Here is a 236,484-nt window from a genome sequence, read left to right as displayed (position 1 = left end):
GTGGTGTAGGTCGCAGACGCGGCTTGGATCTCGCGTTGCTGTGGCTCTGGCGTAGGCCAGTGGCTACGGCTCCGATTTGACCCCTAGCCTGGGAACCTCCATATGCCGCGAGAGTGGCCCAAGAAATAGCAAAAAGACAAAAAAAAAAAAAAAATTTAACATCCCTAAAATTAGGACAATGGCTATGGGTTAAATAAAACAGGAAGTTGAGAACACAGGTGTGCATATAGAAATAGTCGAATTTGCTATAATTGTTCTTGGTCTCGCCCTCATTTGTCATTTAATATTTCCATATCATGTTATTGCTACTGGCTCTGGTGTGTGACACCAACACGCAAATACATTTTTGTTAGTTATCTTTAATTATGATTGTTTACAGAAGGAGTCTGCAAACTTTTTTTTTTCTGAAAAGGGTCACAAAATAAATATTTGTGGCTTTGCCCAACCTAAAGTGTGTATCACAATATTTTGACTCTCCTGAGGTTGAGAAGCTATAGACAGTTTGCAAACAAATGAGCCAGCTGTGTACCAATGAGACATTTTATTTACCAAAACAGGCCATCGTGTACTGACTCCTGTTTTAGGGAATAGACGATTCTAGGAGCACTAAAAAAGAAGATGAAGGAAAATAAATAAGGACATAGGGAGAAGTGCCCATTAGAGGAGTGTGTGTGTGTGTGTGTGTGTGTGTGTGTGTGTGTGTGTGAGAGAGAGAGAGAGAGAGAGAGAGATTTTCCCATGTGGACACTTTATTCATAGTTTATACATGACATATTATTTAGCACACACATATACAACATAGTAGAGGCTCTTCTATGTAGTACATTGGAAGAGCACTGAACTGGAAGTCAGGAAATCAGTCTCTAGATAAAATTTTGCCACTCACTTGCATTACATTGAGCTAGTTTTCCTCTCTGAGCTTATAGAAGATAGTGGGATTGAAGGAGCTCCAACAATCTCTCTACTCTCTTTCTCTGATGCTATGATTTTCCTAATATTTCTAGGGAAAAATATAAAGTTATAAAAATATGGATTAAAATTATATTAAGTAATTTTATAAAAACCTGGCCTGGAATTTACTAATTTAACCCACATAACCAACCAAGCCACCAGGGCCAACGAGTCTTAGGATGCTATGCAAAAGACATTGCTTAGAGGCATAGAGTGAGAGGAGCACCACAGGCACCCACCCAAAGTCTGTGAGTGAGGAGCTGGGCCCACAAATGCATGAAATGAGTACCCCCCTTTTGGGTACACATAGTATGATTGGTGAAGCTGCCTTGTGACTTCAGAAGACAATCATGTAGACATTTTAGAAGAAGAAACTGAACAGAGGAGCAGGGGACCAGGGAGTCCCTCTCACCACTGAGCAGAGTCACTGAACCAGAGATGGTCACTTCTCAAAGAGTGGCTTTTCATGATAGTTGGACATTGCATGTTGGACAATGAGGAGAATCGAAAAGGCCCTTGTAAACCACGTTCCACGGACCCCTGTAGAAAGGGCTGTTGTGTGTATGTTTGCAGGGAGATAAGCTGGCAGGTCTTTGTGTCCCATGCCTGTTTCAACCAGAGTTCTACCTCTGGCTTTTATTTGCTGGTAAGTGCTGGTGCAACCATTTATTTTAAACGGGAAAACTGAGCCTGAGAAGGGTGTTTAAGTGGATGTGGCTGTTGCAGGGAGTGAGAGAAGATTCTGCTGGGCATGAGAAGTTCATATTCATTTTCTGAGGAGGATGGATGGCCAGGAGTAGAAGACACACGAATAAGTGAGTACTCAGTCTCCGTTCCTCCCAATGACTCTCTGGGCCTCTCGGTCTTGAGGGAAACGTTCTCATAGCACTCCTCAGCAGGGGTGCCTATTGGCCTTCTCCCAGGGGTGCTGTGATCAATGAGGGTGTAGCACAGATCCTCCATGGAGCTCTGGTCAACATTCTCCTCCTGGTCAAAGGAAAGCCATCATCAATATGTGGCCTCTTGTCGTTCCTGTTACACTTCATCTCAACAAAGTCTCAGCCGTGGGCAAAATCAGTCTTCTATCACCACTTTCCCTCCATCTCTTGGCTGTTTTTCCTAAATGGTTGCTCCCACCCTAACCACTAGTCCAGGCTGTCAGAGTTCTCATGCTGCTCAGAGAATTCAGCCTACTCAGGGATGTCATCTCTGCCCCATGTGTCAGAGGGATCCCTGACCACCCCAAATAATTCCCCAAATCTCAGGACCCTGAAGGCAGCCCATTCTTATGTGAGAGAACAATCTGAGGACAACTTAGGTGCTTGGGTTATGATATTTAACTGCCCAAATATCTAGAGATATTTGCATTATTCTAAAGAGAAAACACTCAAGAGAAGGTCTCCTGAAATCTCAAGAAATAAAAAGCAAAATAGCAAAGTTCAGGAGAAAGAACATGCCTTTGGGAGCGAGACTTGTTTTGGAATCGTGCCCCTGCTATCTTGTTAGCCGTCTGGTTTGAGGGAATATTTTTTTAATCTCTCAGTTTTCTTATCTGTAAAATGGATGGGAAGATAATAGTACCAATTTTATAGGGTTGTTGTGACAGTTGCATGAGATGATGTATGTGAGGTGCTCAGCCCACTGTCAGCACAAACTAAATACTCAGTAAATAATTAGTTCCTTTCAATAAATTGTGCAACAGAGAAGGCTATTGCTTCTGCCATCAGGCCCTGCACACGTCCCTGGGCTCACAAGTATGGGCATCTAAAGTGTTTCATATTAAGGCCAGAAGAGGTCTTGGAGGTCTCCTTCTGCCATTAGAGGTGTCTGCATTTCTACTGTCATCTCAGAAAAGGCTCCAACATGTTTGCATTACCTGGAAGGGAGAAGATGATGTTTCTTCATCTGGAGAAAGAAAAGACACTTAATGAATTTCAGGTCAAGGGGAGATTTCCAGGAAAGGAGGAGTGGGGGTGGGGGGCACTGAAAGATAAGCAACCAGAGAGCCAAGGAACAGATTAGGTAGCTCTTATCAGGCTATCCTGCTCTTCAACACTTCCTGGGGAGGGACAGGGCCACCTAAATGAGAAACAGCCAGAGGTAGGCTGAGAGGCTGAGTGGAGGAAACACATTCTGTGGGTCTTTGGAAATCGCACTTCCCTCCTGTCCACACTCCTTCTCCTCTTTGTCCTTCCTTACCCCAAATTTATTGTACACTTACTCTCTTCTAGGCAGGGGAAGTCAAAGGAGAATCATAAATAGTCATTGTTCTCAAGGGACTCACAGGCTAGCACAGAAGACAAACAAGGGCCTAAGAGGGATCCACAATGCGGAGGAAGACTTCTATTTCTTCTGCAGGTGACAGGGGATGATGACGGTGTGAATGCTGGTGCTCAAGAGAAATTTTACAGAGGAAGAAACTCAAGATGAACATTCTCATCTTTGAAATTGCTGGTAGGAACAAATATAAGCAGGCCAATTTTTCAAAAGCCAGCATACTTAAAACCAGTAAGCTTTGGCCATTCAGCACAGAGGCAAACATACCAGCTTAAAAAACTAACATGAGCTTTCACATGGAAACTCATGATATCACCTCAAGGGAGGTGGGTACACCCATACAGGCCACTGTGTCACATTCCCAAGTACTGATATTTCATATTTTTACATCTCCACTAATCTAGGACTTCCATGATTATCACTGCAAAAAAAGGGTCTATAGGGACCCAAGTCACGGCATAGGAATACCCTAAGCTCAGCACCTCCCATGGACACACTGAATCTACACGTATATGTAAAGCAATTCCTTCGGAAGAACTTGGGGGCTGACTGAAGAGCTTCTGTACGATAAATGACAGAAGGACCACACAGAGATGGGTAGGAGAGTTGAACCCATGGTATTGATGAGAACCCTATCCTGGATGCAGCAAAAGGGATATCACTGAGAAGCCCATGAGCAGACTCACCTTCCTTGGGACACAGCAATAAAAAACAGTAGTTTAAACAGCACTTAGACTATAAGTGAAGGAAACTCATTTGCTAACCCTACAGCATCTTCCAAATGGGCAGGGAGCTGCTGGAATATTCACAAGGGTCCAAGGCCCTGGAGAGCATCACTTTTTACATTTTCCCTCTACCTTGATAGCACAGGTGAAAACACAGTCCAGGCATTCCAGCCACCCTGCCAAGGCTGCCCCTGCATGCCCCAGGCCCACAGAACCTCCAGCTGTTCCCAAAAAGAAACACTAGAGTACTACTAGTCCCCCCCCTCCACATGCCTACTCCAGCTCCAGCCATCCCACCAAAGCTGCTCATGACACACAGTCTAAACAGAGGACACTCTCATATAAGGCTGATGCCTTCAAGATCAGGATTGGCAGCTATTTTGACTAATTCATAGAAGCAAACACAGAGTCAAACAAAATGAGGAGACAAAGTTATGTTCCAAGTGAAAGAACAAGATAACCCCCTGATATAAATCCAAATGAAATGGAGATAAGTAATTTATCTGATAGAATTCAAAATAGTGATCAGAAAGATGCCGACCAAACTCAGAAGAATGGAAGAACTCAGTAAGAACATCAACAAACAGTTAGAAAAATGTAAGAAAGACCCAACCAGAGCTGAAGAATTCTATGAGTGGAATGAAAAATATGCTAGAGGGAATCAACAGCAGATTAGTTGACATAGAGGAAAGGATTAGTGATATGGAATAAAGAAGATTAGAAATCACCCAATCAGAACAGAAAAAGAAAGAGAGAATCTTTAAAAATGAGAATAGTTTAAGGAACCTCTGAAAAATATCAGGCATGCTAACATTTGCATTATAGGGGTCCCTGAAGGAGAAGAGTAAGAGAAAGAGACAAAAAATATATTTCAAAAAATAACAGCTTAAAACTTCCCTAATCTGCAGAAGGAAATAGGCCCTTAGGCCCAGGAAGCAAAAAGAATCCCAAACAAGATGACTTTAGAGGGAGTCATACCAAAACATATCATAATTAAAATGGCAAAAGTTAAGGGTAAAGAGAATTTTAAGGCAGCAAGAGAAAAACAGCCAGTCACATAAAAGACAGCTCCTATTAGACTATCAGTGAACTTTTCAATAGAGACTTTGCAGGCCATAGGAGAGTGGCATGATTTAAAGCACTGCAAGGAAAAATCTTACAACCAAGAATAATCTACCCAGCAAGGTTATTGCTCAGAATTGAAGGAGAGGTAAAATTTCTCAGACAAGCAAAAAGAAAGGGAGTTTATCATCACCAGGCTGAGCCTCCAAGAAATGTTCAAGGAGCATCTTTTAGCAGAAAATAGAAGATTATACCTAGAAACAGGAAAATTTATGAAAGAAAATATCTCTTTGCTAAAGGCCAGTGGATCAACAATTTAAAAAGCTGATATGAAGGTTAAAAGACAAAAGTAGTAAGATCAACTCTAACTACAATAAGACATTAAGGGATACACAGAATAAAAATGTAAAATATGATAACAAAAACATAAATATAGGCAGGAAGATAAAAATGTAGTGCTTAAAATACAAAAAAAATTTTTTTTGGCCATACCTACATCATGTGGAAGTTTCAGGGCCAGGGACTCAACCTGTGCCTCAGCAGTGACCTGAGACATGGCAGTGAAAACACCATATTCTTAACCCACTGTACCACCAGGGAACTCCCGGAAAATGTAGTGCTTTTAGAATGCATTCAAACTTAAGTGACTGTCAGTTTAAAACTAAGTGATATATATATATATACATATACCTCATGGTAACCGCCAACCAAAATCCTATAATAGACACTCAGAAAATAAATAGAAAGGAACCCCAACATTGCACTAAAGAAAATAACCAAACCACAAAGGAAGAAAAAAAGAAATGAAAAACAGAGAACTAGAAAAACAATCAAAAAACAGTCAACAAAATTAAATAAGTACATATCTACTAATGCATCCTAAATATTCCAATCACAAGACATAGAGTGGCTGAATGTATAAAAAAAAATAAGACTCACCTATATGCTGCCTACAAGGAACTCACTTCAGATCTAAAGACAGACACAGACTGAAAGTGAAGGGCTGGAACAAGATATTTTACGCAAAATGAAAGAAAAGAAACATGGACTAGTAATACTCATAGCAGAGAAAGTAGACTTTAATACAAAGACTGTAACAAAAGACACACACAAAAAGTCATTGCATAAAAATAAATGGTTAATTCAAGAAGAGTATATAACATTTGTAAATATTCATACACAACATAGGAGCACCTAAATATATTAAAGCAAATCTTATCAGACATAAAAAGGAGAAATTGATAGTAATACTATAACACTCCACTTATATCAATGGATCGATCATCCAGACAGAAAACTAATGAGGAAACATTGGCCTTAAATGACACATTAAATCAGATGAACTTAATAGAAATATATAGTACACTCTATCCCAAAACTTCATAATACATATTCAAGTGTAATGGAACAGTCTCAAGAATAGATCACATGATAGGCTAAAAACACATCTCAAAAAGAAAACTATCGCCCAATATCATTGATGAATATAGATGCAAAAATTCTCAACAAAATCTTAGCCAATCCAACAACATATCAAAAAAATTATACATCATGACCAGGTTGGGTTCATCCCAGGTTCACAAGGATGGTTCAGCATATGCAAATCAATCAACATCATACACCACATTCACAAAAAAAAAAGTCAAAAATCATATGATCATCTCAATAGACGCAGAAAAAGCATTTGACAAAGTCCAACATCCATTCATGATCAAGACCCTCGCCAAAGTGGGTATAGAGAGAACATTCCTGAATAGAATCAAAGCCATTTATGATAAACCCACAGCAAACATAATAATCAATGGGGAAAAACTCAAAGCCTTCTCACTCCAATCTGGAACAAGACAGGGATGCCCACTCTCACCACTGCTCTTCAACATAGTTTTGGAAGTCCTAGCCACAGCAATCAGACAAACCAAAGAAATAAAAGGCATCCATATAGGAAGAGAAGAGATCAAACTGTCACTGTATGCAGATGACATGATACTATACATAGAAAACCCTAAGGACTCAACCCCAAAACTCCTTGAACTGATTCATAAATTCAGCAAAGTAGCAGGATATAAGATTAACATTCAGAAGTCAGTTGCATTTCTGTATACCAGCAATGAACTATTAGAAAAGGAATACAAAGATATAATACCTTTTAAAATTGCACCTCACAAAATCAAATACCCCGGAATACACCTGACCAAGGAGGTAAAGGACCTATATGCCGAGAACTATAAAACTTTAATCAAAGGAATCAAAGAAGATGTAAAGAAATGGAAAGATATTCCATGTTCCTGGATTGGGAAAATCAATATTGTAAAAATGGCCATGCTACCCAAAGCAATCTACAGATTCCATGCAATCCCTATCAAATTACCCATGACATTTTTCACAGAACTAGAACAAACAATCCAAACATTTATATGGAACCACAAAAGACCCAGAATCGCCAAAGCAATCCTGAGAAACAAAAACCAAGCAGGAGGCATCACTCTCCCAGACTTCAAGAAATACTACAAAGCCACAGTCATCAAAACAGTGTGGTACTGGTATCAAAACAGACAGACAGACCAATGGAACAGAATAGAGAATCCGGAAATAAACCCTGACACCTATGGTCAATTAATCTTTGACAAGAGAGGCAAGAACATCAAATGGGAAAAAGAAAGTCTATTCAGCAAGCATTGCTGGGAAACCTGGACAGCTGCATGCAAAGCAAGGAAACTAGAACACACCCTCACACCATGCACCAAAATAAACTCCAAATGGCTGAAAGACTTAAATATATGACAGGACACCATCAAACTCCTAGAAGAAAACATAGGCAAAACTCTCTCTGACATCAACCTCATGAATATTTTCTCAGGTCAGTCTCCCAAAGCAATAGAAATTAGAGCAAAAATAAACCCATGGGACCTAATCACACTGAAAAGCTTTCACACAGCAAAGGAAACCCAAAAGAAACCAAAAAGACAACTTACGGAATGGGAGAAAATAGTTTCAAATGATGCAACGGACAAGGGCTTAATCTCTAGAATGTATAAACAACTGATACAACCCAACAGCAAAAAAGCCAATCAATCAATGGAAAAATGGGCAAAAGACCTGAATAGACATTTCTCCAAGGAAGATATACAGAGGGCCAACAAACACATGAAAAAATGCTCAACATCGCTGGTTATAAGAGAAATGCAAATCAAAACTACCATGAGATACCACCTCATACCAGTCAGAATGGCCATCATTAATAAATCCACAAATAACAAGTGCTGGAGGGGCTGTGGAGAAAAGGGAACCCTCCTGCACTGTTGGTGGGAATGTAAACTGGTACAGCCACTGTGGAGAACAGTTTGGAGATACCTTAGAAATCTATACATAGAACTTCCATATGACCCCGCAATCCCACTCTTGGGCATCTATCCGGACAAAACTCTACTTAAAAGAGACACGTGCACCCGCATGTTAATTGCAGCACTATTCACAATAGCCAAGACATGGAAACAACCCAAATGTCCATCGACAGATGATTGGATTCGGAAGAGGTGGTATATATACACAAAGGAATACTACTCAGCCATAAAAAAGAATGACATAATGCCATTTGCAGCAACATGGATGGAACTAGAGAACCTCATACTGAGTGAAATGAGCCAGAAAGACAAAGGCAAATACCATATGATATCACTTATAACTGGAATCTAATATCCAGCACAAATGAACATCTCCTCGGAAAAGAAAATCATGGACTTGGAGAAAAGACTTGTGGCTGCCTGATGGGAGGGGGAGGGAGTGGGAGGGATTGGGAGCTTGGGCTTATCAGACACAACTTAGAATAGATTTACAAGGAGATCCATTGAGAACTTTGTCTAGATACTCATGTTGCAACAGAACAAAGGGTGGGGAAAAAAATGTAATTGTAATGTATACATGTAAGGATGACTTGATCCCCTTGCTTTACAGTGAGAAAAAAAAATTAATTTGATAAAGTTGAAATCATACCAAACATCTTTTCTGATCACAATGGTATACAACTAGAAATCAATTACAAGAAGGAAGCTGGAAAAAAAAAACACAAACATGTAGAGAAAAAACAACATGCTACTAAACAACAAATGGGTTGATGAAGAAACCAGAAAGAAATCAGAAAATGCCATGAAACAAAAGAAGATGGAAACACAACTTTTCAAAATCTATAGGAGGCAGCAAAGGCAATTCTAAGATGGAAGTTCAAAGCAATACATACATATCTCAAGAAAAAAGAAAAATCTCAAATAAACAATCTAACCTTAAGCTTAAAAACTGAGAAAAAGAACAAAGCCCAAAGCTAGTAAAAGGAAGGATATCCTAAAAATTCAGAGTGCTGTGTAGCACTGGGAACTATGTCTAGCCACTTATGATGGAGCATGATAATGTGAGAAAAAAGAATGTATACATGTATGTGTTACTGGGTCACCATGCTGTACAGTAGAAAAAAAATTGTATTGGGGAAATAACAATTAAAAAATAATACTAAAATAAATCCAGGGTGGACATAAATGAAGTAGAGACCAAAAAAAAGAAAAAAAAAGAAAGAAAAATAAAAAGATCAATAAAATTGAGAACTGGTTCTTTGAAAAGATAAGCAAAATTGATAAATTTAAAAGTCAGACCCAAAAAGAAGGCCAAAATAAATAAAATCGGAAATGAAAAAGTTACAAATAATACCACAGAAACACAAACAACCATAAAGGACAACTACAAATAAACCAACAAACTGGACAATCTGGAAGAGATGGATAAGTTCCTAGAAATATCCAGTCTTTCAAGACTGATTCAGAAAGAAATGGAAAATATGAATAGACCAATTACTAACAATGAAATTGAATCAGCAATAGAAAAAAATTCCAGGATTTCCCATCGGGGCACAGCGGAAATGAATCCAACTAGGAACCACGACGTTGCGGGTTTGATCCCTGGCCTTGTTTGGTGGGTAGAGGATCCGACATTGCTGTGAGCTGTGGTGTAGGTCTCAGATGTGGCTTAGATCTGGTATTGCTGTGGCTGTGGTGTAGGCTGGCAGCTATAGCTCCGATTAGACCCCTAGCCTGGGAACTTCCACATGCCAAAGGTGTGGCCCTAAAAAGACAAAAAAAAACAAAAAACAAAAAAATCCAAAAAACAATAGTTCAGAACCAGATGGCTTCACAGGTAAATTCTACCAAACATTTAAAGAAGAGTTAATACCCATTCTTCTCAAACTATTCCAAAACTTATTTTACAAAGCTTGCATTACCTTGATATCAAAGCCAGCAACCTAGAAAAGAAAATTACAGGCCAATATCCCTAATGAACATAGATGCAAAAATCCTAAACAAAATATTAAGTTTAAAAAACTAGAAAAAAAAGAGTTCCCGTCGTGGCTTAGTGGGTTAAGGACCTGACTAATATCCATGAGGATGCGGGTTTGATCCCTGGCCTCACTCGGTGGGTTAAAGATCTGGTGTTCCTATGAGCTACAGTGTAGGTTGCAGATGTGACTTGGATATGGTGTTGCTGTGGCTGTGGCATAGGCTGGCAGCTACAGCTCGGATTAGACCCCTAGCCTGGGAAATTCTATATGCCATGGGTATGACCCTAAAAAGAAAAATAAATAAAATTTTAAAAAACATAGAAAAAAGAACAAACAAAGCTCAAAGTTAGCAAGAGGAAGGAAATCATAAAAATTAGAGTGGACATAAATGAACTTGAACCAAATTCAACAATACTTTGAAAGGATCATACACCAAGGTCAAATGGAATTTATTCCAGGGGTGTAAGGATACTCATAAATCAAACAATATGACACACCACATTAAAGAAAATGAAAGATAAAAAATCATATGTTCACTTATGATTAGGGCAGACAAATAGATGCAGACAAAACTTTTAACAAAACTTAACATTCATTCGTGATAAAAAAATCTCAACAAAGTGGATATAGAGGGAACCAATCTCAACATTATTGAAAGGCTGTATATGTCAAGCCCACACTTAACATCATACTCAATGACAAGAAGCTGAAATATTTTCCTTTAAGATTAGAAACAAGACAAATATGACCAATCCTGTCACTTTTCTTCAATATAAAATGAGAAGCATAGCTCCAGCAACCAGACAAGAAAAAGATAAAGGGCATGCAAATAAGAAGAGAAAGAAAAACTATCATGGTTTTGGATGACATAATACGACACATAGAAAACCCCAAAAACTCCACCAAAAAACTTTTAGAAATAAATGAATTCAATAGAGTTGAAGAATACAAAATTAATATACAGAAATCCACTTTATTTTTTTAATTTTTTTTTTCTTTTTAGGACTGCAACTGAGGCGATATGGAGGGTCCCAGGCTAGGGGTCTAATGGAAGCTACAGCTGCTGGCCTATGCCACAGCCACAGCAATGCCAGATCCTGGCCGCAGTTGAAATCTACACAACAGTTTACAGCAACGCCAGATCCTTAACCCACTGAGTGAGGCCAGGGATTGAACCCGAAATCTCATGGTTTCTAGTGGGATTCATTTCTGCTGAACCAGGATGGAAAATCCAGAAATCTATTGTATTTTTATACATTAATTGCAGACTATCAGAAAGAGAAATTAAGAAAACAATCCTATTTGCAACTATATCAAGAAGAATAAAAGAAATAAATCTAACCCAGAAGGTAAAAGACTTGTACTCTAAAAACTATAAGACATAGATGAAAGAAATTGGAGATGACACACACATAAATGGAAAGATATACTGTGTCCATGGATTGGAAAAACTAACATTGTTTTTTGACAGAATTGGAATAAATGGTCCTAAAGTTTGTATGGAATCACAAAAGATTTGGAATAGCCAAGCAGTCTTGAGAAAGAAAAAGCTGGAAATACCATGCTCTGTGGTTTCAAACTATACTCTCCTACTGTAGTATAATCACTGTAGTAGTTCTATGGTACTACTACTATACTATCCTACTATACTGGCTATTATTAAAAGGATAAATAACAGCTTTGGTCAAGAATGTGGAGAAATGAGAATCCTCTTGCACAGTTGGTGGGATTGTAAATTGATGCGGCCACTATGGAAAACAGTATGGCATTGCCTCAAAAAATTAAATATACAATTATCATACAATCCAGCAATTCCACTTCTGGGTATTTATCTGAAGAAAACAAAAAACAATTTGAAAAGGTATATGTATGCACCTTCACTGCAGTATTATTTATAGTAGCCAAGATAGGGAAGCAACCTAAATGTCCCTTAATAGATGAATGGATAAAGAAGACGTAGTATATACACATACAATGAAATACTGGTCAAAAAACAATGAAATAGTGCCATTTGCAGCAACAAGGATGGATCTAGAGGGCATTATGCTGAGTGCCATAAGTCAGAGAGAGAAAGAAAAATACCGTATGATCTTAACTTATATCTGGAAAAAAGAAACCCTGAAACAAATGAGTAAACAACAAAGTAGACTCAAAGATATACAGAACAAACTAGTGGTTAACAGAGGGGAGGGGGTGGGGGCATGAGTTAATAGGTGAAGAAGATTAAGAGGTATAAACCTCCAATGATAAAATAAATTGTGGACATAATGTACAGTGCAGGGAATATTGTGAATAGTAATATTCTATAACTGTAGTAACTTTGTGTGGAGACAAAGGGTAACTAGGTTTATCATGGTGATCATTTTGATTATAAAAATATCAAATCATTATGTTGTATACCTGAAACCAATATAATATTGTAAGCCAAAAACTTCAATAAAATTAAAAAAAAAGAGTCTGTGAGTTCAGCATTAGAGGCCTTATTTCTACCATGTTTTGCTCTGCTGGAGATTGGGGTTTCCTAGCACCCACAATTCCCCTGGGTGAAATGTCTAGGGCAGAGAGGAGAGCTGTATTGTTTATTTACACAACTACAGGACTAGTTTTTAAGATTCAGAGTGACTGAACCAGGCTCTCCTCTTTAATCCAGGAAGGCAAAGGCAAAACTCATTTGCTTTTCTGCCTATTCTCAGACCTATACTTTCTTGGTCTTCAGTTACCCCCCCCCCCCCATTTGACACTATTCACCACTGTCTCCTTCAGATGCTTCTCTTTCCTTAAGGTCAGCCCTGTTCCCTTACCAGAAACCATTGCATCGGACTCTTAAGTGGTCTTCCAGTATCCACTCTTGCCACTCCTTACTACCATCTGTTCTTCGCACAGCAAACGGAATGATGTCTTCAATGCCAATGTGATCATACTTGGCCCTTGTTTAAAGCCCTTCAGTGCCTCCTACAGCTCTCGAGACAAAAACCCTAACCCTGAACTTGACCCTACGGCTCTGTGTGCTCTCTGTGCCCACGCTGGCCTTCTTGCAGTTCCTTACAAGTGTCTTGCACCTGCACATTTTGCTTTTATTGTTGCCACTTAACTCCTTCAGAATCCAGACCTCAGGGACTAAGGGAAGGCTTTGGAAATCAATTAAGCCAATTCTTCCCTCAATGAGCTCCCGGTCTAGTGGAGAAAAAGAGACATGCAATTGGACGAATTGCTGCAGAATGTGTAAGTATTATACTAGGAATATGCCCAAGGAGCTTTGGGAGCACAAAGAAAGGGCAGCTTGGAAATAGAAGTTTATCAAAAGTAAATAATAATGTGAAAGCAATGACTTACTTTGCTTTGGGGAATCTTGTCTTGCTTTAAAAATGTGCATTTTTTTCCTGTAAAAGAAAAGGAATTTGTGTAAATATCCAGAAACTCTTAAAGGATGTCACACTCAACTATAAAAACTTATGCTTAACTCATTTGTAAAAGTTATAGGTCTTTTATAATAACTCCTGCAGCACTGAGAAATAAGAGGATAGAAAAAGAAAAAAATGAAAGATAAGACCAAGTAGAAGTCTCCTTCTTTGTGTTTCTCTTTCCCTGTTATCCCTTCCTCTTTTCTGAAGCAGATAATGGAACTGATTAATAGATGAAGAATGATGGTGATGTTTTTTGGAGTTTTTCTTCTCACAAGACAGCAATTTCTTTTGTATCATGTGAGTTAAGCAGGCATTGTTATATCCAGTTGTAGTCTATGATAGCCAAACAAACAACAATCAAGCAACCAACCAAACTCCTCCCACATAAGCACAAAGGTAACTGCATTGTATCCATGACCCCTGGCAAAACACAATATAACTATGATAGAAGCCAGTTATCATTTCAAGGGACAATGACAACATCTGCTCTAAGGAGAATGACCATATGTCCTGGTTTGCACAGACAGTCTAGTTAATGTTGTTATCAATCACTTGGTGACCCTTAATTAGTTTTAGCCTCCTTTTCACTCACCAAAGTTTCCTGATTTGGACAATGAATTATACGATCACTCTGTCTATATGTTCTCTGTGCAATGAACAGAATGCATGCTTCTGTCCCAGGGAGATTCTGGGATTTGCAGGGTGATTAAGGGTTCTTTCTCTACATAGGTATCCTGTTTCATCCTTGCTTCTGAGGCTTTCACGTGTGTAACCACTCATTAGACTATTGTTCCTGTTTCGCAACAAACTTGAAGTGTCACTTCCCTGACTGATTCTCAGAGAATGGTTCCTGGGTTAGCGACAGGCTTCTACTGTAGCCACAGACAGCAGGGAGGTCACAGGTAACTTATAGCAAATACCATATTGAAACCACACTCATGGGGAAATAACTTCTGAAAACAGTTCTCCACTCACCACGGAAGGCAGAAACACCCTTCAGCGATGTGGCAGTCCCAGCATCTAAAATACCCAAGAGATGACACAAATTGCAAGTTTAGTTTCTGCAGCTTTATTAGGGTGACTCCCTTTCCTTTGCCATTTCTGTGAAAAACCTCTTTTTTCTGCCCCAAGAGATTATTCATTCTATGTGACTGGGGCGCATCTGTCATACTAAAATGCCTTTGTCTTCTCAAGACATTAACTGGCCCTTTGGAAATATGACATTACCCACTCCTAATCAAAGAGGGAACTTTCTGCTGTGTTCCCAAAAAAGGGAAAAGGCTTGTTCATCCCCAGTTCCATGATTCATGCGGCCTTTTGTGAGGAAGGACACACAAGAGTTATTTCCATGAAATTGAAGTTCAAGTGTATGAACATTTTAGAAATTTCTTCCTGGCATAAATTAGGCGATATTTATATAGGATTCTGTTGCACTCTGAATTTCTCCTATTTACATGATTATGATTGTCCGCTTTGTCTATGTCCTGCACTAGAACCTGAGTTTCACAAGATCAGGGACCCATATTTGTTTGTTCGTTGTGATATAGATCACTAGCATATGTCTGGCATGAAATAAACACATTTTCAATAAGTATTTGAGTAATGGATAAGCAGCCAAGAACAGAGCAACTCTAACTGGCTTCAGTCATCAAATCTGCCTTCTTGACCCCAAGGTATAGCTATACAAACAAGATTTGTTATCTCCTTAATGGTAGAAAGCCTTAAGTTCTTAAGTCAGACATCTAGGCTGAAGTCTAAGTATCATTCTGGGCATCTTTTGAATTGAAGCGTCGTTTACTACCTACACAGTTGAATGTACTGCGTGTACCAGTAACACTACGTAAAAATGTTTGGAAAACACCATCTAAAAATATTTCTCCCAGTGAGCTTTTCCAGGGAAAAGTACCCTTTGAAAGGACTCTGGAGGAGAGGCTGCTGCATGTGAGCTTGGCCATGGACACCAGTGCAGCTGAGTCTTCTGACAGCTTCTGGGGTCTATGTACCATTAGAGCCTTTGGGGCTGAGGCACGGCTGTAATTCTTCTTCCTCCTCAGGCTACATTCAGGGTTTTTTAACCTATTTGCTTTTATCTCCTATTTCTGTGGCTTAAGAAACACTATAAGGAAAGCATTGAATCACACCCATGCCAAGAAATCGGGTTCTCTGAGATATGGGAGATGAAAGGAGATGATTAACTTTGAGTTTCACTGGATCAATGTCTCTGAACTCCTTGAGACAGTTTCTTCATGTATAAAATGAGGATATGTATACTGCTTCTTCAAGGAGATGTTAGGGTCAAATAAAGTTAAATAGGGCAAAAGCTATTTTTCAACTTATTTCCCCCACTCAACTTCTCTGCAACATACTCTTTTTAAATTTTTTGCAAATTATAGTTGATTTACAAAGTTCTGTCAATTTCTTCTGTACTTTGACCAGTTATACATATATATTCTTTTTTTTCACATTATCCTCCATCATGTTCCATCACAAGTGATCAGATATAGTTCCTTGGGCTATACAGTAGAATCTCATTGCTTATCCATTTGCAACATACGCTTGCATTTCAGCTTGGATGCTTTGGTCTGAGGTGCTTTGGTCTGAGGTAGGTTTAGACAATCTCCATGAAGGAGGCCAGACGCATCTCTATGACAGCAGACTATGTGCCAGCAATTCCAGGTTCCTGTCTCTTACCCAAAGCTTCCCTGGCCCTGCGGTCTGCCCAGTCTCTCTCCATTCTTGTAATGCCCATGGCCCTTCTGTTCTATTTTACCATTTGGACTGGTGAACGTATGTCCAGTGATAACCCCCCTGCCCCCAAATATATAATCCTTAATTTACACTAAAGCAAAGCACCTGTTGGGGGGATGTCTGAGTCCCAGCTCCTAACACAGGCTTTGGCAGTGTGGCTGCTTTTTATTTGAAACATTTTCAAAAACTTCTCCTGAAACTCTGGGGAAAGTATAGATAACTCTTTGAGCCACAGAACTACTGATTTTGCCTCCCTTTGGGATTCCTGGATTCGGGGACCCTGGCTCCATATTTTAGTGATTCTCTGGCACTCAAAAGACCTGAGAAAGGATTGATGATGAAGAAAGGATTGATGAAGAAGACCTTGTTTAATAGCATCAAGGTAATCACAAGTGTTTATTTATGAACCTTTTGATTGTCGTAGCCCTGTGGGGGATGTGGTTACTTTAGAAACTCGGATCTTAAAGTGAATATGCCAGGATGAAGCTTGAGCAGAAAGGTAACCAAGATAGACAAACAAAGGGACAACAGGAAATAAGGGTCTTATTTGCCGTTGCCAGAGGTAACCCAAGGTTCCTAGCAAAGTGGCACATTTCCTGTCCAAAGTTTCAAAGTGTTCTTGTCTTTTCTCTTGTCCTCACATTTACTGGCATTATAACTGCTGCTGGGTCTAAGGACAGTTCTTTGTTGAGGGGTAGGTGAAGTCCAGGACCTGATGGACTTCATTCCTCACAGGCAATGTCTGGGAGAAGTTTGGTTTGATTTGCTCTTACCTGGATGCTCCCTGTCTGGGGCTCTGGTTTCTCAGATTCCAGGGTATCTCTTGAGTGTTCTGCTGCCACCTAAAATTCAACATATCAGGAGTGAGTACAGTCTTTCCTCTCTAGGCCTCCTACCACTCCTGATAATTTTTCCAACTTTCCTCATTTCTTTTTTTCTTTTTATGGCCGCACCTGTGGCGTATGGAAGTTCTTGGGCCAGGGGCTAAATTGGAGCTGCAGCTGAGGCCTACATCACAGCCACAGCAACAGCTGGTCTAAGCCACATCTGTGGCCTACACCATAGCTTGCGGCCGTGCCAGATCCTTAACCAACTGAGGCCAAGGATTGAACCCTCATCCTCACAGAGACAACCACAGGTCCTGACTCCCTGGGCCGCAATGGGAACTCCACTTTCCTCATTTCTGCTATTTGTGTGTAAGCCCAGCATCGCCTCACTTCCCCTTGTTTCCCTCCCATCTGTTACTCTCCCTTCTAAAGCACACACTTCAACTTGTCCTTGCTTTGAGTCCTCTCCATTGCCACAGCAACAGACCCCAAATGTTCTCCGACAACTGCCACACCAAACCAGGCCCCAACCATGTGTTCCCAGATGTCCAGAGATCCTCATGGTGACCTGAGAATATCAGTGTAGAGAGAGGCCTAGGTGTTCGGCACAGTTTCAGGGACTGTACACAGGAACCGGGAAGGGTACTGGCCTTGTCTCATGTAAACTGATGTTTTCACAGAAAGCACCAAGGCAGAGAACATGAGGTAAAAGAGAAAGAAAGAATTTAAGAAAGAAAATAAATCAGTTTATGGTTTGGGTAGAGTTTATATATAACTATCTTTTTATTTGTGGGGAGTTGAGAATATAGAGAAAAAGAAACTAAAAATTAAACACAATTTACATACACACACATACTATAAATACTACTTACTGTTTATATAGATCATATATATAACTTACTATACATACTACTTACTAAAGGTAAATAACATATTTGTTTTCTATGTTATATTTCATACAATCCCAGAATAAATCCATGAGGCAGATACCATGATTCTATGTCTTACCTGGGAAAAAACTGAGATTAAAAAAAGGTTAGGCAAATTGTCTGAGGACATGTAAGTGACACTAAGTGGGAGTCACTGAGTTTGCTTCTGGCAGATTCATCCTCTAAGACTCTGAGCTCCTCTCACAAAGGAGTAGATGCCACTCAGCCCCAAGGGATGACTTTTCCTGGTTTTTGTAACAAATTCGTTCTGCAGAGACCTGGTGGGATGTGCTGAATGGATGATAACCAGGTAGTAGAGGCGAAGTTGGGAATCAGATCCAAGTAAATGGAAGACTTGAATATAGTAAGGGAGACATTTTAAATTACACAGAAATGAAGATGCTGGGTCAACTGATTAACTATGTGAAAACATACATATTTATATCTGACAGCACATAATGAATGTATGATGCTAAACATAAAGTAACAAAGCCATAAAAAATTATACCACGGATTTGTCTTATCATGGCATTGGGAAAGAATTTTAGGTATAAATTGGTAGAAACCAAAAAGCTTTCTAGATTTAATCCAATTATGTCTAAATATATAAGAAAAACATAAAAAATAAAAAATTCTTTATGGCACAAAGAAAGACAGGCAGACTGGAAATATTTTATAAAATTTATGAGAAAGGGCTAATCTTTTTCAAAGTAAAAATAGCTTTTACTAACAGTAAAAAAAAGCAGACCAAAATTCAAAACAAAAGTGGACAGAAGATATTAGCTTTCCGCAGATGAAGGAATACAGACCTCTGATAAATATAGACAGTAAGATATAGTGCTTTCAATTTTATCGGTAGTTTTAACTGTGGTTTCCCAGTTTATTTTTTGTTTATACTTTATTTATTCTCCAATTTCTTTCATTACTAACATGTATTAATGTCACCATCCTTCATTGCCTCACCAGTTCTAAAAAACAAAATTACAAATGTGACATCAACCATAACTTTCTCAGTCACATCATGTCCGTTTATTGTGGTTTTTTTTGTTTTTTGTTTTTGTCTTTTTAGGGCCGCCTCCGTGGCATACGGAGGTTCCCAGGTTAGGGGTCGAATCGGAGCTACAGCTGCCGGCCTATGCCACAGCCATGGCAAATTGGGGTCCGAGCCGCATCTTCAGCCTATATCACAGCTCATGGCAACGCCGTATCCTTAACCCACTGAGCTAGGCCAGGGATCAAACCTGTGTCCTCAGGAATACTAGTCAGATTCGTTTCTGCTGAGCCACAAGGGGAACTTTCTGTTTTACTTCTCTTTTTAAGGTATTTATTTAGGTGTATGAGTGCCTTGTGTATGTCAGAAACAATGCTAAGAAACAGAAATTCACAGAGGAGTAAAAAAAAGTCTCTGCATTTGAAGCCCTCCCACCTAGGAATAATAATAGGAATTTATGATCTGATAGAAGAACACTAAAGTTGCAGATAGACAAAGGACCATGAGTTTCCAGGGAGGAGTCTCAGACCCCTCTGACCCTCTGCAAGAGTCAGGAGACTTTCCACAGGCTCACCCAGCCTCATTTTGGCAGGTGGCATTTTGGATCCTATGTCCTAGCTCCCAGTGACATGACCTGAACGCTGGGACACCAAACATTATCCTGTAAAGACCACCCCTCATCTCCTCAGCTAACTCATTCTCCCTAGAACACCTCATTTTGCACCCGAGAGATTCCTTTATTTTGGGAGGTACTAATTTTTACAATGGCTGCTTTGATGTTAATAAAGATGATGGTCCAAAAAATAATATATTCTAAATGTTATTTATTTTATTTATAATTTTTTTATGGCTGCGCCCATGGCAAGAGGAAGTTCCCAGGCCAGCAATCAAACCTGCGCCACAGCAGCAGCAATGCCACATCCTTAACCTGCTGTGTGCCACAAGACAACTCCCAATATTTTCTAAATATTGATTTCTACTCTGTGCCAGGTACTGTGCCAGGTTCTATGCCAGCATCACACACACTTGAACCCTCCTACATAGGTATTTGTGTTATTGCTGTTTCAAATGAGGAAACTGAGCTCCAGAAAAAGGGAGGTCAAGTTCTCTACCGATTTCAGCGACCTCTGCTTACCTGTGCAGGGAGTTGCACCAGCTAAGGTCTTATGCTTATAAGGAAACTTGCCGTTTATTTTGAACTTTAATATCGACCAAAAAGGTGATGGTGTCTTTGAGCTCTTTGTGGGGCATTAAGAGCTCAGGGGAGCATCCTTTCCCTGCCCCCCGAACGTTGGTCCATTTGGGGGCAGTCGTCTATTGTGGCTCCCTTGATGAAGTCCTGCTTTTCTGCTGTCCTCTACCAACTGCTCACTATGATTCTGGGGAGAAGGCCAAACCTGTTAGGAAATGAAGGTGAAATCCGGCACAGAGTAGGCACTTCATTCTTGTCAGTTCCTTACCCAGTTGCCCTCCTGCCAAGAGCCGACCTCCTTTTCTCTTTCTGGCTGCAGTGCCTGGACCAGGCTCTTCCGCTCCCCATTAGGGAGTCTGCACTCACCTGTTGTCCCTCAGCAGGAAGTTCCCCATGCTGTCAGTCCTCCTGTGCCTTCCCAGCAGCCTGCTCTGTGCTCGGACAGGGGCTGCTCCTGACTCAGAGACGGAGCTGTGATGCTCTGGCACCAGAGCAGGGAGAGCCGAGAGGAGAGGAGCACCCCTCTTCAGGGAGGGAGGAGCTCAGCGGGAGGAGGGTCAGAAGCGCACACATGCACCACTTCCTAAAATGTCAGAGGCTGAACACATGTGGTTACTGCCTTTAACCAGAAGCCGCCAGTCAATGAGAGCTTTGAATAAATGGGGAAGCCCAGTCTGCAAATATAGACAGATTATGGGAGTTTGTCATTTCAGATACCTGAACTTATTAAACCATTTTATAGTCCTGGAAACATCAGAGGGGACAACTTTGTTTTAAAACCAAAAAAATTTAAAAGTCAAGTCAGAGACCAATAGAAGATATTAACAAGACATAAGATCTGATAAAAAGACATTGATCCAGACTACGCAAAGAACTCTCAATACTCACCAAGAATAAAACAAACATTCAATAACAAAATGCACAAAATACCTGAGCAATTTTTTCATCAAAGAAAACATACAGATGGCAAATTCATGAAATATGTTCAACACCATAGTCATTAGGGGAACAGGAATCAAAAGCACAATGCAATATTTTTCACACCCATTGGAATGGCTAACATCGGAAACAAAAACTGCTAATACTGGGTGCTGATGAGGGAAGCTGAGCATTTGGAATCTCTCATACTGCTGATGGGAAAGCAAAAGGGCTCAGCCTCTTCGAAAGACAGTATGGCAATTTCTTTAGGAAGATAAACATAGCCTTACCATACAAACCAGCAACCAATTCCTAGGCATTTGCCTATGTGAAATAAAAAATTCAGACCTTTAAGAACCTATATGCATGTATTTATAGCTGTTTTACTCATAATTGCCACACCTCCACCCCCGGAAAACCCTGGAAATAACCTAAATGATCTCAAGTAGAAAATGACTAAATCAATTGTCACATTCACGTGATGGGATACTGCCCAGTGATAAAGGAGTGGACTACTAGTACATGCAATGATATGGATGAATCTCGAATGTGTTATGTCAAGTAAGGAAGCCAGACTTAATGCCTACTTTTTGTGACATTTAGGAAAAGGCAAAACTGTAGGGACAGAAAACACATTCATGGCGGCCAGGAGAAGGCGGGGGAGAGGTTGACCTTCAAGGGTCTGGGGGAATTTTTGTTTTGTATCTTGTGGTGATGGTGACATGACTGCATTTCTCATTGGTAGAGCTGTAAACTAAAAGGATGCATATCACTGTATATGAATTGTATCTCAATAGAAAGTTTTTTGTTTTTTTGTTTTTTAAAGAAATGAACTTGGGTTTAGTGGTGAACAAAGCAGATACAGGGCTCCTTTGTGGAACAATGTCAAATGAAATTAAACAAAGTGCAAAAAAACTGTATAGCTTGTCCTAGAGTTATATAGAGGTCATACCTGCAACAGGCAGGGCAGAGTGGGAGGCAGCTTGGAAGAAACCGTGTTCAAGAAAATGGGGCACTAGCTGTGCAACGCTGGACACATCGCCCATCAATCACTCTTACACCTGTAGCTGCTCTCCAGACTTAAGGCCATCTCTGTGGGGGGTTTCAGGAGGACTTTGTGACAAATGGGCTAAGAGGTGGATCACTCTTGCCTAGGAGGAGAAAGTATGCTGGAATGAGGGCCAGTGAGAGGGGAAGGAGAACAATGCCAGCCTAGGAGGGCTTGGCTTGATGCCTGAAGCAAAATATAATACATAAAACATTCTAGTACTATAAGGGCAAATACAAATGAATAATAAGTGGCTCATTTCTATGGAGTTCCTCTTGTTCTCAACAGTCTAAGAAACCTATGCAGGCTAGTATCCATGAGGATGCAGGTTTGACCCCTGGCCTTGTTCAGTGGGTTAAGGATCTGGCGTTGATGCAAGCTGTGGCATATGTTCTGGCTGTGGCTCAGATCTGGTGTCGCCGTGGCTGTGGTGTAGGCTGGTGGCTGCAGCTCCAATTCAAACCCTAGCCAGAGAACTTCCATATATCTCAGGTACAGCCCTAAAAAGAAAAAAAAAAAAGAAGCCTAATTCTCTCTGTTGAAATAAAGATCAGAGAATTTCTTCCCTCCCTTTTCTTTTTTTTTTAGGGCACAGCATATGGAAGTTCCCAGGCTAGGGGTTGAATCGGAGCTGCACCTGCTGGCCTACACCACAGCCACAGCAATTTGGTACCCGAGCCACTTACGCAACCTACCCCACTGTTCATGGAATCATAGCATCCGTCACTGGACCAGATCCTTAACCCACTCAGCAAGCCAGGTACCGAACCCACATCCTCATGGATACTAGTCGGGTTTGTTACTGCTGAGCCACAACAGGAACTCCCTCCCCTCCCTTTTCTTGGAGCATTTATTTTTAGACAACTTGAACTTCTTTCTCTCCATCTTTAAAACGCATGGCAGATCTATTTAAAAGCTGAATAAGCTATCCAGGACTATTTGCTCCAGGACCTGGGGGTGGAGGTGGGGGGGGGGTGGTGTCATCTTTTTGAAATATAATTGTCCAGAAAGAGAGGGCCCTTATCTTGCATCTTTCCTAGGAGGGTATCAGCTAGACTTCAGCTGTCCCTTGTTCCCAACCGCAAACCTATCTCCAGACAAAAACGATAAGAGGAAATTTTCTCTTTTAAGGACAATTAGCAGACCTATCACCAAATGAATTTAAGATGAATAATCTGTAACAAATATTGTAGCCAAGTGCTCTTATTTGAGGATTAGAATTTATCTTGATAAGATGTATACAATGGATTGTATCTGGCTGTACAAAAGGGTAAGATTTTTTTTTTGTTTTTGTCATCTCCTTAATGGATTGCTTATGATTCTCATTACATTTTGGTTTCATGCTAATTCAATAAGACAACTTTCTTTTTCTTCAACTTTTGTGGAGAGATTTTCTGGGGTGGCAGGAGATTTTATTTTTAATTATATTTCTCCAGCAGAAATACCATTCAATTTTTCATTAATCCCTAAGGTAATTAAGCCTAGGAAAGATGTTAGGGTAGCTAATTTTCTTATCTTGGGAATATCTAAAATTCTGGAAACCTTCTCCTCAGTAAATTAGATGAAGTAGTGAAGAAAGAAAATTCTTAAGCACATATTAAAAATTAGGTGTAGGGAGTTCCCATTATGGCTCAGCAGTAACAAACCCGATTAGTGTCCATGAGGACACGGGTTTGATTCCTGGCCTTGCTCAGTGGGTTGGGGATCCAGTGTTGCTGTGAGCTGTGGTGTAAGTCACAGACGTAGCTCAGGTCCCAAGTTGCTGAGGCTATGGTGTAGGTTGGCAGCTGCAGCTCCAGTTCAACCCCTAGGCTGGGAACTTCCATATGCCATAATCTGGCCCAAAAGAAAAAAAAAATTAGGTGTGTCCACCGCAAACAGGCCTAGGATTTCTGGGGTGGCCCAGTCTTCCACTCTCCTCTATCAGAGCCACTTCCTTTCCCAGGCTGGATAATTACAGTTTTAAGGATTGTGTTCCAAGTTATCTAAGGCTTTCTACTCTGTTTTGGGGAGGTGGTGGTGGTGGGGGGAAACAAACTTCTCTTACCTTTCTAGGTTCTTTTGGCTGGTCTAAGAATTAAATCCATGGAGACAGATCGACAGGAGAAAAGCCAAATTTAGGTACACATGGGGGCTCCATAAGAATAGGAGGCCCAAAGATAAATTAGGCATTTGAGGCTTATAAGCCATCTGAGAGAAGAAGGGGGTAGGGGCTTGAGACCTTAGAGGGGAGGAAAGCAATTCACTTGGAGATGGAAGGACAAATGTCTGGTAAACAAGCATTTGCCGGGCCCTGCAGAGACGATGGGACACAAAGTGGACTTTGGTCTCCAGGCCCTGCTGAGCTCCCATCCCACAGCCAGCTTGTATTCTGGAAGATAGCTCTTCCTGGACCAGCTCTCTAGCAAAATTCTTTTAGGCAGTTAAGTGGGAGTGATGCCGGAAAGATGATACCGGATTCTGGACCTTGTTCACAGAAGTCTAGCATGAACTCTGTGAACAAACAGGCAGCAAGCAAGCAAAGTCTTTATTAAAGGAAAGCAAATAGCTCCCAGGACGGCTGGGGGAGGGGGAAGAGCCCCCTTCTCTATTGTCTCATAGGGGTTTTTATTCCCTTAAAGATGAGGGGGGTACCAACGTGGGGTCCAGAAAGACGTGGTTTTCTCCCATTGGCCTTGCTCAAATACCTGTATCAGTCTTTGTCCAGTAGGGTATTGGGGTGGAAATGTCTCATAAGGGTCAGAGTTTCTCTGTCCTTTTCTTCTCGTAAATTGAGTCACAGGGGATTAGGTACACTCCCTATAGTAAACAAGGCCTGTGGGGATATTACTCCCAGGAGCCCTTAAGCCGCAAATGTTAATCAGCCTTATCCAAGAATGCATCAAAGCCCATGCTCCTACAGTGACTACCTGGGTTATTATTCTGTCTCAGGAGGTGTGTATAAATAAAGAGTTATTGAGCTCCCCTCCACTTTTTAAAATAATCTGCTGTCAATAATCCTCAAGCCAAAGAGACATTCTGGGGTGGCAAGTTTTGGTTCCTGACACTGTACACTGTATATAGGAAAACTGAGATAACAGTCAATGGTCTGCCACTTCCTGTGTAAAGAAAGGAGTGTGTGTGTGTCTCTGTGTGTGAGCGAGAGACAGAGAGAGACAGCAAGAGACAGAGAGAGTATGAAGAAGTCTTGACAAACCATTATAATTAACCTTTCTCTTCACTCTTACCTTCACAAAAAAAATTACAAATTCAGCTTAAAAGTCCTTCTCCTCAATGGCCCCCTCAGCGGTACCTGTGGCACCACCTAGAGGTCAGCAGCAGGCAAACAGAATTTTCAGCATCCTGGAGGAAAGACAAAATGGACAAGGGAGCCTAGCCTATGAGAAGAGCTGTGGTTGACCCCTCATCAGTGTGAATTAAGATATCTCAGACCCTGGGTGGGGCAGCTTGAGCAAACAGCCTGGATGCTGCCCCTGGGGTGGCTCAATTAGTTCTGATGTTGAGCAAAGGCTTTCGGTGAGTCCAGAGAGTCAATACCACAGGGCTGAGGGCTTAAACCAATCTGCCACTGTAATTTAAGAAAAGTTTGGAGATTGCTCCCTAACTTTCAACTTTCAGTTTTACTCAGGCCATTAGATGGAGAAGCTGGGCTGTGGAAGCATCAAATCATGATCATGAAAATTTCTTACGATTGTATAAAGCAGCAGGAAGGAGCAGGATGCTTATACACAAACATTGCTGTGAAAACGACTCTGGACTAAATAATCTACCTTGGCTCCACAAATGAAAGTACAACAACACACATGTCCACACAAAAAGGCCCAAATAACAAATCTTCGAATCATATATTCTTACGTTATCCTTCTCGGTGCTTACTCCAGTGCCTAATACATGTAAGAAATTATATGAATAGAATTATACATAAAAGCCTGGGTGTTTCTAAGCAGGTGATGGTAAAATCAGAAGAAGGTGGAGTTGGACTCTTTAACTGTACTTTCTCATCTTTAGTCATTATTTAAGAGAATTAATGACCAATGTGAAGCTGTCCCTCCAACATTATAGTATAATATCAGAATAACCATTTGTTGAGAGCTTTCTATAATCCACACACAGTATTAAATGGTTCAATGCTTTAGATGCAATTTATTTGTTCATGCAGGAATTCTACAAGATAAATGCTTTTCCTCTATTTTATGGGTGAGGACACTGTGTTCATAGAAGCCTGGAGCTTGCTCCAGACACCCCAATATTGACAGAACACTGTAAACCAACTGTAATGGAAAAAACTAAAATCATTTTGAAAAAAGACACCCCAGTAGTAACCTCAGATATAAGTTCAAACAGAGTGTGGACTTTATCTCTTCAACAAGTACTTGTGGAAAGATGGGCTTGACTTTGAATTGAGGTCTATGTCACTGCAGTGAGTCTGGAGGGGCTGCGACATATTTATGTTTGGAGTGTGTTATGGCTTCCCAGTTCTTGTGTGGCTTTTGTTGACTGAAAAAAGAAAAGCACGGTGTAAGAGCTGTGAGTTCAGTCTGGGCATCTACTGGGGACTACAGCCTCTCAGAGAGTCCTCTGGATCTTCTTGGAGGAGCTGAGGGGGGAGATCAGCACATAAGTGATTCTGGAGAAGGGGTATTGTAATCAAGCACATATCTCAGTAGAATGTAGCTGCTAGTCTCACAGAACAGAGATCTTAGTGATTTTATTGGTTTTCTAGGTACAGGAAGATATAAGAAATTAGGTTTGTAAAATTTTCTCCTGAAAATATTTAAGTACACAAAGGCCTGCTCTGCCAGTTTTCCCCAGAGCACAGAGTTCCTCATTCCTGATCTCCTCATTCCTGAACTCGTTTCAGAGTGTGCTAAAGATCAGAGACTGCAGTGGCTAATGACTCAATTCTTGTAGAACCAGATGGTGAGTGACATTTAGTTGGCACTTTCAACTGCAGCCTGACTTCAGCTGCCAAGGCAGGTTAGAGGCTTTTTGGGTAAGAGTGATTCTTTGAATTTCTCAGTCTCAGGGAACTGGATGGTATAAATCTAGCACTAGCCTAGTCTTTGTAGACTCTTGTGATTAGAGATGGGAGCTGGGAGAGCTATTTATGCTAAGGAAAATCATTTTGGAGCGTTTTCTGATAGAAAAAGAACTGATTTATTTAAAAAATTCTTATAGTCAGAAACGGAACAGCTTAGTTAACATTTCCCCATTCTGCTTCTTGCAAAATGTCTCATGGACATGATGACAGCTACGTGATGGGATAATAGTGATAGATCTATTTACTTCGTGTTACAGAATTGAGTTGAGTAGGAGTTCTGGCCAATGTCAGAGAGTTATGTGTTTGAAAACTACGCTATTAATTGCTGATCTTCCTCATTAAGGGGTATTTGGCTTTAAAAAGGAGGTAGCGACACAGTTCCAACACCTCTCCAAGTGAACTTTGGGGCTAGGATTTTGCTTTCTGGAAGAGGGATGTTAACATGTGACTAGCTGGCAGCACTAATCAAACAGATTTTTAATGGGAAGAGGACGGTTTGGAAACAAAATGGGAGTTTGTGCAGCTCACTGAGAGTGCTTCTATGATATACCCAGGCAGATGGACGGTATAGTACTTCCCTTTCATTATTTGGGCCATTATTTGGGAATAAACGACCCTTGGGAAGAATGTTCCTTCATCTGCAAAGTTTCCTGTTTTTCATTATTAAGACTAACATAGTAGTATTTCCTGTTATGGCTCATTGGGTTACGAATCCAACTAGTGTTCATAAGGTTTTGGGGTCGATCCCTGGCTTCGCTCAGTGGATTAAAGATCTGGTGCCCATGAGCTGTGGTGTAGGTCACAGATGTAGCTCGGATCCTCTGTTGCTGTGGCTATGACTAGCAGCTACAGCTCCGATTTGACCCCTAGCCTGGAAACTTCCATATGCTACCTACAGGTGCGGCCCTAAAATGGAAAAAAAAAAGGTTTTAAAACTGTAAAAGTTTGAGTTCCTGTCGTGGTTCGGTGGAAACGAATCTGACTAGGAACTATGTGGTTGTGGGTTTGATCCCTGGCCTCTCTCAGTGGGTTGAGGATCCGGCATTGCAGTGAGCTGCGGTGTAGGTCCCAGACATGGTTCAGATCATGCGTTACTGCCGCTGTGGTGAGGCTTGCAGCTGTAGCTCTGATTAGACCCCTAGCCTGGGAACCTCCATGTGCTATACGCTGCGGGTGTGGCCCTAAAAAGCAAAAAACAAACAAACAAACAAAACAACAACAAAAAAAAACTGTAGCAGTTAAAGGATAAGTTAAAAATAAAATTCCAAGGATCGAAGAATCAAAGAGAGCCCCTATCTAAAAACGCTAAAAGCAGACAATATTCTGGTCCTTGTAAGAATGTAAGCTTCCTCTGAGAAGTCAAATGAAAGTGTGCTCTAAGCGCCCCCCTCAGGCAAAAATCTGCATTACATCATTGCATTCTTCAGGGCGAATTGGTAGGATCCTGGACCCATACCATCACCATACCCAGCTGACGAGGGTGGGGAGAGACCATGCAAAGTGCTGGGATTATTTCATACTTCAGTGCCTTGTTGAGGCGTCTTTCCCCACATGGAAATGTTTACACTTGAGGACACGGACCTAGTCAGACACTGTCAATGACTAACACTTGTTGAGTGTATTCTTCTCTTTTCCAATGATCTAGATTTACAAAACCAAGTCTAGAGGACTTAGAAAAAGCATTGTAAATTATTCTGAATATGTTTGGGGGATTTAAGTCCCAGGGTCATCATGTCTAGCTGTGACTTTTAGTTATTTATGTGAATTCCTTAAGCGTCATTAATTTCTCTTTATTCATTTTTAATTTTTTAATCTTTTTGTCTTTTAGAGCCACAGCAGCAGCTTATGGAGGTTCCCAGGCTAGGGGTTGAATAGGAGCTGTAGCCGCTGGCCTAAACCAGAGCCACAGCAACTCAGGATCTGAGCCGTGTCTGAGACCTAAACCACAGCTCATGGCAATGCCAGATCCTCAACCCACTGAGCAAGGCCAGGGATCAAATCCTCATGGATACTAGTCGGGTTCATTAACCACTGAGCCACAAAGGGAATTCTGATTTTTATTTTCTTCTATTTTTTATTTTTTTAAACCTACTTTCTCTTTAAAATGGGGTGAGAATAATACCTACTTCCTAAAGTTCGCAGAATGATTGCCCAAGATGAAGTGAGGGCAGAGCCCTCAGAAGAGCCCTTGTTCAAGACAGTGACAACTCCTGGTGTCTCTTTCCAGACTGAGGGCTTCCGTCTCCACTGCCTTAACACCCCTGGCCTGTCACCACTTCCTCATTCATTCTGCTGAAGTGGAGTGGCTTACCTGGTTGATGAATTTGGAAGCAGAATCTGGCCAGTTTTTGTCCAGCCCCTTCTTCCTCATTTCTTTTGTGATTGAAACTGCCCGTAGAAATCTTATTTCTGCTGTTCTCTGTTATGTGGTAAGCTTAATGATAAATGCTTACAGTGATCAATCTGTCCAAATCTGGGGGTCAAAGGCAACTGTACACTCTATGTCAGCTCAGTCACTCATAAAAGTGTGTGGAGAGAGAGAGTGTGTGTGTGTGTGTGTGTTAGGTTCTAACTGCCTTAATCCTTTGTCTTAATTTTAAGTTGGTTCAGAACTCGGAAGAAGTGTACTCATTAATAAGATCCCTCAGGTCTTATGCTGAGTGAAATAAGTCAGAGAGAGAAAAACAAACACTGCGGAATAAGTATAAATTTTATCACTTATATGTGGAATCTAAAAAATAAACAAACTAGTGAATATAACAAAAAAGAAACGGACTCACAGTTGTAGAGAAAAAACTAGCGTTACCATTAAGGAGAGGGGTGGGAGAGGGACAAAATAGGAGTAGAGGATTAAGAGGTACAAACTATTATGTGTAAAATAAATAAGCTACAAGGATATGTTGTACAACACAGAGAACGTAGCCAATATTTTATAAGAACCATAAATGGAGTATAACCTTTAAAGATTGTGAATCATTGTAACATATGTTGCACATCTGTAACAGACATAATATTGCACATCAACTACATCTCAATAGTTAAAAATATCCTTCAGACACTAAAACAGCTGTCATGTATTATCATTGGGAAAAAAAAAAAAACCTGCGTTAGTTTAAGAGAGAAGTGATAGCATTTTGGGTTTTTTTGTTGTTGTTTTTTATTTATTTATTTATTTATTTATTTATTTATTTATTTATTTTTGTCTTTTTTTTTGCTATTTCTTGGGCTGCTCCCACGGCATATGGAGGTTCCCAGGCTAGGGGTCGAATCGGAGCTGTAGCCGCTCTTTATTTATTTTTATTTTTTATTTTTATTTTTTGGTCTTTTTGCCATCTCTTGGGCTGCTCCTGCGGCATGCCGGCTTACACCAAAACCATAGCAATGCAGGATCCGAGCCACATCTGCAACCCACACCACAGCTCATAACAACGCTGCATCGTTAACCCACTGAGCAAGGGCAGGGATTGAACCTGCAACCTTATGGTTCCTAGTCGGATTCGCTAACCACTGAGCCACGACGGGAACTCTGTGATAGCACTTTGATTTGACTTTCCCAACAGCCACAAACCATACTGTCTTCTCCACAAGCACATTTCGTGAGTGGAGTTTCTACATGTGGCTTCTGAAAATGCCCCCCCCACCAGTTGTAGCAAGAACAAAGTATAAATAGCATTTCCCAACCCCTGGGTGGAAGCATGATCCTGAAGAAATATATGTACTTTTAAATTAATTCTTCAGATATTTAGTTAGAACTCACCATGCTGGAGTGATATATGGTAAAATAGCTAATCACAAGCATGTTTTCAAATCTCTGCTCTACCTCTTACTAGCTGTGAGGGTTTCAGCAAATAACTCATACTCTTTCAATTTACTCATTTGTGAACTGGAATGATAGTACCTAAGATATATGGTTGTTGTGAAGATTAAATAAGTTCGTAACTGTCTAGCATTTGTTGTACACCCTCATACAGAAAGCATGCAATGATTCTTCACTGTTAAAATTATTTTTAAACATTATGTGCTGGACATTGTGCTCATTGTTGTAAATGTAACGGTGAACAAAGTGGACACTGGAAGTTTCATCTGGGACTGAGGTACATGGTTCGGTCTAACTCCATTTCCATTCTTCACTATTTTAAGGAGATGAGTGGGCTTCCAAGATGATTGAAGTTCCATGAATGACAAAGAGCAATACTTGGTTCAAGAGCAATGTTTAAATTACATTTTAATAGAATTTTCTTTTTCATAAAGTGAATCAAAATATTTTTGCTCTAAAAGTTATATGCAAAGCAGCTAGGAGGCATAAGCTTATTTTCTGGCTCTAAAACTAAAGATTTATTCTAGGATTTTACTCTAAGATTTTTCTGGGATGTTTTAGATATTTTGACTAATAGATATTTAAAATAACAGACATTTTAAATCATGGAAATTTTGAGAAAAAAAATATTAAATGGTTTCAAGGTCCAAACTTCTTTCCTTATGGCACCAAGTTCATCCACACAGAATCCAACTGGAAGTTGCTCCCTCTTGAGGTAGGGAAATGCGTTTCAAAAACAGGAGGCATCTCAGAACAGCATTGCCAAACCATGCTCCCGTCTTCGAAAGAGCCTTGTCAACCATTCCTAACAGAAATAGAAAGGAAAACAACAACAACAACAAATGCAAAAGAATTTTCAATCTTTCAACATTGACCCACAACCCAGAATAAGATGTACTGGATGGTCAGTTTCATTCCCACAAGAAACAATTCCTGGTCATTATTTTTTTAACTTGATTATCCCTTTATTACTTAAAAAAAATTAATTGAAATATAGTTGATTTATAATGTGTTGGTTCCAGTTGCACAGAGAAGTGATTTAAATATATATATATGTATGTACGTATTGTTTTTCAGATTTTTTTCCATTATAGGTTATTACTAGATGTTAAGTATAGTTCCCTGTGTTATATAGTGGGTCCTTGCTGGTCCTGGTCATTATGGATGAGGCCAAGGAAGGAAGTTGAGCAGGTGAGTGTGAATCATTTGCCATCATAAAATGGTGGCAGTACGATTTCAGCTGGGAGTCCAGATCGAAGAAGCCAGTGGGGGCTGCTGAACGGGACAGGTTAGTTTATGGATTACCAGGAGGAGGGTTTTTCATTGTAAGAATAACTGCCTGCAGTTATGATCTCTCATTGAGTTTCTGCCCTGGCTACTACCACCACCTTTCCTAACACTATGGATGGTAGAAAAGAACAGACAACTCAAATCATTTATATTTGAATGATGCTTGACATTTTTCACTATGGAGTAATAAAACCACATAAAATAAGAGAAGTAAACAAGACCCTCCCCACCCCCACCTTTCTAACAATTGCATCATTTGAGTTTATCATTTCTGGCATTGTTTTATGCTAAAAAAGTTGGATTACAGTTTTGCCTTCCCCTTTTATGTTTTACATTGGACTAATTAACCAATCTTTTAAAAGGTTGTATGATATTCTCTGTATGGTTGTTCTGTCTTGAAATTATACACCTTCTCATTATTGAACAGTTGGGCTCTTTTAAATTTTTTGCCACTAGAAGTAGTAGTGTACCTGACGTTTTTTACATTTATCTACTTGAATGTTTTAGATTACTCTCTTTGGATTGATTCTCAGGAAAAAATCACTGAGTCAAAGTGTGTGAGCATTTTTATGACTTTTTGTTAACAAATTACTTTTATTTATCTACCGGCAAAATATGAGTAAAAATGAAAATATAGCAAGTATCCCTATATTTTCATTTACCTCAAAGGAAATAAACCACTGGATAAAAAAATTGACCACTATGGAAAACAATATGGAGGTATCTCAGAAAACTAAATATAGAACTACCATATTACCCAGTAATCACACTCCTGGCCATATATACAGACAAAATTTTCACTGAAAAAAATACATGCTCTCCCATGTTCACTGCAGCACTATTCACAATAGCCAAGACATGGGAACAACCAAAATGTCCACTGATAGATGATTGAATTAGGAAGATGTGGTATATATACACAATGGAATACTACTCAGCCATAAAAAAGAATGAAATAATGCCATTTTCAGCAACATGGATGGAACTAGAGACTCTCACACTGGGTGAAGTAAGTCAGAAAGAGAAAGACAAATACCATATGATATCACTTATATCTGGAATCTAATATATGGCATGAATGACCCTTTCCACAGAAAAGAAAATCATGGACTTGGAGAATAGACTTGTGGTTGCCAAGTGAGAGGGGGAGGGAGTGGGGTGGATTTGGAGCTTGGAGTTAATAGATGCAAACTATTGCCTTTGGAATAGATTAGCAATGAGATTATGCTGTGTAGCACTGGGAACTATGTCTAGTCACTTTTGATGGAGCATGATAATGTGAGAAAATAAAGTGTGTACATGTATGTGTAATTGGATCACCATGCTGCACAGTAGAAAAAAATTGTATTGGGGAAATAACAATTAAAAAAATATGTGTATATAAAGAAGATGTGGTATATATACACAATGGAATAGTACTCAGCCATAAAAAAGAACAAAATAATGCCATTTGCAGCAACATGGACGAAACTGAAGACTCTCATAGTAAGTGAAATAACAGAAAAAGACAAATATCATATGATGTCACTTATAGCTGGAATCTAATATATGGCACAAATGAAGTTTTCTATAGAAAAGAAACAAACTCATGGACTTGGAGAACAGACTTGTGGTTGCCAAGGGGGAGGGGTGGGGAAGGAATTGGATGCATTGGGACCTTGGGGCTAGTAGATGCAAACTATTGCATTTTGGAGTGGATAAGCAACGAGATCTTGCTGTATAGCACAGGGAACTATATCTAGTCACTTGTGATGGAATGATGTGAGAAAAATGATGGAGGATAATGTGAGAAAAAGAATATATGTGTGTGTAACCGTGTCACTTTGCTGTACAGCAGAAGTTGACAGAACAATGTAAATCAACTGTAATAGAAAAAATAAAAACCTAAAAAAAAGATATGGCAGATGTGGAGAGGCTGAAAGGACTCACTTTCAGAAAATTAATCTGGAGCCAAGAGAATTGAAATTATTTTATCATCAAAAAATTGTCTATTTAAAAAAACAAATGTTAGTACTTGATTGTTGTTTAATTTTGCATTTTTTGTTTTCTCCTAATACTGGGTATTGTGTTTTCCCTGAACTGGCTGTTCATAAGTTTGCCTGTTGGAATCATAGGGCTTTCATTTTGCATACAGTTTTCCCAGTTAAAAACATTCATTACATTGCAAATGTTGCAAATACCTTTTTCATGGTGTATTGTTAGCCTTTAAATCTATTTTAAAATATGATTTTTGTCATAGGAAGTGGCATGCAAGAGGTAGATTTTTTTTTTTCTTTTTAGGGCTGCACCTGTGGCATTTTGAAGTTCCCAGGCTAGGGGTCAATTGGAGCTATAGCTGCTGGCCCACGCCACAGCCATAGGAACACGGGATCCAAGCCACGTCTGCAACCTATACCACAGCTCATGACAACACCAGATCCTTAACCCACTGAGAAAGGCCAGGGATCAAACCTGCATCCTCATGGATACTAGTTGGGCTCATTACCGTGGAGCCACAACAGGAAGCTCCAAGAGTTAATATTTTTTAAATGGAGATTAAGTGGTTTATCTGAAGGTCATTTTTTTAACCCAGTGATATTCTTAATGTAACAGTGGAGCCAAATAAAGTGCTTAAATAAACGTAGACACCCCATAGACACCACAGTTTGAACAGCCAACAGCCAGACTAATCTACTCATTCATTGTCCCCCCAAAATTTTGTTCCCCCCAAATTATGCTTCCTTTCTCTACAAAGACTTTGTTTATACTTGATAGGTACCTGTTTCTCTTTTGAGTTCATTTAGCTTTAGTTGGCACTATCCATAGTGTGTCTTATACTGTTATTTAATTGCCTTCTTATATGTTTCTTGTCCTTTACTAGAACATACTCTTGAAAATGAAGTCAGAGCTTACTACCTATTTATCTTCCACAGTACATAGCTGCCTGAAAAATGACCTGCCAGCTTGGGAGCAACCAGTGTGGCATGTGAGGTTAAGTAGAATATACAGATGGAACCACAAGACTATAAAGTTTTTGGAAATCCAGATAAAGGAGACTCATTTTAAAGACTATTTTCCAGATTAGAATTTAGAATGAGTGTCATTAGAAGAATCAACTGGCTAGTGGAAGGTGGTATACTTCATACTGTGGCACAAAGGGCAAATACACTGGCTTCGGTTTACATTGCCAGGGGCAGTATGCTCCTGATCATGCTGGGGAAACTGAGGTAGCTTACCAGACTTTCATTTGGGCTTATTCTGGTATGTTCTTATAGATGTTCTTCTCCTTGGTTTTTATCAGCTTCTTCTATAGGCTTTTGATTCTAGAAATGGAGATAAGTGATAAGAGCCAAAGTCTGATACTGTTAATAAGGGTCAGATTTATAAAGCAGAGCTGGTGTCAAATCTGGTCTATAGAGCAGGGGATTGAGAACTGGGACTTCAAGCAGTGGCAGCACTGTGTGGGGACCACAACACTTTTTGATGTTGTGACAGATGTTTTCATTATATAGAGGTAAAGCCACAATTCTGGGGTGGTGGGGGTGATGGGGGTAGTGGGGAATTGTTTGAGGGGAGTGGGAAGGGAGATGGCCCAGAAATAGAGCTGAGATCTAACATCAGGGAGAAAAAGCATCTACTAAACAACACAATTGTTGTGTTGTAGTAATGTAAGTCTCCCACTTACATACCACTTTCTCTAGTACTGTTTCTATAGTAACAACCACTGTGCGATCATTTTTTACAAAAATTAAGATAAAGCACCACTTTGGGGCAATAAGGCACTAGGACAGCATTAGCTTCCCTGACTTCTCCTTCCATTTTCTAAAATAATGCTGTTAAAGTGAATCCTACAAACTTGGCAGCTTGCCAGGGCAAAGGAGAAATATGGCCCAATTGGTATGTTCTAGAATCCCTCTAATATTGTATCCTAAGTGTCCTCCTCATCCTATTATTTATTTATTTATTTATGGCTGCACCTGTGGCGTATGGAAGGTCCCGGGCCAGGGATTGACTCCCAGCTGCAGCTGTGACCTACCCTGCAGCTGTGGCCATGCCTGGATCCTTTAACCCACTGTGCCCAGGTCGGGGATTGAACCCATACCTCTGCAGCAACTGGAGCTGCTACAGTCTCACCCCACTGTGCCACACCAGGAACTCCCTTTTTTGTTTTTTAATTATAATCTTCCTGTGATTTCCTAGCCTTTAGTAGCAGCTGATAGAGAAGATGACTATCCATATATGTTTTTGTTTGTTTTGTTTTGTTTTGTTTCAGAAAATTAATATGAGGAAAGCAAAAGTTTGGAGAAGTAGTTTGCAATATTAAGAAGGGGTTAGCAAAGAACAATAGACATGCTGTGTGTGTGAACTGCTTGTTATCCATCAAGCAGCATGTCATGTACTTATTTCTTTACTCCCTATAGCAGCACTATATGACATAGGCATCATTACTATCACAGGGAAAGTGAAGCTTAGGCAGGTTGAGAAATTTGTCCAAGTTCACATGGCTATATGTGATGGAACCAGAGGGCATACCAGAAAATTTCATGCCAGAGCCCATACTCTTAGCCCCTATGCTATTGGGTCAGGAGTTCCAGGCAACAAGCAACAACCAGGGAAGGTCTGAGGAAAAGCTTCCCCAGGAGGACTCCAAAATACCTAGGGAGAAAGAAACTTCCTGTTTTTATGCAGAATCAGAACATGTGTATTAAAGAAGTGCGTTGGCCTCTTGGAAAGCTGAGAATTTGGACACATTTAAGTTAAGGACAGACAAGAGAAAGACAGCTTCATCATTTCCCACAGAGCCTATAATCCTCTTTTATTCAAGAGTTTCTAGGGAGAGGGAGTGCATGTTTTGAGTTTTATGCCTACTGCTAATAGAGCAAATGTACTTAACATAAAACATATTTAACAATCAAATATACAATTTTCTGATGTATTTGTAGCAGATATTTCTCAGAGTCTGGGTATAATAATAAGCATCTCCTGGAATAATACCACCAGCTTGGAAGACTAGAATTAAAAATAAATTCTTGGAGTTCCCTTCATGGCTCAGCGGTTAATGAACCAACTAGGATCCATGAGGATGTGGCTTTGATACCTGGCCTCACTCAGTGGGTTAGGGATCTGGCGTTGCCATGAGTTGTGATGTAGGTCACAGACTGCAGACGCAGCTTGGATCCCACACTGCTACTCTGGTGTAGGCCAGCAGCTGCAGCTCTGATTCGACCCCTAGCCTGGGAACCTCCATTTGCCGTGGGTGCAGCCCTAAAAATACAATATAAATAAATAAATAAAAATTCTCTATCCCATTTGGAACTCGCTAAAATCCAGTCTACAGGGAGGCTGGTATAATAAATCTAGTGAGGTACAGTCCTCCCTAGGTATCTGCAGGGGATTAGTCCTAGGACCAGCCTCCCCGCTTCCTCCAAATATTGAAACCCACTGATGCTCAAATCCCTTAGATAACATGGCATAGCACATTTGGTGCTCAGTATCTGTGGGTGCTGCATTCTAGGAAATGGAAGGCCAACTGTGCTTTCACTCTGTTTCTCAGTTTACCTGAGTGTTTGTCTCATTCTGAGGGTGTTTTTCATTCGCTCTGCTTGCAGCTGCTTCAAAAAAAGACTGCTGTTAGTTTAAGCACTGAAACAAAGGCCTGCATCAATTAATCCAACTATCAAACTCAACCAGATTCAAATCACTTACACCCAGGGCCTGTGATCTGAAACGGATGGTAATTTCAGCTGGTTGGAAGTAGGGACACTTTTTAAAAAAGGGATTAAAAGCCTTTTATTATAAAGATAGTGGAACAAATGTGTAGAAAGTTGGAAAGTAGAAGACAAAATCATCTAGTATCCTACCATCCCTCAAAATATTTCTATAATAATATGTATTGAGCGTGCTAGGCCCTTTGGTAAGCAAGGGGGATACATAAGAAAGCAAATGAGTTATGATCCATGCTTTCATGGAGCAGACGGATCAGCAAACATAAAAACAAATACAAGAGGGAAAAATAGGACTGTGCACATAACGGGCTATGGGAGAGTGCAGTTTTGTGAATTTGGGCTGTATCAGTGATACTGAAATTTAAAGGATAAGAAGGACTTAGCTCCATGGGACAGGGAGTTGTGGGGAGGGGCATGTTTACAGGGTTCCAGGCAGGAGGAGGAGAAGGAATATGCAAAGTTTCAGGAATTAGAGACCGCCAGGTCTCCCATATTATGTGAACCATTAGGGGTTTGGTATGGCTACGTTTCATTTTTTATTTTATTTTTTGTCTTTTTAGGGCTGAACCCACAGCATATGGAGGTTCCCAGGCTAGGGGTCGAATCAGAGCCGCAGCTGCGGGCCTACACCGCAGCCACAGCAACTTGGGATCCGAGCCGAGTCTGCGACCTACACCATAGCTCATGGCAATGCCGGATCCTTAACCCACTGAGCGAGGCCAGGGATCGAACCTGTGTCCACATGGATACTAGTGAGATTTGTTTCCACTGAGCCTCAATGGGAACTCCTGTCTTTTTTGTTTGTTTGTTTGTTTTTTTTGGTCTGGTACGGCTATGTTTTAGAGAGAGGGTAGGGGAGATGGCTGATGAAGGAGCAGATGGTGAAGGTTCCAACACCATGTCCTGCTTTGGCTTAATCTAAAGATCAGTGGACCCTTATGCTATGACAGTATTGTGTGTTCACATGGATTCAAAGTTATATAATTGTAACATAATAAAGATAAAATTTATTTAAAATTAGCAACGCAATGTTATATCATTGGTATTTTTATTTGACATATGTCTTTGGTCTTTTCCAGGTTACTACACTGAAATTGTTTAATGCCTATTTACCATTCAGTGGTGTTGACTAAAGTGTTAATTTAATTAACCATTTACTTATCATTAAACATTTTGATTATGTCTAATTTTTATAAACAATGCTCAATTTCCATTTTCATCTTTTTATGTTATTTCTTTACACTGAATGTCTAGAAATTATTGTTAATTTGTTTTAAAACAGGTATAATTGACATACATAGAAATTATATTAAGTAAAGGATGTAAACACTTTTATGGCTTTTATTTATTTATTTTTTTAAGTTTTATTGAGGTGCAGTTAATTTATAAGGCTGTAATAATTTCTGCTGTATGAAAAAGTGACCCAGTCATACATATATGCATATTCATTACTCTTTCGCAGAATTTTTTATGGCTTTTAGAATCTTGTGATAAATTTACTTTATCAATTTGTACTGATATGAAGGTAAGAATATATATCAGATTTACTACACTTTTTAATCTTTCAGAATTATAATTCTTTTAAAAATCTCACTAATTAAAAAGACCAATATTTAATTTCTATTTCTTCAAAAATTAGCAGTGTTCAACTTTTTTCAACATACTGTTTTCAATATAAGTTTTCTTCCATGAATTTTCCTTTGCTGGTCTCTTTAACATTAACACAGAATTTAAAAATTAATTCCTATATTTCTAAATTTAAACTATATCCTCTTCAGTGAGATGATAAGCATTACATTATATTATTGTTTATTGCATAATTTAATTATTTACTATTCAATTTTTAAATCTACCTCAAATTTATTTCCCAAATTTTAATCAATAAGTTAATAGTAGTTATTAAATAATCATTTATGCTATGATTCAATTTTATTCATGCAAAAATTGTATAAGGAATAGTCTTTGCATCAAGATTTTTTCAGTTTCATGATATAGATCTCTGTTTTTCAAACAATACAACATTTTCATTATTACTGCATATAAAATATTTTAACTTTTTGGCAAGAGCTAGAAATTTGCTCACTGGAGTTCCCATTGCAGCTCATCAGGTTACAAACCCAACTAGTATCCATGAAGATCTGGCTTGATCCTAGTGGCTTGGATCCCGTGTTGCTGTGGCTGTGGAGTAGGCAGCTTCAATTCCACCCCTAGCTCCCTAGCCTGAAAACTTCCAGATACTGCAGGTTGGGCCCTATAAAGCAAAAAAAAAAAAAAGCCAAAAAAAAAAAAGGAGTTCCCATTGTGGCTCAGTGGGTTACAAACCCAACTAGTATCCATGAAGACTCGGGTTTGATCCTGGGCCTCGCTCAGTGGGTTAAGGATCTGGCATTGCTGTGAGTTGTGGTGTAGGTCACAGACGTGGCTTGGATTTGGCGTTTCTGTGGCTGTGGCATAGGCCTGCAGTTGCAGCTCCAATTCAATCCCTAGACTGGGAACTTCCAGGTGCTGCAAACGCAGCCCTAAAAAGCAAAAAAAAAAAAAAAGAGAGAGAGAGAGAAATTTGCTCACCAATCCTTTTTGATGTTATTTTTACACACATATATACTATATAGTATATATAATTGTTAATTTATTCTTATAGATGAAATATAGAATAATTTCTAACTATAACTTAGATGTCCTCAGTCTTCAGTCAAACATTGGATATCAAATATGGCAGTTAAAAGGATTCCTCAATACTCTAGGCAGAGTGCATATAAGTTTTCAAATGTATATATGACTATTTTATAAAAGAAAAGTAACTCACATACCTGATGCTGCTGGACGAGTTGATTTACGTGCAGCTCTATATTTGCTAGTGTTCCACCTGAATTTTTTCACATCAATTGAAGTTTGAACGATTGTTACCTTCGTGAAATCTTCAATGCCTTGTATCTGAAAGTTATGAGATGACAAGCTAATTTTTGAGTAAATATCATACAATTAAATGTGACTCTGGTAAGCTACTCTCTCAGGCCCTCTCTAAATATCTGGGCCTGAAAACTGACAATATCAATAGATGTTAGATAGGTATCTTTAAATACCTGGATATGTTAATTTTGTGAGAATCAATATTCCATACTCTTTCACTGATTTTTAATATTTTCCTTTTTTTTTTTTTACAAATGAGACAAATAATCGAGTTAATTATGACCCATTAAAGTATCACCCAGAGAGAGTTTTCTATGTGTCAGAAAGTTTAAAAATCAATGGATTTCAAGAAATCCTCCAACCTTGTGGGTTTTTTTCATTATGCTTTCAGTTATATTGGTACCCGAATACATATATTGGTACCCGAATACATTTGCCTGGGAGAGTGGACAGAACTGGGCTGCCTCAAGAATCTCTTGCTTGGCTCTCTAAATTTCCAGCCAGCACTCCAACTAAGCTCTATTGTTACATATTCAAGAATAGAGGTAGGGAGCAACATAATTAAGAAAATGTTTCACTTCTCGCTGGGCATTGCATTGGTGCTAGTGGCATCCACCTAGAAAATTTCTGGTGACCATTTCTCAGCTCAGGATTCCTCTTATCCTCACCTCATTTTTTCCCCTTCTGTCCCAGTCTACATTTTAAGTACCTCTATCATAGCTGTACATGTTTATTAATCTATTTATGTATGTTTCCTTTCACTTGGTTGAGAGATCTCTTGAGGGACAGTTACAAGTCTCATCTGTCTTGATCACTTTAGCATCTAGCACTGTTGCTGTCATATATTAGTTGCTTAAAAATTATGTGCTTAATTTCATTGACTCTAGGTCCCTCTTTCAATTCACTTTCTGTAGCTGTATTTTATGTGACTTCTGACTCCTCCTGATATATTCCTATCTTACCCCTCCCCCCCCACACACACTCACACATGCATGCAGACATACATACATAATACAGTCTTCTTTCTTCACATGGCACAGCTTCTCATTGTAATTGTAACTGCGTAACTCAACAGCTTAAATACAAGAAGTCCATCATTTTTACATTCACTTTCAAAGTAGCTGGGAATATACCACTGATACTCACCTCAGCATGGGACTGGCAGAGCCTTTTTAGAACACTGCCAATATAGTCCAGAAATAGTGGTTTTTCTTCACTACACATAAGAACTTAATGTGCCCTCTTTTGCTATTTGCAACTGCACCAAAACCTAACTGTGGCCAAAATGTATAGCTTGATGTGCTTCATTGGCAGTGAATAGGAATGGCTTGGTGTTTGGGCTACCCAGTGCCAAAGTAACCAATGAACTTGGGGTGTGTGTATTGTGTGTATGTTTATTGGTGGTAGGGGGAAGGGAGAGAATGGACAGGTGGAAAAGTGACCATTTTTCTAATATTAACACATTGTTGGTCAATTGGAAGATCTGAAGACATGAATAATGTCTTTACCTGATGGCATGTTATAGGAATTAAGAAAGGAGCCTTATAAACTTTTCGTAACTGACAATCTTCCACAGATCCATGGATAAGGATGACATAAATTACAGTTTCATCGTAGATGTCAGTTTTAGTGTTCTTCCGTATATCTTTTACATAAATGTTACCGAGTTTTAACTGCATCTTGTAATTCCAATCCTATAAGAAAAGCAATTTCATAGTACTATTTATACAGTTTAACATAAATTCTAACATATTTAATTTGTAACATCACTTTAGAATTTCATTCAGAGAGAAGGGCAACTTTTTTGAACACCTCTTACCTCATAAGATAAATGTTCCCTGATTTTTTTGGCGGTAATAGAAAGTCCAAGTTTTAGCCACATTTTATATTCTATGTGAGGACAGAATTGTTCAAAAGCTTCATACAAGTGATTTTTGGGAATAAAATATGCCTGGAAAAAGGAGGATCTCAATTTAAAAAAATATTTCATTATGCACAGTCATGATTTAAGGAAATAAGTTTTTCTCATTTATATAAGTAACATTAAAGCTAATAAATTATGTAGATTCATGTTATTGCCTGGAAACCTAATAAAATGTGTATATTTGGGAGCTCCTGTTTTGGTTCAGCGGTAACAAACCCAACTAGTATACATGAGGACGCAGGTTCGATCCCTGGTCCTGCTTAGTGGGTTAAGGATCTGGTGTTGGCTGTGAGTCCCAGTGTAGATTGCAGATGCAGCTCAGAACTCAGGTTGCTGTGGCTATGGAGTAGGCCTGCAACTGCAGCTCTGATTTGACCCCTGGCCTGGGAACTTCCATATGCCATGAGTGAAGCCCTAAAAAAAAAAAAAAAAGTGTATAGTGTGATCTTGTTATACACTAAATATTAAAAGTCTACATGATCCAATGAAAGGTTCTTTATTCTTATTGATTCTGAAAAAAAAGGAAACAAAGTATTAAAGATCATTTAACCTTTTTAAACTAAAGCATAGGCATTTCTAAAAGCATATTTGATGGGAGCAAACACTTTGGTTACTAATAAAATGCTAATACTAACAATGAACAGACTATTGGCTATTAGGACTAAGCTGCTATGACTACAAAAGACTGTGTATGTGGGCTTTAATTTCTCTTAGGTAAGTAATTATGAGTGAGATTGCTGGGTAATAGGATAAGTACTACTATTTTACTATGTGATTTTTATCTTTCATTTTGTTAATGTGGTGTATTACATGGATTGATTTGCAGTAATTTAGCCATCCTTGCATCCTTGGAATAAATCCCACTAGATCATGGTGTATGATTATTTTTATATATTGTTGAATTCAGTTTGCTAATATTTTATCAAGGATTTTTGCACCTATATTCATCAGTGATAGTGGCTTGTAATTTTCTCCTTTTTGGTAGTACTTTTGTATGGTTCTGGTAATCAGGGTAATGATGGCCTCATAGAATAAATTTGGGAGTATTCTCTTCAATTTTTAGGATAATTTGAGAAGGATACATATTAGTTCTTTATATGTTTGGTGAAGCTGTCCAATTCTGGAATTTGTTTGCTTGGAGTTTTTCTAATTACAAATTCAATTTCACTACTACTGATTAATCTAGTCAGATTGTCTATTTCCTCCCAATTCAGTCTTGGAAAATTGTATGTTTCAAGAAAGTTATCTATTTCTTTCAGGTTTTCCAGTTTCTTGGCACACAGTTGTTCATAATACTCTCCTGTGACTTTTTGCATCTCTGTGATATTGGTCGTTATTTCTTTTTTCACTTTGTATTTTCTATTTGGATCCTCTCTCTCTTTTTTTTTTCTTTATGAGACAGGCTTATCAATTTTGCTTATCTTTTCGAAAAAACAGCTCTTGGTTTCATCAATCTTTTTCATTGTTTTCTAGATTTTTATTCATTTCTTCCACGATATTTATTATTTCCTTTCTTCTGCTGACTTTGGGCTTTGTTTTTATTTTTCTAATCCTTTTAGATGGTAAGTTAGGTTGTTGAAATTTTTCTTGTTTCTTAAATTAGTCAAGCATTGCTTATAATCTTCCCTCTTAGAACTACTTTTGCTGTGTCACATAGACTTTGGAAAGTTATATTTTTTATTTTCTTTTTTTCTTTTTAGGGCCACACCCATAGCATATGGAAGTTACCAGGCCAGGGGTCCAATAGGAGCTGCAGCTGCCAGCCTATGCCACAGCCACAGCCACACCAGATCCAAGCAGCGTCTATGATCTATGCCTCATCTCACAGTGATGCCAGATACTTAACCCCACTGAGGGAGGCCATGGATTGAACCCACATCCTCAGGGATACTAGTTGTGTTCTTAATCCGCTAAGCCACAACGGGAATGCCTGCATATTTATTTCTATTTGTCTTGAGGTCTTTCTGAATTTTCCTCTTTGATTTCTTCATTGATCTATTGGGTTTTTTGGTAGCACATTTTTTAGTTTCCATGTGTTTGTGTTTTTCCCAGTTTTCTTCCTATGATTTCTAGTTTCATATCATTGTGATTGGAAAAAAAATGCGTGATATAGTTTCTATCCTCTTAAATTTGTTCAGACTTTTTATGGCCTTACATGTGATCTGTTCTGGAGAACATTCCATGTGCCCATGAAAAGAATTTGCAAACAAATACAAGTAAGTACAAAGGTAACCTTAAATTTGATACTAGGTATTTAACAAGATATAACAGTGAGAGATAAGGTGATGTTTTCTGACCTCCACTACAGTTTTGCAGGTGGCAGAATATTTCATGGGTTCATTAGTCAAGCAGTTTAGCTCTCCTATTATTGCTCCAGTGATTACAAAGTCTGTGTAAGTTATCTGATAATCTTTCTCTTCTGACTCCCAGATTATTTGGTCAATTCCCAAACCTGGTGTTGATCTTTGAAGCTGTTCAGCAACAAAGGAAGAAAAAAATACATATGTCAGTTAATTTACCAAAACTATCTAATTTATGGATTTTTCCCTAGATCCTTAACCTGTTGCACCACAAGGAAACTCCCTCTTCTGAGGCTTCTTGTTATCTATGGGAAAGTATGGCTTAAAAGGTGGTGGCTGGTGTCCTCCATTGTGTGGATGGTAGCTATTGTCCTAAAAAAGGAATAATGGAGTTCTTTATTCTCAATTACATAATTTTTTTAACTAAGGCTCACAAGTGCATGTATAAATTTCTCTGCCTTACCTTTACCATGCCTGAAATAATTATGTAAATTCCTTGGGGCTCATCACCCTCTTCAAATATATCATTTCCACAATCAAATGTTACAACTTTGGATCTTTCCTGAAAAAAAATCACCAAATACATAAGCTATAAATAATATTTTAGCAGTCACTGGATTTTACATTTTAAGAAAAGTTTTACACTTTTAAATATTACCCAAAAGATCTGAGATATTGTTAGTAATGTTTGTAAGAGAAAATAGGAATTATGGTTAACAAAGAGAAAAAGGTGGATATTCATGGGTATTTGCAATTTCAGATAGGATATTTATACATAGATTAGAAAACAATCTAATCTAGGAATAAGAATGTAATGGAAGGATGGAAATATTTCATTTGGATGCAAAACAATCAGGACGGATGCAAGCTAATGGCAATATAGGTCTTATACATACTCATGCCCTAAACAGCTGATGAAGTAAATAAAAAAATCATTCGTTCAAAATATTTTAAGCAGGTAAAAAAATATAATTGGTCTTTTGGTACTTACTAGATATAGAAAAAGATGTTATTAGAACAGGTTAAACCCATTTATTTGTTCATCCCACAAATATTTTTTTGAGCACTAACTATGAGATATGCAACGTGGTAGGTGTTGAGTATTCAAAAGCTGTATGAGGTTAAAAATACAGTAGGGGAGACAGATGTAATGATAAAATAGTAAAGTAATGGAATTATGCTATAATAAAGGTATATGTTGGATACACTGGTGTCAACTTTGGTCCTCCAAACACTGGATGGAGAGAGGATGGTCTTCTACTGGTGGGCTATTTGGCTCCAAAGCCTGCTTTCAGGGTACCTTTGGTGGGGATGTTTCCAAAGAAGCAATAAATGGAAAATGTTTTGGGGAAAAAAAGTGAAAGGAAAAGGCATTTCAAGATAATAGCACCCACAGAGGAATTGAATTTAAAAAAAAACAACAGGAGTTCCCGTCGTGGCGCAGTGGTTAACGAATCCGACTAGGAACCATGAGGTGGCGGGTTCGGTCCTTGCCCTTGCTCAGTGGGTTAACGATCCGGCGTTGCCGTGAGCTGTGGTGTAGGTTGCAGACGCGGCTCGGATCCCGCGTTGCTGTGCCTCTGGCGTGGCTACAGCTCCGATTCGACCCCTAGCCTGGGAACCTCCATATGCCGAGGGAGCGGCCCAAGAAATAGCAACAACAACAACAACAACAAAAAAGACAAAAAACAAAAACAGTGTAAATTTCTTGGGGCACCAGTTCAGAATAAATAGTTTATGAGGTATATGATGTATGGGTAATCTAGGATAAAGATAGAGAGGTAGGCAAGAGGCAGACTGTAGGAGAACTTTGCATGTCATTTTGATTTTGTCTTAGAGGCAATCAAGGATATTTAAAAAATTTAAACTGAAGAGTATCATACTTAAATCTGTCCTTTAAAGAAGCTGTTCTGTTGGTAAAGATAGTGTTACTAGGAAATACAAATATTACCTGAATAAAGCTTATATGATCCTGGTCTTTATCTAGCCATGGAATATGACAAAGTGCTTCATCAACAGTAAGAGGTTTGTATATATGTTGAAAATCTAGTATCTCTCTTTTTCTGGCCATTATTAACTAAAATCACAAAATTTAAGAAAGGAGATGAACAAAACTGGTGTGCACAGAATGTTTAAAACAGTTGCTTTGTACTATTTCCTTTTCTTGCTCTCCTGAGGTTGTTGTTCTTCCGTGGAAACCTCCAACCTCTTCCCTATTAGAGCATTTTTCTACATTATCATTATTCTGAAGTCATAGATTACTTTACAAAGTAAACCTTTTTACTGAAGTATATCAGGTATGAAAAAAGTGCACAAATTATAAAGGTCCACTCAAAGAACATTTACAACATGAAAACTTCTGCATAACCAGCACCTGGGTTAAAAAATAAAACATTTACTGCACCATGGACTCCCCCTTATGTTCTCTTCTAGTCATTACTTCTACCCCAAATTAATCACTCTTCTTCTATTACCACAGTTTAGCTTTGTCTGGTTTTGAGCTTTATCTGCATGAAATCAAAGAATACATACTTGTTTGTGTCTGGTTTCATTTATGCAACATTAGGTTTCTGAGATTCATCTGTAATGTTGCAAGGAGCAAAAATTCATTCATTTCATTTTCACTGTTATAGAGCGTTAAGTTTAATGAATATACCACAGCTTTATTTATCTATTGCTGATTGATATTTGGGCTATTTCAGTTTCTGTTTTTGTTTTTGGTTTTTATTCTACACCCATGGCATGTGGAAATTCCCCAGCTAGGGATGAACCCTCACTGCAAGTGTGACCTGCACTATAGCTGCAGCAATGCCAGATCCTTAACCTGCTGTCCACAAGGGAACTTCCTGGGCTGCTCCACTTTTGGACTTTTAAAATTCTGCTATGTGTATTTGTTTGCTGTATATTTGTACATATTTCTTTTGTGTATATGGTTATATAATCTAATTTCTGGGCCTTAAGATACACATATATTTAAATTGAGTAGATTCTACCAAACAATTTTCCAAAGTGATTGCATCAATTTATACTCCCACTCTAATGTTCCAGTTGGCCACACCATTGCCTACACTTGGTATTGCCAGAATTTTTTTTTTTTAATTTAGATATTTTGGTGGTTGTGTATTAGTATCTCATTTTGGTTTAAATTTGCATTAAGCTTATGGTAGTGATATTTGGCATCTTTTCTTATATTTATTGGCTGTTAGAATATTCTTTGTTGTAAAGTGCCTGTTCAAATCTTTTGCTGATTTTTTTAAAATGAATTTTGTGTCTTATTCTTATTTTTTTTAAATAAATTTTATTGGAGTATAGTTGACTTAGAAAGTTGTTTTAGTTTCAGGTATATAGCAAAGTAATTCAGTTATATAGATACATATATCCATCCCTTTTCAGTTTCTTTTTCCATATTGGTTATTACACAGTATTAAGTTACCCTGTGCTATCTATCTATCTATCCATCTATCTATTGTCTTTTTAGAGCAGCACCCGAGGCATGTGGACATTCCCAGGCTAAGGGTCGAATCAGACCTGTAGCCGTTAGCCTACTCCACAGCTGCTGCAACGCCAGATCTGAGCCACATCTGTGACCTATACCAAGCTCATTAGATCCTTAACCCACCTAGTGAAGTCAGGGATCAAACCTGAGTCTTCATGGAGAGTAGTCATATTTGTTTTTGCTGAGCCACAACGGGAATTCCACCCTCTGCTATAGGCCCTTGTTACCTATCTACTTTATAAATAGTGGTGTGTATATAAACCCCAACCCATTAATTTATCCTTCCCACGCCACATTTCCCCTTTGGTAACCATAAATTTGGTTTCAAAATCTTTGAGCCTGCTTCTGTTTTGTAAGTTCTTTTATATCACTTTGGAATGATATATGATTCCACATATTAGTGATCTCATTTGATGCTTGTCTTTCACTGTTTTACTTACTTCACTTAGTATGATAATTTCTAGGTCATTCATGTTGCTGTAAATGGTATTATTTCCTTCTTTTTATGGTCAAGTAATATTCTACTGTATACAAGCACCACATCTTCTTTATCCAGTCCTCTGTGTAGGTTTTTTTTTTTTTTTTTGGTCTTTTTGTCTTTTAGGACTGCACCTACAGCATATGCAGGTTCCCAGGCTAAGGGTCCAATCCGAGCTATAGCTGCCTGCCTACACCAGAGCCACAGCAATGCAGGATCTGAGCCGTGTCTGTGATGTACACCACAGCTCATGGCAACACCAGATCCTTAACCCACTGAGCAAGGCCAGGGATTAAACCTACGTCCTTATGGATGCTACTCGGGTTTGCTAACCACTGAGCCACAAGGGATCTTCCAGTTCTCTGTTGATGGATATTTAGGCTGCTTCCATGTCTTAGCTATTGTAAATAGTGCTGTGATGTACATTGGTGTGTATACATCTTTTTGAATTATGGTTTTCTCTGGATATATGCCCAGGAGTGGGACTGCTGGATCGTATGTTAGCTCTGTATTTAGTTTTTTATGGAATCTTAATACTGTTCCCCATAGTGGTTGTACTAGCTTACATTCCCACTAACAGTGTAGGAGCGTTCCCTTTACTCCACATCCCCTCCAGCATTTATTGTTTGTAGATTTTTTGATGATGGCTGTTCTGACTGGTGTGAGGTGATACCTCATTGTAGTTTTGATTTGAGTTCCTCTAATAATTAGCGATGTTAAGCATCTTTTCATGTGTTCTTTGGGCATCTGTATGTCTTTGGAAAAATATTCAGATCTTCTGCCAATTTTTTGATTGCTTTATTTGTTTTTTTGATATTGACCATGTGTTGTTTGTATATTTTGGAGATTAATCCATCATCAGTTGCATCATTTGCAAATATTTTCTCCCATTCCATGGGTTGTCTTTTCATTTTGTTTATGGTTCCTTTTGCTGTGCAAAAGCTTTTGAAGTTTAATTAGGTTCCATTTGTGTATTTTTTTAAAATTTTCATTATTCTAGGAAGTGGATCAAGGAAGATATTTCTGCAGTTTATGTTGAAGTGTGTTATGTCTATGTTTTCTTCTATGAGTTTAATAGTATCTGGTCTTATGATTAGGTCTTTAATCCATTTTGAGTTTATTTTTGTGCATGGTTAGAGAGTGTTCTAATTTCATTCTTTTACATGTAGCTGTCCAGTCTTCCTAGCACAATTTATTAAAGTGGATATCTCTTCTCCATTTTATACTATTCTTTCCTTTGTCATAGATTAATTAACCATAGGTGCATGGTTTATTGCTCTTATTGATTTGTAAGAGATGTTTATATATTCAGGACAAGAGCCCTTTGTTGGGTATATTTATTTTAAAAATATCATCTACTTTTTTTGTGGATTGTCTTTTCATTATCTTAATTTTTAATAAAAAATTCTCAATTTCAATGTTATTTATGTATTTATGTATTTATTGCTTTTTAGGGCCATATATGTGGCTTGTGGAAGTTCCCTGGCTAGGGGTCTAATCAGAGCTGTAGCTGCCGGCCTACTCCAAGCCACAGCAATGTGGGATCTGAGCTGTGTCTGTGATCCACACCACAGCTCATAGCAATGCTGTATTCTTAACCTACTGAGCGAGGCCAGGGATTGAACCTGCGTCCCCACGGATACTAGTCAGATTTTTTTCTACTGAGCCATGGCAGGAACTCCTCAGTGTTATTTAAAGAAACCTTTGCTTAAGCCAGTCATGAAAATTCTTTGATGTTACCTTCTATAAGCTTAGTGTTTTACCTTTATTGTTATGTTCCTTTTTAAGGTTGAGTAATATTCCATTGCAAGCCTATAGCTGATTTTGCTTATCCATTCAACCACCGATGGACACCTGTATTGCTTCCTTATTTAGCTATTGTGAACAATGCTGCTATGAACATAGTGCACAAATATCCCTTGGACATCCTCCTTTCAATTTTTAAAAGTATATTCTCAGAAGCAGAATTTCTAGATCTTATGGTAATTCTATTTTTAATTTTTGAGGACATGTCATATTATTTTCAACAGTACCATGGCTGTACCATTTTATATTTCCACCAATAGTGCATATGGGTTTTGTTTTTATTTTTGTTTTGGGGTAATTGTCATCCTAGTTGGCATGAGGATGGTATCTCATTGTGGTTTTAATTTGCTTTTCCTTAATGATCAGTGATGTTAAGCATCATTGTGTGTGCTTCTTGATCATTCGTATATATCCTTTGGAGAAATATCTATCCAAGTTCTTTGCCCATTTTTTAATTAAGTTTTTGGTTTTCGTTGTTGAGTTTTAGAAGTTCTTTATATATTCTGGATATCAATTCCTTATCAGATATATAATTTGCAAATATTTTCTTTCACTATGTGGGTTGCCTTTTATTCTGTGGTAGTGTCTTTTGATACACAAGAAGCATATCATGTGCATTTAAAAATTTTAAATAAATTTTCATGAAGTGTAATTTGTCTATTTTTTCTTTTCTTATCTATGCCTTCAGTGTCATTTCTGAGAAATCACTGCCAAATCCATGTCAGTTTCAGCCAATGTTTACTCCAAAGAATTTTATATTTTCTAAGGTTTTATATATATATATATGTATATATATATGTATATATATATATGTATATGTGTGTGTGTATATATATATGTATATATATATGTATATGTGTGTGTGGTGTGTGTGTGTGTGTGTGTATATATATATATATATATATATATATATATATATATATATATATATATATATGTATATTTTGCTTTTTAGGGCTGCACTGTGGCATATGGAAGTTCCAAGGTGGAATCAGAGGTACAGCTGCTGGTCTATGCCACAGCCACAGCAACAGGGGCTCCTAGCTGTATCTGCAGCCTACACCAGAGCTCATGGCGAGACAAGATAGCTGACCAACTGAGCAAGGCTGGGAATTGAACCCACATCCTCACAGATACTAGTCAGATTTGTTTTCACTGTGCCATGATGGGAACTCCATTATGTATTCATTTTTAATTAACTTTTGTGTATGGTGTTAGGTAAGGATCCAACTATATTCATTTGCATGTAGATAGCCAGTTTTTCCAGACACAGCATATAGTTGAACGATGTTTTTATCCTTTCTGCCATTCTTTGTGTTTTGTTTGAAGAGTTTAATTCATTTACATTTAAAGTAATTACTAATAAGGGAATACTTCCTATCATTTTACTAATTTTTTCTACATGGCTTATAGCTTTTTTTGTCTCTCATTTTCTGAATTATTGTCCTCTTTTGTATTTAGTTGATTTTTCATAGTAAAATATTTAAAATTCCTTTCCCTTTTTTTGTATTTCTTTTGCTTTTTTAAATTACCATGAGGATTACATTCAGCATACTAGAACATAGCACTCTAATTTGAATTTATACCAGTAAAATACAAAATTCTGCTCCTCTATCAGCTCCATCCCTCCCCTTGCAGTTGATGTAATGAAATTACATCTTTATATATTGTTTGTCCAAAACATGAACAATAATTTTTAAAATGCATTCATCTCTTAAATTACGTAAAAACAAAACATGAAGTTATAAGCCAAAGCTATAATTCTGAATTTTAGACTAATAATTAAATTTTTAAAGTATTAGTTTCTTAAGTCATGTAGAAAACAAAAAGTGGAGTCAGACACTATTATTACAATAATATTAGCTTTAATGATTGTCCATGTATTTACTTTTACTGAAATTTTTATTTCTTCATATGGACTTGAGTTACTGTCTAGTGTCCTTTTATTTCAATTTGCATGACATTTTTTTAGCATTTCTTTTAGGGCAAGTATAGTGTTAATGTACTGCCTTAGCATTTGTTTGTCTAAGAATATCTAAATTTCTTTATCACTTCTAAACAACAATTTTGCTAAATATGCTTTTCTCAGTTGACTTTTTTTCTTTTAGCATTTTGTCGCCAAAATTTTTATGAGAAATCTGCTAATAATCTTATTGAGGGTCTCTTGTATGTGATGAATTCCTTCTGTCTTGCTGACGTCAAAATTCTTCCTTTGTCTTTTGGCAATTTGTATAATGTGTCTTGGTGTGGGTCTCTTTGAGTTCAATCTATTTGAAGTTCATTGAGCTTCCTGGATGTTAATTGCTATTGTGAATACAATATTTTTTCATATTTCCTTTAGTAAGGTAAGAATTTTGAATGTTGATCTTGTTTTTGGATATCCTATTGAATTATCTTATTGGTCCTATAGTACTGATTTTAACTTAATTACCTAAGGTTTTAAACAATCAACAAGCAATAACAGTTTTCTCTTTTTTATACAACCTCCATCTCGCAATTTTCTTTCTTTCTTCTTGATCTGGCTAAGACATACAGCACAGCATGCACTACTTGGAATGACACTGTTCATTCTTCTTTTGTTCCTGACTTTAATGGGAACATTAAATGTTTTGTCATCTAAAACAATGTTTATTTCAGATTTTTAATAGATATTCTTTATCCAAAAGTAAGTGTGAAAATCATAAAAGACTCCATATCAAGTAAGTATATTTGCCTTGAAAATATTCTACCTTACCTTATTAATTTCAGATCCTTCAATTTTATGAAGAATTCCTTTTAACCTGAAGACTTTAACAATTTCTTTAGCCAAACTGAGCATGACATTAATCTCCTCCTTTGTTTTCATAGTGACAGCGATTTCTGGATGATCATACTCTAAGTAGCCTGGAAAAAATAAAATATTTTCAAATGAAATAAGGACATTGTTAAGATATTTTATGTGGACAATAAGCTCTTTCTTCTCTAAACCCATGGAGTACAACCCTCACCACAGGGAAACATATGTCTCCCTGAAGAGACCTCTGCAATCAATCAAAATTCACCAATAGTTGCAAAGTTCTGCCTGATATTTTCTTGTCAGCTGCTCATACTTGTGTCTAAGCTCATGAATAAGGATAGCCATCCTCTGATCTAGGATTGACAGTTTTACTGATATACCTTCACTGGACACAGAGGCCCTCCTGGGCTCTAGGTCTGGAGTTCAGCTATAGCTGCCAGCCTACACCACAGCCACAATGCAGGATCCAAGTTGCATCTGCAACCTACACCACAGCTCACAGCAACACTGGATCCTCAACCCACTGAGGGAGGCCAGGGATTGAACCTGCAACCTCATGGTTCCTAGTCAGATACGTTAACCACTGAGCCATGAGCGGAACTCCTCCATCTATGTTCTTATGACTGTCTGATGTGGCTTCCTGGATGCCCATGCAAGTTTTAATCACTTAGGGTTTTTTTCTTGGTCATGACTTCTTGTATGGCTTGACAACTATCTGCCATGCAAGATCTTCAAGCTTGGCCTCATTCCCAGGTTTGCTGTGTTCTTTTGCTGTAAACCATCTGGTAACAAACTCCCTTCTTCTCCATACACATGAACACTATGCTATAAGGATGTGTCTGTCTTACTCCCAGGATAGGTCCTGTGCTAGGACCATGACCTTCTCTGAACGCGACTCAGAGAAGAGGCTGTTGCCGTGTTTGGGCACTGAGCTTCCTAGCAGTCACACCAGTGATCTTTGACAGTCTGTTCTGGTTCCAACTCATTTTAAAGCCTGAATCCTCAGATGGCAATTCTGTGGCAAATATTGGAAAAAAATAACTTCTTTCCTGTGTCGCTCAGGAAGGTATGTATATCTCTGGTTTAGAAGAAAATAAAACTTACAAAGTGATAAAAAAACATGCATAATAATGGCATGCTAATATGTTTTTTAAACAGAAATTAAAAGGACTTCATTGTAGCATAAGGCAGAGGACAAATATGGATAGGTGGTATTATACTATTTCCATACAGCCGAAGATCCAATCATGTTGATTGTTGAAGTTATTCACATTATTATTGATAGTAAGTAGATTTCTCAAAGATAAGTTTAGGTATCAAAACCTTTGCTTCTATGAAGTAGTGATGATAAGAGATGATCATGCTGGATCTGTAGGGTGAGAGGTACCTACCAAGCTCTTTCATAGCATGTCCCGTATTCTTTGTTACTCTCCTTAATAACATCTATGGAACAAAAGAAATGTTATCCTCATTGGAAAACAAATTGTTCCAAATGTTCTTACATTTGTACATGATGAAATTTTAACCTAAATTCATAACTTTGGAGAAAAATATGATGGAGGACTTTTCAGGAATTAGAATTGAATATTGTGCAATGAATTTTACTTTGCTCTGCCAAGAGTGGTGGAGAGGATAAGAAGTTGCATTACCCAGACTTATTTTGAGAAGCCTTAAGGTAAGTCACACATTTTTTCTTCAAGTAACTTACTTTAGGATACTATTAATTCTGAAAAAAATGTAGCCATGCCAGGTACTTTCCCATTCAATTTTTTAGAGCTTCCAAATTTGGAAACAGGAGTGACTGTCAAACTTAAATGAGGTAGAAGGTTTTAATCAAATTGTGTGAGAATAGAAATGAGGACTAAAACTGGTCAGTTCTTTTGTATTTTCTACTATGCATTCTCAAGTTACAGTGTTAATATGAGTAGTTAGGAAAGGTGACAAAATTCAGGAAAATAGTTTTAAAGTTGAGTTGGTGAAGAACGAAAAGATACTGCTCTTTGTGCTCTATCATATACTGACTGTTCAATGTTCTCAACTACAAAGCTTTGAGGATATAACATATAGCATTCAAATGTTCTAAATTACCCTGAAAGGTGGCTATTTAATTGCACATAGCTGTCAAACTTGTGGGCACATATCAGTGTTAATCTGCCTCAGTTGAGAAAATAAGAAACAAGATCTAGAATTTAGGCCATAGAATCCGCTTTGCTGTTTACCAGCTGTGTATGTGACTTTTTGGTATAATTATTTAACTTTTCTTAGCTTCATTTTTTTCTCATCTGTATAATGAGAGAATTAGATACGGTTTCCCTCTAAGTAAGTTATTGGTACTTTTTTCCATTTGCCAGATTCCCATCCTTTATTCTTATTTTTTTTTTTATTATTTACTGCGGGGAAATCAGGGCTAGAGAGAAATGTAAGGAGCCTTTGGGAATTAAGCTTAACTCTGCCACTACTCTCATCTTCCAATACTTCCTATTTAATGCACCTGTATCCTGAAAGATTTTTTTATTTTTTAAATTTTATTGAAGTATATTGATTAACAATATTGTGATAATTTCTACTGTACAACAAAGTGATTTAGTTATACATGTACACAATCCATTCTCTTTCAGATTCTTTTCTCACATAGATTATCACAGAATATTGAGTAGAGTTGCCTGTGCTATATAACAGGTCCCCACTGGCCATTCATTCCATATACCTTCAGTGTGCATATGCCAATCCCAAACCCCCAGTCCACCTACCCGCCCCAGTCCACCTGTCCCCTTTGGTAACCACAAGTTTGTTTTCAAAGTCTGTGAGTCTGTTTCTGTTCTGCAAATAACTTCATTTGTATTCTTTTTTTAAAGATTCCACATATAGGAGTTCCCATCGTGGCGCAGTGGTTAACGAATCCGACTAGGAACCATGAGGTTGCGGGTTCGGTCCCTGCCCTTGCTCAGTGGGTTAACGATCCGGCGTTGCCGTGAGCTGTGGTGTAGGTTGCAGACGCGGCTCGGATCCCGTGTTGCTGTGGCTCTGGCGTAGGCCAGTGGCTAAAGCTCCGATTCAACCCCTAGCCTGGGAACCTCCATATGCCGAGGGAGCGGCCCAAGAAATAGCAACAATAACAACAACAACAACAACAACAAAAACAAAAAGACAAAAAAAAAAGATTCCACATATAAGTGATATATGATATTTGTCTTTCACTATCTGACTGAGGCGATCCTGGAATTTGCATTGAGAGAGGCTGGCCACTGCACATGGATTTCACGATAGCTCCACAAGGACCAAAAAGTGTGTTCCAAGAGTCTCATAACTTGTTAATATAGCACAGACACTTCAGCATGGAGCTGTTTGAGGAATGTAAATGTAGATTGGTGTGTTTTTAAAGAAATTTCTTAGCAAGGCAAGAATCAAAGATTACATTTAAATATATATACAGAAGAAATGCTGGGTGAGGACATCAGAAAGGTAGGGGAAATAAACCCTTTTCTTAGTATTTAAAATTTTCCTCACCTGTTTAATCTGTTTAGAACTTGCAATCTTATCAATTATAGTCATTATGTCTGCTTCGCCTTGGACATATCCTTTTAGTATAGCATACCTAAAGGACAGCTGATGACTCATATTTTTATCTATTATTTGCAGCAACTTTGGTGTTACCAGCTGAAAAAATGGAACTACAATTTAATATAAATTGTACACATTTTAGTTGACTTTGGTTAGTTTCAAAAAGGGAGTAATAGGAAATGGCGTGCTCTCAGTGGTTACTATAGTAACTTAAGTTTCTTAGTTATTTTATTCTTGGTATCTCTGTAACTTCATGGCTAGAGCTATCTCTCCAAAACTAATAATATTGTATGCCTGTGTGAAGTTATAACCTTATTCCTTACTTATTTCCTTACAAAGAATTGCATGCTATTTTCAACTGGTTTAAATTCTTGGAAAACAATGTGACTACTCTTTCAGGCTTAGGTCATAAAATGACTATTTGTGAGGTACTGCCTTTTTACCTGCTAAATCGCCAACTAAACTTTTCTCTTGATCTTTTGGGTTAGAGCCCACCACAACTATACTCCTTATTTGACCCCACAATTAACCTCTATTGTTTCTTTGCTGATGGTTTAAGTCCCTAGGTTATGTGTTGCAATTGCACAGTCCCCTAACTTTGGCAGAGTTGGCTGATTCCTATATTTTCTTTTGTGTTCCACAATCTCCACACTCACGTAGGAAATAAGTAACTACTCATTACACTTGTTCTAGGAAGATTTGTTAAACAATCAAAGATCATTTTTGATGTTGTGGTTCTGGAATACTATGAATTTATATGATGCAAACTGTGTATTTTGTGGTTTCTTAATTCGTATGATGTATACTATTTACTTTGTCAATATGAATGGTTTGCATGTTTGTTCTGTTGATTTCCATCTTTTATTTCAGGTACTCATAAGAATAAACATTACTTTGGAGTTAATTTGTACTTAAGGAATTTTCTGTGTGCTCTCTATTCAAAGGAAAAGCTGTGATGAGTATTTCTATACATGCATGGGCTAAATGAACTTCTAATGTCATTTGGATATTCATAATATAATATGCTATAAAACTTAATTTGTCAAAGGGAATCTAAAACTTAAAATATAAACATCAGTCCAACAGAGAATGGAAGCCATAAAACTAGTAAACTGATTTTAGTTCATACTTTATGAAGCAGTCAGGGAAAATTTGAAACTGTATGATTTAATAGTTCTTTACCTTCAAAATGCGTAGTACACGAAGAAATCGAACAACTTTCAGAAAGACCACTATTTGAATCAAATCAAAAGTATAATAGTTAATGGAATCTGTCTCAATAAGCATTACATCTGCGATGCCAACTAATGTAATTGTTAACTCAAATAGATTCCAGGCATGTAAAAAATATTCCTTCCTCATTGCTGCTATCTGTTGATTTAAGAAGAAATTACATTATCTTATTTGCTTTTGCTTTCACTACACCATTTTCCATAATAACTGACACATTATGTAAGTTAAGTTTTTCTCTGATCTACCTTAAGACTCTGCTTGTCTGAAATACCAGTAAGTGATCATATAAAATTGAAATTAGATGGTTAAACTATTGAAGCAAATATTCCAAGGGAGAAAATATGCAAGATACCTACTATTTCATTCATTCATTCTTTATAAAAAAAACCTTTTCTTAAAAACTTACTATAATTAAGAGTGTGTGGACAGTAAAAAATGATTGTCGATTCCAGCCTGGGAAATTGGGTTTCCAGTGGAATTTTGAAGCGTGAGTAGGTTTAGAGATGATAAATTTGTTTCAGAGATGCTGTTTGAGATGTTTACACAATATTCTGTTACAGAGATCCAGTCATCAGTTGTATATAATGATCTGAGGCTCTGAATAAAATCTGAACTGGAGATGTGAATTTGGGAATCGTTAGACTATGAATGGTAGTTAATGCCAGGGAAGTGGTTGAGATATCATGTCCCACAGGCCCTTTATTATTTAACTCCTGCCTTTGTCTCCTGTCTCATTTTCCATATCCTTCACACGCATTTAACATCTCTCCAGTCCCCTTGCTGACCAACCCACGTCTAAGCTTCTGCCATTAGGAATAATGTTCCTTGTGTGTTTCACTTTGTTGCTTCTAAGTTTTCCCTGGTTCTTTTCATCCATTACACTACAGACTCAATGTACACATTCTCTACTTTGACTCCTATTTAGTAGTAAAAATTCAACTCAAACATCTCTTTCCTTAATAGCCTTCCTCTTATGACCCTTCTATTTTGTGTAAAGAGCATCTGCATTTTTCCCATATCACCCTTTATCTTTCTCCATTATAATACTTAAGCTACTGGTTTGTAATTTTGATTAATTTGTCTTTTTTTAGTAGCCTGATCCCCCTACTCACTATGATTCAGAGAAAGTGTAGGAGAAAGACATGTTTATGCCAAGGAAAGCACACCTCCATTATAAATTAAGAAACTGTCAAAATTGTTTATAAACAGACTGTGTGTAGTCTTGTGTCTGCTTATGTGTGGCTTGACAAAGGAAATTCAGTGTGGGAATCAAGCAAGCAGAAGATCAGATCCTAGTCTTGCGAGATCCTGCTCATGGCACCATTTAGCTACTGTTGATGTCTCATTTCCTTCTTATTGAAACAGGATATAGGTCTCTTAGAATCTTGAAAGAACTGGTATAAAAGTAAGACTTTGTCCAGATACCAAGTATTCAGAAACTTGAAGGAGCTCTTTGGGGATCAATAGAACACAGCTGCAGGAAAGGAAGAGCTCCGTGTAAGAGGATTGTGTAGGTTTCAAAGGAAGAGGGGTTTGTTGAATATAAGGTTGGAAATTCAGGTAATGGAAGCCTCTGGCACTCAGATGCAGAAGAGTGATTGTGCTTCATCTGAGAAAGTTTCAATGATCCATTGAAATGGATCTTTTTTTTTTTTTTTGTCTTTTATTGTTGTTGTTGTTGCTATTTCTTGGGCCGCTCCCGCGGCATATGGAGGTTCCCAGGCTAGGGGTTGAATCGGAGCTGTAGCCACCGGCCTACGCCAGAGCAACGCGGGATCCGAGCCGCGTCTGCAACCTACACCACAGCTCACGGCAACGCCGGATCGTTAACCCACTGAGCAAGTGCAGGGACCGAACCGCAACCTCATGGTTCCTAGTCGGATTCGTTAACCACTGCGCCACGACGGGAACTCCTGAAATGGATCTTAAAGATCCATTACTCTAATAGGTTGGGTAGTGTTTGGGAAAAGGTTGGAAATACAAGAAGGAAAATTTAAAGGACAACTGTATACTAGAAAGAACACAAACTTTTAGGGATTGGATCTCAACTCTACTAGCTGTGTGACTTCAAGTAAATTACACAACTTAAGAGAGACTCATAAGGACTTTCATCGGTAAAATGCAAGGCATAGTTTTGACATTAAAGGATTAATTCAGGGATTTGAAATATAATCAAAACGACTGATTCCTTATAGGAGATCATTTTTTATTATTGTTATTAACATAATGAATATTTTAAAAGGCACAATACAAAGGGGGAGAACAAAACTAAATAGGACATGATAAGGGAAGGCAGGTTTGCAAACTGGGTAGTGAAGATGAATCTTGAGTTAAAGAGAAGGGAAGGACAAGAGCAGAATTGCACCATTGGGAGTACTGTCTCAGCTCTGGAATGTAGCCATGTGTCCACAGTCCTGTTCTGCTGTCTCAAGTGGACTTGAATGAGTGGAGCAATGGCTATGCACAGCTATGACAGCAGCTTAAACTTGGCGAAGTGCAAAGACAACAGAATTAGAGTAATCTCTTATCTCTCATTTGGGCCAACACTGACATTTTATAGAAGGAGAAATTGAAATTGGAAAAAGCTTAGAAATTTGGTGAACGGCTAACAATTTGTAAGAGAAAACCCAAACCAGAGTCAAGTCTGCTGCACCCCATCACTGTAGGACATATTAAATGATTTTAGGGAACTCTACTCTCACCCTTACCCAGCCTAACGCTAATTTCTTTGTTTCTTCCTAATTGTGTGACATCTCCTATGGTCTTTCCAACTAACCAGGAATTTATTACGTACGATGTGATTGACTGTGAATCCATTCCCCTCTCTCCACCAATCACAGCTCTGTAGGAGCATTTTAATTCTCCAGTAATGATTTGAAGCTCATATATTTTGTCCAAATATCAAATATAGTTCTTCTAGTTAAATCTTCCGGCTAAAAATATTTTGTATTACAACTTGACCCATATGACACAATACTATCATCAGTTTGTGGGCATACATTTCTATCATTTAACAACTATCATTATATTGGATTTTATGAAATTACCTACCCATCTGTTTATGTATCTAGTATAAAGACAATAAAATGAACACCCATGTGCTCACCAGCTTGCTAAACTGAAGAACATTGCCAATACCTTTGTAACTCACTCTGCTATCCTTCGATACACACTGGTTTAAAACTTACTTTTGCAAATACAAAATTCTTCCTTAAAGTATGAATATTTTCTATTGTCACCTTAAAAATCAACTTTAAAAATTTAAGTTTATTTGTTTGAGAAGTGAGGGAGAATTTCATACAATCCTTTAGAAAACTGTCTGTAGCAAGTGCTGAAAAATGAAATTAGGAAATCTTCTTTGTAGACATATAACACACAACACACATACAATCACATTTTAACTTACCTTAAGTAGCGCCTCCACAATATAAAATGCAAGAAAAGAGTAGTTAGCATGTTTTAATTCATTCTCATAGATATTGTTTAACACAGATATCCAAGAAATTATAATAGGAAACATATTCATTAGAATCACAAGGTATCCAACACACTCAAATTCATCGATAAATACTATTTTATGGCACACACGGAGAAAGCAATATCTGTAAAAGAAAGATAGTTTTACCTGATAAAAGAATTACCCTGAATTTTGTTCATTATATGTTCAGTTCTGTTCTAATCATCAATAGCTACAGAGCCCAGCTTAATTCTGAGAAGTAGCCATCACTACCAAACACTTTCTGACATCCAACTTCAGATATTGTTCCTTTAATTTCCTCCCCTGCTACATGTCTTCAGGCTGGTTTCCCCCCTTTCTTTCTCAGTTTCCTAACCTCTCATTCATTTTTGCTTATATATTTAATAGAAATACTTTAGCTCATAAGACAGGGATAATTAAAACTGGAAATATTAAAAAAACAAAGCTAATAATTCTTCTTTTCATAGATGACTACTATTACCATCTCGAATATTCCAGTCTTTTTGTTTATATAATCCTTATCTATAAATATAAAAGAAATAAGATCATACATATTGTTCTACAACTTTTTTTCCTCTTGATAATGTCTCATGAGCATTTTTCCTTGTTAAGGCATATAATCTGGAATAAATCCCAGGAGGTACAGTAGTGAAAGAGGATGGGCCCACATTTTATCAAAAAATTTAAATCAACATATATATGATTTTGAAAAATTATTTCCATACCTAAAATTCTAGGGAGTGGAATCATGGATGAGAGGATTTATCTAATGTATTTTAAATTTTATTTTAAAAATATCCAAATAGTATAATGATGCATTTTTATTGCTAAAATTCAAATGAAATGACTAATCAATTATTGATTAAAGAGTGGGTAAGTACTGGATTGCTTTGCTATTCTTAGAGGTAGATCCAGGTTATGTAGGACCTGAAAATTTTATAATATTTGAGCCCTATTTAGGAAAAAAAAAGAAATTATGAATATGTATATGATCTTCAGTTGTAAAATCCCTCCAAGGCCCCAGGCAGTGCCAGTGCAAGGGGCAGTGCCATAGAGCGTAAGCCTTGTTAACTTGATGGTAACACAGCCTGTGCCTTCTCAGGCCTCTATTCAGACTGTTTTTCTTTTCTTTCTTTTTAAAAAATGTTTAATTAATTAATTAATTTTATTAAAGTACAGTTGATTTACAATGTTGTGCCAATTTCTACTGTACAGCAAAGTGACCCAGTCATACACACACACACACATACACACACACACACACGCGTATATATACATTCTTTCCTTATATTATCTTCCATCATGGTCTATCCCAAGAAACTGGATATTGTTACTTGTGTTCATTGCTTATCCATTCTAAATGTAATGGTTTGTCAGAAGTCAGTCGCATTTCAGTATACCGGCAATGAAATATTAGAAAAGGAATCCAAAAATACAATACCTTTTAAAATTGCACCTCACAAAATCAAATACCTCGGAATACACCTGACCAAAGAGGTAAAGGACCTATATGCTGAAAACTATAAAACTTTAATCAAAGAAATCAAAGAAGATGTAAAGAAATGGAAAGATATTCCATGTTCCTGGATTGGGAAAATCAATATTGTAAAAATGGCCATACTCCCCAAAGCAATCTACAGATTCCATGCAATCCCTATCAAATTACCCAGGACATTTTTCACAGAACTAGAACAAACAATCCAAACATTTATATGGAACCACCAAAGACCCAGAATCGCCAAAGCAATCCTGAGAAACAAAAACCAAGCAGGAGGCATAACTCTCCCAGACTTCAAGAAATACTACAAAGCCACAGTCATCAAAACAGTGTGGTACTGGTATCAAAACAGACAGACCGACCAATGGAACAGAACAGAGAACCCGGAAATAAACCCTGACACCTATGGCCAACTAGTCTCTGACAAAGGAGGTAATAACATAAAATGTGAAAAAGAAAGTCTATTCAGCAAGCATTGCTGGGAAACCTGGACAGCTGCATGCAAAGCAATGAAACTAGAACACACCCTCACACCATGCACAAAAATAAACTCCAAATGGCTGAAAGACTTAAAGATAAGACAGGACACCATCAAACTCCTAGAAGAGAACATAGGCAAAACACTCTCTGACATCAACCTCATGAATATTTTCTCAGGTCAGTCTCCCAAAGCAATAGAAATTAGAGCAAAAATAAACCCATGGGACCTAATCACACTGAAAAGCTTTTGCACAGCAAAGGAAACCCAAAAGAAAACAAAAAGGCAACGTACAGAATGGCAGAAAACAGTTTCAAATGATGCAACCGACAAGGGCTTAATCTCTAGAATATATAAACAACTTATACAACCCAACAGCAAAAAAGCCAATCACCCAATGGAAAAATGGGCAAAAGACCTGAATAGACATTTCTCCAAGGAAGATATACAGAGGGCCAGCAAACACATGAAAAAATGCTCAACATCGCTGATTATAAGAGAAATGCAAATCAAAACTACCATGAGATACCACCTCACACCAGTCAGAATGGCCATCATTAATACATCCACAAATGACAAGTGCTGGAGGGGCTGTGGAGAAAAGGGAACCCTCCTGCACTGTTGGTGGGAATGTAAACTGGTACAGCTACTATGGAGAACAGTTTGGAGATACCTTAGAAATCTATACATAGAACTTCCATATGACCCTACAATCCCATTCTTGGGCGTATATCCAGACAAAACTCTACTTAAAAGAGACACGTGCACCTGCATGTTCATTGCAGCACTATTCACAATAGCCAGGACATGGAAACAACACAAATGTCCATCAACAGAGGATTGGATTCGGAAGAGGTGGTATATATACACAATGGACTACTACTCAGCCATAAAAAAGAATGACATAATGCCATTTGCAGCAACATGGATGGAACTAGAGGCTCTCATACTGAGTGAAATGAGCCAGAAAGACAAAGACAAATACCATATGATATCACTTATAACTGGAGTCTAATATAAGGTACAAATGAACCTTTCCACAGAAAAGAAAATCATGGACTTGGAGAAAAACTTGTGGCTGCCTGGGGGGAGAGGGAGGAGTGGGAGAGATCGGAGCTTGGGCTTATCAGACACAACTTAGAATAGATTTACAAGGAGATCCTGCTGAGTAGCATTGAGAACTATGTCTAGATACTCATATTGCAACAGAACAAAGGGTGCGGGAAAAAGAAATAACGTATACATGTAAGAATAACTTGACCCCCATGCTGTACAGCAGGAAAAAAAAAAAATAAATAAATAAATGTAATGGTTTGCATTTATTAACCCCAAACTCCCGGTTCATTCCTCTCCCTCCCCCTCCCCCTTGGCAACCACAAGTCTGTTCTCTATGTGTGTGGGTCTGTTTCTGTTTTGTTGATACGTTTATTTGTGCCATATATATATATATATATAACATGCAGGTGATATTATATGATATTTGTCTTTCTCTGTCTTGCTTACTTCACTTAATATGATAATGTCCAAGTCCATCCATGTTGTAGCAAATGGCATTATTTCATTCTTTTTATGACTGAATGATATTCCATTGTATATATGTACCACATCTTCTTTATCCAATCATCTGTCTATAGACATTTAGGTTGTTTCCATGTCTTGGCTATTGGGAATAATGCTGCAATGAGCATAGGGGTGCATGTATCTTTTTGAATGAATGTTTTGTATGGGTACATGCCAGAGTGGAATTGCTGGATCACATGGTAGTTCTATATTTAGTTTTCTGAGGAACCCCCATACTATTTTCCATAGTGGTTGTACCAATTTACATTCCTACCAACAGTGTAGGAGGGTTCCCTTTTTTCCACACACTCCCCCAGCTTTTGCTATTTGTAGACTTATTAATGATGACCATTCTGGCCTGTGTGAGGTAGTACCATTGTATTTATCTAATAATTACTGATGTTTAGCATTTTTTCATGTACCCACTGGCTATCTGTATGTCTTATTTGGAGAAATGTCTACTTTTTTTGGAATGAGTTCTTTTTTAAATTGAGCTGCATGAGTTTTTGTAATTTGAAGATTAATCCCTTGTTGGTTGCTTCTTTGGCAAATATTTTCTCCAGTTCTGGGGGTTGTCTTTTTTATTATCTTTTAAGTACATAAGGTCTTAATTTTAATTAGGTCCCACTTGTTTATTTTTGTTTTCACTTTCATTACTCTAGGAGGTTGATCACGAAAGACGTTGCTCTGGTTTAAAAGCCAAAGAGTATTCTGCATATGTTTTCCTCTAGGAGTTTTATAGTACTTGGTCTGACATTTAGGTTTTTAATCCATTTTGAATTTATTTTTGTATAAGGTGTTAGGAGAGTGCTCTAATTTCATTCTTTTACAGGTAGCTGTCCAGTTTTCCCAGCATCACTTATTGAATAGACTGTCTTTTTTCCATTGAATATTCTTGCCTCCTTTGCTGTAAATTAGTTGACCATAGGAGCATGGATTTATTTCTGGGCTTTCTATGCTGTTCCATTGATCCATATTTCTATTTTTGTGCTGGTACCATATTATTTGATGACTGTAGCTTTGTAGTATAGTCTGAAGTCAGGGAGCTTGATTCTTCCAACTCCACATTTCTTTCTCAGGATTGATTTGGCTATTCAAAATCTTTTGTCTTTCCATACATATTTTAAAATTTTTTGTTCTAGTTCTGTGAAGAATGCTTTTGGTAGTTTGATAGAGATTGCTTTGAATCTGTAGACTGCCTTGGATAGTATAGTCATTTTGACAATATTGATTCTTTCAATCCAAGAACATGCTATATTTTTCCATCTATTTGTGTCATCTTCGATTTCTTTCAACAGTGCCTTATGGTTTTCAGAGTTTTTTCCTTGCTAAGTAAGTTTTTTTTCCCTAGGAATTTTATTCTTTTTGATGTAATGGTAAGTGCAATGAACAAAATTATATGGTTGGTTCTTCATTCCTATACAAAACTTCTAATTAAATGTTCCAGTTTTATCACCTGCTCTTTATTTATTATAGATCTTTGGCCTGGTCAAGCTTGAAAGAACCATCTCAGGAGTGTAATAGCACCAGCTCCAAGTGTTCTTGACAGAATGTTGAATCCTGAATGATCATGGATAAGATCACTGTGCCAATAAATTCTTCCCCAGTCTGGCCTTATGTTGTAGCCCTTCAGTCTAATATTCTCAAGATCCATTCTCTTATATGTTCTACTAGGTTATCAGTCAGGTCCTCCACTATATCTCATCCCCAGCCCTCAGGTGTGTTGACACTTGACCTGGGCAATTACTTTGGAAACAATGAAAAGTGGTAACCCTGAAACAGAGACAAGCTTTTTATTGTGATGTCTTTGTAGCATCTGAAGGTCATATAAGGTTATTATTCTCTAGCAGAGAAGATGCAGCTACTTCTGGAGGCTAGAGTATCCATGAGAATGTGAAGGTTCAAGAGCCTCAGGTTTGTTCACCCAAGTGTTACCACTTCAGATCTCAGGGTCCTGATCTTTTCCCATCAGATCCCTGACATGGATACAGAAGCCCTGTAAATGTATGCATTTATTCTTCTTTGAACAGCTCTAGTTGAATTCTGCCAGTTATATATACTATTTTATTTTTAAATTCAATTCTGAAAACTATAGTTTTTAATTTTAAGAATTATATGTATTTTCCATTTTTTTCCATTCTTTTGGTAATCGGCCTTGTTCATGTTTATAATTCCATCACTTATTAATTTCAACATTTCAGTAATACTTATAGTCCATATTGAATAATTTTAATAACTGAAGTCAGGGATATAAATCTCCTGCTGTTATTCCTGCTGATTCGCTTTCATGGTTATTTGTTTCCTTGTGCATTTGTTTATCTTTTATGGTGACTTCATCCATTGGCCAGAGAATTGATTTTGAATTGAATACTATTTAGCACTTAGCAATAAATGTTAAACATTTGCTAAGTGCTCACCCAGCACTAGTCTCTGGACTAAGTCCTTCCACACACACAATTTATATAATCTTTATAACAAGCCCATAAAGTAGGCAGAGGAGAACCCTGCTAGCATATACTAATACCTACAATGTGCCAGTTACTTTGTCAAATGCTTTACATATACCAGTTAGCCTCCAGAATACGACGCAGATACTACTACCATTTTTTTCAAATGAGAACACTGAGACCTAAAAAGCTCATTTAGCTAAAAAATGATGAAGACTAGGGTTCTAAACTAAGCCATCTGACTTCAGAATCTATACTATCCATTTTGAGAAGAATAATATTTAACAGACAGCCTAAAGGATAGAATGACTATCATTCCCAGTTTCTCAAATTTCTATTTTTTTGTTATAGCAACAGAAATAATTATCAGAAAGTTGTAGCTTAAGTCATTATTGAAGGCTTAAAAGAACTATAGTACAAAAATATCCATTTTGTATTTACTGATACTCCTATTGAGAAGAGGGGGTCTATATTTCCTTCTCTTGAATATAAGAAAAGAAATAAAGTGGAAAGAAAGAAGTAGCATTGACTCTATTAATAGATGACATGATCTTATATACAGAAAATCCCAGAGAATTAAAAAAAAAAACAACTAGAAAAAATGAATTCAGGATACAAGATCAATACAAAGAAATAAGTTGTATTTCTACACACTAGAAATGAGTGGTACAAAAATAAAATTTGGAAAACAGTTTTATTTAAATAGCATTAAAAAACACTTAGGATTAAATTTAACCAAAGACATATACAGTGGAAACTATAAGACATCTCTGAAAGAAATTAAAGAAGATCTAAATAAGGGAAAAGACATCCCATTTTCATGAATTGAAAAGCTTAATACTATTAAGGTAGGAATACTACTTAAAGAAATCTACAAATTCAAAGCAATCCCTATGAAAATCTCAATGACATTTTTATGTGCACAAATAGAAAAGCTACTCCTAAAATTCATATGGAATAGCAAAGGACTGTAAATAGCTGTACCAATCTTGAAAAAGAAAAGTAAAGTTGATGAACTCACATTTCCTGGTTTCAAAATTACCTAGCAGCTGTGGAAAACAATTTTTTAATGGTTCTTCAAGAAATAAAACATAAAATTATCACATGATCCAGCAATTTTACTCCTACATGCATACCCAAAAGATGGAAAGCAGGAATTAAAACGTGCATACATGTGCATGAATTTTCATAATAGCACTGTTCACAGTAGCCAAAAGGTGAAAACCACTCAAATATCCATCAACTGATGAATGGACCAAGAAAATATAATGTATCCATACAATGAACTAAAGCCAAAGAAGGAACTAAGTATTGATACATGCTACAAAGTAGATGAACCACATGCTACTGATACACACTATAAGAAACATGCTGAGTGAAAGAATCCCGAAACCAAAGGCTACCTGTTGTATGATTCTATCTACATGAAACATTTGGAATAGATAAATTGATAGAGATAGGAAGCAGATTAGTGCTGTCTAGGAGTTGAGGGGGAGAGGTGAGGGAGTATGACTGCTTAATGGGTACCGAGTTTATCTTTGGGGCAATGAAAATGTGGAATTTGATAGAGGTGATGGTTAACAATGTGAATATACTAAATAACACTGAAAGGCACACTTAAAACTGGTTAATGATTAATCTTATTATATGAAATTTACCTCAAAAATAAAATTTATTACTTTGTACCTTTTTTTTTAAAATAACCTTTTATGTATGTAAGTAACTTAGTTATAAACTACCCCAAAATATTTTGCAAAGGATTCAGGATATAAGTTTTAAAAAATGAATAAAAAGAAAACTTCAAATGAATTTAATAGCATTTCTAGAAAGGTTCAAAAGCACTTACCTTGATGGGATCCCTTTTTCCTTTTTTGTATTATACACCCAATTGAGCAACACTTTTCTAGTAAAGGTAAGAAGTTTTTTGCTTTCAGAATAATTCTTTACTGTCTCAGCATTCATATACCTAAAAAGAGGAAGAAGAAGAAATCTTTAAACATGCTTTAAAATTTTGGGAATAAATTCAGAGCAGAATTATTAGCAGGAAGACTATTCTGTCCAGTGATGACAGGGAAAAAGATGCTTTCATGGCCCTAGGTCCAGTTCACAAAGATGTAGATACAAGTGGATATATAATTATGAAGTTAAGTTGTGGGGCTCACCATTAAACAAAGAATATAAAAAACTGGAGATAAATGGGTCAAAATAGGAGAGCAGTCAAGGTTCAGGGAGAGAAAATATACCATGATTCAAATATATTTGGGTTTTATGTTGGATCCTCCATTAACTGATGTGGCAATGAACAAATTACCTCACTGGGAGTTCCTGTTGTGGCTCAGTGGGTTAAAAAGCCAACATCGTGTCCACGAGGATGTGAGTTCCATCCTTGGCCTTGCTCAGTGGGTTAAGGATCTGGTATAGCTGCAAGCTGCACTATAGGTTGCATGCATCTTTGATCTGTTACTGCTGTGGCTGAGATGTAGGCTTGCAGCTGAAGCTCCAATTTGACCCCTAGCCTGGGAACTTCCATATGTCACAGGTGTGGCCCTAAAAAGAAAAAAGTATTATATCACTAACCTGTTGGCTCTGTAGAATGGGGGTAAAACTACTTAGGCCAGCAAGGGATCATTAAATGAAAAAGTATATATGAGGCATCCACTCCATCTCACATATCCTCCCATATCTTTTATTTCACTTTCTGGACAAGTAATCAGGGAATTTATGGTGAAAATACAAGTGATGAAGAAAAGAGTAAAAATGGTTACTTGAAGTCAATGCTCATAAGTGCTTTAAAGATATTTGTCTCAAGTTGCCTGTAAATTTCTGCTGGATTTTCTATAGCGACGGCTCAGATATATGTGCTATGATTTGGTTTTGCTTAGCAAATAGCCTTGATCTTATGAGGAACTTATCTGCTGTAGACTAGGTTCTTTCCTTGTCTTCATTAGAAGGAGGACAGGGCTCCATCCTTGAATTTGAGGCCCTACCTTAAAATGTGGCTTAAATGGAAGGGCATTGATGACTTAAGTTCAAAGGTTGACCTTGTTCTACCTATGGATTAAAATATTCTCACTCTAAAATCTGGGCAATTCCCCTGCTTCAGGGATACTGACATAATTAAAAGAAGGAAGTTATCAAGTTCTTTGTAATTCCACATAATAATGTGGTAATTACACAGAAAATCATATATGTATATATGAGTTGATTCATTTCTGATTTTTAGAATATTTATTGAGCACCTATTTTGCTTAATATATGTGAGGGATAAACCATACAAAGGTTTGGGTCTCTGCCCCCAAGAATCCAGGCAGACTGGTGGAGTAAAACATAGAAACAACAGTTACAGTTAAGTGCAGTAAGTATTCTGCAGAGACAATAAAAAAGAGGGTGATCTAGACCCACAAAGGGGAGTGTCTAACACAGACTTGGAGAATCAGCAAACCTTCTAGAAGAAATTAATGCCTAAGCTAAGATCTGATCATTTTGCAAGTTATTATGAATCTTAAAATTCTGTGATATCAATGTGTGTGACATTTTACAAGTCAAATTACTAGGTATTTCAGGCGCCTGAATTCCTATTTTATATCAACATGTTCACTGTTTAGACAGGATTTAGGAAACCAGTAGGATCTCTTTAACTGGATAGTGAGATGGCTTAGTTTTGAATCTGGGTGCTGTAATTCATTAGTCAAATATCTTTGGGTAAATTATTTTATCTCTGTGCCTCACCTTCCCCATCTGCAAAATGAAAATAATAATAACACTTATAGAATTCTTATGACATTGAATGGTTAACACATGTAATATGTTTTAAACTGTGTCTGACACAGAACTCAATTAACTATGAGCTTTATTCAAAGTATTATTTCTTAGGCAATTATACAGGCACTTAGCACAGGTCCTGGTACCTCTGTTTAAACCCCTTGTCTATCTTTAGACTTGCTTTCTTGCCACAGGATATCCCAAATGCGGGGCTACTAATAGGAATGATCAGCAAATGGTAAAATTAACTCCAAGGCAGCCCAGTAAAGAAAGAATACTGAACACAAACAAGTGTAATCCTGGGATTTGAATACCCTTTCACTGATCTCAATATTACCCAGTGCCTGGCATATATCTTTGCACACATTAGAATTCAATATTTATCTCTTGCATGTGTGAATGAAAATGTAAAACGTTCCAAACTTTGCCTTTGTTGTTCATGACGAGTCCTTTCAACCCTTAACCCCCTTTTCCACTGCTTACCTCCTTTTAATATCCAAATTACTCTGGGTCCTAAGAGGCATATGTTGCTTTTGCCTTCATAGAGGAATTAAAGAGGAAAAATCAAGACAGTGGGCCAAACTGCTCTATACAGGTACTGTTTTATATGACCTCTTCTCAACAATCAGTGATAATACTTCTCAGCATGTCATTTATTCATTCATTAAAAAACTTCCAAAGTTCCTGCTGTGGTGCAAAGCGATCAGCAGCATCTCTGCAGTGCTAGGATGCAGGTTTGATCCCAAGGCCAGGCCAGCACAGTGGGTTAAGGGATCCCATGTTGCCAGAGCTGTGGTGTGGGTTGCAACTGCAGCTCGGATCTGATCCCTGGCCCTAGAAATTCCATATGCCATGGGGTGGCATAAACAAAGGAAGGAAGAAAGGAAGGAAGGGAGGGAGGGAGGGAGGGAGGGAGGGGGAGAGAGAGAGAGAGAGAGTTCGATAGAGATCGGAGAGAGAGAGGAGAGAGAGAGAGAGGAGAGAAGAGAGAAGAGAAAGAAAGAAAGAAAAAGAAAGAAAGAAAGAAAGAAAGAAAGAAAGAAAGAAAGAAAGAAAGAAAGAAAGAAAGAAAGAAAGAAAAGGAAAAATTAAAACTTCCACTGTACATATTGCATATGTCTTTTTTGGTGTTTGTTTGTTTGTTTGGCAACCTACAGTATATGGAAATTCCTGGGCCAGGGATTAAAGCTATGCCACAGCAGTGACCAGAGCCATTGCAGTGATAATTCCAGATCCTTAATCCATCACACCACAAGGGAACTCTGCATCTGTTTTTTTTTTGTTTGTTTGTTTGTTTGTTTTTTAATGATTTTTGTTTTTTCCATTATAGCTGCTTTACAGCGTTCTGTGAATTTTCTAATGTACAGCAAAGAGACCCAGTCACACATACACTTATACATTCTTTTTCTCACATTGTCCTCCATCATGCTCCATCACAAGTGACTAGATATAGTTCCCTGTGCTATACAGCAGGATCTCATTGCTTATACATTCCAAATGCAACATTTTGCATCTATTAACCCCAGATTCCCATCCCACTCCCTCCCCCTCTCCCTTGGCAACCACAAGTCTGTTCTCCCAGTCCATGAGTTTCTTTTCTATGGAAAGTTCATTTGTGCCGTATATTAGATTCCAGATATAAGTGAAATCATATGGTATTGGCCTGTATGTCTGTTATTGTACCAGTACCACATTGCCTTGATTAATGTAGATTTGTAATATTGTCTGAAGTCTGGGAGAGTTGTGCCTCCTGCTTGGTTTTTGTTCTTCAGGATTGCTTCGGGAATTCTGGGTCTTTTAATGGTTCCACATAAATTTCTGGATTGTTTGTTCTTGTTCTGTGAAAAATGTCATAGGCAATTTGATAGAGATTGCATTGAATCTATAGATTGCTTTGGTAAGTATGGCCATTTTTACGCACATCTGTCTTTAAAGTACAAATCACGTATATATACATGTATACATTTTGGACCATGCGTATGGCATGCAGAAGTTCCCAGGCCAGGGATCAAACCCGACAATTGGGATTCTTAACCTGCTGAGGTACCAGGGAACACTGTATTGTTTTAAATCGATCACCTCTGCCCAGCCCTGTCTACTCTGCTAACACTGCTCATGTCCCTTAAGCATTTGAAGAGCCTAGTATGAGAGGACAAGAACAAATGTACCATATATGGAAATACAACATCATAATGATTGGCTGGCTAGGGTTGAAATTAAAACTCTTAGGCCCTTGGAAAATCTGTACTCTCACTATAGTGAGAACATGCTCCAATGCCTGGTTGCTTCTCTTCCCATACATTTTATCTCTCTCTGTACCTCAGAACAGTGCACATGAGTAGATAGCAGACTGGAACATCTGTTCGGTCTTGAAGGGTATGCACCAAAGGAGCAGTTTCCTTGTAAGATGAGGACATGGGGGCGGGGGGGGCAAGCAATCCTAGAAACAAGCTCAGGACCGTTTGAGCAGGGGATGTTGGTGTCCATGGTCCCAGAAGGGTGGTCTAGAACAAGCAGGTATGCCTGGGCTTCCGGTTGATGTTGCTGCAACTGCATTGCACCTTAACTCCTCCCTCTGCCCAATCATACATACATCCTCTATCCTTCTACAGGGGACGATCTGAGGGTACGCCCTATCACGCTGACTTTGAGGAACTCACTGCTGACTGTGGAGGCTGACAGCTAAAGAAATCAATATGAACGAGTGTATCAAGAGAGGATGCACAGAGGGACGATGTGCCTGAAGGGATTAGGGAAGTCTTTGACCTCAGTGAGGTATTCGAGCAGTCTAAGAGGAGGGGTGGCTTACCACAGCTTAGCTTTGGGGGGCAAAAAGAGAAAAGGAAGAGCATCTCAGCCAGAAGGAGCAACTTGTTCAAGTGCATAGAGGTGTGAATGCATAGAGCTAGTTTTGGAAACTGGACATGAGTGATTTGGGCTGGTTGGGGGGTGCAGAGCAGGCAGTGGCTCCCACACATAATACTAGATGATCTCAAGTTACCAGACAAAAGCAAGAAATTCCCTTGCACAATTCCCTAAGTGCAGTGACTTAGGATGGAAGCTATCTCTTGAAAGTCAACTTACTCTCCCTTCTCAGCAAAGCTTCCTGCTGCACCAACCAGCACCTGGACTGCACTCTGGGACAGAGTCTCATTCCTGTATTGTCTCTGGTAGCTTGCCTAAAAGGAATGGTGAACCAAATCATTACATCATATGGATAACAATGACAACTTATTATGCCTTTTATGGAAAAATACTCTGTGAGAAAGAAGTCAAAATCCCCAAGTAATATACTATCTTTATAAAAAAATTTCTTTCTATGGAGTCAGACCATGAGGTCAGTGCAGAAGGTAGGTCTCTAGCTTCGGATGGAATGAAACTGGTTCTGCAGGAAACTAGTTTCCCACCAGGTGTCCATTAGATTTTCAAAAATAAGTGGCGGGAGCTCTGTGGCCAGCTAAGTGTGAGAACTGCTGCAAACTATCCCCATCTTAAACATTTATAATGGATATTAGAATACTAAAGGTTCTGAAAAATCCTACAGTATAGGATTCTGGCTTATGTCTTTAATCCAATTAAAAAATTTTTATTGTAGTTGATTTACAATGTTCTGTCAATTTCTGCTGTACAGAACAGCAGAAAGTGACCCAGTTATACACATATATACATTCTTTTTTTCACATTATCCTCCATCATGTTGCATCACAAGTGATCAGATGTAGTTCCTTGGGCTATACAGCAGAATCTGCTCCTATGGGGCAGAACACAGACATTCATTCATTCAGTCCTTCAAGTATTGAGAGCCCATTCTGCTTCATTGTGCTGGACATTGTTAAGAATCAACTTTCTAAACTGGAATGTAAGCTATGGCTAAAGAGCCCTGGGTTTCATAGAAGACTTTCTGTCTGCACAATCATTTATGGGCATGAAACATGGTTTTGCTCTTGGAGGGTACTAGAAAAGGATAGAATAAAATTCAAGGATGGACGATCAAAAGGCTATTTGTTTTTAATGACAGGAATTAAATAGAGAATCAATTTTTCCTTAAACTTCATTAGGATACTTATGAAATAATGTGAAATTAAAATGTTTTCAGTATCCCCAAAGATAAACGCAGTAGTCTATGGGAAAAATAAGAAAGCTGAAAATAATATAGACCTCATGAAAGTTTAGCAACACAAATGACAAAGCAGTTAGAGACTAGAAAAATGTTCATTCTTCAATGATCATTCATACCAAAGTGGAAGAAGAATTTAAAGAATGGTTGTTGATTCCTAAAAATAACCGCCATTTATTGAGCTGTCCAATATATCATGGAATTAATACAATAATTTATGTTTTACATAACATGATTTAATTCTTGGAAAAGCTTCATGAGGAAGGTGTTCTAATCTGTATTTTACAGATGAGAAAGCGGAGGCTTATCAGGGAGTTAAGTAGTTTTCTCAAGATCACATTAGAAACTCAATTCTCTCAGAATTTAAAGTCTCTCCCACCTTCCCTCATTATGTTATGCTGCCTGGCTTGTACCCCTGTCTTGCCATGCTGTGTTTCTTCTTATAATGTGCGTAGTGGAGAAGATATTGCTCCCAATAACAAGAACTGGCTGAGATTTAAATAAAAACTCTCAAAGCTTTGACAAACATAATAACCAACTAATAATACTGTTTGAAACAGTGAACATTAGACATGAGATTGCAGAAATAAAACCAGAAAACTAAAATAAACACAAAAATACATCCAGGACAAAGAAGGACTAAAAATCCAAGAGGTGACATGAAGATCTGGAAAACCCAACAGAGAGTTCCAACCTAATTTGAAAAAGAGGATTTCCTGATTAAGACCTAAACTAACACATAACACAAAGCAGCAAAGGCATAACAGCACAAATAGAAAACAAAACATTTGAGGCAATAAATCAAAAGGTATAGGGTGTCTGTACTGCAGAAAACACAGGACACTGCAAGTGGAAGAATCTAAGAGGTCATAGGGTTACCCTTTTAAAGACGGGGAGAATAAAGACTAAAAAGAATAAGTTCTGAGTCACATATCATACTAACAATGAAAGCAAGACTCAAAATGGAGTCCCGTGCATTGATTTTAAGGGCTCCTAAATAATACATTTTCCTGAAATAAGCTAAAAATCTGCAAGTGACTCAAAGACATGATCTCATAAAATCTACTGATGAAACCAAGCACCATATGGGCATCAGTTCCTTCTTCATGGCACTGCCTTGATGGCTTAAAGAAGTTATTTAGGTCCTTGTGAAACTGTGTCTGAGACTCAGCTTGTCTGCCAGGACTACTGCTGAAGAGGGAACAAGCACACTTCAAAGATATTCCACTCCCCAAGTTAGACTCAGCAGTCATAATCCTGTATGTATGGAATAAGCATGGTGGATCCACAGGCAATGAGGAAGGCCCAACATGAGCATTTTGAAAGCATGCGTCATGGCAACTAGGCATGATTCTGACCTGGAGAGAAAATGGTAACTAGGCTATTAGTAGTCTCTCGCAGGGTACTACATGCTGCTGTGCTACAGGACTTCTTTAAACTGCACCCAAGATTTGATATGAAAACATACAACCCTACACCTGCAGAGAGTAGTGAACGTGGAGGTATTCTTTCATAAAAAATTGATGTGGACCCTGAGATGGGCAGTGTCATGGAACTGACTGATGATACGTCTCAAGATAGAGCTCAGTAGTAATTCCTGCCGTGGGCATCTGTCAAATTCCCAGTTCTGCAAAATAAAACACCTTCTACTTAAGCTAATTTAGGTGGATTTCTTAGTTTTTCCTTTCCTTTTTCCTTTTTGCAGTCAAGCAGATTCCTGAGATGATGTCAAACTTCCCTTTGTCTTTGTAAACAATCTATTAAAGCTATGCAGATGAGTACACCCAAGACATCTCAAAGTTTTCAGTATAATTTTATCCAATAATTTATTTTTTTCATTATATTACTGTCAAAAAAACAGACACATAAATCAAAGGAGCAGAATAGAGACCCTAGAAATAAACCCATGCACCTGTGGTCAATTAACTTACAACAAAGGAGAATATACAATGAATATACAAAGGAGAAAAGAGAGTCTCTTTAATAAGATGTGCTGGAAAAGCTAGACAGCTACAGGTAAAAGAATAAGATGAGAACATTTTCTCACACCACATACAAAAATAAACTCAAGATGAATTAAAAACCTAAACTTAAGACAAAAAACCATAAAACTCCTAGAAGAAAACATAGGCAGAATATTCTTTTTTTTTCTTTTTTAATCCTTTTTGTCTTTTCTAGGGACGCACCCTTGACATATGGAGGTTCCCAGGCTAGGGGTCCAATTGGAGCTGTAGCCACCGGCCTACACCAGAGCCCCAGCAACGCAGGATCCGAGCCACATCTGCAACCTACACCACAGCTCATGGCAATGTCGGATCCTTAAGCCACTGAGTGAGGCCAGGGATTTAACCCGAAACCTCATGGTTCCTAGTCGGTTTCGCTAACCACTTAGCCATGATGGGAACTCCAGGCAGAACATTCTTTAACACAAACTGTAGCAATATACTTTTGGATCTGTCTCCTAAGGCAAAGGAAACAAAAGCAAAAGTGAGCAAATGGGACCTAATAAAGTAATAAAATAAACAAAGGGGAAAATATTTGCAAATGATATGACCAATAGTCCAATAATTTTACAGATACATAATAAATACTAACTATTTGTGCTGATAGGAGACGTCTGTTGGCCAGCTCTATTGCTTCAATGTTCAGGGTCTCATCTATTTCCTTGTTACAGTCTAGACATCTCACTTTTGGATGTTCTGTTACTTCTTCTTGGCTCAACTAAGTAAAACACAAAACCAAAAAAATAATACAGAAACATCAATGCATTGTTTAGCATAAACCTCAGTTAATTCACATACCAATTTGGCTTGAAAAATTATAGAAAGTCTGCTAGATACAGAAAAATGTTCAAATGAGTTTCCCCTAGCACAGTCATGTAGAAGGTAAAATCGTTGCCAGTTTTGAGGGGGAAGGCGTTATATCATACCTTTGCCTTTACATGGTATTAGTAACCATTTATAAAAACTACTGCATTTCTAAGCACCCATGATTCTGAAAGTGTGGTCCCCCAGCAGTGTTGGCATCCCCTGGGCATTGTTAGAAATGCACACTCTCAGACCCCACCATGGACCTGCTGAATCAGAAACTGTGGGGAACTGGGCCGCAATCTGTGTTTTTACAAACCCAATCTACAGTTCTGCTACAGGCAAACTCGCCACTTTAAACTAATCACTTAAGGTAGAATAAAAAGTGACCATGGCTGTTAGGAGATATGTGTATGGATAATTCCATTATATAGATGAAAATTTGAAGCTTAGATAAAATAAGAAGTATACAAAAGATCACGAAGCTATTTATTAAGTGACAAAGCTGGGATCTGAGCCCAGATTTTCTGAGTCCAAGGCCAATGCTCTGTCTGTAATGCTGAAAAATCCCTCCTGTCTGCATCATAAAGAGGAGAATGTATGGAGTGTTCCCTGGAGGCCTAGCGGTGGTTAAGGATTCAGTGTTGTCACTGCTGCAGCTGGAGTTTAATCCCTGGCCTGGGAACTTCCACCTTGCATGCCAGGGGTGGGACCAAGGGGAAAAAAAAAAAAAAAAAAAAAAACAGAGAATGCAGTTGTTTTATTCTCTGCCTTCTGAAACAGATCAAGTAGGAGTGGTAGCCTCAACTCTGACTTTGCATAGAGTCAGTAGGGTAAATAGATTAAAAATACCCTCTTCTGACCCTTTACATCAGAATTTCCTGAGTAGAAGCTGGGAAATCAATTTATATTTGTGATAGGCTTTCAAGGTGATTCTGATGCAGCAGGTTAGCAACAGGCCACAGATACTGGCAAAATTGTACAGAAAATTCTTAGAATTGACTTGGTACTTTTCTTATCCAGAAATCTTGGTAGTATTGCTGCAGACACGGGGCTTGATTCTGGAGCCCCCATCTGGAGCTTCAAGCACCTGTTAGAGGATATAAAATGGATTTGGGGAAATCCTTATTTATAGCAATCAATTATCTTATGTTTGCACTCCTAGAAGTTGGCCCCACGTATTGTGTGATGCAACAAAATGTTGCAACAAAAACTGGACATAATACATGGGATTGCAAATAGCAAGAAGCACTGAGCAGATCCCAAAACAACTTTTATTATTTCTACTATGACAGTCATGACTGCTGATGAATTATGCACTCATAAATGAATAAGAAGTCTGACCATGGAGAGTCTAACACATGTCTCAGAAGTGGAGGTAACATTTCACCACATGGATAGCTTTGACTTCTATTTTATATTTAAAAAAATAGTATTAACCATAAGCTAGGTCCTGGCAAGTACTTTGTTATTTAGTAGTCTAAATACATGCTGAATAAATGCTGTCCATCCTCAGACTAATAAAAAATTAGCCATTTCTAAGCCTCCCTCTCCTCTTTTTACGCTATCTTTTAAATGAGGCTCCAATACACTTTTTTTTTTTTTTTTTAAGGGCTGCACCTGTGGCATATGGAAGTTCCTAGTCTAGGGGTCAAATTGGAGTTGTAGCCACTGGCCTACACCACAGTAATGCCAGATCCAAGTCACGTCTTCCACCTACACCACAGTTCATGGCAACGCTGGATCCTTAACCCACCAAGGGAGGCCAGGGATCAAACCTGCATCCTCTTGGATAACAGTCAGATTCTTTTCCACTGGGCCATGATGGGAACTCCCATTCCTCTTTCTTTTTGAATATATAATATATATTTCCTATATACTCAAAGGGATTGTCACTTCTACTTTGCCCTACAGTGATCACAACATTCCCTAAGAACTGTGAATATTTATAACATTTATACTCATTTAAGGGCAACCATACCCACTTTGAAGGAATAAACAAAAGATGTTATTGCTTACTGCGTATGGGTTTTGAAGTATAATTGCTTTCTCAACCATGTTCCAATCTGCATTAGCAAGATCTTTGTCAAACTTGAGCGCAGAGGCTGCAGATTTGGTTAGCTCCTGAAAGTGTTGAAACGTACAATACAGCGATTTATGCTTTGTTGATGTGACATCGTGAAGACCTTTGATACAAAGAGTACATATTATAAATAACTGACACTCAATTATTTTCATATGGATTACAAAGTTTTTTGGCATTCTTACTGTCACTATTTTTTTTTAAGTCAAAGACTCATCTTGTTTCATGATGTGAATACTAACAATTTCAAACATTTCTGCTTTCATACTCTTTCTCACAAAAGCTGAGGTATATAATAATAGTAATAACGATGTGGTTACATATCATTCTGACTGTGTCTGTGAAGTGTTTTCTGGATGAGATTAACATTTAAATGGTAGTCTGAGAAAAGATTGCCCTCCACAATGGGGGCGGGGCTTCATCCAATCCATTGGAGGCTTGAAAAGAACAAAAGCCCGAGCAAAAGAAAATTCACTCTCTCTGCCTGATGATCTTTGAGCTGGGACTTGGGTCCTCTTCTGCCTTTAGATTTGGACTGGAACTTATCCTGTTGGCTTTCCTGTTTCTTAGGCCTGCAGATCTTGGGACTTAGCTTCTATAATCATGTGAGCCAGTTTCTCATAGTAAATCTCTTTCAATACATATGTATATATGTGTGTATAGACATATATATGCACACATATAAAGAGAGAAAATGTATGTACATTTTCACATGTATAGGATATATTAGGAGGTATATATGTGTATCTATACCTCCTGCACATATATCTCCTACTCATCTAGAATAAGTTTTTAAGTTTATTTAGCTACTAAGTAGAACATCTGATACTCTGGAAAATTTTGACTCTTTAATCTGTTCTTCCCATTTTACTATGTTAAGGCTCAGTGAATAAAAAAAAGAAAAGAAAAGAAAATATTTTGTAGCAAATATGAGGATGAAGGTGCAATATTATCCATAAAGATGAAATTTAAGATTAGTTTAAAGAATGCCATATGAGGGAATACTCTGCATATAACAGAAAGGACGATAGAATGGTTAAGAATATAATGGATTAAACGCTCCAGAACAATTTGTTTTTAGTTCTTTAACAACCATTACCTAGCTGTGTGACCTTAGACAAAAAAATTATAACTCTTTAGATTTCAATTTCTCAGTTGTTAAAAAGTAGGGGATTGAAAGAGGCATATTGCCTCCTAAAACTGGAATTTCTGTTTCTACTCTTCTCATAGCCCCCATAAGCCAGCGCAGGGCTAGAGTTGTCTTAAGACCTTGTTCATAAAATTACACTTACTGCTTAAAACCAATCAAGGAATTCCTTTTGCCTTCGAAATAAAATCTTTTTTTTTCTTTTTTTTTTGTCTTCTTAGGGCCGTACCCACAGCATATGGAGGCTCCCAGGCTAAGGGTTTAATTGCAGCTGTAGCCTCCAGCCTACGCCACAGCCACAGCAACGCCAGAACTGAGTCGAGTCTGCCACCTACACCACAGCTCACGGCAACGCCGGATCCTTAACCCACTCATTGAGGCCAGGGATGGAACCCGCATGGTTCCTAGTCAGATTCGTTTCCACTAGGCCATGATGGGAACTCCTGAAATAAAATCTTAGAATTCAAGGTCCTTCATTATCTCTTTCCCTACCACTCCCATCTGGCCTTCCTCCACTCTTGGCATTGTTCTAGAAGGTTCCAACACCTTGCCCTCCCTGAATGCAATTTCTGACATCCTCAGGAATTGATCATCTGTTGTGTTTTCCATTTTATTTATATGTGTTTTTTTTTTTTTAACTTTGATGCACAAATGACTCTGATATCACCTTGTTTGACTTGTTTACTGTGTTCTGTCTCCAGTGTAAGCTCAGAAATCTTCATCAACCCAGAAATCTTGTCTGGCTTCATGTATCACTATCAGTTAGAATATTGCCTGGCCTATAGCAGGCTCTTAGTGAAGTTTGTCAAATGATTGAATAAACTTATTGTATTATTTTGCTTAAATGAGACTAATGTAAATAAGCAATCTTTTAAAATTAACAAGCTTATTGGGCTAAACAATTCATATAACTTCACATAGAGACGCAGTTTCCACTTCAATTAGAGTAGATATGTACTTATATGGCTTCTTTCTTCATTATTAGCAAGTCTTTAGCATAGTTGGGATATCTTTCTCTTTACTCAGAATAGGACATATCAGGGCTTACCTAGTTTACTAACTGCTATGGGCAAAATAAATCTATTGACAATCAGGCTAATTAAGCATACTGCCACTCCATGAAATAATATCTGGAATTGAAAAAAAATACAAAGTAAGTATTCATGACAATTTCCTATAATGTACTTTATTTCCTGAAGTAGATTAAGCTAGGTTTTACTACGTCAATAGATGCTCATGAGAGAGGAGAATATGTATGTCAGGCATGATGAACGTACCCTGGGGATTCTGTCTTCCTGCACATCCTTCATATTTTTGAACCAAACCCCAAATCAGGACACATGGTTTGACAAGTATTTATATGCTTATAGAGACAGTAGGAAAAAAAAAAATACTTGTTCTTGAATTCTACTACTGCACATTTTTAGCCCTGGGAATAAGCCTGTGCTTTATCAATTCTTACTCACTGTACGCACCTCCATGTAGGTACACATGTGCACACAGTATTCTGCTCAACATTACCAGCACATCTGTGTCAAATAATTCTCCCCACTTAGGAAAAGAGAACCTGGAGGCCTTGATATATTTGCTCCACTTCATCCTTTGCTTCCCTGGCATCCCTGTATTGCCAGCAGGGAGGAGCAATTGATGCCTTTGGTGTCATATTTCTTCCCGACCCCACTACTTATATTCCAAGTTGGTCCCCATAGATGGGGAAGCAACAATTTTTAATCTGATACGACATACTTCCACTGATTTATGGAATTCTAACTTTTAGAACTTATTTTAAACTCTTTGCCAGTCCTCTGTTCTTTGGCCACAGACGAAGGTTAGTTAGAGACAGAGTGTGATACACACTAGAGGCTCTCAAGGGGGCACACTAGGCTCACTTGAGAAACTTTACAATATTGGTGCCCAGGATGCTCCCACTGAATATTCTAATTTAATTCTGCAAGGGTGCATTCCAAACACTGGTATATGTATATCCATTCACCTGCGGCATATGGGAGTTCCCAGGCCAGGGATCAAATCCAAGCCGCAGCTGCGACTTATGCCTCAGCTGCGACAATGCCAGATCGTTTAGTCCACTGAGTTGGTCTGGGGATCGAACACTTGCCTCTGCAGTGACCTGAACCAGATTCCTAACCCACTGTGCCACAGCAGGAACTCCAAAAGTTTTTAATTTTGATAAAGTATAATTTCATCTTTTTACTCTTTTATAGATTATGCTTTTGGTGTCTCTGTTTGGTCCCAAAGATTTTATCCCAAGTTCAAAAAAAAGTTTTCCAGTTTTAAATGTTATATTTAATTCTATGATTCATTTTGAATTAATTTTTTAGAAGATGTGAAACTTAGGTCAAGGGTTTTCTTTGCTTGGTTGGGTTTTTTTTTTTTTTCTTTGAATTACCAATTCTTCAGCACCATTTGTAAGACATCCTCTATTGAACTGCTTTTGTACCTTTATCAAAAATAGTTGGGAATGTTTCTATGGATCTATTTCTGAGTTCTCTATTCTGTTCCATGTGACTTTCTCTTTGCCAATACTACATAATCTCTGCATTAATTGTAATAATGCCTTAACATTAGATATAATGATTCCTCCCACTTTATTCTTCTTTTTCAAAATTGTTTTTTATTTTAGTTCCTTTGCTTTTTATTTCTTGAATAATTGTAGGTGATATTTTATCTTTAATTTTTGTTTCCTTATATCAATTGCTAACATATGGAAATACACCTTATTTTTTACACTTATTTTGTGTCCTGAAACCAAGCTAAATTCACTTATTAGTTCTAAGAGGGTTTTTGTGTGTGTGTGGTTTGTTTTCTTTTTGAAAATCTTTGGAATTTTCTATATAGATAATTGTTCTATCTGCAAATAGAGAGTTTTAGGAGTTTTATTTCTTTTTTCAATGTTAATGTGGGGTTTTTTTTTTTTTTTTTTGGCATATGAAGCAAGCTAGAACTTCCACCATGGCGTTTAATTAAAAGAATGAGAATGACATTCTTGGATTGTTCCCAATCATAGGGAGAAGTCAGTCTTTCATTATTAATTATAATGATACCTTTAGATTTTTTTTTGTAGATGTTCCTTATCAACATTAATAAGTCCCCTTCTATTTCTATTTTTGGAAAGATTTTATCATGAAATGATATTGATTTTTGTTATGTTCTTTTTCTGTATCAATTGATGCTATTCTATAAATGTCAGTTATATCCTATAGGTTGATGGTGCTGTTTGGTTCTTCCACATCTTTGCTGATTTTTTTGTCTAGTTGCCCTACAACTTGCTGAAGAAATTATAGGGAGGAGTGTTAAAATCTCCAACAATAATTTGTCTATTTCTCTTCTTAGTTTTCAGTTTTTGCTTCACATATTTTTACACACTTGTTTGTCACTGAAACTGTGAGGAGTAGAGAAGGATTAAGTTAATTTTTTTTTCTTTTTATGGACACACCTGCGGCATGAGGAAGTTTCTGGGTAGGGGTCGAACCGGACCTGCAGCTGCTGGCTTATGTCACAGCAATGTGGGATCTGAGCTGCATATGAGACCTACACCAAACTTGTGCCAATGCCAGAGCCTTAAGCCATGAGCCAGGGATCAGACTCACATTGTCATGGACACTGTGTTGGGTTCTTAACCCACAGAGCTACAATGGGAACTCCAGTATTTTTATTCCTTCATTGTAGTGCCTCCTTGTGGGTATTAATAGATTAGCTGAGGTTTCAGCCAAATTAAATAAAGGAAGGAGTACTATTTCTTCTCAACAAGTTACGACTAGTGAGATATCTCTTGAAATGATTATATTTATTACAGTTTTATTTCTAAGCAGATCTACATGTAGTCATCATCATCATAGTTCAGACTTACTATACATTTACTATATGCTAAACAGTGTATCAAGAATTTTTTGTATATTTTCTTTTCTTTTTTCTTTTTCTGTCTTTTGAGGGCCTCACCCACCGCATATGGAGGTTCCCAGGTTAGGGGTCAAATCGGAGCTGTGGCTTCTGGCCTACACCACAGCCACAGAAATGCCAGATCTGAGCCACGTCTGCAACTTATATCACAGCTCATGGCAATGCCAGATCCTTAACCCACTGAGCAAGGCCAGGGGTCAAACTTGCATCCTCATGGATAGATTCATTTCCACTGAGCCACAATGGAAATTCCTCTATATATTTTCAATTTCTCATAATAATCCTTTGAGATAGTGGATATAGTGAGATAGCCAGATAGACCTGGCTCATTCCAATTTGTGAGAGTTGATCATTAAATTTTCAGGAAGTTTATGAGGTGATTGACATTCTATTGGTGACAGTGATTACACAACAGAAATTGGCAAACACCACAACTTAGGGTCTCCCCCTCTCCAAGAAAATTGCTTGTTAAATATTAACTAGTAAACCACTGGTATTATGATCTGATTTGGAATGAAGAAACTAAAAAGTGGGGTGCTAGGGTGAGAATTAAATAACTTGTGGATGACCACACAGTAAAACAGCAGCCAGGTAAAAATTTCAGAACTCAGATCCACCCATCAGGATGTATGGTGATGATATTGATTTTGATTATTCAGGCAGGTGGAGATAAGTTAAAAAGGAGGAAATTATGTAATATTAGGTACTTTGGTTTTAAAAGAAATGGTTGAATATTTAGTTTTTTAATGTTTGGACTATAATTTAATTAGACACATAATAATGACCCTACCAAAGCACAATGGAAGTATTATACACATTGTGATGTCTGCACAGAAAGTTTCTTAAAGAGTTCCTTCTAATTGTCTTATTTTGGGATGAGGTAGAGGCAGAGTCATACCCATTCTGTTCTGTTCAGCAGAGTTTGGGAGTCCTATCTTAAGAATAACTCCCCATGGTATTCCAATCGTGGCACAGCAGAAGCGAATCTGACCAGGAACCATGAGGTTGCAGGTTGGATCCCTGGCCTCTCTCAGTGGGTTAAGGATCTGGTGTTGCTGTGAGCTGTGGTGTAGGTCACATAGACGCAGCTTGGATCCCATGTTACTGTGGCTCTGGTGTAGGCCAGCGGCTACAGCTTCTACTGGACCCCTACCCTGCGAATCTCCATATGCCAAGGGTGCCGCCCTAAAAAAAAGACGGAAAAAAAAAAAAAAGGATAACTCCCCTAGAATTCCTGTTATGGCTCAGTGGAAATGAATCTGACTAGAAATCTACAGGGACGCAGGTTTGATCCCTGGTCTTGCTCAGTGGGTCAAAGATCTGGCATTGCCATTAGCAGTGGTGTAGGTCTCAGAAGCAGCTAGGATCCTGTGTTGCTGTGGCTATAGTGTAGGCTGGCAGCTGTAGCTCTGATTCAACCCCCATCCTGGGAATTTCCATATGTCACAATGCAGCCTTAAAAAGAAAAAAAAAAAAAAAAAGAAGAAGAATTTCCCTTAATAATGAAAATGTTTGGGTTCCTAGCGTTGCTAAATGCGGCCTCATAAAGTTGCAGAAGGCAATAGAGCCAATTATAAGTAGGTTTCTGCTTTTCTTGAGTATATAAGTAAAAATAGAAACACTTATTGAGCGCATGCTCTGTATCAGGGGCTATTGAAAATGATTTATAGGTTTTAATTCCTTTACATTTCACAATAAACCTACTTTTAAGAGCATGATGAATGGAGTTGGGGATAAGTTAGATGGAAAGAGAAAAGTTCACAGTTGCTCCTCCCCGCCCCAATTTTCCCACTGTAGCTAAATCACTTCCACAGTCCAAGCAGGACTGAGCGACCTCACTGCAAAGATATTTTAGTACACAGAAATAGTTTTTATAAAGTATTCAAATTAAAAAAATCTTTATCTTTCTTTACCTGAGACTTCTCCCTCTCAGATCCAAGAGAAAATTCAGAGTAGGCAAGCAGAAGGGCCATGTTTATATTAGGAATACCTTTCATTTCACTCCAGACCATTATGAATGCCCAGCGCCAGCTGAAACCATGAGCAAGTCGAGACAAAAGAGGGCTCAATAATAGAAAGACCAGAAGTCTAAAAGACAAAACGCATTTTAAAAAGTTATCTTTGTCATAGAAATGTCCTTCCATTTCATTCTATACTATTCCAATCTATTTCCCATGGAATTGCCAAATCACAGACAAAGGCATGGCATCAAAGGAAAGCAGGGAGTTCCCGTCGTGGCGCAGTGGTTAACGAATCCGACTAGGAACCATGAGGTTGCGGGTTCGGTCCCTGCCCTTGCTCAGTGGGTTAACGATCCGGCGTTGCCGTGAGCTGTGGTGTAGGTTGCAGACGCGGCTCGGATCCCACGTTGCTGTGGCTCTGGCGTAGACCAGTGGCTACAGCTCCGATTCGACCCCTAGCCTGGGAACCTCCATATGCCGCGGGTGCGGCCCAAGGAATAGCAACAACAAGAACAAAAAAGACCAAAAAAAAAAACCCAAAAAACAAAAAAACAAAAAGGAAAGCAGAAAGGTGTTCCATACAGAGACATGCCAAGAGGATGGTATTTATTCTCTTTCTTTCTTTCTGTTGGGTAAGTGGTGGGGTAACACTACATCATCCTCAAGTGGTGCTTCTTCAAGTGAAAAAGAATATGTTAGAGACGTTTTATAAATACACTATCTTCTGGATCCCCAAAATAAATAAAAGTAAATCAAATAAAGAAGAGAGAAAATAATGTCCTCTTTTACTTTTTCTTTGTAGATTTCAACCTTACTGAATCTGCCCAGAATTGGCTAATTCATTTCTATTTCTTCTTTTTTTTGTCTTTTTTTTTTTTTGCTATTTCTTGGGCCGCTCCCGCGGCATATGGAGGTTCCCAGGCTAGGGGTCGAATCGGAGCTGTAGCCACCGGCCTACACCAGAGCCACAGCAACGTGGGATCCGAGCCGCGTCTGCAACCTACACCACAGCTCACGGCAACGCCGGATCGTTAACCCACTGAGCAAGGGCAGGGACCGAACCTGCAACCTCATGGTTCCTAGTCGGATTCGTTAATCACTGCGCCACGACGGGAACTCCTCTATTTCTTCTTTCAGTCACATATCATTCTAATATTTTACACCAACTGTACCTGCTAATTTGGGGCTAGTTTCCATTTATGTGGCACTGGCTGACTTGGTGCTGACTCCTAGCTAATTTTCCTAGCTGGGAGTAGAATATTAACAATTTGGGGTGTTGGAGATTCAAGAATTGTTATGGTGGTTTTCCTCTTCCATGTCATCTCTTTTTCAATTACATGGACAGACTACTTACTGCCTTTTAACACTGGGAAAGGGACTACAAAAATTGTTTAGATAAAAAAGATAGTTACAAGGAGGACTTCCTTATGATTTTTAAAAAGATATTTCCAACTATAATAAGAAATTGTTATATAATATTAAGCAAAGAAAGATAACTTTTTTTTTGTCTTTTTGTCTTTTCTAGGGCCGCACCCAGGGCACATGGAGGTTCCCAGGCTAGGGGTCCAATCGGAGCTGTAACCACCAGCCACAGCCACAGCCACAGCAACGCCAGATCCGAGCCTTGTCTGTGACCTACACCGCAGCTCATGGCAATGCCGGATCCTTAACCCACTGAGTGAGGCCAGGGATTGAACCTGCAATCTCATGGTTCCTGGTTGGATTCGTTAACCACTGAGCCATAATGGGAATTCCAAGAAAGAAAAAATTTTTATATATGACAAGTGTTTAACTTCATGAAACCTCATAGAATAAAAACACTGGATGAAGTGTATGAAATGTTAATAGTGATTGCTCTAAGTAGTAAAATTAGGAGAAATGTTTTTTTTTTGTAATTTTCAAAAATTTTACAAAGTGCTTATATCATTTTGAAATGTAATTACAAATTGAAACAAAACAAAGCACAGAATTCTCTTGTGGTGCAGGAAGTTAAGTATCCAGTGTTGTCACTGCAACAGCCAGGTCACTTGGTTCAATCCCTGGTTGAGGAACTTCCACACGCCATGGGCAAAGTCAAAAAAAAAAAAGAAAGAAAGAAAAAGAGAAAACACTGAGCACACTAATATGCTGATAATTTCTTAGAAAGTTTGAGTGAGTTTTTCACTCTAAAAAATAAAAACTTTCTGTCATTTTAAAGAGTATCTTCAGGCTTAGTCAATATCCTATAAATAGAAAAATCCAAATGGAATTCTTACCTGAAAACAACAAGGGTTAAGTAGATATTTAATGTATAATATATATCTGAAAATGATATATATAAATATGTATGTGCAGGAATTAGAAGTCCAATGAAAGTAAACACCATAAGAAAAGCAACAAATGACAGACAATTCCAGAACCTGTATTTTAAGAAAATAATTTAAACATAGTTAATTAACATATTTAACACAAGGCTGATCTATATGATGCATTGTGCTCGGCATTATAAAAAAATTTTTAACTGAGGAGAAAGGAGCTCGAAGGAAGGTAAACAAATACTTTTAATGCAATTTTAACCAATTTACACCGAATGTAAATTAGTATCTTTCTTTTTGGATTGACTTTGAAAGACCTGTTAGGTGGCACCTATACTATTTGACAAAACTCATTCAGGCACTAGAGTTCAAGAGGTTCAAAAATATTGATTGTAAAGTCCCTGGTATCATTAGGGAGAGCTAAAATCATCTATTTTTGAAAGGGGTATTCCCCTGCTAGCCTGATTTACATAGCGAAAGAATCAAGTCTTTGCCTAAAATCTAGCTAGCTCTTAGACGATGTGAATGGATCTTTTATCCACATGAATACCCTTTGTAGAGTCTCCTTATGTGATTTCAGAGCCTGTGCTTATTCAAGTACCCCAGAGCCCAGAAAATCTCTGCATCCTCCCCAAAGCTCATGTTCTCATCAACTGAAGGCAAAGCAGTTTGAAAAATATACTAAAACACTATTACTGGTCATTTTGGGGTGTTGGGCCCATAGCTATTTAAAACTTACTTGTTGTCTCTCTATATACTTTGTGTCCTTAATATCAACATTATATTTGTAGCAAAATAAATTGAAAAGATTAAAAGGGTACATGAGTACCATTTTATGAGAGGAAAATAGTCTGGTTTTACCCATATGCTGCCAGCCTGTCCCTAAATCACAAATACCTAGGAAATGTTAAATTAAATCATTTAAAATATTTTTTCTATGACTAAACTTAGGGTGTGAACTCTAAGCTGTGAACTATCACTTTTAGATGTGTGGCCATTCTTTTAATTCTATTAGCTTCTGGATTTAAGCATCACATTCAATGTTAACTTGAAAGGAAACTCACTAAAATACATTTTATGACAATTGCGTAATTTTTGCATTTTAATCCTTCTTTTGACTACACTATCAAAAGCATATCCAATTGTACCATGTACACAGGTAACAACAAAAATTCCTCAAACATTATGCCAACCTACCTATGTAATTAATGAAATCACTAGTAAACCATTGAGTAAGCTAATTCAGTCAGATGAAAGGTGAATATGAAATACTAGCATTCTTCACTATTCATTTAACAATAACATAATTAAAATTTTCTCCTTTTCACTGTGGAAATTGCCTCCAAATATCAAAAATCCCCATCTTGTTAATTTGCACAAAATGTAATCATATCAATTAGGCAGCAAATACTAAATCAAGATTCTTTTATAGATGGTAGAAATTAATGGGAGAAACCTAATGAGGAGAAAATAAGATTCTCTAAGGAATCAATGCCCATCAGATTCAGAGTGGCTATGAGCCTAACAACAAATCTCCAAACCCATCTAATAAATGTGTGCATGTATCTAATAGATGTGTGCATGCACTTGTGTGCATGAATGCAATAAGTCAGGCACACAGAGAAAGGGCTTCTGAATTTTTTTTTTAAGTTCCTCTCCTTTATTTGGTGATCATGAGTTATCCTAATAAATCTAGATTTTTTTTTGGTAGCAAAGGGTCACAGCCCAACCCCGTTTGTATCTTAATATCATCTGGAAAGAGTTTTTAAAAATCATACATCCTATGCTCTCACCCTCACAGATTTTGATACTATAGACCTAGGCTTCTGTGTTTTTTTTTTTGCCTTTTTTTTTAAATTTAAGGGCCACAATTGTGGCATATGGAGGTTCCCAGGCTAGGGGGTCACATCAGAGCTGTAGCTGTCAGCCTAAACCACAGCCACAGCAATGCCAGATCCAAGCCATATCTGCAATCTACCCCACAGCTCACGGCAATGCAAAACCTTAACCCACTGAGCGAGGCCAAGGATCAAACCCGTGTCCTCATGGATGCTAGTCAGGTTTGTTAACCACTGAGCCACAATGGGAACTACCTTCTGTGTTATTTTTATAGCTCAAGATTGCACAGCCCCTAGCCTAGAGGAATGATAAGACCTCATGGCCTGGACATTTTAGGGACATCAATTTGCCAGGACAAAACATTATACAGTCTGGCAAGGGCATGTCTCCTATTAGGGGAATTTCCTTCTAACGAGGTGAAGTATGAATGGAAGCAGGAAAGAAGTAAGGCATCTACTTCTGCCAAAGTGTAGAGAAAGCACATTTCAAAAGAAGCACAAGTACACAGGAAAACAGGGAGCATGTTTGGCATGTCTGAGGACCAGCAAGTGTGGCTACAGCAGAGTGGGTGGGGTAATAGTAGTAGACATGAATCCCAGAGGTAACAGGGGGACAAACATATCATTTGTTTGCCAATACAACAACTTTGACTTGTAGCCTAATAGATGAGAATATGTTAGATGGTTTTAAACAAAAGGAATGATCTGGGTAAGGGGGAAGTAAAGTGAGTGAGGATCAGCAAAGTATCATAGGATCTATGCACTACAGCCTCAGTGCAGAATTGTTAAAATTGGGGTTCTGGGGGAGATAAGCTGAAAAGATGGGAGATGGTGCACCTTCTCTCTTAGAGAGTCGGGTGGTAAACTATTGAGGGATTTAGTAGGGTTTATGATTATTGTCTTGGATTTCTACTATCTTAGAGAGTAGGAGTGGGTACATATATGTTAGATAGTAAGATTCTTGAAATTGAGATTATGAAGTGATCATTGAGCATGACAGTGGGTGGCTGAAGCAGAGTGGTGCACATGCTCAGAGGAGGAGATGAAGTCCAGGAATTGAAAGGTGAAGGAATAGAAGGATCAGCTGTGTAAATATCGATTGACATCACTACGAATAAAGTGATGTTGGTGAGAGTAACAGTGAGAGAGGGGCCATAATCTTCACATTTTGGAGAGTGTGATTTGGGGTTCTACAGATAACCTCAACCAAGAAAGTAGCAGATGGTATAGTCTGATGGCATGACCTTCAAAACTGGGTTCTTCTAGGGAAGGAGAATAATACAGAAAGGGCAGAGATGCAGAAAGCTCACTTACATCAACAATAGGCTTATAGTATCAGGGATGCAGTTGAGAAAGGTCCTACAACTTTTAAGGAATACTAGCGTTGGAAATTACAATAACTCTGGCTCAGGTCATCAGTGTCAGAAAGTGAGACACATGGACAAGGAGAAATCTCGACAAGGCTCTTTACTTATGCAGAAGGGCGCAGGCACTCCAAAAAGTGTGCACACCGAACAAAGGACCCTCACCTATTTATCCCTAACGCAGGTGATTTACCTCTCCCCTTCCCATTGGTCAGGTCAGGGCACACACTCTTCCCCATTGGCTAATTTGAAACACATTGTTACTGGGAGAAGAAGGAAAGGGGAGGGGTGGGGGTCACAGGAAGGCATTTTAGCAAAATGGAGTAACCAAGATTTCCTTTGATAGAAAAGACATTATGTTACTTCCCACACTAGGGAAATAGTCTCCAGGAGAAATCCAGTTTCAGCTAAAGTAAGAATGAAGGGGAGCCTTCAGAATTACTTCCCACAGATATAAATACTTCGGTTAACATTTTTAATTCTTCCTATAATTGTGGCCCAATCAAGTCTGTCCAGCTGCTAGCACAATTGGCTCCCATTGCAACTGATATGAAATTTTAGTGACATGCCTGCAAATCCTATCAAATCCTATACTTTTAAGCTACTGACTTCTGAACTCACTTCATCTTCCATAGCAGTCTCTTAATCTCCCCCCGCAAAAGAATCATTGACTGTGTTTCAGGGTCTCTATGAACACATATGTTACCTTTTATGATTTAGACCATGTTCCCAGCCCATGTATTAGGACATTACAGAAAGCACACTTCTTCGAGATTTACACAGAGTCCACTCACCCCTCAGGTGGGTGCGCCATACAAGGCACAGTTTGTACTTTTAGATTTTCTTTTATAACAATGCCAGCTGTTTTTAAATGCCCTAGCTTATTTAATCTTTTAATCAGTTTTGTATGGGCTCTTTTCACCCTCCTTTTTTTTTTTTTTAAGGGCCACACCCAAGATATATGGAGATTCCGAGGCTAGGGGTCAAATCCCAGGTGTAGCTACCAGCCTACACCACAGCCACAGCAACAGGGGATCTGAGCCACATCTGCAACCTACACTGATGAGACCTGCTCATCAACTGAGGTCCCAAAGTCAGCGGTGCTGCAGATTTAAGAAAGAAGAGACAAAGAAATAGAGTGGGGATCAGGGGGCTACTGCCTTCGAGAGGCAATAGCAACCCTCTGAGCCAAGTCATGATTTTTATTTGCTATTTTCTACTTCCTTGTACATACAGAATCACATGTGTCATTTACAATGTTACCGATCAAGGCTACAGATAAGTAAGGCACAGACCCTTTGTATTCATAGATGCTATAAACGATTAACCCTCCAGAGAAAGATTATATTGTTTATGCTTAAGGCTATTTCACCCTTTCCTCCAACTCCCTTAGGGTTCTGGTCATGAGAACAAGAATGTCAATGGCTTTCCACCAACGACATCTGGAGTATTAGGCAACTTGCTTTCAAGCAGCCCCTCCTACGATGTACATTTCCAGTCTCACTCCCTTTCCTCCAGGGATCTGAGAAAGTCTTATATATTTTGCACGCCTAGATTAGCGTCATTCTTCAAGTGCCATCTAGTTTCTTTGATTCACTATGGCCTGTATACATGCATATCCAGCAAGCCTCCAACACTACACCACAGCTCATGGCAATGCTAGATCCTTAACCCACTGAGCGAGGCCAGAGATCAAACCCGAATCTTCATGGATACTAGTCAGGTTCATTACCTCTAAACTAAGAGGGGAATTCCTCCTCACTGTCCTTAAAATATAGGTCTTTTATTCTAGTTCCAGTCCCATACCCATCCATACATTAGCCCTGAGACAAAAGGAACTATTAGCAATATTCATCTTATCTTCATTTAAAAATGTTGTATTTTCACCATGGCTTTTTTTGCATTAATTTCAGTTTTAAAATACCCCATTAAAACATTATTTATCTTGATTACCGAGTTTTTGGCACCCTCTTAAATTTTGTTCCTGAGATGAGGGCCTTGCCTACCTTACTTTAATCTTGGCCCTGTCTGGGGGAACTAGACTGAACATTACTGAGTAATATGGTCAGAGACTTGAGGGAATTAGTGATGAAATAGAGTCAACATGAACTCAAGGTGAGGTTATAAATTTTGCCTAAAATTAGAGGTTTAAAAGACACAGGCAATAGGGTTTTTAGAAAGGGATTTTAGTTGGCTAGTTTTCAAGTTAGTAATGTATGTTGACCATGTAGATGTACTAGAATACTCCTATAGAGGTACTGTAATACTATTATAATATTATAACTTCTGATGCATGAAACAAAGTGAAAATATGCCCCTCACTCACTCGAGAAGAAGTGCTTCAACTCCTGGTTTGAAACTTGTAGAATTTAAAAGAAGTCCCATAATAGCAAGGGTAAATATTCCAGACATTCCAACTATTTCACCTATTTTTTTAAAGAAATAAATATAAAATATTATTTTGATATCAACAGTTAAAGTTGGCACAAAGTTTAATGGTGATGAGAACATCAGGATCTGACAGTACAGTGACTTTATGGAGAGGCTGTCTCACTTGGTTTCCACTGGATAATATTACAAATTATTACCACCACCCATTGTCCTTCTTCCACCTTGGAGTCATACCCAATGGTGTAGAAAAGTCTATACTGGACATCCTTGAAGCTGCTTGGTTTCTGATCAATGGCTGCAACATGACAGTCACAAAATGCTTCACCAAGCTCTAGCTTCATTCCTAGAGCACCCTCCATAGGTCTAATTTTTTCAGAGGGGCTCTGGATGAATTAAACGGGAGTGAGCTGATGAGCTGTCTTATGGACTAGCTGCCTGTATATACCTCTTCTTGGGAGAGAATAGGAGATAGAAATGGTTTGATTTTTGTGACAGGACTAAAGGAGTGAAGCCAGTAGAAACCCAGTATGGATCTTCCTCCCCAGTTTAATTTTGGTTTGGTGCATTTACTGTCAGGGGCAGACATGTGTAAAGCACCATGGAATATTCAAATATTCTCATAGCTTTCATAAGCTAGAGGGGAAAATAATTTTGAAAGTAGCTTGTGAAAGTGTTATACTATCACTGTGAAAATTTCAAATAATGTGGTATTGTATCAAGACTATATTTCTTAGAAAAAGGGAACACCCACGGTTCCATTCTCAAGGCTTCAAGTATAATTTTAAAGAAGGTTTTTATTGAAATTTCTATTGAGGAGAGGATTAAATTTGCCTAAAAAAAAAAAAAAAAAGCCTTGGATCAGCTATTTTAGAATAGAGAATGAGACCCAAAAGGCAGCTCCAAGCATTAAAAGTTGCTTGTTGAAAAAGTTGCTTGTCTCTATACTGGAGACAAATGTTAAAAATTAAGCAGAAAACATGGAGAAGTGAGGAAATAGGGGTAGCTGTTAGATCTCATAGAACCATAAACTACACAGTATGATTTTCCCTGGGAGCCCCCCTTGTCCCCAACTTTAGTAGAGTTTACTAAGAACCAGAAACTGCTCTATATTTATGAGGAGGCAGCAGAGATATGAGGAAGAACACTCCAGAAATTTCCAGAAATTATGAGGAGATATCTTTGGGTTTTCATAGGCTATAGAATTGGAAGTTGAAGATAATTGGATCAATATCTTTGAGCAGAGTGGAGTACCCAGTGTACACATGAAACATACACACACATAAAGTCACACATTAAGAAAAAGTACAAAGGGACTATATAGTAATATAGCTCTGTAATAAGCTTCTTTTTCTCTTATTGTTTAATAGACATTGTTCTGGTTGACAAATATGGATTAAAATTTTTGTTTTAATACTGAAGAATATTGTGGATATGCTACTTTTATCATATTGCAGTGTTTATCAAATTGTCATACACAGATCAGTTCTGGGGCCCTTCTGTTTCTTTGGTTTACTGTATATTCTTGCTACAGCAGCTGTATTTTAATCACTGCAGGCTTATTAAATGTACCAATATTGTAGTACCTATCTTGTAGGAACAATTCTTCTCTTTAAAAAATTGTCGTACATGGTCTCACAATTTTCTTTTTTCTTTTTAGCGCCACACCTGTGGCATATGGAAGTTCCCAGGTTAGGGGTCAAATTGGAGCTACAGCTGCCAGCCTATGCCACAGCCACAGCCACGTGGGATTGGAGCCATGTCTGCAGTCAGCGACCTACATACACCACAGCTCATGGCAGTCCTGGATCCTTAACCCACTGAGAGAGGCCAGGGATTGAATCCTCATCCTCATGCATTCTAGTCCAGTTTGTAACCTGCTGAGCCACAGCAGGAACTCCCATAGTCTCACAATTTATATATACAGATGAATTTTTAAAATTGTTTTGTATAATTTCAGTCCCCCCACAAATTTCTATCATTGTTTGATTTAGATTGTGAAAATCTTAAGTTGATGAAGAACTTAATATCATTATCACACTACTGAGTCTTCCCTTCTAGAGATGGACAATTAGAAGTTTTATGTTCTTTATTTTTGTCTTGTCTAGGAATGGTACTTAAGCCAGAAGTGAACACTTTAGTTGGTCAATTTTTTTTTTCTTTCTTTTTGGCCACACTTGTGGCATGTGGAAGTTCCCAGGCCAGTGACTGAATCTGAGCCACAGCTGCAGCCTGCACCACAGCTGTGGCAATGCTGAATCCTTAAACCCACTGTGCCAGACTGGGGATTGAACTTTCAACTTTGCAGCAAGAACTCCTAGTAGCTTATTTTGAAACATGAAAGAAGAGGGAACTGCGGATGTAAATGCTTTGAGGAGATCAGATCCTGGACTACTCATTGTAACTTGTTAGGTGATGATGAAATGTGGAAAATTTTAAATTTATGACTACCTTGAAGATATTAATAATACAGACATTAAGTCGGGTCAGGGTGTTTTACATTAGACTTATATTACTTTTTATCTTGTTTCTTTTATTAAATTCTAGAGTTTGTTTTTTTTCCTCCTTAAATGTTTAGAGACATCTTTTTTTTTTTTTGTCTTTTTGCCATTTCTTGGGCTGCTCCCACGGCATATGGAGGTTCCCAGGCTAGGGGTCGAATCGGAGCTGTAGCTGCAGCCACCGTCCTACGCCAGAGCCACAGCAACGCGGGATCCGAGCCTTGTCTGCAACCTACACCACAGCTCTGGGCAACGCCGGATCGTTAACCCACTGAGCAAGGGCAGGGATCGAACCCTCAACCTCATGGTTCCTAGTCGGATTCGTTAACCACTGCGCCACGACGGGAACTCCTTAGAGACATCTTAACTCTAAAAATCTTAAATTATTTCTTGGAGATAGGGGAAGGGGATTAAGAGATATAAACTACTGTATAAAAAAAAAGCAACAAGAATATACTGTACAGCACAAGGAAATATAGCTACTGTTTTGTTTTACTCCATTTAAATGGAGTAAAAAATATAAAAATACTGAATCACTGTTGTACACACAAAAACAATATAATATTGTAAATCGAATATACTTCAATTTTAAAAATTAAATAAATAAATAAAATTATGTTCTTAGGCATAACCCTTAATCTTGAGGCTATGCTTGCTTACTTGATGTTAGAGGAAATTATATTTGCTGGAATATATATTTTTTTAGATTTAGGTATATGCAATTAAATTAGTACACGATGAATATACTTGTACTGAATTACCTTCTCTATTAATTCATTAACTTGATTCTCTAACCTCACTAGATTATAATTGGCTTTAATCCAGATTAGTTAGAAAACCTCAAATACCTATATTTTGCCTTTCTTTACCTCAGACATGAAAATAAGGAATTCTGCTATTCTAGAATTTATAAGAAGAATAATTTTTCTTTGTTTCTATTTAAATTTTAAACTTCTCAAAAAACTTTTGCAATTTTCTGTTTAGGTCCAAATTTCTTGTTAAGTATATTCCTTGATATTTTATAACTTTTACCATAGTAAAGAGAATCAATTTTCAATATATTTTCTAGCTAGTTACTGCTGGTTTATAAGAATGCTATTGATTTATTTTGGGGGGATATTTATTTTATATCAAACTATTAAAGACCTTGCTGTCTTAGTTTATTAATGAATTCTCTTGGGTTTCTATATAATCCAAAATGTGATTAGTGTAACCATTTTCTCTTTCAAAATATGTATAAATTTTTTTATTATATTATTCTTTCTTTTTTATATTATTTTCATATTATTTATTTTAATTATTTTTATATTATATACATATTGCTTTTATATAATATTTTTATATTTATATTTTATATAATATTTTATATTATTCTCTTATATACTATTCTCTTTGTTTTTCTTATTATATTAGCTATAGCTTCCAGACTATTTTTTTTTCTTTTTCAGCTATACCCATAGCATATGGAAGTTCCTGGGCCAGAGACTGAATCTGAGCTGGAGCTTTGACCTACACGACAGCTGCAGCAACACCAGATCCTTAATCCACTGTGCCACAGCAGGAACTCCAAGGCTATTTTAAATCACAGATATGTAGCTAGGCAACATTGTCTTATTCCTAAATGTAATGGAAAGATATTGTTAGGTAAATTGGGAAGTTGGTATTATCACACATGCTAACTTCAAATTATTTGTAGAGCTGTCTGAAGGGGTGGAATGAAAGTGATTGTGAGGCTACATCAGGAAACAGTGATATGGCTAGTTATCAATGTCTGCCATACTTCTGTGAAAGGGGAGTTGTAGTAAATGGATTAGTAATGTTGATAGAGTTTGTAATATTTAGATTTACTTGATCTGTAGCTTCTATTCTTATTTTTTTGATATACAATTCACCAAGAAAAGTTTATTTAATTTCATGCAGTTAGAATGTTTATTTTCAAAGATGCTCCTTTATTTTTATTTATTTATTTATTTAATTTTAGGGCTGCACCTGTGACATATGGAAGTTCCAGGCTGGGGGTAAATTTGGAACTGCAGCTGCCAGCCTACACCATGCCACAACAACGTAGGACCTGAGCAGCATCTGTGACCTACACCACAGCTCGTGGCAATGCTGGATCCTTAACCAACTGAGCAAGGCCAGGGACCGAACCTTCATCCTCATGGATACTAGTTGGGTTCATAACTGCTGAACCACAACAGGAACTCCTAAAGACCCTCCTTTTGTAGTTAGCATGCATTTGTATCATAGTTGAACAATGTTTGGAATTTTATTGAAATTTCTTCTAGTTTAGTTTATTTCTGTTAATGTCTACAGGGTAAGCATTCTGTTTGGGGAGATAAAACCCTTTATATATCTTATAATTCAAGTATTTAAGTTTTTATTTAAATCTTTTTATAGCTATAGTCATTTTTTTTGTCCAGTTGGTTATGAAATTATCTAGGAAAGACATGCTAAGGCATTTCTTTTAATTATGATTTTGTCAAAGTTTTCTTGTTTTTTTATAGCTGTCTTTATCTTGGTACACTGTTTTCTGTTGTATAAACATTAATATTTTTAATATCCTTTGACATGTTATTTTCAAAAGTATTACTCCTAGATCACTTTCTTTGCCTGGTATATATTTCCCACATCTTTATTTTGAATTTTTCTATATCTTTTAATTTTAGGCATAGCTCTTTACTTACAAGTAAAAAAGATGAGGTACAGAATTGAAAGGCTAAGACTTATATGATTGACATCATCTCCGAAAACAGTAGACATCCACAGCTGAATCAGTTTTGAAGTTAGAATTCCGAACAAGAGACTTGCTATACAATATGACCAAATTTCATTTATGATACTATAGGCTACAAGAAAAGGGAGTAAAGAGAAAACAATTAAAAGAACTTACTTGTTCTTATTGTTAAATGATAATCTGGATCAACTTTTCTTTTTGTCATTATCTTTAAAAATAGCTCATAGGAAGTTCCTACTGTGGCACAGTGGACACGAATCTGACTAGCACCCTTGAGGTTGCGGGTTTGATCCCTGGCATCCCTCAGTGGGTTAAGGATCCGGCATTGCCATGAGCTGTGGTATAGGTCGCAGACAAGGCTCGGATCTGGCGTTGCTGTGGCTGTGGCGTAGGCTGGTGGTTACAGCTCCAATTAGGCCCCTAGCCTGGGAACATCCATATGCTGTGGGTGCGGCTCTAAAAAGAAAAAAGACAAAAAAAAAATAAAAATAAAAAAAAGCTCATAGCCTTTGGGGTAAATATAGGGTATTTTCTTATTCCTAAATTGAAAGAGTTTCTTTTCAAATGTTAAAAGTCACATTTAAATTTGTAAAATTTCATCAGTTTAGTTTAAGAGATTTTTCAGTCCCCATTAAGGAACAGATATTTGCTCAGTGCCAAATAATGTAATATATTTTGGAAAAACAGTAATGAACAAGAAATAGAAAGTCTGTAAACTCATGGAAATTATAATCTAGGTCTAATACAACACACACAAGAAACAGAGAAAAAGGAATGCCTCTGGGTGTATAATTTTTTGTACTTCTCTGATTATTTCCTTAGGTCCCAGAAATAGAATTACTAAGGCATAATTAATCCTTTATGGATACTATTATATTTTGCCAAACTATTTTCTACAGTCAGTGTGATGCCCTTCCCAGGAAAACAGAAAGCGTAAGCTCTTGCTAGCCTTGATTGCTGGAGCCAGGCACGCTAGTGGGTAAGGAATCCCTCCTTCCCATACAGGGTGAGGAACAGAGGAGCAAAATTTGAATCATAGTTGAGAGTAGTCCTAGGGTCTGAAAAGCCTGAAGAGTCAACTTCAACAGAATATGTGAAGAGCAAGAACAGAACTAAAACCAAGAATGGCCAACAGAAAACAGCAACAGCAACCATATCAAAAAACAAGGCTAAATTTGAGGAAGTAAACCTTAGAAATGTGCTCTGAGGTAGTAGAATGAAAGAGAAAAAAATCCTTTTATGAACCCTTATTTATAAATGTCCACTGGTGGAGAGGGCACGAATAACAATACAAAGGTGAGGGAGTTCCCATTGTGGCTCAGTGGTAACAAACCCAACTAGTATCCATGAGGATGCATGTTCAATCCTTGGCCTCACTCAGTGGATCAATGGGTTAAGGATCCAGCATTGCCTTGAGCTGTGGTGTAGGTCGCATAAACAGCTCAAATCCAGCTTTGCTGTGGCTATGGCTGGCAGCTGCAGCTCTGATTTGACTCCAAGCCTGGGAATTTCTGTATGCCTGGGAATTTGCACATGCCCTGCAAAAGCAAAAAGCAAAAAGCAAAAAGCAAAAAAAAAAAAAAAAAGAGTACTGAGGTGATTTAGATTCCTTCTCTACTTAGTCTCATTACCATGCCTGAAAGAGAGCCTTGGTTTCTAGATGTTCTCTCTCTCTCTCTCTCTTTTTTTTTTTGCTTCCTAGTGAATATTGGGAAAGATGTTTTGATGAGGATCTGGATGTCATCTCTGATAAAGTTCCCTGAAATTCTGTGGCCAGTATTTACTAAAGATAGCAAATCCCTTTAAGAAAGTGACATCTAGTAGAATAATAGATCATATATAGAGGCTGCACTTGGATCCTTCTGATTAGCATATATACTAGACTTTGTATTTTTCCATTTCCTCCAAGTGTGTTTCTCAAGTTTTTAACACACTTCTGAATATAAACATTTCCATTTTTGCTCACCTTAATCATATTTATGAAGGTCTTTTCTGCAGAAAGTTTTATGGTAAAAGCTCCCTTAGTGCTGTATTGTGTCACTTTCTTTTGTATTCTGGATTTTGGAAAGGGCTATTTGTTATGTAGTTGGTGTGGTTTTCCCATACACCACAGATGGCATATATGAAGCATTTGAAGAGGATGTACCTTCCTGTGCTAAACTGAGGTCCTAGGATTACCATAAATGTTCCAAGCTGCCATGACCTGGGTAAAGTAATTGGCTCCAAAACAAGGCTGAAAGCAAGTGCTTCTTATGCCTGAGGAGGGTAATTGTCCTCTACCTGGACAAGCTCCCTTGAGGAGGATATGAGAGGGGTGAGTCTTTTCAGGAATGAATAGTCTTCAATTTTGAGTTTTAGGTATTGCTTCTGAGCATATAGGGCATGGATGAGTCAGAATAGAGGTAAACAGAGTCCTTGGATGCCCAACAACGAAGCACTCTCTAGGGATAGGGAAAACAACTATGGCTAAAACTTCCTCTTCTGAGTGGTTGGAAAGGTAATTGGGCTATGCTTGATTGCAGCATAGGAGGCAGTAGAAGATCTTACTGTTAACAGTGGATTATTTGGCATCACAGAGACCCCTTAATGTACTAGAGTGTAGTCTACAAGCACCTCCTAAACACTCTTTTCAGCTGGATAGGAGGGTGGAATGAGATGATGCTGCAGAAAGCATTAGAACACAGAATACATACATTGAGTGGAAGAGTATACACTGGAAATTTTCTCAAGAAGAATGTAATCATTGCTTTTTCAAAATCAGTGAGAAGCAGTGCACAGTTAAAAAGGTAAATAACTTCTCTGGAGGAGACAGTTTGGGGGGTAGGGGGATGTGCTTGGGCTGTGGGATGGAAATCCTGTGAAATCAGATTGTTATGATCATTATACAACTACAGATGTGATAAATTCATTTGAGTAATAAAAAAATGAAAAAAAGGTAAATAACTTCTGAGTATTATTCTGAAAATATTTGACTTCATGGACACCCTCAAAAGATCCTGTAGACCCTTCCCACCAACAACTCAGAGATTGCACTCTAAGAACCGGGTTTTGATCAGGAAGGGGCTTTTAAAATGCTCATGGGATTGCTTGTATATTTCTTGTCCTGAATGATAATTACTCATCTATATATTTTATAATCACTCATTATAGTGTGCATATATCATTTATTTTATATAAACACATGCACACATACACATATGATAAAGAAAAAAAACCACTTATGTCTCAGGGATATCTGAATGTTGAAAATGAGCTCATGGGCACCTTGCAATCTCTCTACTTGTAAGTACTGCTTTCAGGACTTGTAGGTGGCCATATAATTCACACTTCCTCCTAGAGCTGACATCTTTCTGTGTTGCCTGCAGGAAGATAGTCCAAAGGTGAAAGGAAGGGAAGTCACCTCCTCTCACCACTTGTAGATGAACTGTCTGCATTTTCTTCTAAGTTATGTTCAACACATGAAAAGCAACATCTTTCATTCTTGTCAAACATACTTTCTTCTACAATGCTGCATCCTCAGAAAAAGTCCCAATTCAGCCTCATGACAAAACCAATATTAAAATAAGAGATGTGTGGTAATTCTTTGTAAAGAGCAAATCATGATTATGTTTGTACAAGCATAACTTAATGCAAGGTATTACAAAGTCCATGTCAGCTTTCAGAAAATGCAGGATTCTAATTTTAAGAAATTAAGAAAAAAAATAAGTCCTTACCTAAGGAATTGTTTATCATTTTTTGCATGCCAGAATTAATATCCACAATACTAGTAAACATAATTAAAGACATTACAGAAGTCATCAGACTTTCTCCATTAATTAAGTTGACGAGGCCTCTAGAAAGTCCTACAGAAGGAAAAAAAAAATCTCTTTTAAGGTAGGAAAAACTTCTTCAATATTAAATAATAAAATTTTATCAAGTAGAAGGGTATTCTTAGCTATGGATTTATATCATATTCTTTTCTTTCATATTTAAATATATATTAAAAATAAAATACTTCAAATTATTTAGTCATGTTTGTAAACTCCCTTCAAGGGAATTTCATCATGTATCAATGACAAATTAAGTCTAGACCATCATAATTATCAACCAAATTAATTGTGGTTGATTATAGTTTATATAAGCAAGGTAATCAACTAGAACTCTCATTTCTTATTTCAAAGCATAGATGAAAAAATGAAATTTATTATTATTTTTTAAATTATGAGACTTGGCCTATTTAAATACTTACATTATGTACTTAGGATAAGACAAAAAATGATGGTGGAAGGATAAAGTAAATTATAAACCCAGGTTTTATACCATTGTACCTAAGCAAAGTATTAAGAAAATTGTCCAGATCATCTCACTGTAATTAGGACTTGTCTAACTTTATCATACATCACTTTCAATGGTTTTAGAAATCAAGATCCATGAATGGAAAGCACTTTGATATTATCTACTCCCATCCTAATTCTCCTCCACTAAGTTTAGATATCCATCAATTATCTTTTTTTTTTCTTTCTACTCAATGTGCCTGAAGGGGCAAAACTATAACTTTGAGCATCATTAATGATTTTCAAAGTGTCCATGGGAAGGAAATAGTATGAAGGAAATGGTAAAAGCCCTCTTTGTGAACCAATCACTATAATTATGATCACAATCTAATAGAGTAAATATGGTGTTGAAAGAAAAGAAAAGCCAAGGCAGTCTGTTCCTGTGGAAGTTCAGTTGCCTTGCTAGTCCAGTTCTTCACCTCTCACTGCATCCATACCCTCTACTGTAACACCAGCAGTTTCTTTCGCCAATGAGATTCATTTTGCTGTGAGACTTGATGCAAGCAGAGGCTTAGAAACATTTCTGCTTCCTCTCACTTGGACCTCTTCCACCATCATTGCAGCATTCCCTGACTACCCTTCTAGAAGAATGTGAGAAATACATGGAAGAAAGGTAGATCTTCCCAGCTGAAGCCATCCTATATCACTTAACCTCCAGGTGACCTTCCACCTGACTCTAGATTCATCAGTGAGGCTAGCCAAGATGTGTGAAGCCCAGCCTATACCATCAGAACTGCCAGACTCATAAGAAATGAAAAAATGATTATAGTTTCAAGCCACTATGCTTTGGAGGGTTTTTGTTTTTTCCAATCAAAAACAAAAACAAAATCTAACTGATACTATTGTACAACGATTCCATTTTAGAAAATGGAGCTATAACAAAATGTCAGTATTTGGAAATAAATAACAGACAAGGATCATAAGAGGAGTCAACAGACCATATAAAACTCAAGACAATGTGATTGTACTGATGTATTCTATTCATTGACCTGGGCAGATTTTATTTTAGAGAATTCAATTAAAAATATATAAAACTCTTGCATTGAAAACTCAGACAAAAATGTTGCCGAGAAAAAAATATTTTATTTAAATAATTTTTAAAAGATGAAATGTGAGGAGAAAAATAAAATTCCAAAAATAATGGTAAGATGGCCAAAGTTTATGAAAATAATCTTGCAAATTAATCCAAAGAAACTATTTAAATTCAACAATGGCAGGCCAGGAAACCAGTGGAATAACTAACTAGATCCTGAGATTATAAAGTTGAGAAGTATGGCATTCTCTCAGATAACACAGAACCCCCCCCCTCCAAATCTTTTGAGTAGGAAAGAGGCTGGCATTGACAGAGTGCCATAAAAGCAAGGTTGGGGGATAGAAGCTGGCATGTTCTTCTAAAATCTTACCTTTCAAACGTAATCTCCTTGTCTTGAAGAGCTGGCTTTTCTTTATTTGTATAGGTACATGTGATAGTTCTCCCCTACCCTATATCTACTTGCCTCAGATAGCTCTTTCCTCTTTAACAGGCCATAAATAGAGAAAGACCGCACGCGAGAGCGTGCACATGTTTGTGCCATATTAAAGTTCTACTTTAAAATAAATGTTCTAGTTCTCATTATTATAAAGAAACTGAAAGGGGTTCTTGTTGTGGCGCACTGGAAACAAATCCAACTAGTATCCGTGAGGATGCTGCTTCGATCCCTGGGCTTGCTCAGTGAGTGGGGGATCCAGCATTGCCGTGAACTGTGGTGTAGGTCACAGACATGGCTCAGATCCCACGTTGCTGTGGCTGTGGTGTAGGCCAGCGCTGTACCTTCAATCTGGCCCCTAGCCTCGGAAATTCCATATGCTATGGGTGCGGCCCTAAAAAAAGAAAAATAGTAACTGAGGGAACACAAATTAAGTTATTATTTCTTTCTGAATGAAGCTCTTGGATTTTTCCTGGGTTATATTGACTTGGTATTTTACTTTTACTAATTTTTATTACTAATTTTATTTACTTATTTAAATATAGTTGATTTATAGTGTTTCTTCAATTTCTGCTGTACAGCAAAGTGACCCAATCAGACACAATTCCCTGTGCTATACAGTAGGGCCCCATTGCCCATTCATTTCAAATATAACAATCTGTATCCCAAAACCCCAAATTGCCATCCATCCCCTTCCCTCTCCCCTCCCTGCTGGGAACCACAAGTGTGTTCTCCTCGGCCATGATCTGTTTCTGTTGTGTAGATGGGATCATCTGTGCCATATTTTAGATTCCACAAATAAGTGATATCATATGATATTTGTCTTTTTCTTTCTGGCTTACTTGACTTAGCATAAGACTCTCCAGTTCCATCCATTTTGCTTCAAATGGCATTAGTTTGTCTTTTTTATAGTGGAATAGTATTCCATTGTGTATATTACCACATCTTCTTAATCCATTCATCTTTCAATAGACATTTAGGTTGTTTCCATGTGTTGGCTACTGTGAATAGTGCTGCAGTGAACATAGGGGTGCATGTATCTTTTTGAATGAATGTTTTGTCTGCATATATGCCCAGGAGTGGGATTGCTGGATCATGTGGTAGTTTTATATTTAGGTTGATGAAGTACCTCCATACTGTTTTCCTTAGTGGTTGTACCCATTTACGTTCCCAGCAAGAGTGAAGGAGGGTACTCTTTTCTTCACACCCTCTCCAGCATTTGATATTTTTTGACTTGTTACTGATGGCCATTCTGACTGGTGTGAGGTGGTACCTCACTGTAGTTTCGATTTTGATTTCTCTACTAGTTAGTGATATGGAGCATTTTTTCATGTGCCTGTTGGCCCTCCTGATGTCTTCCTTGGAGTAATGTCTATTTAAGTCTTCTGCCCATTTTTCGATTGGGTTGTTGGGTTTTTTTGTTGTTGTTGTTGATGAGTTTTATGAGTTTTTTGTATATTTTGGAGATTAGGCCCTTGTCTGTTGCATAATTTGCAAAGATTTTCTCCCATTCTGTGGGTTGCCTTTTCATTTTTTTAATGGTTTCCTTTGCTGTGCAAAAGCTTTTGAGTTTAATTAAGTTCCATTGGTTTATTTGTGTCTTTTTTCTAGGAGGTGGATCAAATATGATGTTGCTGTGATTTATGTCAAAGAGGGTTCTGCCTATGTTTTCCTCTAGGAGTGTGTTTTCAACAGAAAAGAGATATTGAGAAATAGAAATGTCACCACAGTGTATACGCAATATTGTAATGCCCCCCCCCCCCCCCCCGAGCTGTTCCGTTGGCTCAGGGTAGAAGCATGTATAAAGCCAAGGATTCCAAACAATGCCCTGCTCTATTTCACAACTGAATACAAGACTAAAAATAATAAGTAAGCCTATCACTGGCATTTCATTCTGTTCCAAGCATCACCACTTGAATCTCTATGCTCAATCCCCAGTGTCCCAGCATCTTACTTCACATAGTGAAAAGCTACAGTGAGCAAAAGATCTTTAAACTAGACAACTTAAACAAGGAATATATTTGAAATACAGGAAAAGAGAAAAATAGACTTACCAAGGTCTCTTGTAGCAGCTGAAGTCAGCATGGGATCTGAACTCACAAGGATAGCTGAAAATAATAACCATGGGGTAGTTTTCAGAAGTAATTTATTCACAGATGCCAGATACCAAAGAATTAAGGTATAATTAATCAAAAAGCCAGGAACTGTAATTAAAAGTATCTGCAAAGAAATTTTACAGGTAGAAAAATCAGATTGCAGTTGTATTCCATTTTTAAAAGCAGATAATTAGGATATTGGGGATGTAGAATTACATTCAGTCCATCAAAGTGAAATTTTAAGTTACCTTATTTAACAGCTATGTGCTTGTAACTCTGGATATAAGGGACAAATATTACAATGAGAGTCTTAGGACCTAAGACACACCAGTTATAGGAAATACTGTTGCGAGACATGTTTTTATAATATTTTCTTAGCCTCTTTGATGAAAACTCCATCTTGTCCTTCCTTACTTTGTCTTGTCTTCCTGCTTGACAAACAGTCAAGGTGATGGTAAATGACTTAAGCCTAAGAACAAAGACCTAAGGGGATGAGTTTTTCTGCTGAATGAGGACATAACACAATGGTCTAGGCGCACCGGACCTGTGCAGAATGGCATGCCATTTGCACAAGCATGATATGTCCTCTAAAGAATAAGAGAAAGAGGAACCTCATGACCAAGTGGTTTATGAGTGGTTGCTAACAGAATATGCATTAGAAAAGAGAACCAAGGTGCAAACATAGGCACACAGGGTTGCCACAAATAAGCATGCCCTTTTGCCTAAGCACAGTGAGGATTCTCTGAAATGCTATGCATAGATAGCTAACTCAAATGCTAATGACTCTTAAATGCCTATAGTTTAGAGTAAAAAGTTTAACCATTTACCAGCTAAGTGACTTTTAAAATTATTAAAAAACCTATATCCTGCACCTACAACCCCCTTTTTTGCTTGACATAATCCTCAAGAGCACAATAAAAGCAGTGTGGTTTCTTGAAGCAGGGCTCTTGGTCCCTGAGACCTTGAGTCCCCCGGTTCCCACCTTTACTTAAGATAAATGTCTCTGTGTCTTGTTTTATGTTAACTTTTTTTCCTTAAGTTCCATAGCACCCGTTCTTCAGCCCCATCCTGCTGAGCTGGTCTCGGCAAAATACAATATTATAATTTAAAAGGAACTTTTATACAAACTACTATATATAAAATGGATAAACAACAAGGTCCTACTATATAGCACAGGGAACTATTCTGTAATGAAACATAACAGAGAATAAAGGAACTTTTAATTTTTTTGATAAGGCCATTGAACATAGATGCATATGTGTAAAGGTATATGCATATATACAATATATATACTTACACACACACATATATACACACATATTTAAAGATGCTTGAAAATTGAGAGATAGCATATTAACATGGAAAAAAAACACAAGTTTAGAAAGAAGGTACAGGATTTCCTGTTATGGTGCAGTGGAAACAAATCTGACTAGGAACCATGAGGTGGCAGGTTTGATCCCTGGCCTCACTCAGTGGGTTAAGGATCCAATGTTGCTGTGATCTGTGGTGTAGGTCACAGACGCACCTTGGATCTGGCGTTGCTGTGGCCGTGGTGTAGGCTGGAGGCTACAGCTCCGATTAGACCCCTAACCTGGGAACCTCCATATGCTGCGGGTGCGGCCCTCAAAAGACAAAAAAAAAAAAGAAAAAGAAAAAAAGAAAGAGGTTACAGAGGAGGGGAAAAAAAGAGAAAACAAAATAATAGAAAGAATGTATAGAAATGGCAGAGGACCAGAAGGAAGATGGGAAGAGAAATTCTGTTACTCAAGGACAGGAACCTGGCCTTCGGCCTTCCCACCATTGCCTCCTACTTTCTCTTTTTCTACCTGTGGTGGCTATTTATTAAGATTTGGTTACCAATGGACTTGGGAAAATGTGGTGTTTCCGGCTTAAAGTACCTATGAGAATTCACAGCTACACCCCCATATTTACTGTAGCATTATTTACAATAGCTAAAATATGGAAGCAATCTAGATGTCCACCTACAGATGAATGGATAAGCAAAATTTGATATATGTGTGTGTGTATATATATATATATTCATATATATCAAATTCTATATATGGTGTATTATCAACCATAACAAAAAGAAGGAAATCTTGCCATTTGTGACTATATGGATGGATCTTGAGGGCATACACTAAGTGAAATAGACAGAGAAAGGCAAAATATCATATGACTTCTCTTATATGTGAAATCTAAAACAACAACAACAACAAAAAATTCATAGATATGGAGAACAGATTGATGGTTGCCAAAGACAGGCAGTGGGTGGGATGTGGGGATGGTGGTGTGAAAAGGGTAAAAGGGATTAAAAGGTACAAATTTCCTGTTATAAAATAAATAAGGCATAGGGATGTAATATACAATATGGTGACTATAGTTACCAATAATCCATTTCATGTTTGAAAGTTACTAAGAGAATAGATCTTAAAAGTTCTTATCACTAGAAAGACAATTTGTAACTTTGTGGGGTGGTGGATGTTAACTAGACTTACATTGCTGATCATTCTGAAACACATACAAATATCAATTCATTATGCTGCACACCTGAAACTAATACAATGTTATAAGTCAATTATGTCTCAAAAGAAAAACAAACAAAAAAAAGGATAACTATAAGAAATTCATGGAGTTCCTATCGTGACTGAGCTGTTAACAAACCCAACTAGCATCTATGAAGACATGGGTTTGATCCCTGGTCTCGCTCAGCTCAGCGGGTTAAGGATCCAGCATTGCCCCGAGCTGTGGTGTAGGTCGAAGGTGCAGCTTGGATCCCGTGTTGCTGTGGCTTTTGACCCCTAGCTGCTGCAGGTGCGGCCCTAAGGAAACGAAAAGACCAAAAAAAAAAGAAATTCATAATGATGTTGAAAAAAGTGCTCTTACTGCCAATACAAAATAAAAACAGTAATATAAAAGAAAGATGGATTTTTATGACTAAACTTTATCATTCTTCCTTAATTATTTCCTTAGAATTTCAGTAAGAAAATTAAAGACATGCATCACTTGGGGGCTTTCCATGGAGATTACTAATATATCCTCTGAAAAGATTTACCAATAAACAGAGCCACCAGCAGTATAATTACTGATCACTTCAGCTTAAAAAAATTCTCCAGAGAAGTAAAATCAAATAATAACCCCAGATTTCCATCTCAACTTTTGTTACATCAGAAAAATCATACATTTTTGTAATGAAAAAAGCACAAGTTTTCACTCTCTTATTTATTACACATTTATTCACCACCTGCTATGCAATGAGGAGTTGCAGTAGGTACTGGAGAAATATAAACCCAAAATGAGTTAATAAAAAAAAAATAATTCAGGAGTTCTCGTTGTGACTCAGCAGGTTATGAACCTGACTAGTATTCATGAGAATGAGGGTTCAATCCCTGGCCTTGCTCAGTGGAATAAGGATATGGCGTTGCCATGAACTGCAGTGTACGTTGCAGATGCAGCTCGCGTTGCTGTGGTTGTAGATTTGGCTGTGGCCTGCAGCAGATCCGATTCCACCCCTAGCCTGAGAACTTCCATATGCCATGGGTGCAGCCCTAAAAAGCAAAAAAAAAAAAAAAAAAGAAAAAAAAAAAAATTAGAAGAGCTAAAATACTAAAACCTATCTTCTGATTATTTTGCTCTTTTATTTGTACAGCTATATTCATACAGAATGAGTTGGGTCTGGACTCTGACTCAGGAGGCCTGGGTGCTAGTCCTGAGTGATTTGGTTAAGTTACATAATCATAGATTTCTAACCCAATCTTAGAATTAGCAGGAAAATGATAGCATTTATGTGGCATTACTGAGGCCACATACACTATTGACAAGGAGTCTTTGGTGGTTAAAGCTTGACAGTAGCATCAGGATGGTGAAAGAAAATCAAGTCTCCTAGGTAATTTACCTCTAGGATGGCTGAATTCTCAATTTAAAGTTTGGGTGATCAAGAGAATTATATTACTAACAACTGTTCAGAGAAACAAATTAAAATGAGGCTTGGAAATAGAAGGATTCAGGGTCAGGAGGCCCAAATCCTTGTTTTTCCACCAAATAGCTATTGATACCTCAATAAATCACATGGTATATTGTTTGCAAAAGTGGCTGCAGTAATTCTGCTCCCTAAATCCACCACATTGAGTAGTTAGCTCCCATGCTGACTTTGTGTTAGTCTTGTGCTTCACTTTGGCTAAAAGGAACAAGAGCAAATATGATGCAAGTAGAGACTTGAAAAGTGGGGAGAAGGAAGGGGTAGGGGCAATATATGGGTAGAGGATTAAGAGGCACTAAATACTATGCATAAAACAAGTTACCACGAAATATGATACAACACAGAGAATAGTCAATATTTTGTAATAACTATAAATGGAGAGTAATTTTTAAAAAATGTGAATCACTATATTGTACACCTGTAACTTATAAAATGTTGTACATCAATTATACCTCTTTAAAAAAAAATTGTTTTTAAAAGCACTGGCAAATTCAAGCCTTCCCTCTCCCAGATGTCTAAGACTCTGAAAGCACTGGTGAAGAAGCTTGGAATTGCCTGGATCATGAGATATATGCATCATAGTCACACCCATTGCCTATAGCCAATACTAACAGTAGCAACCAAAAGACACATGAGTGGTCATCTAGCTTATTCTACTTTAGCTGACCCCTAGTTGAATGCAGACAGACTCAGGAGACAGCTCAGCAAGGAACATCAGAACCAGCTCAAACTATATTTCTCTTCTTTTCAATTTCATTTCTTTTGTCCCTTGTCTGAATTTCATTTGCCTGGACTCTTTTTAAAGTGTAAATTATTTTCAGAGTTTTGATTCTAATGTATTTTAGGTAATGGCCTTATGCTTACAAAATTGTTTTGATTACTCTGAAATAAATACACATCTTGCTTACAATCTAGAATATTTTTCTAAATGTCTTGAGGGGCTCAAAAAACATGATTAGGTTCGATCCCTGGCCTTGCTCAGTGGGTTAAGGATCCGGCGTTGCCTTGAGCTGTGGTGTAGGTTGCAGACGCAGCTCGGATCCCGCATTGCTGTGGCTCTGGTGTAGGCCGGTGGCTACAGCTCTGATTAAACCCCTAGCCTGGGAACCTCCATATGCGGTGGGAAGTGGCCCTAGAAAAGGCAAAAAGACAAAAAAAAAAAAGAAAGAAAAGAAAAGAATCATAATAGTTTGTGAATTGGGGGTTATTGTTGTTTGAGTATTCTCTCTCCCTCTCTCTCTCTCCATATATGGGTGTGGAAAGTTTCAGAAGGTGGGTATTTAAAACATGATTTTTATCAACAATTTCCTTTTACTAGACCTAGTATATTTAATAGTTCTCTGATAGTATCTCTGAGTTAAAATTATAAGTAGCTTTAGTTCTTTCAGTCAAATTTTTTTGAATTACTTTTTCCTCCATAATTTCTTTCCTGGGACTTCCCAAGGGGCTCACAACATAATTTCTTTTCTGAGTCTTCAACATGCCAAACAGTTACCAAGATGTGGTTTATGCACTAAAATATAAAGCTTAATTTACTTCTCCCACACTTCATACTTTTTCCTTGTCTTCTTTGTTTTATAATTTGGAGTAATATTTTTAAATTTTTGAATATAAAGGTCAGTGGCAAAGATGGGGGAGTAGAAAGACCCTGAGCTCACCTCCTCCCGCAGGCACATCAAAATTACAATTACAAAGTAGCAGAAAAGATCTACAACTGAAGGTATCAAGAATCACGACAACCCTAGTGCCCATCAACAGACAAACTGATAAAGATGTGGCATATATATTCAAAATAATACTACTCAAGCCACCAAAAAACAAAAAAAGAAATTCTGCCATTTGCAGCAATGTGGATGGACCTAGAGAAAATTATGAATAGTGAAATAGGTCAGAAAAGACAAATAATGTACAATATCACTTATATGTGGAACTTAAAAAAATAATACAAAGGAATGTACATGCAGAAACAGAATCAAAGATATAGAAGACAAATTAGTGGTTATCAAAAGGGAAAGGGAAGAGGGGAGGGACAAATTAGGTGTATGGTATTAACAGACTCAAAATAGTGTGTATAAAATAAATAAGATGTATTGTATAGATAGCACAGGGACTTAAAGCCATTATCTTATAATGACATAATGGAGTACAATCTCGAAAAATAATGAATCACTACATTGTACACCTGAAAGTAACATAATATTTTAAATCAACTAGACTACAAAAAAATAAAAATGAAAAGAACAAACCCTGAGATGGGTAGAAGGGGCAGAGATAGGGTAGAGTCATACCCATACCCACAGCAAGTGAGCCACAGTTAGGAGGACTGTTACAATTGCAGAGGTTCACCGCATGAAGATGATTCATCCAGAACACTTGGCTTTGAAGGCCAGTGGTATGAATGTACAGTGTGGGGAATATAGTCAATGACTATGCAATATATTTTATACAGAGAAATATTATAATTAGACTTATCATGGTGATCATTTTGGAAAGTATAAAAATATTGAATCTCCATGTTGTATAAAAAGAACTGATGTAGTGGTATAGATCAATTATATTTCAAAAGTGAACATGCAAGCAAACAAACTCAAAGGAAAGGAGATCAGATTTGTGGTTACCAGAGGCGGGGCGGGGGGGGCTACAAGAGGGAGAATTGGATGAAATCAGTCCAAAGGTACAAACTTCTAATTTCAAGATGAATAAGTAGTAGGAATATAATGTACAACATGATAAATATAAGTGACATTGCTGTATGTTACATATGAAAATTGTTAAAAGAGTAAATCTTAAGAATTTCATTACAAGAAAAAATATTTTTTTCTATTTCTTTAATGTGGTATCTGTATGAGATGATAGATGTTCACTAAACTTATGATAATCATTTCACCATGTACACAAGTCAAATCATTATACTACACACCTTAAACTTATATAGTGCTCTGTGTTGACTATTTCTTGATAAAACTGGGAGAAGAAAAATGATCCTGTAAAAACTGAATGTCCATATGAAAAAGTAAAATGAATCTGAACACTCATATCATATAAAAAAGTGAAATCAAATTGGATCATAGATCTAAACTAAAATCTAAAACAACTAAACTTCCAGCAAAAAAACACAGGAGAAAATCTTAGTAACCTTGGTTTAAGCAAACAATTTCCTAATAGGACATAACAACATAAATTCTAAAAGAAAAACTGATGAATGACTTCATAAAAAGCAAAAACTTTTGGGAAGAAGAAAACTACAATGGTACCAAAGCAGAGACTTATTCTTTTTGATTGTGACTCTAAGTCATACATGGCAGACAATGAAAGTGTTATGTAAATATTGACGAACCTGCTAAAAACAATACCTAATGGATTTTTAAAATCTATTTAATTGAATACAATTTATCTTGCTTAGGAATGACTTTTGAAAATAATGCCTGTACTAGTCTGCAAATTTTTTCACCTGGCATCTATTTGAGACTTTAATAATTAGACTATAGACATGATCTCCTACTTTTCCTGAGTACTAATTAATATTTAAATGACATATGCTATATGGAAACGACAAGTAATGAGAAAGTCTTTTTACACGTACCTGATAACTTTGCAAATGACTATCTGTGCTAAAAATCACATCAATATTTGGGCTGAATTTCTGAAGTATATCAGATGAAATTGAATCATAAAGAAAAAAAAAATGGATCAGGTGTTGTCTTTCTGAGGCACTGGTGAAGGAGTGACTCCAAAGAAGTTTGAAGAGGAGTTCCCATCATGGCTCAGTGGTTAACGAATCTGACTAGGCACCATGAGGTTATGGGTTCGAACCCTGGCCTTGCTCAGTGGGTTAAGGATCCAGCGTTGCTGTGACCTGTGGTATAGGTCACAGATGTGGCTTGGATCTAATGTTGCTGTGGCTCTGGTGTAGGCTGGTGGCTACAGCTCTGATTAGACCCCTAGCCTGAGAACCTCCATATGCTGCAGGTGTGGCCCTAGAAAAGGCAAAAAAAAAAAAAAAGAAGTTCGAAGAAATTTTCTTGGGTTATAGCAATTTCTATATCTTGTTTGGGTAGTGGTTACACAGGTATACATATTTGGATAGTGGTTACACAGGTATATATAACAGATATATTCATCAAACTATATGCTCAAAATGTATGCGTAACTACTGCATGCAAATTATATCTCAATATGTTGCTTTCTTAAAATGTAAAAAAAAAAAACTGAACATAGGTAACACATAGTAGTTCATGAGTGAAAAATATTTTTGAAAATAATACTTCTTACCTGCCAAAATAACTTGTGGAGCAGGTAAACATCCATGTCAAATGCAACATTGAAGATAATTACTGGTGTAAATAGATCAAAAAATAAATGTGGTTCTATCCATTGTATGGCCTCTACATATTGTTGGACCTAATAACATAAAAACTTGTTATTTTCTCATTTATTCATTGGTCTATTAGCATGGAATATATGTCAGACACTCCTATCTCCAGCAAAATATAAAAAGATACATGACAATATAATAAGCGCTAAAGTTTTAACTATGTTGGACTTTCAAATTTTCCATCAGATCATTGCTAACTGGAGCAAAGGTTAAAGGAAATCTTTATGCCTATTTTATTCTTTTTAAAGAACAGATATAGGGGGCACATTGACATAAGTACTAAAGGATATGTAGGAAATTTTCAGACATATAAGAGAAAGAAAGAGATTTCAGGTAGATGGACCATGATACACAAAATCCACAAAGGAGTAAATAATCGGATCAAATTCTAGAAACTACATAATTAGCTATGGCTTATATAGACATGTATGGAAAAATAGTAAGGATAGAGACTAGTATGTTAATGCAGTTCATGACATAGTTAATGGGGCTTATCATAAAGTATTTTATTGATATTTGCAAAACCTATTATGGACATCTGTAACCAACCAGGACCCTAGGTGGCCTTCTTGGGACAGACCCCTCCCTCATATATCCTCTGCTTTAGTGCCTCTCTGAAGTTCCTAGATAACAGTATTTGATTCACAATTCCTGAGCTATTTTACTAGATGCTAAAACTATAAAATATTCAAGCTCTCTAAGCTCAGATTTCTTCTCCTGTAATGTAACCTATTGTGTATGCAGGTTTCATCTTGTCCTCTTTGCTTCTCCCTGTGGAGCTTATGGAACAGGGACAAGAAAATGCAGAGGAGTTCCTGCTGTAGCACAGTGGGTTAAGAATGTGACTGCAGTGGCTTGGTTGCTGTGGAGGTGCGGGTTCACTCCCTGGCCCAGTGCAGTGGGTTCTATCTGTCTTTGCTACAGCTGTGATGTAGGTCACAGCTGTAGCTTGGATTCAGTTCCTGGCCTGGGAACTTCCATATGCTGGGGGTGTGGAAAGAAAGAAAGAAAGAAAGAAAGAAAGAAAGAAAGAAAGAAAGAAAGAAAGAAAGAAAGAAAGAAAGAAAGAAAGAAAGGAAGGAAGGAAGGAAGGAAGGAAGGAAGGAAGGAAGGAAGGAAGGAAGAAGGAGAAAGAAAGAGAGAGAGAGAAGAAGGAAAGAAGAGAAGAAAGAAGAGAGAGAAAGAAAAGAGAAAGAAAGAAGAAGAAGAAAGACAAGAAAGAAACAAGAAGAAAGAAAGAAAGAAAGAAGAAGAAAGAAAGGAAAGGAAGGAAGGAAGAAGGAAGGAAGGAAGGGAAGGAAGGAGAGGGAGGGAGGGAGGGAGGAAGGAAGGAAGGAAGCAAGGAAAAGAAAGAGAGAAAGGAAGAAAGAAAGGAAGAAAGAAAATGCAGATACTCTGGCTTCTGCTGTTGCTGTGAGTTATAAAGTCCCATATCTTTTGCCAGGACCATGAAAATGTGGCAAGCTAACATATTAGACTGAAAGTTGAATAAAATCTTAAGTTTTTCACTGTTTGTGACATATGGGCTCTTCCTTTAAAGAGTTGTTGTTAAATACTAAGATTTCTAAGTACTTAAAATCACATTTATGTCAAAAATCATATGGCTATAAAACCTGTTCATGACAAATGAGGCTGTACTCTGCATCTGGTTTTTGTACAGATATGTGGTTTCCATTATGTTTTTTAACATCACTGGTTAAATTTCTTTGGGAAAGTCAATCATTTCCATACACATTTCCATTTACATACTGATAAAAACTAGGCAGGTATTGACAAACTATGGCTCCTGTGTGAAATCTAACTCATGCCTGATTTTGTAAATCCAGTATTACTGGAATACAGCCATGCCAATTTGCTTATGTATTGTCTCTGGCTAATTTTAAACTATAATGGCAGAGCTGAGTAGTTGTGACAGGGATCATATGGCCTGTATAATCTAAAACATTCATTATACGGCTTATTACAGAAAAAATTTTGCCACCAATCCCTGGGCTAGAAGACTATTTACTCTGTTAGTAATGCATTCTATATGACTTGTGGTAAGCATATTCTCTGTCCTCCACCTGCCTCCTGCTCTTCCCATGCTAACAGTGTAGTTGCCTTGACTATACAGTTTGCTTTGTTCCTCAATTCTAACTCTATGTAAGAGGTTCAATGTGGTTTCTTGATATATTTTAAGCCAGGGACACTTAGAGTGGCCTCTATTCTTATGAGAACCCCATGAAACATTGCTAAGGCAATAGACTGGTTCAATGTCAGAACTGTCTTACTATTAGAGTACTGTATCAGAAGCTCAAAGTCTCTCTGGGCTTCTATCCTGTTACTAATTTCTTGTCTAAGGTTTTGAACTTTGCTTAAATACCCAGCTATTCACACTCCCAGGAGCTGTACTCATATTGAATCAGGAGTACTGCATTTCAGACCTAGGCTCCATTTTGACTACAGTTAGCTGGATTTCAGCTCTTTCATGTCTGGTTCCTTTTTTATACACAGCTAATCTGATGTTAGCCACATCGCAAGCATCTATCAACTGGCAGAGCATGAGATATGTTTATAAATTTTCTTAAGCCATCTTTGTATTTGTATGAATCTTAGATACACTCAGATATATAAAAACATATTTAGTATACATACCAGGTCAGATGTAAAACTTAACATTTCAAAACTGCATCCAATTAAAAATAATATCACAGGGAGAGGAACAGGAAAGTCTTTCAAGTGTAGATTCAAAAATGCTGCAAAAATATGTCTTTATTGAAAAGCAATGAAATGCCACATTTATAGAACTTTGATATGATTTTTTTTTTTCTATTTGGACACACCTATGGCATGTGGAAGTTCCCAGGCTGGGCATCCAACCTGCACCACAGAATTGACCCAAGCTGCAGCAGTGACAAAACTGGATCCTTAACCTGCTGAGCCACAGGGGAGCTCCCTGATATGATTTATTAATACTAAGGACAATGAATACTGCTCCACCACTTACTTGTTATATTCCTGTAATTGAAACCCTCCCTTACACTTAAGCATGTAGAATCAGTATAATTGGTAATCCACTAAATTCATGCTTACTCCCATATTATTTAGATATATTATAGTTTACTCTTTAGTAAATATTGCTAGCAACCATTGGCTCTTGGGTTGCTAAAAAAAAATTTATAGAAATTTTGTACATGCTATAAATCAGATATTCATTTCTTTAGCAATCTTTCAATGAAGGATTAATAACAACTGAACTTACAGGAAATACCCTGGCTGATTCCCAAGATAACAATGAGGAATTAGAATAATAATTTAACAATGAGAAAAACTACCTATTTCTAATTACCTACTACCCATCAGAAAGCCTATAATGAATAATTAACTTTGTTTAACTTTGTTCAGCATTTTTTTCAAAGTGCAATGAGCAATAGCACAGCATTCCCTCAGCATAATGTTTTCTGATTCTTTGTAATACTATTCCTAATCAGGTCAAAGAATGCAAAAAAATGTGCTTTCTTTTGATATCTACAGGGTTCTTTTCTTCTCATAAAATCTGGGCGTAATTTATCATTTGGACAAAACCTAAGGGACCCCCAGCAAAATGATAAAAAGGAATTGAATCATCTAGAAAACCTATCACTTTAAAAATTCTTTGTCCAAGTGAAGAAAGCTGTGGGACAGCTATCTTTAAAGTATGAAGGAAGGAGTTCCCACTGCGGCTCAGCAATAATAAAACTGACCAGTATCCGGGTTTGGCCCTAAAAAGACACACACACACACACACACACACACACACACACACAAATAAAATATGGAGGAAACCATAGTTGATGATACTGCAGGTAACAGTAAAATCCCTAACCCTTGATTTTCTGCTTAACTGCTTCAGTTCTTCACATCGCACATCTAACAAAGGCCTAGCAAGTAAAAAAGTATGAATACTTTGATCTCACCCAAGGTTAAGAACGTGGGTCAGATTCGCCATGTTTCTTCTCAGGGGCAAATTACTGTTGGAGTCATTTGATTGAAAAACTTGGGATACAGGTATGAATTTAGAAACAAAAATCTAATTTCCTATTATTGCTACTTTCCTTAATTCTATATGATGACATTTACAAAATATATCCACAGCATACACTTAAAAAGAATTATACCTACCTCCGACTGTACAGATCAAAGACAATATTAGAATGATTTCAGGGAGTTCCTTAGAATTTGTCATGAACGTATTAATCCTGATAAATTCCTGCCATGTGCTAGTAAATCCTTTTTTAAATAAAGTGGCATTCGAAGCAGGGGAATCCATCCTGTTGTTTCTCACAGGCTGTCTGAATCCAAATCTTATGACTCTCTGCAAACTCACCTAAGATCAAAGGAAGGTAAAATTTGCCTTTTGATAGACTTCTAAAGCTTCTCTTAAAAAATGCATAAAAACCCTATATCTCGGAGTTCCCATCGTGGCTCAGGGTTTAATGAATCCGACTAGGAACCATAAGGTTGCGGGTTTGATCCCTGGCCTTGCTCAGTGGGTTAAGGATCCAGCATTGCTGTGACTTGTGGTGTAGGTGGCAGACGTGACTCAGATCCCGCATTGCTGTGGCTCTGGCTTAGGCCGGAGGCTACAGCTCCGATTAGACTCCTAGCCTGGGAACCTCCAAATGCCGCAGAAGTCCCGGAAAAGGCAAAAAGACAAAAAACAAAAAAAAAGCAAAAAACAAAAAAACACCCCTATATCTCTCCTTAGTTATTTCTAGTGATTTTTGAGGCTCTGCCATATTATGGATGCCTCCCTCTTCTATGATGTTTTCTATTTAAATGAAATAGAAAAGATTCAACCCCAAGTGCTAGAAACTAGCCAGTGTCATTCTGTGACCTTATGATGCCAAGCACTACTCAGCTATTACTATCCAGTATCTACCCCCACCGAAAAGAGAACTTTTTCCTCTAACCAGTCATCAGAACCACAAGCTGGCGCAGGTTACTTAGCTCTAGAGACAACCACTGGGCGATTTGCCCTCAGCTTATCTGAACCTCTGGAAGCATGTTCTGGCAACAATTCCAAAGTGGGAGATAGTAGCAGGAAAAAAATATTCTGCTCTCTTTTGTTGTTCCATGAAGACAGAAATTAATAGACCATGATTATGTTCAATAATAGCCTTCTTTCATCTCCTTTGAGACACTGATGGGTCAGGTTTTGTCCAAATTTTATATATATTTTATAGCCCAGGAACCTAAGAAAAATATTGAAAACAAATGATTTAAAATGGGGGTGAGGGAAGTTCCTGTTGTGGCACAGTAGTTAACAAATCCAACTAGGAACCTCTGAGGTTGTGGGTTTGATCCCTGGCCTCACTCAGTGGGTTAAAGATCCAGCGTTGCCGTGAGTTGTGGTGTAGGTCGCAGATGAGGCTCGGATCTCACATTGCTGTGGCTATGGAGTAGGCCAGCAGCTACAGCTCCAACTGGACCCCTAGCCTGGGAACCTCCAGATGCTGCAGGTGTGGCGCTAAAAAAGACAAAAAATAAAAAAATAAAAAATAAATAGGGGGGAAATTCCCATGTGGCTCAGCGGTAACAAGCTTGACTAGTATCCATGAGGATGAGAGTTCAATCCCTGGCTTCTCTCAGTGGGTTAAATGATCCGGCATTGCTGTGAGGTATGGTATAGGTTGCAGACACAACTTGGATCAGAGTTGCCGTGGCTGTGGTGTAAGCCGGCAGCTGTAGCTCTGATTTAACCCCTAGCCCGGGAACCTCCACATGCCACGGGGACAGCTCTAAATAAATAAATAAAATAGGGGGGTTGTTACTTGTTCCCGTTGTTACTTTTTGGAAGAGGAACCACAGGGCTATGATGCGTCTTGGTTGGAGGAAATAGGTAATTAGCTGCTGTATGCCAATCCCCACTTGCTTTCCATGTGAGGAAAGTTTTGCATAGCGGTCTTCAACTTCAAGCAGGGAATTCTTCCAGTTCTGTCTCTCATAATGTTTACTTAACATTTTCTAGTGTCTGCTATTAGCATCTCATCTGGCCACCTTGCTAAGCAATCAGTTATTACTAAACTTCCTCTCATAATTCAGCCAATGTCTTTTTTTCAGTTTCATACTTCATATACATAGGCTTTCTTATATGCTCCTTTTTGATTATAAAATAATTTCAAAGAAAAATAAATGAATACATGCCTATTGATAACATTTTGGAAATAAATATGTAAAACATTTCAAAAGCAGAAAAAAAATTATGCATTTCATGTCATCTAGTTCTCTTACATGTTTTATTTACATAGTTGGGTTCATCCTTATAAAATTATTCTTTAAGCTTTTCACCAGTTGGTATCATATCACCAGCATCAGAGAGTATTGCAAACACAGTTTACAGATGTTGTATTGTCTTAGCACTGAGGTAAAAGTGCCAACTCTGTGGTCAGATTGCCTGCGTGCAAAGGCCTGATGGTCTGCTGTTTGCAAGGTGAAAGACTCTGGGCAACTTGCTGTTGACCTTAGTTTTCTAATCTGTATAGTTTCCTAGTCTGTGTAATTTCTCTCCCTGTATTTATAATTGTATTTAGAATTATCTTGGGAGCTACGATTATACTGGTGTCTGAGTCTTTTCCTCAGGGATTCCTATTTAAATCAGTCCAGGTGGCAGACTGGTCTCCCCAGGCGATTTTAATATGAAGCTAAGGTTAGCAACCACTGCAGTTCACCCAGTTCAAAGGCAGCATTGCTCACTTCTTTTTCAAACACAGCATTTTTTCAATATTCTTGAATCAGGTTTTTTGAGAGAGGGTATCAATGCGCTTCCAGAAAAGACCCCAGAAACACATCTGTAGTTGACAAGTTTGGTTTATTATACATCTCAGTGAGGGAGAACATTCACCCTGGGGAACCGTGTGCCTGTGTGCATCCGTGTGTGTGTGTGTGTGTGTGTGTATGTGTGTGTGTGTTTGTGTGTGTGGAAGGGACAAGGGCAGGGGTTTAGAAAAAAGATGTTAGAAAAAACTAATTATGGAGCTGGGTAATTTTGGAGAGGGTCTAAGGAAGTGAGCATTTACTACAACACAGGTGCTGTCAGAAAGCAAGAACAATTCTGTGATTAGGTATCTCAATAAATCTATAGGGAAAGCAGACTAGAACAGGGATAAATCTGTGATAAGTACAGAAGCAGCAGCCCCTCACTTTAGATGAGGGATGGGATATTTGGTACTGTGTGTCTTGCATGGTGACATGTTTTTGCCTCAATTTATCATGGTCCTGGAGTGACTGCATCTGATGTAGATAGATGTTCTGTGAGATTGTCCAACACAGAAGCACTGCGAGCATCAGTCCAGCTTGTGGTAATGCTGAGGGAGACTTAGCTCTGAGTGTCAGACCACTTCCCTGATGTCCAGGGGTTGCTTTGTTTGTATGTTTTGTTTTTCCTCAAAGGATTTCTATATTCCTTAGTCTTACTTTGACATGTCAAAAACTGGAAGTAGACCAGGGCCTCTTTTTTTTTTTTGTCTTTTTGCCATTTCTTGGGCCGCTCCCGTGGCATATGAGAGGTTCCCAGGCTAGGGGGCTAATCAGAGCTGTAGCCACCGGCCTACACCAGAGCCACAGCAACACGGGATCCAAGCTATGTCTGCTACCTGTACCACAGCTCACCGCAAGGCTGGATCCTTAACCCAGTGAGCAAGGGCAGGGATCGAACCCGCAACCTCATGGTTCCTAGTCAGATTCGTTAACCACTGTGCCATGACGGGAACTCCCCAGGGCCTCTTGATAGTAATAGAAATGCTAGAGCAGAACAAGCTCAGCTATCTATCTAAGACAGAGATTCTCAACCTTGGTTACATATTGGAATCACTGAGAGAGTTTAAAAAATAGATGCCTGGGTAGCACCTCAGAAGTTAATTGTTCTAGGGTGCAGCCTGGGTATTGTGGACCTTAAAAGCATCCCAGTGATTCTAATGATAAGCCATTATTTAGAAGCACTCCTCAAGGAGAAATCTGTGCCATTCAGGAAGAACATTGTGATAGACTGGTGGTATTTCTCTCAGTAACAAACTGTTTAGGAAAATACAGTCGATTTCACTTATTAATTTTTCCACTATTACTCTAGGACTAAGCATCCTGGAACAAACCAGACTGACCAAAAAAGTCATAGTTAGACATTCCTTTATGCTCTCAGAATTTAATACAGTTAAGAAACTATTGTTTTCCAAACTAAAAGTGAGGATCCAAATGATTTTCTCATTTCTAGAAGGTTCTCTGAAAACTTTAATGTGTTTACACATTCAGTCCTAATAAATCCCTTTCACAAAAGAATAAAATTACTCCAAATTTAATTATCCTTTATCTCTTGAACTTGATCATATATATCAAGTTCAACAGAATTTCACAGTCTGGCTGTGAATATGTGAAAAATACTCAGTTTGGTTTCTTCAACCTCTACTCTAAATTCTCCTAACAGATCTTTCTCCCAAGAAGTGATCTTATATTAAGTTACCACATAAACGCAAATGTTACTCTAGTTTGATACTTTAAAAGATATGGGTAAAGAAGTAGCAGTTTAGATTAAACAGATTTTCAATATAATTAAAACTTTTCTTCAGATTACACTGACTTTTGACAATTTTGAATAAGTTTATGAGTCCATGTCTCATTAAGAAAAAAATATTGGTTTGTCTTGAAAGTGCCGCATAGGTTTCCTGCATTAATTTTTTTAGTAAATTAGCTAATGCCTCCAATTTCTTTATGTGTGTAGTTAAAAACTGTCATCTCAAAAATGGCATGTGGATATGTCCTCCACATGGGCCAGCTTTGGGAAATTCTCTTTCTGAGGGAGTGAATTCACTCTGTCCCCAAAAATGGGAAATCTTTCTTCCTTTTAATCACTACATTTTACTGGAATTAGGTGACAGAAGTATCCTGAAAAGGGCGCTGTGGGCTCCCAGTAATCTTCACTAGCTGCAAAGTGCTTAATGATTTATGACAGATAAAGAACTGGGGTTGGATTGTCTTAGAAAACTCTCCTACCACACAGCACAGCAGCGTCTTACTCACAGACTCTGAAGGTGGGCAATCAGCTGTCCTCTAACGCTTCTTCACTCAGAATGAGCCCTTCCTCCCTCTCAGCTTCGTACACCTGAGGGAATTCACCGTGGCACCATCCTGCTTTCCTCTCAGGGCTTCAAAAGGCAAAGGGAACAAACACCGGGCAGGTGAGCAGTTGGAAGTTGATATGGGAAGTGTAATGGAGGAGCGGCAGGGACCGAGGGGCAGAAATTCAGACTGAGAAGCTGGTTGATCAACAAAGTTCTTGATTGGCTCCATAGGAAAGGTAGAAACTACAAGAAGGAATGGCTGGCTGAATCTGTAGCTGGAATACTGAGGAGTGCTTGTTCCTCTCTAATGAGAGGCTGAGAAAGAAAGTACCAGAGGAGAACAACTTCCTGAAGGGGAGGCTAGAGGAGGACTCACCATCCACAGCTTCGGGAGGAGCATCGTGTAATATGTAAGTGATAAGCTAAAGCTAATTAACCTTTCACCCCAGAATAGCCACAACCAACTGCAACCTTACTGACAGTTACTTGCTGTAAGCCCCGCCCCTGGTCTTCACCTATTGGCTTTGGATTTGCAACCCCCGATTTGATTGGCTGACAAAATACAGTCCTAGACGGTGCTCTCAAGCATTGCTGCCCTTGCACATATATGGCAAACTTTGAAGTCTTAAGGCCCTGGTTTGTTTGTTTTAAATAAACAAGACTGGAAAGCAACCTCTAGAAATTGTATTGTTATACCAATTTAAAGCATAGGAACAGTAGATTTCTGGCAAAGATCCAATGGACACTGTTTTTCCAGAATTCTAGTAGGAGTGAGTTTCCTGGATAAGGTAGAATGATAGAGATGTTGCAACATGAGGATGTGGGTTGCTAGGAGGTCTTTGTGTATGTGTGTATGTGTGAGAGAGAGAGAGAGAAACTATTCTAGCCATGTAGGAGAATGCAATCAAGACAAACAGGCAAGGCAGATTTTAGCTTCTGATTCCTTTATCTGAGGAAATTTTTAGGAGTAATGATAGACTCATTTCTTTTTCTAAACATAATAAGAAAAGGATATTTTCATTGCAACTACTTAGTAACATTATCAAGAGACAATTTTTTGAACTTCGATTTTAATTTTTTGACCAGGCCCACAACATGTAGAATCTCCCCAGCCAGGGATTGAAGGCTGCACCACAGAAGCAACCTGCGCCACTGCAGTGACAATGCCAGATCCTTAACTTGCTGTGCCGCAAGAGAACTCCTGAGCCATTTTTTGTATTCCCACTCTCATCATAAATATGTGGGGAGAAAATTTGTAATGATTTTGAAATATAGGTGCTTATTTGGCATATGTGATTCTTCTTTATAATTCTACTCGTACCAAGCCTCTGAAGCCGTTTTGATGGCTACGAAAATGAATGTGCAGAGCAGAGAGTTCAGAGAGTGGGGAAATGAAAGGTGAACCCATTAGATGGAAGTAAAAGCTAAAGAATCACTGATCAGATGACTCTCCTGGCTGTCAGAGAAGCATTCAGAGCCTTCAGATGTGGACTTGTAGTGACCACAATATAATAGACTTTGTTGAAGGAAATTATCTTCACAAAGTTGATAAGGTAAATCCACTTGGGGGATGGTCAGTCAAAGGAAACTAAGTAAGACTTTTAAAAGTGATAAAGTTTGCATATTGTTTTAATGAAATAAAAGTTAAGACTTTTTTCTGAGTATAACATTTAGATGGAAATATTAACTATCACAGACAAGGTGCTTTCTATTAGAGCTAGAATTAAATTAGTAAATAAAGCAATCACTGTTTCTATTGACTTGTGAGAAAGATATTGACCTTTATTTTAAAGTTACTTTATTTTAATTTTTGTTGTTTCATCTTTTTCTTAAGTCCCACTTAATTCTACCCCAATAACAGCAAGGAACAGGTAACCATATTGGTTTATTTTTTCTTTTCTTTGACTTATTTGGGTGGAGTTCAGTGGAAAACAAATAGTCATGGTTTGCTTCTATAGTATCAACTATGAATGATCATATAAAATTCCCTCTTAGAATGTTTTTGCTGCTGTGTCCCATGGGTTTTGGATTTTTTTTTTTTTTTTTAAGGGCTGCACCCATGGCATATGGAAGTTCCCAGGCTAGGGGTTGAACAGGAGCTACAGCTGCAGGCCTATGCCACAGCTACAGAAATGCAGGATTTGAGCCATATCTGCAACCTACACCACAGCTCACAGCAATGCCAGATCCTTAACCCAGGCCAGGGATTTATTTACTTTATTTTATTTTATTTTTGTCTTTTTCTAGCGTCGATTCCTGCGGCATATGGAGGTTCCCAGGCTAGGGGTCCAATTGGAGCTGTAGCCGCCGGCCTATGCCAGAACCACAGCAACTCGGGATCTGAGCTGCGTCTGCAACCTACACCACATCTCACGGCAACATGGGATCCTTAACCCGCTGAGCAAGGCCAGGGATTGAACCCACAACCTCATAGTTCCTAGTCGGATTCGTTAACCACTGGGCCACGACTTAAACCCTTGTCCTCATGGATCCTAGTGGGTTGGTTACCACTAAGCCATGATGGGAACTCCTTGGATAATTTTTGTCTCCAGATATTTTTTGATTTCTTCAGGGATCCATTGGTTGTTTAGTATCATATATATTAGCCTCCACATATTCTTGGTTGTGCTTTTTGTTTTGTTTTGTTTTTTTGTTTTTTGTATTTGATTTCTAATCTTAAGGCATTGTGGTCAGAAAAGATGCTTGTTATGATTTTAATTTTCTTACATTGACTGAGACTAGTTTGTGTCCCAGAAAGTGATCTATTCTGGAGAATATTCCATGGACAGTTGAAAATAATGAGTATTCTGTTGCTTTTGGACAGAATGTTCTACAGAGTTCTATTAAATCAATCTGGCTAAAGTGTCATTTAAAACAAGCATTTACTTATTGATTTTCTGTCTGGATGATTTATCCATTGATGTAAGTGGGGTGTTAAAGTTCCCTACTATTATTATGTAGAACATTTTCTCATGTCTATAAATTTTGCCTTATGTATTTAGGGGTTCCCATGTTGGATGCATGTATATTTACAATTTTTTTAATATTCTTAGCCCGATCCTTTGATCATTATGTAAGGTACTTCTTTGTCTCTTGTTACAGTCTTTATTTTAATATCTATGTTATCCGATGTAATTATTGCTACCCTGGTTTTCTTTTCATTTCAGTTTGCATGGAATTTCTTTTTCCAACCCCTCACCTTCAGCTTATAGGTGTTTTTAGTTGTACAGTGTGTCTCATGGTGGCAGCATATATACATACTTCGGTTTTGTATTCATGCAGCCACCTTGTCTTTTAATTGGAGCATTAAGTCCATTTATAGTTAAAGTAATTATTAATAGACATGTACTTATTGTCATTTTGTTCATTGTTTTGGGGTTGTTTTGTTGTTCTTTTGTCTTCTTTTGCTCTCATTCCTTATGCTTTGATGGTCATCTTTAGGGTCTGGTTTGGATTCCTTTCTTTTTTGTATGTGTTTATCTACTATAATTTTTGTTTTTTAGTTATCATGAGGTTTATATATAGCAATATATATATGTGCACATGGTTAAGTTGCTTATCTTTTAAATTCAAATGCACTTTATTTTTATTTTTGGGCTGCACCCACAGCATGCAGAAGGTCCCAGGCCAGAGATCAAACCCATGTCACAGCAGTGACAACACTGGATCCTTAAGTGCCTGAGCCACTAGGGAACTCATCAAAAGCATTTTAACAACTCTGCATTTTTCCTCACCATGCTTGCTGATTTTGACATATTTTACATCTGTTTTTGTGTGTGTGTACCTCTTAACTACTTGTGGTGGATATGGATAATTTTACTACCTTTGTCTTTTAACCTTCCTTATACATTTATATGTTGTTGATTTACTGCCTTTACTGTATATTTGCCTTAACCAATGAAATTTTTACTTTTGAAATTGGCCTGTAAGTTTTTATATTTCTAGTTGTGACTTTCTTTTATTGCTTAGAAAAGTCCATTAAATATTTATTGTCAAGCTGGTTCATGATGCTGAACTCTTAAGTTTTTCTTGTCTATAAAACCTTTGATCTCTCCATTGACTCTGAATGAAATACTTGCTAGGTAGAGTATCTTATTTGTAGGTTTTCCCCCTTCATCCCTTTAAATATATCATGCCACTCCCTTCTGGCCTGCAGAGTTTCTGCTGAAAAGTCTGCTGGAAAAAAAAATGGAGTTCCTGTTGTGGCTTAGTGGCTACTAGTATCCATGAGGATGAGGGTTCAATCCCTGGCCCTAATCAGTGGATTAAGTATCCAGCATTGCCATGGCTGTGGGGTAGGCCAGCAGCTACAGGTCCAATTCAACCCCTAGCCCGCAAACCTCCATGTGCCTTGAGCGTGGCCCTAAAAAGACAAAAGACAAACAAACAAAAGTCTGCTGACAGTCTTATGGGAGTTCCCTTGTTTGTAACATGTTGCTTTTCCTTTGTTGCTTTTAATATTCTTTCTTTATTTTTGCCATTTAACTTACAATGTGTTTTCTTTGTGTTTCTCTTTGGGTCAGTCCTACTTGGGATTCTCTGTCCTTTCTGGACCTGGATATCTGCTTCCTTTCCCAGGTTAGGGATGTTTTCAGCCATTATGTCTTCAACTATGTCCTCTGTCCCTTTTTTCCCTCTCTTCTCCTTCTGGGACCCATTTTATGCAAATTCTAGTATGCTTGATGTTCTTTCAGAGGCCTCCTAACCTATCATCATTTCTTTTTGTTCTTTTTTTTTCCTTTTCAGCATCAGTGATTTCCACTATTTTGTCCTCCAGCTCACTGATTCATTCTACTATATTATCTAATCTAATGTTGACTGCTTCTAGTTTATTTTTTATTTCATTATCATATTCTTTAACTCTGTTTGATTCTTCTTTATATCTTCTGACTCTTTGTTAAACTTCTCACTGTATTTGTCTACTTTTCTTCCACGTTCTTTGAGCATCTTTATGATCACTACCTTGGACTCTTTATTAGGTTAGTTGCCTGTCTTCACTTCACTTGATTCTTCTTTTTGTGTTTTTTATCATTAGGATTATTTCATCTGTGGCCTCATTTTGCCTAATTTACTTTTTTAAAAAATCTACATATTTGGTAGGTTGGTTACATATCCTGACCTTGAAGAAATGGCCTTATGTAGGAGATGTCCTATGCCACCCAGCAGCACACTTCCCTTTGGTCACCAGAGATATATGCTCTAGAGGTACTCCCTATCTGGGCTATATGTGTCCTTCTGCTATGTCAGGATGACCTATAGGTGGTATGCTGGATATGACTGGCCCCTGGTTTCATTGGTTGCAGACTTTCCTTGCAAGGAGGCTCCAGGCCACTAGAGGGCAAGATCAGGTCACAAGATTGCTGGCTGCAATGCCCCAGGAGGTCCTCATGTAGTGCCAGTCTATTGGTGCACAGAGATCAGTCCAGGAGTGGTGTGATGCTAGCAGTCCCCCATCTATTGGCTTGCTAGTGGGTAGGTTTGATTCTTAATGTGGCTGACTATTGGGTTCAGTTGTCCAAGTTGTCTTGGATCTGGGCTGGGGCCAGGGGACCCCAGGGATGGAGCTGCTGCTGGGTAGATGAAGTTGGGTTCCCAAGTCTCTAACCATAGGATGCTGAAAGTCTCAGCTGGAATAGGCCTGCTGGTAAGAAGGGCTGGTTTCTGACATGGCTGGCTGCAGTATCTGTCATGTTCTGAGCTGGTGTTGCCTGCTGATGGGTGAGACCAGATCCTGGGGGTCGGGGGGTGGCTGCAAATCATCTGAGGCCCAGGAACTGATGCCTCCTGGTGGGTGAGGCTGGTCCTAGGACTACTGCAAGCTAAGTAGTGGGTAGAACTGTGTCTCAGGGTCTCTGACTGCAGAACTTTGGGTTCCAGGGGTAATGCTAGTGTACTGTTGTTTAGGGCCAGATCCAGGGACCTGTGATGGACAGGGACAGATCCCGAAGCAGCTGTGGGCTCAGGGTTATTAGAGCAGGGGGCCTACTGGTAGGTGGGGCTGTGTCTCAACTCAGCCATTTGTTTGTCTTAAGGTGTCCCAGTGCTGGTGACTACAGGCTGATGGGTGAGTCTGGGTCCTGGCACTAATAAACTAGAGGCAGGATTCCAAAATGGCACTTGTTAGCACTAGCGTCCATGTGGCAGAATGAGCTTCCCAAAATCACTGCTGCCAGTGTTTATGTCCTGGGACAAACCCCAGCTACATTCTACCTCTCCAAGAAGCTCTTCAAGATCAGTACATTGGTCTGACCCAGACTTCTTTCAAAATACTGCTTCTTCCCTGGTTTCTAGAGCATGTGAGGGTCTATATGTGCCATTGAGGTGTGGAGTCTCTATCTCCCACAGCCCTTTGGCTCTCCCGAAAGCAAGTCCTACTGGCCTTCAAAGCCAAATGTTATGGAGGACTCATCTTCCTGGTACAGCACCACAGGGTGAGGAGCCCAATTTAGATCTTGGAGCCCTTGTTCCTTTGGGAGAACCTCTGAAATTGTAATTATCCTCCTTCTGTGGGTTGCCCACACCAGGGGTGGGGATCTTGACTACACCATATTTCCATTCCTCCAACCCATATCATTGTGGTTCCTTCTTTATATCTTTGGTTGTGGAAGATATTTTCTGGTAGTCTTTCAGTTTTTTTGCATCAGTAGTTTCTCTGTAAATAGCCATAATTTTGCTGTGCCTGTGGGAGAGGTGAGCTCAGGGTCTTTGTACTCCTCCATGCTGGCCACTCATCTTAGCATTTTTAATATGCCTCTAATCTCTGTGGGTTTTGATAAAAAAATGGCTGTTAATGTTATTGAAAAACCTTTGTATATATGAATTTCTCTCTCTCTTGCTACTTCCAAGATTGTCTTTGATTATGTTTGATTATGACATGTCTTTGTGTGGATCTTTTTGTATTTTTTCTAAGTAGAGTTTGCTGATCTTCTTGGATATATAGGCTAACTTTTAAAAATTAAATTTGGAGGAGTTCCTGTCATGGCGCAGTGGTTAATGAATCCAACTAGAAACTATGAGGTTGCAGGTTTGATCCCTGGCCTTGCTCAGTGGGTTAAGGATCTGGTGTTGCTTTGAGCTGTGTCGTGGGTCACAGACACGGCTTGGATCCCTCATTGCTGTGGCTCTGGCATAGGCCGGTGTCTACAGCTCTGATTAGACCCCTAGCCTGGGAATCTCCATATGCCTTGGGAAGCAGCCCTAGAAAAGGGCAAAAAGACAAATAAATCAATAAATAAATAAAAATCAAATTTGAAGTTTTTAGGCATTATTTTTGAAATATTCTTTCTATCCCCTTTCTGTCTGCCCTCTCCTTCTGGGACTGTCATTATGAGTATGATGGTGCTCAGACAGTGTACCACAGGTCTCTGAGGTCCTGTTCATTTTTCTTCAGTCTTTTGCCTTTCTGATTTTCAGACTAGATAATATTAATTGATCTATCTCCAAGTTCATTGATTCTAACTTCTGCCTCCTCGAACCAGTTATTGAGCCCTTATAGTGAATTTTTCATTTCAGTTACTATACTTTCCTAATCCAAAATTTATATACATTCCTTTTCTCATTTTGTATCCCTTTACTAATATCTTATTTTTAGTGATACATCACTCTTAAATATCTTCATTCTTTAGACATAATTTCCACTGGAGTAATTTGCTGGGATCCCAGCAATTCTTTAAAATTACAATGCTTATATTCACATCTTGATAACTCATAATGAAAGAATCAGGGGTGAAATTTTTACCTCAATAGAACTTCCTGTCCCCCAACACAGCAGCAGTACTTCTCACTGACTCAGAGTTTGTTGGTCATCTGATCCTAATACCTTTTATTCACAATGAGTTCTCTGTCTGTCTTAGGAATGGCTTCCAAAACCAGAGGTAGTATATTCATAGTATCGGTTTTCATTTCTCTTTGAAAACTGAATTTTCTTTCTCATTAACAAAGGCAACAGTTCTCAGGTGGGTAGTGGACTTAGCATGTGGGCTTAGAAGGTAAAATTTAGAGGAATGGTTTGTCTTAAGAGAGTTCATGGAAGAAATACCTCCAATACTTAGAGTCATAGGAAAGAGGTGAATATTGGTATCTGGGGTGGGGGATGGCGACCATCCATGCCAATAGAGGCTTTTGTTTTCCTGAGACAGGAGCAGAGGGAGAAGTTATAAGAGGAGGAGGCAATTTTTATAGGGATATATGAACGACAAAATAGAAAAGAGATAGCTTAGTGCCTAAAATGTGTTCTGTGTATGTACATATTGGTATGTTTTTTTTGGGGGGGGCACTGTGTGGGAGGGGGGATATAGGGCTATGTGTGTACTAACTGGAGGCTGGTTAAAGATCTCACTCCTGAGAAGCTAGGTCCAACTGCTATTCTTTGAGAACCATGTTTGCCCCACCCAAGTCCTGTCCTTTGTTTCAATTCTCCACCCCAGGTGGGTTTGGCTAATTAGGTGTATTTCTGGGCAATTCTGGGTAGAGATCACTACTGGCAACTTGTAAAAGAAGACATACAGTCCAGAAGAAACTAATCATTAAACCAGCAATAATGGAAGTGCTGGAGGAAAAAAATGTCCTCACCTCAAAGGAATTGTTCATGTTAAATTATGCAGTGAACTGGTAAAGAATGAGCACTGCTTTTCTAGGATTCCAGCAGGAGGAAGACATTCTGGGGAAGCTGGCATGAGTTCATGTGCATAAAATGTCAATAAGCAGGTGGCTGGGTTTGAATTTAAGGGAGAAAGAAAAGAAACCAAAAGCACAAGGCAAGGAGTACTTTTCCTCTGTTTAAAAATATATGTATATAAAGATAAATTTATAGGAAGATGAAAGTGATTTATGACTTTTTTTCATTTTAATTCCTAAATAGTATTTACTTTGAAAATGCTTAACGATCTTACAGGAAACATATTTTTTATTTTTCCCACTCCAGTTCTTGTTGAGGAGATGGATTTTAGGAATTTAGATGTCAGGAGGGGTGATTTTTAGAAATAGCATACCCCTGTGAAAAGAGGTCTTTTCACTTGATCTCATTGTGGATAAACCAGTTCGATATGCATTATGTACAAAATAACAGGACATAAAAGACTGGGAAAAGGTTAGTAACACTCCTAAAAGAGAGCTAAAATTAAATTTTCTTGCAAGTTAGCAGGTAAGTTTTGAGACTGTGTATGAATCGTGTGACAACTACAGAACAGACAAATATGTTTATGTAAAATACTATGCATAGACTTAAGGCTCTAAATAGAATTGGCAGACAAGGAAGTTAAAAAAATCAAGATATCTTAATATATTTTTACAAGCAGTTATTGAGTAACAGATTTAGCAGGAAGGACCCAAACGGTCCATTTCAGTTCCAAAGTTCAGTTAGAAAGTGAAATATTCTGAAAGTTAGTGAAGATTTTATCATCAAGTTTCATGGGCCTTCCACTCCATCCTATTATCCAGCTCCTCATGCTTCCCCTCTGGGTACAAGGATCAGGTAATTTTCACTTTTTCTCTCAAATTTGTTTGGCAAATAAATGCCAGGCTGTAGGTCTTTTTTTTTTTATATTATATTTGGGTTTGCTTGTTAATCAGGTAGCTATCCAAGTTGTCAGCAACTAACAAATCATTTAAGTTGAGCATATTTAAATTAGTGATTTCATAAACAGAGAATGAAAGAAATTTAATGAGCTCTGTTTCTGAAGTGAGCCCAAGTATCCCTGACTAGAGAACCAGAAACCTGCGGAAAGCAAGTGAGCAAGTTTAGTTAGTTGTTAGTTTTGCAGTGTTCCTTGCAGCCCTTTAGCTTTTGAATTTTGACTTATTTTGAGATTATTCTTGGTCATTAATAAGTTTTTCATTTTTGTTATCAAATCTGTTGGGGTTTTTTGTGGGGTTGATTATCAGTACAAACTGAGGTACACCTGAAACCCATTAAAGATTTAATAAATATTCAAGTCCTCTTATTTTTTAGTCATTTAAAAATAATTTGATTAAAGATATTCAACTCAGATCCATCTGAAATAGGTTGGTTCATGGTAAAGGCAATAACTGATTTTCTACAGGGACAGCAGAGGAAAATACCATGATAACTTCTAGTTAAGGATTTTTTTCCAGGGGGAAGTATCATTTGAATTTAGCTTCATAAGGCATCAAATAACTGTTGATATGTGTCCTGTTTAAGAAATCGTTGACTAATCCAGCCAAACAAATGTTCTATAATATTTTATTTTTAAAGCTGTGCTTTATCTTTCACATTTAAACTTTGAATACATTTGAAATAGATTTTTGTCTTTGGTCTTAGATGAGAGTCCATATATAATTTTTCCAAAGAGTTACGCAATTTACACATTATTATTTATTGGAAAGATCATCTTTTTCCCATTCCTATGTAGTGTCTGTCCTATTTGTCATAAATATCCAATGACCACATATGTGTGGGTCTGTTTCTGACTCTATTTTATCATTTTAATCTATTTGCTTATCCTTGAATCCATATCACATCGCTTTACTTTAGCTTTATGTCTGAATACTATGTCTTCAGTTTATTGCTTTGTTTTTTTTTTTTTTTAGAATCAGATTTTCAATTTCAGGAGTTAAAACTTTTTTGAAAAACTGCTTTAATTTTTTTTCTTTTAATGGCCACACCTATGGCATCTGGAAGTTCCGAAGCTAAGGGTCAAACTGGAGCCGCAGGTGCAGGCCTATGCTATAGCCACAGCAATACCAGATTCAAGCGGTGTCTGTGACCTACGTTGCAGCTTACAACACCACCAGATCTTTAACCCACTGAGCGAGGCCAGAGCTCGAACCCACATCCTCACAGAGACAATGTTGGGTCCTTAACCAACTAAACTGCAATAAGAACTCCAAAACTGCTTGAATTTTTATTAGATTTGTATTAAACCTAAAAGCAGTTTGGAGGAGGTCCCATTGTGGTGCAGGGGAAATGAATCTGACTAGGAACCATGAGGTTCGATCCCTGGCCTTGCTCAGGGGTTAAGGATCTGGCCTTGTCGTGAACTGTGGTGTAGGTCGCAGATGTGGCTTGGATCCTGCATTTCTGCGTGGATGTGCTGTAGGTTGGGTTGGCAGCTGTAGGTCCGATTTGACACCTAGCCTGGGAACCTCCATATGCCATGGGTGCAGCACTAAAAAGCAATAAATAAATAAATAAATAAATATAGAAGTAGTTTGGAAAGGTTTTATATTTTTATGCTTTTTCTTACTTATGATCTAATGTATCTTTCCACTCATTTGTGGTATTTTTTTTAGATATGTTATATAGATTTTAGTGGAGAAGTGTTATGTATCTTTCAATTGAGTTATTTCTGTGAATTTTTTTTCTTTTTATTTGGAGATGGTTTTGTAAATGCTGCTTTCAAGTTTTTATTTTCCATTTAATTACTGAAGATACATATATAGAACTATGATTGTTTCTTTAAAATGTTTTATTTTTTTAGAAGAGTCTTGGGCTTACAGAAGAATTGAGAAGATAGTTCAGGGTTCCCAAATGCTTGTTATTCAGTTCGTCCTATTATTAACATTTTGCATTACTATGGTATGTTTGTAATAATTAGTAAATTAAATATGATATATTATTTATAACTAAAGTCCACAGTTTATTCAAATTTCCTTAGTTTTTAACCTAAAGTCTTCTTCTCTTTAAAGATCTCATTCAGGATACTGCACTGCATTTCTCTGTCATGTCTCCTTAGGCTCTTTTTGACTATGATAGTTTCTCAGGACTTCCTTGTTTCTGATAAACTTGACTATCTTGAGAGGTACTGGTAAAGTATTTTGTAGAATTATCCTCTATTGAAATTTGTCTGATGTTTTTCTCTTGATTGGACTGTGGTTATGAATTTTGGTGAAGAAGACCATAGAGGTAAAAATGTCATTTTAATTACATAATGTTAAGTGTATACACTATCAATTCTTATGTGTACATAGGATACATTTATGATAAAATTAGATATTCAGATTATAGCCTTCACTCCTTGGGATCCTCAGTCTCCTAAATTTTTTAAAATCATGTACATTAAAGTTTACTTTGTGGGAGTTCCCAGTGGCGTAGTGGTTAACAAATCCAACTAGGAGCCATGAGGTTGCCGGTTTGCTCCCTGCCTTTGCTCAGTGGGTTAAGGATCTGGCGTTGCTGTGAGCTGTGGTGAAGGTTGCAGATGCGGCTCTGATCCCTCGTTGCTGAGGCTCTGGCGTAGGCCAGTGGCTACAGTTCTGATTAGACCCCTAGCCTGGGAACCTCCATATGCCATGGGAGCGGCCCCAGAAAAGGCAAAAAGACAAAAAAAAAAAAAGACAAAAAGAGTTTGCTTTATGTGCTATAAATCTTGACAAATGCGTGTCATTTGTGGACCACTATGGTATCACACACAATAGTTTCATTGCCCTAAAACTCCCTTGTTCCTCACCATTCAACCCTCCCCACTGAACCCCCCCCCCAGCCACCACTGATATTTTACTATTTCTATAGTTTTACCTTTTCGAGAAAGGCATATAATTGGAATCATATAGTATGTATCTTTTTTTTTTTATACTGGCTACTCTCACTTGGCAATATGCATTTTAAGGTTTATTCATGTCTTTTGTGGTTTGGTAGCTCATTTCTTTTTATGGCTGAAAAACATCCTGTTGTATAAATGTATAGTTTGTTTACTCATTCACCTGTTGAAGGCCTCTTGGTTGCTTTCAGTTTTTGGTGATTATGAATAAAGCTGCTATAAACATGTCCATGCAGATTTTTATGTGGATATAAGTTTTATAATAAGTTGAGTAAAAACATAGGTCTATAATTGCTGAATCATATGGTAGGATATGTTTATTTTTATAAGAAACTGTCAAACTATCATCCAAAGTAGCTCTACCATTTTATTTTTCATTCCTATTAGCAGTGAGTGAAAGTTCTTCTTTTTGGCCGTGTTCTCATCAGCACTTGGGGTTGTAATTTTTTTAACCATTCCAATAAACATGTAATAGGATCTCATTATTGTTTTAATTTGCAATTTCCAGATGACAAAAAGATTTTGTGCATTTTTTAATGTACTTGTTTGCCATTTGTATATCTTCTTTGGAAAGGTGTCTGTTCAGATTTTTGCCTAATTTTTAATTAAGTTGTTTTCTTATTTTTTTGCATATTTTGCATAACAAGTCTGCTATGGTCTAAATGTTCATGCGACCCCCACCCCCATTCATATACTGAAATCCTAATCCCCAAAGGTAATGGTTTTATAGGTGGGACCTTTGGGAGGTGTTTAAGTCATGAGGGTGGAGCCCTAATGAGTGGGATTAGTGCTCTTATAGACGATCCACAGAACTTTTTTAGTCCCTGCCACCATGTGAGGATACAGTGGGAAGTCTAGAAATTGTAAGAGAGAACTTGCCCAACCATACTGGCACCCTAACCTTAGACTTCCAACTTCAAGAACTGCGATAAATCAATTTCTGTTGTTTATAAGCCACCCAGTCTGATATTTTGTTATAGCAGTGTGAAAGGCCTAAGACAAAGTCCTATATCACATGTATTTTTGCAAATACTTTCTTCCAATCTGTGGCTTATATTCTCATAACCTTGTCTTTCACTAAACAAAATTTTAATGAAGTCCAACTCGTGAATTTTTTTTCATTTATGAATCATACTTTTGGTTTTGTATTTCATAATATCACCAAACCCAAGGTTACCTAGATTTCCTCCTATGTTTTCTTCTTATATGTATATAAGAAGATAGGACAATTTAGTTTCTAATGGGGGAAGAGAGGCAAATAGAAAGATAATTATAAAATAAAGAGATCAGTGCTATGATAGGAGTAAGTCTAGGTTCATATGAAAGTACATTTTTCTCAGTTCATACTGGGTTTTATTTTCAGGTTATCTACATAGGATAAAACACAATAATAATGAGACAGCTGTATTGGGAGAAAATGTGACAATTTTCTGCAATTTAACAACTCCAGCAGATGTTATGCAAATTACCTGGCAGAAGATCCAAGATTCTTTGCCGCAAAATATTGGCACATATAGCAGTAAATATGGAGAAAAGATTCTTCCCCCATATACAGATCGGCTGCACTGTGAGGCCATTGAACCCAATTCCTCCTTCATTACTATCCGTGAAGTGACATTTGAAGATGAAGCCTGCTACAAATGTCTATTCAATGTATTCCCACATGGAAGCCACGGAGGACAAATCTGCCTTAACATTATAAGTATACAAATGTTTTATGTGGAGTCAAAATCATGGGGTTGTGGTCTTTGTATAAGATCCAGAGAAAAATTTTAGAGAAGGAAAGACTGTAATAGAGGTCATTCAGGCCAAGTCTTTTATTATACAGGAGAGAAAAACAGAAGACAATGATGGTTACATGATTTGCCTATTTTTACACAGTGCAAGACCAGGCATGGCATGTAGGTCTTTTGCCCTTTCATCTACCTTTTTTCTTTTTTTTTTTTTTTGTACTACACTGCACTGGCTTTAATCCATTGGATAAATCTCATGAGTGGCATCAGGATGTTCATTGGGAAAGGGAGGAAAAGAAAAAGAAACAGTGGAGAAGGAGAAAGAGAGGAAAAGAGGATGCTAAGAGAATAAGGATTCCCCAATCTTCAAATTAACAAAACAATGAAGGGCTGGTGATGTTATCATAGTGGTCCCTCATTGTGTTTCTATAAACTTCAAGTATTAGGAGCTTATATACTACGATTTTAAGGTTGCATGCAAGTTGAGATACCAACTGTTCCTCTCAAATTGGAGGATAGTGGGTATAGAAGATGGAAATGGAAAGTTTTTTAATATGCGAGGAGAGATATTTGAGATGGACATGTTTTCAACATTCTAGTTTTATATAAAAACCTTGGGCAGTCCAGCTTTAACACCGTAGAAATCTAGGGTGACATATTTTTATAGTTAATTTTGTTTCTCTTTTTTTGCCTCAGCTGTATCTGAATTAAGAACTGAACTGCAGTCCAATCTTGACTCTGAAGATTTTCTTAGATTTACTTACTCAGCTGTGGGAAAACCTGCTCCTCAAATATCTCTGTTCCCATTACAAATCTTGATGAATCCACCAGAGGAATCCCTTGCTCTGAACCCCAATGGCACAGTTACTATCACTAAAATGTACAACGTCTCCTTGGAGACTGTGAGGTCCTTAGGAATCCAACACCTGATTGTGCACATGGATCATCCTCTAAGGAATGAAGAGAAGATCATTCCTCTGTCAGTCAAACAAGAATGTAAGTAGACAAAACAGTCAACAAGGGTGGAAATCTATCTTTAACGTTCACTCCCATAGTCACCTATCTTTAAAAATGTAAATCAAGGTAATACATGTGGTTAAAAGAATCACATAATGGAGTTATGATCTATCCCAGCCCTGCTTCCAGGCGTAACTGTTCTTACATGGCAAAATTTTAGTTGATCTCCCTTACATGCTTCCACTGAATTTCTGCCACAGTCAATGTTAAGGCTCCTTCAACTTTTGCCCCTCTCAATATAATTCCTTTCTTCTCAAAATAGTTCTTTTGCTGCTTAACTCTGAAACCTTCAACAGCAAGGTTAAACCTGTTTTTTGTTTCATTTACCATAGAAAGTCTTTCTTGCCTGTTACACAACTTTAGTTTAATCATCCTTCTGACCTCAGAAATTCTAGAGGACTTCTCCATTGCTTTGACCAGCTATTATTATTGATGAGGTCAAAGGTCAATCTGATACTTGTAAGAGTAAGTATCACTGTATCCTATTAGTAACATAGTGTCTTCTCTTTAGAGTTTCAAAACTTCTTAGTGCTGTTTTTATTGTCTTTTTAAAAATATTCTAAAATGATGGACATTTGATGAGCTCATTCAATTTGGAGACTCAAATCCTTCAACTCTATTTTCTCATCTCTTTGAGACTTTACCCTGTCGATCTAATATTCTCTTTTGATAAATCTCAATTAAATAAGCATTAAAATACTTAGCGTTTTTTTAGGCTATCTGTAAGAGTTTCTAAAATTTATCTTCAAACGCTTTCATTAGATTTTTTCTTCTTTTGACAATCAGAGTTATAATTTTGAATTGCTTTTTCAATTTAAAATTAATTTTACAAGTTAAAATTGCTTTAATTCTGGAATTCCCATTGTGGTGCAGTAGAAGTATATCCAACTAGTATCCATGAGGATGTGGATTTGATCCCTGGCCTCGCATAGTGGGTCGGGGAACCTGCATTGCTGTGAGCTGTGGTAGGTAGCAGACGCGGCTCAGATCCTGTGTTGCTGTAGCTGTGGTGTAGGCCAGCAGCTGTAGCTCTGATTTGACCCCTAGCCTGGGAACTTCCATATGCTATGGGTGTGGCCCTAAAAAGCAAATAAAATAAAGTAAAATTGCTTTAATTCAGACCTTTCTCTTCCTATTTTAAGGAAATAATATCTTCTCAAATCTAGAATAATAATTTAGAGGTGCCATAAATCTTTAACTCCAACAATTCCCCCACTTGCCTCTACCACCATTATTTTAATTTCATGTTTCTTTTTTTCTTTTTTTTGGCTACCTGATGGCATATGGAGTTCCAAGTCAGGGACCAGATCTGAGCTGCTGTTGCTGTGGCATCATCGGATCCCTAACCCTCTGTCAGGCCAGGGATTGAACTTGAGTCCCAGAACCACAGATGCCTCTGATCCCATGGAATTACAGTGGGAACTCCAAATTTATGTTTCTTTTAGGATGATAATAAATATTATCTGTCTTCAATTTGAATATATATTAATATATTCTTTTATGAAAAGGAATATGGCAAATCATTTTATAGTATCAATTTGAATGTCAACAAAACAATGGTAAATCACAACAACATGGCAGATTAAAGGTACCAAAATTGTGTTACCATGTATAAAAATAAGTATAATCCCAAAGAACATGTTTCTGGTTTTTGTTTTTCAGGTACTGCTGGTTTTTCTTATAATTGGCTGCCTAAAGTTGGTGCATTCATCACTGTTCTATGTAGTTCATTTATCATCATCTGTATTGTTCAGAGAAAGAAAAAGTAAGTTGTATTGCTCCTTGTTTCGATAGGGAAGGTAGATAAAATAGGACTTGTTTTCAATTTAAAAAGAAAAGACAATTCCAACAGCTCTGGAAAAATTCATCACGGAAAAACTTTTTTCCATATCCTTGGCAATTTTTGCAGTCAGGGATTTATCCTTATTAAAATGATACCCTACTTGGATTGTTATAAAGGTAGGCTGTTAATAATCATTTATGCTTACAGAAATTGAGTTTAAGATTTTTTTCTTGAGGGCAGATTTTAACAGGAGAGAACATATGGACTTCAGACAGCTGGTGGGCAGAAGACCACTAGGTGGTAAAAAAAAGGCTGAGATTGGAAACCTGAGATAAATCTACTCAACAAAGCCATAGTAAGATGGCAGCGATCTTACCTTATAGGACTAATATAATAAAATATAGATTCAGTTATCCGTATATTGCTGTGTATTGTTCTTAATGTGGGAGACAGAGACACAACTAAAACCAACAAGTTCTTTGCCTTCAGAAGCTTATGTTTCAGTGGGGAGAGGCAGTCAAGGAAAGACACAAAGAAATGAGAAAATATCAGGTACTGATAAGTATTATTTAAAAAATAAAGTAGGGTAATATATTTGAAAGAGATTATGTGTTAATTTATGTTGGGTGGTCTTTTTGAGGAGGTGATATTTAAGCTGAGAACTGGGTTAAAAAAAAAAAAAGTTGCGGAGTTCCTGTCATGGCTCAGCGGTTAACCAACTCGACTAGGAGCCATGAAGTTGTGGGTTCGATCCCTGGCCTCAATCAGTGGGTTAAAGATCCAGCGTTGCTGTGAGCTGTGGTGTAGGTCGCAGATGAGGCTCGCATCCCACATTGCTGTGTCTCTGACGTAGGCTGGCAGCCACAGCTCCAGTTAGACTCCTAGCCTGGGAATCTCCATATGCCACAGGTGTGGCCTTAGAAAAGACAAAAAAAAAAAAAGTTATGAGTAAAATTCTGGGCAAAAAGTGTTCTAGAACAAAAAGAAGAGTTAGTATAGGTCCCCAAGTGGGAATGAGCTTGGAGTGTCCCAAGGAAAATGAGAAGGTCAGTGTGACTACAACAATTGTTTAGAAATAGAAATGGGGGCCTGAACAGGTAAGACCCACAGGCCTGGAAAGACATTTGGGTTTTTAACTGTCTGCAGTATCAATCCATTGCAGTACTTAAAACAAGAGAGTACAAGAATCCAAATTTATGAATCTGGAATTTACAGAGTAGATAAGGACTAGAGGTATAAATTTGGCTGTATAGTGAGCATGTTCCCCAAGAAGACAAACCGTATCAAAATGTTATTAAAAATAAATGATCAGGAGTTCTCTTGTGACTCAGCAGATTAAGGATCAGGTGCTGTGACTTCAGTGGCTTGGTGCTGATTCAACCCCTCACCTGGGTACTTCTACATACTGTGGGTACAGCAAAAAAAAAAAAAAAAAAAAATCAATGATCAAAAATATTATTGAGGAAGTTCCTGTTGTGGCTCAGCAGTAATGAACCTGACTAGTATCCATGAGGATGGGGGTCTGATCCCTAGCCTTGCTCAGTGGGTTAAGGATTGCAGTGACCTGTGGTATAGGTCACAGACAAGGCTCAGATCCAGTGTTGCTGTTGGCTATGGCATAGGCCAGCAGCTACAGCTCCATCGGACCCCTAGCCTGGGAACTTCCATATGTGCTGGTATGGTCCTAAAAAAAATACAAAAAAAATTATTGAAAGGATATTTTGATCTGTCAAAAGAGTCTGAATCTCCTAATTTTTTATTCATAGCACGCTCTTACAATGTACTGCCGTTAGGGGGAGAGTTTGGGTTATATTCATCTTATGGATAAAATCAGTCTTTGTATCTCTAGGTTTGAGAATGGGAGTGAAACCACATGTCAGCTGAAACAGCCTGACATGGGCGCACTAATGGACCACACACCCTAATGGACACAGGTAACTGGAAGATGTATGATTTTGTCATTGTGTATACTTCTATATGAAACCATCCATTTAAAGGCAACAATTATTTTAAAAATTCTATTTTAAAAATAAATAAAAAGATTTATTTATATATCCAGTTTCATGAATCAGTGGGGTCTTATTAATAAGTCTTCATCCACCTAAATTCACAAAAATATAATCATTTTTATTAGCTTCATATTTTTCTATTTTCTGTTTAGATCCTTAAACCTTTATACATAAGGTAGATGATACCATAGTGTTGATTTCATCACATAATGATCTGGATTTCCTAAGGCCACCTACTATACCATCTTTCCTTTCCTTACTGATGACATTTATTTCTAGCTCTCTCAGGTGGAACTTTTGTTCCACAGTTTAATGTTTTTGTTTTTTCATGAATATATATAATTATATTGCTATCATCTTTTGTTATGTGTTAACACATGGTAAGAAGAGATTTCCCTTTTTTCTTTTTTAACTGGATATTTCAATTCAGGAATACATAAACATACACATATATCATGAAATAAGTTTATTATTAAGTTCTTAAAAAATAAAGCTGGAATTGTGGTTGGTCCTACATTGAATTTGTAGATTAATTTAATTTGGAAGTATTGCTATCTTTACAGTGTAATTTGCTCTACTCATGAATATGTTATCCTTTTATTCAAGTCTTTCTGAATGTCTTTTGGGAAAGCTTTAAAATGTTCTCTCTGTTGGTTTGGTGAAATTTTTGCTAAGTTATTTCCTTGATACTTTTATTTTGCTTGTTATATTGAATGATACCTTATTTTTTAAATGAAATTGTATAGCTGGTTATTACTGGCTTAGGCACAGTTATGGATTTTGCAAGTTAACTTGTAGCTGGAAACCTTGCTAAACTCTTTATTAATTCAAAGTTTTTGTGTTGTTCTAAAGATTTTTCCATTGTAGGTAATGACATTATTTGCTTTAAAACATTTCTGAATTTACTAATCATGTCTAAAATTTCTCCAAGTATGATATTTTCTGTAGTGTTTGGCCATTAAGCATATTATCAAGTTTAGGAGATGTTTCATTATTTCCACTTTCTGTGGTTTTATCATATAAGAAGTAATTTTTTCTACCTGTTGAGATAGTGACATGAACTTTCCAAAGCAGTTCATTAATATGATAAATTACTTTTACAGACTTTTCTAATACTCAGCCCTTCTGGGAGTTTTTTCTCCTTCTTTCCTTCCCTTCCCTTCCTTTCCTTCTTTCTTTCCTTCTTTTTTGGGCTGCACCTGTGACAAATGGAAGTTCCCAGGCTAGGGGTCAAATCAGAGCTGCAGCTGCTGGCCTATGCCATAGCCACGGCAGCACCAGATCAGAGCCACCTCTATGATCTATGATGCAGCTTGCAGCAATGCTGGATCCTTAACCCACTGAGCAAAGCCAGGGATCAAACCTGCATGCTCATGTATACTAGTCTGGTTCTTAACCCACTGAGCCACAGTGGGAACTCCTTTTGTTTGCTTTATAAGTAAAACAGCACTGTATTTTTATTTTTTTGACTCCTCTTTCCTTGGCTTTTAAATAGAAGTTTCAAATTAAGATTTTGAAATTAACACTCAAAGAAAGCCTAGTCATATAGTATTTCTCCTTTTAGAAACATGTATATGATCAGAGATTTCTATTCCGTAAGAACCATCTGGATCTATGGATTTTTTGGCAGGGGAATTCTTTGATTTCATTTGAGTTCCTTTCAAAATTATTGGCTTATTCAAACTTAAATTTTTTATGATTGTCATCATTTTATTTCTATTTCTTAACATTTTATTTTTCTGTAGTAAGAACACAACATGACATCTACCCTCTTAATGTTTTAAGTGTACAATATAATATTGTTGATTAATGGTACAATGTTGTAGAGCTGATTTCTAGAACTAATTCATGTTGTTTAACTTATGCCCACTGGCTAGTAATTCTCCATTCTTTTCTGTCCCCACCCCTGGCAACTACCTTTTCACACTCTGATTATATGAATTTGACTGTTTTAGATACCTCACATAAGTGGAACAGCACAGGATCTGTCTTTTGTGACTGGCTTATTTTCCTTAGCATAGTGCCCATGAAGTTCATCTATGATGTCACATATTGCAGAATTTCCTTCTTTTTAAGGCTGAATAGTATTCCAGTATGTATATACATAATATTACATTATCCTTTCTTCTGCAGATGAATATTTAGGTTGTTTCTACACCTTGGTTAATGAATAGTGTTGCAGTGAACACAGAAGTATCTCTTTGAGATCCTAATTTCAATTCTTTTGGATAATTGCCCAAAAGTGAGACTGGGTCATATGTGGTTCTATTTTAAATTGTTTGAGAAACTTCCATAATGTTTTCTCCAGTGGCTGCACTGTTTTGCCTTCCTAACAATAGCAAGCAAATGTTCCAATTTCACTACGTCCTCACCAACACTTATAGTCTTTGCATTTTTGATAATAGCCACCCTGATAGATGTCAGGTGATATCTCACAGTGGCATTGATTTGCATTTCTCTGATGACTAGTGATATTGACCATTTTCTCATATACCTGGTACGGTATCTTTTTTTTGGAGAAGTAGTCGTTCAAATTCTTAGCCTGTTTATTCATCGGATTATTAGGGGTTTTTTGGGTTTTTTTTTTTTTTGCTTCTTTGTGGGTGTTGTAGGAGCCATTTGTATGTTTTGGAGATTAACCTTACCAGTTATATGGTCTGCAAAAAGATATTTTCCAAGGTCATGTTATCATTTATTACTAGCATTATTAAATTAAAAACATGTCTGGAAACATGCCCTAAATAAAATGAAAACTAGCTTTAAAAACTCATTAGCCAGATGATGTGACTATAATTGGAAGAAATAAGGATCAGGGGCTCAGAAGAGTCTCACGTGCAAGCACTTTGGGGCTGAGGCAAGACTTCCAAGATTCAGGTGGAGGACAAACCCTGACACTGATCAAATGTCATTGCCTATCCTGGAGCTACTTGCCTGTATATCTGAGCAATTATTTCCTGTTCCATATCTGGAAAACACATGAATAAGTTATAGTTTTAAATGTCATCAATGACAACGAGAAATAACATTTTCATGCTTGTGATGGATTTTATGACTCTTAAGGACTCCTGGAAGCATTTCTTACATTCTGTAGGTAGCCCTTTCACTCTGTTGATTGCTTTCTTTGCTTTGTGGAAGCTTCTTAGATGGATATAGTTCCATGGATTTACTTTTGTGGCCTGTGTTTTTGGCATCACATCTATGGAATCATTGCCAAGACTCAATGTCATGAAATTTTTCCTCTATGTTTTCTTCTAGGAGTTGAACAGTTTCAAGTCTTACATATAAGTCTTTAATTCATTTTGAGTTGACTTTTCTCTATAGTGTAAATTAAGGGTCCAGTTTCAATCTTTTGCACATGAAAATCATTTGTTCAAGATACAATCCTTTCCCTATCATATGTTCTTAGAACCCTTGTCAAAGATTGGTTGACTGTATACATGTACATTTATTTCTGAGTTCTCTATTCTATTCCATTGATGTGTATATCTGTATTTACCCCAGTTACATATTGTTTTGATTACTGTAATTTTGTACTATATTCTGAAATTAGGAAGTATTATGCTCCAGATTTCTTCTTCTTTTTTAAGATTGATTTTGGCTATTCACAGTGTTTTTGTCTTTCAAATGAATCATATAATTTCTTCTTATATTTATGTAAAAAAATACCATGGGAATTTTGGTAGGTATTACATTTAAAAAAGCTAATTTTATTCCTTAAGGAGCTATAAAAAGAAGAAAAAACTGAGCCCAAAGTTAACAGAATGAGGTTACAAGATTAAATTAAATAGAAAATAGAGTAACAGAAAAAAACAGCAAAACTAATTGTTGGCTTTTAAAAAGATAAACAAAATTGAAAAACAATTAGACTAGGAAAAAAAGAGAGAAGATAGATAAAATCAGAAATGAAAGAAGAGATATTATGACTGGTGCACAGAAATAAAAAGGATCATGTGAAATACTACATGCCAAAAAACTGGAAACCTTGAAGAAATAGGTAATTCCTGGAAGCATAAAAGTTATCAACAATAAATTGGAGTTCCTGTCGTGGCGCAGTGGTTAACGAATCCGACTAGGAACCATGAGGCTGCGGGTTCGGTCCCTGCCCTTGCTCAGTGGGTTAACGATCCGGCGTTGCCGTGAGCTGTGGTGTAGGTTGCAGACGCGGCTCGGATCCCGTGTTGCTGTGGCTCTGGAGTAGGCTGGGGGCTACAGCTCCGATTCGACCCCTAGCCTGGGAACCTCCATATACTGTGGGAGCGGCCCAAGAAATAGCAAAAAACAAAAAAAAACAAAAAAAAATTATGAGGAAGTAGGAAGTTTGAACAGACCTATAATTAGTATGGTAATTGAATCAGTAACCAAAAACCTTCCAACCAAAAAAATCTGGGGCCAGATGGCTTCACTATACAATTGTACCAAACATTTAAACAAGAATTAATGTCAATACTTCTGAAACTCTTTCAAGAAATTTAAAGAGAGGAAATAATTCCAAACTCATTAGACCAGATTTACGTTGATGCCAAAGCCAGACAAAGACACCACAAGATAAGAAAAACTACTGGATAATATCCTTAACAAATATATATATTGCAAAAATCCTCAACAAAATACCAATGAACTGAATTTAGCATCACATTTAAAGGCTCAAACAGGCTTAGACTTGGCCAAGATGGTAGTGGAGGAAGACCTCAAGCTCCTCCCAAGGGCACACCAAAATTAAGACAATCTAGAAGCAGCTATCAATGAGGATCACTAAAGACTAGCAGAAAAGATCTTCTACAACTAAAGATATAAAGATGGACACCATAAAAATACAAAGGCTCTTAAAGACTACTACTAACAATTATATGCCAATAAAATGGACAATCTAAAAAAAAATAGACAAATTCCTAGAAATGTGCAATCTCCCAAGACTGAAACAAGAAGAAATAGAACCAGACAGCATCACAGGTAAATTCCACTAAACATTTACATAAGAGTTAACATTTATCCTTCTCAAATTATTTCAAAAAATTACAGAGGAAGGAATGCTTCTGAATTCATTTATGAAACCAGCTTCACCTGGATACCTAAATGGTACGAAATATCATATAAAAAGAAATTATAGACCTATATCACTGATGAATGTAGATGCAATTTACTCAACAACAAAATTTTTTTTTGGTCTTTTTAGGGCCACACCCATGGCATATGGGGTCTCCAAGGCTAGGGTTTGATTCAGAGCTACAGCTGCTGGCCTGTACCACAGCCACAGCAATGCAGGATCCAAGTGCATCTGTGAACTACACCACAGCTCATGGCGATGACGGATCCTTAACCCCACTGAGCAAGGCCAGGGATTGAACTTCTTCCTCATTGAGTGCTAGTCAGATTTGTTTCCACTGAGCCATGATGGGAACTTCTACTCAACAAAATATTAACAAACCAAATTCAACATTAAAAATATCATATGCTGTGATAAAGTGGGATTTATCCCAGAGATATAAAGATGGTACAATGTCTCCAAATCAATCAATGTGATACACTGCATTAACAAATCAAAGAATAAAAAACATACGATCTTCTCAATTGATGCAGAGAAAGCTTTTACAAAATTCAATATCCATTTATGATAAAAACTCAACAAAGTGGGCAAAGAGGGAACACACTTTTCATAAAGACCATATAACAAGCCCACAGCTAACATCATCTTCAATGGTAAAAAGCTAAAAGCATTTCCTTTAAAATTATGAACAAGACAAGAATGATCACTCTTTCCACTTCTCTTCAACACATTATTGGAAGTCCTGGCCACAGCAACCAAACAAGAAAAAGAAATAAAATGGATTCAAATTGGAAAGGAAGAAGTAAAACTGTCACTGTTTGCAGATGACATGATACTATATATAGAAAATGCTAAATATGCCATCAACAAACTATTAGAACTCATCAGTGGATTCAGTAAAGTTTAAGGATACAAAATTAATATACAGAAATCTGTTGCATTTCTCTACATTGGTAATGAATTACTGAAAAGGGAAATTAAGGAAACAATTCTGTTCACAACTGCATCAAAAAGAATACCACACCTAGGAATAAATCTAACTAAGCAGGCAAAAAAACTGTATTTGAAAAACTATAGGGGGCTGATAACGAAATTGATGATGACACAAACATACGGAAAGAAGTACCATGTTCATGAATTGAAAGAATTCATATTGTTTAAATGATCATACTATGCAAGGCAATCTACAGATTCAATGCAAAGCCTATCAAAATACTAATGGCAGTTTTCAAAGAACTAAAACAAATAATTCTAAAATTTGTTTGGAAACATGAGAACCCCAAATAGTTACTTTTTATGAAACAATAGAAAAAAGCTGGAGGTATCACACTCCTTTATTTCAAACTGTACTATGAAGCTATAGTCATGAATGCAATGTGGTACGAGCACATAAACAAACACATAGATCAATGAAGCAGAATCAGAACCCAGAAATGAGCCTACATTTGTATGGTTAGTTAATCCATGACACAAGAGGCAAGAATATAAATAGGGAAAAAAGGGCCTCTTTAATAAATTGTGTTGGGAAAACTGGATAGCTATGTTCAAAAGAATCAAAGTAGACTACTTTCACACACCATATACAAAAATAAACTAAAAAAATGGATTAAAGATATAAATGTAAAACTCAAAATCATAAAACTTTCTATAAGAAAACATAGGAAGTTGGCTCTTTGATATCAGTTTTAGAAAATTTTTTTTTGGATCTGTCACTTCAGGCAAGAGAAACAAAACAAAAATAAATAAATAAATGGAACTACATCAAACTAAAAAGCTAAAGAGCTTTTGCACAGTGAAGGAAACTATCAAAATGAAAAGGACATCTACATTTGCGGAGAAGATATTTTCAAGCGATAAATCTGATAAGGTGTTGATATCCAAAATAGACAAAGAATTAATATAACTCACCATCAAAATAAATAAATTAATAAACAACCATATTTAAAAATGGGCATAGGACCTGAAATAGATACTATTCCAAATAAAGACATACAGATGGCCAACAGGCACATGACATCAAGCTCAACATCGCTAATCATTAAGGAAATGTAACTCAAGACCATAGTGAAATATCAACTCGCACCTGTTAGAATGGCTATTATCAAAAAGATAATAAATGTTGGCAAGGATGTAGAGAAAAAAAGCACCTTTGTGGAAATGTAAGTTCATATAGCCATTATGGAAAATAGTATATAAGTTCCTCAAAAAATTAAAAATAAGACTACCATATGAACAATAAATTCTACTCCTGAGTATTTATCCAAAGAAGATTAAAACACTAATTTGAAAATATGTATACACCCCTATGTTCATTAAAGCATTATTTACAATAGCCAAGATATGGAAGCAACCTAAGGTCCCATTGATAGATGAATGGATAAAGAAGAATTTGTATATGTATGTATATATATATATATATATATATATATATATATATATATACACACACACAATGAAATACTACTCAGCCATAAAACAGTGAAATCTCGCTATTTGTGACAATATGGATGGGCTTGGATGGTATTATGCTAAGTGAAATGTCAGACAGAGAAAAACCATTTGACTTCACTTATATGTGGAATCTGAAAAAAAAAAGAACAAACAAAACTTAAGAACATAATGAAGAAACAGTCACAGATGCAGAGAACAAACAAATGGTTGCCTGAGGGGATAGTGTAGGTGGATGAGAGCAATACCTGAGTGATATTAGGAAATACAAACTTCTAGTTACACAATAAAGACTCATAGGGTATGAAAGGTATAGTGAGGGGAATATGGTCAATAATTATGTAATATCTTTGTATGGTCTAGATGGTAACAAGACATAATGTGGTAGTCATTTTGTAATGAATGAACAAATCACCTTGTTGTGCACTAGGAACTGTTGTGGGTCTATTATACACCAAAAATAAGCAAACAAACAAGCTTATAAACAAAGAGATCAGATCTGTGGTTACCACAAGTAGGGAGGTGGAGGGAGGGGAATTGGATAAAGCTGGTCAAAAGGTATGAATTTCCAGTTATAAGATAAACAAATACTAGGGAAGTAATACTCAATGTGATAAATATAAGTACCATTGCTCTATGTTACATACAATAGTCATTCAGAGAGTAAATACTGCGTTCTCATCACAAGGAAAAAATTTTTTTCCTTTTTATTTTATTGTTATCTATATGAGATGATGGATCTTTACTAATTTATTGTAGTAATTATTTCATGATGCATGTAAGTCAAATCATTATTCTGTACATCATAAATGTATACATGTTGTATGTCTATTATATCTCAAGAAAACAGGTAGAAATAAATATATAAATGAATAAACTAAACAAGAATAAATAGGTAAATTGATCATGTACTATGACCATGTGGGATCTATCCTTGGGATGCTAGGAAGGTTTAATATCTGAAAATTAATTAATGTGATACTTTATGTTAACAGAATAAAGAATAAAAATCATATGATCATCTCAAAACATTGTAAAAAATGATTTGACAAAATTGAATACACCTTCATGATAAAAACTCTGAACAAACCAGGAATAGAAAGAAAGTATCTCAACATAATAAAAGCCATATATGAAAAGCCCATAGCTAATATCACACTCAACAATGAAAAACTAAAAGGTTTATCTTTACCTCTAAGATCAGGAATAAGGCAAGGATGCCCTTGTTGCCACTTGGAATATTGGAAGTCCTACCTAGAGCAATTAGGCAAGAACAAGAAATATAAGGCATAGAAATCAGTGAGGAAGAAGTAAAATTGTCTCTGCAGATGACATGATCTTATATATTGAAAACCCTAAAGACTTCAAAAAAAAAAAAAAACCCGTTAAAACAAATTCAGTAAAGTTACAGGATATGAAATTAACATACAAAAATTAGTTGTGTTTCTGTACACCAACAACAATTTCCTTATATGAAAAGGAAATTAGGAAAAATAATTTATAATGGCATCAAAAGGAATAAAATTCTTAGAAATATACATAAGGAGGTTAATAATTGTAAAGATTATCATATTAAGTGAAGTAAGTCAGACAGAAAAGCCAAATATCATATGATATCACTAATGTCTTATGGAATCTAAAAAAAAAATGATGCAAATGAACTTATTTACAAAACAGAATATAGACATAGAAAATAAACTTGTGGCTACCAAAGAGGATAGTGGAGTGGAGGGGCGAGAGATAAATTAGGAGTTTGGAATTAACTTATACATACTACTAAAATAAATAGATCAATAACAAGGACCTACTGTAAGACACAGGGAACTATATTCAATATCTTGTAATAACCTATAATGGAGAAGAATCTGAAGAAGAATGTATATATAATATATTAAAATATATATTATATATAACTGAATCACTTTGCTGTAAACCTTGTTAGTATGAAATTAACACAGGAGTTCCCATGTGGCTCAGCAGTTAACAAACCTGACTAGCATCCATGAAATTAACACAACATTATAAATCAACTATACCTCAATTTTTAAAAAAGATTAAGAAAAGGAATTGTAAAGTGAAAACTACAAAACATGACTGAAATAAATTAAAGAAGATAAAACAAATGGAACAGCATTCCATGTTCATGAATTGGAAGATTTTATATTGTTAAAACACCAATTTTAAAATTCTTATGAGCAACCTGTAACTTTCAGAATTTTTTGCGTCTTGCAAAAGTTTTCAAATTGATACGATTGTTTATAATATCTTGTTATTTTCTATTTATTTTATCAGTATTATTTCTAACCTTTTATTCTATATTGTTTCTTTTTATTTTCTATTTTTCTTTGTAAATCTTAGCATAGATTTGTTCAATAAATCTCTAGAAAAAGATCCTTTTATATTTATTCAATTTTTTCCTTTTTATTGATTTTTGCCTGTAATTTTATTATGTCCTTCTTATTTCACTGAGTTCACTATTTGCTTCTTTTGTCCAGCATTAGCATCTGATGTATCTACTTAAAGTGATAAATTAGCTCTGAGTGCTCCTTTAAATTTGTCCAAGAATTTTAAATGTTATTTTCCCCTTTTTTGCAAAATATTAAATTGTATACGTACATTTCTTCTTGTCCAAATAAACTTTTTTTTCAGCTGCACCCATGGTGCATGGAAGTTCCAGGTCAGGGATCAAACCCATGCCGCCACAGAGACAATACCAGATCATTAACACACTGCGCCACAGCAGGAACTTCTCCAAAGAATTTTTATTAGCAGTGTTTATACTCCATGATGGCAAGGATTTTTTTCTCCCCACTTTTGATCATCCTTCCATATCCCAAGTCGCTATCTTTGGGGTTTTTAACTTATTCATACATGTCATAATTACTAATATAACAGGACTTTTTCCACTTTTTTACCTTCATATTTCATATTGGTAACATTTTTCTCTTTTCTCCTATGCTGTCTTTCATTAGGTTAAATGTTCTTTGGTTAGTTGGAGTCATATTTTACATTATTCTTCTGATATTTTCCCCTTACTAATAACCTAAATTTTTTATGTCTATTTCTTAAACATATACATCTTGGCATGATTCTCACCTACTCTCATAATCTTACTACCCAGCCCCTTACCTAAAACCTTCCATGTAGTTTAGAATTGTTGAATTATTTTATTACATAGATACAATTTGGGGGAATCTTGGCTTTTTTTAAGCAATTATAAATTTTGATATTATTTACCCTTTCTGTATCTCTTTCTATGGAGACTTCTCCTGGATGAATTTTTCTTTTTTCTAGAATACTCTTTTTGAAACTATTTTTAAGGAGAGTTTTGATGTAATAAATGTTCTGAGATTGTGTGCTTAAGAAAATCTTTTTTAATCCTATCATTTTATAATATTTTGCTTATAAAATTTAAGACAGGATATTTCAGTAGATTTTAAAAATTGGTGTCCAGCGAAATATTATCTAAAAACTTGGGGGAGAAAAAGAATAGAGAAAGATTAAAAATAAAGTGATAGGAAAAGATAAAACTGGGAAAAACCAAAAAATAATAATCTAACAGAATGGTGTACATATGTTTAGGAAAAGCCAAGTAAAAGATTGTTTAGAAGTTCCCGTCGTGGCCCAGCGGGAACGAATCCAACTAGGAACCATGAGGTTGCGGGTTCGATCCCTGGCCTCACTCGGTGGGTTAAGGGTTAAGGATCCCGTGTGGCTGTGGCTGTGGGTTAGGCCAGTAGCTATAGCTCGGATTAGACCTCCTCATATGGGAACCTCCATATACCCATGGGTGCAGCCCTAAAAAGGAAAAAAAAAAAGATTGTTTATAGTGCCACTACAAAAAATAACCTCAAAATGGAAAACAAACAAATGTCTAGTAATGGTAGAGTAAATAAATTGTAGCATTTAGAGTGGGATAGAATATAGCAGTGAGAATGAAAGAACTGCAACCACATGCAACAACATGGATGAATTTTTAAATTCTACGGTTGAGTGAAAGAACCAAGACATAAATGAGGACATACCCTATGATATCATTAATATAAAGTTGACAAACAGGCAAGCCTAGTTGATAATATTAAAGGTAAGAGGGTGACTGGCCGGTGGTAGTGACAAGAAGGGTAGGCAAAGACAGCAGGACAGGCTCTGGAGAGATAAGAATGATCCGACTTTAATCTGCTTCTGGCAATGCAAGTATGTTTATGACAATTCATATTGCAGTACTTATGATCTATGCACTTTCCTCTATGAATAGTACATTTAATCAGAATATTTAAAGGGGTTTTATTTTTATATTTTATGGAATTTCCACAACATACAAAAATTCCGGGGCCAGGGATTGAATCCCAGCCATAGCTGCTTCAACAGCAGATCTTTAACCCACTGTGCCTGGGTTGGGGATGGAACCCTCACTGCCACAGAGACAACTGGATCCTTAACTTGCTATGCCACAGCGGGAACGCCTGAGGTATTTTTAAATATACCTTTGTAGCAATATTTATAAAAGACAAAGTAGAATTCAGAATTTTTTTTCTTCAATATTTGAAAATGAGCTCGTCTTCTTGCATCCATCACTACCTTGTGACATTTAAAGTCACTTTGATTCTTTTTCCTTGATGTCTCTACTTGTCATTTTTGAAATTTTCTGAATTTTTCTTTGATTTCCTTAATCTGATCTTAATTTTACCATAATATGTCTATAAACTGACTTTCTCTTATGTATCCTGTTTGCCATTCCATGAATCTTTTCAATATGTGTCTGTTTTTCTAGGGGAAAAAAAAAAATCAGTCATTATTTTATTTACAGACTTAGAACTTGCAACCCCAAGGATCCCTGAGTAAAAGCTCAGTCCCAGCTCTTTATCAGAGAGGTGGTGGCAGGAAAACAGAAAAGGCTTTAGGAATTGAACACTTCATTGACCTGTTTGTGCTTTTTTGTTTGTTTTAAGATCCGAGGACTCTGGAACTTGTCAGAAAAAGAAGAATCCTCATCCTCAATGCAAATGGAAGAAGAAGATTTTTCTCTCACAGGAAAGAAAAAACCCAGTCACATCCTGAAAGGAGAGCTCATTCCAACATTGATGGTTTAAATATATACTTTGTTTCTGAATAAAAGTAAATATACATTTATTTTATAAAGTGTCTATCAGTTAAACTCAGCTTTAAAATATTTGCATTTTTCAGCAGTGGTGATCGGAGAAACTGTATAATATTTCTCAAAAATCATTTCCTTACATGCCCGCTCCACAATGCAGATTGCCATTCCTCCAAGCATAAACACAGTGAAATAGTTCATGTCTTCCCACCTCTCCCCTTCTTTTTCTCTCTCTGTGTAATGAAAATGGTAACGTGCATATTTTTTCAAACACTTTTTCAGTCTCCCCGGTTGCCACTTCTGAGAAAATGCGGAATGTTCTGATGATAGAAAAAAGATGTGTTATTTTATTTTATTGTCTACAACTCCGCCTTCTTTTGCATAAGGGGCGGGGCGTGGGGAAGGGGCTTGAGCCGGAGCAGTGAGGCAGCTCGGGGGAACTAGACCTGGGTAGCCTTGCTCCACCGAACTAGAGGAACGCTGCTTGGTCCGGCTTGCGATTCCTCCGGGCTTCTAGCTGAAGCTAGCCACCCCGCGCGGCCAGGAGCGAGAATGGAGAGGCTGGTGAGCCGGGCCAGGCGTGGGAAAGAGGGCGCCGGGTGGGCTACATCGCGCCGATGGCCCTGGGGCGGTGGCGGGCAGAGAGCGCCAGACTGCGGCTTTCCCTAGTCTGGTCTGGAGCTGGTATTTCTGCTAGCGCTTTCCTCTCGGCACTTAACCGCGTGGAGGGGCGGATTTTGCCTTCTGAAGTGGGGGCTTTCAGGCCATTCCTGGATTTTTGATTCTCTGTCCCTCGGCTCTGGAAAAGGGACGAGATGCTTCTCCGAAGATCACTGACATCCTCAATGAGGAACTGGTTTGGGAGGCAGGTGCTGGTGGCGAGTATGGAAGGTGCTTGTATTGCTCGGTTTGGGCATTGAGAGCTAGGGTGAGGTTGCAGAATTTGGGGCTCACTTTCTCCAGGAGATCTCGCTCCCTCAGTGATGCTCCAGCCTCTTTCTCCATCCTCTAGGCCTTTGCCTTGGGAAGCCATAAAGGATGGGATAAATGAGGGTTAACACCCAGGGTATCCATGAAAGACAGACATTTTGTTTATTCAGGATCTGTGTACATGACAAAATGAAGGAAGGAGAGGATTTTCATTTACATAGGTATAAGTAATTTAAAAAACAATAAAAAATAAAATCTAAATATGAGGAATACCTCAAGGTAATTTCTTTTGTATACAGTTTATTGGCAAGACCACACAGCCAGTTATTTCAGTATCTTCCTTAACAAAGGAGAATGGTGGCCTTCGAGCTAGTGTTTACTGTGTGTTAGGTTCTCTTAATTTTCACAGCTATCCCTCAAAGGAGGAGCTATTACTTGATTTTACAAGTAAAGAAACAGGCAGAGAGGTTAATTTTTCCGAGTCTGTGTGACTATATGTGGCAGGAACAGTATTTGGATCTAGAAACTTTCAAGGAAAGAGGTATGTATAAGGGCAATGTAGTTGCCAGGTGGGCAACTATCAGGTAAGACCCTGGGCCTTTGAACCCTGGTCCTCTTGGCAGAGGCTGTAACTGGACTTCTCCATTTCCATTATTGTCTGATCTGGTCAATCAATTTTTTTTAAGCTACCTAATGCATATTGACATTTACTATATCTTATGCCCTGTATTAAAGGCCCTAAATGCTTAATTCTCTTAGTAACCCGAAGAGATAGCAGCAACATTGGTTTAGTGCTTATTTGTGTGTCACTGAGCTTTACACATACTATCACATTTAGTCTTTTTAACAGGGAGAAGGTTGGTACTATTATTTTTTCTGTATCTCAGAGAGGTAAAATGACTTGTCCTAGCTTACACATCTAGTATTTGTGCTAGCCTGAAACATGTGTATATTTAATAGCAAGGCTTTCTTTCTAATTCCCTTTGCCTCAATCACCATGCTTCTATTTCTTAAACATTGCTGGCTCACAGTTCACCCATCTTATGTTTTAGTGTACCTCTGCTTTCTCTCCTGTCCTAAAACACAGCTTTTCACTCTACTTTCTTTATCATAGCCTTTGCTAGACCCTGGATTTCCATGTGGCATGAGGGCTTTAAAAAATGGTGTGGAATTAGAACGCCAAAGAAAATGTTTTTCATTTTAGAAGCCAAAGCTTGAAATAGCAAGAGCCTAAGCATTTGGGTTTTAAAAGCCTGAATACTAAAAGACCAAGGGCATACATTCATCCCCAAAACAAGTTGATGGGAAGAATACAAGGTGACAGAGGAAGCAGCTGTCTGATCCTAGCCTGGGGGAGCAAAGAGGGACTGACTGGTGTCGGTTTGTGGCCTAAAAAGGATGCTTGGTGCCTGACCTCTGGGAGTGGGGAGTTCAGGAGAATGGTGAATAGAACTTACATGTAGGTGTTGAAATCGAAGAACAGAAAACACCAGTGCCTTGCTTTCCTGGGGGAACTGTGGAAGAGGCAAGCCTACCTGACATGGCAAGGGAACAGTAAAACAGACATTGGGTGGACAAATGGGAGTCTAGGCAGAGAGCCTTGTAGAATTCTCCTTTGTCTAGCACAGGAAGAACCCTGAGACAGAATCAGGAGAATCGGGCGCTGTGAGAGAATAGCCCATAAGCACAAAATTTAATTGCACAAATTGATGACCTGGATGACTTGAAAGGAACACAATGCCAGTGTGGATAGAGTGGTTGCAACCAAGGATTAATAGCCCTGTCCCATGGCTTGGCATTCCCAGGACTGTGGATGCAATGCCACAGATTGGGATAACTGAAGTGTTGGTGGGCTGAACTGACAGAGAGTAGGTGACATTGACTAAAATTACGTCTCTACCTCTCGTTGGAATGGCACCATGAAATAAAAATGAGGTCCAGTTAAAGAAAACTACAAAGAAACCTGCATTTCTTATCCACTTATATTTTATAAAAATATAGAAATGTAGAAAAAATATAGGGAAAAGTTCCATTCCTTGCTTGGCCCCTCTTAGAATGAACACACTGATAGAGACCAAGACCAGCCATGGGGCTGCTGCTGAGTGAAGTTAATCTGTCTCTATTCCACTCTCCCTTTATGACAAAATGATATCTAGAATGCCATTCTCTTAAATACCACTATGATTTTAAAAAGGCCAAAGAGTTCTGCCCAGACTCGTGAAAATAAAGCAATGAAGAAAAAAAAAAAGCCATTACTGGTTTTTTTAAAAGGTACAATTTATATAAATTGTGCAGAATTTTTAGGAAAATCTACCTCAGCAAACTTCAAGGCAGTCACACGTCCTAAAAAGTGGTTCCATTTGAGTTACATTTCGAATATTAATAGATGTGGGTTATTTGGAGATTGATTTCTTTACATTTGGCATCTGTGGTTTTTGGGTATATTTATGGCAGTTTGTTTTCCTACCAATCTTAACTGTTGGTGTCTTGGGCAGCACGGCCTCAAATTGCTAGGGATGGCTGTAATAAAGGAGCCACTCTGTTGCTTTTCCCTCCCTATATCCTGAGCACCCTTGTTTATTTCTCCTATTTATAGTCTCTGGTTCTGCCTCCACAAAACCAAAGATCTCCAGTGGTTAAACTTGAGCTGCAATCCCCTGAAAGAGCGATTAGACTGAAGCTTCCTCAGCTTTTTTCAAACGCCCATTTCTGTACTTTGCTTTCTGTCTTCAGGTGTTCAGGAGCTTCTTCTGCCATCTCTCTACCTTCCAACTGATTTGGTTCATGGCAGCAGGGATGCTGTGCAGGGCACAAGGTAAAGATATTCAATTCCCCTGCTTGGAATCCAGGGAACAGTTTCTGGAGTGGAAACCTCTGGCCACTCTTGTGTGTTCATTTGCTATATTAGTTCATTTGTCTGCATGAATTATTTAAAACTGTAATTCCTTTGGAGGAGTGGGAGTGGTCCTTTTTGCTTTCCACAATTTTGTTTTCAAAGACTTTGATATTAAGAAACTGTTTTCAGGAGTTACCGTTGTGGCTCAGCGGTAATGAACCCAAGTAGTATCCTTGAGGATGTGGGTTTGATCCCTGGCCTTGCTCAGTGGGTTAAGGATCCAGTGTTGCTGTGAGCTGTCATGTAGGTTGCAGACATGGCTCGGATCCCACATTGCTGTGGCTGTGGCATAGGCCGGCCGCTGCGGTTCTGTTTGACCCCTAGCCTGGGAATTTCCATATTCCATGGGTGCAGCCTTAAAGACAACAACACAAAAATCTTTTCACAGAAAAAAACAAGCATGAAAAACCTCTTTCTAAATTAAGATATCATTTTGCCTGTCAGATTGAATAATGTTTAAAATAGTAGGTCCCTATGTTTGTAAAGGTTTGGGAATACTTGGGGGAGAGTATACATGGATATAGCCTTTTGGGACGGTAATTTGGCAATAAGCCTTAAAATTGGGTATATCTCTCTTTTATAGAAAAATTTTAAAAATAATGAAATGTAGAGGTTACCTAGGTTCACATGGTCTATTACGTAAAGCAGCCTGTGCTGTCCATTTCCCTGCTGAATGTCCTACTGTGCCAGACCTTTCCCCTGGGTCCATGGGAGACCACCCACTTTGCTGCTGGCCTTCTACCATCTTCTGTGTGATATTCTCCATCAGTCTTCACAGCTGTAGGAAAGGGAAGCTTCATACCATCTGCAACACAGGATTTACCAACAGGAGGAATTTAAGTGGAATTTCACTTAAGCGGCAAAGAATTGTAAATTTTCCACGAAATGATTTCTTCCATAGAGAGAAATCACCCAAGAAGTTAAAACTCTAGCTTGGATCCCTTTTCCCTTCTTTATTCTAAAAGCAGTGATTTCTTTAAATCTCTGCTCTGTAAAATCTCAACTAACTTGAGGAAACCCCAGTCCTAACAACAGGTATTCTCCCCAGAACTTTTCATATCTACCTCACTAAAACTGGACTTAGGCAACACTTGGGGGTTCCAATTTCTATTTGTTGCTCTGCCCAACTTTTCATTCCTGATGTTGAGGGTTGTTGAGAGGATATTGTTTGTTTTTGTGCTGCCTTCTTTTTTTCTAATAACTCTAGCCCTTTTATGTGTATTATTAGTCTTAAAAAAACCCAGATTTTGGTGGTTTTGATTAAGTCTACATTTGGTGCGCCTTTTATTAATTTGTGCTTTCAACTTTATTAATTCACTCCTTTTATTACTTTTTTGGGGGTGGAAATTTTGGATACATGTATGTACTCATTTTTCAGTATTTCTTGTTTCCTTATAAGTTAGCAGTAAATATTTTCCCTTGAGAATAACTTCATTGACTTCTACAGATTTTAATATACGATATTCTCATTGTCACTCATAGTAATTTATAATTCTTCCTATGATTTATGACACCATAAGAGCTGAAGGAAGTATGTAAATTTCTAATTTTATTGCATTGTGGACAGAATTCAAGATCATTTTTTGGTATGCTTTTGCAAGTTCAGTTTTGGAGCATGTTCCATGTGTTGTTTGAAAAAATTGTGTGTTTTCTTCTGGATGAAAATTTATTAATACATGCTCATATCCACATGCATTTGTTATATACATTTTTTTTCAAATACTTTATTTTTTTTTGTCTTTTTTGTCCTTTTTTTTTTTTTAAGGGGCACACCCACAGCATATGGAGGTTCCCAGGCTAAGGGTCTAAACGGAGCTACAGCTGCGGCCTATGCCAGAGCCACAGCAACGTCAGATCCAAGCTGTGTCTGCAACCTACATCACAGCTCACGGCAATGCCAGATCCTTAACCCACTGAGCAAGGCCAGAGATCAAACCCGCAACCTCATGGATCCTTTCCACTGTGCCATGATGGGAACTCCTTAAATACTTTATATCTGCATATTTGATATTTTGCTCCATATGCTTTTTTTTAAGCATATGGAGATGAAGATTCTGAGAAAACTATGAAAATCCCATTATGACTGTGGATTTATGCATCTTTCTTCAGAGTTTTATTAGCTTTTTACATATTTCAGTTCTGTTGCTAGGTGCATGAAGGTTCATGATCGATAGATATATTTAATTTTAGACTCCTCCCTTTATCATTTTGAATAATATATTTTTGTCCCTTAGAGTTTTTTTGTCTTCCAGTCTCCCTTTTCTCTCATTTTGAAAGTCTTAGTAGACTGATGCTGAAACATTCCATTCTTTGAGTTTTTCTTTAATCTTTTCTATATCTTTACATCATTATGCTACATTCTAGAAGAATTCCATGAACTGGTCTTCCTATTTACTAGATTACTCTTCAGTGGTGTTCATTCTGCTAAGTCAGCCAAGCTATTACGCTTTTATATTACTCATTTTCTTCTTCTTTTTTTTTTTTAGGGCTGCACCCATGGCATGTGGAAGTTCCCAGGCTAGGAGTCAAATCAGAGCTGTAGCCTCCAGCCTACGCTACAGCCACAGAAATGTGGGATCTGAGCCATGTCTGAGACCTACACCATAGCTCGTGGCAACCCTGGATCCTTAACCCACTGAGCAAAGCCAGGAATTGAACCTGCATCTTCATGGATCCTAGCTGGGTTTGTTAACTGCTGAGCCACGAAGGGAACTCCTATATTTCTCATTTTCTGTATCTCTAGTTCCTACTATTTACACTGCTGGTTCATTTTCACACTTAACATGTCACATTTATTCATGTCAAAGTGTTTATTGATTTGTGATATCTTTATTCATTTTGTATGAGTTCTTAGGTTTGAAGGGTTTATAATTCCTCTGTCATTGTGTTAGCTTTCTCAAATGTTTGGCTGTTTGTTATTATACTGAGACTTCCCACTGGGTTTTCTATCATATTAATATGAGTAGCCAGCATTGGAGGGGGAAGAAATTGTTGCCATGCTTTATATCCTGCACTGCATTCAGTAAAAATGGGAGGATATATAGATTGTCTGCTCTCTGGTACTGTCAGCCTCCCAGAGCACTGTCCTGTGTATCTCTCTATCTTCAGCACTGCTTCCTGAAGGCAAACATCACTATGCTGCCCCTTCCCTTTGCAGTGTGTGTATGTGGAATGTATAGGGCTGCTATACCTTCTTCACTTAAACTAATCATTGTGCCTATTGTCCATTGGTGCTTTCTTGTTCCTGAACTGCTCCAGGCACAAATTCACTTGGTGATGCTTCTATCCTATCTGGCAGTTTCCGTCTTGAAGCTCACTTCACATAATTGCCACTTGCAGGGATTCTTCATGTAATTTCCTGTCACCGGGAATTTGCTTCCTTGTTTTTGTACTCTGTGCCTCTTAAAGACTGAACAAACATATTTTGAATTTATATTTGTCTAGTAACATCAGAAATGTACTTAAATGTTTTTGGTGGGTTGTTTTTTTTTTTTTTTGCATTTTTACTATTTTAAAATCTAACTTTGAAGGTGCGTTTTTTCATAAGAAAAAAGCATACCTTTGTGTATGTATTAATATCTAAAATGTAAATGTTCTTTTATAATTCCATGGTGAAAGTGGTGACCCAAGATGTAAGAGAGCGGCTGAACACACCTGCTTCTTTAAGATGCTCTCTGCAAAATCCCCAGGAAGTTTTGATTGTGACATGGCAAAAAATCAAGGCTGTGAGCCCAGAAAACATGATCACCTTCAGCAAGAACCATGGGGTTGTAGTTCAGCCTGCTTATAAGGACAAGATAAACATCACCCAGCTGGGACTCATGAACTCAACCATTACCTTCTGGAATACCACCTTGGAGGATGAGGGGTGTTACAAGTGCCTCTTCAATACCTTTGGTGCCGGGAAGATCTCAGGAATAGCCTGCCTCACCCTCTCTGGTGAGAGTCTCTGAGAATACATTGTCCTTGGCTAGAAATGTTATTTTTAAGAGTGTTTGGGACATAGTGGTAGCACCCAGTTTGTCAGGATTCTAACCCCAGAAAGGCTTATGGGAGGACACTTGGCCTTTCATGTCTAGTGTAACTATGGTTGTAGTTATTTGGGGAGTTCGTGGGGCTATGGTGAGTATCTGTCTTGGGTTATCTTTGCTCTGAAGAATCCTGTTGTCAATAAGAATAACTTAAGGACTACAGAGAGGACAAGTTCTCCCTGAATAGTGATATGGTTCAGACCTGGTTTTGCCATGAGCAGTTATGTGACCCTAAAAGAGTCCTGTCCACTCTCTATACCAGAGTTTATTTGTCTGTAGCATAAATGGGAAATGGATCATCTCTAGGGTCTCTAACAGCTTTAATATTTTTGGATCTCTCCCTCCCTTCCTTCCATTTCATGTTTTCTTCCTTTTCCTTCTTGTGTCATACTTTTCTCATTTTTTTTTCCTGTTTCTTCTTCTTCTTTTTTTGGATGCGCCATGGCATGTGGAAGGGATCAAACCTGCATCATAGCAACCACCCAGCTGGCTGCAATGACAGTGCCAGATCCTTAACCCCAAAGGGGACTCCTTTTCTTTCTTTTTTTTTTTGTTTGTCTTTCTTTATTCTTCCCTGCCTTCTTTACTCATAATTTTATTTAATTAATTTATTTATTCATTCATTTATTCATTTATTTTTGCCTGAAAAGCAGACCTCTCTGAGTCTTCTAGTTAGTAATCCTGTAATTCTTTTCCACACTGGCCCTTTCCAGCCACACCTTATAGTTTGCATCTATGTCATTCTTTGATAGACCGTGGAGCCTTGCCAGTCAGTCTATCCATGTCAACCATACTCCTCATCCTTCACTTTGTCTCTCTTCCTCCTGGGCTCATTGATGCTAGTAATCTGAGTACTCCAGACTGAGCTACAGTCCTAGAGGCTCATTTCCTCCAACCTCCTGCCACTTACCCACCGCTTGAACCTCTGAGCTCAGGCAGCCTTTCATTTAGCACCACCCTTTAATTATCTTGTGGGCTCCGAAGCCAGCCACAGAAAGGCAAGCTTGCGTTTAATCAGCAGAGATAGACTGTATATTCCAAAGAAAATGAACTCATTAGTCAAGGGACTTTTGAAAGGGAACAGAGTAGAGCTGACCTAAAAATAATGTCTTTTCTTTCACAAGCTAGTTATTTTCTCTTAACTTCGTGAGGTGATCTCCAGGGTCCTTACCACTGTCATTCTGTGATTTTCAGACTACTGGTTGTGAATTCCTAATTGAATTTTGTACAGATCTTTCAAACAGGACCTTTCCAGGCCTGCTTCATGCATCTCATTCACTGGCCCAGTGAATGAAAAAGGTGTCTCTAAGTGGCGACCCCTCTACAAGCTCCCTGTTCTGAAACAGCCCTGGTGCTTCTGAGAAGTGTAGGCTCCTTGTGTGGAGGTGCTGATTGGTAGGTTTTGAGAGGAATATTGAGAAGAAGGCAGAGATGTTGCACTGCTCATGGAAAAGGAGAAAAGAATAATTAGTTTCTGCACTGTTTGGGGGAGAAGGGGCCCTCTGTCCATGCAGCTAATTCTCCCAAAAACAAACTACAGAGAGGATCACAGGGTTTTCCTAGGCCCATCTCCATCTTGTAGGTTAGAGAATTAGATGCGAGAAGAACTGTGAAGGCCCTGGTTTAGGTTGGATGTGCCAGGCTATTTTCTAGGCCCCACTGTCTTTCTGTAAAGATCTTTCTCTCATCTCTCTGAGGAGAGTGTGGGACTCATTCCAGATGTTTGACTGATGGCAGACCATTTTTTTTTTTTTTTTGTCCCAGTACAGCCCACAGTATCCCTTCACTATAAATTATCTGAAGACCAACTAAATATCACTTGCTCTGCCAATGCTCGCCCAGCCCCTATGATCTCCTGGAAGATATCTGGGTCAGGGATTGAGAACAGTACTGAGATTCTCGTACACCCCAATGGGACAACGTCTGTCACCAGCATCCTCCAGATCAAAGACCCCAAGAGTCAGGTGGGGAAGGAGGTGATCTGCCAGGTGCTGCACCTGGGGACTGTGACTGACTACAGGGAAACTGTGAACAAAGGTAAGAGAGGGTGGGCAAAGCTTGCTGTGGTCACATTTGTGGACACACACCTGGAAGGTGGTGAAAGCCTCTCAGCGGCCTCTTAGCAAAGGAGCTGATAAGGACGAGAATGAGGTAAGTAGGGGAAGAAAAACAGAGCTGAGGAAGCCAATAAAGTTAGTTTTACTTTGGCAAATGTTTACACTGCCCACATACCACATGCTTTTGCTGAGATCCATCCATTGACTTATTCTTCCTTGCTACTAACTGAGCATTTGTTATGCCAGAAATTCAACAGTGAGGACTCAGTCCCTACACACGGGGAGCTTCTGGTCTACCCAGGAATGCAGAAGGGGCTGGGCAGTGGTAAAACTGCATGTTAATGCTTCAGTAAGAAAGCTGTGATTGGCCAGAAGGGACCTGCTGTATAGCACAGAGAATTCTACCCAGTATTCTGTGATAATCTATGTGGGAAACGAATCTGAGAGAGGATGGATATGTGTTTACGTATGATGGGGTCACTTTTTTATGCAGCAGAAATTTTCACAACCTTGTAAATGAACATTGTCTCGATTTTTTTTTTTTTTTTTTTTTTGCTTTTTAGGGCCGCAAAAAGCAAATGGAGGTTCCCAGGCTAGGGGTCTAACTGGAGCTACAGCTACCAGCCTGTGCCACAGCCATAGCAAAGCCAGATCCGAGCCACATCTGAAACCTATACCACAGCTCATGGCAACGCCAGATCCTTAGCCCACTGAGCGAAGCCAGGGATTGAACCCGCAACCTCATGGTTCCTAGTCTGATTCATTTCTGCTGCACCATGACAGGAACTCACAATAAAAATTTTTAAAAAGACTTTTTAAAAAAGAAAGAAGACTGTGGTAGGTGTTGCCACTGTGGCACAGAGGGTTAAGGATCCAGCACTGTCTCTGCTGAGGTTCTGGTCATTGCTGGGGCGTGGGGTGGATCTTCAGCTGGGAACTTCCATATAGTGCAGGTGCAGAGGAGAAAGAAAGAAAGAAAGAAAGAAAGAAAGAGAGAGAGAGAAAGAGAGAAATAGAGAAAGAGAGAAGAGAGAAAGAAAGAAAGAGAGAGAGAGAGAAAGAAAGAAAGAAAGAAAGAAAGGGAGAGAGGAAGAGAGAGTAAGAAAGCAAGAAAGCGAAAGAAAGAAAAGAAAAGAAAGAAAGAAAGAAAGAAAGAAGAAATAAAGAAAGAAGGAAAGAAGAAAGAAAGAAAGAAAGAAAGAAAGAAAGAAAGAAAGAAAGAAAGAAAGAAAGAAAGAAAGAAAAAGAAAGAGAAAGAAAAGAAGGAAAGGGGGAGGGAGGGAGGAAAGAGGGAGGGAGGAAGGCAGGAAGCTGTGGTAGAACTGAGGTTGTAGAGAAGAGGCATCTGCTCAACCTGGTGAGACTGAGATGTTTTCCTGCAAGAAGCCACATCTATGATGAAACCTTTGCATAGTCTACACTGTGGGAAAGAAGCAATAGAGCTTTTTAGGAAAGGGGCTGATCTGAGGTGTTTTTCTCACCTCCTTTGAAAACAAACTGTATTCTGTTCAAGACCCCTTTTACTCTCTTGTGTTTCTATCTAAACTACTATCTCTGGGCCTCATCAATACAAGAGGTAAAAATTATGGAAGAGAATAAAGGGAGCCAAGATTTTAGGGACGAGACATTTCAATGATCACAACCACAGTTGATTTTCTCTAGGTAGTTTTGAAACGCTAACTCTGGATAAGCCTCATAAAAAAGATACTGCTGGTTTTTTCTGGGGACATTGTGAACATTATAACCTGGAAAAGCTTATGTCTTGATGGTACGGTGGCCTCCAAAGACATCTCCTGTAGTCATTTCTGGGGCCCTTGAAAAAGTAGACTTAATCAAAATTTTAAAAAAGTCAACATTTAGGTAAACTTGGTCAAGAGGTTTGTGGTGTTGGATTTGGACATCATATTCAGCCAGAGTGAAAGGCAAATTTGCTGAAAAACAAGAACCTGAAGGGAATGTGTCTTCCAAGAATGCCAAAATTGGAGTTCCATCCTGGCTCAGCGGTTAACGAACCCAACTAGCATCTATGAGGGTTCTATCTCTGACCTCGCTCAGTGGGTTAAGGATCCAGCATTGCTGTGAGCTGTGGTGTAGGTCACAGACGCTCATCGGATCCAGGGTTGCTGTGACTCTGGTGTAGGCCGGCAGCTGTAGCTCTGATTCGACCCCTAGCCTGGGAACCTCCATATCCCTTGGGTGTGGCCCTAAAAAGACAAAAGACAAAAAAAAAGCCAAATTTGACTTATTTGTAATGTTTATATGTCATTTATGTAATGTTTGTCCAGTGTGCAAATATATATGAAGGATCTTCCATGCTGAGAGCTTTATGTCTAGCACTAGAACTACTGAAGTTAGAGAAATCTGAAGGTGCTCAGTTAAACTGTGACTTGACAGATCCCACTATAAAGGAATGGAGAAGATTCTGGAGATGCCCAAATTGGGGCATGCCCTTCTGCCTTTGTATCACACAGGGACACTAAGGAGCTGATGTTCTGGTTAAATTGCGTTTATTGACTATCAGAAAGAGGTTTAATAACAAAGACAGAGATTAGAAGGAATATGGTGATAACACTGAGATGAGTTATTCCTAGGGGTTGGAATCATGAGAGTCATTAGTTTTTTTCCTTTCTATTTCTCTGTATTTTCCAAAAATTCCTCAATAAACATATTACTTTAATGGACAATGTGGCAAAGAATATGTACTTTGTAGGCAAACAGACCTCTGACCAAGCCTTGTTCTATCATTTACTACCCTGATTTTTGGGCTTATTTAACTTCTCTAAGCCTCAGGTTTGTTTTCTTTAAAAAAAAAAGTCTGTTTGATGATAATAATAATACCTAACTCTTGGGCTATTTTGAGGATTAAATGAGGTAACAGATTCAAAGCTCTTATTACATAGTAACCATGTGAAACATGTTAGCAATTATTATCTAAATATTATTAAAATAATATAAGCTCATGACTATAGACCTCAATATGTACGTATTTAAGAATAATTTTCATCAAAAGCTCAGCTCCGGTAAAAACTCATCATAACTGTCGATTTATCACTTTTTACTTAAACTCTGCAGCATCCACTTATGACTTGCTTTTCCTTTTCTCCTTTCAAAACCCACAGGCTTTTGGTTTTCAGTTCCCCTGTTGTTAAGTATTGTTTCTCTGGTGATTCTTCTGGTCTTAATCTCAATCTTACTATACTGGAAACGTCGTCGAAACCAAGACCGAGGTGAGTTCCCACAGAGGTATAAAGAAGGACAGACATGATGATTTAATGGCAATATGGGGGTCACATGATATTATAAATAAAGAGGTGACAACTTTGTGTTTGGTTTGGTGTTTTCGGAATATGTAGGCGTTGATAGTATTTTAAAACTCTTCAGTGTAATTTTCTTGCAATTGGACTTTAAACTTTTCTGCTTCTCATTATTAACTCTTTTTTTTTTCTTTCTTTCTTTAGGGCTGCACTGAGGCATATGGCAGTTTCCAGGATAGGGGTCAAATCAGAACTGCAGCTGCCAGCCTACACCATAGCCACAGAACCCAGGATCCAAGCCGTGTCGGTGACTGATACCACACCTCATGGCAACACTACAATGCCGGGTCCTTGACGCACTGAGTGAGGCCAGGGATTGAATCCACTCCTCATGGATACTAGCCACAAGGGGAACTCCTCATTTACTAAGCTCTTTTTTAAAAAAAAAAAAACTTTTATTTTTGGGGGGCCACACCCACGGCACATGGAGGTTCCCAGGCTAGGGGTTGAATCAGAGCCGTAGCTGGTGGCCTACACCACAGACACAGTAAAGCGGGATCTGAGCCGCATCTACGGCCTACACTACAGCTAATGGCAATGCCACTGAGTAAGGCCAGGGATCGAACCAACGTACTCATGGATACTAGTCGGGTTCATTAACCACTGAGCCACGACGGGAACTCCTCATTTACTAGGCTCTCTTAAGGGCACATTATTTTGTAAATTAAGAGTAAGGATTGATGAGAGGAAGTGTGAAAAATGCTTATTCCATCACTGTGAATCAGCTGATGGCAAAGCCAGAGAAATCTTGGTACCCAGGCTATGTTCTTTCTACCCAGGACAGTCTCTTCTCTTTTTACAGCATTCACCAGGTCAGCTACCCCACTTAAGAGAATGTGGGGTATATCATATCAGACAAATATGTCTGATATGATCACTAAGGAGTGCTTTCTATGGTATGTTCTCGCATGGTTTCAGACACTGTAGGCAACATACAGGTGACACATAATAACTGTGCTGCCCTTATATACTGTTAATTTCCCTCTCTTCCCTGCAACATCTATCACAGTGTCGTATGTATACTGGGTGCTCAATAAATGTTCATTGAAAGGGTGAATGAATGAATGAATGGATGGATTTTCAAGGTGATTTTTTCAATTCCTTTTTTTTTTTAAATTGCAAGTTCAGTACCTCATAGATGCTGAGTCTAAAACGTTGTGAGAAAATATAAAGCAAGAGACACGATCCAATAAGAGGATTCAGCTAGAGAGAGAGAATTAAATTTCTTTGGATTTTAAGACAGTGTATAATTTATTAAAGCTAATGCATGCAAAGCTTCAGTTTTTGTTGTATGTAATGGGGATTTCCTAGGATGAAGAGGTGATATGGGAGTTTTCTGCATGTCAGGTGACTGAAAGGGGGGGGAGTTGGCTTTGAGTGTTATTTTACATTTCTATTAAAAATCTTACTCAAATGCTGCCTTTTTTTTTTCTTTAATGTCTCATAGATGAATATCTCTCATCTTCTAGGTTTCTTGAACATTTAATTTTGCATAAGCCTTATAAAAGCACCCTATTAATTCTTGTGATTTTATAAGAAAAGCAACAGGTATTCCTGTATTATTTTGTAAAGTACAAGCAGAAAAGTATGAAGTAATCAAATTCATTTTAAAAAGTCCCTCTTGGACAAGGATCTTATCATACATTCTATTCAAGCCCAAGGTAAATTTCACTAGAAAGAGGCATTTGCAAAATAATTGTCTTTTGTTCATTAAGTCTTGCATTTTCTGGGAAATATAATTGTTCAATGTCTTATTCCATTCCTGAAGTGAAGAGTCAGCTTATTTCTGTTTTCTTATTCATAAAATAAGCCCTCTTATTCTCATTTACAAAATAAACACCCAGACCTAAACTGAATCTTATAAACCCTAGGATTGCCACTTACTGATGATGTTTTCATGACATATGGCCAATTCCGTTAATTACACTGAATGTGCAGTGGTTATTTTGAGTGATTAGATATTTTCTGGCTGGTTTCAAAAATGTTAATAGTCAGATTATTTGGTCCCGTATACTTAAATAGCTAGTAAAATCGGGTGTTAATTTTTTTTTTTGCCTTTTCTAGGGCCGCTCCCACAGCATATGGAGGTTCCCAGGCTAAGGGTCCAATTGGAGCTGTAGCCGCCAGCCTACACCAGAGACACAGCAACATGGGATCCAAGCCGCGTCTGCGACCTACACCACAGCTCATGGCAACACCGGATCCTTAACCCACTGAGCAAGGCCAGGGATTGAACCTGCAACCTCATGGTTCCTAGTTGGATTCGTTAACCACTGCGCCACGACAGGAACTCTTTTTTTTTTTTTCTCCAGGTGTTGATTATACTGGAGACTTAAACCTGCAAGGCTGAGGAAATACTGGTTTGTAGAGACCAAAACTTAAGTTATAAAAAAGTTGGGAGAAAGAGAAGAAAATAATCAAAAATAGTGATATTTTTTATGTCTTTGAATAACAAATTTTGATTGTCGGCTTGTGATGAAAGTGAATAGTCTTACCATATTTTCATTCCATTTTTCTTTACCCCTTTTTTTTCTTTTTCTTTCTATTATCTTCTGAAACATAAAACTTTTGGGGGGCAGAGAAACACGATCAGTCAAAAATGATCCAGTGGAGTTCCCACTGTGGTACAGTCAGTTAAGGATACAGCAGTCTCTGCAACTGCTCAGGTCACTGCTGAGGCACAAATTTGTCCCCTGGTCTGTGCAGTGGATTAGGATCTGGCATCGCCGCAGCTGTAGTATAAGTCACAACTGTGGCTTGGATTCAGTCCTGGCCTGGGAACTTCCACCGTGGATGTGGGTGGCAAAGAAAAAAAAAAAATGACAAGATTCTGGACCTGGTGACCTAAAAAAATGGTGATGTGAACAGAAATGAGAGTGGGAAGAGAACTGACTGTGTGTGTGTTCAGAGTTTGTGAGGGTGGAAGGAAGAGAGATGAATTAGTTCTTGAGCTTATTGCATATAAGCAGACAGAGTCATTTCCATGCAGCTGCCCAGTAGTAAGAAAAATCTGTTAAGTTCAACTCTTTGTTAGATAAATGACCCACGAAAATTGTTTTAGATTAAAATCACTGATTCGTTGATCACACAAACATAAGAAAATTTATAGTTTGTGGACAGAGGGGTAATCTCTAATGACAGATGTTATTTTCATAGAGAAATCAGACTTTCTGCATGTTCGTGCAAGTCTGTGTAATGTCAGAGGGTAATGATGTTTTTTTTTTTCAGCCGTAAAGCTACATTCTGAAGGAAGGGATGACGAGTTAGAGGCAGCTTCTCTTTATACCACTCCTAATGGAATCGTCACAGTGACTTTCCATGAGACTACAACAATGTGACAATGGGTTAATAGGTTTTCAAAGAACATTCTTTTTTTTTTGTTTGTTTGTTTGTTTTGTTTCATGAATCAGTACTTTATTACTGAAATAAAAACTGGAAAGAAATTAAATTTCCCAGGGAAATTTTCTGCCATCTCATGATAGTTCTTTCTCTTAAAACCCAGTTGATGTCATAAATTTGCCCCTTCCACTTATACTACAGTGAAGGTAAATTTGAGGTTGAGAATAATTTTTTATTTCTCATTAGTCAACCCACCAATGATTATAAGCTTCTCAAGAGCAAACACTTCACTTTGGGGTGGATTATCATAGACAATCACATAATTTTTAGAAATCTTTATTTTGAGTAGCAATCTTCTTTTGCTTAATTGGATCAAGCTGAATTAGAAACCAATAGAAGATTTCGACAATCATATGAAATACATATTCCAAACGTCATTTTTCTTCAAGTGTCTGACTCTTTCAAGTAGAAGTGATTTTTTTTTTCATTTTGCTTCACAATAACCTAACCTATAAATGGGCTCTTTGCAATAATAATGACAATGTTGGTAAAACACTATATTTTGGGAAAAATCAGGTCACTTTCTCCTATTTTAAGCTTAGTATTATGTCAAATGACAGAGCTGCTCAATAAATGATTCATGGTGGTGAAATTGGTGATTAGTTGGAAGAATAATACAAAGGATGTTTGTTTAAAAAAATCCAGAATCTTTGCTTTGCCAAATAATTGTACTTAAGCTTCCCAGATGAAGGCTGAATGAGTGGGAATCCTCACCCCCACCCCAGTTTCCTCATAGTTCCAAGCAGAAGAAATGTGGTGCTTTATATGAGAAGAGTGTGAAGCAACCTTTATTGAACTACCTAGGTTAGAATTACTGGGAGAAATTTTGCATTCCAAGGCTATTTTTCTATAAAATTTTACCCTTGAAATGGGTGCGAGTGCCACCTACCATATCAAAATGTCATAGCAAAACCCCATCACAAACCAGGTGGCTAACAGACCCATAAGCCTGAGCACTCTTGCCTGTGTCTTTCACCACAGATCACTTATACTAGAAATACCGGCAAGGTTAAAACGTGCAGAACTTTGCAGTCTGGTAAAGCATTGCTTAAGATTACACAGAGGGTGAGATGTGGGGCCATGATAAAATACCAGGTCTTTTACTTCACTGTTTAAGTGCCTTGTAGGGAGGCCCACATCCTTCCAGTTTAAGTGGTAGGAAGCTAATAGCCCTGGAAAGAGCCTCCATCCGTCTACTTAGTGACTGTCCCCATCCTAATGTCCAGCAAGTGAGTATGCATAGGAAACAAAGCTCAAGGTCATATAAATAAAATACATGTAAATGGAGTTCCCCCCGTGGTGCAGGGGAAACAAATCCGACTAGTATCCATGAGGATGGGGGTTCGATCCCTGGCCTCACTCAATGGGTTGGGGATCCAGCATTGCTAAGAGTTGTGTAGGTTGCAGATGCAGCTCAGGTCCTGAGTTGCTGTAGCTGTGGTGTAGGCCGGCAGCTACAGCTCTGATTCAACATTCAGCCTGGAAACGTCCATATGCTGTGGGTGTGGCCCTAAAGAACAAACAAACAAACAAAAAACATGTAATTCATTTGGAATTCTTGAATGTGTTCTTTTACTTGTAGTCTTAAGTGTATTATTAAGAAAGTGTAATCTTGGAGTTCCCGTCATGACTCAGTGGTTAACGAATCCGACTAGGAACCATGAGGCTGTGGGTTCGATCCCTGGCCTTGCTCAGTGGGTTAAGCCTCCAGAGTTGCCGTGAGCTGTGGTGTAGGTCGCAGACATGGCTCGGATCCCGAGTTGCTGTGGCTCTGGTGTAGGCTGGTGGCTACAGCTCCAATTTAACCCCTACCCTGGGAACCTCCATATACCGTGGGAGCGGCCCAAGAAATGGCAAAAAGACAAAAAAAATCTTGAATAATAGCAAACTATTATTTCCTAAAATTACTCATGTCCTTTTAAAGAGAGTCACAGGCCCCTCATATCACATTGGATCAGGAAAGTCTACTTCCTTATCTTGGCCAATGAAATATGCATGGGGGAATTCTGGGGAGCTCCCGTCATGGCTCAGAGGAAGCAAGTCTGACTAATATCCATGAGGACACAGGTTCGATCCCTAGCCTTACTCAGTGGGTTGCCGTGAGCTGTGACGTAGGTCGCAGATGCAGTTCGGATCCTGCATTACTGTGGCTATGGCACAGCCTAGCCACTACACTTCAGACTAGATCCCTAGCCTGGAAACCTCCATATGCCTGGGGTGGGGGTGGGGCTAAAAAGACAAAAGGAAAAAAAAAAAGAAAATATGCATTGGGGAATTCTGTGTTTATTAATCCTTCTGTTCTTTAAATCTTTTAGAAGAGAAATTATAAATGTTCAAAGTTAATATCTTGTTCTTTCTTTTACCCAGAGCCCTAGAGGAGTCACACAGAGCCCTGAAAGTTATTCCCTGGTCTACTTGAATCTGACTTAGGAAAGCAGGAGGAAAAAAGGGTCATTCTCCATGGAACCTAAAGAAGCAAAAGAAGTGGGAGTCAAGGCCTAAGAATTTCAAAACTTTATATCATCTAGGCTACCTAGTGCTTATGTGAGTTCCAAGAGGAAGTTACTTTACCTGTCAGGTCTGTTGTAGGACTTGATTTTGTGCTGTTGTGAGGCTACTGGACTTAGAATCAGGAGCCACTGCTCAGAGGCTGACTTTGACTCTGACTGGTGGCAACTCGAATTTAATCACTATGTCAGTGAGCTTCCCCGTTTGCATCCAGAAAATTAAGGAGTTGGACCAGATAATTTGCCATTCTGCTCAAAAAAACTATCTCATTCCAGGAAAAAAGAATAAACAAAGAGAAAAGAAATGGAAAAGAGAGAGAACACAGGAAGGTTAAGGACCAAAGAACTTTTCTGAGACAAACTTTTGCCTTTCTGTTGATGTTCCATTTCTTCTTCCCTTCTTCTTTGGTCCTTAAGTCTATTTCCTCATTACTTGGCGTTTAGTCCATTCCCTGCTTACCATTTTGTTAATAAGCATTCTTTCTAGAACCCTCAGTTTCACTGCTGTTCTTCATGTACTTCTGTGATGTTTACTGCGATGGAAATAGAACTGAATTTATTGTGAAATAATATTGACTTTACTTATCTGTTTTTATAGCAGAGTAAATATTGTTAGTTGTAGCTAGCAGCTCACATTTTTAAAAAAGCATGCGTATCTCATCCATTTGTCCCATAATGTGACCTAGCCGTATTTTAGTCATTCTAAATTCAGCCATTATAAATCACATAATGAAAACACATTATGAAAACAGGCGTTTAGACAGTTTTCTGAATAGCAGTCCCCAGTTGTGTCTCCCAGCTTCTTTTCTCATGAGTCTCACAGTAGCAGAGGAAGCATGTATGGATGTATAAATCTGTTTGTTGTAAACGTATTGTTTTAACTAGTGAAACAGTTTTCAACTCTTAAATAATCATAAGACCAAGTTAGTGGCTTTGTCCGTGTCTTTTGCTTTCTTGTCTATCAGTGACGTAAGAACTAAAACTTGTTTTCATTGTTGAATTGAATATTTATATATTTAGTAAGCTTTTCATATGTTATTTAATTCTGTATTATTTCGTATATTTGTATTAATATACCTAATCATTAAAAGTGTCAACCCCAAATATTTGGGTCATGATATTCTCTTAGGAAATGTGGAAAATGTGGACATTTATGATAATCCATATATTTTTCCTCTGTTTAGGAAACTCTCTCCTCCTCTTCCATATCTTAGCCCTTAAAGATGCTGTTGACATTTCTGATTCATCACAAATCTGATGTCCTTGATCTGACCAGTGAGAGCTCCTTCATGTTGGTACCTGTGTATTTTTGACATGACCTGGTCAATTTTGGAGCATTTCCTTATACGTGCTGTTTTGATTTTGCTTCCAGATGCCATCCTTTGCAGAGGGATTAGCTCACACAGTTTTGAATTTAGTTGGGAGTACCACCCTGCTTCTGGTTTTGCTGTATTTCTGGTATCTCAGCTGCCAAATCAGACAGAATAACTTAAAGCAGCAGTTCTCAAACAGTTAAAGGACTCAGGACCCCGTTACCTGCTTAAAAACATTATTGAGGACCCCAAAGTATTTTCTTATAAAGAAAATTATGTCTGTTGATAGTTACCATATTTGAGATTAAAACTGATAGATTGTGGAGTTCCCTAGTGGCTCACCAGGTTGAAGATACAGCATCGTCACTGTTGTGGCTCAGGTCACTGCCATGACTCAGTTTCGACCCCTGGCTCAGGAACTTTTGCGTGCCACAGGAGAGGGGGAAAAAAAAACATAAATTTTAAAAACAAAAATATATAAGCATGCATTTTGTTAGTCATCAGAGTGATATCAGCATCACATATCATGTAATCCTGGAAAATCCTGCAGGACACTTGCGAGACAATGAGAAGGAAGAGAAAAAATAAGTAACTGGTATGATTATGACAGTAGTTTTGACTTTGTGGATCCCCTGAAGTGGTCTTAGGGACAGTACTGAGGACTGCTCAAAGTAGAGGCAAAGAGAGAAATTACCTTATGAGATTTCATGAATTTTTCCCAGAGGCACCTCTCACTAAATAGCCATGTTCACAGTACCCAAGCATTCCACCATCCCACCATAATTGTAGTTGGGCCACTACCTTTCTGGGAGTCCCTCTTAAACTTCAGAGACTTCTGGCACTAATCCTTCTTCCTCATTAATAATGCAGTTTGTTTATTTATTTATTTATTTATTTATTTACTATTATTTTTTTTTAGGGCTGAACCCACAGCATATGGAGGTCCCCAGGCTATGGGTCGCTGAATCAGAGCTGTAGCTGCCAGCCTACACCACAGTTCACAGCAACGCTGGATTCTTAACCCACTTAGTGAGACCAGGAATCAAACCTGCTCCTCACAATGCTAGCCAGATTCGTTTCCACTGAGCCATGATGGAAACTCCAATAATGCAGTTTGAATTGACTTATTAAATGGCTTATCCTTGCAGGCTATTGACAGACTTGGACTTAGAATAGGTAGGTTTTGACTTGGACCTCCAGACTTGGGAGGGTGAGGGAGAATGAAGAGAGGAGGAAGAAGGTATAACTCAGAGCATGCGGCTCTGTCTGAGAAGGCAGATCTTTGGGGAGCACCAGTCTTTCCCTGTGACATCTGCCCTCTCACCCCTGGGAGAGGCTCACCAACTCCTCCAAACTCATCCTAAACCTTTCACTTAAGGGAGCTTTTATCAAATTTGTGAATTGGAAAGTGACAGTTTGCGCTTTGCATATTTAACCAAGGTTGGGGAAGTTGTAAACATTTGAGTCACTTATAATAACACAAGCACACAATTTTCTTGGTAGTAAAAATTTAGAAAATTTCCAGGGTGGTGATAAATGAGTTCAGAGACAATAGAAAGCAAAAGGAACCTTTTGTGCTAAAATGGAACTGAAACTGAAGGTCAGGATTGGTAGGAGGGATAGGAATTTATTAATCGCCAATTAGGTGACACTTCACAAATATAAGTTCAAAGAGGACAAAATCCATATTATGACTAGAGACTATGAAGCTTTGGTTAAAATATTTTTGGACCAACTTTCTATGGTTATTCTTGGCTCATCAAGAATGAGATTTAACATTTGAAAAATAAAACTCAGGAGATTCAGTCATGGCTCAGGGGTTAATGAACCCAACTAGTACCCATGAGGACTCTGGTTCAATCCCTGGCCTCACTCAGTGGGTTAAGGATCCAGAGTTGTCATGAGCTGTGGTATAGGTCGCAGATGTGGCTTGGATCCCGTGTTGCTGTGGCCGTGGCATAGGACTGCAACTGCAGCTCTAATTCAATCCCTAGACTGGGAACCTCCATATGCTGCAGGTGCGGCCCTAAAAAGACAAGAAAAGAAAAAGAAAACTCCCTAAAGTAATTCTTCAGAACTGTAGTGTTTTTTTGTTTTTGTTTTTTATATTTGCTCTCAAGATGTTCCAGATTTGACTTCAGCCTCCCCACCAGTCACTTAGGCTAATGAACTTAAACAAGGTCACAGACAGCTGAGATTCAATCATAAGCAAGCCAAGTTTTGCATAGCTATCACATTCATTTGAGCCTTGTGAGATCAGGATGGTATCTAAGCCCATACTTGTAGATGTGAAAAATGAGGCCCCAAGCTTTTCAGTGCCTTTCCTTGGGTAACACTGAAAATTTGAGATGGGACTAAAACTCCAATTCAGAATCCTGGACTCCTGCCTGGTGCTCTCTCTGTTCCCTCCACTCACACTGTCATTCATCCCAGATCCTATTCATCAGTATATCCTATTTGCTCTGTCAGTATATTTAGAATCTAACGCTTACCCCCAAGCTTTCCACCTGGCCCAAACTATCATTATCTTTCTCCTAGATTATTGCCATAGTTTTCTAATACATCTCCCTGCTTCTGCTTCCTCCCCCGTTTAGTCTGTTCTCATATCTGTTTTAAAATATAGGTCAAGACAAATCATACCATTCTTCTGCTCAAATTTTCCAAGTGCTCCCCATGTTATTTAGAATAGAAGCCAAGTCTGTATGTGGGGTAGATAGTGCTACATGGTTGGGCTCCCTGATAGTCTCTGAAATCACCTCCTACCACCTTTTTTCCTACTCATGCTCTGCAGGCCACACCAGCCTCCTTGCTATTTCACCAACATTTAAACAGGTTTCCACCACAGTACCTTAGCCCCTTACTCCTCTCTATGCCTGGGATGCTCTTCTTGTGAGTGGCCAAGTAAGCCTTTTCCCAATCAAAAAACTCTCTTTCTCCTTCTCCTGCTTCATTGTTCTCCCTTGCATCCACCACCATCTAGCATCCTACATGCTTTACTTGTTTATTTTGTTTATTATCTGTCTCCTTCCAATGGACTGCAAGCTTCATGAGGATAGAGGTTTTTCACCTGTTTGCTTGCTTGCTTGAGATATATATATATATATATATATATATATATATATATATATATATGTCTTTTTTGCCTTTTCTAGGGCCACTCCCGTGGCATATGGAGGTTCCCAGGCTAGGGATCCAATTGGAGCTGTAGCTGCTGGCCTACGCCAGAGCCACAGCAATGAGGGATCTGAGCCGTGTCTGTGACCTACACCGCAGCTCATGGCAATGCCGGATCCTCAACCCGCTGAGTGAGGCCAGGGATCGAACCTGCAACCTCATGGTTCCTAGTCGGATTCATTAACCATTAAGCCACGACGGGAACTCCTGCTTTATATTCTTGAACAAATAAATGTTATGCTAATCCGTTATGGGAGGGAGGAGCTCTTCATACAACTGCACTGACACATCTCTCCTGCCTGGTGAGAGAGCAGGCTTGAACCAGAGAGCAGAAAAGGACTTTTAGAAATTGCTAGCCATGAAGCCTAGAGACAAAACATAATAGATTTAGAACTGAAAGAATGGGGTTTCAGTTCCATCCCTGACACATGTTTGTTTTGCGGCCAGTTACTTAATCTCTCAAAATTTACATGTCTTTAGTTATGAACTGGGTGTGGACCAAGTCTGTCTTTCTGAGTGGCTGTAAAGGCTCAGGTGAGAAGGGGTGTATCTCCTAATATGTGCAAGTTTGTATGATGAGACATATCTGTCCAGTGGGGGTTTCTCAAAAACCCCCACTTGAAGCAGCACAAGCCTCATGCCCTCAGTTACTTTTCAGAGGAAACCTGCTGGGCTTTGCTTCAACAGAAGCAGGGACCCCAAGGCACCATCCAGGGTGATTTGGACTTTCCTTGTGCTGAGGATAAGACCAAAGGAATAAAACACAAAAGTTGGTGTCTCAGAATTTTGACTTACTTCATATTGGGCAAAGGGAACCTGTTTAGCAAGAAGGTGGCTGTCTGTAAGCCAGGAAGAGAGTCCTACCAGAACCATCCATGCTGGCACCCTATTAAAACAAAACAAAACCCCCACAACAATTAAAGTCCTTTATTGAGCATCAGCTTTCTTTTTTTTTTCTTTTTTGGTCACCCCACGGCATATGGAGTTCCCAGCCAGGGATCAGATCCAAGCCACAGTTGTGATCTTTGCCACAGCTGCGGCAATGCCAGATCCTTAACCCACTGCACTGGGCCAGGGATTGAACCCTCACCCCTGCTGCAAACTGAGCTGCTGCTGTCAGATTCTTAACCCACTGTGCCACAGTGGGAACTCCAGCATTAGCTTTCTGAATAGTTTTGCCAGCTTACTCCAGAGTATTAACAGCCACCACCTGCCATTAGAGATGGCAGAGAGACCTCCAGATACTTACAGAGGATACAAAAATTGATACTCCTGAAAGTTCTTCCTAGAATTATGTTGCTCTACTAGATTTAATAATATGTCATGCTAGAAAGAACTTGCCAGAACATGAAAGTTCCAGAGAACTCAACAGAACTTAGATACTTTTCACCTAAATCATATTAGCCTAGAGACTGGAGCACTCAGCTCAAAGAGTTGGAATTCAAAAAGGGAGTTGTGGAGTTCCTGCTGTGGTGCAGAAGAAATGAAACTGACTAGGAATCATGATGTTTTGGGTTCAATCCCTGGTCTTGCCCAGTGGGTTGGGGAGCCGGCATTGCTGGGAGCTGTGGTGTAGGCTGGCAGCTACAGCTCTGTTTAGACCCCTAGCCTAGGAACCTCCATATGCCTTGGGTGCAGCTCTAAAAAAGACAGGAAAAAAAAAAAAAAGGGAGTTGTGTTTTTCTGGAAGTAACTTTCACTTTCTAGTCCAACAGCAGAAAGTCACTGAAGCCCAGCCACTCAGATATGCACTTCAGGTACCAAATGGTACTGGATCTGGTGTTGCTGTTTAGGTTTGTGTCCAGTAATTCCCTTGACTTGTATGCACATTGGTTCTCTTCTTATAAATCAAAGGCAATACTGTAAATATCTCACGTAAAAATAAGTCAGATGGTGCCTTTAATTACATGCTCTTAAGTACTGAGTTGATTAATAATACACCAGGTGTTTCTTAGTTCAGAAACATCAGGGAGCACTAAAATTTCAGCAACAGTGCCCAGTCAGATGAAAATACACTGTTACCTTCAGGGGCAGGTAGCACTCACTGGGCTAGACTTGTGTGTGTGTGAAATATAGCCTAAAAATAGCTTAGAATTTTATTCCCCCTTTTTACTTGTCCCTGTGTGTGTCCGAGAGATGAAGCCAATTCCGCAGTTGCCTGTGCATGGCTGGAACCACGTGGAGAAAGGAAATGCTTCTCTCTACTTGACCATAGAGCTAATTTTAATTTACAAATACCTTGGAAAGAGTGTATTCCTTGAGGGAACTCTAGGCCTACCAGGCTGTATTGCTTTGACTGGGTCCTATCTCCAAAATGTCATCAGAAGACATCACCTTGTATAAAAAAGGTGACTGAACTTATGCCCCTGGGTAAACTGACACTTCCTGATGTATATCAAGAGGCATGGGAAAGAGACTAAGTATTAGAAGAGGTTTCAGAGATAAGGAAACAGGCCTCAGAAAGCCAAGTGACTCATTCAAATCACACAGACCTCACAGCTTTACCAGGTCACACAACCGAGAACCAGGCAGCAGGAATTCCCAGCATAGCTACAAGCAAAATACTCTTACTTACCCTGATGGAATCTGGTTAGCAATACTGGCTCAGCCAAGAAAAACCATTTCCTAACCTTAAATATAGTTGCAGACCCACAGAGCTTACTGGAACCCAAAACTTTCCTGAACGGCTGGCACCTCCCTCTGAGTAAGATTCCAAGCTGTTTCCATCACTGGTTTTTGATGTACCTCCAGCTTCTTTGACAGTGAACAGGTTAACATCTAGTTTGATAGATAATATGTCATTTGGAACTGATGCTTAAAATCTGGAAAATTCTTTCCCTTGGTTAGAAGAGTTTTGTTTTTTTTTTCAGCAAAGGTATATTTTTGAGGGGAATTCTGACAAGAGAAAGAGAGAGAGAGAAAGCAAACAAGTACATTCTTGGATAGAGAGGGGAAAGTTTCCTGATATATCAGGTTAAAAATGAAAACAAAAAGACTCAAGAACCACTTTTTGAACTAACTTTTCTAAAGCCAGACTTAAATGAATTTCTGCTAATTCTCATCAAGTTCTAAAAGCAAAGCAGATCAGAGAGAACTTTTCAAAAGTGATAAAAAGATAAAACAAAAAAAAAACAAGTGATTTCACATGTTTGGGGCTCATGTTTGTCTTGTTTTTTTGAACAAAGAGATGTAATAAAGGCAATGATATCATTAGATGAAGTTTGTGATAATTGGCTTTAAGACCAATTAAGTATGTAATAATTTTCTGGCCATACAGTTGTTAGAGACTCTGCATGTATCTTTACTATTTTACACAAGTGTATCTGCTACTTGTGTTTGATGATTAGAATAGCAGCATGAATCTTACAATGGGTAGCATTTATCAAGCACCTTTTCAACCACCTGGGTCCTGAAAGATAGTTGCAGAGGGAGCCATGGAAAAAATTCTTCCTCCGGAGAAATTTAGCACTTAAAGACAGACAAAATAAATCTACCTGCATGTATTTAAAAACAACTTGTGGGAGTTCCCTTCATGGCGCAGTGGTTAACGAATCTGACTAGGAACCATGAGGTTGCAGGTTCAATCCCTGGCCTTGCTCAGTGGGTTAAGGATCCGGCATTGCCGTGAGCTGTGGTGTAGGTTGCAGACGCGGCTCAGATCCTGCATTGCTGTGGCTCTGGCATAGGCCAGCGGCTACAGCTCTGATTAGACCCCTAGCCTGGGAACCTCCATATGCCACGGGAGAGGCCCTAGAAAAGGAAAAAAGGCAAAAAATAAAAAATAAAAATTAAAAAAAAATAAAACAACTTGTGAAAATTCATGTAGTAATGTCATGAATGGGAAATAAAATTTACAAATGGGTTTATTATAATTCAGTTTGTACTTTGATTCCACATCATTACGTATGTAAGGATATGATATCTTGGTTGTGGATGATGGGGAATAAGATTGGCCATATGTTGATACTGCTGAAATCGAGATTCTTTATACTCTTCTCTTTATTTTTTCATTTGTTTGAAAAGCTTATAAATCAAAGTTTAAAAAAAGAACTGTGTTCCAACTTTGCTACTAATAGGCTACTTGACTTTCCTCTGAGTAAAACCACTATTATCTCCTTTGTTTTCACAATCTTCATCAGATTTCAAAAAAAAAAAAAGATAGAAAAATCTTCATTTGATTTCCAGATAAAATCTTTCCCTGATCAACAACCTTGGATTCCATTACTGCAGACCTTTATCAATGGAAATATCATCCCAAATGCTCTGCGTTCAATCTTGCATCAAAGCCCAGGCATTGAAATGATTTATACAATCACTCTTGACCAAGGTCATAGTAGGAAAGGATTGGCAGAAAGATCAGGCACTGACAGTTTGGGTAATCAGCCAGGATTTACTTTTAAATTTAAAAGAAAATCATCTTGATCAAGATACATGGCAGGGAGTTCCTGCTGCAACACAATGGGATTGGTAGTATTTTGGGAGTGCTGGGACATAGGTTTGATCCCCAGCCTGGCATGATGGATTAAGGATCTGGCATTGTAGCAGCTTCGGCTTAGGTCAAAACTTCAGCTCTGATCTGATCTCTGGCCCAGAAACTCCATATGCAGCAGAGGTGGCCAAAAATGAAAAAAAAAAAAAAAAAAAAAAAAAAAATATATATATATATATATATATATATATATATATATATGGCAGGGAGTTTTGTAATAGTTTCTTTGACAAATTTAGATGATTGTCCTGGCCTCCAGTGCTTTTTATCAAAGGGCATACTTATTGTTGCACTTGATAGAGTTGGAGTGATACTGACTTCACATCTTCTGGTCCTGTTTGGGTCTTCCTCTATGATTAGAGTGTTCCTGTTCTTAGTTTAAAGTGGATACAAGCTAGAGGCCACCCCCCTAGGCCAAGTATCTCTTCATTTCTGGATTTATACTATACACAGTATTATTAGAAAACTTTAAACACATGTTTATCATCATCAGATATTCCAAGCTGTTATAACCAGCTCTGGGCACATTTCTTTTTTTTTTTTTTTTTTTCTTTTTTCTTTTTTACAGCTGCACCTGTGGCATATGGAGGTTCCCGAGCTGGGGTGGAACTGGAGCTGCAGCTGCTGGCCTACACCACAGCCATAGCAACTTGGGTTCTGAGCTGCATTTACAACCTACACCACAGCTTGCAGCAATGCTGGATCTTTAATCCACTGAGGGAAGTCAGGGATCTAACCTCATGGATACTAGTCTGGTTCTTTACCACTGAGCCACAATGGGAACTCCCCACATTTTCAAAATTGGTGCTGAGGAACCAGACCCAGGAGTGATGCCTTTCTACTCACCCTTGGGCTCACTCCAGAGTGATCTTTAGGAGTAATTGGCTAAGGACCACATAATCTTAGTCCCTCACATATTCACATACACCTTCTGCCCTTTTTGATTCATGATGCAAGAAGCATCTGTGGGCATTGTTAATGTATTTGCTGAGAAGTAATGCTGAGTTCAAAGTACATTATACTGATTAGCACTCTAAGTAAAAAAAAAACAATACTAGAAAAACCTATTTCCCAAAGGAATTGACACACTCCCTCCTTTCTGATTTTAATACATAGGTGACTTATTTTCTCTCTTGCCTTGACTATCAGGAAGGCAAAATCCAATGAAGAAGTTTCTTTCTGGAGCTTTATATAAAAAAACACTCAAAAAACAATAAAAAATTGGCATAAGATCTAAATAGATGTTTCTCCACAGAGGACAGACAGTCAAAAAACACATGAAAAGATGCTCAACATCACTAGTAGAGAAATGCAAGTCAAAACTACAATGAGGTATCACCTCATACCAGTCAGGATGACCATTATCAACAAGTCTACAAACAATAAATGTTGGAGAGGGTGTGGAGAAAAGGGAACCCTCCTGCACTGTTGGAATGAAAACTGGTGCAACCACTATGGAGAACAGTATGAAGATTCCTTTAAAAACTAAATCTAATACGACCCAGCAATCCCACTCCTGGGCATATGTCCAGAGAAAACCATAATTTGAAAAGATACATGAACCCTAATGTTCATTACAGCACTATTTACAACAGCTAAGACATGGAAGTTACCTAAATGTCCACCGACAGAGGAATGGATAAAGAAGATGTGCTACATATATACAATGGAATATTATTCAGCCTTAAAAAGAATGAAGTAATGCCATTTTTAGCAACATGTATGGATCTAGAGATTATCATACTAAGTGAAGCAAGCCAAACAGAGAGAGATAAATAGCATATGATAGCACTTATATGTGGAATCTAATAAAAATGATGCAAAAGAACTTGTTTATAAAACAGAAACAAACTCACAAATTTCAAAACCAATCTTATGGATACAATAGGTGAAACTGTTGGGGGAAGGGAGGAATACGTACACCCACTACTGTATAATAGATGATTAATGAGAACCTACTCTATAGCAAAGGAAAATCTACTCAGTAGTTTGTAATAACCTATATGGGAAAAAAGAATGGATATAGTTATATGTATGACTGATTCACTTTGCAAAATACCTGAAACTAATACAATATCGTTGTCAACTATACTCCAGTAAAATTAAATTTAAAAAATAAGAAGTTTCTGATTATGAAAATAAATACATGTTTATTATAGAAAAATTATAAAGCACAGAAGAGTAAGAACAGAGGAAGGAGAGAGATTAAAAAATTAACCCATTATTACACCATCCAGAAGAGCCAGAGCCCCTGTTAACATTTTAGGAGCCAAATATGACATTCAATCAATGGAATTGCATTTACTATTATGGTTGATATGAATACTCTATTTCACTTGGTTGATTTTCCCAATTTACAACTTATATACTTATATATATATATACATATACTGCTTCAAGTCACTTTAAGGAAGAGAGGGGGGCAAATAAAAATTAAACCTTAAACTAATACTGTGGTTATATCTTGCCAAGTCTAGGTTTCCTAACATAATACTTACCCAACTATGGAATTATAAATATTAAATCAGATGAGCCACAGGTAACACATTAAAAACTTCAAAGTAGGAGTTCCCATCCTGGCTCAGTAGTTAACAAATCCAACTAGGAACCATGAGGTTTCAGGTTCGATCCCTGGCCCCACTTAGTGGGTTAAGGATCCGGCATTGCCGTGAGCTGTGGTGTAGGTCGCAGATGCAGCTCAGATCTGGCGTTGCTGTGGCTATGGCTTAGGCTGGCAGCTACAGCTCCAATTAGACGCCTAGCCTGGGAACATCCATATGCCGTGGGTGTCGCCCTAGAATAGACAAAAAGACAAAAAAAAAGTAATATAAAATAATAATAATAGCAATAACAACAACTGACATTTATTAAGCCCTTTGATATTTTGCAAGGCATAGTGCTAATTGCTGTTCTTACACTATGTCATTTAATATTCACAACAACTCTATGAAAGGATACCTTTATTCTATTTGACAACAACAACAACAAAACAACAAGGACTTCAACTACATCAAAAATCTTGGAGGCTTGGGAAGGCTAAGTAATTTTGCCAGTTATAAACTGGAACAACTACATATGACTAGGTGAAAAGAATTTTGATGTGATATCAATTTTTGAAATAGTTTTGATCCAAACTTCTTAGAGAATTTCTCCAGGAATGAATACTTATAATCCAGCCTTTGGTGTTATTAAACAGTCCACTTCAGTCTTCTGAAAGATAAAGGGGTCTACGTCTTAGATCGTAGAAGCTGAGAATGTGGTCTTATTTGGAAAATAGGTCTGTGCAGGTATAATTTAACATAAGGACCTTGAGATGAGGTCACCCCAGATTATTTTGGCATACCCTAAACCTAATGAAAAGTGTATTTATAAGGGACATAGAGGGGAGGAGAAAGCAGTGTGATCATGGAAGCAGAGATCAGAGTAACGTGGCAATGAGCCAAGGAGCCTGGAGCCCCTCAAAGCTAGAATAGGCAAAGAGCAGACTGCCCACAAAGCCTCTGGAAGGAGTGTAGCCGTGTGGGCAATGCTGATTTTGCTCCTCTAGCCTCTGGAACTGTGAGAGAATACATTTCTCTTGTTTTAAGCCAAAAAATGTGTGGTTATTTGTTATGACAGCTCCAGGAAAATAATACAAAGACCCAGAGAACAGAACTAGAACCACGGGGAGAAAATAAAAGGATGAACTTTCTAACTACTGGAATTGCTCTAGAGTATTAAGGACAGAATTATTCAATTTTTGGCTTCTGATCACTGGAGTAGTAGTTCAGTGGTTGAACGGTTGGGAGGGGGAGAATTCACTGGAATTGACAGTCGGATCTGCATATCTGACTACAGTTTTCTAGTATCCTGTCTCAGGAATCCCCAGCTTTTATCTAGATCATTGTCCATTATCTCTATTTCAGTTAAGAATAATACAGTTAAATCCAAACAGGAAGATTAGTTTCCAGGGCAGGAGGAAGCCGATGTTGACCATGCCTAGAAAACAGATTGGGAATACCTGGCAGAGCTGTATTTTTGTGCAACCACTTCCCTGAAGTTGATTCATCTGACACCTTCTACACTTGTAGAGAAACAGACCTTCTTACAGGCAAATATGCCTTCATTATATTATTGCAATCTCTTTCTTTGAACCACTAGCCTACCTGGGGACACAAAACTCACATAATTGCAGTTGAATTTAAAGGCAACTAAATAATTGTCCCTGTCTCTGAGATAGTAAAGAATTAATACTTTAGGGAGCTCACTGGTAGCTTAGAGGGTTAAGGATCTGGAATTGTCGCTGCTCTGGCTCTGGTCACTGCTGTGCTACAGGTTCAATCCCTGGCCCAAAAAATTTCACATTCTGCTGATGTGACCAAAAAAAAAAAAAAAAAGAATTAATACTTTAAATCCAATTAGGTTATCTGATTAGATAGTTTTTTGGAAGCCACAGATAGGAGTTCTTATCCTGGGCTCCAGGGGTATGTGATGGTATTACTCTTTCATCCTCTTAAAATTTTAAGCAAATTTTTGCTTTCTGGAAGGACTTTAGCAATCTCCATATCACTAAGTTCAATGAATATTTTTTTACCTCTTCTTAAGCATCTCACACTAGACTCCCTTCTTTAAACTCCCATTATCATCTCTGATACTATGTGCTCTTGATTTTCTTTTTATCTTTCTCCTGTACCTAAACTAACCTTTACATTTTGCCATACTTGAAAGCTTAGATATAGAACCTCTCATTTTCTCACTCTGTACTATTTCCCTGTATGATGTTATCCATGTCCATGGCTTCAACTATGATCCATGCACCCACAACTCCAAAAGTACTGCTTTTAATCCAAACCTCCCCTCCGAGCATCAGATACGTGTGTGTAACTGCCTACCAAAACATCTCTACTTTATAAGAAAATCGAATTGAACAGGTCCACAGCTGAACTCTAGTCTTTTGCAGTCCTAGAGCTCATCCTCCTCCAGATTTTCCTATCACAATAGATAGTATCATCCATCCAGGCATATCGACCATGATCTGACAGGCATACCTGACACTTCTCTCTTCACTTGCCCTCATATCCATTTACTCAAAGCCCAACTACTGTTACATCATGAAAGTTAAATATACATCTCTGAATCCCACTACTACTACCTTTATTCTAGACATTATCATCACTTGTCTGAAATATTGCTAATCCATTCTCTGCAAATGGACTCAAGTAATCTTTCTAGATTCTGATTATGACAGCCCCTGATTTATATATCCCAATGGCTTTCCATCGCTGTTAGAATACAATTTGAGGTCTGTAATATGATTGGCACTCTGGTCCTTAGGTACTTTACCAACTTCATATTGTAATGTTTTCATTGACTCTATGCATAGTGGTCAAATTAGCTGTACCAGATATCTGATGCCATGACTGTGTTGCAAACCACCATCAAATGGCAGGGGCCTGTGACCATCATATATCACTCATGGACTCATTGCGGTTGGCTAGACAGTTCTACAGATCTTGGCTAACCTGGTTCACAGGGGTTAATTAGCAGTCACTCAGGAACACTTGGTTTCACTCCCTATGTCTCCCATCCTCCAGCAATCCTGGGCATGTTCCTTCCTAGCAATTAGAGAAGGTATAAAAGAAAGCAAATGGAAGCACACAGGCCTAGGTTTGGAACTGATATATGTCACTTCCACCACATTCTATTAATCAAAGCAGATTCAAAGAGTGTTGAAGTCGATGGTATATTTTTTATTTTTTTTTTTAGTAAAAGGAACTTCAAACCTATAAAGCAGAGGAGGAGATAAAGGGTAAAGACTCAGGACCGTCATCATGATCTTTCATTTCTTTTTTTTTTCTTTTTGGTCACGCCCATGGCATGTGGAAGGGATCAAACCTGCTCCACAGCCGTAACCAAGCCACAACAGTGACAATGCCAGATCCTTAATCCACTGAGCTGCAACAGAACTCATCTTTCGTTTCTTGAATATGCTTTTTTTTCTTTTTTGTCTCAGGGTCTTGATATATGATCTTTGATCTTCCTGCCAACTTTTCCCTACCTTAACATCAACACTCCAATTGACTGGCTAAATTCTACTGCAACTTGGAGTTCCTGTTGTGGCTCAGTAGGTTAAGAACCCAACATATCGGCTGTAAGGATGTGGGTTTGATCCCTGGCCTCACTCCTTGTGCTAAGGATCCAGCATGGCTGCAAGCTGAGGTGTAGGTTGCAGATACAGCTCAGATCTGGTGTTGCTGTGGCTGTGGCTTAGGCCTCCGCTGCAGCTCAGATTCAGCCCCTAGCCCAGGAACTTTCATATGCTGCAGGTGGGGCCATGACAAATAAAAAATAAATTCTACTGCAACTTTAGCTATCAGCTGATAAAATTTCCTAACAAAACCTTCCAGAACTGCCCCCTCCAAACTAGTTCAGATAGCCACACCTCTTCACTGTGCCTTATATGTCTTTTCCTTGAACCAGTATCTCAACAAAAATGAATAATTAATTGTATAACTTGCTATTGAATGTCTGACTACCCTTCTAGAACATAAGCTCCATGGGAGAAAGAAAGGATATCTGCCCTGTTTAACCTTATGCCTCCAGCACCAAACATAGTGCCCTGCACAGACTGAGTGCCTTGTAAATATTTTGCAAATATGCGATTGAATGCTGACATCTGAGAAGAAGTTCCTTGGGTTTTATTAGAATCTCAATCTGGAAGTGAAGTGGTCCTGTTATTGATGGCTTTGGTCTCCCAGGCGCTTTAGTAGGAAGTGCAGCCTAGCAGCCGTTTCAAGGAAGGAACAGAAAGGCAGGGAGTAAAAATTAGTTGAGCACAGTGTTATCTGATTTGGGGCTCATAGCAACCCTGTGAGGTTAAGGGGGGGGGGGGAGTCACTTAAAAAAAAAAAGAATCTCAAATGGGTTTGTGATCCTCTAGAAAGTGAAGAACCACTATTGAAGGTGATGTGATAAAGACTATGAACAGAGATATTTGGGGCATGGAGGCTGAGGGCATGGGGAAGATAGGGTCTGAGTTGAGTGCTCTGCTGACACGCAGAGACCAGCATATGGAGTGTGAATATCTAGGGTCTTCTGGAGACTTTGGGAGTGAAGTGTTGGTCATGAAAAGAAAACTTCCTCTACTTCATGTTTTTGCTTCCCTCCTGGTCCCTCTTTGAGCCACTTTGACAGAATTATTCTGAGATTAATTTCTTTGGAGTTGCTACCACCATGAAGAGATTATACAAATTACAGAAGATAATGCAAAATATAACAGGTATTATTTGAGGGGGGTGAGCGTTTCATTCTATATTTGCCCACAGGGTTCAAAGATTTATCCCTTTATAAAAACATTATTTCTTTCTAAGATACCTAAAGTCATTTTCCTTGTGCCACTGGACTAGACTGTGGTGTGGGGGGGTTGTTTTTTGTTTCCTTGTTCCCATCTCTAGGCCATTTTCATTTCTGATTCCATGAAAAGTCCTTTTGTTAAGTCTCAAATCATCAGATAACTTATTATTAACCTCTCCACTTTTTTATAGTCATTACATTTCCCAATTCACTACCCTTCATTCCTTGAAGATTTTTTTTTTCTTTTTACAGCCACACCTGCAGCATATGGAAGTTCCTGGGCCAGGGGCCAAATCAGTGCTATAGCAAGCAGCCTATGCCACAGCCACAGCAACATTGGATCCGAGCCACATCTGCAACCTATGCGGCAGCCTGTGGCAATGCTGGGTCCTTAACCCCCTGAGCGAGGCCAAGAATCAAGCCCACATCCTCCTGGACACTATGTTGGGTTCTTAACTCACTGAGCCACAATGGGAGCTCCATTATTCCTTGAAGATTTTAGTTCTTGGCTGTCCCTAATTTCTAAAACTACTTCTGTCATAGTCATTGGTTATTTCCGTATGTACACAGATGATTCTTTCATTCCCTGGCCTCTTACCTTCCACTAGCCTAGCCCCCACCCTACTTCAGGCACTCACTCCTCTGACCATATCCTAATCTTTGTTATTACAAAACTACTACCCTTCATCATCTCCTCCTCACATGTCACACTTCCCACTGCCATAAGACAACCTCTTATTTTTCCTGTTTTCTTCCTCAGGTACTCCAACTCCAGCTATCCTTTATCCGTAGTTTTCTTTATCCTTTAGCTGTAGTTCTCAACAGAGAACTATTTTGAGCCTCTAATTTAATATGACTCATGACCTTATAAAAAGAATACCATGTGAAGAGACAGAGACACAGGAAGAACACCATGTGGAGAGGAAGGACCAGAGTGATGCGTCTGTAAGTGATGGAATGCCAAAGATGGTTAGCAAACCACCAGAAGCTAGGAAGAGAAAAGGCAAGAAAAGATTCTTCCCTACAGGTATCAGTGAGAGCATGGCCTTGCTGACACCTTGATTTTGGACTTCTAGCCTCCAGAACTGTGACAGAATAAGCATTTGTTTTGTGGCTCCTTGTTACAGCAGTTGTAGGAAGCTAGTATGCATTGTTTCATTGAACTTCATTCCATTCCATGCATTTGTTTGTTTTTAATGGCCAAACCTGTGGCATATGGAAATTCCCAGGCTAGGGATTAAACTGGAATTGCAGTTGCCAGCCTACACCACAGCCATAGCAGCACCAGATCCAAGTGGCCTCTGCTGTAACTGGCAGCAATGCTGGATCCTTAACCCACTGATCAAGGCCAGGGATTGAACATGCATTCTCATGGACACTATGTTGTGTTCTTAACCCATGGGGCTACAACAGGAACTCCTGACACAGCGGTACTCTTAAAAAGTGGCTTTCCCTGTAAACCTGAGCTGAATCTTCTTGGGAAGTGCTTTGTTTTAGTTTACTTCTTCCAAGTTTTAATTCCTTGACCAATGACTAATAACCAGAAATCTACAGCATTGGTATCAAATCTCTGACTGAGGACTCTGAGCAAATAATGTTTAGCTACTATAGTGTCCTGAAATAATGATTCTATTCTACTTAGTTAAGTAAATGACTTTGCAAACCTGAGACTGTACAAAAAATAAACACATAGATGATGAAAAACTAAATATGATACTATATATTTTTCAAAAATTTCTTTTAATGCAAACATATCAAATTTAAAAATATCACTTTAGGAAGTTCCCAGTGTGGTCAGCAGTAAAGAGCTGGACTAGTATCCATGAGGATTCAGGTTCAATCCCTGGCCTTGCTCAGGTGGTCAAGGATCTGGCATTGCCATGAGCTGTGGTGTAGGTCGCAGACATGGCTCAGATCTAGCATGACTGTGGCTGTGGTGTAGGCCAGCAGCCGTAGCTCCCATTCGACCCCTAAGTCTGGGAACTTCTATATGCCACAGGTGTGGCCCTGAAAAGCAAAAAATAAAAACATCATTTTACTGCTTTGTATATGCTTTATATTAAAGATGTTTAAGAGATGCTAACATAGTAGACAAATGATTTTTACTGAAACATTTAGGGGATTTTACCCATTTATGTTTGCAGTCAATTTTCAATACTTAAGATAATCTGACTTATTAATTTATGAGTTTAGGTTTTAAGATGTTGAAATTCTCATGAGAATCATATGTAAATGTACAGCCTCCCTTGAACAATGCGGGAGTTAGGGGCGCTGAACCCCAAGCCCACCACTTTTTATCTGCCATTCTGTATCCATGAATTCAACCATACATAGTACTGTAGTATGAATTTGCTGAAAAAAATCCATATGTAAGTGGATCTGTGCAGTTCAAGTATGGGTTGTTCAGGGATCAACTGTTTATGTTTTTATTATTATTTGATTTATAGTTGTATATGTGTTTAGAAAGGTTTTGTTTATGGGGTTTGTATGTCTGCTTTTTTAGCTGCTTATGATTCTTAAGGAAATCCATCATTTGACATGAGACTATGGTAGAAATATTTACAGGACTGTAAGTCACCAGGTCTGTAAAATGTCTTCAAATATATAGCAATGTCAAATTATTGGATTTATACATCCATTTGTTGAATTATATATGCTTAAAGTATAAAGTGTTACGTTTACATGTAGTGTCTGAAGACCTATGCACGTTTTTTTGTAAATGAAAAGTGTACTAAGCTAACCTAACGTTAAAGCACACTTTGCTTAATTCTAACCTAAAAATTCTTAATTTACTAGATTTTTGCAGTTGTATTTAATAGTTTAGGAAAAGCAAGTTTTTCAGTTTATAACTGTAGTAGATGGAACGTTAGTGGTAACACAGGCTACTGTAAGTATTGTTTTCTGCACACAAAGCCTCTATGAGAATTAAAAAAAAAAAAAAAAAAAAAAAAAGAAGGCCTGACTGATGTCAGCCTAGGATGGATCAAAAAAAAGATCTTTTTGGATGAAAGTGACTCTGAGGCCGAACATAAGGAATCTAGAAGAGAGACAAACTAGAAGGCGCCTGAGCAGGAGAGAGAAAGGACAGTGTGCAGTAGAACATCAGAAAGAATGAATTAGGAATCCCTAGGAAGGTAGATGTCAAAAGCCCTTAAATGGAAAACTATGGAAAAGGCAGCTTAAAAAAAAAAAAAAAAAAAAAAAAAAAACCTCTTCCAAGTGCCTCCCACTTCCAAAGCACACACACATACTTGGTATAGTAAAAATGAATCTGAACAGCTTCTTCCAGAACTCTTTACCCTGAAGAGGTTTTGGTGGGCAGTGCCAGCTGGGAACAAGGCTTTGATTTGTTCTCTCTTCCCTCAGCAGAGCCTGTTGCCAACTTTGTGACTCAGGAAACAGAGCTCAATTGTTTCTCCCTCCCCTTCCCTCTCTTTTTCACCTAAATACACTTTCCTGGCAGGCAGCTTCCACGTCAGACTTCCACCCCTTGTAGTCAAAGGATCTCTGCGCTGAGATCAAAACCTGGGTGTGAATGGGAGGAGGCGGAAAGGAAAGCAAATCAGGAGAAAACAAGTTTGGATGGAATAAAATGTAAACCAGGTAGACCTCCACCCTGCTGCTGGCACTTCCCCAAACTCCTCCTGCCCTCCTCCTCTCCTACAGCGTGCCTTCGGCAGATTCACCAGGATTAAACCGGACAGAGCCTGGCTGCTGGCAGGCATCCGCTGGTTTTCAGATCAGGGTTTTTGTCTGTATTAGGTCTTTCCTCTATCTTAAATACATACCTTGTCTGTCCGGTCCACACCTATATTTCCAGTGTCCAGAACAGTATCTTCACAGAAGAACCACTCTAAGAGCACGTGAGGACAACCTGAATGGAAAACAGGAAGTATGAGAATGACCTTTCAATGACTTCGTCAGCAATTTCCGCTTTAGTTCACCAAGGGGCCGAGGATCCTCTTGAGGTCTTGCTTTCAGTCTTCCAAACAAATAAAGTCTTGCTATTGTTCTTAGGGGCTCAAAAGAGAGAAACAGGTAGGTTTCTGGAAAACTCATAAAGCAAAGACTTTCAGAGGCACACGTATGTTCGGTCCTTTTTTTCTCATACTGGTATCCTAGATCCTGCCCAATTCCACAGAATGAGAGACCAGAATATGAGTGTGCCAGGCTGGTATGCAAGAGCTTTGGATCGATGCTGTCTTTTCTGTTTACTAGCTCCGTGACCTCGAGCAACTCATTGATCTTTATATCTTTTTCCTTATAAGAAAAGGAGTTAAAGATAATTCGTGACTCATAAGGTTGTGGTGAGGAACAACAAAGGTAATGTTTGCAAAGATTTAGTAAAGTTCCTCAGGAAGTCTGTTCTCAAATCTGTTTACTGTGGTTTTTAACAATGATATTATTAGTTATCAAATGAAGGATAGTCTCGGCAGGTTTCCAGTCGCGTTTCCGATGACTGAAAGTTTCTATAAGGCGTTTCAGGCTCTACAAATGTTTAATGTTATTTTTTTAATAAATTTGACTTTTTAGTTGTTGGTTTTTTTAATTTTTTTGATAGACTTTAGTTTTAGGTTCACTGTAATATTGAGCAGAATGTATGAGTTTTCCCATGTACTCCTTGCCCGCCCCCCAGATACAGCCTCCCCAACTATCAACATCCTGCACCAGAGTGGAACACTCATAACCAAAGAACCTACACTGAAATATCATTATCACCCAAAATCTATACTATGCATTATGGTTCACTCTTGGTATTGTACATTCTATGGGTTTCAACAAATGTATAATGATATGTATCCACTATCATAGTATCATATAGAATAGTTTCACAACCTAAAATCATATGTACTCTGTCAGTTCATTCTTTCTCTCCCCCCAGCCACTGGAAATCACTGGTTCTTTATTCTCTTCATAGATTTTCTTTTTCTGGAATGTCATATTGTTGGAATCATACAGTATGTTGCTTTTGCATATTGATTTCTTTTGCTTGGTAACATACATTTAAGTTTCTTCTGTCTTTTCATGGCTTGTAGCTCATTTCTTTCTAGCATTATATAATATTCCATTGTCTGGGTGGACTACAGTTTGTCTGGGTGGACCAGGGATCGAACCTGCGCCACAGCAGTGACCCAAACTGCTGCAGTGACAACGCCAGATCCTTAACGTACTGTGCCTCAAGAGAATTCCAAGAATATGCTTAGTTTTGTAAGGAACTGCCTGTCTTCCAAGAGTTTGCATCATGACGCAGCGGAAATGAACCCAACTAGGAACCACAGAGTTACAGGTTCAATCCCTGGCCTTGCTCAGTGGGTTAAGGATCTGGTGTTGCCATGAGCTGTGGTGTAGGTGGCAGACATGGCTTGGATTCTGCATGGCTATGGCTGTGGTGTAGGCAGGCAGCTGTAGCTCTGATTAGACCCCTAGCCTGGTAACATCCATATGCCACAGGTGTGGCCCTAAAAAAAAAAAGAAAAAGAAACTGCCTGTCTTCCAAAGTGGCTGTAGCATTTTATATTCGCATCAGAAGTGAATAAGAGTTCCTTGCTCTGTGTCCTTGCTGGCATTTTTTATTGCTGGGAGTGTTTAGATTCTGGCCATTTTAATAAGTGTATAGTGGTATATCATTTTTTATACAGGTTCTTATTTGCCACCTGTGTATTTTTTCTTTGGTGAGTTGTCTGTTCAGGTCTTTGACCATTTAAAAAACAGGGTTGTTTAGAGCCTGTTGAGTTTTTAAGAGTTCTATTTATATTTTGGGTAGCAATCCTTTAGCAGATACGCATTTGCAAATATTTTTTACCAGTCTGCAGCTTATCTTCTCATTCTCTTGACTCTGTCCTAGGAGGCATAAGTTTTTTTTTTTTTTTTAATTAAATGAAGACCAATTATTTCTTGGTGTATTATGTCTTTGGTGTTATATCTAAAAATCATCATGTTTCCTCCAGGTTGCTGACATTTTTTGCCTATTTTATCTTCCTGGGCTTTCATAGTTTTGCATTTTGTATTTAGGTTCAAGATCCATTTTGAGCTTAATTCTCTGAAGGAGATAAAGTCTGTGTCTCTATTCTTTGCTCTATTGCATTGCCTTTGCTCTTTGTTGAAGATAAAGTTGACTATATTTATGGGGGTCTATTTTGGGGATCTCTATACTGTTCCATTGATATGTTTGTCTGTTCTTTCACCAATACCCCCCCTGTATTGAGTACTGCAGCTTTATAGTAAGTCAGTCTTGAAGTTGGGTAGTGTTGGTCTTCTGATTTTGTTCTTCTCCTTCTCTATTGTCTTGGATATTCTGGGTCTTTTGCCAATGCATATATAAACTTCAGCATCTGTTTCATGATATCCACAAAATAACAATGGAATTTTGATTGGGATTGTGTTGAATCTATAGATCAAGTTGAGAACCACTCACATTTTGACAATAATGGGTCTATCCATGCACATGGAATATCTCCCCGTTTATTTAGCTTTTTGATTTCTTTCCTCAGAGTTTTGTAGTTTTCCTCATATATATCTTGTTAGATTTATATCTAAGTATTCATCTTGTGGAGCAGTAATATAAATGGCCTTGTCTTTTTCATTTCAAATTCCACTGTTCTTTGCTGCTATGTAAGAAAGTGATTGACTTCTGTATATTAATCTTGACTCCTGCAACTTTGTTATAATCACTTCTTATTTCCAATATTTTTGTTAATTCTAGCAAACTGGACACATATGTCATCTACTAACAAAGACAATTTTATTTCTTCCCTCTTAGTCTATATTTCTTTTCTTTTCTTTTCTTTCTTTCTTTCTTTCTTTCTTTCTTTCTTTCTTTCTTTCTTTCTTTCTTCTTTCTTTCTTTCTTTCTTCTCTCACTCTTTCTTTCTTTCTTTCTTCCCTCTTTCTTTTATTGCATTAGCTAGGATTTCCAGTAAAATCTTGAAAAAGAGAGGTGAGAGGGGACATTTTGGCTTTGTTCCTGATCTTAGCAGGAAATCTTCTGGTTTCACAGCATTAAGTGTCATGTTAACCTACTTCTGTTTTTAAGAACACATTTTAAGCTATTACAAATTTAAATAGAAAATAGCATCTAAGTGTGTTTTTACACCCAGTTTCAAATAAGTGTGAACAATTAAGGCACTGTATTTTTCTTCCAGGGTGACATTTGGACAGTCTTGGAATGAAGGCCACATCTACATCTCTGCTGAAAGTCTTATGAATTTGTCATTGAAAAATAACATTTTAGGACTGGAGTAGTTTTTTTCCTTCCTTGGAAGACAATGCTGAGCTTCTTCGTCATTGTAGAGAAGGTACCAGCAGATTAATGGACTGGAGCTGACTCAGTCAAATGTTGATCAAACTATAGGAAATTTTGACATGGAATTCAGACCCAGATCACTAATAGCTGGTTTAAATGTTGAGAATAGATCATTTCCTTGGTGTAAACTCTGTGCTTCCCAGTACTGAATTCAGTGGCAGATATGAGTCAGCTTAAAGTGGCTTCCACATTCACTCCCACAGAGTCATTTTAGTGTCTTGGGTCCTAAGGGGCATTATGTGTATATATATATATATATATATATATATAATATGTATTTTATCATATGCTCAGACTTCTTTACAAAATTTTATTATGAACAGAAAAACAGAGAAATGAGCTGCTTAGTAAAATCCTATCAAATGCCAGCAGAATAGGCTCCATGACCAGTTTAACTTCAGCTTAAATTCCTCCCCAAACTTACAGATTGGCAGGGGACGGGATAATGAGTTTTGTTTTTTTTTAACTCATAAAATTTGTCTCTCTTTATTTTAAACTACAATTTATTAAGAAAGGGCTTTATAAGGAATAAAGGTTAATATAATAAACATATAATGCACCCCCACAAAGTTTAAGGAATAGATCATTGTCAATTACCAATAGTGTTTAAAGTCTTAGGAGGGCATTTATTTATTTTTATGCATTTATTTACATATTTATTTTTCTATATTATTAGAGTTCTGTTTTTTCTTGACACTTTTTGGAAATAAAATTCAATGTGGGAACCAGATGCTTATTTTTAGGGTGTGTGCCATCAAATGTTGTACCTACTGCCAAACCAGAACACTTGTAATATGTGCAGTAATGGTTTTGATTCCTTTACTCATCTATTCAATAAATATTTATTGAACTTCTGTTATATGAGGGGTGTTTGTGTTTTACTTGACGTTTAATTATGGTGTTCTTAGTTTTAAGTGAAATGATTCCAGTAGCTTATTCCTTGTGCCATATGTGTCTGTCTTGGGTTTCTTTCAACCTCATCTTTGATGGAAGCTTGGTGCAACTCTGTTCTTCTCTGAGGTAGATGGAGCCTCCTTGTTTTTGCCTAAACCTTCATATCTTTTATGCTTACTGTCTTCTCTGGATTTTCTTTTATTTTCTCTCTTTTCTTTTTTTTTAGTTTTTTTTTAAGGGTGCACCTGTGGCATATGGAAGTTCCCAGGCTAGAGGTCCAATCAGAGCTGCAGCTGCTGGCCTATGCTGCAGCCACAGCAATACTAGATGTGAGCCATGTCTCTGACCTACACCACAGCTCATGGAAATGCCAGGTCCTTAGCCCACTGAGCCGGGGGCAGAATCAAACCCACGCCCTCATGGATACTAGCTGGATTCCTTACTGCTGAGCCACAATGGGAACTTCTGCTCAGGATTTTCAAGGGCAGTTCTGTGTTCAAGTTTTTGTCTTAATTTTTGGCTCATAAAGTTAGGTGTAAATAGCTCTTTGCACTTGTCTTTGTTGAGAACATATACTATATATTTATCACATGAGGGAAGATATTCTATAAATATGTGTTGATTGATAAATATGTTTTAAATGGAGACAGAATTTATTAGAGGGGAAAATATATTGCACTTATTTTCAGCTATATTGGAGAATTTTTAAAGGGAAAATAAGAGCCTTATCACCTCAGACTTTTATTTCTGCCCATCTTCAACTCAGAAGTCTCTGTTACAGTCTTTCACATTGCTGTATTTGTGCTTATACACACACTTTTATGACTAAGGCAAACTGTCTTTCCACTTCTACTCCACTTATGTAAATTCTTCCCACCCCTCAAAGGCAATTCTCCAAGGAAATTTCCATAGGACCAGTCTTGATGCTTTCCTTGACTAGACATGGAAAGACCTGGGAATAAAAAGAGAAAAATTTAGACTGTTTTTTTCTGGACTTTTGTTCCTATTGCTTCCCAACCTCTTCAAAAGAAAAATGTGGGGACCAGGGCAAGGGGACCACTTTCTCCCATAGTCTTTCAATAATACAAGTATATATCTTAAACTAAGTATAACAGACTGAAATGTTTAAATAAGCAACACTAAGTATTGCATAATAGAATTTAGAATTTTGCACCCCCAAACAATGTGATTTTACATTTTCCAAAGTCATATATAAAAGGAAAAGTAAAAGGTTCTGTGTATATACATATACATATATGTATATATATATATATATACATATATATATATAAAATCAATCATTTCTAACCTCACTTTCCTAACTTAGCTGCACATTTGGAAATTAATCAAATACTGCCCCATGAGATAATTTATATCATGTAAGTTAATGTCTGTAGAGTTGTTCAATAGTTTATTGGTTTAGAAACTTCATAAGGGTTCCAAGAACCAAAAAGATTCTCCAGGAAACTTGGAAGGAGGAGAGGAATTATTTGAGGGTTACTTGAGGTATAAAGGCACTGGAATTGAGATTCCTAAGTGAAAAAGAAAGGAGTAGGAGCAAAGTTTATTGATGCCTCTACAGTGAGAGTATAACCTCAGATGCCTACAGGAGTCAGGGGAGATAAGTGAAAATACTAGTTTAACAAGTGCGGGGAGTTGTAAGGTCTGTGTAAAACTTGAACTCAAGCACTAGATAGTAGGAAATAGAATGGCTGTGAAGGGAGGGAAGTGCCTCTGTGGCAATAAGATAATAGTTTGTGATTGATTGAAATTTTTTTTTTTTAAGTGAAGCCCTGATGGTATTGCTTAAATGTCCCAAAATGTCCTTTGAGCCCAGGGTAATTTTTCCCCAAGTTCCTCACTGGAGTATTCAACCTGACTTAGACCTGACTTGAAACCTCCATTCCCTCCATCTCACTTGGAATCAGGATCTCAACTGAAGAGTAAAGGAATTAGAACAAAAGTCATGTCCCTGGACTATGTTAAAGTAATCTAATCCCTATTCTGGGTGCTTTGATAAAATGCCTCATGCTCTGTCTTTGTAGGCACAACCATGCTAGCCGTTGCTTTTCTCCTCACCATGGCCTTGAATCTGATTTTTCTCCCATGACAAACACTCACCCTTTTTAATGAATTCTTTGTTTGGACTACTAGACTTAAAACTTCACTTTCCCCAAGATTCTGTTTTGCTTTCGCTTTGCCCTACAATGTTTTCCTTTGTGAAGCTTCATATTCTTAGCAAACTCCATGCCAGCCTTCAGAAACCCAGCCAAGAACAAAGCACTCAGGTCCCTACATGCTAAGGAAAAGAACTCAAATGTGGATAATGTTGTAAGAAAACTAAAGAAAAAGAGAGAAAAGTTAACCCAAGAAGAACAAGAGCTCTCTCCATAGGAGTAGCAAGTGAGACCAATAGCTTTCCCCATTTTGGCAATGATGGATGCCAGTGGGACTGGTTTTTGCAAGAGTTAGGCTCAGCTGCTTTCCAGTTAGCGACAAAGTTCCTATACCCCCACTGCCAATGGTACTTGAACTTCTCACTGAATGAGGCCATGCGGAAGTAAAGAGGATAAGCATATCTCTAGGACAAGAAAGCTCAAACGCCTGCCACTGCTGAAAAATAGAAAGAAAAAAATAGAAAGGAAATGGGGGAGGGGCAACTCCTGAAATCGTTAGTGGAGGGAAACCACTGTTAAGAATTACTGAGGTCTTTGTTGTCCTTCCTCTAATGGTCTGCCCCATGGGGCAGAAAAGTTACAGATGTTGCCTCAACAAAACCCTCTGAACGGAAAAGAGCTGCATTAGCAGCTCTTCTAGACTTGGAGCCAGAAGACCCAAATTCACATTCAGTGACAATTGTCATGTGCCATCTCCCACAAGTCAGTTAGTTAGCCCTCTAAATCTTGGTTTCCCCATTAAAAGAGAGAGAGAGAGATTCATCTCATATTATTGTTGAGAGAAATATGAGGTATTATATAAAAAGGAATTATTAAACACTAAAGTGCCCTATTACTTTAAAGTTGCATCATGTCTTTTAATATTTTCGGACTTATGGTGTTCATAGTATTTGTGATTTAAATGATACAGGCTAAAAAGAAAATTTGGATTTTTGGTCCAAAAAAGTGTGAGTATTAAAAAAAGATCTCCAGCAGGATAGAGATAATAGTATGATAATATGATGAATTTTGGAGTCAAACCTCAGTGAAAATCCAGGGTCTGCAATGTATTAACTACATAATCATAATTTGTCACTTTTCATGCCCATATCTCCTCACCTGTGAATAATTCTTGACATTGTTTTCAGGATTAAATGAGAGCACAGCAGAACATAAGATTAGATTTCTTTCTCTTTACATAAATAAGAAACAATAATGGAGAAGTTCTGACTGGCCGGGCATAAAGAAAAGGGGAGCTGAGGACACAGAAACTGCTTGGTCATGTATAATAATATTTCTGGCATTAAAAAAAAAGAATGAAATTGGGCAAAGACTGGAAGTAAATTCTCAAATGATCTCTCCTAAAGTGCTAATCAATCAAATTTTTGGACAAGATAGAGAGGACAGGAGTTCCCATTGTGGCCCAATAGGATGTGCATTATCTCTGGAATGTTGGGATACAGCTTCAGTCCCCAGCCTGGCACAGTGGGTTAAGGATCTGGTATTGCCACAATGCAACCGTGACCCACATCTGATGGTGGCAAAAAAGAAAAAAAAAATGATTGAGAGGACACACAAAAGGAGAAAAACAAAACTGTGAGTTTTAATGACAAAGGTGGAAGAATATCTCACTTTATGTAAACTTTTCCCCTTTTCTCATCTCTACAATAATAATTTGTTTTACTTATTTACATATGTGCAATGAAACAATTCTAATCAATAATGATGACATCAGTAAATAATGAAGAATGATTTCTCTTACCCAAGAGAGAATATCTGCCTTAAATTTTGTTCCTTTGTTCTGATTGGTCACTCACTCTCACCTGGTATGTTAATACATAATTATTGCAAGAGAACAACAGCAGGGACTGTATATAAATAACCTCTATTCTTTAATGATACCTCAACCTGGACTTAAAAGTGACAGACACCTGTTAGAGTCTTCTGATGGTAAAGTTAAATGAATAGATATTTTCAAGAGATAGGTCATTGGAAATTCTACATAAGATTAGGCAAAATAAGTCTGGGTCTTTAGTGGTCTATCATAAACAAATTTCAGCAGGTGTGTTTTACAGCAACCACCCTTGTTATTCAGAATTCCATCTACTTCAGCTTGCTTCCTCTTTAAGGATAACAGCCCAGAGAGATCATTATTTCTGAAATAATGCAAGACCCAAAAGACAATAATTCTTTCCCACATGATTAATGATATTTTTATATCTAACCACTTTCGTAAATTTTATTATGTTTATTGCCATTTTACATATTAGGAAACTGAGGTTCAGAGATGTGATGGAATGAACTCAAAGTCTCATGGCTAGTTAGTGACAAAGCCATGACTCAAATTCCCTTCTCCCAACGCCCAAATGGTACCCTTTCCAGTGTTTCTTATCTGAAGGAATGTCAGATAAGTGAAAAAAATTAAATCACATTTTTCTTTCCCTTGAGTGTGGGGGAGACATCCTGACTCATTGGCTGAGTTGATAGAATAGAAAGTGACTTTAGTCCAAGACAAATGACCAATCCAGGGGCCCAGACAGAAAAGACCTTCATCCTAGACTTCTTTCTATTGCTTTATCCTTGCTCATTTATTTGTCATTTATTTCAAAGATTAGTAAATGGTAAGAAACTACAATAGAAAGTTCATATAGGAAAATATTTATAAAACATGTGCCAAATATGATCAAAGAAGAGTAGACTATAGTTCTGTCTCTTACTTCATTTATTTAATGTTTTAAACTTTTGTCAAATTTACTTGACACTTGAAAAAAAAATAGTTGAGAGTCTTTTATTTATCTCACTTGTATATAGTTTACTAGAAATTATGCCCTCAAATATAGACATGAGCTGTTTGTCATTCTGTAAACCACCAACACTTAGAACAGAGCCTGGCACACACGGGATGCCTAATAACTATTTACTGAATGAATGAAATTACAAACTGTGCAGTGGTGATGGGAGGCTGAGAAGGAATAATGAAAGAAAAGAGGAAAAGACTGCCTATCATGGATATGACCTTCTTTCTTTTATCTGCCTGGATGTTGGCAACAAAAAATTACCCAGTTTTGGCAACGATAGAAACCTGATTAGGAAATTTTTCTGTTATTTCAAAAATAGAACGCTTCATTTCCAAAGAAAGCAGAGAAAAAAGTTTACCGTAGTTTCCTGGTGTATTCGAATGCTATTATAATGGAACTCATGAAGACGTTTCTGCCGTACAGCAAAACAAAAACAGCAAGGAAATGATCTACTTCACACTGTTCTTGAGTTATTCTAGTGCTTCTCAAATTCTTATGTGTGTATGAATTACCGGGAGAACTCATGAAAACATAGTACTTATAGATTTAATGCAATGAGTCTGCAGCTGGCCTGAGATTCTGTGTGGCTAACAGCTCCCACATACTGCCAAAACTGCTCATCCCTAAGTCACAGTCTGAGTAGTGTGTGTTTTGTTTACTTTGGTGGGGGGATTCCCATATTTTCCTTCTTCTTCACTAAAAGCTTATCATCTCAATATTAATATATACTCAACATTAAACATAAAGCTCTGTGATATCCTTTAGGTGAAACTGGATTGATCCTTCCTCTTTCTTGTATCACTGGTTATACTTAGGTTACCACCTCTTATTAGTCAATCTAATTATTACGAGTTTTTCATCATTAAGAAATTCAAATTAATCAGGTTAGGAAATCTCTGACATCCCACCTGAGTATGACTGATCGCCCTGTTATAAGTACAGCATTGTTAACAGGCTGTGCAGCCATTAGAAAATTTGCCTTTAAAAAAATTCCCTTTCAGTTTGTTATTATTCCCTGAGGCTATGCACTGGGCCACACCTCCCTGAAACTTAAAACTAAGCAACTGTTTTCAATCATGGTCTCTGTAGATTATAAAATGTTTAAAAAACAATTTTTACAGTGAATTTGAATATCATAAAGTAGTGACATTGGTAAAAAATTTACGCTATTTTAAAATTACAGTCCAACTGAGCTGTCAGTAGTTCTCAGACTTGAGAAACATGCAAAATTACCTGGAAGACTTCTTACACCACAGATACGGGCCCTCACCCTTAGTTTCTACTTCATTAAGTCTGGGTGGGGACTTGTTTAGCAGGATTCCCCACCTCTTCCCACTAAATGCCAGTAGCAACCCCACTTCCTGCTGTTGCAACAACCAGACCTGTCTCCAGACATTAACAAATGCTCCCTGAAGACAAATCCACCTTGGCTGAGAACCAGTGTTCTGTGCCATGTCATTCCCGTTAATTTGTGCTTTAATATGTGTTAATGTAATATTTATGTTTATTTTTATTTTATTTATTTATTTATTTTTGTCTTTTTGTATTTTCTAGGGCCGCACCTGTAGCATATGGAGGTTCCCAGGCTAGGGGTCTAATTGGAGCTATAGCCGCCAGCCTACGCCAGAGCCACAACAACGCAGGATCCGAGCCACGTCTGCAACCTACACCACAGCTCACAGCAACGCCAGATCCTTAACCCGCTAAGCAAGGCCAGGGATTGAATCTGCAACCTCATGGTTCCTAGTTGGATTTGTTAACCACTGAGCCACGACGGGAACTCCTAATTTGTGTTTTTATTAAGTGAAAGACTAAGGATGTGCCAACTCTGGTGCAATGGCATGGCTGGTGGGAAATGTCCCCACGGGTGTTTCAAGGGGCAACTGGTTGACAACTGTTGTGCTAAAGGAACAAAAGATACTGGATAATTGAAAAGGCAATCAGGAGTTCCTGTTGTGGCTCAGCAGGTTAAGAACCCTACTGGTACCCATGAGGATGTAGGTTTGATCCCTGGCCTTGATCAGTGGGTTAAGGATCTGGCATTGCCATGATCTGAGGCGTAGGTCAGAGATGTGACTCAGATCTGGTATTGTTGCGACTGTGTTGTAAGCTGGTGGCTATAGCTCTGATTCAACCCCTTAGCCTGGGAACCTCCATATCCCATATCCCACAGGCATGGCCCTAAAAAGGAAAAAAAAAAAAAAAGAAGAAAAAGAAAGAAGGAAAAAAGAAAAAGCAATCAAAGACTAAAATTGTTGGAGTTCTCTTGTGGCTCAGTGGGTTACAGACCCAGTGTTTTCATTACAGGGGCTCAGGGAAGCTGCCTTGGTGCTGGATTCAATCCCAGGCTTGGGAACTTCTGCAAGCCCCGAGTGCAGCCAAACAAAACAAAACTAAAACTATCTTTGTGGACTTATCCCTCAACAGGCAAAAAAATCCCATACCTCCCAAAATTTTGTCTCTTGAAGTCTTTCTTTAGCCATACTCTGTTCTTGTAGAAGCCTCACCTTTTTCCAGCTCCTTTCCCATTCTCACTCCAAAGACTGTCCCAGCCATGAAGTCACCACCCGGAGATTGTCCCTACTACTGGTATTATAGACCATGAGGAACTTGATCCCTTTCCTGAATGCAGAGGTGTGTTCCCGGAATCTGACACTGTGAACTTGAGTACATTTCTGTTCAGTGTCACAGTCCTGTTGACAGGCAAATCACTGCTGTTGCAGAACTTCAGGCATAGTGAAGGTTAAATTGGTTATTATCAGTGCTTGAGGACATTATTGTCCTACTAACATTGCTCCAAGACCCCCCCCCCACAAAAAAAAAAACGCAAAATGGACATTTGGAACACAATCCATTCTTGAGGCAGAGGCTATCTCTAGATATCAAGTAGGTTTTCTAGGAAAAACACATACATGTAATTTATACAAGATCACATCTTCTCTTCCTTTCTCTCTCTCCTCTCTCTCTGTCTCTCTCCCTCTCCCTCTCTCTCTCTGAACTGCAGTTTTTCTCTGTGTTTGGACAATGTTGGGGTTTTTTTTTTCTTAATTTTCCTTTGGATCCTACATTAAAAGTCTATTTTTGTATCCAACACATATTATGCAATCTTTGTGATTTAATTAGAATTGTGTGCTTTTTTCCATTTCATTCATTGAGTTAATCTTGTGAGGAAAAGTAGGATAAGAGACTCATGGAAAATCCAATGAATAATGATGCTATTGATGTTAATAAAGGGCAATTGCTTCCTGTTAAAATTCAAATCTCATATTGACCCGGAATTCTTACTAAGAGAAATTTCTCAATACTTATTTTTGTTCATTTACTGAAAGAAGTCCATCAACATTGAATTCAGATTTACCCTGAAACAGGAAAAATCATTTTGATTTAGAAACTGATTCAGAGACATAAAACGAATTCCAGAAGTCTCGAATACTGAAGACTAATAGAGGGCTGAAGAAGAGAAGAGGGTGGATTATCTTCAGGCAAATCCTCTACTCCCTTCTTTCCAGTCCCATCCCTACTGCCCTCACTGCAAACCCTGCCAGGTCCTCTTGAGTATGCAGTCCCCTAGCCCTCTCTTCCATCTTCCTTTTGCTCTGCCTGCCCCATCTCCCCTAAAGAAAAATGACTGAATATGGCCCAGGTAAGATGCCATATGAAGTGGGGAGAATCACTCCTCTAAGCAAGGGGTGGGTTTAGAACACAGGCAGGACAAGGCTGAAAGGAAGAGAAGTAAAAATTCCTGCAGTACAGGGCCAAAGCTGAGGAGAGCACAGGATGGTAATACTGATGCTTGGAGGGACCAGCTCCATGAGAGGCAAATCTCAGAAGATGCTGACAGCTATTATATGCAAAAAAAAAAAAAAAAAGGATCTATGATTCGTTGACAACACTGTAAGACATCTGCAGAAAACATCTGCAGAGGGACAGGTAATAAATTAATTCCTTTTGTCCATATTTGAATTGCTTGATAAACCCTTGCCTGAAGCTCACATTATCACTGTAATTTTTTATTATGAGAGCCAGTGATTTTTTTTTTATGACTTAGCCCATTTGAAATGTTTCCTGTCCTCTCCCAGCCTCTATAGTCTCCTCTTACCCTCTGAATGAGATTTCTGGGCACATGGGCTTATTTCAGCAACTTGACCACATCTAGGTCTACCAGAGAGCTTCCTACGTATTGTTCGTTATGCCTGAAACATTCTTAACCTCTGGGCCATTATCAATTTATTGCCTCTCAGCTCCAAATTCACCTCATTGCCGGATATGTAAAAAGGGATCTGGGCTGCCCCTTCAACTATTTGCCTTTTGGCAGCTGACCCGATGTTAAGCCTTATCAGTGGAGGGCATTAGAGAGATACTGTAAGAACAAAGGGTTTCCTTCCTTGTTACAGTGGCTCTTTTGTCAGGCTCCTGCAGAGCATGCTATTTTTTCTTCAGTGCTTGGCCCATATAGTTTTCACCAGTCCTAGGTGTCTGCACGGCACAGCTTTCTCCAGCATTTGGCCACATGTTTTCTTCAGTTCTTGACTAGAGTGGTGGCTCAGATAGTGTGGACCTCTTTTCCAGCTCAGGTCACTGTTCTCTGTGCTCTCTCTCAATCGCATGTTACACATGCTGGCCCCGAGGTGCCCTGTCCTGAGCTGGCCATGGGAATCTAGTGGATTCATGTAGAGGGAATCCTCTCCACTTCACTGGTACCCCTGCTTCCCCTTGTGCATCCCATCCTTTCCCCACAGCTTCCTACAAGTTGGCCTGCCCACCTCCTGCCAAGATGGGCCAGACCCAGGCAATCTGGCAATCTGGCAAACTTCTCCACCCTCCAGCGTACCACAACCACATTGCCTTCAACCTTCTCTTTCAATGAGAGCTGAGCCTTCCTTGTCGGTTTGTCCTTCATTAGGTATGCTGCCCAGCCCTGAGTTTCTTTTTAAGGATTCTCTTTCCATTTATATAGTTATCTTAGCTTGATAACTTTTATATTAAAGTTCCCCTGTTTCAATTACTCTCTTCTGATGGGACTCAGATGACACACCCCCTATTCCTTGTGCTGCTCATATTCCAGATCTCATTTTCTCTAACCAACATCCTCTAACCTCCAGACTAGGTTAGATCCCCACAATAACTAGTTCTCACTACATATCATACTTTCTCTTTTGTTTGTAATGTCTGCGACCACAGTTAGAGATTGTATGGTTATTTGCATAATAGCTTTATTACTATCCTGGAAGGTCAATAAAGACAGAAAAAATATCTTTCTTGTATTTCTAGCATCTAACGCAATGCCTGGGACAACATAGCAGGCTTTCAGAATACTGATTTTTATTTATTTATATATTTATTTATTTAGTCTTTTTAGGGCCACATCTGTGGCATATGGAGGTTCCCGGGCTAGGCATCAAATCAGAGCTGTAGCTGCCAGCCTATGCCACAGCAACAGCAACATGGGATCCAAGCTGCATCTGTGACCTACACCATAGCTCACAGGAATGCTGGATCCTTAACCCACTGAACGAGGCCAGATCACCTGCATCCTCATAGATGTTAGATTCGTTTCTGCTGAGCCAAGACAGGAACCCTGATTTTTTAAAAAATATATATATATTATATGTGTATGTGAATTTTATTAATGAAAAAATCAGTAGCTATGAATGGGATAGACAGAGAATATAAATTTAAGCACGTTATCACTCTTTTTTAGCAAAGTTCATCTTGTAGGGCTAAAAATGTTTTAGGTGTTTGATAAACACTTTATTAGCTTATGGGAGGAAAATATGTTTCCTCCTACATTTGGACTAGCACTCCCTTGTACCATGACAGAAAAGTGCTTCAGAAAGTCATTTACATTCTATCAACCTCCTTGGGCTAATGAGTAAAGAGGGTCTCTTCTTTCCTGTCAGACTTTTGGGAAAGTGGAACATAGCCAGATTACATGAATCTGGGAAAACTTTTGGAGAGGGCTTAGAGTTCAGAGTTAACAAGTTCAAAATGCATAATTTTAATTGATCACTTGCTGACCCCCAGGTATCGCAATTCAGAATGCTAACAACTGTAAAATTAAATAAATTCTATTGCTACTTAGTCAAGAGATAGCTCTCTTAAGAGGCAGCCCAGTCATGGATCAATACAGGAAAGCATTTACTTTTATGGGATTTTTATTTCGGGCTCATACTGGAAGCCAGGGTTTTCTTTATCTGTTAATGGCTTTTTAATATGAGTGGTCTTTCCTGATCAGCAGTTTATGGGCATCTTTTCAAACATCAATTTGATGTTTCCTAAAGAATGACTGCTTCTTTCTATGAATCTCCCAAAGTAAGTTTGGGACTATACTGAGACCATACTGTATAGCAGGACATCCATAATGGGCATTTGTTGGTCTTGCCACCCAAAGTCAAAACACTCATCCTGTGCTCACAGGATCCTGATTTGGTTCAGGGAGTCACCCTTTCCCATATGCTCCCGTCCATATGTGTGGAGTGAAGTTGACTTCACAGTTGGCTCTGGGAATGCGCTTGTGGCCAAGTTCTAATTCAGACAATACATTTATGTATTGCAGTTGGGTCTGGTCACAATTTGATTCACAAATGTGCATAGGGTCTAAGTCTGAACAAATGCAGTTCTGAGGCTTCTCTCTGAGCTTCTTGAGACATGGACTTTGTCTTTCCTGTTGCACTTGGAATTTCAAGCATATACATTCTGGAGCTGCTGCAGATAGAGCCTGACTGGGGATTGATCCAAAATAGAGATGAGTAGAACCAGAAGATAGACAAAGATAATCAAGTTCTGACAGTTTTAATATTAGCTTCTCATCAAGTTTCTCCAAAACTGAGATATTCTAGACTTTGCAGTTATGGGGGCTCATAAATTCACTTATTGATTAATCAATTCACCATGTTATCCTTCAATCTTGGTGAAGATCTGTCCGGCTCTTTTCAGATGAAAATTGATGAGCATGAATAGATAAGAGACAGAAAATAAATTTTAGTCACATAGAATGAAAAATAAATAGTGATCTGGTATTGAGATAAGATATGCTTATAGCAATCATTCTTTAGTACTTAAAATAGGTTTTGCAAGATTTGAGAGACAGTAGAGATATCAAAATATATGCTGTCCATAAAGTCTTCAAGTAGGTGAATATAATAGATTGTTCATTGATATTACAACACAACAGAGTAATTATGGACACATTTATTTGACCTATGCCACTCTTAAAATCTACCCTGTTTCTTTAAGACTAATCAACAGACAATAGTATTGAATAATACATGTGTCTTAGTCCTTTTGTAATGTTACAACAAAAATACTATAGAGTGGGTGACTTAAACAACATTTGTTTTGTACTGTTATGAAGACTGGAAGTCCAAGTTCAAAGTACTTGCAGATTTGGTGTCTGGCTTCCTGGTTCATACATGGCTGTCTTCTCGCTGTGTCTTCACATGTTTTCATGTAGTGGAAGGGATAAGGGGGATATCTTTAGTCTCTTTTATAAGGGTGCTCATCCCATTTCATGAGTGCTTCACCTTCAAGACCTAAGCACCTTTCAAAGGTCACACTTCCTAAGACCATCACATTGGGAATTAGGTTTCAACATATGAGTTTGAGGAGGAACAAACATTCAGCCTATAGCATCATGGATATGTGTCTGTCAAGAAAATGATGTATAAAATATTGTTTAGGTGAATTAAAAAGCAGGAGACAGAAAGAAAAAGAGAAATAGAGGGCTAGAGAAAGAGAAGGAAAGTGGGAGGGAACAAGGAAGGAAGGAAGAAAAGAAAATTTAATTTACTCTGCAAATACTTTCTGAGTACATATTTGTACCAATGTCCTGGGAACATGAAGTCAAAAAACACAATCAAAAACAAACAGCGATTTCTACCTTTGAGAAGCAGAGTGTGGTTTAAAATACAAACATAAAAACAAGAAGAAGACAAAAAATAATCTATATATAGTAGGTTAAGTTAGTAAAATACAGAAGTGAAGCCTGTCTAGAAAAGACTTCATAGAGGTGGTGACTTTCAAGCTGGAATTAATCATCGAGTAGCAGTTTCTGAGGCAGAAAATGTACCAGTCCACTCACCAGCACAGGGACACAGCTGTAGAGCCCCATGCAGGGCAGACAGAGGAGGCTTCTAACGAAGCAGAAAACAGACCTAATGTCTCTGGGGGATGGAAGACAACAAGATGTTCCAGAAGAGGTAGAGCCAACCAAGTCCCATCCCTTTCTCAAACTCACAAATCAGATCTGACATATCTCCATGAGAAGAAGCAGAGGCCAGAACACTTAAAACATGAGTAATGGTTTTAGTTCTCTTCAAACTTAATAATTAAGCCTATGGGCAACCAGGGGTATTTCCTTTCTTGGGGAAGAAAATCAGAAATTTATAAAGATGATCTTTTTCTTCCTTCATGATATTGCTTTCCCCAAATACTAGCCACACTTTAAAATGACGGAAAATAGAAGTCACTGTTGTGGCACAGCAGAAATGAATCCAACTAGTAACTATGAGGTTGCAGGTTCGATTGCTGGCCTTGCTCAGTGGTTTAAAATCCAGCGTTGCCTTGAGCTGTTGTGTAGCTCGCAGACATGGCTTGGATCCAGCGTTGCTGTGGCTGTGGTGTAGGCTGGCAGCTGTAGCTCCGATTCAACCCCTAGCCCAGGTACTTCCATATGCCGCAGGTGCTGCCCTAAAAAGCGAAAAAAAAATAAGAGGGAAAATGAAGAAGTAGTTAACTTAGATATTGAATATTACTGAAGTCTTGATGGCCATGCTCACTACTGGGCAATAATCCAAGAATTTAATCAATGACAAAACAAACGTTTTTTTTTGTTCTTATTTATCCAAATTTGTCTATCTCTCTATTGAATCCAGACTTGGGAGCTGAAAACGGGGAGCAGTTTATTATCTCCCTAAAATCTCAATAAGAGGATTTTAAAGAAGGAATTGACATGATAGGTTACTTTTTTTAAATTTTTTGTGGGTTTTTAAAATTTTATTTATTTATTTATTTTTAGGGCCACACCCACAGCATACGGAAGTTCCCAGGCCAGGGGTCAAATAGGAGCTGTTGCTGCTAGTCTACACCACAGCCCCAGCAACTCGGGATTCAAGCCACATCTATGACCTACGCCACAGCTCATAGCAATGCCCGATCCTTAACCCACTGAGGGAAGCCATGGATTGAACCCACATCCTCATGGACACTAGTTTGACATTTCTGCTGAGCCATGACAAGAACTCCATGTTATGTTTCTGAAAAGATAATTCTGGCTGCTGAGTGAAAAATGTATCTTAGGTAGTCAAGGGGGGAAGGTAGGAGGGATGGGAAAGTGCTTACCACAGCAGGAAGAAATTATAGTGGGTTTGATGGGGCTGATAGTAAAAGATATGGTGATGAATGGGAAGAATAAGGATACATTTTAGAGAAAGCACTAGCTGATGGGTTGAAGGAATAGAAAGAATGAGAGATTCATGGGTGATTCTTTGGTTTTTGACACACCTAAATGGATAGGGTGTCGTTTGCTTAAAACAAAAAGCAAAAGCAGGCTTCAAAGAGGAAGAAAATTAAGAGTTTTGTGTTACACATGTCAAGCTTAAGATTTATAATAGATACCTAAGTGAAGTTATCAGTTACAAAGTTCGACCTGTGAACCTGAAGTTTAGATAAGGACTAGAAATAGAAGCTGGGGGATATTTCTATTGGCCTGTGAATTATTGACATATGGAGGGTATGCCTTTAGGATAATTCATAAGCTATAAATATAATTCTTAAAATGTAGGAATAATGTACACATACCATACTTGAAGTCATTTCATGTGAATTCAAATGAAAAGATATTTTAGGAGTTCCGGTCATGGCTCAGTGGAAACAAATCTGCCTAGGATCCATGAGAACACAAGTTTGATCCCTGGCCTCACTCACAGGGTCAGGGATCTGGCATTGCTGTGCATTGCTGTGAGCTATGGTGTAGACTGGCAGCTACAACTCTGATTTGACCCCTAGCCTGGGAACCTCCATATGCAGTAGGTGTGGCCCTAAAAAGGAAAAAAAAAAAAAAGATATTTTAGACATTGATTCTTTAGAACAAGTTATCTCTCAACAAGCTATTTAGGGAGATATAATGACACCATGAGAAGTACTTGATCACTGCAATTTAGGATGAAATTAAAGGCAAGGTATATTGATAATTTTGACAGAAGGAAACACATACATGTATGATATGAACATTAGTCTTGGCTTCACTTTCAGTGATACTCATCTGTCCCTAGCCCAGAGAGTCCACATGTCCCCAGGGCCCTAGCTGAGACAGCATCTCTTCCTGGAAAGGAACCATCTTCACCTCTTACCCTTGAGATGAGCTGTGCTATCTGTATTCCTGTTTCTAATTTAGCACTTAGACCACTATAACTAAAGGCTAAAACTACTAAGGGTGATTTCTATTGTTGACCTAAAACAAATAGACTGCTAGTTATTTTCACAGCAAAAATGGGTTTATTGGGGATCAGCAAAGAACTGTAATTCAGGATCTGCAACCACGGCAAGTCAAGTACAAGTTCCTACACAGCAAGGCAAGAGCTCTTTCATAGGGAAAAAAAGGAATTGGAGAGGGCTGAAATAAACAGAGTCCATGGCTTTTCATTGGTTGAGTTATTGCCAAGAAAGAACTTGTGAGGGCTTCTACTTCCTATTTCTTTTATATAATTGGGATTTCTGTTATTCAATTTTTATACTATTTAAGAATAAATAAAAACGACTTGCCAAAATCCATGTTGTCTATATGTCTTCAAATCTCATGAGCCTATGGGTATAAATAATGTAGTATTAACATTGATGATCCAAACTTTGCCAGCTTGTCTCCTAACCAACTCAGGACCTTGGTCAGGACCTGCCTCCTTGTGTCTCCATCAAAATATCTCCTGAAGCATCTCTAGGAATTTTCTCAGATGTGCTCAGGAGCACTTGTCCTTTGAGACTGATATTTGATGCCCAAGACTCACTTGTGAGAGGTATACTTCCCATGACCATTTTTGCCAACCCCCAATGTGAGAACAGCACCTGCCTTCCTTGAATGCTATTACCTTAACCCTAACCCTAACACTAACACTAACCCTGAAAAGCTTTGGTTTATTAAACTCCTGCACCTTTCAGTTTGTCTGCAATGCCTGAGGTGCTTGTAGAAACAGGTAAATATTTCAAACATTTCTGACTAGAACTTCCAAAAATATAATGATTTCATGGCTTGGGATCTAACTATAGAGGCTTCTATATGTCTTGCAGCACAGTGGCATTTTTCTCTGACACTATCATTCACACAGAGGAATGCAAAATAGGGCATTTATGTTCATGATACAGAAAAATATCATAATAGAAACACTCATACATAGATTCAGTCTTCCATTTTTCTCTTATCCCTCTTCTACCCTCTCTTCTTTCCCTCATGACTCAAAGGATGCCCCTTCTCCTTTTGTAGTTCACTCCTACTTTCCATTACCCAGGACTTCACACCACTCACTATTTCTTCTTCTGGGTTTTACACCAGTCTCTCTAATGGCTTCTTTTCAACTTCTAGACATGTTTAAGTCTGCCTATAAAACTATAAATGTGAGTGATGTCAGCATCATCATGGCATAAGATATTTTCTTTTCATCTTCCTTCTAAATAACTAATTAGGCATCCATCCACAAACAAAAGTACCTCTGTGGAAGTTGTGGATCCAGCATCACAAGCCAAGATTTTCCACCACTTACGCATTTGGTAATAAGCAGACAGACTTCAGTACAATCTATGCAACTACCAGAAGCCAGCAAAACTGCCCCAACCCCTCTTGGCCCTAAGCAGGGAAAACCTGGAGAGTACTGACTTGGCAGATACCCATAGACAAGAAAGAGTTTGTAGAAATCCAGTCTTCCCAAGGGGAAATTATGGCATATGACTGGAGCAAAATTAGAATATGTTTGGAGGTATTGGATGGGTAAGAGCAACATTGCCAGTGCCATTCCTCCTCCTACAGAGCATAAGAATAAACTAGCTTGTGATGACTTCCCAAAGAGAGAAAAGAAGGGTGGTGAGTGAGTATCCCAGCTGTGTAGGACACTGCTGGAGGAACCCATTTCTCTCCAGCGGCACAAAAGTGTTGAGATGGGACATCTATAACTGGGGGCAGGGGGTAGTTGAATAAAGAGGCAGATAAGAATATCAAAGGGCATTAAAGAGTTATGGTTCCTGCTAACTGTGCTCAGAACTTCAGCAGGAAATTCACCCATGAGCCTTTGGAAGAACTTCACCCAAGAATCCTCCCCCCTCACCCCAACACACACACACAGGCCTGTGGACACTGCAGATGCCCCAAGTTCCAAATCCATACTTCCTCTATTCTGTAGCCAGCTCTTCTGCATACTACTGAGTGTGGCACAAAACAAGTCTTAGCAAATTTAATAAGACTAAAATACTACCAAGGGAGTTCCCACCACGGCTCAGCAGAAATGGATCCTACAAGTAATGAGGATGCAGATTTCATCCCTGGTCTTCTCAGTGGTTTAAGGATCCAGAGTTGCAGTAAGCTGTGGTGTAGGTCACAGATGCAGCTTGGATCTATTATTGCTGTGGCTGTGGTATAGGCTGGCGGCTATGGTTCCAATGCAACCCTTAGCCTGGGAACCTCCATATGCTGCAGATGTGGCCCTAAAAAAGACAAAAAAAAAAAGAGAGAGAGAGAGAGAGAGAAAGAGAAATAAAAAATAAAATAAGAAATAAAAAAAAAATCATGAAACAAATGTAAATGGAAACGCAACATACCAAAACCTATGGAATGCAACAGAAGCAGTTCTGAGAGGGAAGTTTATAGCAATAAATGCATATAATAAGAAAATTAAAAGATCTCAATAGCTCTGATTCGACCTCTAGCCTGAGAACTTCCATATGCTGCATGTGTGGACCTTAAAAAAAAAAAAAAAAAAGAAAAGAAAAGAAAAATTCTCAATAAACAACCTAATTTTATACCTCCTGGAACCAGAAAATGAAGAACAAACTAAGCTCGAGTTAGCAGAAGAATGAAATAACAAAGATCAGAGTAGAAATGAATAAAACAGAGACCAGAAAACCAAAAGAAATGACCAATGAAAATAAGAAATGGTTTTTCTGAAGGTAAACATAATTGAAAAACATTTGTCTAGACCAGGAAAATAAATTTCAAGTCAATAAAATTATAAATTAAAGAGGTACATTACAACTGACATTACACAAATACATAGGATCTTAAGAGATTACTATGAATGATTTTTTGCCAATGAATTGGACAACTTAGAAAAAATGCATAAAGCTCTAAATATATAAAGCCTACCAAGATTAAATCATGTGGAAATAGGATAACTGAAGAGATCAATTACTAGTAAGGAGATTGAAGTAGAAATCAAAAACTTCTAAACACAGAAAAGCCCAGGACTGGATGTCTTCTCTGATAAATTCTACTAAATATTTAAAGAAGAATGATGCCAATCCTCCTCAAACTTTTCCAGAAACTTGAAGAGATGGTACTTTTCTATGAAGCTAGTATTACCCTCATAGCAAAGCTAAATTAAGGACACTAAAAATAAAGAAAACTATAGACCAATATTCCTGATGAATACAGATAGAAAAATTCTCAACAAAATATTAGCAAACTGGGAGTTCCCTTGTGGTGAAGAGGGTTAAGGATCCAGCATTGTCACTGCAGTGGCTCAGGTAACTGCTGTGGCGTGTGTTTGATTCCTGGCTGAGGAAATTCCATGTGCCATGGGCATTGCCAAAAAATTAGCAAACTGAATTCAACAACACATTAAAAGGATCATACATCAGGACCAAGTGGTTTTTATCCCTGAGATGCAAGGATGCTTCAAATACATAGATCAATAAGTGTGATATAAAACATCAAGAGATTGAACAATTAAAAAAAATCATATGATCATCTCAACAGATAGAGAAAAATATTTGACAAAATATAGCAACCTTTCATTATAAAAACCCTTGACAAATTGGGTGTAGAGAGAATATACCTTAAAAATATAAAGGTCATATATTACAATCCATAGCTAATATCATATTCAAGAGACTGAAAGCTTTTCCTTTAAGATCAAGAACAACACAAAGGTGCCCATTGTCAACATGGTTCTAGGAGACCTAGCTAGAGCAATGGGATAAGACAAAGAAATAAAAGCCATCCAAATTGGAAAGGAAGAAGTAAAGCTATCATTATTTGCAGATGATATGATCTATGGAATAGAAAACCCTAAAGATTCAAACAAGAAATGCTGGAACTATTCAACAAATTCAGTAAAGTTGCAGGATATAAACTCGACATACAGAAATCAGTTTTTTTCTATATACTAACAACAAAATATCTGAAAAAGAAATAAAACTGTCCCACTCAATACAGCATCAAAAAGAATAAAATATTTAAGAATAACATTTACCACATGACTGAAAGATCTGTATAATTAAAATAATTTATTTGACAAAAGGAGTTGAAGAAGACATAAACAAATGAAAAGATATCTCATGTTTGTGGATCAGAAGAATGAGTATTGTTAAATGTCTACCCAAAGCCATCCGTAAAGTGAATGCATTTCCTATCAAAATTCCAATGCATTTTTCACAGAAATAGAAAAAAATCCAAAAATTTACATGGAACCACAAAAGACCCTGCATAACCAAAGCAATACTAAGAAAGAAAGACAAAGCTGGAAGCATCATGTTTCTTGATTTCAAACTATATTATAGCTCTTCCTTTACTTACAATGAGATTATATTCCGACAAAAAATCATAAGTTGAAAATGTTTTAACTCAAAAATGTATTCAATACACTTAACCTACCCACCATTATACCTCAACTTACCTCAATGTTATACCATACATCACAGCCTACCTTAAAACACTAAGAACACTTACTTTAGCTTACAGGTGGGCAAAATCATCTAACAACAAAGAGCTTATATTATAATAAAGTCTTGAATATCTCATGTAATTTATTGAATACTATTCTAAAATGAAAAACAAAATGAAAAATCTGTGGAGGTTCCTCAAGAAGTTAAAATAGAACCACCATATTATTCAGCAAACCCATTTCTGGGTGTATATCTAAAGGAAATGAAAACAGGATATTGAAAAGATATCTATACGCCCATGTTAACTGCAACATTATTTATAGTAGCCAAGGCATGGAAATAACCTAAGTGTCCGTCAACAGGTAAATGGATAAAGAAGGTGTGATATATATAACTCATGTATACATATATGATTATATAGTGTATAACGGAATATTATACAGCCACGAGAAAGAAGGAAATCCTGCCATCTACTACAATATGGATGAACCGTGAGGGCATTATGCTTAGTGAGGTGAGTCAGATTAAGACAAACACTGTATTATATCACTTATAAGTGGAATTTAAAAAGTTGAACTCATAGAAACAGTAGAATTGTAGTTACCAGGCAGTGAGAGGTTAGGGAACTTGGAAGATGTTAAAAGGTACAAATTTGCAACTAGAAGATGAATAAGTTTTAGAGATCTAATGTATAGCATAATGATTGGAGTCAATAATACTGTATTATATACTTAGATTGCTAAAAGACTGGATCTTAAATGTTTTAACTACAAAAAAAATAATTATGTGATGTGACAGAAGCATTAGCAAAGCTAAAGTGGACATTGTTTTGCAATATATAAATGTATCAAATCAATACATTCATATATAATATGTAAATTTTATCTCAATTTTAAAAACTATAAATGTTGGCGTTCCCATCGTGGCACAGCGCAAACGAATCCAACTAGGAATCATGAGGTTGTGGATTCAATCCCTGGCCTCTCTCAGTGGGTTAAGGATCCGCATTGCCCTGACCTATAGTATAGGTTGCAGATGGGGCTCAGATCTGGCATTGCTGTGGCTATGGTGTAGGCTGGCAGCTGTAGCTCTGACTTGACCCATAGCCTGGGAACTTCTATATATCACCTGTATGGCCCTCAAAAGACGAAAAATAATAATAATAAATAAATGAATAGAAACTATAAATGTTAAATATATTTAATTCTATTTAAATTAATACCAGATAAAATTTAATAAAATGATTATTTGAAACACTAAAACTACATTAAATAAATTTAACTTTATTATGAAAACATAACACTTAAATATTTGATCATCTACAAAAAGAGTTGATCCCATGACAATGAATCTCATGTCAGCCACATGGAGTGATTTTTTTTTTTTTTTGGTAAAAAAAATTTTCCAACTATTAGAAAACTTTTTCTGCTTCTATACTACTTGTAATAAATAACAAAGAGATATTTATAAGCTAATCTTAAATATTTTTCTCAGACTCATTCATTTTAAATTATTCCATCCAAGTTTGAGGTTTTGGAAAGCTTTTATTTCTTTTAGTTATTGCATTGAGGGCAAGCTATATAGTGTTGCTGTTACTGTTGTTTTCAGAGAGTGTGTGTAGGCTCAGATATAATTAATTAAATACAGTTTTTAAAATACAGTTTTCTTGGTATTAGTACCACCAAGAAAACTGTAATTAATTAAATACAGTTTTTAAAATACAGTTTTCTTGGTATTAGTACCACCTCCAGCTTTTTCTTCTTCAGGATTGCCTCAGCCACACCTAAGCCTTTGCATTTCCATATAAAATTTAGGTTCAGCTTGTCAGTTTCTGCAAAAAGCAAGCAAACAACCTGCCAGAATTAGATTGAGATTGGTTTGATAGTTTAAATTAGGAACATGGAAAAAAATTTTGTGATCATTAAAATTACGCATATAAAAAAATTTAGGAAAACTCAAGAAAAACTCACTTTATAATATTAATAGCAACTCATATTGTGATAATATCTTACTTCAACAAATTGTCATGATAATATATCAGATATGTAAATTCACCCTTACTATCTGATATCTGAGGAAATGAAAGCTCAGAGATATGATTTAAATTATGCATAGTTGCACAGTGAGTGGAAAATTGGAAAACACACTACAAGTTTGCAGTGCTATGAAAAAAAGTCAAAATTTCAGTTACCTACATTTTAAAAACATCAAAATTTTGGAACAGAAATCTTTCTAAAAATGAATCAAACTTATTTTGCCCTCTTCTCAACCTACAGAACAAAATTTTACATTTTAATTTTAATTTATCATCAGACTAATGAGTATTAGTGATTGCCTTAAACTGTAATATAGTGTTATCCTAGTGCTCTACCTAAGATCATTTTCTGTATCATTAAATGGTCTGAAAATAACATACCTTTTCTTTTTGTAGCTGCTCTTTTGGGCATTTCTAACTTATGTATGTTAACTTGACCCAACTCTTTCTCCTTGCTTCTGTTTTAAGTTTGAATTCATAAACCATGTAATTCCAGCATTTTAATCTAGTCTGCAAGCCTCTCTGGTCTGAGATAGCCTCCCTGGAAGTATAATTAAAGGCTCTCATCCCCTGAAGGTAATTTCTTACATAATAGCAAGGAAAGGGGTGAAAAGAAGAGAGTCTCTGATGACACAGTTGGGGAGGGGAACCAATTTGCAGATTCACAATGCCAAACAGTTAGAAGAAAATCTTTATATTGATAAATCACATATTCAAGGAAACATTTATATCATGGTGATAAAGTCATGCTTTTTAAAATAGTATATATTAAGCAGGTGTCTCTAAACATGATACTTTGCCCCTCTTTTGAAGTCATCAATAGGTTTGTGCAGTATCCATGTACAATTTTTTTTTTGTCTTTTTGCCATTTCTTGGGCCACTCCTGCAGCATATGGAGGTTCCCAGGCTAGGGGTTGAATCGGAGCTGTAGCCACCGGCCTACGCCAGAGCCACAGCAATGGCAGGATCCGAGCCACGTCTGCGACCTACACCACAGCTCACAGCAACGCTGGATCCTTAAACCACTGAGCAAGGCCAGGGATAGAACCTGCAACCTCATGGTTCTAAGTCGGATTCTTTAACCACTGAGCCACAACAGGAACTCCTCCATGTACAATTGTATTGATATTTTCCCAAGTGTTACGGTTTCAGAGAAACTTAATTACAGACTTCTACATCAACACAAAAGACTTTCCACACATGCTTATCTCTTCTGCCCCCTGAAAATCCCACAGAAATGATAACAAAATAGCTCAAAACATTATAGATATGCAACCAAAAGAAGGAGAAAGGGTGAGCTTGTGTTAAAAGCCAGGATGTTTTAACAAAATTATGAAAGATGAAAAATGAATGTAGGAGCAAATAACGATGCAGGATGGAGAAAGTGTGTCAGAAGAGAGATGCTCCTGAAGAGAGGAGTGCAATGAATCCTGAGGCAGAACTCTGGACAGACTTGCAGTCCAGACACAGAAGTTGTCTAATTGAAACTCTAAATCCAGGCTAATTACCTCATACTACGTTCTCTAATTTTGCCAACCACATGCAGACTTCATGAGCAGCCAGTCATTTGCACCCTAGGTGACAGAAAAGAAACACACACACACAAGGAATACTTCCACAAGGAAATAATAAATTTTCTGAGATTACCTAAGGCAGAGTATTTGGACATCAGTTCCTCCAGAGCAAAGACCTCTCCGTGGGGCACTGAGGGTCCAGAAACATCATTGGCCTGCTTTCTTTTTGTTTCCACAACACAGACTCAGTTGATAAGCTCCACCTACATTCCCAGAGCAGCCAAGAGTCCTGAATTTCTGCCAACTATTTCAGGAAGTTAGAACATGAAAGAAAAATCAAGATAAAAACAAAGGTAAACAAACTCTAATAGTTTAACTTAGAAAGAAGAGAAATGATTTAGGAAACAAAGGAAATTTAAAATCAGGCAAAAGTTGAGTTAGTGTATGTAGAGATATTTGAGACATTATTATTTACATAAAAGAAGCATAGGAGACCGTGAAAAAAGAAAAACCAATTATCCTGAAAGACCTCTTGGAAATTAAAAGTATGATTAGCCAGCAAAACAAAAAGTCAGTGAAAAGATTGGAGATCTCTGAAGAGAAGAAAAAAGGAGGTGAAAAGTCTTAGGGAAACAGGAAAAAAAAAAAAGAATAAATTCTGGAGGTCCAACAGCAGTCTAAAGGAGATTTAAAAATGATGAATTAAGAGAAAGAAATTATCAAGAGGAAATCAAAAAAAAATACAGGAGATAATCTCTCACACATGAAAGATGACACAGAAAGGTACCACTGAATGCCATGAAAAATGAATGGATTAAAAACCCCTCCATATTCCCATAGAAGTTCAAAATACCAGAGGGAGAAGGGGAGAAAAATAATACAAGATTACCTAGCAATGAATAAGAATCAGAGAGCATCACCTTCCTCATGGATCTCCAGGAAGTTCCCAAGATAGTGCTGGCTTTCAGAATATAATGCAGGTAGAGCTGAGGAAAACAAGAAATAAATGAATAAAATTCAGAAATAAACCATCCGAGACTTCCATGAAGTCAATGACAGTAATTTCTAAATTTATTATATTCGACTAAAATATAGATAACACATTTTTTATTCCTTTTTTAATATTTTCAGATGCTCCTAAGTTGGCCTCTTATAACCTCTGACAAACCCACTGGTTAGAGGAGTTCTCTTGTGGTGCAGTAGGTTAAGGACCCAGTGTTTTCACTACAGTGGCTTGGATTGCTCCTGTGGCTTGGGTTCATTCCCTGGCCTGAGAATTTCTATATGCTGCAGGCTCAGCCAAAACAAAAACCAAATAACCCTCTAGTAGAGAAAAACAGCTAAGATTACCTCTTTCTTTCTTTCTTTTCTTTTTTTTTTTTTTTAGGGCTGGCTGCACCTGCAGAATATGGAGGTTCCCAGGCTAGGGGTAAAACTGGAGCTGGAGCTTCCAGTCTACTCCACAGCCACAGCAATGCAGGATCCTGAACCCACTGAGTGAGGCGAGAGATCAAACCCTCATCCTCATGGATACTAGTCGGGTTCATTACTGCTGAGCCATCATGGGAACTCCCAAGATTACTTTTTCAGGAGTTCCCTTGTGGCACAGCAGGTTAAGGATCCAGTGTTGTCACTCTGGCAGCATGGGTCACTGCTGTAATGCAGGTTCAACCCCTTGTCCAGGAATTTCCACATGCCTTGGGTGTGGCCCCCCCAAAAAGATTAACTTTTTCACTAAATCTCATAATTTTAAGCATCTATAAAAAAAAGATGAGATAGTGTTAGGGGAACTACTACACAATTTTAAGCTTTTGAGATCTTTCATTAATTTGAAAAAGAATAGATTTATTTTCCTAGTATCAATTTTTCATCCTTCCCCTTCTCTATACTTTCTCTTTTCATTCCTTCCACAACTTTGCAAGAGTCATTCAAATTCTTATCCACATTAATGAATTATGCTGGTAAGAACAACATAGTAAATGATAAGAAGTATTTATTTCTGCGATGGCCATGGTATCTCTCAACCCTTGCTGGCCTCAGCCAGTAAAAATTCTTCTCAGTTCAATTGAGTTTCCATGGACATCCTACTTGTGTGAGTTAGGGTTTTAACTCCTGTAGAAAGGATATACTAAGTATGTTGGAGCCACATGGTTTCCATGCATTTTGCAGGTGGTCCTTGTGTGCGAAGGACAAAAGACAGATGCTTGGACAGTTAAGGGAAAATTACTTGGATTAAACCTGGAAACTTCCATGAGAACATTCTTTCTTTTTCTTTCTCTTTTTCTTTCTTTCTTTCTTTCTTTCTTTCTTTCTTTCTTTCTTTCTTTCTTTCTTTCTTTCTTTCTTTCTTTCTTTCTTTCTTTCTTTTCTTCCTTCCTTCCTTTCCTTCTTTTTCTTTCTTTCTTCTTTCTTTCTTTCTTTCTTTCTTTCTTTCTTTCTTTTCTTTCTCTCTTTCTTTTCTTTCTTTTTTTTTTCTTTTTAGGGACACAGCCATGATATATGGACATTCCCAGGCTAGCGGTCAAATTGGAGCTGCAGCTGCAGGCCTACACCACAGCCACAGCAATGCCAGATCCAAACTGAGTCTGCAACCTACACTACAGCTCACAGCAATGTCATATCCTTAACCCACTGAGCAAAGCCAGGGATCAAACCTGCATCCTCATGGATACTAGTCAGGTTTGTTACCACTGCACCACCACGGGAACTCTGAGAACACTTTTCTTATAAATGGCCCGATGTCCCATAACAAAGAATAACTGAGCCACCCAAATATACCTAATACAAATCTACAACCACTTTTGGCAGGGGGTGGGGCGGGGGGAGCGGGGATTGGGCCATGCCCACAGCATGTGGAAATTCCTGGGCCAGGGATCAAACCTGAGCCACAGCAGCAAACTGTGACAATGCCAGATCCTTAACCTGCTGCACTACAAGAGAACTTTACAATCACCTTTTGAGAATCCACTGTGGTAGAAAGTAGAAATAGTGAGATGAAAGAGATGTAGTTACTGCCCCCAAAAGACCCTCTGTCATGAATCTCCTTGGTGCTCTGTATTCATTTGCTTTACTCCTGCAAAAATGTTTGTTGAATTTATTGAGTTGGCAGGGCCTATGCTAAGTACTATGACAACAAAGAACAGGGTACTCTTTATCCTTCACAATCTTGTGGTATATACAAAAACCAGCCAAAGCAAACCAAACCAAATCAAATACTTTCTCAGCCCCTTCCTCTATTAGGAAGAATAGAGGCCTAAATTCCACCAGCCCCTTGTTCTTCAGTAGCTTTCAATTGGGCTTGCAGATCAACCAATTATTTAAAGACTTTTAAAAAATATATTCATATATGTGTGTCTATGTACACACATATGCATATACTACGTTCAGACTTGCTATCACCACTTTGTTTCTAAAAGCAAAACAAACCAACTGTTTATAAAATTATTTAAGGACGTTGCCAAAGATCCACGCTAAGCAGCAGAGCTTTCATGTGTGCATTGGGTCCTTGCCCTTTTCAAGATAAATTGTTTTCCTCCTACTTTCTTTTCCCCTGCCAAAAGAATGAGCCTTTCTTTCCACTCCTTGCATGATTTACTGTATATTAATTAGCCTAAGCTACTCCTGAGGATTCTTAGAATTCTGAACTTTCACAATATGCATTATTTTAAGATGATTGAAGAAAAACATGGTCTGATTTAGCAGTTTTATACACCTTTCAAGTAGTGTCAGTTGATGTTGGCAGTTGTGTTTTACACGGTGTTTGTGGCCTTGGCTGTCAGTGAAACTTTTCTGTGAGGTTTGCTTATCAATTAACTGACTTAGTGATCAAACTGTGCAGTACTTTGTGCATTCTGGATTTTAAAGGTTTTTTATTATGCATTATATCAAATTTACCTATTATTTAATATGGAGTAGGTTGGTACCTCTGGGATAAAAACTATCACCTCTGGAAATCTTTTTTTTAAGTTTTATTTTACATTATTATTATTATTTTTATTTGTCTTTTGAGGCTGCACCCATGGCATATGGAAGTTCCCAGGCTAGAGGTTGAATTGGAGCTGCAGCTGTAGGCCTACGCCACAGCCACAGCATTGCCAGATCCGAGCCACATCTGCAACCTACACCACAGCTCACAGCAATGCCAGATCCGTAACCCACTGAGTGAGACCACGGATTGAACCCACAACCTCATGGGTACTAGTCAGGTTCGTTACCATGAAGCCAAAATGGAAACACCCTGGAAATCTTTTTAAATGTTCAGACAAATGTATGTATAAATCTATATCTGTATGAACCATATAATTTATAGAATATATACATGCAAACACATATATATGTTATCCTTCTGTGCGTAAAGAGTTAGGAGCAGGGGAGTTCCCGTCGTGGCGCAGTGGTTAACGAATCCGACTAGGAACCATGAGGTTGCGGGTTCGGTCCCTGCACTTGCTCAGTGGGTTAACGATCCGGCGTTGCCCTGAGCTGTGGTGTAGGTTGCAGACGCGGCTCGGATCCTGCATTGCTGTGGCTCTGGCGTAGGCCGGTGGCTACAGCTCCGATTCAACCCCTAGCCTGGGAACCTCCATGTGCCGTGGGAGTGGCCCAAGAAATAGCAACAACAACAACAAAAGACAAAAGACAAAAAAAAAAAAGAGAGAGTTAGGAGCAAATGTGAATAGATAGCCTAAAAATGGCTCCCAAAGGTATCAGGTACTAATCTCCAGATCCTGTAAATACTACTTTATTTAGAAAAAAGGAGTTCCCATTGTGGCTCAGTGGTTAAGGAACCCAACAAATATCCATGAGGTCTCGGGGTTTGATCCCTGGCCTTGCTCAGTGGGTTAAGGATCCAGCGTTGCCGTGAGCTGTTGTGTAGGTCGCAGATGCAGCTCGGATCTTGCATTACTGTGGCTGTGGTGCAGGCTGGCAGCTACAGCTCCGATTCAACCCCTATCCTGGGAACCTCCATATGTCACAAGTGTGGCCCTAAAAAGACAAAAAAAAAGGGGGGGGGGAGGATCTTTATATGTGTGATTAGGTTAAGGGTCTTGAGATGGGGATATTATTCTGGGTGATCTAGGTGGACCCTAAATGCAATCCCATGTATCCTTATAAGAAGGAGGTAGAAGGAGATCTGACATAGACAGAAGAGGAAGGGGCCATGTAAATCATGGAAGCAGAGATTAAAGTGGTGTAGCCACAAGCCAAGGGTTGCCAGGAGCCAACAAAATCTGGAAGAGGCGAGAACCACATTGCTCCTAGAGCTTCCAGAGGAAGCACAGCTTTTCTCATACCTTGATACTGACCCACTAAAGTTGATTTCAGACTCATGACTTCCAAAACTGTAAGAGAAGACATTCCTATCTCTTTAAGCTACCAAGTTGTGGTCATTTGTTACAGCAACAATGGCAAAAATATAAATACCCATCAAAAAAAAAAAAACCATATAGTATGTGTTTAAGTATGTGCACCATCACTGAACTTGAAAAGAAGACAATGGAACCATCTCTAAGAGAAAAATAACTGGGAGGATTCGCTAAAAGACAAAAATTATATCGATTGAACTGATTAAAAGCCACAACCTCAAACATGCTTAATTAAGCTACTGAAAATATGGAATGGATACCAGGAAACTCCATACCCAGAGAATGATGGGTGTCAAAGGCAGTAAATGAGGTGGCCCTTAGGAGCAGGAGAGCTGATCAACTCTGCCCTGCTGACTCATTCCATGACGGGAGTGACTGCTTAAAAGGGAAGGCATGGGAATGATTCAGTTAGAGAGGACCAACAATAAACAATGTCCATGGAACTTCGGTGCCTGGGAGAAAGGCTGAGCACCTACACTCAGAAAGCATAGACACTGAGGTACCATTCTGTCAGTATTCCATGCTTTCCCCGAACTTTCTGCATAACAGTGTCTTGACAGGGTGCTTAAACATGTACCACCAGATAATCAAAAATAAAATTCCACTACAAGAATAAACAATCTGGAATAACAAGATATTTGAGGAAGCCAAAACATAAGACATAAGAGTAAGGTCAGTGGATGAAAGAACAAACGATGGAGAATTAGAGCTAATAGAGCAAGCTAAATAGGGTTTTTTTTTTTTTAAAAAAATGCATAATTAGTATGCTTAAAAGAAGAAAATCTAATGCAGTTATAAAAATGATCAACCTCCCTCATAGAATCCAGGCCTGCCCCACCACCAGGAGCAGGAGAGTAGATTAGAATGAGCCTGTCCACAGACAGGCAGATCCAAAGTGAGAACCAATTCATAAGTAAATTCAGAACCAATTCAGAAGTAAAAACTCATTTTTCCTTTTTCAAAAATAGAAGAATCAGATATTAGGTTCCCATTAGACAATCAATCTGTCCAGTAGTTCCCTCGTGGCTCAGCAGTTAATGAACCCGACTAGCATCCATAAGAACATGGATTCAATCCATGGTCTCGCTCAGTGGGTTAAGGATCTGGCATTGCCGTGAGCTGCAGCATAGGTCTCAGATACGGCTTGGATCTTGTGTTGCTGTAGCTGTGATATAGGCCAGCAGCTACATCGTCGATTGGACCCCTAGCCTGGGAACCTCCATACACTGAGGGTGTGGCCCTAAAAAGACAAAAACAAACAAACAAAACAAAACAAGAAAAAAACAAAGCCAGTCTGTTCAGAATAATCTCTTGCAATAGTGTGTATGCAAATGATGTTTTACAACTTACAAAAAAAAAAAAAAGAAATTTTTTCCAAAATTATCTCATTTGACTCCTATAGGATTTTTCTGGGATGTAGTAAGTTGGAGGCTCAAAACAGGAATTTCATAAGTGAATGTGAGCCTTGAAATTCTAAGATCTGCGCATAGCTTCTTTCCATGGCACAACAGTTATAAAATTTGGAATTAAATAAATGTCACAGTTGTCATATTTCAGAGACATTTTAGTTTAGGACAAGATAGTCCAAAATTAAAAGAGGCATAAAAAGCAGACGATGCAAAATATGTGGAATTAGACAGACACAAAAAAACCAAATCAATCATCTCCATACTTGACATTCTTCTCTTCCTCTAGCATCAATACTCACTCTGGCCAGATCCTGGAAGTCATTTCTCCCTCTTCCTAATTTCTCCCATCTAGTGACCATGTCATACCTCCATTTTATCTTGCGTATATTACCACCTCCTTGGTGTTTGACCCATAGGTTTGGTTTCAACCTTCATCCCCTTTCCTCTCCCTAGAGCCTACTAACTAATTTCCCTTGCTCTAGAACCCTACCTTTTTTTGCCCAGATTCCACTCTATAGATATAACAACCATTCAAAAATAGAAATCTGGGCGTTCCCATCATGGCTCAGTGGTAACGAACCCGACTAGTATCCACGAGGACTTGGGATCAATCCCTGGCCTCTCTCAGTGGGTTAAAGATCCAACATTGCTATGAGCTGTGGCGTAGGCCAGTAGCTGTAGCTCTGATTCAACCTCTAGCCTGGGAACTTCCATATGCTGCGGGTGCAGCCCTAAAAAGCAAAATAAATGAATAAATAAATAAATAAATAAAATAAAATCCGACCTTCACTCTGTTCACCCCCAGTGGAAGATGCTGCTGATGAGGTAAACCCAGAGCCATCTTCAACTCCCATTTCCCTCAACACTCCCAATTGAAGAGGCAGTTGTGTTCCCCCAGGTCTTTCACACTAAGTAATAGCCACAGTGCTTATTTGTGCCACCAGCTATGAGGAACTCTGCTGAGTGGCTTCCAGGAAAGTTTTACTTAATAAAAGAGATCTATGCATTATATCCTCCCAACACCAGCCAGTGCTGGCTCTGAGAGATATAGTTAAGAGTATTATTTTCTTGCTCTGAAATGCTCTAATGGAAATAGCACGACTGCATGATTTCCTGGTATCTACACATTTGACTGCCTTCACTCATTTCCTTAACCCTATCCCCTTCCACCTGGCAGCCACCAATCTGTCCTTGGTTTCTATGAGTTCACTTTTTTGTTTGTTTTCTTGTTTGTTTTTAGGTTCCACATGTAAGTGAGATCATATAGCAGTTATCTTTCTTTGTCTGACTTATTTTACTTAACACGGTGCCCTAAAGTTTCATCCATGTTGTTGCAAATGGCAATATTTCCATCTTTTATGGCTGAATAATATCCCATCATATAGGCATACCACACTTTTGTCCATTCATCCAATGGTGGAAACTTAGGTTGTTTTGCATCTTGCTATTGTAAATAATGCTTCAATGAACATGGAATCAGAGGTAATCTCTTCAAAATACCTATTTGATTTCTGGTTTAGTGCCAGACCGAGGGAGGGGAGATGTGGTCAGAGTGTAACCACTTCTCTTACCCTTGTAATGTGGCCCTTCTAGGTCTCTGTGATTCAGGGGGGTGGGTTTGTTTATTTGTTTTTGTTGTTTTTTTTTTTTCCATATGCATGGCATATGGAATTCCCCAGGCCAGGGATCGAACCTGCACCACCATAGAGACAACGCTGGATCCTTAACCCACTGTGCCTCAGCAGGAACTCCTTCTCTTATTGTCTTGTGTATAGAGAGCTGCTCCTGGTTTTCTTATAAGGAAGAATGAAGTTGGGAAAAACTTATGTCACCAATTTTTTAACATTTGTTCCCAACATCATGGTATTTAAAAGGTAAAGAAATATAAGACTAGTCCTGCTGCTTGGAAATGAAATCATATTTATAGTTAGCCCAAATTTTGTTATGTAGGATGAAGTTATAACCTACCCAAAAGTACCTTGGGGAATACACACTGTCAAAATTAATAGCATTGACATTGTGTCTTACTTATTGATATCACCTTTCTTGGGAACATGTACACTTAAACCCAGGCCTGATATCACCAGATAAGCGAAATAGAAAAATTCTGTGAGATGGGAAATTTTTTTCCCATATTCCATTGATTGTCAAAAGAAAATCACATGGTCAAGTCCAACATCAATGGATTAAATGTCCTCCTTCCATATAAGTTAGGGGAAGGCATGAATATTTGCTGAACAATATAATCTACCACATCAAGCAAAACCATTATTGAAGTGTGATTTATAAAATGTTATAATTACATTCTCCCGTACTCATCACTTCCATCTCCAGATCTTAGAAATAGTGCCAGTGGAGCCCTTACTTTACATCCCTTCATATTCATTCATTTGAATAATCCAACAGGGACAAGGGTTTCAAATTCCATTCCAATTTTGCAATGAAACCACTGCTCTAAGAATGAAAAGAAATATCATATAGCCATGAAATATTATTTTTCTTTGTTCATTTCTGTACATTGGTAGAAGAAATATATGTACCTTAATCAAAAGAAATGTATCCAGCCGAGCCAAATCGATGGATAATTTCCTCTTATAGACCTTTAATTTTCTCCAAAGTTGCTTCTATTACAGGATAAGCAAACCCATTGCAGTATAGTCTCAATCCCATTTGAAACCCAGTTGTAGCTCCCTGGATCTACCAGCAATGATAGAATGCAATCCATTTTCCAGCTATGCACACACCCTTAACCTCAAGCAATCTTACCTGAGCCATTTCAAAGAATTTCTTTTTTGGACAAAGTTTCTAACCACTTGAGTCAGCAAGTACAAAAGTACTCTGTAAACCCATCATCACATGACCTGAGCTCCTTTATGACCATTCATTTCAAGGTAACTTCTAGCTAGTGATGTGATTAAGGCAACCATTTTAGTCTCCCAGTGCCCTTCTGAGCAAGCAACTGGGGTTTTTCAATTACCATAGTGACTCACTTTATTTTTTCCTCTAAATTTCTAGAGGGAATTCAAAAATTAATTTCATCACACAGGGATTTTCCTTATGTTCATTCATGTAGGTCTTATATGCCTTGACAATAGAGCAAGGCCACTATCTTCAGCCAGAGTTTGTAATTATCCAACAATTGCCTAGGATTGGAGCTTTACTCCACTTCTAATGTTTGATAGACAACCCCCGGCTCTGTCCATTGTGCAGATTTGTGTTGCCTTCTTCCCTCGGGGGTTACCCTCTTTACATTTCTCCTGATTTCCACAGCAACATGGCTCCCAACCCAGGAATGCCAATCAATGTGCAGTGAACAAGGCCAGTGAACAAGACTTTGCCTCAACTAGGAGAAAAATCCTAAGGTTCAGACAACTATGGGGCTGGGGAGGTCCTCAGAGCCCCTATGGTTGTTCCTATAAGCAATAATCAACACCCTCTTCTATGAGCTGAACACTCCCAGACACTCCCTCTCAGCATGCTCTTAAGTACATCACTTCCACTTTATGATTCAGGCTGCTGGGTTTGGTCCCTCCTGGTGAGTCTCTCCACATCATCCATGATATGATCCAAATTATTGGCCTCAAATGAGTTGATGCCTGTCTGTGGTAAAGACAGTTTTAAAAAAGGCCAAGTAATAAGCTATCATTTGTTTTTCAAAAGGCCAGTTTTTGAGTCTAAAACTTGAGAGGTATCCATTAAGTAGTGCATTTGATTTCTGCCAAAAGCTCTAACTGTATAAATTGTGGTTATAAAGGTCTCCAATATCATCTGAAAGGTTCATAAGTATTGCTTCGTAAGAATTGAATGAGGCTCTCTATGCTGCTGCCCTCTGTAAAATTTTAAACACCTGTTTTCTGTTCAGAAACTCAGGAAATTCAGATTTCTTTTGGTGATTTGTTAATTAGGTCCAATAAGTTTTCTAGCTGAGGAATACGATTTTTGCCTAAACCTGAGTAGCCATTCCTTCTTGCCTCTGATATTCTTGCTTATGAATGTTGTCTCTGAGTGACAATTTATTTCTCACAGTTTGAAGAATAGTTGCTAGTTGCTCCAGGCCACATAATTCTCATTGGGCTGAGCTTTGAATTTTAGCATCAGCTATCAACCACAATTCAGTTGTTATAAAGGTGACCATAGACTGTAGGGCCTCCTGAGCATCCTCTAAGGAGGCAATTCTCACAATTTCAGGAGGATGGTGGCCTAAATTGCCAATGATTACCAAGTCTAATCTCATTTTATTAGATTATGACGATACGTAAGCAAATTCAAGTATTTCTATGCCAAACCGAAATCACATACTGGGTTTCACGTGCATGAGAATGCCATGGTGTTTGGTTGAATCTGAAATTGAGATTGAAAAGAAATCATTAGCAAGACCTAAAATGGCAAACCAATCTCCTTTAGCCTTTCTACATAGTCGTTACCATATATCAGATATTGCTAAAGCTATCAGACAATCTGGCTTTTTAAAATCCTCCACAGCCTACAATTAACCCCCAGGAATAACCTGCCTCATTCACTAGAGCTAGAGAAGACTGTTATTGGAGCTAGTAGAAATCAAAACTCCCTCCTCCATCATTTTCTTTATCAGAGACATTATCTCTTAATGCTTTCTGGAATTCTGTGTTGCTTAATGCTTACTAGGAATGAGGGTTAAAGTAATTGCAGGTTCACA

The 236,484-nt window shown here is 38.0% G+C and overlaps 4 protein-coding genes across 9 annotated transcripts; 2 read left to right on the top strand and 2 right to left on the bottom strand.

Annotated features, from left to right (window-relative positions):
- Positions 1-529: 529 nt before the first annotated feature.
- Positions 530-21,007, bottom strand: GCSAM (germinal center associated signaling and motility). Of its 3 annotated transcripts, none has more exons than XM_047792663.1 (6): positions 20,695-21,007; positions 17,261-17,329; positions 14,715-14,759; positions 13,669-13,715; positions 2,828-2,856; positions 530-1,938 (listed from the first exon to the last, which is right to left on the bottom strand). In XM_047792663.1, exons 1-6 carry the CDS (start codon positions 20,772-20,774, stop codon positions 1,618-1,620), a joined length of 591 nt encoding a protein of 196 aa, XP_047648619.1. In that variant the 5' UTR covers positions 20,775-21,007; the 3' UTR covers positions 530-1,617. The 3 variants fall into 3 exon arrangements, with proteins under 3 accessions (XP_047648619.1, XP_047648628.1, XP_047648609.1); XM_047792672.1 differs by having other exon boundaries at positions 20,793-21,007; XM_047792653.1 differs by lacking the exon at positions 20,695-21,007 and adding an exon at positions 17,754-18,161.
- Positions 21,008-31,728: 10,721 nt separating this feature from the next.
- SLC9C1 (solute carrier family 9 member C1) lies at positions 31,729-121,624 on the bottom strand. Its single transcript, XM_047752916.1, has 28 exons — positions 121,477-121,624; positions 119,971-120,071; positions 117,234-117,362; positions 108,941-109,106; positions 104,821-104,949; positions 101,058-101,219; positions 95,808-95,907; positions 90,241-90,384; positions 87,938-88,112; positions 83,155-83,236; positions 80,896-81,062; positions 78,665-78,790; positions 75,037-75,131; positions 70,037-70,156; positions 62,136-62,331; positions 58,679-58,867; positions 57,443-57,592; positions 55,327-55,378; positions 53,894-54,042; positions 47,331-47,456; positions 45,843-45,941; positions 45,377-45,550; positions 42,975-43,106; positions 42,664-42,849; positions 41,056-41,179; positions 38,079-38,131; positions 35,756-35,842; positions 31,729-32,055 (listed from the first exon to the last, which is right to left on the bottom strand). Exons 1-27 carry the CDS (start codon positions 121,622-121,624, stop codon positions 35,789-35,791), a joined length of 3,528 nt encoding a protein of 1,175 aa, XP_047608872.1. The 3' UTR covers positions 31,729-32,055; positions 35,756-35,788.
- Positions 121,625-135,752: 14,128 nt separating this feature from the next.
- Positions 135,753-158,068, top strand: LOC125113156 (OX-2 membrane glycoprotein-like). The gene is made up of 6 exons (XM_047755671.1): positions 135,753-135,879; positions 140,268-140,606; positions 141,334-141,633; positions 143,317-143,419; positions 145,287-145,371; positions 157,888-158,068. The coding sequence occupies exons 1-5, from the start codon at positions 135,816-135,818 to the stop codon at positions 145,360-145,362; spliced, it is 882 nt and encodes a 293-aa protein (XP_047611627.1). The 5' UTR covers positions 135,753-135,815; the 3' UTR covers positions 145,363-145,371; positions 157,888-158,068.
- A 363-nt stretch (positions 158,069-158,431) lies between these two features.
- On the top strand, positions 158,432-178,271 carry CD200 (CD200 molecule). Of its 4 annotated transcripts, none has more exons than XM_047792621.1 (6): positions 158,432-158,597; positions 161,697-161,778; positions 165,478-165,798; positions 167,655-167,927; positions 171,067-171,174; positions 177,028-178,271. In XM_047792621.1, exons 1-6 carry the CDS (start codon positions 158,586-158,588, stop codon positions 177,033-177,035), a joined length of 804 nt encoding a protein of 267 aa, XP_047648577.1. In that variant the 5' UTR covers positions 158,432-158,585; the 3' UTR covers positions 177,036-178,271. The 4 variants fall into 4 exon arrangements, with proteins under 4 accessions (XP_047648577.1, XP_047648569.1, XP_047648597.1 ...); XM_047792613.1 differs by lacking the exon at positions 177,028-178,271 and adding an exon at positions 174,490-175,990; XM_047792641.1 differs by lacking the exons at positions 161,697-161,778; positions 177,028-178,271 and adding an exon at positions 174,490-175,991.
- Positions 178,272-236,484: the final 58,213 nt, after the last annotated feature.

Source organism: Phacochoerus africanus, chromosome 1 (genome assembly GCF_016906955.1).
Source record: "Phacochoerus africanus isolate WHEZ1 chromosome 1, ROS_Pafr_v1, whole genome shotgun sequence".
Classification (NCBI taxonomy): Eukaryota; Metazoa; Chordata; class Mammalia; order Artiodactyla; family Suidae; genus Phacochoerus; species Phacochoerus africanus.
This window is presented reverse-complemented; position numbering and strand designations above follow the sequence as displayed.

Excerpts from the sequence above, each read along its gene's own strand:
- CD200 (XM_047792613.1), top strand. Across the intron at positions 165,799-167,654 it reads AGCCTGCCTCACCCTCTCTG|TACAGCCCACAGTATCCCTT; the intron begins GTGAGAGTCTCT and ends TTTTTGTCCCAG. Across the intron at positions 167,928-171,066 it reads CAGGGAAACTGTGAACAAAG|GCTTTTGGTTTTCAGTTCCC; the intron begins GTAAGAGAGGGT and ends CAAAACCCACAG.
- SLC9C1 (XM_047752916.1), bottom strand. The coding sequence starts at position 121,624 with ATGGATTCCCCTGCTTCGAATGCCACTTTATTTAAAAAAGGATTTACT. Across the intron at positions 95,908-101,057 it reads GTACCTCATCTTTTTTACTT|GTGAAATAGTTGGAATGTCT; the intron begins GTAAGTAAAGAG and ends TTAAAAAAATAG. Across the intron at positions 58,868-62,135 it reads TTGTGGAGGCGCTACTTAAG|ATAGCAGCAATGAGGAAGGA; the intron begins GTAAGTTAAAAT and ends TTAAATCAACAG.
- LOC125113156 (XM_047755671.1), top strand. The coding sequence starts at position 135,816 with ATGGGCCTTCCACTCCATCCTATTATCCAGCTCCTCATGCTTCCCCTC. Across the intron at positions 140,607-141,333 it reads AATCTGCCTTAACATTATAA|CTGTATCTGAATTAAGAACT; the intron begins GTATACAAATGT and ends TTTTTGCCTCAG. Across the intron at positions 141,634-143,316 it reads TCTGTCAGTCAAACAAGAAT|GTACTGCTGGTTTTTCTTAT; the intron begins GTAAGTAGACAA and ends TTTGTTTTTCAG.
- GCSAM (XM_047792653.1), bottom strand. The coding sequence starts at position 17,848 with ATGGTTGGGGCCTGGTTTGGTGTGGCAGTTGTCGGAGAACATTTGGGG. Across the intron at positions 14,760-17,260 it reads CCCAGACAGGGAGCATCCAG|ATGCTGGGACTGCCACATCG; the intron begins GTAAGAGCAAAT and ends TGGGTATTTTAG. Across the intron at positions 13,716-14,714 it reads GGGTGTTTCTGCCTTCCGTG|GAAAAAAATGCACATTTTTA; the intron begins GTGAGTGGAGAA and ends TTTCTTTTACAG.